The sequence below is a fragment of the Engraulis encrasicolus genome, chromosome 2, assembly GCF_034702125.1.
Source record: "Engraulis encrasicolus isolate BLACKSEA-1 chromosome 2, IST_EnEncr_1.0, whole genome shotgun sequence".
Classification (NCBI taxonomy): Eukaryota; Metazoa; Chordata; class Actinopteri; order Clupeiformes; family Engraulidae; genus Engraulis; species Engraulis encrasicolus.
Window position 1 is genome coordinate 54,707,624 of NC_085858.1, and position 257,500 is coordinate 54,965,123.

Consider the following 257,500-nt stretch of genomic DNA (forward strand, 5'->3'; position numbering starts at 1 on the left):
GATCCCGGTTGTTGGTTTGGTTTACATTTATGTACTTGATAATACATATAAATAGTTATATTACATAAATACAATTTAAACATGTGCAATTTTGATATCTTTGTGTTAAATAAAAATGAATTAAGATTATTTTCTGAGAAGGCACTTAGGGGGTCTTGCATCTGAACCCTTCACATGTTGACTGTGAATACACAATGTATGTAGTAGCACTGGAGCTCACAGATGCATTGCATAACGCTGTTTGTGTTCGTTTTTGTTGGCTGCTATTTTCATTAGCAGTTCTCTGAGACAAAGGTTAAGGTTGACATCATGGCTGTGAAGAGAAAAGCTTCCTTGCATAATCTTTCTGTAAAAGGTCAGGGTTAAAATGTGGTCCAAACAGTGTTTTGAACTGCTGCTCTCCACTGGTGAAAACCAAAACACAGATCAGAGCCGAATGGCGCCCCTGCTGTGTTCACAACACTCCCCATGCTTGCAAGGCTTGAGTAAATGAATGAACAACTTAACAAATGAAAAGGCAAATTGGCATGTTGAGGAAGGCAATGCTTTTATATTCCCACCAGAGTGTACAAAGGACCTTGCCGAAAATGATTCCTAAAAGGCTATCATGACTAGGCCTACCGCTATGAAGTTCTTCCGAGCGTCTAGTTCGGCCAAGCTGCCACACTTTCTCAGAGGACAGGCTCAAGCCATATCTATACAGAGTAGGGATGAAAACGATTAATCGATTAATCGACTTAAATCGTTCAACGCGTTAATCGATTAAAAAACATTAATCGCAATTAATCGACAATTCAACTGACAAGAATCCCAGGTGAAATGGGTATGTGAAGAGTGTGTGTGTGAAGAGGGGTGTGAATAGTGGGAATATTTAAATCACCTTTGGATTAAAGAATTGAAATAGAATTAATTTAAATGTGGTATTTTATCTCAATATTTAATTAAAATTTTTAGATTTAGTAGGGGGGAAACGCCGCTTATCAATTAATCGTAAGTCGATCGATAAGGCTATCAACTAATGATTAATGAATTAATCGATAATTTGCATCCCTATACAGAGTCAAGCATGAAACTGGTTCCTTATAACCAGATAATGTTGATAGTGTTGTTGACGACACTGTATGTTCATTATAAACAGAGAGTGTCTCTAGTGCTGATACTATACTATACTGTATGTTAAACTCTCTTCCTCAGGAGAAGCTCTGCTGCCACCGGCACACTATTACCAGAGAGTTTCAGCAGAGAGAGTAGAGAGAGAGAGATTCCATTGGCCCATTGTTTCCAGGTTCTACCAGAGATTCTTTAAGTATATAGAGATATGCCATCGTAATAGGTTGCTATGGGCACCTAACGTGACCAGGTTCCGGTCTGCCTAAAGTGACGTGTCATAATACTCCTAGCATTGAATAGAACAGTCCTTAGGTCTGCCTAGGTCTGCCTAAAGGGGGATTTCACCCATCTCCCCCTTGCAATAATAGAACCCGGAAACAATGGGCCAATGGAACCTCTCTCTCTCTACTCTCTCTGGTTCTACAGTTGCAAGGGGGGAGGGGGGTCCTTTTAGGCAGACCTAATGGTGCATTCCAGTCCCAAATCATCCTAGTAGGAGATCGCACCTGGATATTTCAGCTGCCGTTCCTGACAGTTGAATTGGAAGTTCTACATCCATGGCAACCGCCGCGGTTCAGCTGACTTTAGCAAGGTGTTTTGATACGAGCCAAAAAATCCACAATAGTTATTACTCTGTCATATGTTACATTTATGTTGACACAATATCATGTAATAACACGAAGTTTATGCTGAGTAAAAAATGCTGTGTTTGGAACAGCTGCACAAAAGAGAAATGGAGTTTCACTATTTATTGACATTTTAAATAACGGCTCCATGGGGGCCGCCATTATTATCCAACTTCGATTTGTTGAGGTTGGAGTAGTGCGAGTCACCCCGACCTCGCTATTTGGAGCTCCCACTTCGACTGGCGTTCCAGAGCGTTTTTCGTAGTAGGAGGTTGGATAAATGCGATCTCCTACTAGGATGATTTGGGACTGGAATGCACCATAAGGACTGTTCTATTTATTCTAGTATTCGAGTATTATGACACGCCCCTTTAGGCAGACCGGAACCTGGTCACGTTAGGTGCCCATAGCAACCTATTACATTGGCATATCTCTATATACTTAAAGAATCTCTGGTTTTAGTAGTGCTGATGCTTTGTGATATGTTTAACTCTACAATGTCCCAGGAGAAACTGAACTGCCACCGGTGCAGCATGAAACTGGCTGCTTACTATAACCAGAGAATGTCGCTAGTGTTGATACTATACTGTATGACTCTGTCCCTCAGGAGACGCTGAGAAGCTGAAATGGTGGTGATGCTGTTTGTTTAACTGTGTCCCCCAGGAAAGCTGAGCTACCATTGGTGCATCTTGCAGCAGGCACATTATAACCAGAGAATGTTGATAGTGTTGTTGATGATAGTGATACTGTATGTTCATTATGAACAGAGTAGAGTACTGTAGAGTAACTTTATTGAGAGAGTGTTGCTAGTGCTTATACTATACTGTTTGTTTACCTGTGTCCCTCTGCTGCCACCGGTACACTATTACCAGAGAGTTGTAGTAGAGAGAGAGAGATTCCAATGGCCCATTGTTTCCGGGTTCTACTGTCGCAAGAGGGAGGGGGGGGAAATCCCCCTTTAGGCAGACCTAATGGTGCATTCCAGTCCCAAATCATCCTAGTAGGAGATCGCACTTGTCCAACCTGGATATTTCTATACTTATACTCTACTGTTTGTTTACCTGTGTCCCTCAGGAGAAGCTGAGCTACCACAGGCGCAGCATGCAGCAGGCTCAGCCGGGCCTGTACGTGGGCATCCTGAAGCTGTGCAGCTCCGTTGAGCAGCTGAGGGTGCTCGTACCCCAGAGGCTGCCCAACCTGCTCTGCCACGCCCGCGTACGCACCAACCCACACGTTGCCAAGTAAGGAGGAGGATGATTATTATGACACTTCTTGGTTTTACATTTCTTTTAGAAAAGTCAAACTCTCAAGTGTAACCAAGCCGTGATGAAGACCTGTGCATGAGGTCGAAACATGTTGGCTTTTTTAATCTAACCCCAGCCCAGTATTGTGAAAGGCTTTTCATTGTAACCTCCTGTCTAGACACCTTGTTTGGAGTGCCTGGATGAACTTTTCTCTCTCTCAAGTGAATTTCCCTACAAGAAATATACAAATCTGTTTGGTTGCACCTAAAGAACTTGTTGTTTGTAAAGAAAAATGTTTGGAATTCAGCACACTTTCTGAAAGGTTTTACAGCATAGATCTGTCCAGGAGATCTATTGAGATCTTGGGGAAAAGTTCTACCATTTTATCAAAAAGTTTGGAAAGTGTTCTTGGTCAGCAATCTCCACAAACAAACTCCTTTGTTTATGTCTGTCACTCCGTGGGGAATCCTGATAGAAAGGAGATGCTACATTTACAGTGACTCCATTTAACCATAAATATGTTTTCGTTATGTCTAGTGTCTTTTTGTTGTGTAAATGAAAAGCTTATTGTTTTGTTACATGTGTTTTGTTTTCACATACTGTACATATAGATTTTTTTCAACTTCCTTTTATTAAAAGCAAGAAAGCGAAAATGCTTAGAAATAGTTACACTGTTTTTATATAAATTTCTTAAAAATGAATGCATGCACTGTGCAGTCATTTCTAAAATGTACAGTAAGAATTTAAAGAAATGTAAATATACTGTATATCCAGTATTTATGTAGTGTGTGCTGTGTGTGGCAGGGAGGAGTGGCAGTGGCTGCAGAGGCATGCGGTGCACTTGGGCAGCAGCTGGGCGGAGGGCGAGGAGGGCGGTGTGATCGACAGCTCCGGGGTGGAGGAGTTCGTCCACTCGCTCAGGTCCGCTGTCACCAACCTGCTGACGCGGCTCAACATTCCTGTCTACAGGGTAAACACTGCAGCCAAATGCCAACCCACACACACGCGCACACGCACAAACGCGCCGCACGCACACACGCACACACACATACGTACACACATACGTACACAATCACACACACACAATCACACACACACAATCACACACACGCACAAATGCGCACGCGCACACACACACATGTACACACACACGTACACACATACGTACGCAATCACACACACTCACACACACACACCCACACACGCAATCACACACACACACACACACACCTACACGCACACATGCAATCCCACACATCCACGCACACACACGCACGCACACACACACACACACACAACCACAGCCACAAGCTGAGGCAGGAGACCCTTTTTACACTTCACACAACGATGTAAGTGGACCCTTCCTAGTTTATCCATAAAAAGGGGGTTCCTTGGAAATGAAGCTGGGTTGGTGACACTTTACCACGCTTGGATTTACAATGGGGGATAATTACAACCAGTTCACTTTTGCACACAATGCCCATTTTTATAATGCCAGTTTCTGTAATAACAACATTTTATGGTGTGTGTGTGTGCAATGCAGCTGTACAAAAAAAGGCTGCTCAAAAGAGACTACAATCGTGTGAAAACATTTCCACAAAACAAAATCTGAATAGAATAAGAATAGAATAGAATAGAATAGAATAGAATAGAATAGAATTATTTTTATTATCAGATGTACAATGTGAATGTTTCTCATCAGGGCAACGTTTTTCACTTACGCCACAAATGTCGTCATATGGAATACAAATGTCATGGGATGTCTTCATATCCTTCCTGGTTGTCCCCTCTCCTCTCCAGGCCTATCAGTACCGGGTGTACACACAGGAGCTTCTCCAGTTTGGGGAGAGCCTCTCCATGCTGCTGCTGCTGCCTCCCAGCGAGGAGTTCAGTGCCAGCTACTGGCCACTGGAGGGCGCCCAGGATCCCGGCATCACCATGCCCCTTCAGATCTTTGAACTGGGTAAGCTCCTGGGTGTGGTGCAGCAGGGCACAACATGTAGTGGTGTGGGCAAGCAATTAGAAAAAAACATACTGTACATACATAAGAGTATCCTATTACTGCAGATGGGCCAGTCGACGGGCCTATTCACTCTTTCCTAAAGACACTCACTACATCACAACAACATTGTTATGACAATGAATGCAGAGTCTTAAGTAACTGATCCAGACTTGGTCATTACCATTTTGGTGACAACAATAAGGTTATAATAACATAGGCTTAACAAGACCATGATGTGTCCACAGTGCACTTCTGGGCGTATGCACGCGGCTTCCTGTCCCAGTACTGCCAGGCCTGGCTGCGGCTGGAGCTGGACGTCTACCTATCCCAGCAGGCCCTGCGGGAGGCCCTGGACACCAAGGAAGTGGTGGAGGCTCGGGAGAGACTCAACCACATCACACAGCTATCAAAGGTCAGCTGTCACCGCAAGGAACCACATTCAGTGCACAACTTCAGCTGACACAAAATCATTAAATCCTCTGTAAAAGTCCATTGTCTGTGCTTATGTGGCTTTGTACATATTGACATCATTAGCATAGGCCATAGGGGCCCTTTATGGCTACTGTATGGATACTATGCCCAAAGACAAACTTTATGAAGAGTTTTCATGCTTTATTACAGTAAAATATATTTTTTTTATTTTCACATTATTTTGCATTATACATGTGAAGATTCTCATTCATACAGTGCATGGTAGTCAAGAGTTACATTGTATGGAAATTGACTTATCTTGAAACTCAGAAGCGTAAAAAACTTTTCCGTAAAAAACAGTTTCACAGTCATAGCTCTTTTGACCCCTCTGCTTTATACTACAGCGGTATTATAATCCATGTAGGGTTGATCAAAGTTGATCAAAATTCATGATTTTCGCCACGATGATTTAAAAAAATTAAATCACAGTTGATGATTGAGTGTAGAGGGCCATATAATGTAACCTGATTCACATCATCTGGCTGCGTTCGGCTACGTCACGCGGGGGCGTTCCCATGCCTCACTACCCCAAGCATATCAGGTGGTAAGAATCAGGTAACATATAATGACCTGCCTTCACACATCCTTGAAGCCAGAACATGTTGAAAAAAACAAAGCTACAAGCTTTTGTTTCTGGCCAAAAATCTGTAGGCCCGCTTAAGCTTCATCTTATTGCCTTTTACATTTTATTACAATTCAGTTTTATTTTGTTCATCCCTTATATAATAACTTCTTGGTTATATTTCATTTTGTGATTTTAAATAACATTCTGCACAAAATTCAGTTGTTTATTGTTGTTGAATAATCATGAATAATAATCGTGATTTCAATTTTGATCTAATTTATCGTGCTTAACTATTCCTCCTTTTTTCCATGATCTAGCCCTGAATCAATGTCTTCTTTTGATCTGTAGAACCTGGAGGATGTGTGGCGGGAGGCCAGATGGATCATGGACGTGATGCAGTGCGTTCGCGCCAAGCGTACTGGTGGTGCAGGAGCGGTGCCCTTGGGGCTGGTGATGGGAGGCCAGCCGCCACCCTCCCCTGATGTCAGTGGGGAAGGGGCATTTGGGGACATTCCCATAGTGCTGCCCCCTCACATGCTGAACACAGGTACTACCTAACACACCTGACTCAATATGGTGTAGCCTGGAAAGTTAAAGTTAGTTTGTTGAAAACATGATGATGATGCGTACCATCTGTATTCTCTGAATTGCATTCTCTGAACATAATGTCAGTTCCACTTTATTTGAAGTATGAAGAAAAAAAATTGAAAAGCATCCAAGAGAGACTATTTTTTTTTCTTATTGATCGATTTTCAATTTCCAGAAGGCACGGACAGCACAGAATCAGCAGACGCAGGCAGGCTTGACTTAACCACGTCAGGGGGAGCTCTACTCCTGTCCAACATGGAGACCAGCCTCCCCTCCACTGAGGAGTACGAACCGGAACCCCCTACACCACCAGACACCATGCCCTTCAGCATCAGCACACAGTACCTCAGCCCCCATCCACCACCACCACCACCACCCATCTTCTGCACCACGATGGGTGCTCACCTGTTGCCCGACATACCTGAGGAGGAGGTGGGTGTGGGTGTGGGTGTGGGTGTGGGTGTGACGGTGCCCTGCCTGCAGCCTGACCTCCTGAACCCCTGCAGCCTGCATGAGGAGGGGCTGGGGGAGGAGCAGGCCATGGCCGTGGTGGGGGACATGCTCGGCATGCTGGACCATCTGGATCTTCGCGACCAGAAGCTGATGAGCCTCAGTGGACTAGAACCACGTCAGGTGGATGCCAACTGCATGAGCTTCAGTGGACTAGAACCACGTCAGGTGGATGCCAACTGCATGAGCTTCAGTGGACTAGACCCTCAGGGGGATACTAACAGCAGCCTGGGGCTCCGTGATCCGCAGAAGCTGATGAGCTTTAGCGGACTGGATACTTCAACAACAGAGCCTAATCACCGTAGCATGCTGGGGGCTGAAGGTGGAACTTATAGCTCCACCACAACCAGTATTCTCAGCAGCTGCAGTCGCGCCACAGACAGCCTTCTGAGACATGCTCAGATGTTATGCCATGGCGAGAGCGGTCGTACAGGAGTACCTGAGGAGCTTGGTGGACTACAAGGAAATAACAAACAGTGGGCGTCAGAACAACCCTCTGTGGACCCCTTCTCCTCCTTGCCCTCTCTTCAGTCGCCCCTTCCCCCCGGTGCGACGGTGTCGTCCTCCAAGCCCAGTCCAGCATCAAGTGGGCAGAGCGCTCTGCCAGGCGGGGCCAGTAGGGGGAGTGGTCTCCCCATGAGAAGTGCGGTGGCATGGGTGACGACCTTTGCAGATCAGCAGTCCTGACAGTGAAAAGGGGATCTGACTAACTGCCGAGCCAGCTTCCGTTTCATCTCAACAGATTTACCACTCCAGATATGCCATCAGACGCAGCAGATGGAGGCAGGCTGTTGGCTAGAATCGAGATGTTGTTGTAGACCCATATTATTTCATGTCCCAGTTTTGTTATCTGTGCAAGATGTGCATCACTATATTACTTTTGAGATACAGTAGGTCGTCATAGAGATAACTTTTGATGTGAGTTTTACTAGTGAGTTCCCCGGTGTGTAAATACTGTAAAGGACCAAAATCCCTGTACTCTACTGTAGCAACATTGATGAATTCAAAGCAAAGAAAGTGCCTTGAAAAATGTCTGTTGATCAGTATTTGAGATAAAAACCTGATTATTTTCACAATTTCACTTTCAGTGATGAAAAGGGAGTAAAGGGAGATAATGAAATGTATTACCTGAACACTAGAAATGTATATTGCCTTTAAAACAGCTGATCAATAGCCAAATCAAACTAAGAAGAACGGTGTTTGTGCATGTATGAAATGTCAAAATTGTTGGATCTGCTGTCATCAAACAGTAGCTGGGGGTTCTTTCAGAGAGGTGTCATCATTGCCAACAGCAGTCGGACGAAAAAGTATAATAGACCTCTATTAATGTCTGTGCTGGTGGGTCATTTGCGAAATTTGGGGGGTGCAATACTATTTTGTTTGCCTGGGCGAAAGCGACTGTTGATCTTTGGGTGGAGTACATAGGATGGTGTCGCCAGGCTACTATTTTGTTCCCAGTGAAGACGAGGCACAGGAGTCATCAGTTTATCTTTGTTTGTTTTATCATAATCATGCACTATATTAGGTATTAGGCCTACACCACAAATATTAAACATATCACCATACATTTAGTTTAGTGATTTGGGTTACTGTACCTTTAAACTTCTCTAGCTGGTATAGAGAGTACAAGTATAAGTCCTGGATGTCAAGTACTGGTATGTGTGTTATCATCTAAATAAAGACATTTGAACTTATAAGGCTTAAAACTAAATTGTGTCATCTGTCATCAAGTTGTCATCATACCAATAATGGTTCAGACTTATATCAACTGACTCTTTTAGTTCATTTTCTCTTTAAATGTTGTTCCATTATAACCACCCAGGAAGGCATATGGATAGCCATTATGAGTAGGTCTGATATGATCATGGCAAATAGTTATGGAAGATATCTCTCTGTTCTTTAGTGTTCCCTCTTGGTGAAAACTGCCACTTGTGAAATAATAGTAATAACAATAACAATTAGCCTATAGTTATTATTATTAGTAGTAGTAGTAGTAGTATTATTATTAAATGAATTGATTGACAACAACTGTTTTTGGTCAGGTTTGACCTATTCTGTATCATTGACTGATATCATTGCTCTTTTTTTTCTTGAGGCCAGGGGGAATTGGGTGCATATTTCCAATACATTTACAGTATAGCCTTCTAGTTTGGTTATGACACAAAACAAGCGACAGCACCAACGTTTAGGAAGCTGCAGATTCGCCCATGAAAAGGTAGAACTAGACGCTTGCGCAAAGCGCTGCTGTGAGCTCCCACCGCACGAGGTACCGAACGAAAATCAATGCACGTGGGGGTAACTAACTGACTGATGCTATGAAATGGTATGACATTTATCTAAAATCTGAGACGTTAAGTGCGTCTCCTTTTTCTGTTGGAAAGGGAATCGCGCATGTGGTTCTGTCGAGGACAGCATCGTGTGGCGTCATCCAATCTGCTGTGTCATCCAAAGTAGCCTGTCTTTTTTAAATGTTTTAGAGCATGGCGTCCCCGGACCCAGGAGCACCGCTTAATGGTATGTAATGGAATAACGGTTCAAAGTTTATTCGCTGATGCATCCTTCTAACCATTTTATGTCGTTTGTTTATTCCCCTTGCGTGGCGTGCGGCGCGTGCCACCTGATTAAAATGTTCAGATGCCCAAATGTACCATTTCTGAACAGGCTAGTGCACAATTACGAGTACTTAAGCAATATGAATATTTGCGCATAAGACTGAAATAACGTTTGCATATCAATATAAAACTTCATATCAATGAAGAAAAATACTGACGTTTCTTGTATGCGTTTTCCATAAGGTCCTCATGCAACAGAAGATGCTCCTGCTGCTGCTGCGTTGTCCTCCTGCCCTGAGCTGAGATTGGTACTCCTGGGGAAGACAGGCACTGGGAAGAGCAGCTCTGGAAACATCATCCTAGGAAGGGAAGCATTCCAAGCCGACATCTCCCCTGAGTCCATCACTAGCCAATGCGAGAGGGAGAGTGAGGTGGTATCGGGGAGACACCTGGTGGTTATCGACACTCCAGGGTTTTTCGACACACGTTTCTCCCCCAAAGAAGTGGCGACCGAGGTGGGACGATGCGTCGTGCTCTCGTCTCCTGGACCCCACGCGTTCCTGGTGGTGCTCCAGCCCGGACGCTTCACCCAGGAGGAGCAGCACACTCTGAAGTGGATCTCCGCCACCTTCGGCGCTGAGGCGCTCAGGTACACCATGGTGCTGTTCACCTGGGGAGATCAGCTGAAGGGCAGACCGATAGAGGAATTCCTGAAGAAAGGCAAAGAGCTCTCTGACTTTGTGGGTACCTGCAAAGGTGGCTACCACGTTTTCGACAACTCCAAATCCCCAGAGGATGCCCGCAGCCAGGTGTCAGAGTTGCTCTGCAAGATTGACAAGATGGTGGAGGAGAACGGTGGCGGGTGTTACACCAGCGACATGTACCAGGAGGCAGAGCGTGCCATCCAGGAGGCACAGCAGATGATACTACTGGGGACCCAGCTAGAGCGTGAACAGGATTCTCAATCACAGGAGACAGAGGCCACTCATGGAGGAGGAGGAGGAGGAGGAGGAGGAGGTAGAGACGACGGAGAGAGAGACCGCAGAAGAGAAGAGGAGAGGAAGAGAAGGGAGGCAGAGGAGGCCAGGAAGAAAGCCGAGAGGGTCTTCTGGTCCGAGCTGCTGACGGCCATGGGCAAAGGTGCGGCGGAGGGCGCCGGGCTGATCAAGGAGGGGGAGGAGATGGCGGGCGAGAAGAAGATCAAGAAGGGCAAGGTGGTGAAGAGGGCCACGGCGCTGGCCTCTAAACCCCTCTCCATCACCTCCGCTGCCAAGGTGGTGGGGGGCGCTGTGAGGGAGGGAAGCAAGGTGCTGTACAAGCACCGTAAAACATTTCTGCAGTAAGACCAGGGGTTTGGTAGTAGAGTATAGTGGAGTAGAGTAGAGTATCATTTATTGATCCCGAGGGAAATTATGGTGTGAAGTAGCATACATACATAAATACAGAAGAAGACACACAGACATTACACACAACAAGAAGAACATGGTTAAGTGATAAACCAGGCCTACAGGAAGTGGAAAAGAAAGCCCACCGGGTAAACTCCCATTGTCATTGTGACACAGCTAGAGATGCACCGGATCCTGATTTTTAGGTTCCTGCCGGATACCGGATCCACTGCTTAAGATCCTGCCAGATCCGGAACCGGATACCGGATCCTACGAAAGGGTTGAAACACATAGCCTACTCATGCACGTGGGCCCTTTTTATCACGTTGTCTCAAACTATTTTGACTGAAAAGCCTCGGCTACCGGATCCTGGATCCTGGAACCGGATCCGGATCCTGTGAAAAACCCTATTATCCTGCCGGATCCGGAACCGGATCTTGGATCCTGTGCATCTCTAGACACAGCACTCCACAGCACACTCTGCACACAATTAAATTGTGTTAATGCCTCACATGTGCAAGGGGCAGCCCGTATTCTCTATGGGGCAGCCCCAAACCCAAGCCCAAGGGAGCAGTGCAGCAGGGCGGTATCATGCTCAGGGTTCCTCAGTCATGGAGGAGGATGGGTTGAGCACTTCCCCCACCAACCTGGCGGGTCAGGGGTAGATCTGGCAACCTTTGGGCTACAAGTGACGCCCTAAACGCTTACGCATGACTGCCCACAGTGTAAAACAGGGATGTCAAACTCAGACCCGGGAACCAAATCTGGCTCGTGGAGTGATTTTATTTGGCCCGCAAGATCATTTCAAATATGTATTACAGTTGGCCCAGCATTAATGCATAATGTGATTAGACTTGAATGAAAATGTGTCTGTCACAGGAATATGAGTGGGCCCAGGTCATTGAAACAGCTCACACTCATATGGAACAGAATATGTGCAGACACATTTGAACTATGATTGAAGTGTGTGTATGCACAATTTTAGGCGGACCCGGGTCACTGTAGCAGGCAGCCCAGTGCCCCACCATTAGAGCCACAGTAGGGCCAGGCTATTTTTTGAAAAACAAAAAAATATTGAGTTTGGCCTTCGACTTCGTTCCAGATTTGAATTTTAGCCCTTGGCCTATTTGGATTTGACACCCCTGGTTTAAGAAGTTATAGGGACACTGTGTGAGATTTTTAGTTGTTTATTTCCAGAATTCATGTTACCCATTCACTAATGTTACCTTTTTCATGAATACTTACCACCACCATGAAATTCTAAGTATTCATTATGTCTGGAAAAATTGCACTTTTCATACATGTAAAGGGGGATCTTCTCCATGGTCCGCCATTTTGAATTTCCAGAAATAGCCATTTTTAGCTGCAAAAATGACTGTACTTGGGCCATACTAGAAAATATTAGTTAATTACTTAGTAAACTATCATGAAAAGGTCAAATTTGGCAATAGGCGACACAGTTTCAATGAGCAGCATAGTTGCAGTACCTTTTTTGACCATTTCCTGCAGTGTCCCTTTAAGAAAAGAGGACTCCTGTCTCTTCGATTAGATGACTTGCCGCTACCTCAAGGGTAATTTAACCTGGTGTACAACTGAACCTGCTTCTTGGAGTACTCCCCAAGAGCACATATTTGAAAGGTTCACTTGTTCCCCACTGTACTTGTGCACTAGACTGGACTAGTGCTGGGCAACATCGTTTCATTTGACAGAAATGAGCCTGGTCAAGTGGCAACATTCAGTAGGTGGTTGGTAGAGAGCTGTCAGGGAACAGCACACAAACACACTAACATACAGTGGAATGCATAGAATACAGTACAAACTTATTTTACTAAAAATAAATCATATCCACAGCAAGAGTTGATGATTAGTAGTCATGTTCGTAATCACCATTAGTCAGTGGTTATGATTGTCAGTTTGGATTTTTTTTTTCCCTCACTAATTGCCCAGCCCTACAAAGTGTGTGACTGAATTTCTTTTCCTCTGCATAGTGCATAAGTGAACATTTCAGAATAATAGACCCCTGTGTTCTTCAAAACTAATTCTCACACATGATTACAGGCTCCACCGGTAAATGTGACCCATCTTTGGCTGATGCACTGTCCAAACATCCCTTCAAATGTTTACTCATCCTATTCCTCATGGAATGTCACACTGCTCCTACCCAGGAAGAGAATACAGTATATGTACACCAGCTGTCACTGTGCCAAATGCATCATTTGTTAAAAAAAACTTTTAAAAAACCACATAATCTCAGAGATGTATTTTATTTGGGATTATATATTTGATTAATTCTGAGATGCACTGTTTACCATTCCATATCGTTCTCTGTTGTATTTAAATAATAAGTAAATTAAATAAAGTATCAGCCATAAAGAGTGGCATGGTGTAGGACATGATGGGGTATGTTGTGGATTTTATATGTACGGCAAGAACAGTGTGCGTGAAGCCAAACAGTATTCAATACAACAAACAATAAATGTGTTTACCAAGACCCAATATGTAGTATCTTGTGGTGGGATATTCACAGCACTATGCTACTTACACTTCACTCTTTGCACCTTGCATACAGCATCTACACTACTTCACATCACCTGTATGACCACTGATTGTACTGTGTGTGTGTGTATGTGTGTCTTATGTTTATGTTTGGTTTAATGCACATCGGAGACATGCCAAACCCAATTTCAAACTTCTGTGCCAACCCAACATTGCTTTTTGACAATTAAGTACACAGTAAATTCTGCAGTGCTAATTTAACACTTTGAGAGTTGATTTGACATAATTTGGACTTATATGAACTCTCTAAGTGTTGAATTAACACCACAACATTTACTAAGTACAGTTGACACATGACAGGACAACAAAAATCAGCCTTTACTCTGGAGCACCATCAGCTGAGGATGTCATCATCATAAACATTCTTTTATTAAGACTTTACAAAAGCTAGGTACAAAAAAAGTACAATTTCATAAAGCCATGTTTCTTCCATTGCACTTGAGGAAAGAAGTGCTTGAAATGTCTGTTCGTACCATTTCCAAGCTTAAGAAGAAAGCATTGCCATATTTGGTTTACTGTGATCAAGTTTGATCCATGATTGCTTCAGAAAACTAAATACACTGAGTTGAATGAGTCATAACCTCTTTGTCTATCTGAAGTGGGCAAAACTTGCGAAGTAAAAACTTGAGTGACAGGAACTCAAAACATGTGTAAAAAACATAACTAAAAGACATGTAAAAGAACAGTTCCCATAAAACTAATGAAAAAGACAACATATGGAAGACACATCCATAGGTTTTCAAACAGCAAGACCATCATCAAGGAAGACCATCATCTATGTACATGGGATCATGTAACTACCATTGTATTACACAAAGTTGTTCTGGATTAACTGTAATAAGAATATAAACAGCAAATGATCTATGAAGGTGAAGATTAGACCGAATCTTAACACGGCATTGTATTAGTCACACTACTATGTATGTTGATTTTTTCAAATGTAAACGAAGCAGGCCCACATGAGAACGGCCCGGATGTTGGAAAGGGCAAACAAGGAATGCCACATCATCGGGTACTGACAAGTCAAGGGCAGCATGAACAATACAACTGCATGTTGAAATTGGTCTTGTCCTTTAAGACGTTTCTAATGTTATGGCATTGCGACTGTATGGGTAACCAATGACAAATGGCTGAGAGACAAATGGAAATGAGAGACTTTGTTTGACTTTTACTGAAATGCAAGACCTATCCAAATGCAGGCCATACTTGACGTTGTATAAGGCACCATCACTTACAATCTTACATGACTGTCAACATGTAAATCAGATACAAAAGGAAAAAAATCCATAGTAAAGTAATACGTTAATAGTAAATGGTGAAGAAACAATGACAACTGATGTGAAAAGAAAACAAATCAATTTATAAAAGGATTAAACACAGGAGGCCTATACTAAAAAGCTGGTTCAGGAGTAAACCAGGTTCAGAGGTAAATCATCTAATAGAAGAGCCTGGAGTCCTTAAGAAAATGAGGACTCCAGGCTCTTCTATTAGGTGATTTACCTCTTAACTTCACCTGGTTTACACTCCTGAACCAGCTTCTTAGTATACCCCTCTGGTCTCGCAAATTAACTGAAATTCGGGTGCTTAAAATGTCCCCGAAACTACCCAACACAGACACATAAAATAATATGAAAATGGCACAAGTGACTGCCCTTTACGCGCACATACCAAGGAAGACAAAGAACTTACAATGTTATTTTAACATCCAACATATTTATCCCTTACATCTTCCTCAAACAAACAAACAAAAACAATAGGATTGGTTTCCTATGAAAGTATCCGACAATGGCAAACACTGTTTGTGCACTTACTCTTGAAGTTGTTTCAATCTGTTGAAGGTTGAAGCTTGTTTTTTTTCCTTCAAGTCACTACTGTGGCCCTAGAGATATTTCCAAGGTGACAGAAATGATAAGGGCTGGCAAACTGACGTTCTCTCGCTCCCTCTTTTTTTGTGTGGAAACTTCACACAGGCATTGGCAGACTCATCTTTGCATTACCCCGGAGAACTGCATGAGAAGGGGGCAGAAAGTCAACATTTAGTGTTTTTTACACAGTTAGGAGCAAAGAAATTATCTCAGTGGAAAAAAAAACCTAAGTAACATGTTAAAACTAGTCAAACAAGTCAAAGATCACTGCTCATCTATATAAGGTGCAAGATTTACAGTAGTATGAACAGAGAGAGTAGAGATATATATATACTTAAAGAATCTCTGGTATGAACTTACCAGTTAAAGGGGGAAATGTCTGCACACTAAGTTAAAAGGGCTTTAGCTGCTAGCTTTTGGTCACAGGAAGGCTTTTTTGCAGTGTGCAGATTTTTAGGTCCATAACCATTTCAAACATAAATGTAGCCTCAGAAAGCATACCATTCAACCACTGGAACGCTGAACTAGTCATTGCAAAGACTAAATTAGTGTTACCATGGTCCTCCTACACTTCTACCACTTTACACAGAGTGTCCACTAATGGGCTACTTTATAACTTGGTTGTGGCCATTTCGGCTAACAGCGAATATAAAATGGGCCATGTCTTAACATTTTAAAGTAATAGACCCATAGTTTGACGTAACTTACCCCTGGTGACGTAGAGATAGAAGAAGTCGCAATAGAAGATGGTCTGCACCACTCCGGACACCACAGCGATTTGGTCGAAGAAGCCCTCGGTGTTGTAGCGATAGACCCAGTTGGCCAGGTAGAGGGCCCGGTACAGGCCCAGGAAGAACAGGTAGTGGGTGGTGATTGACTCCGCCTCGCCCGTCTTGGTGATCATGAACAGCTGAGGCAAGATGGCCACGGACTCCAGGTAGATGGAGAAGGTCCAGAGGATCTGGGTGTAATTAACATGCCGACAGAGTTAGTAAGTCAAAAGTGGGAAAAGAAGCTTATAGATAAATGAGGACCAAACAAATGATGCCAAGGCCAGTAGGGCTGTCAAGGTTAAGAGATAATACGTAATAATACACAGAACAGCACAGCACAGCACAGAAAAAGGTGGTCAGGAGGACGGTCACAACTGCCAGCAAACTTCTCAGGATCCCTCTGCCAAGCATGGAGAGTCTCTACAAGGACAGACTGCTAAAAAAGGCAGACAAAATAATTGAACAGTACACACATCCACTGTCTTCTTGCTTTCAACTCCTGCCATCTGGACGCCGCTTTTGTACCCCTTCCTGTCTAAAAACAGGTCAAGGTTTTCTTTTATCCCTCAGGCTATTAAGGCACTCAACGAGGTGATGTCTTAATCCATCAGCTTTGGTGTATAGTATAGTGTATGCAGGTCTGTCTTTCCTGTCTTGTTTTGTTTTCGTTTTGTTTTTGTTCTGTCTGTTGCTTTGTTATACCTGTCTGTGTCTCATGTGCCAGCGTCTGTACTGCAAACAAAATTGCCCCATGGGGACAATAAAGTACTACTACTACTACTAATAACTTAGTATTGCATAGTGCCCTTCATGTAACCCTAAGGTCGCTTAAATGTATCCAACAAGACGTATCCAGTAGGTGTACCTGACTTGGTTAATTACATTCATGTCGATGCATTTCACGTCACTAATATACACTCACAGGCCACTTTATTAGGAATACCTGTTACAACTGTTCTTTGAGGCAAATTTCTGTTCAGCCAATCACATGTTGCCAACTCAATGCATTTACGTATGCAGGTAGACATGGTCGAGATGATCTGATGCAATTCAAACTGAGCATCATAATGGGGAAGAAAGGCTATTTAAATGACTTTGAACATGTCATGGCTGTTGATGCCGAAAGGGCTTGATTTGAGTATTTCAGAAAAGACTTTTCAACTGGGATATTCACACACAACCATCTCTAGGTTTTACAAAGAATGGTCCGAAAAATAAAAAAAATACAGTGAGCAAAAATGCCTTGTTGATGGCAGAGGTCAGAGGAGAATGGCCAGACTGGTTTGAGCTGATACAAAGCCAACATTAAGTCAAATAACCACAAATTACAACCGAGGTATGCATAAGAGAATCTTACGGCAAATGGGCTACAGCAGCAGAAGACCACATTTGGTGCCTTTCCTGTCAGCTAAGAACAGGAAAAGGGGGCAACAATTTGCACAGGCTCACCATAGACGACACTAGAAGATCGGAAAAATGTTGCCTGGTCTGATGAGTCTTGATATCTACTGCAACACTCCGGTGGAATGGTCAGAATTTGGTGTCAACAACATGAAAGTATGGATCGGTAACACTTTAGAATAACTACCTATATACTACCTTTATAAGAACTTTATAAAAATGAACTAATCATCAACAAAATGTTTACAAATGTTTAAAAACGGGTAAGGAATACTATGTTAACACAGCAGACACAGTACAGTCGCATTGTTCCTGTTCTTGTTCTCCTCCAAAGACCAGAAGGCATGAAACCACATAAAACGCACACAGTAGGAGTTGATTTCCACTCCACTGTGCGGTCATAGTTTGGTTCTTACCCATTTACAAACATTTGAAAATGCTTTGTTAAATGTTCATTATTATGAAATATTAATAAAGTGTTTATAACGCTTTTTTGGGTAGTTATTCTTAAGTGTTACCCATGGTTCGACCCTGCCTTACATCATTTCAGTTTGGGGATAAAATGGCATAAGGATATTTTCTTAGCACAATTTGGACCAATTAATCTTTGTTGGAATGTCACAGCCTACCCGAGTACTGTGACAGGCAGTTCAGGCAGTTCTGAAGGCAAAGGGGGTCTAACCCAGCACTAGAGAGGTGTTCCTAAAAAAGTGGCCGGTGTGTATAAAGTAGGTGTGGTTATTTACTTGACTTAGAGGCTGTTTCCATGTAGCCCGGTATTTCTAAATGTGCATTTTTTCCCCTCCTGTTTACATTGGTTTTGGAATCCCGTTTCCACGTAAGCAGAGTTTTAAAACTCACATATTAAAAATCCTGCTTTAAAAATATCCCATTTAGGAAATTAAAATGCAGCTGTTACGTCAGTTTTTATTTTTCAACCCATGTTGCATTTCCACCTAAACAGGAGAAAAAAATATCCACATTTTAAAATATCCTGCTACGTGGAAACTAGGAGACAAGAGACTTTTTTTGTAAGGAAAATGAAACCACTATAAAAAGAGAGGACTGTGATAAGTGGGGCAGTGTGGGTGTGAGTGTGTGATCAATAAGGCATGAGGGTATTTGGATGGTAAAATATGAGCATTACAGCATAAGGTTGTGATGTCACAACAAAAGTTGTGATGTTGTGATGTCTCACTGTCACCCTGTTCAGTTGACTCCTTTGTGAAGAAACTAAACAGATAACCAGTCAGTTTCGCTTTATGCTACTGTGTTTATGATATTTCGCTGCAATAAATGTGTGGTAGTGTTTCTCTGCAATAGGGGTAAATTATGGTGTACAACACTGCCCTTTGTTTCTTTTGCATAATATAAAAGCAAGATCTAAGGACTGAACATTTGAAATGTTCCCTGGACCCTGACTATGCTGACAAAATGACTTTTGTTTTACTCAAAAAGTCATTTTATAATGGAATCTACAGGCAGTTCATAACACAGAGGCATCATTAAGGTTTTACACAAAGAGATGCATGAAACCTGTGAGGCACAGGGGACTAAAGCTAAGCTACATCCACCACCTAACCAAGCAGTTAAGCAATTACAAACAGGGAAGTTCTGGAGGCCAGAACTGATGAGCACATGCTTTCTCAAAGCATTTCCAGCAGAATATCTGCTCATCAAGGTGGGTGGAGGTTAGCCAGGGTCCGAGACATGAACCGTACAGTAACCATTATTGTTGGAAAGGCCATGTTGTGCATTTTCATATGGCCCTCCACGTGTTTAGCCGGATCACACCGCACTCTCGATTAAAAGGTGCCAAACATAAACAAAAACTGTGTAAAATTGAAAGAAAAATGTCTGCACACTTAAATCCCCTTTGTGTTCTTTTTAATAGGCCAAGCTTTCGGTCTACTGACCTTCCTCAGGGCTCCCTGACCTTCCATATGGCCCTCCACAAAAATAAATAGATAATACAACTTTTGTAATGCAACTTTAGACATGGCCTTCACAATACAAAATATATATCTTTTCAGTGGACCTACTCACAGTGGAAGGTGTTTGCTGTCAATTTACATCACACTAAGCTGACACTTTTATCCAAAGTGATTTGCAGATATTACCGGATATTGGTTACAGTCCCTGTAGCAGCAGTGTGGGGATAGGTGCCTTGCTCAAGGACACTTCAGCCGTGGAGGGAGGAAAGGATTGGTAAGGGATGGGATTGATGAAAAAGGTAGGTCTGCACACTGCCGATGAGCTCCAAAAATAAACTTTATTATTTAAAATGCAACGTTTCGATCACACTGGATCTTCATCAGGCATGCAAGGGATGGGATGGAACCTGCAACCCTGTGATCTACAGTCCAACTCCCTAAACATTACAGCATGGCTGTCCCCAATGGCCGCCTTAGCTATTCAATTCAGGGGGGAAAAACATTACCAGTACAAGGATGGTGTCATGCAACATGGAAATTGTGCTGCATCCAACTGGATAGCCGTTGGCTGGAGAGTGATTCTTGATATCTGAAGGTTGCCGGTTCAAATCCTGTATCATCCATGACTCAAGTGCCTTTAAGCCCACACTGCTACAAGGATTTAGCCAATACTGAATACCTGCTGTAACTGTAAATTACTTCAGATAAAAGCACCAGCTAAGCACAATGTAATGCATGGGGAGTTGATCTTGGAATCTGAATGATGGAGGTTCAAATCCCATATCACCCACGGCTGAAATGCCCTCAAATCAATATTGTTCCAGGGACTTAACCGATACCCTGGCCTGCCCCTCTACACAAAGTAAGTCAGTTTAGTAGAGTAGAGTAGAGTATTATTGCTTTTGGATAAAAGCATCAGCTAAATGTAATGCAATGTGATTTAATGTATTGCAATTTAATGTAATCTACTGCAATGTAGTTAGATGTAATGCATTTTAATAAGATGTATTGTAATATTATGCATTATACTGTAATGGGTCAGCTGTGGCCTAAGTAGTTACGTTTTTTAAGGTTTGAATCCCACCCTTCCACTACCTATCTCACTACATGACTGACTGAGTATTGCTCCAGGGACTGTAACCAATACCCTGTACTTAAAATAACTAAATCAATTGGGTAAAAGCATCAGCTAAGTGTAATGTAATGTAATGTAATGTAATGTAATGTAATAGGCTGGGCTGGGCTGAGCTGGGCTGACCTCGAGAGGGGTGAAGGCGTAGTTCTCCAGGAAGGAGAGTCCAGCCACAGGGACCAGCAGGAACTCCACGCGGAACGAGTCGTTATCCGAGTCGTAGCTGCTGCGGAACCGAATGTAGATCAGGTACACGGTGGCGTAGGCCAGAGACAGGAAAACCACCTGGATGATGATGAGGAGGAGGAGGAGGAGGAGGAGGAGGAGGAGGAGGAGAGGATTATTATGAACACATGATCGGGTAAATAGGAGTGTAGGTGAAACACCGAGAACCTGAGTTGCAACCAAATGTGAAAGACACATCTACACGTAGTGTCTCCGGTGTGGATGTGCTGGAATGTGGTGTGGGTAGAGAGAGAAAAGTACTAGATAAAACAACTGCGCTTGATGTACTACACAAAGAATGACCCAGAACATTTATTCACTGCAAAGTTGTGGTGGAATTGTAAAATATGCCTACAGAGATTGTGCCAAAGCACGCTGCACAACACAGAATGACAAATATAAATATGAGCACTTTAAGAAATCCCTCTCCATGTACAGGCCTTTTTGTTGACTGTAGATGCTTTACCTTCATAATAGTGTTGTATAGAGAGATAAAGCTGGTGAAAAGGTCTAGGTATCTTGCGGTGAAGACGAGAGCAAACAGCATCTGTGACTTCCCAGAGATTCCTGCAACAGAGAAAGAAGGGGGGGGGGGTCATGCTATGTCCGTGGTACAGTATGTTGCCCAGCAATGAAAAGCCCAGGGCGTGGGATCATGCAAGGACATGCATCATGCAAGGTCTGGTCATAACTCATTGCGCAGAAAAATATCTCCAATGTGGCATGAAGGAAGGGAGACAGCTGAGTCGACTGTTAACATGTCTCACAAAGCATCTTGGAAACCTTGCTTGCCACGTAGAGAGGAAGTGCAGAATCAGTGACTGGAACTACAACTATTTGAAGTAACATGCCGTTTGAAAAGGGAGATTATGTAGGCTTACTTCCATATTCACAATTCTCAAGTAAGCCAGAGTCAAAGAAAAGAAGGTGCGGCGCGTAATTGAGTTACCATAAACATTAACAAATGGCTACATCAACTGAAACACTTCTATAATAAGCTTACATACCTGCACACGATTTCGATCTCCATATTTTCATAAACAATATGATGATGGCAACAAGATGTGACACGTCACCGCAGAGCCGAAAAACATTCATTTTGGCGCACGGTCTTTGTTGCGACGAAGTTATAAGAATGGACCGCTACCAGCGTCGTTACCTCCTGACAGGCTGATACAAGTGCCTTACGCCGAATCCAAAATAAAGCAAGGCCTGGTGCAGAAGAAGTAGACAGCGTTAAAACAAAAAAGGTCTGTACGTTCCAGCACTTGGACGTCTTTCCATTCACGACACTATCCACTGGACCAAATCCTTAACTTCTTTTGCGTCTGGTTTGTTTGCATCGGCTCTGCATACACATTCCCCTGCAGTGGACGGGGAGCACATCTAAAGTTTGTGGCCTAGGTGACGTGGCTACACAATCGCTGGGAAGATCCGCCGAGGGCCCTTGTGATATCCGTATTCTACGCAACCCGTTGCGTCTGAGCATACAATTGGTCGACGAGAACACCCTAGCAATAATCCTTAAAGGAGAAGATAAGAAACCTGGTTTGGGTTTTTTTTTAAAGGACTTTGTGTGCCAGACATAATACGCCAGCTGAGCATTTGTTAAACTAAACTGCACATGAACAAGTCAAAGGTTGATATTGTAGGTTGAAAACGCATAGTCTAATCTCAAACTTTGATAACCCTGGGGACGTTTGCCATGCGCATTTCAGTCTGTAGGCCTGACAATATAGTCTCTAAAATGTAGCTGCTCATCATAGGTTTGCATCTATCTCTATCTATCTCCTTGGGTTGCACAGATAGGGATGATGTGGTTCTAAAGTTTTTTATTTCCAGAATTTGATAGTAGTAGTAGTAGTAGTAGTAGTAGTAGTAGCTTTATTGTCCCCCATGGGGGAAATTTCTTCTAGTGAGAGGTGCGTAAGACATGAAAACAAACACAATACAGTCAGATTCCCAAGCACATTTACCCCAAGCAACACATTCCCCCATAAAATAGACAAGACATTGGACAAAAACAGATGTCATCCATCAACAGTGGTCAGTCCCAGTTAACCCCATAGCGTGGATAAAGCATGGGAGGATGTGCAAGCAGCAAATAAATAGATAAGCAAAACATTATAAAAAAGATAAAGCATTAGAGTGTCATTCATTCCTTCTCAGGCCTGTTGAGACAGGGTGTGCAAATTAAGATCTACCTTTTTGTTTCACATGTTTGTTAAAAAAGCTAATTGCTTGTGGGATAAAAGATTGCTTGGATCTGTTTTTAAAAACAGCAGGGTGTCTAAATCTGCAGCCAGATGGCAGTAGCTCAAAAGTATAAAACAATGGATGTCTTCTGTCTGTTAAAATTGTGTCAATTTTGCTGAGTGAGCGTTCTTCATATATGTTTTCAAGACTTTTCATGTTTGTGCCCATCAGCTTGCAAGAGGTTGTCACAATTTTTCTTAGTTTCCCCTTTTGAGCCTCTGTTGCATTGCCAAACCAACAGAGGACACCAAAGGTTAAAACACTCTCCAAAAAAGCACTGTAAAACATCCTGGCTATTTTAAGATCAACTTCAAATGAAACAAGTTTCTTTAAAAAGTGGAGTCTCTGTTGTCCTTTTTTCTGGATCATTTCTGTGTGCTGCTCCCATCGCAGCTTCTCATCTAAAACCACCCCCAGATACTTGTATTCAGTAACTGCCTGAATATTCTGTCCATTGATGGAAGTACAGCTGCTTGACTTACTTTTCCTGAAGTCAATAGACATCTCCTTTGTCTTTGCAGTGTTGAGATGCAGTTTAGACTCGTTACACCAGTCAATAAAATCTTGAAGTACAGGGCCGTGATCATGTTCGCCCTCTGTCAGCAGGCTGACCAGTGCAGTATCATCAGCATACTTGATAAAATGTCTGTTGGGGTGTGAGCTAAAACAGTTGTTGGTATATAAAATAAACAATAAAGGGGATAAAACACAGCCTTGTGGCGATCCAGTGTTAGTGATAATAATGTCAGATAAGTTGGAATCTACTTTAACTCGTTGAATTCTCTGGCTCAGGAAATCTAAAATCCAGTTGATCAACCCCACATCCAAGCCAAAGTCCATGTGCATCCTCTGAGCCAGGATGTACGGATTAATTGTGTTGAAGGCGGATGAGAAGTCAAAGAATACAATTTTCGCGTGGGTTTTTGGGGCTTCCAGATGTGTGTAAACCAGGTGAAGCAGGGTTATGATGGCATCATCCACCCCCCTGCTGGGTCGGTAGGCAAACTGTAGTGGGTCTAATAACTGGTGTGTGTGCATGAAAATATGTTTCTTCACTATTCTTTCCAGGCTTTTCATCACAAGGGAGGTTAGTGCGATAGGGGGGTAGTGATTGTGCTCAGTTGGTGAGGGGACCTTAGGAATTGGAATGATGACTGATGTTTTCCATAGTGATGGGACTATGCGCTGGTCTAAGGACCGCTGGAAAATGTCTGTAAAAACAGGGGACAGTTGTTCAGCACAGTACTTTAAAATGCTGCCGCCGATGTTATCTGGGCCAGGGCTCTTACGTGTGTGGACGTTCTTAAATACCCTTGTGACTGCTCCCTGTGAGATAGTGATATGCTGACTAGGTGTCAAGTCCAGCCACCCTTTCTCAGTGTTTTTATCAGTTGTTCCTTCTTCAAAGCGTGAGAAAAATGCATTCAAGTCATTTGCCAACTCGCAGCCCCCTTGGCCCATGGCACTGATGTTAGGCTTCCCCCTCCCTTTGTGGGGGGCATTGGTCATCATCTTGATGGACTGCCATGCTTGCCTGGCATTACCCTGGGTCATGTTTTTCTCTACTTTTTGTTTGTAAATGTTTTTATCTATTTTAATCTGTCTCTTAATGTCTTTTTGTGCTTTCTTCTTAGCAATTTCATCATTCTGTGTATGGGCCCATTTTTTAATATTCAGGAGGGATTTAAGTTTTTTAGATACCCAGGGTTTGTTGTTGGGATATATCTTTACAGACTTGGTAGGCACAACTAAATTTTCACAGAATGTGATATAGTCTGATATAACCTCCGCATGCTCATTTAGGTCCGGGCACTCGAATACCTCCCAGGAGGTACAGTCAAAGCAGCCTTGAAGAGCCATGATGCTTTCCTCATTCCAGATCTTGATTGTCTTTGTCTGTGGTTTTTCTCTCTCCAGAAGCCTTTGGTAAACAGGCCGGAGATGTACCACATTGTGATCTGAAGCTCCTAGTGGTGGCAGGGCCAGGGCAGAATAGGCACCCTTTATACTGCCATAGCACAAGTCCAGGGTCTTACTTTTCCTAGTGGGGCATGTTACATATTGATAGTATGTACGAAGAGTCTTCTTCAATGAGCAATTATTAAAATCGCCCAGGAAAAACTTGGGGGCGTCAGGGGAGAGGGCGTCTAGTTTCTGGGAAAGATTAAAAATGACTTCTGATGCCTTAGCAACATTTGCTTGGGGATGGATGTATATCACTGTGAAAAATAGCTGGGGGAATTCGCGTGGCAGGTAAAAGGGACGCAATGACACGCAGAGCAGTTCGATGTCGCGGGTACAGAGGCTCTCCCGTACCACCACTGATCCTCTCCGGCACCAGTCATCCCGGATGAAGAAGCCCACTCCTGGTGCCGGAGAGGAGAAGCACCTGGCCCTTTGCCCTACTGGACAAAAAAAATGCCCTTTTGGAAAATTAGTAGGCCCTACTGTGGTCCATGTTGGCATGATCATCTACAAATGCATGACGATCAAAAGCATGTGGCAATAATGCCCAGATATAATACAGTATATAGCTAATAGCCTAGTAAGACAGCTGGAAGTTCCACATGCCCCCCGCCCCCCTCACCCAACCCCTCACTTACAAACTATAGTCACTGAGGAATAGAATACTAAATGTAATGTTTTTATAGTGTTTAATGTGCTGAAGGTGAGAGCAGGTTTGCACACTGGAAAAAGACACACAGGGCAAGCACAAGGAGTTTTTTCATTCTTTTTCTGAGAGCAGAGTAGAGCAGACGTTTCAGGGTCCTGCCTTCATCAGTGCGCTCTGTGCTCACATATTTACTGTGTTAGAAATTCAGTGTGTGGAGATAATATGCTGCAAATCATTCTTTCATTCCTTACCCACTATGACTGGTCTGTAGTAGGAACTAGTACCAAACAGCAGATGGCAGTACATACGTATTCTCTGGGCAGCAATGTCCAGCTTGGAGGGCCACTCAGACATGTTGGTAATACCACAGTACGGAAGCTCTGAGCTGCCACGGTTGAATATATATTTGGCTCAGTATCATGTAATAACGTGAAAAGTTTCACGTTATAACGTGATATTTATCATGTTATAACGTGAAAGTATCACGTTATAACGTGAAATTATCACGTTATTTCGTGATATGAAGTTATCACGTTATTCTGAGATAAGGAACTATCACGTTATTCTGAGATAAGAAATTATCACGTTATTCTGAGATATGCAACTATCACGTTATTCTGAGATAAGAAATTATCACGTTATTTTGAGATAGCCTATGCAACATTTGGTCATTCAGCACTTCAACACTTCCCGGTTCAGTCAAGGAACATGGCTCGTCTACAGGACTTAATTCAGTTCTATTTCAAGCTTGGTCTAAGGCATGGTGAAATTCTACAGTTGTTGAGCACTGTGGATGGTATTGTTGTCAGTATGCGCACTCTCCGAAGGATTTTGAAAAGCATGGGGTTGTACCGAAGAAAGAATGAATCTGACCCACTTGACGTTGCATCATTTCTCATTGATCAACTGCGTGGACACGGGAGGCTACATGGATACAAGTTCCACCATCTCAACTGCATCCAAGCTGGATAGGCCTATGTTGTCACCCAAAGTACAGTGAGACATTTGTTAAAGTTCCTCGACCCCAGTGGTGTTGAAAGAAGACGAAGAAATCGCTTGATGCAACGTGTGTACATGAACCCTGGCCCTAATTATCTATGGCACGTTGATTCTTATGATAAATTGAAGCCGTTTGGTGTGTGCATAAATGGAGCTATTGATGGCTTTTCTGACTGAACCGGGAAGTGTTGAAGTGCTGAATGGCCAAATGTTGCATATCTCAGAATAACGTGATAATTTCTTATCTCAGAATAACGTGATAGTTGCATATCTCAGAATAACGTGATAATTTCTTATCTCAGAATAACGTGATAGTTCCTTATCTCAGAATAACGTGATAACTTCATATCACGAAATAACGTGATCATTTCACGTTATAACGTGATATTATCACTTATAACATGTTATTATATGGTTGTGACGTCATCTGTCGAATGCTCCATTCATTTCAACGGGGCTCCCCAACGTTCGGACGTCTGTTATTTTTCGATAACGGACGGGTTGGTCTATAACAGACCGCTGTCAATGGCAACAAGACTTTTCACTGCTAAAGCGACTTTTCAACAAGACTCTAATCAGCTGCTGTGATAGACAGCACCCGTTGTCCTGGCTACCGCTGTCAATGGCAACAAGACGTTCACTGCTAAAGCCACTGGCTTGTATACAAGTCAGTGGCTAAAGCGAATGTTTCATATCACTCCGCAGGGGGTCCGGTCTTTTGTCACTCCAATCAGCTGCTGTGATAGACAACACCTGTTGTCCTGGCTACCTAGCTGTTGCCTAGCGGTGTTCCACAACGGCACTGTTTTGTTTTGCGCAGCAACAATCTTAACATTAAATAGGTCTAAAGAAATGTCCCCGCCATGTGTGAATCATTTAAGTATATCCATATAATAAGCGGGTTAACATTCGGCGAGTCGGTCGCTTCGTGGAATAGCAGCACTTCAGAGAGAACAAGACCCCTCCGCTCCGCGTCGGGGTCTAAAGATTCTCTCTGTCGTGCTGCTATTCCACGGTAGCGACCTTCTCGCCGAACGTTAACCCTTACATAAATATCACGTTATAACGTGAAACTTTTCACATTATTACATGATACTGAGCCAAATATATATTCAACCTTGGCAGCTCAGAGCTTCCGTACCACAGACCTATACGTCTGTGGGTAAAACATTAGCTCACCTGTCTGGACAGGGTCGATGAGGACATGATTCTGAAAAATTGCGTTACCCACTCAGTCATACCTCATAAAAGATATGAATATACAGTGTGCCGAAATGTCAATGTGAGATGATATGCCACATGGTTTATGGCAGCACGAGAGAAGTATTCCCTCGCTGGCCAGAGGGGGGCTTTCAGAAGATTTTGTTACCAGGCCCGGCCAAAACAGTCAGTCGCCCATTTGTACACTGTAGCCCACATTGAATCAGCCTCCATGGCATAGCCTGTGCCCTCATGCCCACCTCCCCTCCCCTCCCTTCTCTTCCATTCTCTTCTCTTCCGCTGACTAACTCCGCAATCCCCCTAATCCTCTGATTCACCTGTAAAACCAGCCAACCTCCTCTCCACTGCCCTGCTAACAGCACAGTACTACCAGAGATTCTTTAAGTATAGAGATATGCCAACATAATAGGTTTCTATGGGCACCTAACGCGACCAGGTTCCGGTCTGCCTAAAGGGGCGTGTCATAATGCTCCTACAATGAATAGAACAGTCCTTAGGTCTGCCTAGGTCTGCCTAAAGGGGGCCATAATAGAACCAGGAAACAATGGGCCAATGGAACCTCTCTCTCTCTACTCTCTCTGGTACTACAGTGCCCCCCTCCCACTCAGCTGCCCATAACCATATCTCTCTGCCCTACAGTAGTGAATCTCAACGGGGGCCCTACAGCCACCCTGGGGGCATTAGGGAGTCATTTAGGGGCGTTGGGAAAGAGACTGATGACAGAGAGAGGGGGTGGGGGGTTGCTCAGTTGCAAATTGTGGATGTTGGTGTATTTCATTTTTTGATACTGGGGAGAGGCGTTGGCATTCTTGAGGTCGAGTGGGCTTTGGGAGGCTTATGATGAGGTCAAGGGGTCATTTGTGTAAAAAAAAGGTTGAGAAGCACTGCCCTACAGTGTCAAAAACGACCACTTCATCCCCGTACCAAACCTCCTCTCCGCTGCCATATTAACAGTGTTTGGAAAGTTAAATTCCTACAGGAACTAGTTCAGAATTCAGAGCTCTCTCTGCTCTATGGGGTCACTATTTATTTTTCTTTTTTTTATTTTACCTTCAATTAACCAGGGAAATTTACTGTGCACATACACCCAAACTCAAGTCCCAATCACGACAACCGGAAGTCACTGGTCGCGAGCTCCCTTGCACACATGGAAAATCTTATGATGTGGATACTCTAATGATGGATAAGGCGATGAGTCGTCATGGAGATAACTGACCGTTACAGAGATCAGGTGTGGGTGTGGATTTGCTTTGCATCATCCTACAAAAGTTTTGTTTAACTTGCACAAATATAAACACATGGACCGTGACAATTGTTGGAAATTCAAGGGGGAAAAAGAAGTAGGGGGGTGGGTGGTGTGGAAAGAAAGAAAGAAAGAAAGAAAGAAAGAAAGAAAGAAAGAAAGAAAGAAAGAAAGAAAGAAAGAAAGAAGTTATCTGGAAGAGTGACTGTGGAAGGCAAACACCAAAACAAACTATTAAAGTGCAACATGCTCAGTAGGTCCAGAGAGTGCAGGATGCTGCCTCCTACCAGCCAGTGCTCTGTCTGAACCCTGTGGGAACTAATCTGGCATACAGGGATGATCACCAGCTATAAATATGATACAAACTCTGACGAGTCACTCTGCTTACTCTCACCCTTCAGTGGGTCACAGGCCACTGTGTTAACACACTGTACTGTGAAACACAGACGGTGGCGCACCCCAATAATCTACTTTGTGTACTCAAAATGCAAAGAAAATAAAGAAAATGCTGCACACTCTGCTCCATGTTTTGTTTGTGGTAAAGTGACTTTTCACCCCCCTGGCCAAAGATTCTTTTGATTCTTTTAATTATCATAATAGACCGTCTCTGCCCTGGCCTTCTTCAAATTTGAAGTGTGACGAAAGTGCTGCTTAATCTGCTCCATGTTTTATTTGTAGTGAAGTGACTTTTCGCCCCGCTGCCTTCTTCACTTGTGAAAAAGTGAATGTTTTCACTTCACTACAAATAAAAGACACCGTAGCATGTGCAGCATTTTCTTTAATTTCTTGGAACATATATACTGTGGCTTCATCAGTGCTGCTTCTTAGAACAGTTTTCAGATATGAACATAAAATGTTGTTTTTATTCTCATGGAAATGTTATGTATTTGGGATGATAGGCATTCCAGTCATTGGGGAAGAATGATGAGACAGTGGAATGTAAGCCTCTTTACTGAGGAATTTCTATTTGCATTTCCACCTAAATGTCCACATTGACTTACAGTTTCCAGGCTGTTGCCACCTGCCACCTGCGTATGCAGCAGGCAAACCTGGGCTGTCACAATCACGCAAGCAAACTAGGTAATTGCCTAGGGGAGCCCAGACAGGGCACTCAAAAGGCACCAATCATCTAGACAGACAGGCAGCCTGGCCAGTGTCATCAGTCAGTGAGAAGGCAATACCAAAAAAACATTTGCTTAGGTGAATTAAAGATGTGGATATGGTACATAAGCATATATGCAGTAGGCCTATATCACATGTTTAACATGCCCTGTCTGGGCAGGTGTAGTTTGAAGGGTCATGTGATATAGGCCACAACTTCTTCCTGTTACCCATATGCCTGACGAAGATCCAAGGTGATCAAAACGTTGCTGTTTTAATGTAATAAACTGTATTTTTTGGAGCCTATTCTGCAGTGTGCAGACCTTGTTTAACTGTCTGACACTTTTGTCCGACACCTGCAACAAGTGACTTTGGATGCTTTGCACCCTACCCAAAACCATTACCATTTTGGTGACAATAAGGTTATAACAGAGGCTCTGAGCAAAGGGGTTAAGTAATGTTTATTTTTGGAGCACAGCTGGCAGTGCAGAACTACCTCTTTCTAATGTCTATTGTCTATGTAATTGCCACATTCTGCCTTGCAACTCTTCCCTAGGCCCACACCTAACAACTTACATGCTTCTTCTGTATGTCCTAACCTTACCCCTCCAACTGTAATCATGTTCTTTTCTTCATCGTCTTGTCCTCGAGGACTGTTCACCCACCCACCCACCTACCATGTGGTCTTGAAGCCTATCAGGGAAAGGCACACTCCCACCTTCCCATTCACACAGTTATTAAAGAAAAAAAAAACATTGGAAATAAGTCCCCTTGCTGGTACTGCAGAGGCAGAGAGAAGCGAAGGAGAACATTTGCGGAGGGGAATGGTTTCCATAGAAACTGTTTAGAGCTGCACAACATTTTCAACACACATACAAATGCACTCTCTCTTTCTCTATCTCGTCTGTGTGTGTGTGTGCGTGTGTGTGTGTGTGTGTGTGTGTGTGTGTGTGTGTGTGAGCGTGCGTGCGTAGAGAGAGAGAGAGAGAGAGAGAGAGAGAGAGAGAGAGGTGTGTGTGTGTGTGTGTGTGTGTGTGTGTGTGTGTGTGTGTGTGTGTGTGTGTGTGTGTGTGTGTGTGTGTACGTGCGTGCATGCGTGCGTGGATGTGTGCGTGCATGCATGCGTGTGTGTGTGCGTGCGTGCGTGCGTGCGTGCGTGCGTGCGTGCGTGCGTGCGTGCGTGCGTGCGTGCGTGCGTGCGAGAGAGAGAGAGAGAGAGAGAGAGAGAGAGAGAGAGAGAGAGAGTGGTGGTGGTGGGGAGTAGGGCGGTGTTTGCATTTGACGACTAATTGGCTTTGACATGGTCTCCAGACTCCAAATGTTGTGGGAAATACTTTTGAAAGCAGTGAATGATTGGTATGCATGGGGGAATGTCCACAATGATATTGATGTAGGAAAAAATTACAACAGCGGCGGGCTGGGATGACAACTGCCAACAAGATGAAGAATAGGAAAGTTTTAAAGTTGTAAATTGAATCTGTACATGTACCTTCAATCACAGATTGGTATTCTGCCTTTGGCCCTTGCCACAGTGGAGGCATAAGAAAAAGTTTCTTTTGACCAGTTGAACAGACCAGACTGGCATTAACTAAAAAATAGTGTATATTCCTACAATATAGATACTGATAGTTGAGGATACTTCAGACTCTACCCTCCCCTTTGCTGTGGCAAACCTACATCTTTTAATGTTGCTTATTTTATGTTGCAATGTTTTATGTATTTATTTATTATTATCATCATTATTAATTAGGCTATGTATTTATTTATTTTGTCTCTGTCCTTGTTTTCCTTTTTATTAGAGTGAGCACTGTTTTATGCAATTGTGTACTTTGCATTTTTTGAAAAATTGTTTGAAATTAATTAAAAAAAAAGGTTAGTCTCAAAAACGTTGTAAATTGTAGACCAAGTGAGTTGAAGGTCCATGTTCATGTCCATGTAAGATTAAATGCTGCAAGCAGGCTAGAGTTCATTCATAATGCCATAATCAAAAGTTCAATTCAACAACGAGTCAAGACCCTACCCAAAACATTGGCCATAATGTGTGGCAGTAGGCTACAATCACAGGTAGGCATTACGTCACCACGCACACATACTTATGGATGTATGGAGGCGCACTGGAAGGAGAACATAATCAAAGTGACAAGCACGCCCCCTCCCTCCTCTACGTCGCGCGTACCCACGCGCTTTTCCTAGACGCCTTTGACACAGCATTTCCAAATACCAGCGCAGGATTGCACCAAGGAGAACGCGCCCGAGCAGGGATTATACAGTTTAAAAGTGCATGCAGATTCCCAGAAGAATAAGAAAAGGTGTAGAACAAACTGACAGTTATTTGAAATCTAGTTTAAGTTCTCTAGATGAGCTGCGCGCTGATTTGGCATCCACATAAAACGAGAAAACCATGGAGTAGCGGGAACACGCGCATTCCTTTGGACTAAACCAACAAGTTTATTTTCCTGATTAAAAGAAGAGTCTCAGCAGGCGTAGTTAGGTAAGCTAACTTTTACATGTAACTTGCGGTTTTAACTGTCACTGTGAAGACCTAGAGTAGCCTTTTTGACACATGTAGCCTATACAGACTCTTTAGGCTACAGCTGTTTTTGCTCGCTCAAGTTCATCCATTACAAGGCTGGTCTATAACATTTCCGTTTGATCTGTAGCATTCGTGAATTTCCACTGGTGGAATATTACATTTGTACCTGAAAATGCATATGATCTGTTACTGCACAATATCCATAACATTCATAACCTACAGGTGGTCAGGTGCTTGGCATGTCTCAACATGGTCCAACAAGACATGGACAATCGCTGTGTAAAAAATGCTAAATAGATTAACCTTATTGCTGAGCCAACTGGAATAGTGAATAAATGGTCGAACCGACTGACATCCATGTAAATACTACTGAGAAAAGGTTGCATGTCCAGCCGATGTCCAACTACCATCCAACTTGCATTTGACTTCAGATTAATTTTGGACTCCACTTTGCCACTTCAGCACCTGAACAACACATTTATAGCAATTTGTAGGCTACTGATTTGTGTGTTTTTGTGTGTTTGAGACTGAATTTACCGTTGAACATTTTTTCTCTCATCTCAGCTAAAGGACATAGCTGGAAAAGAGGGTCTTGTGCCATGACGCACAGCGTGATTAATTGCATAGTAGACTTATTAACAGGGATAGAGAAAGGGCGATGCTGATGACTAACACTTTAAGACAAAGTCTATAAACAAAACACAAAGGAGTCATGCGAGCCAAATTGCTAGAGGACAGTCGTTCAGTCTTAAACTTTGTTCTGACGGAGTTTTTGGCATTTGATGACACATTTGTAAAGGTAACATTTTATTTTAAGGATTCACTGTTACATTTGTACTGGCCTCATTGGCTACAGTGGAAGAACCGATATTAGGCCTATAAACATGTAAGTAGGCCCTACAACACTAGTAGCCTACATTTTGTTGCATCATGTAGGCCTATTTTTCTGTATCTACATACATATGACAATGTCATATCTTTTCCCATAATGCTTTGCCAGGGAGGTAAAGGGCTGAACTGAGGGCACTTGCTATGCAGATACACAAACATGCATGATGCAAGTACAACACCACCACATGCACTAGTTACTCCTCTTACCTGAGTACATTGCAAGTTGCAACAGGGACCTCTAACAAGTGTTGCTGACAAAAATAGAGGGCTGGCACTTGGCTCCAACAGAAACAAAGGCACATTTAATCGGGCCCAATCATTTCATAATAAGGTATTTAGTATATGTCATATGCACATCAAAAGACTCATTGGTGAAACAAAATATCTGAAAGTTGAAATAAATCAAAAGCTATGTAAACATCCCACTTTTCAGAATTTAATATCATTACCAGTTTCAAATGCAATACAAATAGGCCTACCAGTCCATTCATATAGGCTATGATCGGAAAATACGTTTATAGATAAGGAATTGAATTAAAAGAGTTTAACACACACAGGGAATACGCATCCATAGAAGTGCCAGAGAGAGCCTTCCAGTCTGAGGTCATAGACGTATCAGTTTTGTCCCACTGGATTTCCATCCCAGGTAGGCTACCTACAAAACTAGTGGACCAGGGCTTCCCAACTTAGGGCCCACTTGAAATTTTCAGAAATGTCCGGGGCCCACCTCTGACTCAATAAACAATATAACTTATAATATACTGTACATTCAACAGCAGGCTTGTACGAAATTCCGAATGGAAAGAATTTCAATTCAAAGTAATGCCATAATACAAACACTAGGTGGTGGTGTTCTATGTACTTTCAATGGGTGGTGTAGATTAAATTCAAAGAAATTCAAGGTAATGGCACCACCCAGTGTTTGTATTATGGCATTATTTTGAATTGAAATTCTTTCCATTCGGAATTTCGTACAAGCCTGTTCAACAGCAATACACACACTATTTTACTTTTTAGATGATAATGTCAAAGCCCACTTGGAATACCTTCGGGGCCCACAGTTTGAGAATCACTGAACAAGACCAAATCCTACCAGCAGACTAGGGCAGTCATGGGTAAGCGGTTAGGGCGTCAGACTTGCATCCCAAAGACCCGACAGGTTGGTGGGGCGAGTAATTAACAACCAGTGCTCTACCCCATCCTCCTCCATGACTGAGGTACCCTGAGCATGGTACCGTCCCACCGCACTGCTCCCCATGGGGCGCCACTGAGGGCTGCCCCCTTGCACGGGTGAGGCATAAATGCAATTTCGTTGTGTGCAGTGTGCAGTGTTCACTTGTGTGCTGTAGAGTGCTGTGTCACAATGACAATAGGAGTTGGAGTTTCCCAATGGGCTTTTCTTTCACTTTCACTTTTTCAGACTATGTATATGCAGGTCTATTTGCCTGGCAGGTTGGTGGACCATAGGGAATAATAATAGCTGGGCCATGAATGTGGAATGCCTCTGTCCTCAAGTTTTGAATCTGTGTAGCGAGTCATTGGGATGTGGCTTTGCCTATGGTGCAAGCCCAGAGTCTGCATGGCTCGTCAGGCTACTTCACTCCGACAAATCTGCTACAACTGCTGACTGGTGTTACAGACACTTCCTCCTTGCACCTCTAAACCCAAAACAGTATCCCTCATTCTAACCCCTTCACCCAAACTCCAAACTTCTCCTCTCCCTCTGATACCCATCACCTGTTCTGTGCATAATTAGGCCTTTGTGAATCAGCACTGGAGCTGTACTGTCTCTGTTGACTTTCCACTCTGTCTGTCTGACTCACCTGATAGAGAGCTCTTACAACCCCCCCCACCACCACCACCCCAGCCCCTCATTTGAAACGTGCCTCTAGTAGGCCTACTTCTCCCCCACCCCCCACCCCTGCTCCACTCCAGCCTCCTCTCACTCCAGCACTCTCCACTCCACTGCAATGCCCACCACTGGCTGGCAAGAGCAGGTTACTATGGAAACCACTCAGTGCCCTGGCGTCCTGCGAAGCCAGCGTGTCAAACATGTAGGCTTTTAAGACCCCAGTAGTTAGTCTCTGAAGGAAATAGCTGTTCAAAGAAACAGGTATTTTGTACAACAATGGTATAGGCTACTGCGTACCTACTGCATGTGCTGTCTCGTCCCATGGGGAGACCAGAGTGGTGTTTGTGGCCTTTTGACACTGCAAATACGAACTAGAATATTAGAAATAAACTTTAGTGGCCCTGAGGGATTGACACTAACTGTTCAAAATTGTTATGTGCTCTGTATAATGATTAAAAGGGTGTCCATGGCATGAACTCAGAAAATAGCCCACAAGTTATAAATAAAATTTGGGCTGAGGGTTTGACCCTAAGGGTTTGGAACTACCCAGACATATTAAATATTTATGCTCTACCTCTGAATGACTGATTCAGGCCTATTTGAGGCATCTCTGAAATGCAAGCTGTGAAAAGGGGGCAGACGGGTCAGTTGTTCTGGGCCCAGGGAGAGTGAGGGCCCAGAATTGGGTCTTCATTGATAGGGGTGAGCTTTCAGATAACTTTGTCTTAGGCCCGGACAAAGCTTTCAGCAGACCTGCTGTCAGAAACCCAGAAATAGTCGCCTATAGCAAAAGTATAGATAACTTTAAGGTGGACGTAATCTTAATTGCATAGCAAACCATATCCCATTCACTTTCTTTTTTAAAGATATTTTTAGGGCTTTTATGCCTTTATTTTCTATAGGACAGTTAGAGACAGACAGGAAACTGGACTGGAAGTGAACTCAGGTCAGCGGCATAGTTGTTATTTAAATGTTTAAATTAAATATTTAAATTAATTTCTCTCACTGCTTCCTAGTTCACTAAAGAGGAAAAAAGGTACGCTGGGCATTGTCTTCACTAACACAGTGTAGGCCTAATTTCGTAATGAAACTCAAGTTTGTGAGTTTGCTAAAAAAAATGCCCTCCCACCTCCTGCCCAGTTAGCACAAACCAATCAGAGTCAAGCATGGACCCAACTGTATGCAACGCACGACAATAGCCAACCGTCGGGTTGGTGTGAGAGAGGCTTTACAGTTAGAGCCACGGTAGGGCCTCCCTTCACTTTCGTAGCCCCTTAATGCGCGCTGTACCTCCAGTGGCACATTGTAATAGTCATTGAAATGTACCTACCATAGCACTACAATACTATGACACAACACAGGCCCTTTAGTAATGCACCACGACTTGGTCATTACCATACTGGTAACAACAAATGTATGAAGCCGTGTCTTAAGGGGTTAACACAGACAGAAATCATTGCACCAATATGTGTTGCTTTTGGATATGGAGGTCCTGCAGATTTCTCAACAACAATCGACTGAAACCAACTGTTTTTAAAGAAGAATAAAATGTTATGGTATTTCCCTTATGGTTTTCCGACCGTTAACATGTATAGTCCTTTCATTTGTGGCCTAATTGGCTTTTAGGGTAATTTTTGGCTGATAGTTATTTCTTGCCGTTTTGGGCTAGAGCTGGTGTTCAGTCCACACCAAGATATGCAAGACAAATAGTCAGTGGGCCAAACTGGTTAGTTTCTCTTAGTATTAAAAAATAAAAAAGACTAATGCCCCCCAATGGCATCTAAACTCCGGCCCCTCTCAGCTGTATCCTTCCCAACACCCCGCGGGGCTCCTCAACGTCCCCTGGGGGGGCTGTAGAGTCCCCATTGAGAAACACTAGGTTAGAACAGTATTGAAGGAATGTAAGGAATTCAAGGAAAGTTTGTGTTCATGTAAAAGATGCCAACGAGGCTCTAGTAGGCTACGGCAGTAGAGCGTTACTAAACCTCCTCCTGGAGCCTCATACAGATCATGCAATAGCGATTGAGCTATCTATCGGCCTAGACCTTTAGCTCAATGTTTTCACACCTGTGCTCCAATGCCACAAGGTTGCTGGGGGTGGCAGACTGCACAGGAAGAAATTCAGTCTGAACATATTTTTTTCTAGGACAAACCTGTGCAGCTGATGATAACAGCAGTTGTTTCATGACCCTGTTAAAAGGCCATATACTACCCTGAAGTACAATGTGCAGTATCAATTTCTTGTTTTATTTATGAATATTTAGGCCATTGTTAGTTAGGCCATTACCTTGATTCTAATGTGATTTAAGTACCATGGAGCATACACCACGACACCAGAGATTCTTTAAGTATAGAGATATGCCAACATAATAGGTTGCTATGGGCACCTAACATGACCAGGTTCCGGTCTGCCTAAAGGGGCATGTCATAATGCTCCTAGCATTGAATAGAACAGTCCTCAGGTCTGCCTAGGTCTGCCTAAAGGGGGATTCTCCCCCCAATAATAGAACCAGGAAACAATGGGCCAATGGAACCTCTCTCTCTCTACTCTCTCTGACGACACTGTCAGGGTATGTAGAGGAAATATGAATCAGTACGATAATCACAGTGTTTTATTAGCCTTTATTAACAATAATAAACCACTTTTCCTATTGCATCAAGACATTTTCATGCAGCCAAGACAAATATATCTGCTCCAAAAATACATGGTGATTTCACATATGACATGATTGGAAACAGAAATACACCACCAGATGGTCATAGTGACTTTGGGATAAGAACAGTAGCTGGACGGTTGCCTCCTTCTTTCTTGAATCTCATCCCAAAACATATTATTTCCTTAAATATTCACCCATATGCTCATGCCAGCTCTTAACATCCTATTTAACCAAACATGATGCTTAATACAATGGTATTTGAAGTGAACTTGTGCCAGTCACATACAATATCTCTGATGCAGAATGGTGGAATTGACGACCAAATATTCCCAAAATATATGGCAACTGTCAATTGAAGTGATGTGTGTTAAAATGGAGAACATTTATCTCCTTCATGGACACCATGTGCAGCCGTACCATTCAGATGTGCCATTTAACAGGCAATACATGAAAAAAGGTAACACTTTACTTGACACTGGCGTCATACGTATGACATAACAGTGTCATAACACAGTCATGCATATGTCATAAACATTATGTTAATGTCATAAACATTTAACTTAAACACTTAGTGGTTTCTTTTGCCTTAACAGTTAGACATAATGAACTTAATACATGTCATAAACATTTCATGGCCGTTGCCATTAAGTGGCATTCGATTTAGTAAAGACAGACCAAACAATGTCAGCTTCTCATGACCTTAAAATGCTTATGATATTGACATACATATGAGGCGCCGCCTAGCCAATATGTCAGGAATTGCATACACATCACCGCTAAAAGCTTGCACGTACCTTACTTTTCCTCGCACATCACCGCTAAAAGCTTGCACGTACCTTACTTTTCCTCGCACATCACCGCTAAAAGCTTGCACGTACATTACTTTTCCTCGCACATGCACCCGAAAGGTTTGCACGTACACTGTTATTTGCTTGCACTCGAACAGGAAAACGTTGTGCATACGCCACATTTTCATGCACGCAGTAACAAAAATCTCACACACAAACTACTTTGACCTCGCACACACACCACTTTTGCCTCTCACACATACACACATTACACTCATACGCACAATACTTTTATTTGCACATGCACGCCAAACGCTCACACATAATTAGACTTTACTTCGCACATATCCCACTTTTCTATGCACATACACCCTTAAAGCTCGCACACATAGGCCTACCAGTGTTACTACGCACATGCTTGACTTTTCCCTCACGCACATACCACTTTTTTCTTACACATCACTACCATTCAAAATCGAGATTTCAGATGGTGTTTATGACAGGGAAATGGTATGTGTGCGACGAAGTTAGTGTTGTGTGTCTCTGAGAAAGTGGTGTGTGTGTGTGTGTGTATGTAAGTTGTAGTGTGTCACACAAAAAGTGTTGTGTGTGCGAGCTAACATGTAAATTAAGGGCCGAGCTCCGCCCAGGTGCCAGCTCATTATGCAAATGCAGACCGAGTAAAGAAAACATTGAATATTCTGACCATTCTGAACGTTACCCTTCTATTATGTAAAAAATATATATATATATATATAAATAATAAAATGAATGGTGATACAGTTTCAGAAATAAAAATATTAGCGTCCACTCAAGACAGGAAGTGAAAAAACAACAACCGGAAAACCAGCCCAAATTTACATGTTAGCTCGCACACACAACACTTTTTGTGTGACACACTACAACTTACATACACACACACACACACACCACTTTCTCAGAGACACACAACACTGACTTCGTCGCACACATACCATTTCCCTGTCATAAACACCATCTGAAATCTCGATTTTGAATGGTAGTGTGTAAGAAAAAAGTGGTATGTGCGTGAGGGAAAAGTCAAGCATGTGCGTAGTAACACTGGTATGTGTGCGAGCTTTAAGGGTGTATGTGCATAGAAAAGTGGGATATGTGCGAAGTAAAGTCTAATTATGTGTGAGCGTTTGGCGTGCATGTGCAAATAAAAGTATTGTGCGTATGAGTGTAATGTGTGTATGTGTGAGAGGCAAAAGTGGTGTGTGTGCGAGGTCAAAGTAGTTTGTGTGTGAGATTTTTGTTACTGCGTGCATGAAAATGTGGCGTATGCACAACGTTTTCCTGTTCGTGTGCAAGCAAATAACAGTGTACGTGCAAACCTTTCGGGTGCATGTGCGAGGAAAAGTAATGTACGTGCAAGCTTTTAGCGGTGATGTGTATGCAATTCCTGACATACGTGCAAGCGTTTAGCGGTGATGTGTGTGCAATTCCTGACATATTGGCTAGGCGGCGCCTCATAGTTTATGACCCCTCCATTACTGTCATGACACTATTTTGACACGTTTATGTTACTGTCATGTCTTGCGTATGACACCGGCGTCAAGTTAAGTGATACCAAAAAATGTATAATGATGAACAGTATGACCTTTGACCTCAGGCAGACGTAAATGGTGGCAACAAGACGTTAGGCAGACAACACTAAAAACTGGATTGTCTTGCATGGTGAACGTGACTTGTGTTAGGATCTGACAACTTGATTTGTCATCCATTGTGGAATTACTTTTTAGAAGATGTGAACATAAACGCATTTCCCCATCTGTGAAGATAGGACATCTTTTTCTGTACAATAGGTATCATGGTAACATAGCAGACAGAAAAATAACATTATTCTCAGGACAAAGAATGATTCAGAATTTTACTAACATTTAAGAATGCAGAGTAGTAGTAGTTATTGTAGTGTCTTTATTGTCTCCCATGGGGGAAATTTCTTCCAGTAAGTAAATACAGGTACATACTGTCAGAACCCCCCCAACATTTACCCGAAGACACATACTTGTACCAATGTGAGCAACTGAACAGGACATACAGTAACTCTTGGAATGAAAGTCATAGGGGCTTCTTCTTTTTCTCTTATAGAGAGGACCTCCCCTGTGGTGCACAGAGAGCACCATGTGGACGCCCAACACATAGGAGGCTGCTGACAGTGACCACAATGGGAACACAGCGAAGGTAAGAGCCAAGCACTGGAATGTATGATGTAACCTGGACATCAGTGGTGGCCTATGTCTTTAACACTTCTCATTCATCTGTCATATTAGTCAAAAGAGTTTGTTTGAAGGCAATGCTCAAATGCTAAAAAAAAGTGTCCAGTTACCTACAAATAATCCCTTTCATCAGTACTGATCCAAGTTGTAATAAGTCAATAAGTTTTTTTTTTCTATGAACAAAACTGTGATGTTAAGTATAATTACGGTATATGAAACCACTTCTGAGTCCGTTCTTATACAACACCTCAACAATTAAACCATCCTCACTTGTGATGAAAACAGAATTTTCCATGTACTGTTAACTTTTCTAATCATAGTTTTGGGTAGGGTGCGCACATCCAAAAACACTTGTTGCAGGTGCCAGACAAAAAAGTCAGACAGTTGAAAAAGGTAGGTCTGCACACTGCCGATCAGCTCCAAAAATAAACTTTATCAGGCATATGCCTGATGAAGATCCAGCGTGATCGAAACGTTGCTTTTTAAATAATAACGTTTATTTTTGGAGCTGATCGGCAGTGTGCAGACCTACCTTTTTCAACTTTTCTAATCATACCATTTCTGAATTTGATAAGGTGATGTGTTATCTTGCACAACTGGTACACCCCATGGTAATGTGGTGATGGTGGTGGTGATGGTGCTGTTGGTGATGATGATGGTGTTGGTGGTGGTGATGTGATGTTGATGGTGGTTTGTTTTGGTGAGGAGGTGGGCGGAAGGAGAAGATGAAAACCAAAAAAGAAACATGGCTCAGAAATAATCCCTAAATCTTAGCTGACCGCAATCCCCTTCAGGTAGCTAGCTAAACACCACTCACCTTCTCAAGTAATCCCAAGCTTCAGAGGAGATGGGTGAGAGAGCCTGGTAGCTTTGGCCGCTAACTAGCATGTGGGCCAAAATAAATGAGGTCAAGCTAAAAAAAAAGGGGGGGGGGAGGTTTGATGGAGGGGACAATGTCTGTGTTCACTCCCCCACTGATTTGAGTGTCTCTCACGGTGGAAGGTAATGTAAGTGACAACGGGCACAGGCTGCTACCTTTTAAGCTCCTTGGGGGGGGGAGATGAGTCACACTTTATCGCTCTTTCTCTGGGTGAGCCAGCTTGCTATGCATAGTCATTTGTGTGTCACTTGGAGGGTGCACTTTAAAGAACCAGGCCAATATGATTATGCACACAGGCAGCTCCTCCAACACACTTGGTCTCACTTACCGACGTACCTAAATATTATAACGACAACAACATGTAATTAGCACAATACCATAGCATAGACACTAGCAGTACCATAGCATTATAACCATAGAAAGCAAACTGGTGCACTTCAGAATGACTAGGCCAGGGAAGAGTGGAGCACTCAAACACTTTTTTTGTTATTTTATTGCGGTGCAAGCATGATGACTGAATGTTTCGATGCAGTGCGTCTTTTTCAGAGTCCAATATTATTTATTTTATTTTTTTAAAATATATTTTAGGGGCTTCTATGCCTTTATTTGACAGGACAGTTAAAGATGGTGACAGGAAGCGAATGGGGCAGAGAGATTGGGGAGGATCAGGAAATGACCCCGGTCGGACTCAAACCGGGGTCCCCGAGGGTGGGCATGCAAGCCAAAATGTGGGGGGCTCAGTCGAGTCCAATATTATAATATCCATGGCCGCTTGGCTCTCCACTTTTGTACTTCCTCCTCTATGATATTTATGCCCTTTCCTCTGTTCTGTTTTGCACCCGTGTGTCCTCAGGTACAGTCTCGTGTTGCCAGGTGAGGGAGGGATAAAGATGTCGACTCTGGGTCTTCACAACGGCCTGGGCACCCCGAGCCGAAACCTGCTCTCGCCTGGGGGGTCTGACATCTTTGGAGACAGAGGAGGCGGTGAGAGCAGACAGGGTAGGGCATCCAGCCCTTATAACGGCAAGATCATGACCGGCGGGTCCAACCAACTGAGGAACCGCTTCGTGAAGAAGAACGGCCAGTGCAACGTGATGTACGCAAACATGGAGGACGCGCCCAGGCGCTACCTGGCCGACATCTTCACCACCTGCGTAGACATCCGCTGGAGATACCTGATGTCCATCTTCTGCGCCACCTTCCTCATATCGTGGTTCCTTTTCGGAATAATCTTCTACCTGGTGTCATGGTCCCATGGAGACTTTGACGAGGACCATCACCAAGGGATGGGCGTGGGCTTTGGTCCAGCGGTGGGGCCTGGTCATGGTGCTGGGGCTGGGGCTGGCCACCCAGGGGCGATGGGGCGCGGGACAGGGGCGTGGAAGCCATGCCTTCTCCACGTGGAGGGCTTTGTCGGCGCCCTCCTCTTCTCCATGGAAACGCAGACGACGATCGGGTATGGCTGGCGCTGTGTGACGGAGGAGTGCCCGGTGTCCATCGTTACCGTGGTGATCCAGTCCATCGTGGGCTGCATCATTGACTCCTTCATGATCGGCACCATCATGGCCAAGATGGCGCGGCCCAAGAAGCGAAACCAGACGCTCATGTTCTCCAACAATGCCGTCGTCGCCCAGCGCGACGGCAAGCTGTGCCTGATGTGGCGCGTGGGCAACCTGCGGCGAAGCCAACTCGTGGAGGCGCACGTGCGCGCCCAGCTCATCCGACCGTACATCACCGCCGAGGGCGAGTACATCCCTCTGGAGCAGACGGACCTCAACGTGGGCTACGACACGGGCATCGACCGCCTCTTCCTAGTCTCGCCCCTGGTGATCATCCACGAGATCGACGAGGACAGCCCGCTGTACGGCATGAGCCGCGCCGACGTGGAGTCGGATGACTTCGAGATCGTGGTGATCCTGGAGGGCATGGTGGAGGCCACGGCCATGACCACGCAGTGCCGCAGCTCCTACAAGTCCCGCGAGATCCGCTGGGGCCACCGCTTCGAGCCCGTCATCTTCGAGGACGGGGACAGCTACCGCGTGGACTACGGCCGCTTCCACAACACCTACGAGATACCATCCACGCCGCACTGCAGCGCCAAGGAGCTCTGCGAGAAGGCGGAGAAGCGCTCAGGTTCCGGTTCCGGTTCCGGGGCCTCGTCGAGTTCCACTTCCCCCGTGCCTCACGTGACCCACGTGCCCCACGTGCCCCAATCGGCTCCCCCGAACCTGCTGCTGCCACACTGCCCCAGCGTGTTCTGCTACGAGAACGAGGTGGCGCTCGGAGCTGAGGACGAGGACGAGGAGGTCAATCAGCTGATGAGAGACACGGTCGCTGCGGACTCCGGGCCCCGGACTCCCGACAGGACTTCCTTACACGCCTCCACGGAGTTCCGCCCCAGGATGTTCCACGAGTCCCTCACCAAGACGCCCAGCAGCAACACGCTGTGTGTCTTAGACATGGACAACCAGATGGAGTTTGAGGCCATTCCTCTTGACCCTGTGACATACAAAAATGAACCGGAAATGTAAAAAAAGTCTGAGATATAGTTTTGAAGAAAAAAAATAAGCCTGTCACAACCTCCTTGTAATCATAATGTAAAATGTAAATATTTCAGACCTCACGTAACTGCATTTAGAAAACCAAACTCTGTATTTTTTGTGGAGTGAGGACAGTTCTGGTGATGTTTTGCACATTGTTAAAGAGTCACATGAGTGACATGAAGAAACCAACCTTTTCTTGGGTACAGGAGTTGTTTGGTGTTTGAATATGAGTGATGGTTCTGTGAGATAAGCCAAAGTGGACTTGTGGTGCGATTTCCCACCAGCCTCATCTCAGCTCGTATGAAGAGGTGGACTCGTGCCTCAGATGAAGAAGTGGGAGATCAGAGGTGGATTCGGCCACAATGACTCAGTCTTGTAATTATCTATAAGGGAAAAGCATTATGGAAAGGTGAACATGAACCAAGTCTTACAGAAAAACCAAAGGAGGAAAATTTGCACTTAAAGACAGAGTGACAGAGGAGATACTCAGGGTAGTTTGAAAGACATTGAACAGCCAGTCTCCATACTGTGTAAGCACTGTATCAAGAAGAGATCTATTTATGGCATTTGCTCGGAGTAATTCTTTCTGATCTTCTTTGTTTGTTCTGCACAAGTGAAACAGATTATGAAATGAATGACTCAGGATATTAATCACTCTTTTAAAACTGGACCTTTGAAATACAACATGATGGCTAAGAAATCTTGGTATATTATTATTGTTGTTAACATTTCGGGAGCTTGTAGATGTTTCCAAGTGAGTTTTCTTTAAAAGTGGCTTGATTTTGTTTCCAAATGTTCATAACAGCAGATTCTACAGACCTGTCTAGTATTTCTACAGTACTATAAAGTGTTGATTTGTGTGTCGGCTGGGAAACTCACATAGCCTACATAAAGTATGTGATGTGCGTCTTATGTAGATTGTAATTTACAAGATTCAACAAGCACACGCTGTAATACAAAGGAAAGGGTTACACAAACTTGTAAAAGATAAATCACAATCCATGTTACTTCATACTGTACTACCTACAGTCAACTATACAATACAGAATACATGTGCATATATTGCTTTGTTTTCAATGTTAGTGATTATCATTGTGTGGAATTGTGTTAAGGAAAGAACTTGGCCATTGCCATACGTTCACACGACGGGAGTACAGTCTGTGACTGAGTTTATTTTGTTTTGTGATATTGTAAACAACAATTTTACGTTGTTGAGGGGAAATGGCTAATTACTGTTAAAAGTGGATTGTGTGTTTTACTCATGTTATGATGAATTCAAAATGAATTATCTTCTGTTTGTCCTTGAACAATATTTTCTCTGTCCTTTACTCGTTGAACCCAGTGAGTGTCTATGATTTTGCACTTAAAACCGTTGCATCATACTCTGATCATTTTTTCGAGTGTATGTCTGAGTCACAAAGACTCAAAGCAATTCAGATTAGATGTAACTGCATACAGATTAATTTGTACTTGCTATTTTATTTATTTTGTTGTTGTTGTTGTTGTTTTCCTGCCTCCCTTTTCAGATTCAGATGCATGTGGCCTGCAGTTGTGTGTGTGTGTGTGTGTGTGTGTGTGTGTGTGTGTGTGTGTGTGTGTGTGTGTGTGTGTGTGTGTGTGTGTGTGTGTGTGTGTGTGTGTGTGTGTGTGTGTGTGTGTTACATGTGTGTTGTGTTGCTGACCCTAGACCAGTGTGTGTGTGTGTGTGTGTGTGTGTGTGTGCGCGTGCGCGCGTGCCTGCCTGCGTGAGTGCGTGTTTAAACCAAAAGGCAACTTTACAAGTTTTAGTGTGCTAGCAAAAAAAACACTTGAATTAACAAAGACAAATAAATAACTAACATATAAGATATTAGCACCTTACTGTATCCTGTTTGAAATAACTTCGTACTTGATGCATTTTGGCAAATGTAAATCTCCAGCCTACGTCTAGATTAATTATGCAATCTGACTAATTGCAATTCCATAACAGACAGTGAAACCTTGAAAGCTGATATAAGTAGTTTTCTTTATGTGAGCAATATGTGTAAAATTCTATGTTTCTGCTTGATTATGTGTTCTGATTCCCATAGTGTACCAGTGCACTTCATGCATGGAGTTAACATCCTCAGACACAATCTAACTGGACAATGACCTGGTGGCAATAATGTGTAAAGATTATGACTTGAAGAAAGACAACATAACACTTGTAAGCACTTTACTCCTTATGTGTCCTCTGATGTAAAAATATGACAATAAATATTTAATACTGGAATGATTAAATCTTGCATTCAACGATTTATTTCATTTCTTCACTTCTGTCAACATGTGGTTGTGTTAAATTATATTTACATTTAATTACACTGAATATCAACAAATTGTTTCAATTCATTAGGCTATACATGGATTCTGAGTGTTTATCAACACAATGTTATGAGGAGGGGCAAGACACTGGCAGCCAACCACGTGAGCTAATTTTCTGACCGACAGCGGTTTCAACAATCAGAGGTTGGGTTGTGCGCAGTTAGTTTCGTGCAGTCAGGTTATAAACAAATTTTAGAACACATGTATAGAATAGACTAATTCTGACTAGTTCGGTTTCTATATGCAACTCCTCTGGTGTGTTTTAGCCTGTAAACACAGTGGAGAGGACATGGACATAACTAATTGCATTGGTCCAGTTACTTTGGAAGGTCAATTTGGAGCACTTCAACATCAATAACATCCCCTGAGTGGTACTAATCACAAACCATTACATAACAACAGACACTAAAAAACAAACAATGGAGGACACTTTCAGGTTCCTGACGAGAGAGGAAAATTGTATAGAAAGCCAACATATAAAACGTTCTTAAATACAGAAGCCTACTTTTTATGGGTCATTTTGTAATGCTATGTACAAATACAATGAATCTAATGAAGTAGTGACACACACAAGCGACTAAGTACTCTTGTGGTGTGGTGTACCTCTATCTGACAGTAGATGGCTCTAAACTCATTCCCATTGAGCTGTTCCCTCCCCTCCTTCCCACAGACTCACACTGAAGGACTGATAACTGCATGGGCCTACCGGGCCCAGGCCCAGGGGCCCAAGAGCCAAGGGGGCCCCTGAATCCCAAGCCACCCCACTACAAAACCCACTTCATTATTGGTCTATATTTGTGTTCTCATATTGTATTAAAAATTATACTTGAAACTACTGTATTTTCAAAAATTCTCGGGGGAGAAACTACCGTGCCCTCAAACAACAAAGTCTCTCTAACAATTTTGGTTAAACCCCCACATTTTTTGGAACCTTGTGATGGAATGCAGGGGGGGAGCTTTCTTGTGCTTTCCCCATGGTGCCTGTAGAGTCATAATGCATCACTGCTCACTCTCACTCACTCTAGGCTTTGGCACAGGTCCCTCTAGTGGTGGATGTGACACATCATAACTCACTATTTAATTACTGCAGGACCAGGCTATGTGGAGCTTTTAGGAAGAAGCAAGAAGAGAGCCCCACCGAGTCCAGAAATATGCCGGGCCTACTCAAGGATATGTCTGTTTTAGTTGAGACTAGTGTGGATGTAAAATATTGCTGTTAAGTTTTCTTTGGACGCAAATGTCCTTTTAGTAACTCTGTACTGAATATGTGTATTCCTGACACAGTGAAAAGCTGTTTTTATGAATACTTGCTACTATGAGAAAAAAATTAAAACAACTCCAAGTAGCTTTCCTCTTTGGTCACATAGGCTGCAGTCTCGAAGTTGAATTGTTGTCTCTCAATCTAACTGCAGAAGCTGCCTTTCCCCGTGTCAATGAAGTTCTGAAATGAATTGGATTTGTAAGGATTTGGAAAGCACTGTACCTATACTAAGTGTTCATTTAAAGCCCCCACCAGATGCTGTATGGTGTTTTCAGTTTATTCCTTCTAGATCCAATATCCTCTGTATGCTCCACCTCGATGAACAGAAGAACAGCCATATCATTAAGATTCAGATTCATGCATTCAATACTTTCAATACTTGAACAAACATGGAAGGTTAAAGATGCTGAATGTGCCATTTTTTTCTTACTGCTCATCTTGATGCTCGATATTATCTTCACTCTTTCTGTGTTCTTCAAGTTAAATATAGTTTACAGACATGGTAGCTGTTAAATACCTACTCACTTGTGAATAAAAAACTTAAAATCCATACACATGTGAGCTTAATAACAGACAAGTAACAGACAAGAGTCTTTAACACAGGGGTGGGGAAGCTTTTTCAATCAAGAGGCCACTTCAAATTCCTCCAGGGGTCATAACAGTCCTCCAAGGGCCAAACTATGAACAAAAAACAGGATTTCCCCCTGCACGTTAGGCCTATATTGAAGGCAGCCTTTAAAACAGACCCCATCTTCTCTTGGTCCCCTGAATATAACTTAATTATATAGCAAATATAATTTTGAAGATTCCTTTACAAAATATGTCATATTTCATGTTAAGGTGCATAACATTAACCTGTTAAGACACAGTTATAAATGTGCTGTTACCAGAATGGCAATGACCAAGCCCCAGTGCATTGCTAAAGGCCCTGTGTTATGCCATAGCATTGTAGTACTATGGTAGTACACTTTTCAATGACTATTGCAGCGCACCTGGAGGTACAGCGTGCATTAGGGGGCTACAATTATATTGGGGGCCGGATAAAACAGTCCTCAAGACATAGGAACCACACTCTTGCTTCAACATCTCCAGTCTAGGAATGTTTCCAGTCTCTTCCTTTCAGCAACTTCCTGTCTATTCACAACTATGCAACAGACACCACAAATCACTGTGAGCTGTTTTACACTGTTAAACTGTTTTACACTGTACAGAAAAAAGGGAGAGTTTCCAACAGAAAGGCATTAAGACTTATTCCCACAAACCTTTCCAACAGAGACCATTCACTACATCATAGCATTAAATTAGAAGTATAACATGAGTGTTAATATGACATTGAAATTCCAATTATCATATAAATCAAAAAAGAAAAGCAACATTAGATCTGCTCATCCAACAACAGATGTATTATAAAACCTGTGTTCTGTTCAGGTCTGTAAAATGCTTTTGCTTTCTATTCTTCTTTTTTCTTTCTTTTTTAAAAACAAAAAAAACAAGCTATGGTTGGACATGTTTCTGCTGTATATTTTGTGTTGTTGTACTGCCATAGCAGAAGATAGAAGTTGACATGAGATATATGTATTTTTTTTTTAAGTATCATGACTGTTAATAGGCTACATTGCCAAGGTCCTGAATGACCCCTCTATATCCTTTACTGTTCTTTACTATTTCACTCTTGTATTTGGTTAATTAATACACAAGAAGAGTTAACCAGGCCTTGACGTGGCCAACCAGTAGGATACTCGTCTGACATGCAGCCGACCCGGGTTCGATTCCTGGGTCCTTTGCCGACCCCTCCCCATCTCTCTCCCCATTCACTTCCTGTTCACCTCTCAAGCCGTTCTATCATCAATTAAGTCATAAAAAAGACCAAAAAATATCTTTAACAAGCAGGTTAACCAGTTAAGACAAGGCGTTTTAAATTTGCTGTTACCAGAATGGCAACGACCAAGTCGTAGTGCATTACAAAAGCCCCTGTGTTAGGTCATAGTAGTGTAGTACTATGATAGTTAACTTTTTATTGGGGAGAGTAAACTTTTTTCAATATAGTGTTCCACTAGTGGAACCGTGTGCATTACCGGGCTACATGAATTTCTGAAATCTTGCGCTTACATGCTGGCCTTAACTCAGATAAATATGGTCCACTAGGTTAGTAGGCTAGCATGCTACCTCCAGATTATTGCATGATTTCCTAGTATTTCCCACAGACCAAGTAGCATTGAGTGGTGTAATGGGGAAAAACACATTGGGCCAGTGCGTGTATGTGTGTGCTCCCATTGACCTGCATGTGCGACTGTTGACTGTTACTCAGTTTATATTCTGTGGTGCTCCCCCACAAAATGGTCTATGTGTGGGAAACACTGAATCCAGGGCTCTAAATTAACTATTGTTTCATCACCATGGAAAATGGCTTGTAGATATTAATAACTAATTATTATTTAATTGAATGATTATTAACACACAGACTAATGGGTCAAAGTGGCTAGCAAGTATTCTTTTCTACCAACCAAACAGAATTTGGCTGGTGCTAATTTAGAGCCCTGACTACTGCAATACATTCTACCATTACTTTTTAGGAGACTTGGCCTATTAGTCTTCATTGCTGTTTCACATTGTCACCAATTTGTAGATGGTGGCTCTTATCATGACTCTCTGAAGTCCCTACAGCTTTGTCCTTTTTCAATGATAATGAATGTAATTGACTTTGTTTCTGATCTGTTCTTGAGTTTCTTGAGGTGGCCATATCATGTGCTGCTCCTGATGTCTACGCCACAACGGCAGGCCGCGTCTATTTAAAGTAATGCCTACAAGCTGCACGCCTGGCCTGCCCTGCAGTGTTAATGACTAGGTGTGTCTAACAAAATTAATTTTAACCCAATAGGTTAACTCTGTCACAAAGAGAAAAATGTGTTTCTCTCAGAGGGTCAGGTGGGGTTAGATACTGTAACTTTGCTTTCTTCAGAAATCTCAACCTCAACCTTTAAAAAAAGTGTCATGTGATGCTATAGTTTGAATTAGTCACCTATCATGATATATGATACAATTCTTCTTGATAAGGACAGATGGCCCATATACACTCGCCGGTCACTTTATTGGGTACACCTCGCTAGTACCGGGTTGAACCCCCTTTCAGAACTGCCTTAACGGCCTGCAGAAAATACACAGGTATGTGACATGGCAACAATGCTCAATTGGTAATAAAGGGCCCAAAATGTGCTACGACAATATGCCCCACACTATTAAACCACTAACCAGAACTGTTGATGCAAAGGCAGGGTCGATCCATGTTTTCATGGTGTTTACACCAAATTCTGTCCTGCGCATCTTAGTGTCGCGGTACAGAAATTGAGACTCATAAGACCAGGCAAGTGTTCCAATCTTGTATTGTCCAATTTTGGTGATCCTGTGTTAATTGTACACTCAGTTCCTGTTCTTGACAGGAGTGGTACAAAGTGTGGTCTGCTTCTGTAACCCATCTGCCTCAAGTTTCGCACTCAGAGATGCTCTTCTGCATACTTTGGTAGTGGCAACTTTGTGGTTATTTAAGTTACTGTTGCCTTTCTATCAGATCGGGAAAAAAACTCAGACCAGCCTGCCTGGCATCAACTACCATGTCACATTCAAAGTCACGTAGCCCCTTAATGTGCGCCGTACCTCCTGTGGCAGGCTGTAATAGACATTGAAAGTTAACTACTATAGTACTACACTACTATGACGGGGCCTTTAGTAATACATTACGACTTGGTCATTGCCATTCTGGTAACAGCTCATTTTATAAAGCAGTGTCTTAAGGGGTTAAATCCCTTTTCTTCCCCCTTTCAATGCTTGGCTTAAACTGTAGTAGATTGTCTTGACCATACAATCCTAAAAGCATTGAGTTGCTGCCATGATTTGCTAATGAGAAATTTGCGTCAATTAGCAGTTGGACAGTTGTGCCTAACACATTGGCTGGTGAGTGTAGGCTACTGAAAAGTTGGATTATGGATAAGACATATATGCGTCAGGATTTTAAACGTTTTTTTTTTTATATATCTCAAATATTATATAATGAAATCCTCAAATAGGCAAAAGTCAAAAGGACGGACATCATCCAAGAGTTGTTACAGGTTCACTGATAGCAAGTGTTGGAATGTGCAGTTTTTGTGCGGTAAATGTGAAGCTCAGGTAATTTTCCATTTCAATTTGAAATAGAACATGAATGGACACATTCATGCGTATATTATCTGTAATCTGTCTGGTATGCATTCATTCATTCATTCATTCATTAAAAAAAATCTCATCCAGACACAACCGAAACTCACAGACAAACAAGACGTCACGTGATGACTTACACAGTAAGTGTTACGTTGGACATACCTGCTTATCCACAAAAATCCAGCATTTCTGTGTGTGTGTGTGCGAGTGGAGACAGGGAAATGTCTTTTCTTACCACAGGGGAGGAGAAACTCTTAATTCCGCTGCTCCTATTCTATAATCTAATCACACAGGATTCTCAAGTTTAATGAAATTAAAATATCGTCCAGCATTTTGGCTTAATAAGCCATTTCCCCTATAGCACTGGACGGCCCAAACTCCCACCACCCCTCATCCTGACTGTTTTCCCCCCTCTTCTTCCCCTTTCCCCCTCCTCCTCCTCATCGCAGAGGCACTCACACGATCCATGTTTTGATACTATCTTTGAAAATGGGCCGAAGTTGGACTTTTTAACCTTCTGTGAAAAAAGAGCTGGGATTTTCCTCCCCAGACAGATAAAAAGGGTTTTTTTGGTGGGCAGGGGAGCCAATTCACAGCACAGCCACCCCCAGGCCTCCGGGCTATCAGCTTTATTAGATGGTGGGCTCATTTTGTGGGCTGGTAAAAAGGAGTGGGGTGGAGGGGGTGGTGGTGGAGGGCAAGGGAGGGGGGCAACGTGACGGCCATTAATGTGTACGATGGTGAGGAACAGGGAAGCCCACAGGGAGGGACAAAGGGCTCCGTTGTCCCGGGCCCAGAATTGAGTACTCATTAGACAGTATCCACTAAGTGGGGGAGCCTTTCCAGATGACTTTGTCCTGGGCCCGGCCAAAGCTGTCAACGGTCCTGGTGAGAAGAGGGACTGGGGAGGGGGACTGAGGAGGGGGAGGGGGGAGGGTTGTTAGGGAGGGGAAGGGGACTGAGGGGGGGGGGGGGGGGGGTTAGAGGGGGGGGGGGGGGGGGGGGGGGGGGGAGTTAGGGACGGGAAGGGCAGTGGTGGGGATCCATAGTGATGCTATTGTGCATTGTTGCTGCCCGTGAAATGCCTGTAGCCAACAGAGATTCATTGTGTGACCGATAACTGCCCACTGCAGTGCTAATTATGGGGATGGGTTAGTCTCCATCACTCACTCAGTCACCCCTTTTCTATCTCTCTCCCTCTTTCCTTCTCTGCATCTCTCTCCCTCTTTCCTTCTCTGCATCTCTCTCCCTCTTTCCTTCTCTGCATCTCTCTCCCTCCTCTCTCTCTCTTTCTCTCTTTCTCTCTCTCTTTCTCTCGCTCCCTCCTTCTCTCTCTTCTCTCCCTCTCCCCCTCTCTTTCCTTCTCTGCATCTCTCTCCCTCCTTCTCTCTCTCTCTCTCTCCCTCCTTCTCTCTCTTCTCTCCCTCTCCCCCTCTCCCTCCTTCTCTCCCTCTCCCCTTCTTTCCTGTTAGTCTTCACCCCTCACCCGTCTCTGTGTCTTCTCTTCAGACATGTTTTCTGGCTTCCTGTTGTCCCCAGCCTTGTGCCGCTCCTTGGCTGATCCTGACGACACTTCATCACTTTTTCCTGTTCCTTTGGTGCTGTCTGATGCCTGAAGTGATTAATGTCCGTGACATGCTCCTCACTCCCCCCCCCCCCCCCCCCCCCCCTTCCCTGGGCCCCCCAACTCCCCCCACGAGCCCACCCCCTGCCCTGGGCACCCCAACTCGCCCCACGCCCCCCCCCTGCTCTGGGCACCCAAACTCCCCCCACCCCCACCCCCTTCTCTGGGCACCCCAACAAACCCCTGTGCAGCCAGCTCCCCCTTTCAATCTGCAGCTGTGGGCCTCAACAGGGTCTCTCTCTCTCTCTCTCTCTCTCTCTCTCTCTCTCACACATACACACACATTATATACCACACACACACACACACACACACACACACACACACACACACACACAGACACACACACACACACATACACACACACATATACACACACACACACACACACACACACACACACACACACACACACACACACACACCATCCATCCTATTTTTCATCCAATGTATCTTTCTCACACTCTCTCTCACCCAAACATCCTCTGCCCTTCTCCTCCAGCCTCTCACACACATACACACTCCTTCTCCTCATCCCACATGTTCCAATCTCTAGTCATTTATTCCACTATTTATCAGGCTAGTTGTGCAACACTTTAGTCGGGATATTGAGGACCCTCTCATAGACCACCAGTGCTGTTGGGGTCAACTCCAACTAAGGTCTAGTCTACTGTAATCGAAAGGTTTTTGAAAAAAATCCAATATTTTTGTGTATTGTTTGGGCCTCGTGTCCACATGGCATCAACAATTTGGCTACCCTAGGGCCCTGCCGTGGCCACCCAGTAAGGCACTTGTCTGCCATGCGGCCGACCCGGGTTCAATTCCCAGCTCGGATCCCGTCTCTCTCCCCATTCGCTTCCTGTCCACCTCTCATACTTTCCTGTCAATAAAGTACAAAAAAAAATTGGCTACCCTACAACGATGTTTTTTGAGAACGGGTTCTAAGCCACCTCCACTACTGAGTCCCCCTCTTTGGGTTCATGTGTAAACCTGTTCCCTCCCCCTCCTCTCTTCTCCTCTCAGGTGAGGCAGCACAGGTGTATGGTTTCAGATTCCACACATATTTTCAGGTGATGGAGAAGAAGTCTTACTGACTGAAATCAGGACATCATGCCTCCCTGCTCCAACTCAACTGCCTCCTGCCACTGCGTCTAACCAACCGTTGGAAAACATTTCAGTTGAATCTGAATTAAACTTAAACCAATAACTGAGGATAAAAATAAATAAAGGGAAGCTCATATGGCAGTGTATAACAGAGAGAGAGAAAGAGAGAGAGAGAGAGAGAGAGAGAGAGAGAGAGAGAGAGAGAGAGAGAGAGAGAGAGAGAGAGAGAGAGAGAAAGAGAGAGAGAGAGAGAGAGAGAGAGAGAGAGAGAGAGAGAGAGAGAGAGAGAGAGCATTGCCAACTATACTGATGATATCTGAATCCAGTGTTTATATCCATGAATGACTAACCCTAATAAGACTTTCATTACATGTATTAGACAATTACTACAAATGCTTACATGCTTAAATGATTTAACAAACATGTACGAGTATAATGATCTGAATCTTCTATGCATATTAAACTGCAAACAGACAAAGATGGCCTCGCCATGCTTCAGTTGATTACTGGCACGAGAATAGAAACACCTGCTAAACACAGCAAGGCTTTTCAAATGCTAACAACACACTAGCAGAACAAAGATAACGACTAAATGTTTCTTAGTGTTACGTAAAAAGCCACCCAGATTTGTACAGTAGGCCTATGTCAAGTCCAGTCAAAAAAGCAGCTTTTAAACTTTGAGCTTGTGGCTACATTTTTTGACAACCTGTGGCTGTTTGATCATCTCCAAAGCCCCATCACAAAACCTACTTTTCAGATGCTTATATTATGCACACAGCATCAAAAAGACCCCCTGCAGTTTAACATACACACTCCCTCCTATGGATTTCAATTTGTGCACCTTAAAATGTAACACTAAAGAAAAAAAAAACCCTGCCAAACGTAGCACTTTAACATCGATCATAAAGAGTTCCAGTTATTCCACAAAATGTGCACTACTTTTTCAGCAATATAGTATACTGTTGAGAGAGATGTGGTATGCCATAAAATGTTTGCCTTCGTCTAAGGGTAAACAGAGTCATCTCTGTTTTTGCTGGGTGCTTTGCTGATGTGCGATGTTAGATCAAGTAATCAACTAAGCACTATGAAAACAAATTCAGGGCTCCTGCCTGAAACGTTTCCCCCTGATACACTACACGGCATGTCAACAGAGGGTCCGGGTCACCCACCGCTACCACCACCACTCTGGATTCCTCCGGAGGCCATTTTGAAGTTCTGTGTGCTCTGTGTGATATATTCTCAAGCCGGTAAAAATCCCTCAATGTGTGAGGTGTAGTTGGCCATGTGGGTAGATGTATTATATCAGATATTCAGCAGATTTAGCCATTTGGGGGCCTAAGGCGAGTTTAGTTAACCCCTTTGCACAGAGACGACATATATGTTATAACGGTATTGTCCTCAAAATTGCAATGACCAAGTCTTAATCTGTTACGTTAGCCTCTCTGTAATGTCATAGCAATGTTGTTATGATATAGTTGAGTCTATCCAGCAAAGTGTGAGCAGACCTGCCGGCGGACCCATCTGCACAAAGAGGCTACGGGACTCTTCAAGTCCTTACTTCTATTATTTATTTTTTTAAACCTTTTTGTCTTTTATGCCTTTCTTTTTGATACAGGAGAGACAGGGAATGAGGGGTAGTGAGAGACAGGGAGGAATCGCAAAATGACCCGGGCAACAATCAAACCCGGGTCACCGACATAGCAGTCCAGTGCCCAGCAGTCTGAGCCACGGCCTGGCCACAAGTCCTTGCTGTTAACAAGGAGTATGCCACTATTTTGGGGCTTAATACAGTTAAAACCGTTGGCTGGGGTTTATAAAGGTGGTAAAGTGTCTAATTTTTCATGTTAAGCGTTGTCTTGCTTTAAGACAAGTTAAAAGAGGGAATATGCGCTAAGCATGCCACACGGATCCATTGACATCCACTAGCTTAGCGACATGCTCCCTCTTTTAACTTGTCTTAAAGCAAGACAATGGCTTACATGAAAAATTAGACACTTTACCACCTCTATAAACCCTGGCCAACGATTTTAACTGTATTAAGCCCCAAAATAGTGGCATACTCCTTTAACAAGGAGTGGTGAGTACTAGGCAGCTGGTCTGGAGGCCCCTGCAGCTCGGGGAAGTTAGATGGGCTCAAGGCAGTTGGCTACCCTTGCCTACAACCACCCCTGCAGATATCAATAACAGATACATGTTACAGATTCCCTACTTTAACCCTTTAATGCACGCTGTACCTGCAGTGGCATGCTGTAGTAATCATTGAAAAGTGAACTATACTGCAATGCTATGACATATCACAGGGCCTTTAGTAATGCACTATGACTTGGTCATTGCCATTCTGATAACAGCAAATTTATAATGCCGTGTTCTAACAGGTTAAATGATGTACTCAAGCAAAAATGGAGGGAACAAATGTGCCAATAATTGGTCAAGACCATCACCTATCAGACAACATTGTGAAAGAATCTGCCTAATAATACCACCACCACCACCACCATCACCACTGTGCATCATTGTCAAGCACTGTGTTCTCTGTCTAACACGTTCTCAAGGCACCAAATGCCATGTTTGCCTCATTGTAAAACTGTCTCGCTTCATTACGGGAAAAGAAATGCCCATGCTAGTGACATTGCTAAACATGCCCTCGAGGGAATGGGGGGAGGAGGAGGGTGGGAGCGAGCGAGAGAAATGAATTAAATCAATAATTACGCCTCCAGTGAGGTGGTGTGAGGAAATGTTATCAGCTTCATAAATGCCCTGCTATAACAGCACATTTTTCCCACTCTGCTGCCAGAGACGCACAAGCGAACGCATTGTTGTCCAGTGAATGCATCAAGACTGATGTCATTCCTGACCAACACAACTGTGTCAGTGGCAGTGCTTGTCTGCAACAGTTGTGGAGCGGAGCCACCACAACAGTCGGTCAGGAGAGAGAGAGAGAGAGAGAGAGAGAGAGAGAGAGAGAGAGAGAGAGAGAGAGAGAGAGAGAGAGAAAAGGAGGTTAGAGGGCCAATACCCAGAAATTAACCAGCCATTACCAGGAAGATTCTATTATAATCACGTATTTGCACAAAGCTTCCACAGGGTAAGTATGTATGTGGACATAGTGTGTGTGTGCATAGAACCTGTCCTCACGAGAAAGTGTGGCAGTGTAACAGACACAAGGAATGATGGGAAGACTGTTGTGTGGTACCAGGGAAATACCCTCTGTGCAGTCGTCGTTTTATAATGGTGCTTTAGCTGTATTGGTTTGTTTTGCTTGATTGTGTGAATGTTAACAAGACAATCCGTAAAATGTATTTTAAAGGGACACTGTGTGAGATTTTTTGTTGTTTATTTCCAGAATTCATGCTGCCCATTCACTAATGTTACCTTTTTAATGAATACTTACCACCAGCATCAAATTCTAAGTATTCATTATGACTGGAAAAATTGCACTTTTCATACATGAAAAGGGGGATCTTCTCCATGGTCCGCCATTTTGAATTTCCAAAATTAGCCATTTTTAGCTGCAAAAATGACTGTACTTGGACCATAGTAGAAAATATTTGTTTAGTACTTAGTAAACTTTCATGTAAAGATCAAATTTGGCAATAGGCAGCCCAATTTCAATAAGCAGCATAGTTGCAGTACCTTTTTTGACCATTTCCTGCACAGTGTCCCTTTAATGTTAGTAATTGTTTGGTATGTAATAGTGGCTGACATCATGTGAAAAGGAAGTTTTTTCTTACCCCTGTTGCCACCAGGGGCCACATCTGAGTGTCCTATTCAGTGTGACTATATATCACATATCTTGGGCCTAAAACCCTTTATGCCTCCTTAATCTCTACTTGGCTCTTCTTTCAACTCCTTCATATCATTTTTCTTTACATCTACTTATAGCCTATATATTATCTTGTCTTTTTTGTTATTTCTCTATTATTTTGTTTCTATCTTTTCTACCTCACTCCATTATTTTTTATTTTTTAACATTGTTGTTTATCCATTTGTTAAGTTGTTGAGCTGCATGCCTTGTATGAAATTGTGCTATACAAATACAGTGATTATTATTTATTATTATTATGTGAACTTACTAACTACTAACTATTTGACCTAAAAGACACATGCTGAGCAAAATCAAAGGTCTACTAGTTCCTTTTTATGATTCTATCAATAATAAAGGCCTTATTAGCAACAAACAAGACATTTGTGAATACACACCTACCAAACGATTGACTTTACTTTAAGTAACAGTCCGCTCTTTTTTATTTTCACATATTTACAGTATTTCCAACCATTATTCATGAATGTGCATATCATTTTCTTCTCAGTGCTTTCAGGACTTGGTATCAGAATTATTAGCATAGCTAAGCATAATCACTGATAGTAAATGGGATCATTAGCATCAAGCCACAAGTGATCACAGGATTAAATAGCTCTTTCGCACTCTGATGAATTTCACATTCATTTTAAAGTACTTTATAAGTAATGATGTTTTGTTTGGTCCCATAGGCTTGCACTGCCACTCATTTGTTGGCTATATAGGCCTACTGTTGAACTAGGCAATGAAATTAACTACATATGAGCAATTTCTTGAAATGAAGTGGACTGTTCCTTAACATATCCCTTATACAGTTAGGCATTTATTAGAAACTAACATGTGAACCCCTTTTTAAAGTGTTACAGTAGTTATAAATCTTAGCATGTGTTGTGAAAATAACAGATTATAGGGATTGTATGTTCATAGTGGATATGGATGTAAATAAAGCTACACTGATCGCACAGGTGTACCAACATACATGCAAATGTATCTCTGCCTTTTGTTTTGCATGTAAAGATGCAGCTGAGAGAGAGGGGGGGGAGTGTGTGTGTGAGGGAGACACAGAGAGTGAGAGAGTCTGAGAAAGTCAGAGAGTAAGTGACAGTACAACAGTGTGTGTGAGGGAGAGAGAGAGAGAGAGAGAGAGAGAGAGAGAGAGAGAGACAGAGAGAGAGAGACAGAGAGAGAGAGAGAGAGAGAGTGTGTGCATGCGTGTACGCAATCCGCGGCTGGCTCGGGGGCACAGTGTGTGTGTGTGTGTGTGTGTGTGTGTGTGTGTGTGTGTGTGTGTGTGTGTGTGTGTGTGTGTGTGTGTGTGTGTGTGTGTGTGTGTGAGCAGCTGTGGGCCCTGTGTTTGAACCCGCGCTCACATGGGCCGAGCGAGGCAGGGCCGCAGGGCGAGGAGACGATGGGAGAGGAGGAGGGGAGGGAGAGGGGAGAGGGAGGGGGAGGTTGCCACCGACCAACTCTCCATCTCCCTATCCCCTTTCATCTCCCCAGCATGGCCACCAACAACGGGGCCTTTCATTCGGGCATCTCTGCGGCCGCCCTCAGACCCCCCGCCCCGAGGCCCCCACCCTTTCACGCTGCTTAATTCAATGTTCCGAGAAGAACTCATGATTGGAAAGTGACTCGTTTTTTTTTCTCCTTCTTCTTCTTCCTCGTCTTCCTCCAGCTCATCTCTAGTCTCTATGCTGACCTACCCCCTTCCTCCACATAAACACACACACACAGACACACACAGACACACAAACACACACACACACACACACACACACACACACACACACACACACACACACACACACACACACACACACACACACACACACACACACAGTGTGTGACATCTGCAGAAATGCAGAGGAAAGGAACGAGGTACACAACTCAACATGCCAGGATGACATCAGTAGGCCATGTTCTCAGAAGAGAGAAAGACCAGTGACATGACATGACATGACATGGAAAGCAGAAAGCGAAGAAATCCAGTCCAGGAGGTCTGGAGGAGACAACTTGGAGAGTGGGGCAACCTTTAACCCCTTAGCGCAGAGCCTCTGTTATAACCTTACTGTCACCAAAATAGTAATGACCATGTCTTAATCGGTTACTCAAGAGTCTCTGCATTGTCATAGCAATGTTGTTATAATGTCGCTGAGTATTTTCAGCAAAGAGTGAATAGGCCTGTCGACGGGATGTCTTGAGAGTGAATAAGTATATTCAGGCCCTACCGTGGCCAACTGGTAGGGCACTCGCCTGCCATGCGGCTGACCCAGGAACGATTCCCGGCCTGGGTCCTTTGCCGATCCTTCCCCGTCTCTCTTCCAATTCGCCTCCTGTTCACCTCTCACACTGACCTATCAATTTAACTAAAAAAAGACCACAATTTAAAAAAAAAGTATATTCTGTGCTTATAGAGAAGTGGACTCACAACTGTGCACCTACCTATAGGCCTACTGCCCCACAAATTCAAAGTGCAGTGACTATGCCAACATTAAAACTGAGAAAAAGGCCTTACAAGTATATAATTAGGTTAGATATTGTAATTAGGTACTGCAAATTCGACATAGCAATATTTCTAAAGCGGGACACATTTGGAGAAATAAGCTTCATCACAAGATAAAGGAGGCATAATGAAGACCATTTTCAGTGTAAACTCAAGCATGACTAAATGGGGCACCTAAGTCACGCCCTCTACTTCCTGGTTCATGGGGCAGAGGGAGTCAAAAAATGAATACTGGGCTTTAAAATGAGTGATTTTTGGATTTGTTGTGCAAAGGTGGAGGTCCAAGGTTTGGATTGGTGTAAAAAAAACCCCACTAATTGTCAAGCCCAGTAATTATTTTTTGACTCCCCCTGCCCCATGAACCAGGAAGTAGAGGGCGTGACTTAGGTGCCCCATATGTAGTTAAAGGTGGGGTTGCAGGTATGACATCACGTAAGGGGAACTCCCCAAGGATTCTATGGCTGGCCGCACACTGGCTCCGACAACACTGCGGTTCACTTTTGCATCCGACAGAATTCGGACCCCCAAACCCAATTTCACACGAACATTGCATTAATAGTCAATGGGCGGCGCCGACAAAATAGAACTTGTCTCTAATTGCTATCCGACATCGGCGAATGTCCGCAGACATCGGCGCCAGTGTGCGTGGTTCTATTGAAAACAATGGAATCGAATTTTAGTTGAGCAGTGCTCAGCACTTTGTCGGAGCCGGTGTGCGGAAGGCCTAAGGTTCTACATAGACTCCTCTGCAGGCACGTGCAGAGCATAGTTGCCCACGGTGCCCGAGCAACGGCCCTTTTGCCCACATTGGCTGATATTGCCCTTCCAAGGGAGGGGAAAATAATATGGCAATTATAATTTCATATTTCAATATCATTTGATTTCTTTATAATTCATAATTTTGATTGAAGTTTTGTACAATAAAGACTTAAGTCAGTCATACAAATTCATCAGACCCGTCGAGAATGGGCACGAGCGATGTGAGGTAGGTATGCGAGCCTGATCTCGAAGGATTGCGTCTCATTTATCACGCAAACCAAACTCAAAATTGCGTCAATATAAGGACGCATTCTCTTTTATGTCACACATGCGCAGTGGCCACTCTGCTGTCTGGAGCCCCCCTGACATCTTTGTAGCCTAATTTACTGAAAAATAAGCCGTTATTCATGTTGCTCCACATAACCGCGTATTGCAACTTCATAATTAAATCCCCACAACAAAATACTGAGCTTATGGGCTATTTTAGTCACATTTTAGTTCCTAGACAAAAGTCTGTTTTGCTAGGATATTAATAAAATAACAGAAATTGTTTTATCCTATACGAGAGCATTTGTAGTATTTGTCCAGAAGACTTTTGTGGCTGAAAACATTCAACCAGTAAGGTTTTTGAAATATTCATTGTAAATAACCCTGATGTACCCCCACTGTTTATGATGATGTCATTTCATCGCGACCTCCATGCATTGGATTGTGGATTTGATTGTACTGCCTGCAGTCTGATGTGGTTTGGCTGAGCTTTATTCATCAATTGGTAAGTTAATCTGATAAATTAGATATTTATGATCTACCCTATTTGAATGCTTGACACAGCGGCACATCGGGATGATCATGCAATTTGTTTATCACACAATTCCCACTTCATTTGTTAAGCTAACTTGGTTTTACGAGCTAGCTGCTTCTACACCCGTATTGTATAGCTCGCGTGATTTGTGATGTTAACAGTTTGTTTAGTCCATAATTTATTATGGTGATTGTTGTTTATATGCGTGCCATCTCAGCCACATCCACCTCTGGTTTGCATGTAACATCAAAATTAGCTGCAAGTTCAGTGTGGTGCAACTAAGTTAGCCTAGCTTTACCAAAGGTGTTGTATGATTGTTCTCCCTTTCCAAGGTCTCTGGCTTTTCCAAATTCGACATTAGCTCATTTTGCATCACTAACTAATCAGTATTAATGTGTATTTTGTGTGCAAAGTGCCGTTGAAAATATCTGAAAAAAGGAGATCTGAACAGAAATAAGATGAGCTATTAAGTCACACCAACCTAATTGTCTCTTCTAAGCACAATCTTCTCGTTGATTTAATGCATGTTATATTTTCCATCCTCTCCACAGAATATGACAACATTGTCTTCATATGGCTGTTTGTATGCATTATCTAACTGAAGTTGTGTGTGGTTTTTCTGTTGCACATTTAAGAAACTTACTATTTCTTTTGGTCTAAATCTTACTTTACAGTTTTACGTCTCCAGTTTTCCCTGAGGTCCAAAATATTCTGTGGAATGACACTGTTGATGGGTAAGTAGTAGTTTCATTTAATTCATATGCTGTGTTTTTTAACTGAAGTACAACACAAATCTCAATCCCTCTTTATCAGATCTCATTCTATCTGGTGACATTAGGATATAATTATCAATATTATAAATGCAGTTTTTAGGCATGTCCTTTGTATGTTCACAAAACCTATGAACGAAAGAGAGGGAAGACTAGGAGGGGCCTAGCAAAACCAAAGAGGCACATTAATACTGTAAAAATGACAATGACAGCATAGACGAGCATCATCATATTGGCTGAGAGGACACTATGATACCTCTTCCTTACGATGGTGAATAGTAGATGAGCTGGATAAAAGAGGGGTTAGAGTTTATGCAAATAGTCTTCCCTTAAAAATATCTACCCCCTGCAACCTTGTATGGAAATGGTCTCATCTTGAAAATCACTTGTATTGATATCATTAATACAATTGCTGAGGGGGTTAGTAGACTTAAGTCAGTGATGTGTATTTCCATTGCATTGGTTAATGTGCAGTCTGTTCAAAGTAAGATTTAATATCTATTGGTTGTGTTTCTGTCAGAAGTACAGTGCATTACCAGGCGAATACACCGGTGGCGACAAGATCAAGCGACAGAGAATCGCTGGACTGTGCAGCAAGAGTGATAGAAGTATGTCCGTTAAAAGCAGAATGCAAGCAGTCCAACATTCCAATTGGCTGTGGCGACTGTTGCAATACCACATCATAGCTAATTTGAATAATAAGTAAAACTACAAACTGTCGCTCAAGTCGCGCGAATTGCCTCTAGTGGCCCGAATCACTTTTGTTGCGCGACTCAATGCAAAGTCAATTACTTCCGTCGCTGGAATCGCTGATGTAGTGCTTGGTCTATTTGTGACGGATATGTTGTGGTAGGCTATTCACCTTCTATTCTTGCTATGGTTCATTCTTCTGTTTCAGCAGCAAAATGTAACAAGCTTGTCCTGGAGGACTGCTCTAATGGGGAATGCTGTGGAGGAGAGACAGGCAGACTGTGGTCCATCGTGTGTGCTCCCAGTGCGTTAATACACGGACAGTCCTTTTTAAGTAAGATTTCATATCTCCTGGACCAATAATGAAAATTTGTATTGATCAAACAAAAAAATGAAGGAGGAATAATATCCATTTATATAATCATTCAATGTGTCATTATGCATGTTTTTGTAATTTCACAGTGACACTTGTACATGTAGTTAAACACATTTCATATACAGACAAAAAATGTGCTAGGCTCCAGTGCTTGAGATTGTGACTGATGTAGACTTTGCAGCTGCACATTTAGTCCACCAGATGGCAGGTTTAAGCTTACAAATCAAATAGTTACAATTAACAAAAGGCTTGACCTCAATGGGTGGCTGAACTGGTAGAAACACTTTTAGATGTTATGTTTAGTCATGGGAACTTGTGCCCAAGTCATGGAAAAGTCATGGACATTTGTTGGTTAAAATGTCTTTGAACTCTGATTGGTTGCGTTTCTGTGAAAAGTGGCACATTTAAAAAGATGCATTTCTGCATGTTGCTGTCTTTCTTTAGCCTCCTAGTTTCATAATCAAAAAGCAAGTTCACAGTAAGTAGTTTGGTATTTTGGGCAGGTCTTTGATGTGCAGATTTAATGTAGTGGTGCGCTGCTTTCTTCATCTACACCTTTCTTCATCCACACCTACTGGTGCTATCACAATAACTGATGTACACTTCTATCTGTGTTGTTTTCAGGTGCAACCAGAGGAATAATGTGATTGAGAGGAAGAGTGGCCCCATACATTGCTTGACCTGGAGCCTACCAAAGTCTAAGGTCTCAGGTAGGCAGCAATTGTGGGAATGTTGTTGGAATGTATTGTGTGTTGGCGTTACAGGGCACTCCATTCATTTCTTTGTGGTTAGACGATTCAATGTCATGAATGTCAGCCAAATCACTGGGGTAACATACTGTATGCTTTTAAACTAACCTTCTGTCTAAATTGGAAAAAACACTACTAACATGATGTTTGCCCAAGTATTGACACTACATCTTATGTGACATTTTTATGGTCGCCCTTTTACATGAAACTTAGTATGTTTCATAAGGGGCCAGTGCACAGTATGTTAGCATTTGACCACCACTGTTTGAGGTGCTGAGGAAATATCTTCAACTCCTCAACATGATGCAATTTCAAATGCCTGAATCTGGACTCATGTACCCTCCACAAGCCGTACACAAGTTTTGATGAGCCTGATTGAAATTAAGAGATGAAACTAAGGTGTTCACTCTTAAATTAGAGCTGATACTAATAGTATTACTGATAGTAGATTCTAATAGTATTACTATCTCTCACAGTTTGTAATCATAATTTTAGCATTCCTGTTTAATGATGGAATGCTCTTGCTGAGGACTGCTGATTCTGCTGTGTTGTGTTTTGTAGTTGGTGTTAATGTTTCACAGTGACACTTGTACATGTAGTTAAACACATTTCATATACAGACAAAAAATGTGCTAGGCTCCAGTGCTTGAGATTGTGACTGATGTAGACTTTGCAGCTGCACATTTAGTCCACCAGATGGCAGGTTTAAGCTTACAAATCAAATAGTTACAATTAACAAAAGGCTTGACCTCAATGGGTGGCTGAACTGGTAGAAACACTTTTAGATGTTATGTTTAGTCATGGGAACTTGTGCCCAAGTCATGGAAAAGTCATGGACATTTGTTGGTTAAAATGTCTTTGAACTCTGATTGGTTGCGTTTCTGTGAAAAGTGGCACATTTAAAAAGATGCATTTCTGCATGTTGCTGTCTTTCTTTAGCCTCCTAGTTTCATAATCAAAAAGCAAGTTCACAGTAAGTAGTTTGGTATTTTGGGCAGGTCTTTGATGTGCAGATTTAATGTAGTGGTGCGCTGCTTTCTTCATCTACACCTTTCTTCATCCACACCTACTGGTGCTATCACAATAACTGATGTACACTTCTATCTGTGTTGTTTTCAGGTGCAACCAGAGGAATAATGTGATTGAGAGGAAGAGTGGCCCCATACATTGCTTGACCTGGAGCCTACCAAAGTCTAAGGTCTCAGGTAGGCAGCAATTGTGGGAATGTTGTTGGAATGTATTGTGTGTTGGCGTTACAGGGCACTCCACTCATTTCTTTGTGGTTAGACGATTCAATGTCATGAATGTCAGCCAAATCACTGGGGTAACATACTGTATGCTTTTAAACTAACCTTCTGTCTAAATTGGAAAAAACACTACTAACATGATGTTTGCCCAAGTATTGACACTACATCTTATGTGACATTTTTATGGTCGCCCTTTTACATGAAACTTAGTATGTTTCATAAGGGGCCAGTGCACAGTATGTTAGCATTTGACCACCACTGTTTGAGGTGCTGAGGAAATATCTTCAACTCCTCAACATGATGCAATTTCAAATGCCTGAATCTGGACTCATGTACCCTCCACAAGCCGTACACAAGTTTTGATGAGCCTGATTGAAATTAAGAGATGAAACTAAGGTGTTCACTCTTAAATTAGAGCTGATACTAATAGTATTACTGATAGTAGATACTAATAGTATTACTATCTCTCACAGTTTGTAATCATAATTTTAGCATTCCTGTTTAATGATGGAATGCTCTTGCTGAGGACTGCTGATTCTGCTGTGTTGTGTTTTGTAGTTGGTGTTAATGTTGGTTTTTTTTTTTTATATGGCCATATGCACCGTCATATATTTACTCATGCCCATGCATGTATATTTATTTTGTTTTGCAGGTGTCTCCAGAAGAACACATCCCAATGAAGACCCCAGTCATAGTCATCAACTTGACAGCTCAGCCTGTTACTTGAACTGTGTTCTTAGAGCCAAGTGTAACTGAGGTGTTTCCACACAGTCTGTCCCCCTTGGATCTTGAACTTGCCACCACCTAGTCAACGCATCGGTTCGGGTATGGGAGGCACAGCACGATACCGCTGAGCTAAATGACCAGTCCCATAGCTCAGCGCTGCTGGTACTGTATGAGGCTTCGGGAGGGAGGTTTACTATCCTTCCACGCCACACTCTGCTAGTTGGCCTCCGTTACACAAGCTCGAATAATCCAAGCAGTCAATCCAACTTCTTCAGCACTGCCTTTGAACACTATGAAGAACCACTCAGAACCACTGGTCCTAGAACTAAATGACCACATTATACTGTTAAAGGTCCACTGTGTAGGATGGTGATCAGAGCAGGTATTGCACCTGTGCTGCTCATTGCAACTGTGCTACCTATTGTCCATTTTGACATTTGAATTTTCAAGAATTTTACCAAGTATTTACTAGTATGTACCAATATTTACTAGTATGACCAAAATACAGTACATTATGCAACTAAATTCAAGATGGTGGACAATGGACTCCTTTCATGTTTTCATGAAAAGTGTAATTTTCCCAGTCATAATGAATACTCAGAATTTGATGGTGGTAAGTATTCTGAAAAAGGTTACATTTGTGAATGGCCTGAATGAATTCTGGAAAGAAACTGCTTAAAAATATTACACAGCGTACCTTTTAACATTTCATCTGTAGTAACAGAATGTAGCGTTTCTCAGCTGCGACTCAAACCTAGACCCTCTTTCGTGGTGGTTGTTGTAATGACACACTAAAAGCGATAATATTTGCATGAAGCTGCTCAGAAAGTGTCACTGGATATATACCTTGATAAAAGCAACAGAATCTTCAAAGAAGAACAGATACAAAATGGGATGCATGCATCATGACATTCCAACTGGTTGCAGTGATATTCATGGAAATGTCTAATGCCTTTTCACCATTAACTTAAACTTCTTTTATGTTCTGTTCTTGTCTCTTTGTTATGATTGAATTAGGAGTTTTAATTTACACAAAAGCTGACACATGTCCCACCTTTCTGTTAAGACTTGGTCCTAAGTGTTCTGATTTGTTTGCTGTTTTATACCTTGTGAATATTGATGATTTTTTAATGATTTTTTAATAAACTGTTTTGATCATTACATTGCACGTCTTAGTTATTTACAGGATTTTGGTCACAGTCCCTGGAGATGTGTGGGTTTAGGTGCGTTGCACAAGGGCACTTCAGCTGAGGATGTCGGGCGAGGTAAAGCTGGGATTCAAACATGCAACCCTCTGATCTTAAACTCATTTCCTCAAGCATTAGACCACGACTGATCACCTTGTTTTACTGGTGATTTCATGTTTAATGCAATAAATAAAACATCTTAGCATTGATGATGCCCTTAGTAATTACTGTCATTGTCTTTTAAAGTATGATCACCGCGATTTTGGTCATCGTTATAAGGCCAAGTTAGGCTAACACTGACTTGAGGAGTCTTCAGTGCAGCATATTGATAAAGTCCAGACACTGAGTTAGTTGATTCAATACAGTATGGACAATGAGTCTTTTTGGGCTGCATTATGAAAGAGAGCTGGCCCAAAACCTGGTTTAGTATGTGTTGGTGTTGAATACTCAATAGAAATGCAGGAGCAAAGTGAAATGATATCATGCAGTCTTGTACATTCCTTATGATGTTTAAAGACTACATTCACCATTTCTAGCTACCTTCTAGGCCCATAAAATGTGGTAAGCTATGACATGCTGATGTGTGCTTACAACAACTGTAATCCAATCATGGCATGTAGTTCATGGAATTACATATTACTTGGGTCTCGGATTAAAACTATGCATGTGACATAAAATAATGTTACCTAAAACATTTCTGAAATCTAATTGCACTCTGTTGCATCCCTTTTATGATAAGAAAAATACAGCCACATGAAATTACACCATGCAGTCTTTTGTACACCCAGGGGCGCAACTACAGTATATGCGACGAATGCGTTGCAGGGGGGCGCCAGAGAGAGGGGGGCACCAAAGGGAGGGCATTGGAGGGCGCCAAATAATGGGTTTTTTTGGTGGGGGGGCACCTAATAGTTCTTGCATACCCCCCCAGAAATGAGTAGTTGTGCCCCTGTGTACACCAGTGATACACATATTTCAAGACTACAAGACCACTAGGATTCTATCACCATTTCCAGATACTTTATAGGCTGGTAGAATGTTGATTATATGCTGCCAGGACATTCTGACATGTCCATACAACAACTCACCCAGGCATGGCCCATATTCTAAAGAATTGTATTATTTGAACCCAAGATTTAAGCCATGCATGTGACATACAATAATTTCCTGAATTATGCTGTGTAATCTAATTGCAATTTACACACTCACTGGTTCTGTAGCACCACCTTCACCACATTTTATCCTTAATCCAACAGGGGTTTCATCATTTTCAGTTTGTTTCATCATTTTCAATTTGTGTAATCCCTAACAGTAACATAATGTTCCACGTGCTCATATTTGTTTTCAATAACTGCCCTATAACTCTATTACAGGCTATTCATTATGGAATTCGTGATAATTAGGGTTAGGGTTACCATTTCTAATTTCCTTTTATTGCAGGATGACAAAATTTGGTATGCAACATCAATGTGTAACGAAAAACATGGGATTGGAGTCTGATTGTGGATTACTCATTGTTAAACTCAATAGCGCCCCCTAGGAATTCTTTTTTTTGACATTTTTGGCACCATCTGCTGGCAACATGCAACAATCTGGAAATCTAAAATTTGGCATAGAACATCTTTGTGTCTCCCAGAATAAGTAAGTTAAGTCAAATTACAGATTTCCTAGCCACAGACTCTGTAGCGCCCCCTACAATTTCATGCACTTTCTCTCTTTTTGACAACTTTGGCCCCACCCCCTTGGAATTCAAAAGTACATACAGACTTCATATTGGATATGTCACTTATATAGGTCACACTGAACATGTGAGTGAAGTCAAAATGCAGCCAACACATTTGCAGACTCAATAGCGCCCCCTAGAAATTCTATTTTTTGTCAGTTTTTCCTCATTTTTGACTCAGTCTACAGCCAACACATAAAAAGGTAGACGCCTGCAATTTGGTACGTTAGATCTATGTGTCACACAGAATAGGAAAAATAAGTTAAATTACAACTTCCATGTTCACTGGCTCTATAGCGCCCCCTAGAAATTCCACATTTTTGATTTTTGGCCCCGCCTCCCAGTCACATACAAGCAGGTAGAGGGCCAATATTTTACAGATATGTTTGTCACTATAGCCTCTATCAAAATATGTGCCATATGTTGACATTCCATGAAAAAAAGGTGTTACGCCTACCAAGCTGTAAATGGCTCCTTCGCTTCTTTTAATGTTACCTTTTTAGGATGGCTGTGGGCTAAGCATCGACAGAGCATGAAAATTTGGTGTAATAATTTTTTATTTTGCAGATCATGTATTTCTGCATCAAGACAAGTCAAAATAAGAATGTTTTGATGTTTTTTGACCAATTTATTGACTTTTAAGCATTAAAAGTCACAACCGTTGGATGCCAAAATTACACATGGCAAGCATTTCCCTTTCCCCACAGTGGCTACTATTAGTCAAATGCCTGAAAAATGGTTAAAATAATTTCAGCACATATCCATTTGTCAATTCAAGTACATATTGGGATGTATAAGTGGGTAATAAATGATTTATTAACTTAAAATTACCAACCGTCATAGCCGTTTCCTACCAAAATTATGCATTTCCAAGCATCCCAGTTTGCCCCACAGTGGCTACATTGACTCAAATACCTGAAAATTGGTTTATTTCACCACAGCACACATGGCTTTGTCAATCCAAGCACATATGGGGATGTTTAAGTGGGTTTTCAATCATTTATTTACTTATAAGTATCAAAAGTCTTAGTCGCTTGCTGGCACAATTATGTATTTCCAAGCAATTCAGGATGCCCCACGCATGGCTATTGAATCAAGCGTCTAAATCTTGGATTATTTCCTATCAACTTGCCAATTCAAGTGCATATGTGGATGTTAAAGAGAGTTTTAAGGATGTATGGACATAAAAGTAGGCTACCAAAAGTCATAGCTTGCTGCCAAAATAAGCATATACGTTCCCCCCAGTGGCTACATTGAGTCAAATCATGCTGGATTATTTCTGCAAGGCGTATGTTCACCTATCAATTAAACTAAAATGTGGATATTCAAGTGGGTTTTGAATTAGGCTATGTAAGTTATGTGTGTAGGCAAAACATACCTATTTTTACAGAAAAAAAAAAAACGAACTGGCAGCATATCCAAAACGGTCTCAGATTTGACATTGCAAAACTGTTTTTTATTTTTATTTTAGAATGGCACACATCTGGCCTATAAGCACAACTGTACTAATACTACTGCTGCCCATTAACAGATGTTAGGAGACCTTTTTAATGAATACTTACCACCGTCATGAAATTCAAAGTAGGCTATTTGTTATGACCGCCATTTTGAATGTCCAGAAATAGAATTTTTAGCTGCAAAACTTACTGTACTTTGGTCATACTATTAGATATCACTTTAGGCCTATTATTTAGTAATTAATCATGAAAAGATCTAATTTGGCAATGGGCAGCACTGTTTCAATGAGCAGCATAGTTGCAATACTCTGGCCAACATCCTACACAGCGCACCTTTAAGTAGACCTAATATGTAACGAATTGGTCATTGCCATTCTGGTAACAGCTAATTTAGGTCTACGGGGTAGTGTTTTAAAATGTTACATACACTCTTCTCCATCATCATGCATGGTAGTTCATATTGTGTTACATATGAATGAGCTGTTTCATTGGCCTGGGCCCACTCATATTCCTCTGACAACCAGATTTCATGTTCAAGTCTTGTTACAACATACATTAATGGTGTATGTGGGCCAACTGTGTAATACACATTTGAAATGATCCCATGGGCTGCATGAAATTAGGATTTTGCCCCCAGTGTTATGTACAATAAAACTGTAAACAATACGCTACACACAGAGCTGTCAAAGTCTAGCCATACCAGACGTTTATTTCACTGAACTCGCATCCCAGCATGCCCTGCACAAATGTTATTATGTCGTCTTCAAGTAGCATCAGGAAATATGAAATATCAGCACAGGCAACAGAGCAGACATAACATTTCCCCCTCCCCAGGGGAGACCCAGGAACATCATTCATATTGTCAGAGTACATAGTCCCTGAGATGGCCTGGATGGGCCCTTGTACGGGCCGGTCGCCTCCAGGTCTGTTGCAGTAGGCGGCGGCACCTTGCGAACACGGCGGAAAATGGCGGGACCCAGCTGCTCAGTCACTTGCAGTGGGGCAGAACAGAATGACTTGAGCTTGTGGCCCCGGGTAGGCCTGCGGATCCTCAATCAGTCCAGTGGAGCAAGTGTGGGGCTTTTAACCCTGTGGGAGCGGTCAAAGCACTGTTTCACTCTGCGTTGATGAGTGGCGACCCAGCTGCTCCAGTGTCTGGTGTCGCGCACCATGCGGGGCAGATGGTAGTGGGCCAACAGGGAACTGCAGACGATCCAAAGGTAAAGGCAGTTCGGTCTAAGTTTAATGTGAAGAGACTAGCACATTCTATTAATTTAACATATACTCAACTCCAAGCTCAAACCTGATAAAGGCATATAGTATATTGACAATTCAGAATTCAAAACAAGGACCAACCAGATGTGTCAATTACGTAAACTTTGACAAAGTTTTGTATAAAAATCACCTGTCACATCGACTTGACTGGTCCCTTGAAGAAGAAATATTACAGACTGTACACAATTCAGAATCGTTGGCAGGCATCATTAATGTATCACAGCTATTCAAACCACCTGAAATAAAATATGACTTATAGTGGATCGTGTAGAATTATACTGTGAGTTTGCATACAGCCTCTGGTCATGCCATGACCAAGTGAAGACGTATGGCAGTTCTTCAGTCACTTGGTCATAATTCGGCATCCTGGGATGGGAGAGAGGAGGGACGATTTGGCATGACAGTCTGGTAGATGAAGATGTTGGCGAGTCTGGAGTTGCGGAAGCAGATACTCCTGTACCTCTACCCGGAGGGCAGCAGGCTGAACAGCTTGTATGCGTTGTGGTATACATCACTGCCAATAATCAGTCCTTCATAGGTGAAGCAGGTGGTAAATGTCTTGCTTGAGGGGAGTGGGGTCCCAGAAGCCTTGTTGTAGTCTGTGCAGCTTCCACCCCACATAGTGATGATGAATCTACGGAATTCGGTGACACACTGGAAACAACATAAAAAACAGGAGATATATATTTTAAACAAATATATACATTTTTTTAAAGCAGGAGATATATACACAGAAACATATACATAACAATCTCAAATTAAATACAGATTCAGACATTATAATGGCTTTCCACTTGTTGCTGTATTTGGGGAAATGATACATTTTTTTAGTGTACTCATCCCTCTCAACTTTCAAGCAGTTTGTGGAGACTCATCTCGTCTGAGAGAGCTCCCCTACATAACAAAGCATTCATTCCTAATCTGTAATTCATAACCCTATGCACTTACTTTATCCTGCTTACACACGATCAGTAGGTCTTCAGTTTTACAATGGTTTACTTGTATACAGCTGTCCTCTGTGTTCACCCCACACTCTGATCCACATGGATACACATTTGGATAAAGTGTCTGCTAAATGCATTGTAATGTAATATAATGTGATAAAATCACAACACCAAAACAACAACTAAACTGTACTTAAGTTAACCTTCCTCTACTTGGTGGGTTAAAAGATGTCAAGTAGACATATTCTTTTCAGCTTTACAATGTAGAGGGGTGATATTTGTGTGGAGATCTACAAACACAACTGGGAGGTTAGCATGGTCCATTCTGCAGGAGCAGCACTGAGCAATGTGTGCGGTGTGGGGGAGATAATATGGTTAGGTTGAGAAATATGGTTAACTACTTCTACTGTGATCCACCTTCATAGTACACGGACGTAAGACACTTTACCACTGACAGATATTTGGTTGTCTATTGACCCCAAGTGATGGCCTTCAAAAACATCACAGGCAGGATAATGGAGCGCAACTTGAAAAGAATATGCTTTTTCGACAGATAAAGTAAAACATACCTGCAACCAAACTGGCAGCGTGTTCACTCATCATCTCCTTAGCACATACCCGTTAGAATCTGTGAAAAGTGTAACATGCAATGAAATTAGAGTTGTCTGCCTGTATTGTGAAACTCAAACATTCTAATGACTAATCTTGCGGAGCGAGTAATTAGTGGTGTGTGTGTGGAGTCAAGTCAGTTATATTGTCATTTTCTTCATATGCACAGGTTATACAAGTAAAATGAAATTCTCACTCTATGCCATGTCAGGACATAGTCTGTAAATGTCAGTTCTGTGTATGTCTGACATTAGTGCAAGACAGGACACGTAACACTAGTAACAATAAAGTAATTAATTAATAAATAATTACAACAAGCAGCGTTGGTGCATTGTATGTTACAGAGGCCAGCAGTTCTTGGTAGTGGAGGTCTGAGGTAGTGCAGGTAAGGTGCAGGTAAGGTGCAGTCACATGGTGCGGTTCCATAGGAGCTGTCTGTGTGTGTGTATGCGTGTGCGTGTGTGTGTCCTTTCCACGAGGGACAGGATCAACAAGCGGTATGTACAGTATGATGTCAAACGCAAACAGGTCATTTGAGTAATCTGGGTCTTCACTTTTTCCCTTGGATGCTCATCAGTGTAGGGCCTCTAAAACTTGGTCGAAGTAGACAAATACTGAGGCACTCAAGGTAACATTTTTTTCTTTTATTACTTGGCTACAATGCCTACGTGTTTCGATCCTTATGTCCCTTCCTCAGGGCATATGTAAAAATTGTAACCTTTAGGAGTTTAGTGCCTCAGCATTTTTCTACCTATGTATGATGTGGTGTATGTTGTTGCAGGGTCCAGACAGTTATTGTTGGGTAGTGTATGAATGGGATAGTGGGGTAGTGTGTTTAGAGAATGCCAAAAATTGCACATAAGCAGTGTAGTCAGTAGATCCACATCACAAGATGAGATTCTGGGGGGTGAAATGGGATGAATTTGATGTGCAAAATAGAAAGACCACAGCTGACCGACCAGTATGACAAAATGTTCAGTTTGTGTATGCTTACCTGCAAATTAGTCTCTGGAAGTAGGAGGGGGAGGGCTGGATTATCTGACGGAGGCTGGACAGGATGAATTCCATGGGAATGGTTGAAGAGGGCAGTCGGGGTGCCCGGAGTGTCATCACTACCCCTCGCTGCAGCTCCTGGATCAGCTGGGTTGTTGGCACTGCCTGGGCTGAGGAGCTGGATTTCTGTTTTTGCCATGATTGGTAGACCCTTTGAATAACTCGTTACCAGCATGATCTATGTAGGTGGGAACAAGCAAAATCCACAAAGATGGTGTGTATACAGCAGGGGTGAAAGTAGTTTTCATGTCTTACAGGTGCTATAGCCCACCCATCCCCACCCTCAACCAAATGTAACGGAGGCTAACTAGCACAGAGTTGGCGTAGATTAACGTTGGTAAACCTCCCTCTGATAGCCTCATACAGTCTCGTGCCGTTGGGCCGAGAGACTAGTCTCTTGGCCCAGCGGTATCGTACTGTGTCTCCCATTCCGAACCGTTGTAGTTGACGAGGTCGCACGTTCGATCCCCGAGGGGGGTGAACAGGTGCAAGATGACCTCCGTCACAGTGGTGCCGTATGACCCGGGATGGGAGTGAGGTTTAAGGGGGAGAGTGTAACGGAGGCTAACTAGCACAGAGTTGGCGTAGAACGTTGGTAAACCTCCCTCCGATAGCCTCATACAGTCTCGTGCCGTTGGGCCGAGAGACTAGTCTCTTGGCCCAGCGGTATCGTACTGTGTCTCCCATTCCGAACCGTTGTAGTTGACGAGGTCGCACGTTCGATCCCCGAGGGGGGTGAACAGGTGCAAGATGACCTCCGTCACACAAACAAAATAAACATGAGCACTACAGATCTATAACTGACTCTTTCAGGTGTCTTCATAGGACACTTAAATGGCAGTGTATGTGTTTTTCCACACCTTGCTTTTTCAGATGAGGGTTTTTGTCCAGCATTAACTCTGTTCTCTTACCAGCTATGTGCTGCTGCTGTAAATGTTATACCAGTCATACACACCTGTGCGCAACGGTACACTTTCAGATGCCTAGGAGCGATGCGATGGAGATGCCTAGGGAAATGCAGACATAACATATGATGACCATATGATCACAAGACTACTACTACTACTACTGTAACAAAACAACAACAAAAAACACAAATAACAGTACTAAAAACATTATGGTAAGCTTATTTAGTCACACAGCATCTCATTCATATGCAGTTAAAAAAAAACATGAAAAAATAAATAAAACAGCCCCACCCAATGAAGTTCGATATAGAGTTGGGGGAATTAGAATATGTAATGGAAATGGGCCATTTTATACAGAGAAGCATTTGAAACAAGGTAGACACAGTTTTGGCTGCAATGCTAGGTTGGGTGCCATGGTCAATAGGACTTTTTTTTTTTAATTACTATGACATTATACTTTAGCTGACGCTTTAGTCCAAAGCACAGAGTATTGGTTACAGTCCCTGGAGCAGTGTGGGGTTAGGTTACATGCCTTGCTCAAGGGCACCTCAGCCATGGAGCAAGATAGGGAGTGGAAAAGTGGGATTCTAACCTGCAACCCTCTGATCTGACGCCCGCCTCCTGCTCTAGGCTGCCTACTTCATGTATAGATGCAAATGTAAGTTCAAACACATTTTACCTGCATGTACAGAAAGAATGGAATTTGAACTTGAAACACCTAACCAAACCTGTAGCCTACACACACAAAATGACTGCCCATGTAGCCTACCTGGGACAGAAGCACCAGCTCAGTAGGTTAATGACAGAACCAGTCCGAAGCAGGTACAACATATCCTGTCACCTGAAAGTTGGGGGGGAGAGAGAGAGAGAGAGAGAGAGAGAGAGAGAGAGAGAGAGAGAGAGAGAGAGAGAGAGAGAGAGAGAGATTAACTTAGTGAACCTGTCAAGCAAGTGCTCTGCTCAGAATGAGATTTCAGAGTACATATCGCGCTATTTACTCTCTTTAGCAGAACTTTGGCGCATCTGACGTCGTTTTCAAAGTTCTGCTTGCTTGATGAGGCCGAGATACCGCTTGTAAAACCAAACAGTATATAATTATGGACAGAATAATTTGCCACGCGAGCAATAATGGGTAGGCTAGGCTAGGCTACACAGTAGAAGCAGCTGGCTGGTAAAACCAACTGTGACAGTCAGAAAAGTTTGGCGACTAAACCAATGATGTGACCTGGAAGACGCATTCAAATATAGCAGTTAATGCACATTCGCCTTATCAATTAAATTAACTTACCTCCAGTCCAATACGGTCCAGCTAAACCCAGTACATGGGAATGCAGTCCGTAAAATCCACAATCCAGAGAGTGGTCGCAATAAAATGACATCATTGGTGTAGTAGCAGAGGGAGGGGGTCTGGGGATTTATGAATGAAATATTTGAAACTATTCAAAACGTTGTAGGCCTAGAGGTTGTTGTGCGCAAATCACGCTCTGGACAAATTTATGTCAATGTTTACAGGGTTCGTTTTAATTCAATCAAACAGAAAAAGACTTGCTAAAATCAAAACTTGACTTTAATAGCCCAAAAGAGCTCATTCGTTTGTGGGGACTTAACAGCATATTTATAATGAGTCGTTACGTTAAGCAACGTGAATAACGTTTTGTTTTTGTTATAAATAGGCTAACAATAAAGCCTCCTGGCCTTAAAAGATAGTGCTGGCTACTGCGCATGTGTGACATAAAAGAGAATGCGTCGTTATATCGACGCAATTTTGGTTTTGGTTTGCGTGATAAATGAGACGCAATTCATTCGAGATCACGTTGGGTAGGTTACGCAACAACTCCGGTGGGGAGGGAGAAGGCACGCGACAGGCCCTTGAGCACCTATAAGACACACGAAAGATTTTGAAGATGCCTGGGTGTCGGCTAGAGCCCTACACACAGTCTACATATTAGGGTACAAAATATGCTCACAATCAACCTCTCTAATACAATGTTGAGTTTAGAACTTTTAGTTAGGCCTATCATACACCTGACAGCCAGCCAGCGCCACGTTTAGGTAGTAAAAAAAAAAACGACAGCCAGCTGTAGATATGCCTCGGAAAAATATGCCAAGATTCCATGTTTCAACTGATTTGCTTTGCAATTCGTATTTTTGATTGAAGCTTCCTAAATTAAGTTTTCAAATTCAGATTCACCTGCACCTTGAGATAGGCAAAGGGATATGGAAGGCCAAAACGGCCACATTTCGGATCAAAGTAGCACGTTAAGATTGAAATTCGCCCGTTAAAAGCGCCCGTTTTCCCGGAATACGGGCGCTTTTTTCGCCGTCTTTCACCAACAACGGCCGCTCTGTACGCGCGCCATGATGCGTTGGAACGACGCACGTCACCGACGCCCGTAATTTCATGTCAAAGCGCGCGTTCCTGACGCGCGTCGCTACCGAGACAACGGGCGTTGAAGAGATAGGCAAAGGGAGGGGCAGCATGCGCGATGCGGGGGGCACGCGCAGCTCTACATGGGAGGGAGGGGGGAACAAGCATGCATGCGACCAGGGCAGAGACGCAAAATATGTCGAAGATGTCGTGGGAGTAGAGCGACTGCCCTGACGGCCTGAGGTGAGCTGGAAACACAGCAGACTACACAGTATTAAACTACATGATCACAATTAATGTCTAGCCGATCTCGAGTAGAGATGATATAAAACCCGGAGGATCCGGTTGGAGAGCCGGGTAAAGACCTCATCCGAACAGACCGGATGGCTGTCGTGCATTGATCCGCCAAAGGCGGGTCAGACGGCATTTCATTAATATGTCAACAAAATGGCAGTTACAACGCGATAAATTGTGAAACCGGACTGTATCCTCTTTAGTTGACTACAACAGCCATTCTCTAATCTCCCTACTATGCTGTTCAGTCACGAACACTCACTGAGTAAAACTGAACCAACTCCCGCCTCGTCATTCATCGAGCCCGTTTGATCCGTCCAGCCTGTTGTGGCCAATTGAGTCGCGGATCCACACTCCCTATGTGTGTGCTTCTGACTCTGTTGAGGTCTACATTTCTAAATGTTAACAATGCTCTGCCAACGCTTTAACATCTCAGTATGTAGGCTACTCTTAGGGAAATTATAGTCTACAGACGTGACTCTACTATCACTCACTGCGTTACAGCGTACCGTCTTTAAAGACACTGCTGTCACTCCCCTCGTCCGAGTCACTCAGCAGCGGCGCCCTCGGCGACTCGGTGAGACGAATCCTGACTGAGTTGTTGGTAGCAGCGAATCCCCTACGGATCGGATCAACGCTTAAGTTTCGTTTTTGCCACGAGTGTGCGAGTCGCAAGGCAACTCGGCAGCGGAAGCGAGTGGTCATCTGCTGCTCGCCTCCTGACTGTCCCTGCTCAACTAGACTTCTGCTCCCAAATATTAGACTTTTAGTCTTCTTAAACACAAACACAAACACATTATTTATTGCAAAATCAGGAACATGCCGTTTCACTGCTGCCAAAGGCTGTTCGAGTTGTGGTTGCATGTTTAGTGAGGAGACCCAGGTGGGTCGGATCGCAGCATGAGTTTAGGAACTGTGACGTTCATAAAGTGAGTTTTGTTGATCAAACTGTCTTACTCTTTGATTTATCAACGTGAATTGATGAATGGAACAACAAAGGTGAGGCGCATAGCTACTTAACGAAAGAAACGTTTTAAAAAATACATTATTATTATTTATTTTTATTTATTTTAAATAAGTGATCCGTGTGATCCGAGTGATCCGTCTAATCCGGATACCCTCCTTGGAATGATCCAATCAATCCGGACGCCTCAAAGAGTCGAGTTAAGCACCTCTAATCTCGAGTTTAGGACGTTTGATCCTAAATAATCTGACAGCCAGGGTGTGCCACGTTCAGATATTGGGGGAATACGACAGCCAGCTAGCTTGCTTGCAGTCAACGTTTTACATGGCTCAGGTTGTTTTGTGGAAGGCTAACCCAACTAAGAAACATGCAGATGACATGTCGTTTTATCAAGCAAGAGAGAACTTAAGGGGGTAGGCTAGCTAAAGGAAGCACATCTCTGCAGAGTTGGCTGCGAAAAAAATGAACAGGTGCAGGTGAGGCAGAGAATCTTTTTCAGGATTGTAGAGGTTTGATCTTGGTGAGACCGCTAGGAAAGTGCGTTTTCTTACGCTGATATAGCCTATTCTCCGACCCATAGATAGGCTGTTTCCACTGTCAATGTCCATGTAGAAATAAATCCACTCCACGTGATAACTGACGTTTACTGTTCTTCTCAAGACATAGGCCTACAAAATGTGCATGAACTAACTAAAATATCTGTAATGAAAATAAAAGGTTATAAAGTCTGCGAGAAGCTCGGAGCTTCAGAGCAACATATAAGAACTGGTGCTCCCACGCCACGGTTCTTTGCGATCTGAAATGAAAGCCGGCTCGTCCATTCTTAAAGCGACAGTACACATTTTTAATATAGGCTACAAAAGACCCAACAAATGACCTAAACCTGTGAATTCTTATTGTTTTAGCTTTCCTATATAATATTCATCATTTTAATCATGGAATATGCATATTAATTAAATTTCAAATTCAAATTAAATGATCTTTTTAACATGTTTTAACTATTTCTATTTATTATAACTTAAAGTCTACTTTGGCTGCTACAAGGATTATAAAGATGACAGTGGGTTAATTGATTAAGCATCCTCATATTTAGCCTATTAATTTAGGCCTACTCATCATTTCATTTCATTTAAGATGAGGATGACTCAGAGCCACAGACCTCTGCACATAGGGCAGGTAGGCATAAGACTGATAATCTCTGTGACTGATACAGGTTTAAAAACTATCAAGGCTTTTTCTCATAATTTCATTTAATTTAGGGGCAGCCACATACCACACATGAGGAAATGTGGATCAGGAGACATTTAGGGCAGGTGGGCATAAGGCTGATCATCTCTGATATGATTAATAGGTAGGCCTACATGTTTAAAAACTAGCATGTTATATCATATGGTACGCATATTCAGGATACTATACAATAAAAATATTAATAATTATGACAATAATATACTACTTCTACTACTACTACTAAAAATAATAATACCCATGGTGCAGTTTCCTAAAAATTCTGAAGGCCGCTCATTGTTGATGGGTTTTTTTTTTTTTTTGGGGGGGGGGGGGGGGGTTGCCCTTTCTTCAGGTTAGAGCAACTGCCCTTTGAAATTCCTGTGCACGTCCCTGCTCCTATGAGCCTGCGGAACCCACCAACGTGATGTCATAATAGTACATTTTCTAAAAATGGTCAACCTGCAACCCAAAAAGTTACTGCACTTTTAGAGAGTTAGCCTACTTGTGCACAGTCCCTGGTGCTGAACAAAAAGATTACGTATTTTTTGAAAAAAGGTTCGCACACTCCTTTGGATTTTTTCTTCTTTTTATTCATTCATTCAATGGCAATGACGTTTCAACATCTCGGTCTTCCTCAGATTCCAATCTTACTCAAAGAAGAAAAAAATCCAAAGGAGTGTGCGAACCTTTTATCAAAAAAAAAGTTGCTGCACTTTGCCTTTGAAGGGCAGTAAATGGGGTAAGGTACCACTGCTCGTCAATAATAATAATACCTTTGTTTTATATTGCCCCTTTCTAAAACATCCAAGGTCGTTTTACATAGTATCAGTGTGAGTGTGTGTAGGTGTGTGCTTGTGGACACTAGAAGTCAAAGGCCTCCAAAAAGAGATGGTTTTTAACCCATAGAGGTCTAATTGCCCTTGAGAGGGCAATTTGACATGTCTCCAAAAACAAATCTGTAACTCTGTGAGTTTTTGTCATTGAAACACATAAGTTACACCATTAGAAACCTCAGACCTTCCAGATTTCACATATATATATATTAAATAAATTATATAGCTGGCCCAATTTAAAGAAAGTGAAAAGAAATCTTCGCATATTCTGTACTCTCTGTCTGTAGCAGCCACACCTATAGCTATTCACATGTAAAGTACCGGTGCTTGAGTGGCTATTCAGAGGTGACAACACGCCCCTTTCAGGTAGGGTAAACACAGCAGATGTAGAGTGACAGGGGGGTTGGGGCTATCAGAGCACATGGGGATTGACAGGGGGGTGTGGGCCATTAGAGGTTTGTTCACACCTATCTCATTAGTATTCAAATGAGACAGGCAGTGGCAGTGACATAGTCATTCTTTTTTGCATTTTGTATGAAAACAACAAAACATTTCTAAATGCCCTTTTCACTTTTATGCTGCCAACACATTTGTTTACAAGATTCAAACTTCAAAAGTCTTGGCTAGATATATTTATTGTGTGTTTTCTTGAACTTTTTGAAGACCTCTGAAACCTGTTTTTTTGTACAGTTGTGTTTATACTCAATTTAAATAAAACATGTTTGTATGACATCCATTTTTTTCCAGTTTATTTCTTGTCAGGCTTTTCACAATACAACCATATATTCCACTTTTGCATAGATGCTTACTGTTAGTTGAAAATACTTGAAAATGTCAGGGTGGTGCAAGCAGCCTAAAAGCCTCTGAAAGGCCTTAGACCTCAGAGGGTTAAGGTGTTATTTAAAGATGACCAGTGAAGAGGCATTTTGAATGTGGCTGGGTAGGTTATTCCAGAGGAGTGGGGCAGCCACATGAAAGGCTCTGTCACTGGTGGCCTTGAGTCTAGTGCAGGGGATGACCAGCTCGCCCTTGGAGGAGGACCGCAGTGATCTTGAGGGGTCATAGGAGTGGAGGAGGTTGGCAAGGTAGTGGGGAGCCAGACCATTGAGGGACTTGAAGGTGAGCAGGAGAACTTTGTACATGATCCGAGACTTGACAGGGAGCCAGTGTAGCTGTCTGAGTACGGGGGTGATGTGCTGCCAGGGCCTAGTGCCTGATATAATCCTGCTGGCAGGATTCTGACATATTTCAGTCTGTCTATGGCCTTATTGGGTAGACCAAGCAGGATGGCATTGCAATAGTCTAGACGGGAGGAGATGAAGGCATGCGTGAGGGTCTCTGTAACTGTCTTGGAGAGTGAGGGCCTGAGTCTTGATATGTTCTTGAGGTGGTAGAAAGCAGATTTGGTAACTTTCTTGATAAGAGACTGAAAAGATAGAGATGTATCCAAGATGACCCCCAGGCAGAGGCGATTCTAGGGTCAGGTGGGGCCCCAAGCGAAAATGCAAAAGAATGAACATTTGAACCAAAATCACCACTACTGTAGTACAATATGGGTTGTTATTCACTATCTAGGGGCTTGGGGGCCCCAAGCGGCTGCCTGCCTTGCCTGGTGGCAAGATGCGCCTCTGCCCCCAGATACGGACTTCATGAGTTGGAATAATTGAGCAGCCATCAATGTCCAGGTGGAAATCTCCAACTTTCTTGAGCAGTGACGGCGATCCCACCACTGCTCAAGAGGGTTGGTCTGCACCCTTTGGCAAAACCAGTGGGCTCATAATATGCATGATTCCGCCAGTGTACCGCTACACTAATAAGTGAAAAGACTGTACTACCACAGTGCTACACTACAATGACATTGCACAGAGCCTTTTAGTAATACATTACAACTCGGTCATTACTATTCTGGTAACAACACATTTATAACGGGCCGCGACTCCCACATTATCAATTTTAAATCACGAGCCATTAAGGTACAACATGGCATCACAAGCACCACAAGCATCACAAAGTATTTCTCCATAAGATTTTTAGGCACCGGATCAGATGTGTACCTGTGCTTTTAGCCATGCGTATAATGATGTATGCTCTACTGTCCTTAAAGTAAATAGGTATGGTCCACCATCAAACACCATCAGTACACCGAATCAGGGATGTGTCACAAATGTCCAGTAAATGAGGTATGCGAGAGAGAGAGAGAGAGAGAGAGAGAGAGAGAGAGAGAGAGAGAGAGAGAGAGAGAGAGACAGAGAGGGAGAGTGGGAGGCTCCTGGCATCTCCTCCTGGCATCTGAGAGAGAGGGAGTGAGTCCAGTGTGGGTGTGCTGCTGCGTGAAGAGTGATGATTGCACCTAGGCACAGTCCCCTAGTCTGGGCAAACCCCCCATCTTCAGGCTGAGAGCGAGACTATCCGGGGCACCATGACTCAGTGGGCTAGGGGGCCACCTCATTAAGCCGGGCACCAGGGTTTGATTCCAACCAGAGGTAATATTCTAATCCATCCTCGTCTCTCTCTACAGCTCCCTCCCTATCATCATCTTTTACTATCCTATCACAATAAAGGCTAAAAAAGTGAAAAACATATACAGTATTTTAAAAAAACAGAGAGCGTACCATCCAGTTTGGGAGAAATCTACTGTATTCACTCATGATGATCAGCCTAAACAACATCCTCCCCATCACCAACACCCTCAGACTCCCCATCACCAACATCCAACCTAGCCCAGCAGCAGTGCTGCCAGATAAGGCTGTTTCCCGCCCATTTGGGCTGCTTAGGGTGGCCGTGTGCGGGTAAAAATGACATTTATCAGAAAAACCCGCCCAATTGTTGCCATAGAAATCAATAGAATTGGGCGGGATTTTGTGCTTCTAGGCGGGTTTTGAGCATTTTTTGGGCTGGAAATCATCAGCCTCATCTGGCAACCCTGCCCAGCAGCTGTCGCACCCTAGTGCTTCCGCTAAATTCCATTTCGCTATGACAACTAGTTACTGCTAGTAACTGGTTTTCAGGAAGAGAAAGAAACCCACAGATGCATCAGGTTCCATCCAACCTTTACAAACGCTCTGCTTGAAAGAGTGACCTATAGGATCCAGGCCAAACAACGCCTCAAGTTTGACTATAGTGTAGCCTCTTACTGCAGATGACCCTGTAGATGGGCCTATCCACTCTTTGCTGAAAACACTCAACTACAGTATAACAACATGGATATCTCAGTGCATGAGAGTCTTAAGTAACCGATTAAGACTGGGTCTGTACCCTTTTGGTGACAATAAGGTGATGAGTAGGTGAAGGAGATGAGTGGGAGAGAGAGATGGGGGAGGATTGGGAAATAACCTCGGGTCGGAATCAAACCCGGGTCCACGTCATAGCAGTGCAGTGCCCTACCCTTTGAGCCATGGCATGTCCTGTATTACATGAGGTCAAAAGTCAAACATGCAGGAAAGAGCAGCGATCATTCATTACGAACATGAGCCAATACTAAGTGCAGTGCATCAACTCTATCCTACACCATATTAATTAGAGCAGACAAACGTCACATCCAGACAGTTACACCAAATGTCTCTAATCTCCAGTGGTGTAGTCTACGTAGAACGCGGGTATACAGAGTATACCCACTTCTAAATTTCAGGGATTTCAGTATACCCACTTAAAATTGATTGATCCATTATTTTGAATAGCACAAATATATACAGTACACCCACTTCAAAAATGCTCAAATATACAGTATACCCACCATAAAAAAGTAGACTACACCACTGGTAATCTCATAACATTAATGACCATCGCATTCATTCTACTGCACAAAACTTAAAGGCACAACTTACCACAGAAACCCGCAGAGAAGTCAGTACGACTCTGAGTGGATGGAATACAACTGAATGATTTAAAGGAGAATTTGGTATTCTTTTAACCTGTATTCAGATGGCTGAAAAGAAGGGCTCCGAAATCACTGGGAAGTAGTTTTTAAAAATTGTTTTTCACACATAATCCATTTAATTTGCACCGATGTACAGAAGTAGGCTATTAAATGTACTGTGTTTTCACATGAAATACCTGCAGACCATCGTGTGTTTTGTCATCATTACTAGAGAACCACAGGATAAAATCTTTGTGCTATTTGGCCTCTATGACCTCAGTGCTAAATTAAAGCAGTAGACTGGCTCCCCCTGCCCTCTGGCTCCAAGTCATTAATGAATTTAACCACAGATTACATCTCTGTGCGCAGAGCAAGTATGGCAGGGAGAAAATCTAAGTCAGCGGGCAAGGTGGCTCAATGGGCTAAGGCACCACACCGTATCATTGCCCTGGCAACCCGGGTTCGATTCCGACCCAAGGTCCTTTGCCGCCCCCCCCCCCCCCCCTCTCTCTCTCTCCACTCATTTCCTGTCTCTTACTGTCTTGTCTGATTAATAAAGGAGAAAAAAGCCCTAAAATATCTCTACAAATAAAAAGAAGAATCTAAAAAAAGCAATTTAATTAATATTGTAAAAGTTTTTTTTAGAACCATGAGATAGTGAGTTATTGGGCCTATTATTAAGCTTAGAACCAATTGCCCATGTTTGAGTTGCTTCTTCCAAGAATCTGCACATTCCCTCCTACTCTTAACGGTTTTTGAGCAAAGGCAGGATTCATCCTGCAGCTCTCAAACTTGATTCAATCAATTTAACACAACCACCTGAGATGTCATTTGATTTAATAAGGACCTCACTGATGTCAACGCTAAATGCCATTCGCCATGGTACGGATATAATTGGCATAGGCCTAATGGCTTGAAGTGAATGAGCAAATTAGCTGGTGGTCATGGAAGAAGAAGAGGGGGCTAACGGCACCCTAATGGCTGGACATGCTGGCACTCTTTAACTGCTGCCAGGGGGCATTTTCACAGCCAGGACCATACAGCAGACAAGCTCTCTCAGCACCCTGGAGGTAATGAGAGAGCGAGGGAGAGAGAGAGAGAGAGAGAGAGAGAGAGAGAGAGAGAGAGAGAGAGAGAGAGAGAGAGAGAGAGAGAGATGGAAAGATGGAGAGATGGAGATGGAGAGAGGAGTCAGACAGCACCCATGATGCACTGCTGTTTTCTAACCTCATTGAGCTTAGACATCTTGAGTTTCATGCCAATTCCCCAAAGAGCCGTGAGATCTCCTCTCCCTTGTGGGGGAGCCCCTCTGATTAACCTATGGCTGACAAATTAACCTGAGGGTTTTCCTGAAGGTTCCGCAGATAGCTCAAGAATCCCAAGGTTATTCTGGAGTTATAGGGGTAGCGGTAAAAAGTCAGAGGAACCATGAGGTTCTCGCAAGAACTATATGTCCAGTATTGCAAGCAGGGCTTCGAACCGGTTCAAGGAACGAAAACGAAAACCAGGAACTTTTTGTATTTTACAGGGAACAGAAACGAAACCGGAAACTTTATTATTTTTTATGTTCTGGAACGGAAACACTTATTTAAAAATAATGGTAACCGGTTAATACCGGTTAATACCGTTCCTCAAACTAAAAAAAAAAGTCATTATTTTCCTGCGCACGTTACCATGACGGCTGAGGTTCACGTCCTGTGTGACATCAGACATTCTCTGACTGAATGGAGAGAGAGCTGTAGATTACAAAGTCTTCACTCCACATCTTAATTAAGAGAAACCACTGTCATACAAAAGGACAGAGTTTGCATTGCATTATTGTAAGACATTGCAGGGAAGCACGTGTAAAGCGCACCGACAATGTTCGACGTTATTGGGCATCAATGGCTGCTTCAAATATGCACAAACTCACAATGTCCATCATAGTGCTCCCCGTGACCCAAGTCAGCGTGGAGCGCACATTTTCATAATTGAGGTTTATTCTCTGCTTCTCCGCTTAGGTCGTCCCTGAATGACAAAATTCTGGAGGATATTCTTTTCATCCGCTTGAATAAACAGTTTTGAATGTAGGCTGACTCATTTGCACTTCCGTCTTTCTTGGTTAACGTCAGTTAGGTCTATGGGGAGTAATCAGCTGACAGGAACGAAATTAACCGTTCCGGGAACAATATTTTTTGGTTCTAACCGGTTCGGGAACGTCAATTTATTGGTGGAACTCAGAACCGGAAACGTTATAATTCCGTTTCTGTTCGGAACGGAACGTTTGGAAAAAAATAACGGTTCAAAGCCCTGATTGCAAGGCTTGGGTAAAATACTGTATATCTTTATGACGTTCTTCCATATGATTGTATGTTAATAATGCATATATTTTGCTAAATTGTGTTTCTAATGTTGAGGTTTGGTTATTTCCACGAATCAGTTAATCCAAAACACTCATGCTGTCCTGATGAGCTGAGTTAATGTGTCCATCAATCATAAACATAGGCCACATGGAATTAGAACGGTCATATGGGCTTTTCATTTAGCAAAATGAATTACCTCGTCTGCAAGACAGATAATGGAGAACAAATGTAGGCCAAATCAAATAACTGACAAACACGTTGAACGACCGTTTCGAGGATACCATTGTCTGGCGCAAAACTAAATTGACTTGTTGCATTCATCTGCGTGCGCTGCGCTCGCGCGTCATCCGCTGGATTTTCAGCAACTCTAAATTATGCAGCTCCGTGCATTTTAACCAGTATTTATTTCAACAACACATCTGACACGCGAAAAAACTTTTCCTGCACTAAACACACGAGACACTTGTCATATGGTCAGTAGCAGAACCGTAGCCTAAATATGGCGTTAAGTCCAACAGTAGGCCTAATAGCCGGCTATATTAGCCTAAACTAATTAGGTGCAAATGACAGCCCTTCAGCGGCTGGTTCCCCGTGTCCCCATCTTAAGGATCGCAGCAGGGGATCTGTTTGAGACGTAATTTACCAGAGAAAGCCAGCAAACAAGGGCACCCTAGTTCGCTTCAATGGGGAGCAACGGGGGAGCGGAGTCATTGCACTCATCAGCGAGGCTAGCATCAAAGATTTCTCTTTCCGCCTCAGGCGTGTTAATTATGCGGGGTCACGAGAAACCCTGCGCGTGTGTAATTATCAGTGGAGATGTCAGCCGCTTGTTCAGCACGGATACAGTCAGACACCCGCTCCCACATCCTCACACACAAAGTTACACTGTTTCACCCTCACCCAAATTCACTCGGTCGTCGGACAGCTTTCATCCTGCTCTGTTCATGACTGACAGTTGCGTCAAAAGGCATGCCATGAGGTTATGCCCGATGACTTTTGATTGGGAGTGCTGAAAAGGTTTTGTGGAATTTCAGATGCCTGATTACAGCCTCCTCTTTGTTTTTGAAGTCCATGGCTTAAGCCGAGACTCATAAATCCATGCTGAATGTCAAATTAACATTCAGAACTGACAAATGGGCCTAATCTGCGCAAACTATTCCCCAAAAAGTTACATATAGGCTAGTTGTCAAGACAACTCTCTGGTCTCATAGGGACCAGAGGCCCTGCTTCAGCTATGGCATCTCGTCTGTTATGTAGGTGCCTTCTAGTAAAGCTATATTAAACCTTCAAACCAATAACTTAGTTTGTATATTTAGTTAGGAATGAATAGCTTACAAAAACCTTCACGTGCCACAAAAATATCAAGTTTGTCTCATCACTCATCCAATATAACCTATTAACTACTAGCTGCATTGGCCCATATATAACCCATTACTGCATGACAATTTACTGAGATCAAATTCACATTTCTTTTGGCAGCTGTTTCCAGCATATGATTCGTCCATGAGAAGCATATGTGTTAGGCCTACTGCATAAGGTCATTCAGACTAAGTAAGTAGTTCTGTATGTTTGTAAAGCAGTAGGCTAATGTTGTGTAAATTAGGGGTTCCCAAACTTTACCATGACAAGGCCCCCCATGTACAGGTATAGATTCCAGCCAAACCCCCCTTATGAGTCATGCCATAGATACATTTTTTTTTCTGTCAACCCCCTCTCACAACCATAGTCTGTGTGTCAGGGCCCCATAGGAATATACAAAACAACTATAATAGTAGTGAAGTTCAGAGATGCAATAGATTATTGTAATGCAATTCTTAATTAATGAGAAAATCAGAGGAGCGCCTCCCTTGCCCAGGAGTTTACGGACATAAACAACCGTCTGCTACGCCACCAAATAGGATTCCGCCCTCTCTACAGCTATGGACAATTTACCTACCCTATATTTGTTTGTTTGTTCATCTTTCTGCACGATGGAGTTCACCAGACTGCAAGGTTGGTTGTATGTGACAAATACATTACTCTTACTCTCATTGCTTAGTTTATGGTTGTTTATTTTGCTGTACATTAATTATTGAATTATTTCTTTTGTTTTGCTATACCTTTTCAACTTGCCCCAGACCCCATAGCACCTCCTCGCGCCCCCCCAGAGATCCCTAGCCCCCACTTTAAAAACCACTGGTGTTAGTGGTGGAGCATGGAGCGTGTGGAGATGTACAGGCCTTATGGGCTTATGTCTCCCTCTGGTCTGTCTCTGGCCTCCACAACACTGGGAACCGAGGCTTGTGTCAAGGGCCAAGTCGTTGGGGGAACTTGCCCTTGTCTGTGTTGTACAGCCACAGTCATATAAAGGCACTTTTGTCCGACTCTGAATGCTTCTGCATCATTTTATGCGTTTTTCGCTGCAAATGACTCAGGCTCCACGTCCCTTGCATCTCATTCCATGCTCATGGCGTAATATGGCTCATTGTCCCGCTGCCTCTGCCTCCATTAGGGACAAAAGATTAAGATTCCTGAATACCATCAAAACGAACAAAACATGGAACACGCACACAACCGCGTGCACACACACACGCACGCACACACACACACACACACACACGACACACGCACACGCACACACACACAACATCATACTGTACCGTAAACACTCAGCACACAAACAAAGTCATACAGCAGACACCCACATAACAACTGACAACAACGAAATATGCAAGTGGAGCCCCAGGGGCTGATATTTAGTTTTGCATCAGAGAGGAGAGATGAGATACCAAACTATTGGCATATTTGCCCTCTGTTTACGTCCACATCTGACTTTGCCCCCTCTTTTCTTTCACCCTGCCCTTCCAACACAGCTGCAGGCAGTGTGTGTGTTTGTGTGTGTGCGTGCGTGCGTGCGTGTGTGTGTGCGTGTGTGTGTGCGTTGTTTTCCAGTCCAAGTTTCTGCCAAGCATACAGAGGGGTAGAGAAGAAGAGAGAGACAGAGGGGTAGAGAAGAAGAGAGTGACAGAGGGGTAGAGGAGAAGAGAGTGACAGTGGCAGGAAGAGGACAGGGGAGAGAATACATAATGAGAAAAGGGGGATAGAGAAGAAGAGAGAAAGGTGAAAAGGAAAAGAGGAGAGAGAGAGAGAGAGTAGAGTAGAGTAGAGTACTTTTATTAATCCCAAAGGAAATTAAGGTGTCTTGTCAGCTTACATAAATACACAAATCCAAAGAGAGAGAGAAAGAGAGAGAGAGGAAGAGGGGGAGAAAGAGAGCAAGAAATGGAACGAGAAGAAGACAAGTGGCAAGAAAAGCAAAAAAGACAGAACGAGAGAGAGGGAGAGAAAGAGGGGGAGAGAGAGGGCGAGAGCGAGAGAGAGAGAGAGAGAGAGAGAGAGAGAGAGAAAGTGAGCGTGAGCAGGAGAGAGAAAGAGAGACAGAAAGAAAGACATAAAAAAGACAGAGAGAGGGAGAGAGCGACAGAGAGAGAGAAAGAGAGAGAGAGAGCGACAGAGAGAGAGAGAGAGAGAGAGAGAAAGAGAGAGAGAGAGCGACAGAGAGAGAGAGAGAGAGAGAAAGAGAGAGAGAGAGCGACAGAGAGAGAGAGAGAGAGAGAAAGAGAGAGAGAGAGCGACAGAGAGAGAGAAAGAGAGAGAAAGAGAGAGAGAGAGCGACAGAGAGAGAGAGAGAGAGAGAGCGATGTGGCAGCAGCAGGAGCCTGCAGCTGGGCGATGAATAGTGAGAGAGTGAGTAGTGAATTAGAATGGCTGCTGACATGCCCTGCGAGTGCCAGGCCGAACCGCATCTAGATGGAAGGAGACTGAAACAAGAGGGAGAGAGGACACAGCCCAACACTCAGGCCCTTACACATTAGTTAAGATACATTCGGTGATGGTGGTGGTGGTGGTGGTGGTGGTGGGGGGGTGCAAGTCCCTGAGGAAGTTGAACGAGGAGACAGGGAGAAAATGTCTCACAGTGTTGCTCTTTCTCTCTCTGTGTGTCCTCAACCGAAGGTGTAAATCGATCCCGTTACACCTGTGCCTAACGAACCGTTTGTGAAAAGCTCGGGCTCTTGTAAACATCTAAAATGAGCCTGTCAGCAAGATCTGAGAGACCTTTTCTTTGAAAGCAGTGATGTTCGTTTGGCGGTTTGATGGATCAGCTTCACAGTATGCCAACAAGTTAATTAAAAATGCGGGGAAAACTGAACTTGACAAGGACACTTAAGGACATGAAAACAGTGACACAAATGACATGATGAGCTCCTGGTGAAGACCAAGCCTTTTCCAAAACATAGTTGCAGGTTTTGATTTACTGAAATGGATTTGGGGAGGGTGGGGGGTTCTGTTGGAGAATGCCTTCGATTCTTCATCGATACTCCAACATTTAATGAGTTGATATATAATGACAAGGATATAGACTTAAGTATATAACTAATCTCAAACATCTCAAACTTTTCCAGAGTAAATGAGGTTTAAACGGACACAGAGACAACCCCAAAAAACAAAACATCTCTCCCTGGAGGCACTGCAGCCTGATCTCACTGGTTGCTATGGTGATAACACCTGCAGGATTCTCTCAGGGTGAAAAAAGGTCAAAAAAAGAGAACGAGGGGAAAAAAGCATGCACGCAGCAACTGGTGGATTTCAAAATACTACCGGAGATAAAGTCAGGTAACCAAACTCTTTCTCTCTTTACCTCATACTCCAGCCCCCAAATCCCTCCCTTGCCCCCTATCAATTTCCTTTAGATGTCCCCCCCTCACACAATTGAAGTAACTGGATTCTTCCCTTTGGCCTGGCCTGTGTAGATATGAGCGGAGTCATACAATGGTGCATTCATGGTAGCCGCAATGCAAAACGCCCCCTCCCCAACTCTCTCTCTCTCTCTCTCTCTCTGTCTTTCCCGCATCTTTCCGCCTCTCTCTCTCTGCCCCAGTACACCCACACTACCCTACCCCAATCCTGCCTCACCCCCTCCATGCACATCCCATCCCACCCCAGCTCAGCCTTACATACTCCCCAGCTGCAATGGAACCCAGTCCAAGTTCTAGCCCCTGCCACTGTTACCACCCAACCAAGCTACACCACCACTGCCACCACCAGCACCACAACACCACCAGGAAAAAAGAAGCACAAAAGAATAGGAAATTCAGTGGTATCGGCACAAAGACAGGATTCATGGCAGCCACGGACACTCAAGGAAAAAGAGGGGAAGGGAAGGGGGGACCTATTTAAGAGTCACACAGCTGCATCAATTTATTAAAAAAGATGGGTGGAAAGGAAAAAAAAGGTCAGTGGAGGTTATGGAATGCAGAGTGATTCGTGTTAACCCTTTGAAGATAGCCTTGGCATGTTAATGAGGGTCTCCATCATAAATATTCAAATAGATAAAACCAGAGATTGACTGCTGATGAGGAGAAAGGTGATGAGAAGACAAAGTGTTCACACACACACACACACACACATCTCATTCACATTTCAACTACAGTACAACACATTACATTATCACAAATACTTTGTCAAAAAGCAAACACAGGCTATTAGACAAATATCCTGCGCTCTGTCCATTACCCTCGTTTTTAAAAAAAATTGCTCACAATGTTTCGATCATTCAGACCTTCGTAAGTATTTTTCTTAGACACCAATAGCAGACTCCAAATGTTATCCAAAGTAGTTGTACATGAGGGAACTCAATGGTGACAATTGTGTGGCACTTACGCACCACTTGCGCGTCCCCATGGACCGTCCACAGGTGCCGAACCCATTAGAGCACCATCTGTGGTTCTCTGCCTTGTTAAAGTTACGGGTAGGGATACTATTTGATCAAGATGATAAGTCAACACAGAAGAAATAAAATGCAACCGACATTTAGAGAACCGTCTGTTAAGACTGATGGCAATAACATCAGATTAAGTGCAAGGAAGATAAAGTTTGAATCGTGTAGGTTAGATTGATGAGTTATAGACAGACTGTATATACTCCTAGAATCTCTGGTTATAGTGTTAGAATAAGGAGGTGCTTGCCTTTACACAGTAATTACATTTAGGTTTATATGGTCAGAGAGCACTCGTTGGCTTTGGACCAGAGAAGGGCATATTATTAAAAGCTTTTAAAATAATCAGGAGTTCATCCCATCTGCCTCAAATGCTTCATGTTCATACATGACACACTCATCTGAACTGTTGAAACCAGTTGATGAGCGTTGGCCTTGTACACCTGCACAGCCTAGAACAGGTGCGCTGAAGAAAAGAACTCAAGCTAACTTTTTTTTTCTTCCCAGGGGGGAGGCTTTCAGGAGGTTTTGGCTGTTACTGGTCCTTTATGCACACTAATCATTCAGGGTTTTTGAGTAAGAGCCTAAAGATTTGGCCGAGAACATTTTGAACATGTTTGTTGCTGAAACTGGAGGGAAAGGTATGCATTTTATCACTAGTGAAATAAGATACTGAGATGGACGAGCCTTAATTAAACTCTTTCCTCAACACTTTCCGTCTTCCTTGTAAGAGTTCACCATTAAACATCACCAGATATCTGTATCCTGTTTACAGGTTGAACTTTTCGTTTCCAGTCAGTGCTCTCCAGTCTGAGCCTCCTTCCATCCCTTTACTTCCCCTTTTACAGCTTTTGCCCGTTTGTGACAAAGGAGAAAACCAATAGGACCAACTCTACTAGCCTCGTACTTGTATGCGACAAAAAGTCACTTAAGTCTGCATGACTTTAGTTGTTATGTAGCCTAGCACTTAGTTTGACATTATGCTCTTTCCAATACATATCCTCTCCTAACAACTGTTTTGAATTTTGTTCCATACATATATTTTCATCTTGATCTCTTGCTCTCTCTCGCTCTCCTTTCTAATGTTCATAATCATGCCTTTCTTTTGTCATAGAGTTATTTAGAACTGGCTCTGTGTCACAGCTGAGTAACGGCACACCAGGTGTCATGTAGTGAGTCAGGAGAAGGACTGACTGTACCAGCCGTACCTCTATAAAATTTGAAAGTCATGAGACCGCCGTGACCTCTTGACCTTTCGACAGTCACGAGCTTCCTCCCGCCTCCAGCAGGACAACAAACTGCATCACCGCTGTCACATGGCACATAGCCACAAAGGTCAGACGCTTGACGATTTAAAAAAAATAAGCAGTCAATTTCAGAACAAAACAGGAGGAAGAAAATAAGCCACATTTCAGAAATATGAAAAGGGAATTAAGAAATCTGTTGTCTGTGATTTGCTGAGGATTGTTTCTTGCAATGCCTGTTTGACTCTGTTGCAACAGCTATACAATCCCCTGGAAGTCAGATACACCAGTAGAACATAAGAACTAAAAGGAAAGGAATAGGAGGGCAACTGCATTCCTGAAGTTTGTGTACAGATGCTCTTTGGTCAAAATCAAGAGAGAGGAGATAGAAAAGTCCAAGGGAGTGTTGATATTTTTAATTGAAAGGTTTTTTTCATTATCATATTAAGATACTTCATATTGGAATAAAACAATGGGTGAACAATTATGGCCTGAACATGAACGCATTACAAAAACAGGTCACAACTTTTTTTTTATTTTAGTGCCATAGTTTTGCAGTGTGGATTGCCTAATATCCAACCAAAATATTTAACCAACATAATAGCCTAGGAGAGTAATCTACATTGTTTTTTTATCTATTTAAAAATACAATATGCCCAAAAGTTAACTAATTCTCAAACTTTCCAGCGCATCCAAACAAATGAACCAATGTGGACGGCTTTTAGAGACATACCACGAGAGGAAAAGGGGAAGCCAAAGCATATTAGATCTGACACATCATTAAGCTCAATTAAGACATGACCTAATCAAAAATCAAACGCATAAGAAAAATAAATAAATAACGATTACAAACTAAGAAAAAAAGAAACAGATGCACATATCAAAATTACAGGCCCCAAATCTCAATTGACAAACTCCGTTTTGTTTTGTTGTAACGATAGTGGACTATTTCAGTTTCACCTGATTGTTTATATTATTATAAATAATATGATTGTATTCGTTTTAAACTGGAATAATAATCGATAACAGGAAGCAATAACAAATAGGGGCATTTCCAAAAGTCAACCGTGCGATTAACCAAAACAAATTTCGTGACCTGAAACTAATATGTTTATTTTAAAATTATCTATACAAAACGATAAGTTCACAATGACAACAAATACGCAACAGATTCCATTGCTAAACATAAATGAATTAAGGTTTATAAAAGTGAGTAAATCCGACGTAATGATCCATGAACGAACGACACCACAACGAATAACGAATATTTTCGATTGTCCGAATAAACGCAGCACAACAATTATTGTATTCACATCAGTCATTTTTGATATTTACAATTTTACAGGTAGAAGAGTGACGCGATAGAAAATTTAGGAGGAGGAGTAGGCCCGGTGGAATAGGCTACCTTTATGCAGGTACATGCAACCTGAGCTAAAATGTCAATGTATGTGTTTAAACGAGACGACTTTAAAATCCACTATTATTAATCACATTACTGGGTGCAAACTCCGTTTTAATCATGGCTATTTTGATAGTGTTCACATTTTGGGTCTAAAACCAGACATGGGCTACTGCATCATCAAAACAAAACTTTCAAGTGTTGTTTTCTATGCATAACCAGGAAGTGACATAGCAGCTATGCAAAAACTATTTATAATGCCTGCTTTTTGTTTTTATAAAAGTAGAAATAGCAATCACATAGATGGAATAGCCATGCGTAAAAGCGCAGCAAAACAGCCACAAGCCACGGCACAATCCGTGCTGCTTTTGCATGACTGATGACTATTTTGCACAGTTTGCACACACGGTGTGTCAAATATATTTAAAAACACTTCTACAAACAGCTGTATCACTGCCTGGACAATTTATTGCCAACGGCGTCTGTGCGTAATTCCATGTATCCATTAATCCAACACGTCCAAATGTTTTACTTTACGCACGCTCATTTACAGTACTTGAAAAAACTCACTTCAAAGCTGGGAGCAGGCAAATCCGGAGGAAACGGCAGTCATGCAGGCTGGAATATTTAGTTTCCCCCCCTCGGAGACGCTACTCCTGAGCAGACGGTGTGACATGTACATCCACGGCGGACACAGAGGTCTTGGGAGCATTTTTCTGTATATGTGTGCGTTTGCTGAGACACAGTGAAAAGACACGCACTAAAGAGAGACACACGTCTTTTTCTCTTTTCTTTTTTTATATACACAGAACTGCTTTTTGTTCCTCATTTTTTCATTTAAGGGGGTAATGGAAGGGGGGTGTTCGTTTGATCACATGATTACAATTCACCTGAGATAAAACAAAGGGCGCAAAGAAAGGAGCGGAGAGGGGAATGCGAGTGAGGGAGAGAGGGAGAGAGAATCAGACAGAGAGATTCACTCATGGGCTAGGATCCCTTATCAGAGTCAACATTCATGGATAATGAAAAAAGAAGTGATTTTTGGGGAGGGGGGTGTCGTGAGATGGAAATACAAGGGGTTATTGTTGGGACTGAACAGCGCGTGTGTTTGTGTGCTCTTGGGCCGTAATATTGCCCCGTCTCTCTTCTCTGCATTTGCTGCAAATGCTGTTTGGTTTTAAATGTGTGCTCTGTGTATCTAAGTGACTGTGCACTGATGCAATTATAAAACTAACACATACTATGAAGTGGCACAGTGTTTGCCGCGGGATTATATTTCAGCCCAACGTAGCAGCGCAGATAGTCGTGCAAAGGCTGCGGCTCCAGATACTGTAGCTTTTCAGTAGTAGCTGATGCCGATGCTAGATTTCCTCATTCTGTTCAACATTTAACATTTTAACTTCTCAAATGGGCTTCAATGGCCTGCATATAAAAGCTGAGTGGGCCGGACCGTTTTTAAGTGAAACCTATAGGCCTATGCGTTTGTATGCGTTTCTTTAATGTTACATTTCTATAGGCCCTACCTCTTGTTCAAACCAAATTCGGCATTTCCAACATGGAATTACCATGCAAGCAAATTGGTTGCTTGCATTTAAGCGCGGTGCCGAAAACAGACCGAGGCGTGCGACTGTGCGTCATGCGTAATGGAATGGAGATGCCACTGCCCGCTGCGCACAGCAGGTGCGGCGCGACCAGGATGCGTGCGCCTGTCAATTGGCCCTGCTGCTGCAACTGCCTGTCTCCGGTACAGCTCGTGAGAGGTGAGCCTACGGCGTGGCCCTTGCTCCTCAGCAGCCTCGCCTTCAGTAGTGTGCCCCAAAGGCAAACAGGCCTGGAGGAGGCCATGCGGCCCCAACAACGCGCCCAGTGTGATGCCCGCGGTTACCGCAGCACCATGTCACCTTTCATCTTGGGCCACATTTCAAAGACATCCAAGTGAGCCATTTCGAGGTGTACTGCTAGGCCTAAGTGTGTCCATCTCGTGATTAAGTAGGCCTATCAATGTACCGCGCCACATCAGATACGCGTTGGTAGCGCTCCACATTTAGGATAATTATAGGCGTAGGAACACTGTACAAACTTTACTTAATCACTACAGCGCAAACATCACCACCAATTAAACCATATAACGTACGTCTCTTGGACTTAAAAAAGATTCAGCATTACTGCGATAATTTGCACACCTTGGTACACAAATAACCCCACATGAAATAGGCAAAGCAAACTTAAAACAATCCTGAAAACACATATTATCCTCGCACCAGAAACACAACAGTTAACCTTTGTTTTAACATGTAAGTTAGAAGGACTATCGTATACAAAAACAAATCACTGAAAATCTTAACCCGTTGTTAAAAGGTTCACCTAGGCTATTTAAAAAATGAACTCTTCAAAGTTTAATGGCGTAGCCTATCTCTTGGGATCTTCTTGGGAAATAATATCAATCGAAATTTGTTTCTTGTAAAATATAAGGCTACGTTGTGAAATGTTAATCATATAATCATAAAGCGCAAAGCGTAGGAACATTAATGCAGGCCTATTTCGAAAGCTCCATCGGAATCGGGCCTGTTGCCGGAGAAATCCCGCCCCACGGGGGGAGACATTGGAGAACGGTCAACAGCCAATCAGAGTTGAGGCTGGCGTGTAAGTTTGCTGGTCCTTTAAGATTTTTTTCCACAAAATGTATTTTTTTCTCTTTCCTCACACAACGGAGCTCTTTAAGCCCCAGTGTGCGACACAGAGCGGGCATTCATAGCGGGGCAGCGCGAGCGAGGGGGCTGGGGAGTGAGCGGGAGCGTCACTTTGGGAACTCGGGAACTCACGGACTCTAGTGCTAAGCGGCCGACCTCCTTTTTCAATACAGAAGTAAGACGCTTAGCATTTCACAAATATCTTCAAGTGTTGTTAATCTTTTTTCTGCCTGTACTGGACCGTAGTTTTGCAAGATTATTTTAGATGTTAAGTCTCGTTGAAAACTACTGCCAAATTATTATTGTTGTTATCATTTTACTAATATCGGTATTGTTATTATTGGCTGTATGAATGCAAACGCTATGTTCAGTGTGGTTCATAGTAAGTTACATTTCATTCCCCCCTTCGAAGGATTAAGATGTGCTTGAATGGTTTTACACAGCTTTCGTTAGCTACTTGGTGTGTACATGTTTTTTTTATTATTATTATCTGCTTAAGATTTTCACTAATTGAATGAAAAGAGTCAAGACGCTAGAAATAATTTAAGGATATGCAATGCCATAGTAATAACATTGGAAATAAGTTTTGGTACAAGAGCTGAGACAATTGGTCATTGAATGACGCCTGATGATTCTGAGTTCAATTTTAAATGTAACATGTGTACAGAAAATAGTTTTTTTTTTCAGGACTGTCACTACTCAAAAAGATTTTCCCCCAGTGCAGTTAGCCTATGTCAGGGCTAAATCGGTATAGCATTAATAACGAGGCGGTTTCAGTGCCCACTTTGACAAACATACAAGATTGGCCAATTTCTTTTCTCCGCAACGAAGACACCATCTGGGCAACCACAGTAACCCAAGCGGCAACTTTTGGTTTTGTTTGGCATTTCAGACTGCTTGTTATACTTGGCACAGAGTGGTATAGAGGATTTACTATTAAATGGTTAACGTTTAAGAAAAAAAATACCAAATTAATTCTGACACATAAGCATGTTCGGTCCTGTAGCCTAATCCATGTTATTTGAAACCAAATGATGGCCTGACCATTAATAAAACCAAAAGATATTTAGGTCTCGGAAACGGAGCACTTTGCATAACCACGCAGGAATTTGGGACAAGTTATTGCCAAGTCAAGCGATGAAATTAACAGTTTGTCATCACGTTACACTCCCTTGCATTTGTTTAGTAGGCTAATGGCTACGTTCACAGCACGACGAATTACCAGCGGGTGAATGGAAATCCTCATTTTTACGAGAATCATTTGAAGAGCAATGATGCCGTGTTGCTATATAGGCTACAATATTACGCACAAAATACGCAGTAGGCCTATATGTCAAGGCTCACTTAATTTTCGGAGTCAAATAATTTAAGTTGATGAGTGAACACATGGAAAAATGCATTAGCGTGGCCTTGACACTGCATTTACGCACAATTAAACGTATTTACTTAAAAACAGAAAGCTGCCCATAAAACTAGATGGAAAACATAAGGTGTGTAGCGCCTAACACAGTGTTCCTCTGTTCAGAGCGAAGGCGTGCGAGCCACAGTAGCACGTCATATTGCTCACCGACCTCTTTCCGTAAACCCATTCCGGTTTTCAGTCCGAAAAAGAGCAGGCAAACGAAAATGAATTAACTCCGACACGGTAGAGAGAGGCACACAGACCCCTGCCTCTGCCTAAACGTTGCCTCGGACAAAAGCAGAAAGATGCTGTAGGTTTCGCACAAATAGGTAGGCTACTGTCACAAACATCAGATAAGCCACTGCCCTATTATACACCTGATGCACTAGTGATCACACATCTGCCACATCGACATTTTGGACAACAGACATGTCCTGTCTGGCAGCACAAAGCTTTCTTAAGTTAAATCTACCTACCTGTTGCTTTGATCTGAATTAAAAGTTAATTGGCTGGAGACGCGATGAAAAGAGGTATCAAGTTTCATATAGGTGTTACTGAACCACTGGTGCTTGCGGTAATTAAACAGTTTCTATTCGACAGGCAGTGTCATTTTATCAGGAGAGGAGCATCTTGTTTAACGACGCCAAAATGCAAGCAGTCCTAAGATGGTGGCCGGAGCTCTACTTGGCATCCATGTAGCGTTATGCATACCACTAAAGAAACATGCATTTAGAAAGACCAACATGCAGAGAGCACATTCCAATTAAAGAGGAATTGGGTCATATTTAATGACAACACATTATTTCTCATTAAGTTAACGTCAATGTGTTTGTCATGACCAAGTATCAAAAAATACACAGGCCATGGCCAATGTGGACTGCCTTGGGTCTGTGGACAAAACCTTACATTTTACCCGCAATATATACAGCTCCTTCATTCACAAGCAGCCTTCAGTTCGCAGACACGGATACACGCATATAGGCCTAGCCACACGCTGTTTGTATTTCCAGCGTCAGGCCCATGTTTATCTAGGAGTTCCGCGGCATAAAGCCCGGCCCTGTGCTGGTGCGGGCGCATATTATTCCAACACTTGCTCTCCGGGGACCTTGCAATAACTGTCAAACCTTAAACAGTAGCTTGTTAGCGGGAGTGAGGCCTGGGCTAGAAAAATATTCAGACCGTGCCAGGGAGACCAAGGTAAACTGACGCGCGCGCACACACACGACTGCAACGTGGCCAAGGTGGGCTTGCCATGATTTCTAGTACAACGTTTTAAAACTATACTTCCATTCAGCTTGTCCAGAAATACTAAGCCAGCAGCCTACCATCCACGCAGTCCATGTTAACAGTAGTAAACAAAGTAGGCCCCTAGGCTATTATAAGTCATCGGTGGATGTAGATTGCTGCTTATCATCTAACCACTCCAGTTTTCTCTCATTCTCTCCAGGTGGCCTGAACATATTGTGTAAGACTGATGTGAAGACGACCTACAAACTGGATTAGCAGCCAGCGAGTAGTGGGCATCGGTAGCCTGCCTCAAGATTTGCCCCTAAATTTGAATCACCAAACGGCGCGTAAAGCGTGGGACTGTACCTGTACGGATGGAAAGAATTTCAACTTGCAATTCGAGTAGAATTGCAGAAAAGACACAGACTAACTGGAAATTGATGTAAACTAACCCCCAAATTCAACCAGATGGATACACTTTACCAGTAAAGGCACAGAGGAGCAAACATCTGTTAGGGGAAGGTGTTGATTTTGTGCTCTTCTTATTTCTGGGAAAAGACTACAGTGAATCTTCTGAATCAGCACACTCTTTGGCCCCGTGCAACGTTTCTTTGGAGAAAGGTTATCACAGTGAACAGAACGATGTCGGGAGAAGAACAGAGTTTGTCTGAGGTGGAGATGAGTCCCGGGGTCTCGGATGACGGCCACTCCATGTCACCAGGCCACTCATCTGGTCCCACGGGTGGCGGGGACTCACCTTTATCGGGACAGGCGGCACAGTTGGCGGCCCTCGGAGAGGAAGGGGTCAGTGGTAGGGTGTCTGTCAAGTCTGACGAGGAGGATGACCGCTTCCCCATAGGCATTCGCGAAGCCGTAAGCCATGTGCTGAATGGATACGACTGGACGCTCGTGCCCATGCCAGTGCGCGTGAACTCAGGAAGCAAGAGCAAGCCTCACGTGAAAAGGCCCATGAACGCCTTCATGGTGTGGGCCCAGGCAGCCAGGCGAAAACTCGCAGACCAATATCCTCACCTACACAACGCGGAGCTCAGTAAAACATTGGGGAAATTGTGGAGGTAAGCCCAGTCTAGAGAGTCAGCAAACAGACACTCCCCCACACACTTCTATCAAGTAAATAGCTCATCAACGGATTCTTCTGTAAGCTGCATTTACAGGCTGCGTGTTCAGAGGAGAGGTGGTATCCGGCTGGGCCGGTCCCATGTGCCTCATGCAATGTGGAATAGTTCCGCCGCTGCCAATTAAATAGAGAATAAAATATAGGCTTGTTAGGCATATACCTGAAGCTATAGAAAAGACATATGCCAATGTTTTAGGGAGGTCTATTGCTCAGTAAGATGTCCAAAAAACTAAATCACCAGGGAACTAGTATGGTCAGTTGAAAGGGTTAACACAACCAGAAAATCAGCCTTTTACAAAGCTATTTAGGTCAGTGCTGTATTTATTTGATCATCTTACAGGCCAAACAGTTAACCTCATAACGCAAGACCCATCAATAACCAGATAAAAATGCCACTGAACATGTTTTATTCCAGATTTATTTGTTGAAGACTCTTACTGCCATGTATTTCTTATTTATTTATTTATTTATTTTGGGGAAATAATCATGATAGGAGTAACTTTAAAGGGCAGACCTTTTCCATCCTAGTCTGTTTATCCTCTGCTTCTTTAGTGGTAACATCTGGAATCACAATAAGGGAATGGCACACTGGCTGTGTCACTGCTAAACACTCAGCTTTTCACGTGTTTGAAAAGTCACTGACCTCCACAAGTCACTTCAACCTGCAAGTTGACCTGATTGGTGTTGAGTCAAGAGTCCTTGACTCCCTTCCGTATAGGGCTGTCAGGAGACCCATTACTTTTTTAAGAGTATAGCTGATCCAGTCACCATCCCCATACTCACACCCTGCAGAGTATAGACACGGGACAAGTTCTTCATATTAGGAATAAGGGACAAATGCACAGCTATTAAGAGTTGTTCCACCTCATGCTTATCCATTTCACATTCCTTATTAGGAATATGGGACAAATGCACAGCTATTAAGAGTTGTTCCACCTCATGCTTTTCCTTATGCCCCCTCAAACCCCCAACCCCCCCTCCAGGCTCCTGAATGAGAGTGACAAGCGGCCGTTCATCGAGGAGGCTGAGCGTCTGAGGAAGCAACACAAGAAGGACTATCCGGAATACAAGTACCAGCCACGCCGCCGCAAGAACGGCAAGCCCAACTCCAGCGGCGAGGCCGACGCCCACTCTGAGGGTGAGGTCAGCCACAGCCAATCACACTACAAGACCCTCCACCTAGACGTGGCCCACGCCGGAGGGGCGGGCTCGCCATTGGCTGACGGCCACCACCCCCACGGTGCAGGTGTGCCAACAACCCCCCCCCCGCCCAATTCCGCAGATACACACCCTACCTCCCTTCAGATTCCTCTCTTCCCCTCCATATACCTCCCCCTCTCCCCCCCCACCCCTCTGTACCTGGGGCCTTTACTTACCTCTCACTCTGATACACAACATTCCACTATCCAAACTCCCGTCCTCCCTTGTGCTTGTGGCCTTGTGATGACGTCATTGATGAATGAAGTTTAATTCAATATCTCATCTTGTTCAAGGGTCATTTTCTCATTTGCAATTGGAATGTTGAATGGGAAAATGTCCCCCAAAAGTCATTGTGCCAAGGCTGACAGCGAGAAACGTTATTGTTTTCTCCACGGCGATGGGGTGTCCACAAGCGCAAGTCGAGGACGGGAGTTTAGATAAATACACACTCTCTTAAGCCCGCCGAGGGACTCACACAGACATTTTATCCACTTTTGCCACTGTGATATCCAGTCCATGTGAAGTCTTATGATGCTTGCCTATAGGTGTGAGCACCAAGCTTGCAGTCTCATGATAGACATCACTTTTCACACTTCTTCTATGATTCACATGGATTGTGTTTAATAAACCACCTGTATTGAGGTCAAAGCAACAGACCTAATAGGAACACTGCAAAATCCCTGATAATGCGTAGTCTTCTGCACTTTTAAATGAGGACAGGACAAAAAGCATCCCCTGTGACTGCAAACAAACATGGTTTGAATGGTCTTTGTTGTTGACAAAGACACAGGAGACTGGCACTGCTGTATACATGTCTGTGTCCCTTTAAAACACCATGAGAGGCCAATTACACAATCGGGCCAATCCAGCACTTACCTGCACTTAGTCACAAAGTCACATCGCCAGGTCCAGGCGTATCATTTTTCTCATTCTCGTTTCCACTTCTCGATGGCAGTTCTTTTTCTTTCCATCTTTATTTACTTCTTTACTCCTTCATTCATTTCTTTATATTCTCTTCTTCTCTTCCAGGCCAGAGCCACAGTCCCCCTACGCCCCCCACCACGCCCAAGACGGAGTTGCAGCCTGGCAAGTCCGGCGAGGGGAAGCGTGAGGGCGGTGGCGCGGGAGGCTCTCGCGGTGGCCTGGGGGTGGGTGCGGACGGAGGCTCGGGCTCGGCGGCGTCGGCGGCCGGCAAGCCCCACATCGACTTCGGCAACGTGGACATCGGTGAGATCAGCCATGATGTCATGGCCAACATGGAGCCCTTCGACGTCAACGAGTTCGACCAGTACCTGCCGCCCAACGGCCACCCAGGCGTCGTGGGCGGCTCCGGTGCTGCGGGCGCCGCTGGCTCCTCCGGCTCCCCGTACGCCTACGGCATCTCCTCGGCTCTGGCGGCTGCCAGCGGACACTCGGCCGCCTGGCTGTCCAAGCAGCAGCACCAGCCGCAGGGCCACCACTCCTCCTCGCTGGCCTCTGACCCCTCCAAGGCACAGATCAAGAGCGAGGCGGTGCCGTCGAGCGCCGCCGTGGGCCACTTTGCCAGCGAGGCGGCGGTGGCGGGCAGCAGCGCCGGGTCCCACGTCACCTACACACCCCTCAGCCTGCCGCACTACAGCTCGGCCTTCCCCTCGCTGGCCTCGCGCGCACAGTTCGCAGACTACGCCGACCACCAGGCCTCCAGCTCCTACTACGCCCACTCCAGCCAGGCCTCCGGCCTCTACTCAGCCTTCTCCTACATGGGGCCCTCGCAGAGGCCACTCTACACCGCCATCACCGACCCCTCCAGCGTGCCCCAGTCGCACAGCCCCACGCACTGGGAGCAGCCCGTCTACACCACCCTCTCCAGGCCGTGACACGACACCTGAGCACACAGAGGAAGACAGAGAGGAGGAAGAGGAGGAGGACGTGGGGGTGGTGGTGGAGGAGAAGAGGGGAGTGGAGGATGGAGAAATGGGAGTGTGGATGAAGGAGGAGTAGGAGGAAGTGGAGGAGGTGGAGAGGGAGGAGGGAGATGGAGATGGAGAGGACAAGGCCTTGGCTCAGGTGGACTTCCACAACACACACCTGGCGGCGGAGGGATGGGGAGATGCAGACGCAAACTCAGCCCAGTCACACCCACTATGGTCGGGCACCAATGCAGGCCAGCCAGCCTTGCTTAGGCACGATGTGTGGAACCACAGAATGGAGTTTCTGGGATAACATTGCGTAGTGTAAAAAAATACATACACAAGAGTTTTTACTGAAGGTTCGTATAGGTGTAGTAACGATTTGATTTCGTTTTTGAATGGTCAGACCGTGGTGGGTGTTAAAATGAAACGGAAATAGGAAATTATGCCAACAATCAAGACAGTTTTTTTGTCATTTTAAAATATGGAATAAAAATATGAAAAAAATAAGTGGAGAAAATGTTTTAACAAGCCCATTTTTTGTATCTCAGGCATGACATTAATTTAACAGACAGGGCACACTGTCACACTCAATGCTTTTCCATGTCTTAAGTATTTGTCTCAATAGCTCCTCACCTGGGGAAGTGCCTTTCTGATACAGACACTGTATTAGAGTGTAATGGGAAAACCGTTTGTCACTGCATTGTAGGGAGTACTAATAAACATGACCAAAGTTTTGAGACCAAAACTTTAAATAAAAAGACCAACATTACAAACTGGTTTTCGAAGAAAAGAAGCAAGCAGGCCTCCAGTTAATATGTACCGTTTGGTAACAGTTGGACAAACAACGACTACAATGGCTGTAAGCATATTCTAATTTGATATTGTAGCGCAGTTCACTCTTGCCAGCACTGACTACTGATATGATATTTCAGAACTGCATAATTAAGACACTACTCGACAGAAACCTGGGATAGACACTGAAAAAAAGACAATATTATGTGTACATTCATACGCGTTGATAATTGTTTTCAAACAGTAATCTTTTTTTCCTATTAACCAAAATAAAGGTCTTTTTTCATTAATCATAATACAGTATTTTTCCATGTTAGTAATCCATGTAGTGTTTGATATTAATGTCAATGTTGGTGGTTTCTGTTGCCATTACTACACTGAGAAGTCTGCACCACTGCCCTTCAATTTTTTATATTCAAAATTTGTTTGACATTCAGAAATGTGTATATACTTCAGTGTCAAATTATAGTTTTGTAGATAGTTGTTCTGTAACAATTTTTGTTTTCTTTTATTTGTTTGTTTTGTTGCTGTCTTTGGTAGTGCGTACCATAATTGAAGTCCATTTTGCCAGAGACTCTTTAGACAAAAAAAAAAAAATTGAGAAAAATGAGACAGAAAATGGATTATAGTTAACCTAATTGTCACATGTGTCTAATTGTCATAATGGAATGAGTGACAATGATCTTTTGACTCACCCTCTCGCATGTCCTGCGATTTATGCATACATACATAAAATGCATACACACACCTACATACATACAAACATACTGTGGAAAATAATTTCAGAGAATATACCATCATCACCTGTGCATTCATACTGCTATGAACTGATGAACATTGCCAATGTGTGAACTGGGAACCATTGCCATTGTTGTTTTGGACTCAAACGACACAGTGATTTTAAAAACCCTTGCCATGTCCTAGTCCCAGGGGAAAAGAGATGTGTATGTGATCGTCCACTTGGGTGCCATATGATATTAAAGTCAACACTTGTTAGTGATGTAAGTGGGACTGTTATTTTGTAGCTGTTCCCGTCATCAGACAATTAATTTAAAGTAATTTCCTGTTTATTCTCTTTTATTGTTTTGACCCAGTGCAAGGGAGGGTATCATTTTGATGTCACCGTAAGCTTTCACTTTGTTGCCAGATTTGCCTTTCTTAGTATTATAAGCAGAAAAACAGAAATTTCTTTTACAACCTACACTTTGTGGTAGGACATGCTTGTTATATATTACAAAAATATTATTTATATTTGCTGGTATTATGTTTTGTTCACTGTTAACTGTTTTTTTGTTCTCATTATATGTTCAAAGCCTATGACTGATATTGTTGTATGTTTTTTTGTACTTTCTCAGTTACATTGCCAGCAAAGCAGAACAAACCTTGTACATAGTAGAGAAGATGAAACGTTAGACAGAATGACTAATGAATTCTCTCACACTAAATAAATCTGTACGCCTCCTGCTTTTGTAAAAAAAAAAAAAGAGAGAGAGAAAAAAACCCAAGGATCTCCCATGGTGGGTCATGGAGTGAGTGGTCGTACTTCAATAGAATGGGGGGAAATGTGGGGTGACCAGCAAGGTCAATGATGACAAAGATTTTACAGTGTCATCTTAAATACAGCACTTATTCCTAGTTGGTACTTATGCCATAACTTAATGGTCCCCAAAAGGAAGGTATGTACTTCTGTACAGGATGGTCTGTAGCATAGCAACAACATAACTGCACACTAGAGATGGAATGTTCCAGGGCAGCATGCGCTCACTAGGTAGACTGGTAGTATATGGTACCATGAGCATTTGACAGTACGGATGGACCCATCGTTGCCCCATCATGCTGTGTTTCTGCCATTTAGGCTGCGGTATGTGTGCAGAGTATGCATGAATATGTATGGAAGCTGGCAAATGTGCATGCATGGCTGAGTGTGTACCTCTGTGCGTGTGTGCGCGCGCTACGGGTTAAGCCTGATTCCTAATTCCCCCCATTTAATCGGCTGTGTGATACTTTGCTGAGACAAAGAGTGCCATTCAGTCAGGCCAGCGAGAGGAGGGGAGGGGGCACGGGTGGAGGGTGGAAGAGGAGGGGATGGGGGGAGGGAGGGGGTGATGAGGGAGCCATATCCAGAACTTTGCCGTGATACAAAGGGACTCTCATACATAGAGGGCACACAGTCTCAGTACACGCTGCTCCTGCTCCCTCCCCCTCCTCCTCTGCCTCCCATCAACCCCCTCCCTCCCCTCTCCCCTCTCCCCTCGTCCTCCTCCTTCTCCTCTCCTCTGCCCTCTCTCCTCCTCCTCTCCTCTCCCCTCCGCTGCTGCTTGCCCACCCCATCCAGGTTGAGAGTGTAATGGGATTAAAACATTCCAGGACTGGAGAGGGCGAACGAGAAAAGGAGAAATATGGGGCAGAGAAGGATGTGGAAGTGATGAAGGAATGGGGTTGGGTGTCCAAAATGTTCAAGATTAAAACGGACAGCAAACGATTTTGAGAATCAGAAAAAATATGAAATATACATACCTAGTTATGTCTACAAATGATGTCCACAAATGTTAATTTGAGAGGTGGGGTTGGCACGTACGAGTGCATTCAAGTCACACCAAATACCACATAGAATTGTTAGTGTCTAAATTTGCTTAAACATAACTGGATTGGCAGTAGGCCATACACGATTGGTATGTTCTTTCTCTCTCCAGCTCCACCACCCCTATCTGCCATCTTTCCACACTATAGGGTAGGGCTCCTAGTCACTATGGCAACACAGCCTCCCCAGACCCCCATGAAACAATGAATGGCCTATTTGTTTGTTTGTTTGTTTGTTTGGGGGTGGAAGGCCGAGAGAGGGAGAGAGAGAGAGAGAGAGAGAGAGAGAGAGAGAGAGAAAGAGAGAGAGAGAGAGAGAAGGGACACACACACACACACACACACACACACATACTAACTGTCAGTCTGGAGGAGTAGGAAGAGCACATTACAAGGCCTGTTCCATTCAACCGAAGCAGAAAATCTATCTGAAAAGTCACGGATTTTTAAAGAAAGTTATGGATGAGTTCGTTCCAGTGAAATGTTATGCCTGGGCAGGGCCCAGGGAGTTTACTGAGGGCCGATTTAAGGTGACGTGTGGAGGTGTAGCGATGCGATGCGGCGTGGACAGGAAATGCAGGGCGTGGGGCCTAGGGAGGCATGTTACAGGGCCCAGCACAGAACACGCATTCTTCATAATGTGCTCAGGTCACGTCAGTGAGACTGAAGAGCTTTAACCAGCGAGGGCGAGGGGGAAAACACCATGTTCCTTAGGGGTGGACTGGACATCAGATAACCAGACCTAGCAGGCAGAACTTCAGGAACTCATCATGACCATCAGTCATTTTTGTTGATAAATACGTACAGTGATTCCCAAACAGGGGGTCCTGGACAGAAGGGACTAGTTGCATAAAACCTTCAATAAATGCTTTTATAACTTTTCCATAAATTGTAAGTAACATTATTCACTTCAATGGGAAACAAATGCATTTACCATTCCTGTGATTTACATAAAAGTTTAGGGTTATGAAAATATTCTTAGATCCAAAACGGGGTCCCAGCTGAAAAAGTTTGGGAACCACTAGATTAATAGATCTAGTCATGGACACGTAGATACACTACATCAGTGTTTCCCAACCAGGGGTACGTGTACCACTAGGGGTACGCGAGCACACTGCAGGGGGTACTTGGAGAAATGTATTTTTTACAAATGTATGGAGCATAGTTACTTTGGGATAGAGAACGCAATATAGAACAGAAGCTATGGGGTACTCATGGCACAACGAAAAGGCATCGGGGGGTACACAAGACAAAAAAGGTTGGGAAACACTGCACTACATTACCAGAGGTATTCGCTCACCCATCCATATGATCAGAATCAGGTGTCCGAATCACTTGGCCCGGCCAAAGGTGTTTAAAATAAAGCACCTTGAGTGCTTTTTACAAACATTTGTGAGAATGGGGCGTTCTCAGGAACTCAGTCAATTCCAGCGTGGAAGTGTCATTGGATACCACCTGTGCAGCAAATCCAGTCATGAAATTTCCTCGCTCCTAAATATTCCACATTCAACCGTCAGCTTTATTATAAGAAAATGGAAGAGTTTGGGAACAACAGCATTAGTTGATAGCCTTATCGATCGACTTACGATTAATTGATAAGCAGCGTTTTCCCCCGAAATCTCAATGTTTCTCGAAAAAAAACTAGTAAATCTAAAAATTTTAATTAAATATTGAGATAAAATACCACATTTAAATTAATTCTATTTCATATCTTTAATCCAAAGGTGATTTAAATATTCCCACTATTTACACCCCTCTTCATACGCACTCTTCACATACCCATTTCACCTGGGTCTCTTGTCAGTTCAATTGTCGATGAATGTTTTTTAATCGATTAACGCCGATTGATCGATTAAAGTCGATAAATCGTTTGCATCCCTAATTGCCAGAGCTCCAAACTTCATGTGACCTTCAGATGGTGGAATGGGTTCCCATGGCCAAGCAGTTGCATCCAAGCCATACATCACATACATCACCAAGTGCAATGCAAAGCTTGTTGGGTGCAGTGGTGTAAACAGGGCTCTACATTAACACCAGCCAAATGGTCAAATGCTGGTGAAATTGAAGTCTGAAATTACTGGCCAATGTGACCCATTAGTCAGTGTGTGTTTGGCTAGTACGACAAACATCTACAGCCATTTTGGCAGGGGGTGAAAAAAGTTAATTTAGGTCATTAGTGTAAAGCATGCCACCACAGGACTCTAGAGCAGTTCTCTGGAGTCACGAATTACACTTTTCCATCAGGCAATCTGATAGATGAGTCTCAGTTTGGAGGTTGCCAGTAGAACAATACATTGTGCCGAGTGTGAAATTTGGTTCAGGAGGAATAAAGGTGTGGGGTTGTTTTTCAAGAGTTGACCTTGGCTCCTTAGTTCCACTGAAAGGAACTTTGGATCCTTCAATACCAAAACATTTTGGACATTTCCATGCTCCCAACCTTGTGGGAATAGATTGGAGCGAGCCCCTTCCTCTTTCAACATGACTGTGCACTAGTGGACGAAGCAAGGTCCATAAACACATGGATAACAGAGTCTGGTATGGATAAACTTCAATGGCCTACACCAGGGGTGGTGAACCTTTTTCATTCGAGGGGCCACTTCAAATTAATCCGAGGGTCGTAAAAGTCCTCCGAGGGACGTACTTTGAACACAAACCACGATTTCCCCCTGCACTTTAGGCCTATATTGTAATGTAGGTAGCCACCTTTAAAACACCCCCCACCTTCTTTAGGTCCCCTGAATATAATTTTAATTGTATTGCAAATGTGTTTTCTAAGATTCCTTCACAAAATATGTCTTATTTCATGTGAAGCTGCATAACATTGAAACTATATCGGGGTGTGTGTGTGTGTGTGTGTGATGAAACGGCCTCAAGGGCGGCAAATGGCCCTCGAGACATAGGTTTCCCACCCCTGGCCTACACAGAGTCCTAACCTGAACCTCATAGAACAACTTTTGGATGAATTAGAGTGGAGACTGACAGACAGGCCTTCTCGACCTACACCAACATTTTGGAAGAATGGTCGAAAATTCCTGTGAACACAGTCAACCTTGCGTACAGCCTCCACAGACCAGTTGAAGCTGTAATAGCTGCAAAAGGTGAACCAATATCGTATTGAACCCTATGGGTTAGGAATTGGGTGGCAGTTAAGTTCATATGGGAGGCAAGGGGGGTGAATGCTTTTGGTAATATAGTATATAGTAGTACAGATATTATGGATCTACAACATGTCAAAATATGGCAACACTTTAGAAAATGGTTCACAGGTTAGCCACTAATGCATGCCTGTTTGTGTAAGTGACTTGTAATACATGTATGAATAGTTTGTGAAAACATGCCTTGCAAGTCATTTATACAAACTGTAATCAGGCATGTATTAATGTGTAGCATGTGGACATTACTCTCAAGTGACACCTAAATTAAATATAACGATGATTATGTGTACGCCCTTGTCATTGCTTATTGGTCTTATTATGCATTGATGAAACCAGTTAGTCATGTGTCTCAATATAAGAATAAAATGTATATGAGGCAAGTCACTTCTAGGCATGTTATTTGTAGGGAATTTTTGTTGTGTTCAGATTCATTCCAACACACATGCCATTCCTATTGACTGCGCAGGCCAACCATGACTACATCTGTGAGACCCATGACAAAAAAAGCTCTTACAGCATGGAAATCTCCTTTCTTTTACCAAAGATTTACTTTCACACCACATTACTGCGTTATCAGTGGCGATGCACATCACCACAGAAAAAAGAAACAGCATTGGACCCCCTCCCTTTATTAAAGACCACACAACTCACTAAGAGACATTAAAAGATAAGGGACATAAAAAAACAAAGTAAATTTCTTACAAAAATGTTTAATAACCACTTAAAACTTAAATGAAACACAAAACTATTCCACACATATGCACTTTACACCGCTGCTCTTCTCCTGATTCAAAAGTCCCCCTAGTGGACGAAGCGTGATGGTGCAGCTTCCATGTTGCGTGCTCAGGGTTTACACTTGCCACTGATTAGTCGAGAGGCCTCACAAACACAACACCGTTTCAGTTTGCTTGGTGTGACACACATGGATGACCTCCGTTTGTGGCAACACGGGGAGTTAACAGGATGGCAACGTGCCTCTTTTCCACACTTGGTTTTTTCCACAACAGCTAGAGTTCAGTTTGTTTTTGTTTTGAGGGACCCGTCTCTGGTTCTTCAGAGGGAGGGTGGGCTGTTCAGCTGTATTCAGCTCAGTCTGTTATGATGAGTTCATCACAGCCCCAGTCCTCATAGCTGCCATCAGGGAGGTACCGCCTGATGATGATGGGAATCTTCCTGCTCCTGTGGATGTGAAAAAACAGCTCTTAGAACACCTACGTTTGAATTGTGTGAGTTAGGAAAGCCTACCTTGGTTAAGGCGTTGAGCTAGAAGATGTTACATTTCTATATGTATTTGATGAGTGTATCAGAAGTCATATTACAAAATGAATTCATGTCTTTGCATTTCCCTATATTGTACCATCTTCAGATCACCGTCAGTAACTTCTGAAGCAGAGCGACAACTTACTCTGAAAGCAGCAATCTGCTGAACAGTATGTCCCAAGGCCCTACATACAATACTTTTTTCACCAATTTCCAGCTCAGCTTAACCATTTCACAGATGACAGTTTAGTTATGAAGGACTAACCAGCATATGAAACCATTTTAATATTTCATACAAAGTTATTTTTCAGAGAGAGGTTTGGAGACCTCAATTGGAAAAGCATATTGTTGGGGCCTGTATGAAGAGGCAAAGCATGTCACAACATTGTAATATAGCCCTAATATTTACTGCCACTCTTCATTATTTTGAACAACAATTAACTGTCATGGCTGATATATATATATATATAGCACTGAGTCAAACACTGAAGTCATTCCATACTGTCTTTCGGGGGGTAGAGGCAAAACCCTTTGTTTGTAAAGGGCTGTCGACACTAATACTAAGACTAAATGAAATAAGAAGTTTTGATCAAACTTCTGATAGAAACATGTTAATTGGCGGGACTTTTTTGGCTGTGTCGGCATCATTAATCCCTCTAATCTTTATTATAATAATCGGGGCTATGGGCAAATACCAGTGTTAATTTGAGGGCACATGGAGAACGGTTAGGTAAAGGACCATCGATATTCCACTTGGCGAGTGTGGCAATTTCATTAGACCTTTACCAATTTAATGGTCATGAGATCAGAGCTGGGAGGTTGAACCACTCAGTGTGCAGGGCAGCGAGAACTGTAAATCTTGTTTTGTGCTACTTATACATTGAGTTAATACAGCAAAATCCCCCCCGCTAATCCCCAGTTTTTTTATATAAAAGATTTGCAACCGTAAAGCTGCAAATCCACCACCAATCATAAAGGAAACTATGTGCACGTATGTAGAGAAAGAGAGAAAAGAAGAGGGAGAGAATGAGAGAATGAAAAAAGCAGAAAGTTTGTGTGTGCACATGCATGAGACAGACAGGCAGACACACAGAAAGAGAGGAGAGAGAAAAGGAGATAAAGAAAGAAAGTAAGAAAAAGGGAAGAACACAAGACAAAAGTAACATACTTGAGCTCCTTCATGGCGATTTGAAGTGGGTCAGTCTCTCCCTCCAGCTCCACCATGACTGGGGCGCACATGCTGCGGACACCAAGAAGCCACACAACATTTATAAGTTTAAACAGCATTTATAAGTTTAAACTACACAATAAATATCAACTTCCAACTCTTTTTTTCAATGTATTTATTTTTCTTTTTTATTATTTAAATCTAACTGTATGCACATTGAGCTACATGTCTTGTATGAATTGTGCTATACTAACTGTATGTACATTGAGCTGCACGTCTTGTATGAACTGTGCTATACAAAGTAAGTTATTAGAAAAGTTAAAATGGGTTTATTTCACACCTCTTTCAGATAGGAAGAAGGAGCATTAAATTCATTTATTCAAACTGCATGAGAAACAACAACTAAAATGAGGTTTATCCTTCATAGATAATACAACGTGTTAGGAGTCTTCTTTGGAGAAACAAACCTGTGCTATACACAGAATATTGAAGCAGGCACAATGCAATGAATACTTATGAAAAATACTGGAGAAAAGTGGCACAAAGTGGTAATCACTGAGTAAACCCACAGCTCTGATCCTGAAGGAAACTAAGGGAAAGGTAAAATTTCTGCCATATGCCTTCTGATCACTGATTTTTCCCTAGTTAGCTCATTGACCTGGATGAAATGTGTTGGTCATTAATATCAGCTGATCCAGAGCAGTGGCAGGAACAAACATGTGGCAGAATGTTTCAATTCTAGACCTGTATGTTCAGACCGAAACCGACCAAAGTAAACAGGTATCTGAGGTCAGGCTGCAGAAGAAACCTAGTATTTGTATTAAGTATTGAAGAAATGAAGACTCCAATTGATCTTTGCTGAACTGCATCATAGCTCATTGCCATACAATAAACAGATTTTTAAATCCTGAAATTCGCTCTGGTGGCCCAATTAACCCACTCCCCAGAGAAATAATGACTTCCATCACTTTGGTCGTCGTTTGCGGTCTGTATATACAGCAAGGGGTCTAGCTCGGATTTTGACAGCCCATCAGGACGTGTGACTCCACTTACGCAATCTGTAAGGCTCTGGTTCCCAGGACTCGCGCTCGCTCATACTTGGTCATGTATGGCGTGGTTATTCTTTTCTGATTCGCCTGTTGTCCTTCCCCAGCTGGCAATATCTGCACATTCTCCTGGTCTTCCTGGAGTTGAGAAGTAAACACAAGCAAGACATGACAAGCACGAGTTTTAGAAGACCATCACATTTCACTCCAGTTAGCTCGCCATACACCAGAGGATGTCCGCAAAAATGTATATACACATTCAAAAGCATTGTAAAGAACATGTAAATGTGCATGGTGTATAAAGGTGCTATATACATAAGACAACGCTTATCGTCACACTGATGAAGCCTGGACTTCCATTTGAAATGTTTTTCGCTCAATTCCCTCTACATCTTTGCACAAGGGTATGGTAAATCGGGACCAACAGTTAATTCTAATGTCAATTCTACACTATGAGACCTGCGACTGCCAATGACAAACAACAACAACAAAAAAAGAAAAACCAGAATTGAATTGGGTGCGATTTGTCAGCAGCGCCTGGACCAGATATGCCAGTTTCATAATAGGTGGTGGCAAAGCAATACAATGCGGTCTCAATTATATTACTATTTTACCTTGCAATAATGTAAAATATGTGACTTTATTTTTGGGACACTCTTGTGTAACATCATTCTTTATGTCACTGTCAAATTGAATATGTGGAAAAGAGGACAAGACGGCTTGACCGCAACATAAAGTCCTATTCTATCAAGCCTTTATTATAACAAACACACATTTGAAGGTGGAATGAGGTCAGTACAGGGGCCCGATGCAACTTACATCCTCTACGTTCTCCAAATCATCTAATCCATCATCCTCTTCCGCATCATCGAAGTCTCCGTCGTCGAAGCTATAGGAAGAATTCAAATTTTGACAAATGCGTTTTAGGACATAACGTAATATGACATACAGACATTCATATCTTTGTTAAATGTACTGTGTTTTGCAACTAAGTTACTAGTTCCCTACTACAGGTAAGTCTAATGACAACGTGAAAACACTATCGATTAAAGTAGTTCCTTGAACAAACGTCGTTAAGATTTACATACAAGTTGTGATACTTGTAAAGGTGTTCTGTTGATTTTGTAAGATTGCTTTAGTGAGAATTTGTTCAGCCATTTAGTTTGACTATCGCACGCTAATGTTATCATTCACATGGCGAGTTCATCAATGCCACAGGAAAACCATTGTGTATTGTTTCAAATATGCTGTCATTAAGAATTATTTTTACTCACTTGTCCTCGTTGTCAGACATCGTTTATTCTTCCGAAAAATGATAAATTACCGATATTTAGAGAAGCTTTAGAAGCAAAAGAAAACACGCTGTAATGACGTCTGCGCGCTCTCCCTCCACTTCCGCCTGGATATAGAAACGTCCGGTCACTTTAGTGGCTCGGATGAAAACGACAGCTTTTAAAACAAGTTCCGAGCATCGGTCATGCCATTCGTGGCTGTTTACAAAACAAACAAATAAAACAAACAAACACACACACACAAACAAACAAACCCAAATTATCTGTAAACCAACAACATTTTACTTTAAAACCAAATGAGGCATAGTCTGTATGAGTGTCATTTAAAACAGAGCTTATAACAGAAATATAGGCTATCCAAATTGCCTACATGGTCAAGTTAACGTCATGTAATATTTGGAAACTGGGTACCGACAGAGGTGCATACATTTTTCAATAAAATTTGAAAATATGTAGTTAAAAATGTATAGTTTAGAAATAATTGCATTTACGATACCATATTCTGTAATAAAGATCCTCTCCAAAGTCTTTTGTAGCCCCATAATGTAATGAAGGCCAAAAATGCTTATCTTTTCATAGGACATTTATTGCTAATAGGTAACACAAATACAGTATTGCATTTAATGCTAACTGACTAGGTCATAGCAATACAGTCTGTAAATATGTCAACATTAAATGTTAAAATATTAGTTCATTATATAAAAATATTATTTTATTTTATTTATAAAACATCACTTATTGATTAAAACTTCCACTATTCCACATTTGACTGCAATTAGGCTGTAGGGCTGCCCCTTGTGGTTGGTCTTCAGTTCTTCTTGGGAGAGGTTTTGGTCTTTTCTTTTTTGCTCTCCGTCTTATGGCCGAGCTGCTTCAATATCTTCATTGGCTTAAATTTCCTGCTGAAGGTCTTCTTTCCATCATGCTCGGAAGGTCTTTGAAAGTCTGAAAAGACAGGATAAAAAAAGATTTGTGTGTTTGCAGTGGGTGTGGCACTATAAACAGATGGCATTAATATGACAGAAAGACATCAGAAGTGATGACATTCATACCTCTTCTCTTCATCATGTCCTCTAGCAGCAGGTCCTCCTCTTGTTCTCTGAACGAAACAAATCCATTAATTTAACACCAGTGTACTTGGAAATGGACCATACTCAGTTAAGTGAAGAGAAAATTAAACAACACAAGCACCATTATAGAAAGTACAAAGTACAGTAATACCACTTTACCGCACGCCTCACCCGGAAAGCACTGATGATCATCAAAGACACAAGCCACCCTGCACACAAACTGTTCAGCCTCCTGCCCTCTGGAAAGAGGTACAGGCGCCTCCGTTCCCGTACCACCAGGCTTGCAAGCAGCACGATGCATCAAGCAATCAAGATACTGAACACTCAACCCACTCTCCCTCCACTGTCAGCCTCTAGCCAGCCAGGCCACTGACAACCCTCCCCCCCTCATCCCCACCACCATATCTGCGACTGAACATTCCACCTGCACTACTACATCTGTGACTGAACTTTCAACCTGCACTAACTCAAAACATACACATGCACACACACACACACACACACAAGCACACCGCACTTTCTGCACTAAACCCAAACATACACACACTGACACACAACTCATACTCACTCACTCACACACACACACACACACACATACACAGACACACACACACAGACGCACACCACACTTTCTACCTGCACTAAACACACACACACACACACACACACACACACACACACACACACACACACACACACACACACACACACGCACACAAACACACACAAACAAACACACACACATACTGCTGCTGGTGTATTTGATAAACCTATTTAATTATTTATTTTCTTCAAATGCTACTATTACTATGTCAGAACGCTATAAAGGACTTTTAGAAAAAGCACAAAAAAATACCTCCTCTTAATGTATGTTCTCTACAAGTCTTCTGTTGTCCAGTCTTGCACTTTAAATGTCTGTCTGAGCACTGTCTATGTCCATACTGTCTTATGTCCATGTATGAGTACTGTCTATGTCTATACTGTCTATGTCCTTACCTAGATTAGTCTATGTCTGCATGGGAGAGCAAGAAACGCAATTTCAAATTCTTTGTATGACCAGTGCATGTAAAGAAATTGACAATAAAACTTGACTTGACTTGACTTGAAATAACTCTTGCCCTATACTATGCCTATGGAGACCTGGGGCCAGTTATACACGTGTAGTACAGCATGGGAGACAGGTTAGTAAGATTACCCAATATTCCTCCCGATTCACCCTACTCTAATTTACTGACAGCTGTCATTAGTTTATAGATTACCAATCAAAATGGTGGAACAGTGCTTCAGCACTTTTTTATCAATGACCTACAGCAGGGTTTCCCAAACTGTGGTGCGTGCACCCCTGGGGGTGCACGGCCTGCCATAAGGGGGTGCGCGAGCTAAATAGAGCAGTGGTGGATATGTGAGTTTTCATTCAGCATTAATGAACATTAAGTAGTTGTATGGTGAATTGTATGCTGGAAGGGTCCATCTGAAGTGTAGTTTAACTCCCAGACTATTGGAAAAGAGGATTCCCCAAAACAACTGTGCATAATGTGCAGTGAATGCGCAGTGAATCTTACTTCTGTGGCCATTAGCACACCAAAATATTCGCTTAGGGTGCGTGAACCACACTGAAATGTACAAGGGGGTGCGCAGGGAAAAAAGTTTGGGAACCGCTGACCTACAGTATGTACGAAGTATACACTCGCCTCCAAAAGAGTTGTCGCCTACCCATCTGTTTGGAATAACAGCTAATAACCTGACTTTCAATTAATCACTTGGCTTCAGAAGTCACTCATATGAAAGCTACAACCCTCTCGAATGAAAATGAATGTACAAAAATAAATTTCATGCACCAAAGAAAGATTGACCCTTTAATGAACACAGACAGGGCAGATTTTGACAAGACAAAAGTTTTGTCGCCTATCGAACATAATGTGAAAATGAGCAGATAAGTAACTTCAAAACACTTCAAATACGCAGATCGGGTGTCATACTTAATCACTGATTCACTCACACCTCTCCAGAAAATCAACTTTGGCCTTAGGTGTATGTTTAGGGTCATTGTAATCATGGAAAGCAACACAATGAAAATCAATGGAGTTCAATGAGAGATGGTGACATATTCGCTATTCGTAGAGCAATACATGTTTAACTTCATGATTTAATCAATGATAAAAGCCCTCAAACACCTGCAGCATGCATGCAGCTCCTCATAAGAGCTGTATCTGTACCATGTTTCACTTTATGCACCATTTCTCTTTTTTCATATTCTTCATCTCCAACACCATATAGTTTTGATGCTATCAGTTCTAAAATGGTTGATCTTGGGATCTTGACTTCAGAGTATGAGTCCCATTAGCCTTCATTTTTGTCAGAATTAGGCCTGATATACTCTTGGCTGGCTTTTTTGAGACAGGACAGTGGGAGAGACTTCTTTGGTGTTAAAGGTGAAGAATTTGGAAAAAATACATGGTGCCTAAAGTCAAACATGGGAGGGATACAGCTCTTATGTGGAGCTGCACGCATGCTGCTGGTGTGTGAGGGCTTTTATCATTGATTACATCATGAATTTAAAAATGTATTGCTCTACGAATAGCAAATATGTCACCATCTCTCATTGAACTCCATTGATTTTCATTGTGTTGCTTTCCATGATTACAATGACCTTAAACATACACCTAAGGCCAAAGTTGATTTTCTGGAGAGGTGTGAGTGAATCAGTGATTAAGTATGACACCCGATCTGCGTATTTGAAGTGTTTTGAAGTGACTTATCTGCTAATTTTCACATTATGTTCGATAGGCGACAAAACTTTTGTCTTGTCAAAATCTGCCCTGTCTGTGTTCATTAAAGGGTCAATCTTTCTTTGGTGCATGAAATTTATTTTTGTACATTCATTTTCATTCGAGAGGGTTGTAGCTTTCATATGAGTGACTTCTGAAGCCAAGTGATTAATTGAAAGTCAGGTTATTAGCTGTTATTCCAAACAGATGGGTAGGCGACAACCCCTTTGGAGGCGAGTATAGACTGTGCAGTGCGACACTGTGAAAGTAGCACTAAGCTCTTCAGTCATGGGTAAGTACTAAAGCAGATAGGGTATCAGGTTTGCAGCCCAAGGGTTGCAGATTCTATTACCGAACCGCCAGGTTGGAGGGGGCAGTAATTAAGCAGTGCTCTCCCCATCCTCCTCCAAGACTAAGGGAACCCTGAGCATGGTACCGTCTGCTCCCTTGGGGCGCTATTTGGGACTGCACCCTTGCAAGGGTGAGGCATAAATGCACTTTGGTCGTGTTCAGTGAGCACTGTGTGCTGTGAAGTGCTGTGTCCCGATGATAATGGGAGTTTCCCAGGTGGGCTTTAACTTCAACCACCCTACAGGTTGGAGGTGATATGGTCTGCACTGTACATTGTACAGAGAGGCGGCTTTCTCAACAGTTGCTCAGGGCAAATACAGCCCATGGAGGGCAGCAAAGACAACACAGAAAAGCTTTCCCAAACTGCTGAAACATTTCACTACACCCAGTAGGCCTACACATGAGCACCTGAGTAATGGCTGCATAGTCTTCTGAGCACTCTAAACCACTTTGTGTCATTTAACGGAAAATATATATATTTTTAAAACCAACAACATTGTAGTGAATTTCATAGAACATTACTAGAACTAGACTCCAAAGAGTACCTTTGGCGGTCCTGATCCAGATTGTTGATGATCTGGTTCCTCTGTTCGATGACGGTGACTAGATCTGCCATCAGCTGCTTCTCTCTGGCCCTGTCAACCGGGCTCCACTCTTTCTCTGGTAGGGTCAAAGGAAAATATACAGTCAAAAAAAAGTCACAAATACCCCCAGAAAATACTTAAGATAAATACTTAGGTTGAATGTGTAATTTGTTTGTACTAGTAGTTTGTTTCCAGACCAAATGCTGCCCATTATTATTTACAACCAACATCAATTTCTTAGTCTTCCTTATGGCTTGGAAATGTAGACTTTTGAAAGTGGATCTTCTCTATGTAGAGCATAGACACCTATGACTGCTAAACCTACTCTGGTCAGACCAGTGAGTGTTAGTTTATTTACTTAAAGGTGCACTGTGTAATGTTTAGTTTATTTCCAGAATTCATGCTGCCAATTCACAAATGTTACCTTTTTCATGAATACATATTCATTATGACTGGGAAAATTACTCTTTTCATACATGAAAAGGTGGGTCTCCATGTCTGCTATATTGAATTTCCAGAAATAGACGTTTATAGCTGCAAAACCTCTACGTTGGTCATACTAGTAAATAATATTGAGGGAATTTATTATTATATTTATTATTTATTATTGAGGGAATATTCATTGAAAAAAAAAATTGGCAATAGGAAGCACAATTTCAATGAGCAGCATAGTTGCAATAACTATCTGGACACTATCCTACACAGTGCACCTTTAAAAAGCATTAAAATGGTGTTTTTAAAAACATATATTCTTTAGCCTTTATTATTAGGACAGTACAGTGAAGATGGGGACAGAAAATGAGTGGGAGAAAGAGATGGGGAAAGATCAGCAAATGACCCAGGCCGGAATCGAACCCAGGTCACCAGCGTAGCAGTGCAGTGCCCTGACATTAGAGCCACGGAGCCTTAAAATGGCATTTGTGACAAACTACTTAAGTGGACACTCTGGACGGTGCAGTGTGATGCGGGATGAGTTATTGTGGTGATGAATGCTAACCTGGTTTATTGAGGAGACATCTCAGCTCATATTCCACATCCGACTGCCTCTCTTCCAGAGTCTGTTGTTTTGCCCTTTGAATTCAATGCAGACAAAATCATTCAAATAAATTGCACAATTACCATCACCAATACAATGACAACCCAATGACACATTTGATGAGTGGCAAAATATTTGATGCAAATTGCTCGAGGAACACCTCTATCAGTGACTGTTTCATCCGATCACATTTAACACTGACATTACAGGCCAGAAAATCGACTGTGTTAACAATTTGACTCTTTCAGCTTTTCTATCCTGATGCTTTAATGCAACCAAATTTGAACCTGATTATAGAAAATAGCAGAAACAGCTATTTGAACTTAAACACGTTATTTTGTATGTCAGGTTCAGATGGATGCGAGAGGACTGAGAGCAGACACATTCTTACACGATCTTTCAGACTGACAGAGAAGAGGATTCGCAACTCTGAAGCAGGAAGCAAAATTAGAAGTGAGAAGACCACATAAAGTGAACATTTGATCAGGACAGACAGTGTATGTGGCTTGGTTAGTTTAGGTTTCTGTACAATTGAAGCAGTGTTAAGTGCAAAGTACATCACAGTAACTGAGACAGTATACAGACAATCATTTCACTTCCCACCACATTAAATACATTATGTTTCCATGTAGGTAATGTAGAGCAGTGGTTCCCAACCTTTTTCTTAAGGGACCCATGTTTTTACTATTGTAATGTAATCTTTGGTGACCCAACCACGCGAGATGCGTGTCACAAGATGCCCTCCGTTTCCTGCGAAAACTCATTTTAGTTATTTTATTCCTCAATTCGTCTTTGGTCAAACATAGAATAAATGTTTAATGTAGCACTTACAATTTGTTGCTTCTATGCATTTATTAGTTAAATGCTTTTTTCTTTTATTCAACATGGGCTATATACAGTCCCAGGAAAAAGTTTGTACACCCTTTGACATTTCTTACATTTCTGTCAAAATTGGTCATAAAACATAGTCTGATCTTTCCAGAAATCACAAGAAGGAACAACCAGAGTCTGCTTTAACTAATTCAACCCAAACATTTACAAGTTTTCATATTTTCATTGGCCATAAGATGTAAACATTCACAGGACAGCAAGGCATAAGTAAGTACACCCTTGCATTCAATAGGTTTTAACCTTAAGTTAGTCGCAATAACCTCAACCAGATGTTTCCTGTAGTTGCAGATCAGATTAACAAAACAATCTGGATGTATCTTGTCTCCCTCTTCTTTAGAAAACTGCCCTTCTTCAGCAAGGTTTCTTGGATATCTTTAGTGAATAGCTTTCTTGACTTCATGCCATATCATCTGAAATGTTTTTGTCAGAGCTTTGACTGGGCTATTCCAGAATGTGTATTTCATTCTTATGAAGCAATTCAAATGTCAATTGCCTCTAAAATATGGGTAGTTGTCCCATTTCAGCACCCATCCTCTTGTGTGCCTCAACTGTGTGACAGACTACCTCACATTCTTTCTGTAAAATATCTCAATAAACTTCTGAGTTTCATTGTTCCACTGATAATAGCTAACTGACAAGGGCCTGAGGCACCAAGGTAGCCGCATATAATGATGCTGCCGCCACCATACTGAAAAGTGGAGATGATGTTTTGGTGAAGGTGTGGTTCTCCAGTTCTCCTCCAAACATGATACTATGTGTTCCCCTGACAAAATTCAACTTTGGTTTCAACGTTGGTCTACTGAATATTTAGCAGTAATTTTATGAAGCATATAAATGCTTTTTCGCAAACCTCAAAGTTGCAGCAATTATCTTTTTGGACAGAAACCCCAATAATTTTAGATTGGCAGAATGAACCCCAATTTTTAGCTTTTCTTGGTTACATCTCCACATCTGAGTATGGTGGCGGGAGCATCATTATATGCGGCTACCTTGCTGCCTCAGGCCCTTGAAAGTTTGGCTACTATCAGTAGAGCAATGAACTCAAGTTTATTGTGATATTTTACAGAAAAAATGTGAGGAAGTCTGTCACACAGTTGAAGCACACAAGAGGATGGGTGCTGAAATGTGAAAACAACCCATACTTAAGAAGCAAATCGACATTAGAATGGCTTCATAACAATGAAGTACACATTCTGGAATAGCCCAGACAAAGCCCTGACTAAAAACAATTGAGATTATATGGCATGAAGTCAATAAAGCTATGCACTCCAGACATCCCAGAAACCTTGATGACGAGAGGCAGTTCTCTAAAGAAGAGGGAGACAAGATACATCCAGATTGCTTTGTTAATCTGATCTGCAACTACAGGACAAGTCTGGTTGAGGATATTGCAACTAACGGAGGGTTAAAACCTATTTAATGCAAGGGTGTACTTACTTATGCCTTGCTCTCCTGTGAATGTTATAGCCTTATGGCCAATAAAAATATGAAAACATGTAATTGTTTGTGCGGAATTAGTTAAAGCAGACTCTGAGCACTGTCTATGTCCATACTGTCTTAAGTCCATGTATAAGTACTGTCTATGTCTATACTGTCTATGTCCTTACCTTAATTAGTCTATGTGTGTATGGGAAAGCAAGAAATGTAATTTCAAATTCTTTGTATGACCAGTGCATGTAAAGAAATTGACAATAAAACCTACTTGACTTGACTTGACTTGACTTGACTGATTGTTCCTTCTTGTGATTTCCGGGAAGATCAGACCATGTTTTATGATCAATTTTGACAGAAATGTAAGAAATTTCAAAGGGTGTACAAACTTTTTCTTGGGACTGTATATTTAAAATGAAACCCCTTAAAATCAAGAGGGCTCTGCGACCCCCTGTGGAGCTTTGGCGACCCATAAGGTGGGTCCCGACCCATAGGTTGAGAAACACTGATGTAGAGTACTATGTGGTGACATGGCAGGGCCTGCCTTGTGCACTCACAGGTAGACCAGCTCAGCATCCCTGCGCACTAGCACGTGTTTCTCATGGATGAGGGTAAACCAGTTCACCAGAAGATCATCCTCCTTTTCTGAACATAAACAAAAAGACATACAGTATGTAAGATGTATTGGAAACTCATTAAGATCCTGTATCATACAGCAAATGAAAGATGGATTAACAGAGTGAAGGTGAGTTTTGAATATAGCCATGTTGTGTTGTGTATAAGAAATGTACAGGATGTGGTGTGAAGGCAACTGATACCACTTCAATGAAAAATATCAGCTAAACAGAGCAGGCAGAACACGCAATTACCAAGCCATTCTAAAGTCAAGTCGACTCAAATCGAAAGTGACAGGAGAGGATTAAAATATGCCTTCATGACCATACTAAGTAAACATCAAACCTAAACAAACATAGCATACACTTACGCTGGGTCTAGACTGGATGCGTTATATTACAACTAAGTTAAGCTGAGTCAAAAATGCATTGAAACGATTGAAAACTGATTAAAAATATCTGCATACGTGTAAGCAGCAATTTAACACCTCCAGTATATGCCCTGCCCATTATGGCAGATTAAAACGGCATATGCCCTCACGATTATGCAGTTTAAAACAGTATGCCCTTACCATTGTGGCAGTTTAAAACTGTATAGGCCCTCACGATGATGCAGTTTAAAACAGTATATGCCCTCACGATGATGCAGTTTAAAACTGAATATGCCCTCACGATGATGCAGTTTAAAACTGAATATGCCCTCACGATGATGCAGTTTAAAACAGTATATGCCCTCACCATTGTGGCAGTTTAAAACAGTATATGCCCTCACCATTCTGGCAGCTTAAAACAGTATATGCCCTTACCATTCTGGCAGTTTCTCAGGCTCTTCTCCAGCTCCACCCCCTTCTGCTCCAGGCCATCCAGCTGCCTGCTCAGCTCTCCTCTCTCCGTCTGGAGGTCTTTGCCAAGCGTATCCTGGTCTGACTGTACCTGAGATTGGGCCGTTAATGGCAAAATGCATAAGAGGAGATGAATGAACAGATGAGCAAACTAGTTTATCACTGAAGGATACAGGGCTATAAATGAACTTTTTTTTCTATCACTAGCCAATTTCGCTAGAATATATTAAAGGTGCACTGTGTAGGATGGTGGCAAGAGTAGGTATTGCAACAATGCTGTTCATTGAAACTGTGCTGCCTATTGTCTAAGTTGATCATTACTAAATAATTAACGAGTAATTAATTAGTATGACCAAAGTATAGTTTTGTTGTTAGTATAAGTTTTGCAGCTAAAAAAAATATTTCTGGAAATTCATAATGATTCATAATGGTCATAATGAATACTTAGAATTTGATGGTGGTGGTAAGTATTCAGGAAAAAGGTAACATTAATGAATGGGCAGTATGAATTCTGGAAATAATTTACTAAAAATATTACACAGTGCACCTTTACATTTTACAAGCCAAACATACACACGCTACCAGTAAAAGTGTCTGAGATCCTGGCCAGCTAATGTGAGCATGGGTTTGTTTACATATTGTTTGTAACCTCTTAAGACACAAGCCGGGACTTGATCGACCCCCGCTGGGTCCCCTGGTGAGGGTGTATGTTGTGAGACCCGAAACACCCAGTGATCTCAGGTGCCAACACTGATGATGTGTCTTAAGTTGCACTATAGTGTGTTAGGACAACTACACCTAATATCAGGGTGTGATTTGTTGGAAAAACAGAAGGTGGGATATGTATCAGATTTCAAGCAATATCAATGGAATTACATTACTGTGATTATAATCGTGTAGAAAAAGTGGCGATATCAAAACCAGAAAAGGGGACAATCCCCCCCATTCCCCCCTACAAATCGCACCCTGCCTAATATCATTCCAGGAGTTACAGTATACAACATCAACAGACACCTTTCAAGACAGCAGTAACTTTTGGGATGATATTTGATGTCGACTGACTAGGGATGCAAACGATTAATCGACTTTAATCGGTCAATGCATTAATCGATTAAAAAACATTAATCACAATTAATCGACAAGTCAACTGACAAGAGACCCAGGTGAAATGGCCATGTGAAGAGTATGTGTGAAGAGGGGTGTGTGAATAGTGTGAATATTTAAATCACCTTTGGATTAAAGAATTGAAATAGAATTTATTTGAATGTGGTATTTTACCTCAAGTTTTAATTAAAATTTTTAGATTTAGTAGTTTTTTTTTCGAGAAGCATTGAGATTTCGGGGGGAAAAACGCCGCTTATCAATTAATCGTAAGTCGATCGATAAGGCTATCAACTAATGATTAATGTATTAATCGATAATTTGCATCCCTACGACTGACAAATAAAGGGTAGAGGGAGCAAAACAACTGTATTTTGAAATTGGTCATAATTGTCTTTCAAGCCTATAGATAGAAATTGCAAAGAAACTTTTAAAAAGAGAAGTGAAGACTATCTATCCATTCACCTTTCGCTTTATAAGGGGAAACCCATGACCGGGCGCCGCAGGTTTGGCAGATATCGATGATGAAGCACAAGGAATCTCTGCTAGGGTTGCCGCCCTGTTGAAAGGGTTTTCTTTGCATATTCCCTGATGAATTAAAAATTAATAGATTAAGAAATTTGAAAATCATCACAGTTCAATTAAGAATAAATAACAGAATAGTTCAATGAACTCAAACATAGCCATATGTGCTGTGTCCTCAAGATGCCCATACCTTATTAACATTTGGTTTACTTGGTAGCTCTGGCTTTTTATTTGTGGTTGGACTGTCAGACACCATCAGACCAGTGGAATTTGAATGATGATTAAAGCTCACGTCACTGAGCGATCCAGTTGGTGATGATGAAGATACTTTACTTTGGTGACTATGTTGTGGATTTGGTATCTGTAGTTCTGATGTGCATGTCGCAGGAGGATCTTGCGTTTGGCCTGTGTCTGCCACTGAAATGTTCGGGGGTAAGGAGGCTAAAGCAGATTTTGGCAAAGTCTCTAATTCACTCCTGCCAGCAGAGGAATCTAATCTGCAGGCCTCAGGTACTGTGACCGCTTCAGCTAATTTTAGCGAACACACTGAACCAGCAGTCTCAGCTAAATCTGATACACCGGATGGACCAGCAGCGGCCTGAGACCCATTAGCCACGCCATTAGCTTCTGCTGGCCGGTGGGTTTTAGCCTCGCTTTCTTGTTTGTTAGCTTTGGCTGGACGGCAGGGCCCTGCTGGGCTAGAGTCTTCTCCTGAGCACACAGCCAGTGTAGTCTTTGAAACCAATTCCCCTTCAGAAGCGGGTGCTGTATTTACACATTGGGTTGGTTGCTGAGGGCAGTCGGTTTTTGACGTCTGGTTGTCCCTGGCTGTGGCAAAATGGCACTGCCCTGGTCCATTTAAGTCTTTTTCAGAGCACACCACCCCTGCAGTCTTTGAAATAGATTCCCCTTCACAAGCCGGTGTGTTGTTCATACATAGGGGTGGCCGAGGAGGAGAGTTGGCCAGGTTGTGGTCACTGACTTGAACAGGCCCATCGGTTCCTGTACCACACTGCGGTGTGTGACATGATGACGTCACCACAGTTGACTGTGCTTTGTCGTGGCTCTGGTTCCCCTCAGGGCACGCTGCTGTGCACGTGGCACCATTTGACCCCTCTGGAGTCAGATCCTCCTCGTCCTCGTCCTCCTCGAAGGGATTACCGGGGGAGAGATGAACGGATTTCTGTCGCGACCACATCTCGCTGAGGAAGGGAACAGAGGTGGAGCGTGGCGGCTGACGCGGCAGGGGCACCGGCGGGAGTTTGGCCCAAGGACCCGGGTGGATGAGGTCCATCCACGGGGGACTTTTAGGATTGGGGCTCTCGCTGCCTTTGTCCGAACTGAAGCAAAAAAAAACAAAACAAAAAACAAGATCAATCAGAGATGGCAACCTGGCCCACTGCCCAATGCCAGATGCACGTGATGTTGTTTGGTGCCACCCACAGGCAACTCGAAACACTGCGGGCAGACCCACAATCAGACAGACATACAAACAGAGAAAAAAATGCACACAGTGTTTTGCATTCCTAAAATTATGCAACTCCAGATATGAAATATAGGATGTAATTTACAAGAGTCATTCAATGTGAAAAGACAAATGCAAATCTAACTTCAACACCACCATCACAGTTTCAATACTTTCAAACAGACACAGACCTTCTCGACACGCTGGGCGACTCTTCTCCAGGCTTCGACGTAATCTTGTTTGCCTGACCTGAAAAGAACAAACACTGCACATGAAAAACTGAAACCCTTAAAACAAAGTGTTGTTAATAGCGCTACCTGATTTACTAAGTCGACCTCTTCCCACAGGAAGTGTGTCTCACCCTCAGACTTGGAGCGGTCCATCATGGCTTTGGCTGTGCCTGTGCCTGCCCTGGGGGGTGGCCAGGGAGGATTAGCCATGCTGGGCTCCTGCCTCTGGGCTCTTGGCCTACGGGGTGCTGGCACCGGCCTGCTGTTTGTCCCTGGCTTCTCAGCCTGCGTGGGAGTTGATCCCGGAGGGCCTGACCTAACCCCTGTCCTCTTGGTGTCATCAACCGTGAACTTCTCCTTTTCAAGAGTTTGTCTCTGATGTTTCACCTCTTTCAGTTCTTCAGTCTCCTTCCGCTTCCCAGGAATTGACTCCTTTGCGTGATCCCGGTCTTCATTAACTGTAGAGCTTTGTTCATCTGCAACCGAATTGCCATTCTTGATCTCAGGTGGTGGATCTATCTGGAAAGCGTATATTTCTATGCATGCATCAATCATGTCTTGACTTGACTCCCTTGTATCATCACTTTCCTCATGAACTTTAAAGCTTTGTCCGTCCCTGGCTGTGCATATTTGTATGAGGCTGGTGGACACAGGGGGCATTCCTGGAGTCCTGGCCTCCTTAGGGCCGTCTGCCGGAGCCTCAGCTTTGTGCTGTGTGGAGGAGACGGCATTTGGCTTTTTTAAGCAGAGATTAGAACAGAAGAGCAGGCCGGTTTCACTGTCTGTTCTGTATGATCCAGGGAACAGGGTGCTGCAGCACTGTCTACATCTGAGGAAGAAGAAAGGCCAGAGGGTCAATGACGTTTTTTTTGGGCTCAGATGTACAACCACAGCTAATGCCCATACATTAATTAGTAATTGGTAATTAGTGTACTGCAATGACAATGCTTCTGGGATAATTCACTGAAAAAAAAACTTTAAGTCAAGTCAAGTCAAGTAGGTTTTATTGTCAATTTCTTTACATGCACTGGTCATACAAAGAATTTGAAATTACATTTCTTGCTTTCCCATACAGACATAGACTAAATCTAGGTAAGGACATAGACAGTATAGACATAGACAGTACTTATACATGGACTTAAGACAGTATGGACATAGACAGTGCTCATACAGACATTTAAAGTGCAAGACTGGACAACAGAAGACTTGTAGAGGACATACATTAAGAGGTATTGTTGTGCTTTTGTGCTTTTCCTAAGTCCTTTATAGCGTTCTGACATGGTAATAGTAGCATTTGAAGAAAATAAATATTAAAAAGGTCTGTCAAGTACACCAGCAGCAGTGTGTGTGTGTGTGTGTGTGTGTGTGTGTGTGTGTGTGTGTGTGTGTGTGTGTGTGTGTGTGTGTGTGTGTGTGTATGTATGTGTGTGTATTTATTTAGTGCAGGTAGAAAGTGCGGTGTGCGTCTGTGTGTGTGTTTGTATGTCTGTGTGTGTGTGTGTGTGTGTGTGTGTCTGTGTGTATGTGTGTGTATCTGTTTAGTGCAGGTAGAAAGTGTGGTGTGCGTATGTGCGTGTGTTCGTGTGTCTGTGTGTGTGTGTGTGTGTGTGTGTGTGTGTGTGTGTGTGTGTGTGTGTGTGTGTGTATGTATGTGTATGTGTGTGTCAGTGTGTGTATGTTTGGGTTTAGTGCAGAAAGTGCAGTGTGCTTGTGTGTGAATAGTGGCATTAGCTGTGGTTGCACCATTCTGATAACCTGATTTTCATCATCTGGCTGTGTTCAGTAACTACACGCGAGGGCGTTCCATTCTCTGCCGCGGAACGGCATACCAGAGGGCAAGAGTCAGGTAACCATTCTGATGTTTGCAACTACTAAAACGTCATTGACCCATAAATATTAGTCTTCCTGATATGAAATAATGGCAATCTTGCTAAGAACAGAACTAGAGGAAGTACTGTAAGTGTTAATATCCCACCATAAGCAAGCTGCAGGACAAGCAAAGCAAATCCAGTGAAAAATGAAAATGGTCTGCAATACAGTTCATCTTCTCAAGGTTTTTTAATAAAATGAGATGAACATTTTGACCAGCCCGACTAGGTCTTCCATCAGGCGATCTCACTAAGAACTACTGTATGTATACAACATCCTCACTTTTAAAAAATAAAATAAAACGTTATCCGTGTCCCACAAGCACTATGCTATTTCACAGCACTTACCATATGTTATGACATAGTATTGTTGTCATTACCTAAAGCAGTGGCGATGGTAGAGCTTTCCATCCACCATGTGCCTCTGTACCAGGTGAACACGCTGCATGCAGGCAGTGCACAGGTGGGCTGGAGCTGGAGCTGTACCTGGAGCTGTGCTGCTGCTGCTGCTGCTCTGATCCGTCCCCCTCTCCCCTGAGATCTAGCAGAGCAGATATAGGAACCAGTCTTACAAACAAAATCGCCATGCAAAATTTGGATAATGTTGCAAATGTGTACAATGTTGATCACACAGATCATTGAGTTTAGTTTCATTGTTGCATATGTTTTACAACAGGTGCTGGACGTTGTTAGCTTGGTAAATCAGCCTTTTGCATTGTCTCAGTTCTCATCTCATGCTCCAAACAGACAGTAGCGTAGAGTAGAGTCACTTTATTGATCCCGAAGGAGATGAAGGAATACTATAGTATAGGCAAAGGCTGATCCATTTTGTTTGAAATACCTCCTCTTAATGTATGTTCTCTATAAGTCTTCTGTTGTCCAGTCTTGCACTTTAAATGTCAGTATGAGCAATGTCTATGTCCATACTGTCTTAAGTCCATGTATAAGTACTGTCTATGTCTATACTGTCTATACCCTTACCTAGATTAGTCTATGCCTGCATGGGAGAGCAAGAAACGTAATTTCAAATTCTTTGTATGACCAGTGCATGTAAAGAAATTGACAATAAAACCAACTTGACTTGACTTGACTTGAAATTAAGTGGCTGGTGTGCCAGGCTATGGTGTTGTCTTAATTTACAATATCACTTATTTACAGCTAGGAGGGAATATACAGTGTATTTTGAAATGTTGATGCCTGTTATAGTGACTCACATTTGTGACTTGAGCTCTTGGCAGGTATATAGGCTGGGATAGGAGGAGTCCCTTCTTCTCATCTTTGTATGGGTTTTGGACTTCGGACGATCGGAAGTTTCTGAAATCAGCTGAAAGTTTGAAAACAAAAGTCTACTTTTACATTTGGAGAAAGACCAGTTTTCTTGTACTGTATCTGGGCGGGCCTGCAGTCAGCTTTATGTGCACGCACACACACGAGCGATCGCACGCACGCAAGCACGCACACACACACACGCTCCATTCAACACGACCCTTGTCTGTCTTACTGCCGACACCGTTGCACATAATTTATACATACAGTAGGTATGCGTACCCTTATGGCTTACACAGTGCATGTATGGCATTGATGCTAAAAGGTCAAACTAGTAAACAAAACATCTTGTCATGGTCTAAGGTATGATTGTGGAGCAGAGCATGTGAAACTCAATTCAATCAATTGATGCAGACTTCATCAGAAGCAGTAAAATGGTTGCATTGTGCAAATCAGAGTGTAGCAACGTGCATGAAGCACAAAGCAACCAAAGGAAAACCACCAACAAAAACACAAGCACAAGAAAGGAAAAACACAGGGCAGCCTTGTCGCTGTCTGGCACTCACCATCTGATGGCTTGGCAAAGTGGATGAAGTACTGAGACAGGTAGGTGATGACACTCAGTCTGTCTGGCACCTCCATGGACACCATGTCAGCTGGATCCAGCACTGCAGGGATCCCCAAGTGAGTCTCAGCTATCTCAAAGGCCTGGGTATAACATATGAGGTGAGAAGACGCATGAGGTTTTTGCAAAACAAAGCATCAAGAAGAGGAATTCTTCATCTTCGGAGGAAAACAATGTGATGCATAAGATTCCAGACTCACCAGACGGTTGTTTTCATAACCACTGTCCTTTGAGAGTGAATGGAAATCCCTGTATTGAATAATAGAGTATGGCATCACAGTATTGTTTTCTTACAGAGTTATCCCATTAGATATGCAATTAGGCAGGTAGTCTATGCAGCAACCACGGCTGATTCAATATCTGTCAGGAGCAAGCAATTAAAAGTGGGTTGAGCATCATCTGCCAATGATAGCCTATGTCGCCTTTTAGAAGCCCACACGAGGAAAAATGGATCCTAGAAATGAAAACACGTGTAGTGTGTTTTGTGGGCGGGGGAGGAAGGCTACGTGTGTTTGGCAGTAGAATATATTCTTGTGAGGATTAACTACAAATCCTTGAGGGGGACAAGCGAACACATCCTCGTCAAAAGATTAGTCTGACCATCAGTCTGATAGGCTGCCCATTGGTCATATGTCAACCGGTCTGGTGGCTATAGGCCCATTTAAACTGGCAAAGTAAACAATAGGTACAAAAGCCTAAATTTAGCTGTCAGTAAATAAGCGTGACACTTTGAAGCAGTTATAAGCATAGACCGCATAAGTGAGAGTGGGCCTTGCTTGCATGGCAATGGCCCACTTCAATGGAAAGCTTTAGGATCATTTTATAAACATTTGGAGTAATACTTACAGTAAGTCTGGTCTGTGTTTGTGAATTATGGCGCAGAATGCCAGTCCATCCTTGAATGAAGTGGTCAAGTCCTTGATTTGCACGCTGGGATAGTTTTCACACTGTAATCGGCACCACTCCAGCAATAATTTCTGGGATCCCATATCACTGTCCTGTTGCATACATTTGCCACGTCTTTCACGAGCAACGAGGCACGCAACTACAGCACAGTAACGTTATGGTGGTCCATTTGCGACTTCGACATAACGTTCCCGCATAATAATGACCCGCATGTGACTTGGTTAATGAAATAATTGTCCAGAGACAACACTAGTCCCATTATTTCCAAACGCGTATCGCAATGAAAAGTAGCCAACTCGGATTCCATGACAATTAGAGCTACAAAGTCACCACTGTCGAGATACGAGTTCTTAGCAACCGTTTTAACAAAGTAACCTGCAACATGCTTCCGCTATAAAGGCACCGAAATCACATACATCGCAATGTAACAGCTAACCCTACCTTCCGCCTTTGAACTGAAGACTTGAAACAACTTGGCTTTCCCATCAACCCAACCCAACGTGCAGATAAATACCACAACACAAGCTGAATCGAACATGAATCGTCGCTTACAGAATTTTGGAAGCGCTTGGACTATTCCAACACTAGTCATCGACACCATAAAAATATACACTACATTTTATGGAAGTCCACAGACGGTCACGGTGTTGTAAATAACTAACAGAGGAGGTAAAATACTAAGCACTATCAAAACAATATCGAGATAGCAGAATAGGCTGAAAACCTCTATTCACTTTGTTCCTCTAGCGACCAGTAGGGGGACCCACTCATGCCTTGGCCTCAGAGCCGTATATACGGCTCTGCTTGGCCTGTGAGTGACGGGGCGGTAGCCCAACAGAAGTCCAGTAGCAGACATGAAGTACATAAAAGAAGCAAGGCTCTTGGATTTAATGTGGAACATGCGGTTGAAAACATCCTCTCATACCATGCACGCTATTTGATTAAAAAAAAGACAACATTTCTGAATATATTGATGGAAATTTTATTTAAATCTGAAAAAGGTAGACACACACACAACTGAGGATACAAAATTTAGGGACATATTCAAAGTTTGCAATTACAAATTTGTTCTTCACGTCGGATGGGACTTAACTGAAAATAGCTCATCTTTTCAAAGGCATTATGCAGCATATTCGTATGGCAAGGGCAGACACAGGGCTGGCAACATGAGGTCTGGCAGAACTCCACACAACTGCACATCAAAGAAAATGTCAATACACTCAAGCATAGTGTCACATGACGCAAACTTTCCCAATAAAGATTTAAAAAAAGACACATGAAACTGACTGCACTGCTAACTGAAGGTATCAAGGAGTCAAACTTAAAAAAAGTTCTCTGAAATTAATTGGTTTTGGTTCACTATGTATGCGTATGTCTTCAGACTGAATCAACCTCAATGACAAAGTAAAAAAGAAAACAATCTTAATGGAAAATAATTAGACAGTCATGTACATCATCAGACTATGGCTGTACATTTATCTCGTTTAAGGGGTTAAATGCCTAGGCAGGAGCAAACCCAAAAACAACAGAAAAAAGAACACATAGTAAAACCATCTCAAGCAAATGAAAAAAAAACCTGACATGATGCTTGCAAAACAATACAGCCAGAGATACAAAATTAAAGCTGGTGTCTGTTTACTAACTGCCATAATCTACTTTTCAAAATAAACATTTGTTTTTAAACCTCTTCTCACATCGAAATCGTGGTCACTCAGACCACAACACTTGAAATTGTGTGGAACTGCCTACACAAAATTAAGATCTGGATGACAGGGATCCATAGTGTATACGTGTATATGAGAACACAGCTCTGGCTCGGAAACACAAAGTACTAATCTGAAGCCTGGTGGACAACAAACTCCCCCGGGAGCGCTATGGTCTAACACACCACGGTTCGGCACTGCGGGGCACTCTGAGTTATATACTGTATGCATCATGGGAACACAAGATGCACAAAAAACAGAGATGACGGAATGTTACAACCCTCTAAACCTCCCACCCAACTCGAGCTGGGATCCCCCCACCCGCATCGTCACTGTTTTTTTTCTCAATCACTAAGCCTTCCTGCACATCGACTCTGAACAACATCTCTTTATGACATCACACATGTCGTTATGACATCATTTCCTTGACGGGGGAGGGGGTGGTGGCGGAGCAAACTGATAGGGTCCTCCCTGGCCTATGAAGCCCATCATTGGCTGGGCAGGGGAGAACTGCTGGGCCATGAGGGGCTGTGGCCCGGTGGGGGGCGGAGGAGGGTTTCCCGAGCGGCCCCCCATGTTGCCAAGTTGGCCAGACTGGTCAGGCCCTCCCCCACTACCTGCCGAACCTCCACCTGATTGGCCACCGCTTCTGGAGTTATACTGGCCGCCTCCTCCTCCTCCACTGCTATAGCTGCTTCCATACTGACCCCCACTGCCCCCCCCCCCCCCCCCCCCACCACCACTGTAGGAGTTGGAGCCAGAGCTGTAGCTATTGTCGCGTCCATCCCTGCCACTGCGGTCGCGATAGGAGGACGAGGAGGACGAGGAGCGGTCTCCACCATCGCGTCTCCCATCACGACTGAAGCCGCCGCTGCCGCCACTGGAGCCACCGCGGCTGTCCTTGCTGCCCCCGCCCACGGTGCGCATGCGGCGGTCGCACTCCTCCTGGTACATCAGATTGGGGTTGTTGGAGTTGGAACCGCTGCCACGGAAACGAGACCGCCCACCTGCGGAATGTCAATAACAGCACGAGAGACAGAGAGAGAGAGCACATGACTTAGTGATCTGATCTGATCTTAGGAGGTGATACACGCAGTAAAGTACATTTGATGAGCACCAGACAAACTGGGTAGTCTGGGTCATGGACAGAGATCCGAAATATGTGATAAGCAGTGTTGGTTGCTGGGATGTTTTGATAGAATATTTGAAGAATGCTATATTTCAAAGACAAAGCATTATTTTGTTATTTCCTTCTGTAGTTTAATGATGTGATTTCCAAGTTGTTGAACCCCGAATTTCAGAGTATCATTAAAAAATGATTATCTTGTTGTAGTGTACAAAAGGCTGTGAAAAATACTGATATGGGCTGATTTTTAGTTTAGTTTAGTTTATTTAGTTTAGTTCAACAGGGACCATGCACAATACACATTGATTACAGAAGTAAAAAGATGGCTTGTGCCAGATTATAGCTATATAGCTAATTTCCATCTGCAGTCCCTGGACAGATAAAACAAATATTAAAATACAATAACATAGACAAGATATAAACAAGTAAGCACATCCATAGGCCATAGGTCAAACACACACACACACACACACACACACACACACACACACACACACACACACACACACACACACACATTAAAATGGCATACAGTGTGAGTCATATTTTAAAAACACATGATTAGTGTTGACAAGACTGGTTGGTTAATGTCCATTTTTTCACACCCCTTGAGAAGGCCTGATAAACAGTAATACTTTTTAGGTTACTGGGTAGACTATTCCATGTTTTGGTTGCCCTGAAGGAGAAGGCTGACTGAGCAAAAGCAGTTCGTCGGATTGGGAGACTACAATCACCCCTAATGGTGGATCTTGACGTTCTGCTCATCAATTCAGAGCAGGGTTGAACAAATGTTCTTAGGGGTGGGGGTGCTGCATTGTGAATAATTGTATGGATTAGCCGCAGATCAGAAAATTGTATGATGTTTTCAAGGCTGAGCATATTATACTTGCTCAGTATAGGACAATGGTGGTACTGAAAAGATCTTCTATCTAGGACCTTCAGGGCCTGCTTGTATAGTGAATCAATGGATTTTAAGACAGTCAAGTCAAGTCAAGTCAAGTTTATTGTCAATTTCTTTACATGCACTGGTCATACAAAGAATTTGAAATTGCGTTTCTTGCTCTCCCATGCAGACATAGACTAATCTAGGTAAGGACATAGACAGTATAGACATAGACAGTACTCATACATGGACATAGACAGTATGGACGTAGACATTGCTCATACAGACATTTAAAGTGCAAGACTGGAAAACAGAAGACTTGTAGAGAACATACATTAAGAGGAGGTATTTTGTTGTGCTTTTTTTAAAAGTCCTTTATAGCGTTCTGACATAGTAATAGTAGCATTTGAAGAAAATAAATAATTAAAAAAGGTTTTATTAAATACACCAGCAGCAGTATGTGTGTGTGTGTGTGTGTTTGTATGTGTTTTGTGTGCGTGTGTGTGCGTGTGTGTGTGTGTGTGTGTGTGTGTGTGTGTGTGTGTGTGTGTGTTTAGTGCAGGTAGAAAGTGCGGTGTGCGTCTGTGTGTGTGTACCTGTGTATGTGTGTGTGTGTGTGTGTGTGTATGTGTGTGAGTATGAGTTGTGTGTCAGTGTGTGTATGTTTGGGTTTTGTGCAGAAAGTGCAAGTGTGCTTGTGTGTGTGTGTGTGTGTGTGTGTGTGTGTGTGTGTGTGTGTGTGTGTGTGTGTGTGTGTGTGTGTGTGTGTGCATGTTTTGAGTTAGTGCAGGTTGAAAGTTCAGTCACAGATGTAGTAGTGCAGGTGGAATGTTCAGTCGCAGATATGGTGGTGGGGATTGAGGGGGGGGGGTTGTCAGTGGCCTGGCTGGCTGGAGGCTGACAGTGGAGGGAGAGTGGGTTGAGTGTGTTCAGTATCTTGATTGCTTGATGCATCGTGTGCTGCTTGCAAGCCTGGTGGTACGGGAACGGAGGCGCCTGTACCTCTTTCCAGAGGGCAGGAGGCTGAACAGTTTGTGTGCAGGGTGGCTTGTGTCTTTGATGATCATCAGTGCTTTTCGGGTGAGGCGTGCGGTGTAAATGTCCTGCAGGGAGGGGAGTGGTACTCCAATGATCTTCTTCGCTGTGTTCACAACACGCTGGAGTGTCTTCCTGTTTTTTCTCCGTGCAGCTTCCTCCCCACACTGTGATGCAGCTGGACACGACGCTCTCTATGGTTCCTCTGTAGAATGTTGTCATGATGGAGGGTTGTAGCACTTGCCTTCTTTAGTTTGCGCAAGAAGCAGAGACGCTGATGGGCCTTCTTCGCCAGTGATGTAGTGTTGGTGGTCCAAGAGAGGGTCGTCGCTGATGTGCACCCAAGGAACTTGGTGCTGCTCACTCTCTCCACAGCATCACCGTCGATGGTCAGTGGTGGCAGTTGTTTTTGGACCCTCTGAAAGTTGACAACAATCTCCTTGGTCTTGTTGACATTTCAGCAGGAGGTTGTTGTCCTTTGCACCATCTGGCCAGCAGGTCTACTTCTTCTCTGTAGTGGGTCTCATCGCCTTAGTGATGAGGCCCACCAGTGTTTGTATCATCCGCAAACTTCACTAGATGGTTAGTGCTGTGGGTCGTTGTGCAGTCATGTGTCAGCAGCGTGAACAGCAGGGGGCTGAGAACACAACCTTGCGGAGCCCCCGTGCTCAGGGTCAGGGTGCTTGAGGTGTTATTCCCTACCCGTACTGCTTGTGGTCTCTGCATCAGGAAGTCCAGCAGCCAGTTGCAGAGGGAGGTGCTGACACCTAGTTTGTCCAGTTTTCTGATGAGTTGTTGTGGTATTATGGTATTGAATGCTGAACTGAAGTCAATGAACAGCATTCTCACATATGAGTCTTTATTGTCCAAGTGGGTGAGGGCTGGATGGAGGGCAGAGCAGATTGCATCCTCCGTGGATCGCTTGGCTCGGTATGCGAACTGGTAGGGGTCCAGGGTGGGGGGTAGGGTGGCTTTGATGTGTGACAGGACTAGCCGTTCGAAGCACTTCATGATTATGGGCGTCAGTGCTACAGGACGGTAGTCATTGAAGCATGATGGTGATGATTTCTTCGGCACGGGTATGATGGTAGTAGCTTTGAAAAGTGATGGGATGACTGCTTGCTCCAGAGAGATGTTAAAGAGAGATAGAGAGACAGTCTTGTTGGCCTGGGACCAGCTTGATAAACAATAATGCATGATCATAGCATTGACATAAGTCACAGCAGCATCAATACTCAGAGAGTTATGGATATGTCTAAAATTTGATATGCTATACTTTACAGTATTACCCAGCTTTTTAATGTGTTTCTTAAAACTAAGAGTAGAATCTAAGGTCACACCTAAATATTTAAACTCATCAACATTATTTAGCTTTGTTCCATCAACATATATGTCTGGAACAACATTTAGTTTAAATCTATTGTGAAAATACATTGTGAGTTTTGTTGGTATTTAGTGTGAGACAGGAGGTTTTTAACCACATTGAGACCTTAGTTAGTGTTTGAGTCAATTTGCTGGCCACCTGTACCGGATCTTTGCCGTGTGTAAATAATACAGTGTCGTCAGCATACATCAGTATCTCCACACCCTCACATACAGATGGAAGATCATTTATGTAAGTGCTGAACAACAAAGGTCCCAATATGGAACCTTGTGGCACCCCCATAGAGCATGCTTTTAAGGAAGATATTTTATCATTTATCTTAACACATTGGGCCCTATTTAATAGATAGGACTCTATCCACTTTAGTACACCTGGAGCCAGCTGAAAGCACGCCAACTTTGAGAGGAGTACTGAATGATTGACTGTGTCAAAAGCCTTGCGAAGGTCTAAGAACACAGCACCCACCACTCCTCCATTATCAATATTTGCCTTGATGTGTTCTATAAAATAGCAGCATGCAGTGTCGGTTGAGTGGTTGGCTCTAAAACCAAACTGCATGGGGTGCATGAGTTTTTTTGTGTTTAAATGCTCCACAAGCTGTTCAGCAACTGTTTTTTCTATTATTTTCGAAATGGCCGGCAATATACTAATGGGTCTATAATTAGTGACATCCTGTTTGTCCCCAGCTTTAAAGATAGGAGTCACTATAGCTGTTTTTAGTACATTAGGAAAATAATTTTCCTCCAAGGACTTGTTTACTATATGAGCTATGGGAGTAGTTAAGACATCTTTAAATTTCTTTAGGAGAAAGGTGTCCATGCCCCAGATGTCTTTAGCTTTGAAGGTGGATATTGTTGATAACATTTTATTTATTTTTACTTCATCTATAATATTAAAATCCAAGACAGAGATTGCACAATTTTGAGCACAGAATTGAGATCTGTCTAGATTGGTTGACGGACAAGGAGCTGATGTGCTGCCACCCAATTCTAAAACAGAGTTAATAAAATAATCATTAAAACTATTTGCAATTATTAGACTATCATTTTGCAATGTGTCATTTATTTTAAGATTAAGGGGTACAGTCTCTTTGCGTTCTTTTCCTGAGAGTTGATCAATAGTTCTCCATAATAACTTTGAGTTACCTTTTGCTTGTTTTATAATATCAAGAAAGTAGTTTGCTCTGGCCTTCCTAAATTCTGATGTGGCCTTGTTCCTAAGGCCTGTGTATAACAGGCGATCCGTAACTAGACCAGACTTAAGTGATTTTTTCAGGGCTGCATCCCTTTGCTTAATAAGTTTTAATAATAAGGTGTTAAACCAATTTTTTGTAAACTGGTACTGCTTTCTTACTTCCAGTACTATGCTCCTGCTCTCTGCCCTCTCACCTTCTCTTGTTGGACTTTTTATTGCCTAATTTGCCATAGGACAGTGAGAGAGACCGGAAATGAGTGTGGAGACAGAGATAGAGATGAGGAAGGATCAGGAAATACCTGCTTTCCCAACACGGATAATTTCACTAATTGTTAATCTACCTAATGATCCGCTGATTCAATGAGCTGGCAGGAACAAATAAGTGGCTGGACAACTTGTACTTTCTGAACCCAAGATGTCTTCCCCCAGACCCATGCAATAAAGAGGATTCAAACCCCGCCCACCCAATGCAAAAGAGTGTGCTCAAATTGGGTCTCCTAAGGGGGCATTGTCCCCTCCTTCTACTTCTCTTTTTGAGGTGTTTGCACAAGAAATGCCTTACCGCCATCTACAGCACTAAGGGGACTGAATTTATTCTCAACCTCAAGACTCCGTTGGTCTCCTAACAGAAGGTCTCCTAACGGGGCGTTCACCCGACATCACATGGATACCAGAAAAGAGCTAGAATGAAGGATCTCTCTCTCTTTAAGATCTCTGTTTGCATGCTCACCTCCTCCTCCGCCCCCGCGACCCGAGTCCACTAGCTGCAGCAGCTTGGGGTTGATGGCCTGCCGGGCCTCCTCCAGGACGCGCACCAGCTCCCGCGCCTGCCGCAGGTTGCCAGGTGTGAAGAAGGTGTAGGCCGTGCCCTTGTTGGTGCTGCGGGCCGTACGCCCGATGCGGTGGATGTAGTCCTCGGACGAGTTGGGGTAGTCGTAGTTGATGACGAACTTGACGTCCTCCACGTCTTCAGGGTGGTGGATTGGGGTTGGCGTAGGGTTGGGGTTGGGATGGGGTGGTGTGGGGTGGAGTGGTGGATGGTGGTGGAAGGAGGAGCAGCAGGAGGCGAGGAAGGAGGTAGATGGGTGTTTTTTGTTCAAGTTGAGGAACAAGGGAAGGAAAACAAGAGAGGTCAAGTTAACATGAGTTACACAGACTATGGGCAGGATGTTTACTTGTACTTCCAGAAGTGGTTCATACTGTTAAGCCATTAAATAATAAATGAATCCATGATATCAGGATTGAAATTCTCAATTAATTAGTTTAGTTTGCGTTCAACTTCACTTACCTCTTACAGATAACTAATTGAAAAAATACATTACATATCTACCTGCTGTCAGTCTTGATCATTCATAAATGTGTGTCATGATATATTTTGGTCAAAAGCAAAGATCTCAAACAATTACTGACTAATCACAAAGTCTTGATTGATCTCACGTAAATTTGTTGAATTCCTCAACACCAGTGTACTAATTTGTGAGGTTGGGGGGATGTGGTCCCAGAATCAACAACACATGGTTAGTCAAGTATACCATGGGAAGGAGTCTTATTTTTGGTCAAACCCATTTGCGACCTGCAAGTGTTCAGACCACATCTAAGCAGCAGTATCTAAACACATTCATTGCTCAGAGTGCATGAAAATAGGCAGAGATATGGAGCTCATTTTGAGGATGTCGAGGAAGTACCTCCAAAAATGCCAAAGACTGAGGACCAACTGGTAACAGCACACATCGTGTTACCGCAATGTCTAATTTGGGAGCAAGGGTTGTTGGACAAGACAAGTCTGTTTCTCATTACAAACGGACAGAGGGCTCGGAAAGCACTGCTAGATGTCTCCACACAGAACTTTGTTATTTCGAAACAACATGAACATATTTAAGATCAACGGCACATCACGGATTTCTTTTATGTGAAGTGGGGGGGAAGAAGGAGATATGGGGATTGAGGTACTTACCCTGAGGTACAAATGAGGCTTCCTTTCTGCCCCTTCAAGGCCAGTCCTGGGCTGTCGGTAGGGGTTGGACAGGTGTGGAGGAGGTAAGCGAGTACCCCCTATGATCGCACCCTTCCATAAAAACCCCACTCCACAACCCTGGACTGGAGGAACAGGGCCAAGCCAATCTATCTCTCTCCTTCTCTTTCTCAATCTCTCTCCTTCCAAACAGAGTTCTGGCTAACCGCTAACTGATACGCTACGGTGAAATAGTGCTAAAAGCTCTGTTTGGAGTTTCGTTTTAGCATGTCCTACAGTGAGGAGACGGTAGGAAGACACCAATGGGGATCCTTCGTTTCCAGACCCCCACCAGGCCCTTCCAAAGGCCAGCCAGAGTCTCCAGGACCCCAGGTCTTTAGCGTTGAGTAACAAGAAACAGACAGTAGGCCATTAGTCCCACGAGAAACACCGTGGGACAGGGACAGGAGTTGAGGTTGAGGCTGAGCTGATTTTTTTTTTGGGCGGGGTTGGTAGGTTGGTAGGTTTGTGTGCGATGGTAGGGGCTGGGCTTGGGGCCAGTGGTAAATCTAGAAAAATGGGAGACGAGTCATGGGATTGGGTCTCTCCATTCCCCCCACACCGCCACCGACACGGTTGATTTTCCGGCCGTGTGATAGCTCAACAAGAGGACATTGAGAATGGATGACAAAGTAGGGAGAATATTTGGGGAGGGGGGAATTTGGGCAGAGGGGTATGGTCACATGAGTGACAGACCACCCATCAGGAAGAAAGATTCAGAGAAATGCAGAGAATAGCTGGACAGGACAGAAACGAAAGACAAAAAGACAAAGAGAGAAGGAAGCGAGCAGAAAACACAAAAGACAGACAGACTGACAGGAAGACATAGATGAACAGAAAAGAGGTAAGAATGAAACAACGAAGGAAAAGAGAACGGTAGGGAAGGTAGAAACCGCTGTGACGATACTGGATTTTTGGATGTCGGATTTTTGAAAAAGAAAATAAACCAAAAACAAGAGAGCAAGAGACTCCTTTCAGGCCAGGACTCCTGCCAGCCAGGACCAGACATGACGACCGCAGAGGGAGAGGCCCGCTCCCAGCGCAGCCAGAGAGGCCAGAGGCGAGGGTGTGGGTGGGGTGGGGTGGGGTGTGTGCCAGCGAGGGAGCCGTGCAGGGGGGAGGCCGCAGGGGGGCCGGTCAGAGAGGGGAGAGGCCTCCAACGCCGTGAGCGCCGGCTGCTCCGCTTGCCCGCTTGCTTGCTGTCTTCTTGTAACGCACCACCTACCGACTACGAGCTAACAGCTAAGCTTAACTAGGCCAAGCTAATGCTAAAGCTACGCCTCAATGGGAACTTCCTGTATTGAGTTCCAATTCTAACTGTCCAGTACCCCGGTATAATTTGCTGACTGACTTGCTACTTTACTGAAAGGAATTCTGGGGTCACTCTCGAAACTTACAGAAAGACCTCCTTGGCTGTATATGAACACACATTGACAGGATAACTAATGGGGGGGAGAAGAGAAAATGTCCGGTGTTTCTGCTGAATGAGATCCAAGTGATGAACGTGCGCACACTCACACATACTAGAACACTATATCTAGCCCATGTGATGGTGTCGGAAGGGGAAGAGGTGGTAAAGAGTCGCTACGTCCTTGGCAATGGTGCGTTACCTTGGTAGCAAGCTGCTGGCATAGCTGGAGGGAGGTGACCCGCGCCTCCACACCCCCTCTCTCTGCCCTCTCGGCTGACTGGCCCACCACACCCCAGCTTTCAAAATTTGGAATCCCAGCAGCGCCCCTTTCTCCCCCCCTCACAACGAGGTCTCCCAGGCAGTCAGCTCCCTGGAAGAGGGGGGGAGAGTTGTCAGGAGCGCCTTAGAGTCTGGGCGGAAGGGGAGGCAGAGAGGAGGATTTTTTTTGTTTTTTTCTGAGATGGCTGTTTTCAGGGATAGCTAAAATCAGGCCGTCTCGTTCTCCCTCTCTGTTTCTGTTTCTTTCTCTCTCGCTCTCCCCCGTTTTTTTTCACTCCACATTTCTGGCTTCGATTTGTCATGCCTAGGTCCGGCCGCAGGCTCCCGTGGGCCTGTGCGCTTCTAGTGCCGGAAGAGAGACTTGGAAACAAAATAAAGAAAAAACAAACAAAAAAATGAACACAGAAACAAAAATAGGTTAAAAATCTCCAAAAAGGCATATTTTTTTACCCCACCCTGTACTCTTTAGCCAAACTAAGTCAACTAGAGTCAACTAACTTGACCATACCCACACATTCTTCTCTAGTTAAACATGATCTATCATTTGAAGCTTCCCTTGACATTTGGTATAATTTGGCCATCAACATTGAGAATTGAGTATTATCTGTTGCTAGCCTATCCAAAACACTGATGTTATTCTGAGTGTCATGTCTCAACCCTTAGTAACCCTCAGAGACAGGTCTATGTCACTCCACACTGAAGTAACACAAAGCTGTGTCATTATGGCATGCAAGAAGATCATACAGTAAGATCAAAATAGGTGCGCATCAGCACCAATGTGTGTGTGAATGATATATGTATAGATGCTATGGTATGCTATCAAAGAATTAATATTAATAACACATACCCAAACCACGAGAGGCCACATCTGTTGCAATAAGAATGGGGGCTTTTCCACTGCGGAACTCTGAGGAGGACAGACAATAAGCAAAGTGAAGTATTATTTTAAGTTAGTTTTCATTCGGTTTTCAGCCAAAAAAACCCAACAAATTCATATTCTAGCCTTTTATTTGTCCCTTCAGAGGCCCCCACACCACTGGCCCTACCTGCTAGCACCCAGTCTCTCTCAGGTTGACTCTTGTCACCATGGATGCACATTGCTGGCCACCTGCAAAAATAGAGGAGAGAACATCACTGATATGATTCCAAATGGTTCCAAATATTATAGCACTATTATACCAGAGATTCTTTAGGTATATAGAGATATGCCAATGTAACAGGTTGCTATGGGCACCTCACATGACCAGGTTCCGGTCTGCCTAAAGGGGCGTGTCATAATGCTCCTAGCATTGAATAGAACAGTCCTTAGGTCTGCTTAGATCTGCCTAAAGGGGGATTTCCCCCCCTCCCCCTTGCAATAATAGAACCCGGAAACAATGGGCCAATGGAACCTCTCTCTCTCTACTCTCTCTGATTATACCGTATATTATTGAAGGTATACCATTATTATATTGTTAAGAAGTACACCCCATGTATTGCAGCAAGGCTAGATTGCAATAAGTAATGCTTCAAAAGGTGATTTAGTGTCCAGCTCACCCATCTCGCCTCATGCGGCGCGTCAGGTCATCGCATCGTTTCTTGGTCTCCACAAAGATGATGGTCTTGTTCTCCTTCTCCGCCATGATCTCCTCCATCAGCTGAAGCAGTCTGATTGCGAGGGCGGTGGCAAAAAGACACACATTCATTTCCATACTTGAAACATCAACAATTATTTTCAGATATACTGCACGCACAACACGTTTCACTGCTTTAACGTAAACATTATTATATAGCTGCACACCATTAATGCTTTTAGAGGAAGTACGTACGTGCTTGCACCACCTGTCTTCTGCTACTAAAAACGTTAATGATTTCAGTATAATGTAATGAAATACCAATGCTGAGGAAGTCATCAAGTCAGCATTCCTTCGCATGTACAGTATATCGCTATGTCGTCAGTCACTTTGAACAAAGGTGCCTGTCTGCTAAATGTAATAATTTAATAGCAATGCTGTGGAAAGTGACTTACTCCGCATTCCTTAACATGTACAGCATCTTTGTGTCCTCCAAAGTCACTTTGGATATAAACATCTATTTGCTAAATATAATAATGAAATAACGAAGTTGGAGGAGAGTGACTTATGGTACTCTTCCTCAGCATGCTCATTCCTGCTATTTGCCTAATCAGTTACTGTAGATGAGGGCATCTATGTGCTACATGTGATAATGAAATACAGTACTATATACCAATGCTGGTAAAGTGACTTACTTGCTGTCCTTCTCACTGTCCATGCAGACGTCCACAATCTGCAGGATATTGTGGTTGGCACTGAGCTCTAGGGCTCCCACGTTGATCTGCACGTTGTCCCTCAGGAAGTCCTCCGCCAGCTGACGCACCTCCTTGGGCCAGGTGGCACTCCACATCAGGGTCTGTCTGTCGGGCTGGTGGAGGCATCAGGACGATAACTTTTACTTTTACCCCATCGTATGGCAACATACAACTAGTACACTAGTGAATGTCCTGTCAATTGTCAATGGTCAACTAACTTAATTTGTCTTGGACACATTGAAAAACAAAGATTAGGACACACATTTGCACAAAAACTTCATACAAACGAGAGAGGTACTTGTAATCGAGTTGTTTCGAAAAGGACAAATCTCTCGTCTGTAAGATGCAAGTAATGACTCCTTGCTTGCAGCGGTCATTGTAATGTTGACAGGGTTGTGCATGTATCTTCTAAACTGGCGGCAAATAGAGACTGTGACCCAGCTGGCTCACAGCGAGCCAGTGTAAAACTGAGGTCATCCTGTGCCAGTTTGCCAGTTGGGGCACAAGCCCGACAGTCAACGCTCCAGTTTGCGCATTGTTTCACTCAGAAAAGTTGCCTATTGGGTCAATCACGCTTTAGTAGTAGCACACGTCAGAGTGGTGCAACCACAGCTAATGGCACTATCGTATGGATTAACATTTAGTTTAGTGGATTTAGGGGGTAACCTAAGAAGCAAATTCATGGTCATACCATAATTACCAATTACTAAGTAACTAATGGGCATTAGCTGTGGTTGTACACCCTGACGTCTGAGCCCAAAAAAAAACAACATTGACCTAATAACTGGGGTAAACGCCATTTGAGTCATTTCCTACCCGAATCTGGTCGACGATCTTGCGGATCTGGGGCTCGAAGCCCATGTCCAGCATGCGGTCGGCCTCGTCCAGCACCAGGTATGTACAGCGCCGCAGGTTGGTCTTGCCCACCTCAAGGAAGTCAATCAGGCGGCCTGGGGTGGCAATGCAGATCTCCACTCCTGGGGACACAGAAGGAACAACAATTGCACGATAGGATTTACAATCGGTATGTTACACACAAGCTATTCTTCCATTTCTAGATTATCAGTAACTGCTAAAATATTTGAGTCTTTAGTGAATGAGCAGGTTAAACATTATTTGACTGCAAATGAAATTTTATCATCTACACAATCAGGATTCAGACAATATCACAGCACTATCACCGCCACTACTTAAGTTTCCAATGACATAATCTCTGCCCTAGATAACAAGAGGTCGTGCAGCTCTTTTTGTTGATCTTTCTAAGGCATTTGACTGTGTAAATCATGACCTTCTGTTGCAACGACTACAACATATTGGTTTTAGTGACATGACACGGAAGTGGTTTTTAAATTATTTATCTGGGAGAACCCAATGTGTAGCTGTTGACAATAGTAATTCTGCTCTGGTAGGGGTCAAAATGGGTGTGCCTCAAGGGTCAATTTTGGGGCCTATTTTGTTTACTATTTATATAAATGACCTCTGTGTTGGTCTTGATTCAGCAAAGGTGCATCTGTATGCTGACGACACTGTTCTGTATACATCTGCCCCCTCTGTAAATACTGCAGTTGAGACTCTTCAAACTGCTTTTAGTGTTTTGCAGACGTCTTTGCTAAGTCTGCGTTTGGTCCTAAATGCAAAGAAAACAAAGTACATGGTTTTCACGCGTACCCGCTCATCATTATCTAATGTTGAAGTGTCCACTACTGATGGTACCTTGCTAGAAAGGGTTAAAACATACAAGTACTTAGGGATTTGGCTTGATGAAAAGTTGAACTATGAATCACATATTGACCATCTTCTTAAAAAGCTTAGACCAAAACTGGGTTTTTATTTCCGTTTGAATTTTTTTTTTCCTTTTGCTGCTAGGCTAAGATTGGTCCAGAGTACATTTTTACCCATCTTAGATTATGGTGACATATTATACATGCATGCGTCCACCTCTCTTCTAAAGAAGCTAGATGTAGTTTACCATGCGGCACTGCGTTTTATTACAAACGCAAACATGAGAACACATCACTGCGCATTGTATGAAATGGTAACATGGACTTCACTATCACTTAGGAGGAAAAGCCATTTCCTCATTTTTATTGTGAAGGCATTGGTGGGTAAACTCCCATCATATATCAACTGTCTGGTGTCACGGCAAACCAGTTCCTATGGCACTAGGTCAGGAAATAAAATTATCTTAAATATTCCTACAGTGCGTACTGAATTAGGTAAGACTTCTTTTAGTTCATATGCCCCACATGTTTGGAATAACCTCCAAAACACATTAAGCTTGGCATCTGTGCCCTCTGTAGAGAGTTTTAAAAATCTTTTAAAAACAACTTTAGTAGAGGAGTGTCACTGCTTTTAAACTCAGTTTTACAGAGGTTTTGTGTGTGTGTGTGTTTTTTATGTCAGATTTTATTAGTTTGTTAGTTCTTACTGTTTAGTGCTTGATGGTCTTGTTAGTCTTGTCCAGTGTCTATTTTGTTTGCCCCTATGTCTGATATGTCTTATATCCTTACGTGTGCTTTTTAAAAATCTGTTTTTTATGTCATAATATGCATGTGCCGCCACTGTCTTGCCGTCTTGGCCAGGACTCCCTGGAAGAAGAGGTTTCTACCTCAATGGGACCTTCCTGGTTAAATAAAGGTCAAATAAAATAAATGAATAAGAGTATGAGTATGCACATCCCACCTCTCTGAGGCCAGACGCAGGACAAAGGCGTATCTGACAGCGGATAGAGTACAAGTCCGCACAATGTAGCTCAAAATTGAGCAACATTGTGCGGACTTCTACTCCTTCAACCCTCAAAAGCTATTGACAGCATAAAGTCTGTGGTTAAAATCATTATGCAACGGTGATTTAGCTTTTAGACCGGGGTGACTTGCCAAAAGACATATTTACTGCGTTACCTTAAAACTGGAAGAAATTGTATTGACCTAATAGCCTACGGCAATATGTGAAAGAGGTCAAGAGAAGCTACGTCTGAGCCTAAGCACTGGCATAACAAATAAAATAATGTAGCAGTTGCAGGCTGCAGCATTGCTTGATGTGTGTTGACGGCATCATATCCGTTCAAAATGACGCTTTTGCACACCTCTGTAGTTGGACAGGTGCGTAGGATATTATCACAGTGGGGTTGTCACTTTTTTTTTTTTTTAAGTATTTTTTTGGGGCTTTTCAGCCTTTATAGTTTTTTGTTAGACATGATAGTGAAGGAGAGACAGGAAGTGAGCTGGGAGAGAGAGATGGGGAAAGACCGGCAAAGGACCCAGACCGGGAATCGAACCCGGGTCGGCCGAGTGGTAAACGTGTGCCCTACCATATCAGCCACGGTAGGGCCTGGGTTGTCATTCAAGTGTAAAGAAATCCTGCAGAAATCCCAATCCCAGGATTCTTTTACACTGGGGATTAGAGACGCACCTCTCTCCAGGTCTCGTATCTGTGGGCCCTTGGGCGCTCCCCCGTAGACGCAGGTGCTCTTGATGCGGGAGGACTTGCCGTAGTCATGCGCCACCTGCTGGACCTGCTGAGCCAGCTCTCGGGTCGGGGCCAGAACCAAACACTGCGGAGCAACACAGGACAAGAGTTTACATGATGAACAACACATTACATTACATTTTACAAAACACTTTCATCCAAAGCGACTAACAGTTACACAGGGTATTGGATACAGTCCCTGGAGCAGTGTGGGGTTAGGTGCCTTGCACAAGGGCACTTTAGCCATGGAGTGAGCTGGGGAAGGGAAGGGTGGGATTGGAATGTGCAACACTCTGATCTAAAGCCCATCTCCTTAACCACTAGGCCACAGCTGAACATGAGAGGGCTGTAATCACAAGATCATGGCAATGGGTTCCTTCGTGATGAGGTAGACTGTGCAAATATGTAGAGCATGCATGCGCACTGCGGAATTACAAAGCATTCTGGTAAGAAATACTGCTTGTACAGCATGATTTTGCACAGCATGCAGCACCGTGAACAGGGCATAAGGAAAATGGACAGCAATCAACCCCAAATCTGCAGCTAAGTGGAAATGGACGCAGAACAAACACCAACACTCCAATGAAATAATATTCTACTATGGCCATAACTAGGACAACTTAGACACAGCAGCATCTACTGTAGTCATGACAGGACCTACAATAGGGCAAGGAAGAACCGCACACAGATGAGCTCATCGCTCACATGGGAGCTCATCGGTGTGCATTCTTGCATGAACTTTATGATAAGACTCTGCACCCGGCGAAAAGGAATTGGATGTGAGTGATGTCTGACGGGGCTTACAATAGGTCCATCTCCTCGCTCCAGATAGGGCTGGTGGTTGATGTGGACTATGGCTGGGAGCAGGTACTGTGGAGAAGATGGATAAACACATACAGTAGATTACATCCCCTGCCAAAACATACCCACCCCTCTGGGAGGACTCTAAAAGACGCATAACGAAACGTTAGCCTGATTGCACTGAAAAAAATAATAAAAAGAAAATAGACATCCGTATGGCACCAGATTTTCCTTCCTTTTTACTTAAGATTTAGTCCTGCTTTGGTTGCAACGGACTGTTACTTTAGAAGCAGGAAGTATGTGTTTACTTTGTTCTACAACATCTATTGTCTATTAGGTTATTGCCATTTCACTCACTGCAAGTGTCTTCCCTGAGCCGGTCTGGGCAATGCCCACCATGTCTCTTCCACTCAGGGCCAGAGGGAAGCCCTGGGCCTGGATGGGAGTGGGCTCCTTGAAGTTCTGCTGCATTAGGACATCCATCACATATTCTAGAGAGAGAGAGAGAGAGAGAGAGAGAGAGAGAGAGAGAGAGAGAGAGAGAGAGAGAGAGAGAGAGAGAGAGAGAGAGAGAGAGAGAGAGGTCACACGTTTGTCAAGGCAAGCTTTCTTTTGACTTTCTTTCATGCTACTTGGGGCATTATAATATTCCCATGTGTCTTAAGTCGCGTATTACACCATTTAGGTGAATGACTTTATGAGGATATGTGTCCTAGACGTCAGTCATAGGTAAACGGTCAGTCATGGGTAAGCGGTTAGGGTGTCAGACTTGTAGCCCAAAGGTTGCCGGTTCGACCCGCCAGGTTGGTGGGGGGAGTAATTAACCAAAGCTCTCCCCCATCGTCCTCCAGGACTGAGGTACCCTGAGCATGGCACCGTGCCTCCACATGGCTCCCTTGCACAGGTGAGGCATAAATGCAATTTTGTTGCGCGCATAGAAAAGATACGTACGTGGGAAGTGAGCCTGTGAGAAGCTGGTGACAGGTTTGGGGCAGCCTGAGCCCCTCACAGTTATCTCCTTCTTCCTCCGGAACTCGTCAATGTCATACTGTATTGACAAAAATGGGATTGTCACTTCTAGATGCACCCCAAAACTTATTCTGTGTGCCAAATGTCATTGCAGTAGTACAGTTTTGGCTGTAATACTCAATCTAAATAATTTATTAGTTGTAGCTGTATGAAAGTACTGGTTGACAACTTTACCTGGCTCATTCGTTGAAGTTCAGGATGTTCTGTGTAAAAGTTCTTTTCAAATTTAGGAAGTTCATCCAAATCCCATTTCTTTTTACGAAGGCGCTCGCCTGGATTGCCAAATTTCTTCGTCCCAGGCGGTGAACGCCCACGACTGGAGCCGAACCGAGGCCTGTGGAATGAATGTGCTGATTTTAATGTAGATTATTTAGAACTATTCAAAATCCAATGCAGTGGCTCGTTTGCAATGTAGTACACTATCCAGAGGGTTGTGCACGCGTCACCCATACTTTAGGTGGGTGTGGACCGCATGTTCCAGCTGTCTCGAAGTCAACACATCTGTTCACTCGCTGATCTAGACTGCGATGTTGGGCAAACTCAATTGCCGTACTTTATTATAGTAATACTGAATGATACATCGCAAAAATGCAAATGCAAATCGTTTACATCCCTATGCAAAAACAGCATTGATAGCGTAGACGACACGTACCCCCTGTCGCGTCCACGATCTCGGTCTCTGTCTCCATACGACGAACCACCTCTCATGCTGTTGGCTGGTTGTTTTTTAAACCTTTAATACACAAACTTAAGTGTCAGTGGTGAGAGTTATGTGTGCATACCAAGAATTTGCAGCAACTACTGCCAGCTAACAAAGCTACATTAGCTTATCAGCTAAGTATGGAGCAAGGCCGATGATGAGCCTTATGCATGAAGCAAATGCAATGGGAAAGACGTGAAAGCCAACACAGTTTGCAAATCTTTACACAGCACAAGCAATATTGTTACCGTGCAACTGGAAGATATCAAAAAATAATCTTGAGATTTGTTTTGACAGGCCCCTGGTCGCGTTCCTTTCCCGAACACTTTGGAAGACAAAAATGGCGTCGTTATTGTAGTTCTTCTGTATGAACGCTTGGCGAGCTTCCTTTGACCTCATTACCGCCGCCTAGCGTTCAAAAATGCAACGTTTAGTCATATCCTCCTGACTACCAGGGGAAAAAAAGTTTAAAAATCTTTGTTTTTTTTTTACTCCCCCAATTGTTTGAAGGCAAAAAATGAGATTGACAACATTTTTTTCGAATTTTTATTTTTTATTTTAAAGATTTAATGTGTCCATTACAGTGGACATTGGAAGTCCGTACATTGAAAATGTACCTTAATTGCTATCAATCAATCTGGATGAAAAAGCATAACAATCAGTTTAATAATTAGTAAATTTGAACATTTATGAGTTTACAATGAGTGTTTTATTGGTTTGAGGTGGAAACTGGATGTGTCTGTGACCATTATCATTCATGCAGGTCATCTCAAGTCAAAGCAATTTTGTTTTAAGTAACTGGACTTGCAGTTGAAGCCAGAATGACATGTGGTCCCTCAACTGAGAACTTTCACCAGAGTTGACTAATTTTATAGTTCTGATGTGTGAAATATGGGTTATTATCTCTGGAACCAACATGTGTTCATGTCTATAGGATTAATTTAGTCTTAATTTAATTTTTGGTTGAAATATTGTCCTGCAAAGTTCAGACACACATCAGAGTCATGCTCTACATGGGGCGACAAATGCATCGATAGGGAACGTTCTGCTTGTTCTGATTCTACTTTTCCTGCTTGAAATGAATCCTAAGAGGTCTCTGAATCTTCAGCATCTTCCTCAAACATCACATCTAGGATTATTTATCAATAATGTGCTGTGAAGTGTCTCTCCTTCTGATTCTGATACTGACTTTCTGACTAGAAAAATACTAACAAAATGGAAGATGTCACTACCAATGTCCATTATAGAGGACATTTCTTTAACGCCTAAATTTGGGAATTAAATAATGTTACATTAATTTAGAAATGGTTTAATTGTGCTCTGAAGAGATTGAAATAACATATAAAGATGATGTTTTAAGACAATGATTGCCCACTTTAAAGTATTATGCATTTACTTTCCCTTTGGCCAAAAGCGGCCTATTTTTAATGGACACCATTTTCCTTGCAAAGAAATAGAAAGTTCCCGAAACCCCACCCCTACACACATGGTATCATTGGAAAGCTCTGAATGTCCTCTTTAAAGACCATTGGGAGTTAGCGCAGTAGTATGTATGGGGTGGGAGATATTGCGGTTTACAAATGTCCTCTAGAGAGGACAAAAATGAACTGCTGGTAGTCAGGAGGATAATGACCACACCAGATGAAAACATGTAGCCTATATATCAGATGCTGCACACAAAATAAATCTGGCAGCCTCCAGCAATTGTGTCTACGACTGCAATAATGGTATTTTAGTTCTGTAGAACACCAATGGTAAAATGTATGGACAACTACAAGTCAAATGCACAGAGGTAGTAGTAGAGAGGTTCCAACGTTACAACCGGTTGTGTTAGTAGGTAGCCCCCCCATGACATTGAAAACACATCTTTGCTCCAACACAAGTCATTTCCCATGCTGATTTTTTACTGTGAAAAGGAAAGTGAAACATTCAGATATTTCTGGGAGATTCTTTATTTTTTACAAAATGTACAATGTCAATTTTTAAGCATGTACAGCAGCAAACAAAAAAATGGTCTTTATATTACATTCAGTTTACGTCCTTGTATGACAAAGAAAAGCATCAATGCAACAATGCTACAATTTGGTTTTAGTATCTTCGGCGTTAGAGAAACCAAAACAAAAAAAATGTCAATGCTTCAAAGAAGAAGCGCAGACACAGCATAGAAGGCTAACTTTCAAGTATATTCACATATACTGTGGTCTACTAATCTACTGTATGGCCTATGGAGCCAGAATGATGCACTCCTCTCAGTTACTACACTAAATAAATACTCTACTGTATGAACAACGTTTCCTCACAATCAAAATTCTGAATTGATGAACAGAACTGAAGATAACTAATTGAATGAATGAATGCAGTCAATCCAAATGTACAAGTATTGGTGTGGTCATGTTGCCAACGAGTTAAGCTGCGGTCGAGAACATCATGCGGTTGGGGAGGTTTCCTGAGCATCTCCATTTGGAAGGCCCCCAGTTGTCTCATCGAGGTGGATCTGGTCAGCCGCTGAAAAAAATGTAATGCTTTCATTTAAGAATGCAAAATAAGTTGAAACGCACACAGTCTTACGTAGTTGGTATTATAGACTACTAGTGCTTCTCAACGGGGGCGGTACAGGCCCCACAGGGGGCGTTGGGGAGCCCTAGGGGGGCGTTGAGAAGGACACCGCTGAGAGGGGGCACGGCTTAGTTACCATTGAGTTGCATTAGTGCATTTTATTTTTCAGTACAATTGACCCGTTCAGAATCAACATCCTCATGAATGCGTGCGCATTGGTGACTCAATCACACCAGAGATGTTTTAAGGGTGTGATGAGAGACTCCACTCTTCTGGCTGGTACCACACTCTAGGGCCACCAACGGTGGAGTGCAAACTCCGTTAAAAAAAAAATGGGCTGCGCTCTCTCGACAGCAGCCACTAGGTGAAGTGCAGGCATGGGGAAAAATAGGGAGTGGGGAGGCTGTATGTAAAACTGGCTGTGAACACACACACACGAACAGACAGTGCAGACACTAAAGAGAGAAAAACTGCCGTTGTGAAGCATGTACGTTGATAAAAAATAGATATTCCGAAAAGTACACTTGTTATGCTATTTTGAGAGGGGGGAGGCTGTTCCAGAAGCATAGGAGATGTTTGTTGTTACAAGACATTAAACTACTGACTGGACTGAGGACATCGGCAGGAATGCCCGTGTCTGTGGTGTCCACTGCATATCTGAAGTCAGCGTGAGCATCCGTTATCTTATTTCTGAAAAAACACCTGTGGAGACTCTGTACAAGTGAACGGAGCATGGTCTGAGGCAGCGATGCGTACGCAGCCAAATTACGTCATGTCTGTTTACAAACTCTAAAGGGGTCAATTTGGGGCATTGGCAGAATTATGATGAGGTCAAGGGGGCGTTGGGAGGCTTTTGACAAGTTCAAGGGGGCGTTTGTTCAAAAAGGTTGAGAACCAATTATCTGCACTGTACACTGGTAGTCTGTCTAATGTCTATAGTACAGAATATATCATCATAATATCATTGATCATGACAAGCAAGTAAACACGTTTTTCTCCCTCTACTGCGCCAATCTCTATCGAAACAATACACCGCTCACCTTCAGGCTGTGCCGACTGATCATCTTTGTCGTCTGACTTTCCTGACAGGTCAATGACAAAGGAACTCTTTTCAACAGCGCCCTCCTGCAGAGAGAGAATGAGTGGAATGCATCAATAATTAACTTTCGCTATTCCAAGTTAATTAATAATTATATAACTATAATTATAATTATATGTAATTAATTATAATAATTAATTACAGTCATGGCTCTAAATTAACCTTTTTCATCACCAGCCAAAATGGCTAGTAGATATTGATCTTACCAGCCAAACACATACTCACTAATGGGTCAAAGTGGCTAGTAAGTTGGTCTTTTCTACCAGCCAAACTGACATTTCACCAGCATTTGGCTGGTTGGCTAGTGTTAATTTAGAGCACTGATTACAGTTAATGACAGTAGGAAACCGTTTTCACCACACAACAGAACACAATTGACGCATCATGTACTATATGTCCCCTGCTTTGAGATGACTAAATCGAACATGGAGTCATTAAGCCATCTGTAAAGCATCTTTATGAATTTAAAAACACGTTGTAAAACATTTATTTTATTGTTATTATTATGAAAACAGATCAGTACTGTCATCCCTTACTGGTGCAGTTCTGGGAGTGGTAATGGGCTTGGGTTGTTTGAGGTACATTTGAGCGAAGGGGCTTTTCTTAGTTGTAGGATGCTCTTTGCAGCAGTATCGCGTTATGTATCCGGGCAAGAAGATATTCCAGTCCTTAGGATGCTCCTTCATCAGCTCAGACACCATCCTGTTTCAAGAGGAAGGGGGGGAGAGAGTCTTGAATTAGGAATATTTTAAATTACAACGATATTCATGAATTAACATTTATATTTGCTTATTAGTGTGATATTATACATTAATGTTACTTGCTGAGCCTCATGCATGAGATTATAACAAAAGTATCCCTAAGTATACGTAGAAGCTGTGGTCAATAACTGAATGACAATCAGGTATCCAAAATCAATTTACAACTTTGAACCTTGGCAGAAAAACCATGGACATCATGCATGACAATTCTAGCCTGGCGTTTTCTGCATACCTGCTAATGGAGCACTCTGTGACAAAGTCCAAGTCAGCAGTTTGGCGATGCTGCACCAGCAAATTACCCTCAAACTTCACACCGTCGTTGGACAACCGATTACGGATGAAGTCATTCAGCTGGAAAGAAGCGAAGAGTAGATAGAGGTGAACAGGAAGTCGTTTTTTTAAAGCCCGGATGAAGGCCATTGCAGGCGGAAACATTTAATTTTAATCAGTTCTACCATGAACAAGCTCAGTTTAATAAAAGCTTTTCAACGAAGAAGAAGAGTGCCTTGAATATCTTCAAAACCTTGAACAGGAAGTAGTGTCAGTTTGACATTGGGTACTTTTCAATATCTAAATAATTTCCCATCCTCCCTTCTGCTTGTGGCCTTGTGATGACATCGCAAGATCTCACTGACGATAGAAGTTTTACGCTGTCATTAATTGTTGACAAGGCAAATTCAACTAGTGTTTATATCTAGTGTTTATATGTATGGGCACCTGCCAACCAGCCAAATACAGACAAAAATGAGCTATAGTAATAGTAACTAGTAATAATTACAGTCACGCTAACCCCACACTGTTCCAGGGACTGTAACCAATACCCTGTACTTAAAATAACCACAAGTCCCTTTGGATAAAAGCGTCAGCTAAGTGTAATGTAATGAAATGAAAGTGTGTTGTGCTCACAGCCAGACAGTGAACCAGAACACTTTCCCACTGACTCACTTTCTGGGTGTCTTTCTTGGTCAGGCGTGTGAGGATCCTCGCCGGGTAGCCAAACTGGGCACAGAGGTCACACACTAGCCCGGCTACCTCCTTGCTCACCACGTCCTTCACGGGAAACGCCTCCACCCACTTGGAGTGGTAGTCGCTGACGGTCATGATGTAGCGGTCGCGGTGGAGGCTGTCTGGCAGCGGGCCTCGGAAATCCAACGCCAGCCACTCCCACCTCCTGTTGACCTGAGGAAAGTGGATATGGCCATGATCAGGACTAGAATTAGGTCTTTATAAAAAAAAAGATATTCTTTGGTCTTTTAGGCCTTTATTTGAGATAGGACAGCGAGAGAGACAGGAAACAAATGGGTGGGGGGATGGGGATGGGGGAGGATCGGCAAAGGTAAGGTACGGCGTCGTAGCTCATAGAGCCACTGTGTCCCCTGTATTAACTTTTTTTTAAATTGACCTTTTTCATCACTAGCTAATTAGCCACACACACACACTCACTGTCAGTCAGTAGCTGGTACCTTTCCTTTTCTACCAGCCAACTGAATTTTCACCAATATTTGGCCGGTTAGAGGGTGTTTATTTGGAGCCCTGGTCATGATGACGACCACCACCAGCACGTGGAAAGAACAGCTTTGTGCTAAAAAACAGAATTAAAAAGTAGGCTGGCCAGCCAGACTATAACATAAAAAGTTAAATCTGGAATCACATGGTTCAGAAAGGGCTTGTCATTATGTTGCACATGGCCTCTGCGCAGCCTTGGCAAATGCTATGGCCAATCAAAACGCTCCTTGCCATCACACAGCTAGCCAGGCCGCGCCCTCCTTGTGATGCAACACCTCAAGCATTGCTTCTTGTCAGGCCACGAGCAATACAAATATAGTTTCTGACCTCCAGAAAAAACGGGAATCCCTCCCACTTTGTCTGGAAGCAAACAACAAGTAGCAAACCAAGGGAAGCGTGTCAACCATGCTGTTTGGGAAATGCTAATTGTTATGCTCTTGGTCAGACCAAGTCTTGAAGAGATTTGAAAGTCGATGACAATCAGGCCATCACACAGCCATGTCTCCAGCCCTAACACTGGGCTCGTTCGTGATGAAGCAGTGCTGTGCCGACTGAGCAGGACGCAAGTGCAATGCAAAATTATGATGCATTCTGGGATCAAAAAAATGAGAATAAATTCTCTGACTAAGGCACTCCAAATTAAAATGTCTTTATTAATGTGACAGGTCCTACATTGACATATTAAAAACAAGGCCCACGCGTAGCGGCATGAGTGCCTTCTTCAGGGCAGTGCATGATGATGCATTCTGGTTAGAACATTTTAACCAGAATGCAGTGAAATGGCAACGTGTGCATGTCCGCTGCCCAGACTGCGCGGCAATGTGCCATCACGATCGAGCTTAGTGGATAACCCCCCCCCCATACACACACACACACACAGAGCAGGGCTATACCAAACGGCGTCCAGTCACTTTGGATACAGTAAAAGAGACACTTTAGAAATGTACGTTTGTATTGTGGGTATTAAGAGCATACCCTTCTGACAAAAATTGTGAGTGACTGACGTGCACTGGCTTCTTTTAATACATACAGTGCCATGAGAAAGTTTGGGCACCCTTTTGGAAAATCATTACATCGGTTTATTTCTCGTTGAGCTTTTAAAGTAGCAACTTCCTTTTAACATATGTTAAACTGTAGGGAAAGAGAAACATTTCAGCAGTGGAAGAATTTTCATAGGTGTTATAGAAAGAATTGTATGTGGATTTAAACAAAAATATGCGTGTGCATAAATATGGGCACCCCAAAGAAGGTATACCATTAATATGAAGTAGAGCTCACCTTTGCTGATCTAATAGCCTTTGGATTCTTGCTATACAAGAAGACAAGTTCCAACTGCCTGGTGCTACTGAATAGTTGCCAATGATTCTATCCAAAACCCCTCTAATTCAGTCAGGTTACTCAGCTGTCTTGTTTAGACATCCTGGTTCAAATAAATTCATTATTTTTCAATGATGGCGATATCTCAAGATTGGTAAGATCATTTCAAGACATTGCACTTGTTGTTTTGCATTAACTCATTGTTGAATTTTGATCAGTGCAGTGCAAACACTGTCCTGCTGGAAAGTCCAAACTCTGCTCAGCTCTAATTTTGTGACTGACACTTGAACATTCTTTAGAAAATATGCTATTTGAAAATAATTAGTGAGGCCCTTACTTGTAATAAGTTTTACAGTGTGTATACTATCCACACAGACCTATAGTAGGGTGTGTTTTAGACCAGAGGTCATAGAATTAATGGGTGCATTTTTTGCCATGTCCACCTCCCATTGTTAATATCGAATAACTCTAGTTCAGTCTCATCTGACCACACTATGATTTCCCAAAATGCTTTTAGCTTGTCCAGATAAGCTTTCTGCGTAAGTTTAACAACTTATTTCTGATGAATACACAGGACAGCCTTTTTATTTGTCACCCATCCAATGAGCTTTTGCCTTGTGAATAGTATACGTGGAAGGACCCATGTCTAACTCTGCACTATCAACAGCTATGGTCTTGTAATTCTATGTAGGTGTTCTGTAGTGTGCCTGTTGCCATTCTTACCATCATTTAGCCATTCCCTTTTAACTATTTTCAACTAACTACAGTTTGTTCAGAGCCCACCATATTCCACTCTTCAAGACAGAACTTAGGACAAGCCTTGTCTGCTATGTTGTATGATAAATAACATTTTGATGACCAATCATGTCTGTCTTGGTGACTGAAGGGATTCCAAAGTCATTAAAACCAGTTTGTGCTGCAAAGGTGAGCTCTACTTCATATTAACGGTACACCTTCTTTGGGGTGCCCATATTTATGCACTCGCCTATTTTAGTCTAAATCCACATAAAATTCTTTCTATGACACCTATGAAAATTCTTCCACTGCTGAAATGTTTCTCTTTCCCTACAGTTTAGTTAAAATGAAGTTGCTACTTTAAAAGTTCAATGAGAAATAAACCGATGTAATGATTTTCCAAAAGGGTGCCCAAACTTTCTCATGGCACTGTAGATGAAATGCGGCAGATCGTACCTTTATAACATTCCGGTATGTGGACCCTGCATCCTCTCCAGTAGGCTCCTGTGGGGAAGCAGGACGTGTGGCTAGTTTAATACTACTAACCCCACTTTTAAATGTTATACCAATGAATATAACGGATTAAATTCCAATTAAAAACCAAATACTTACAAAATTAGCCTCAGCATCACCAGGCCAGAACATAGACTGCAGCAAAGAGGTTTATAATGGAAGTCAAGTCAGTAACTTCTTAGCACATGATGACAACACATCTCTACTGTGTTGAATCATACCAAAATTAATAAGTGTGTACTACTATAAAATTACAATAGTCAGTCAGAGACGTCATCAACTTAGGAAGAATACAATTGACAACATAATATATTATTTTTTTCAGCATATGCAAGACCCCCATATATAACTTTACTTCATATCACAATTTGCTTCAGTTCTGACGTGCAAAGTAATAATATTGACCTGTGGAAGACAGTAGTGGCTGTGGAAAAAACTGGCAGGTATCAGTCTCCTGAACAGCGTCGGGTCTCCAACAAGAGGATAGATATCCAGCACGTTGTCTCTGGTAAAATATGCAAGATGCAAAATGAGTCAGGAGTATTCGTCATGCAAACTGCTAAAGCACTTTGAATTCCATGTTTTAAAGGTACACTGTGTAAGATTTTCAGTTGTTTATTTCCAGAATTCATGCTGCCCATTCACTAATGTTACCTTTTTCATGAATACTTAACACCACCATCAAATTCTAAGTATTCATTATGACGGGAAAAGTTGCACTTTTCGTACATGAAAAGGGGGATCTTCTCCATGGTCCGCCATTTTGGATTTCCAGAAATAGCCATTTTTAGCTGCAAAAATGTACTTGGGCCATACTAGAAAATAATAGTTTATTACATAGTAAACTTTCATGAAAAGATCAAATTTGGCAATAGGTAGCCCAGTTTCAATGAGCAGCATACTTGCAGTACCTTTTTTGACCATTTCCTGCACAGTGTACCTTTCAGGTATTTTTATTATTATCATCATCATTTTTATGAAGGAAAACTTCTATTACTACTCACTCCGCTCCCTTGGCCCGTCTCGTTTGACCTTCCAGTACTAAGGTAGCCTTTCTGTACGCTCTATTAGAAAAGGAAGCACAACGTTACAAAAAAGTCATGGGACCTATACTAAGAAGCTACTAACCCCAACTCCGATGAAGTTGGGACGTTTGGTAAACAGTGAATAAAATCAAAATGCTATCATTTTCAAAACACTCAATCTATTCATTAGATGGAGAATAGGGAAAAGACAACATATTAAGTGTTAAAACCGAGAAAAAATATTGTTTTGGGGGACATATGTACTCATTTCTAATTTGAGAAATCCAACACGTCTCAAAAGAGTTGGGACGGGTACAATAAATGGCAGCAAATGTCGAGGAAGACTAAAAACAAAACAAAAGACAACACTTAACAGTTAAATACATTAACCAATGAGATGATTTTATATAAAAAACAGTGTTAATTCCTATCTTGGACATGATTTCACCAGCTTAAATGGTGGGTGTATTCCTTGTCATGTTTTGCAATGTTTTCCTTTCTGTAGTGCTTACAGTGTGACAGGTCTTGACCAAAAACCCACCATTTTATCACATGCTGGTCCTTATGATGGAGCCAAACTGTTAAAACATAGTAGAGAATGCAATTTGACCTTACTATGTGGCAGTAATCGAATATCTCCCTTCAAAATATAATGCATGAGTGGCTTTTCATGCTGTTTAAAACCCATTTATACCATTCAGCACTGTATTTAACTCTACAGATGAGTGAGAACATCTTAACCAATGCACTACTGCATCCGCATGCCATCATGGAGGCTGACTTTTGAAGCTAGCACTAACACAAGTTGGATGGTCCATTTTCACTGTAGCACAGGATGTGCAATGCTCTATTATTGTCAAAAAGAATGGACTTCTACAACTTCTGCTGACTTCTGTAAGCAAAGGACAGTTTCCCATGTCTTCTGGGTCTATTTCAAGTGAGCTCAGGTGCTTAGGAGAATGTTAAACCCCTGTGTCATTTTCATGCATTAAGCATTCTTAATATGGTCAATTTTGAATAGCTCTAGCACTCCAGGAATTAGAGTGAGACTACAGCCAATATATATTTCATGATGTCATGAACCTATACAATGATTTTATTAACAAAAATATGTCTTATATACACTCAATCGTGGTAAATCAAAGGGAATTCAAAAATGTATGTAATAACTATGGTAATTATTCCCTTTGCATCTTTAATTCTGAGTGACTCAGCCTCTCTGTGATGATCTTATACATGGACACCTATATTGTCCGTCAGTACAATTCATTTTGAAATGTTCTTCTTTGTTGTTTTATCTTATTTGGATGTTTACTAAATTTCACTGATCCCCGTCCCAACTCTTTTGAGACGTGTTGGATTTATCAAATTAGAAATGAGTACATATGTCCCCCAAAACAATATGTTTTCTCGGTTTTAACACTTAATATGTTGTCTTTTCACTATTCTCCATCTAATGAATAGATTGAATGTTTTGAAAATGATAGCATTTTGATTTTATTCACTGTTTACCAAACGTCCCAACTTCATCGGAGTTGGGGTTTGTATTTCTGGAGTAAACCAGGTAAATCATCTAATAGAAGAGGCTTCTTAAGAAAATGTCCAAGACATTGAACTAACATCTCCATACCAAAACATACGCATAGAATTCCATTTAGTTCATTATTATGATGTAATCCAGTAGTTTCCAAACGTTTTCTGCTGGGACACCCATTTGGAATATTTTCCAGACCCCAACCTCGGAATATTCCAAAACGCCAAACATTCATTTTATCCCTTAACATTTCTTAATTTTAATGTCAAACTCACAGGGAAAGTAAATGCCTTCATTAACACTTACAATTGAGCACTCTTACTAACCAGTTCCTTGGGTGATTATATTATATTATATGAAAAAGCATTTATTCAAAGTCTTATGCAAACAGTTCCTTCCCTCCATGACACCCCTGCAGTAAGTCTGAGCTCCACCTAGGGGTCCCAACCCCTAGTCTGGGAACCACTGATGTAATCTTGCCTGATTATCGTCGACTTTTAACTCATTGATGCCTAATGTTGCATTGCGCAACATTGGCCCTGGCGCCAGGAGCTGCATTATGCAACATTCAGGCTCATGAGATTTGAGACAACTTTATCAAAAATCTCTGTCTGTTTGAGATGAATGAACACATTCTAATGAAAGACGAGGGTCTTGGTGTTTAAATACAACTTAGAGCATGTTTTATGTGCTTCTGAAGCTGAGATATTTAGGCCTTTATAGGCTGAGGGCAGCTTCTCTTGAAAAGGGCTCCGGCATTCAGCACCCTTTTTTGCAGGTGCCTTAGGCGTCAATGGGTTAAATCTTGTTTCGAGACTTAGGTCAAAGAAAGTTGATCTGACAAGAAGCGTCATTTTGTTTCTGTCCCGGTATCCACTTAATGTCGGGTGAACACCCATTTAGGAGACCTTCGGAGTCCTGAGGTTGAGAATCAATGAAGTCCCCTTTGCGCAAGACGTGCGCAAACACCTCAAAAAGAGAAGAAGACATAGGGGACAACGCCCCCTTAAGAGACCCAACTTGAGCACATGCTTTTGCATTGAGTGGGCGTGTTTTGCGAGATCTTGCTCTGATTCAGTATTTTTGCTTAGGTCTAACCAAGTGCTTAACAAATAACGCTTCCCCAACAGCATGACTGACCCGCCTCCCTTGGTTTGCCACTGGTGGATGTCAGAAAAGGCTGTGCCCAAGCTTACACCACGTCACTGCCTTGAACACGCCTCTACCCAGGGCCGTTGGAGCTGCTCAAAATTAAGACAAAATAGGGTCATCAGAGCTGCTTAAAGTTGATTGGTTCCCACCAAAGTGGGTGGAGTTCCCCGATTTCTCTGGAGCTCTGAAACAATATTTGTATTGCAGTTGACCTGATAAGTAGCTACAACGAAGGTGACTAGGGGGCATGGCCTGGCTACAGGTAATCCACTAGTGAAGCTTCTCCGCGGCTCTGCTGTGGCTATTTCGGTAGGGCACTGGGCTTCTACACCGGCGACCCGGGTTCGAATCTACACCGGCGGCCCGGGTCATGCGCCGATCCTTCTTCATCGGTCTCTCCCCAACTTTTTCCTGTCTCTCTCAACTGTCCTGTCACGAATAAAGTCGTAAAAGAACAAAAAATGTTTTTTTTTGTTTTGTTTTTTTTAAAGTAATGCTTGTCCACTTACGGTCCAGGTTTCTTTGAGGTTGAGGGAGTCTGAAGTCCATCCTGCGTCTGCGTCCCCTGTTGTAGTTTCTGGTTGATCTGCTGCATTAACCATTGGTTTCTTACTGGTGCTAGTTTTTCAGGCATTTTAATACCAAGATCAGCGTAATATTTCTTCAACATTTTGCTTGTTATTCTGAATTCAGTCCCTTCAGGGGAAAAGTCGTCTTCTTCACCCTATATGAAAGACATTAATAGAAACATTGACATTCCTGGCTTTTTCCACATTTGTATTCTGAAATACCTTCACAATTTCAAGTGAACGACCCTACCGTGTCGCTAAGGGTAGGGCTCTTGTCTGCGACACGGACGTCCTTTGCCGGCTCTTCCCCATCTCTCTCTCCCAACTCGCTTCCGGTCTCTTTTCCCCTATCCTGTCATGTGAAAATAATAGTTAAGACTTGAAAAGCCCCCAAAAAACAAGTTTAAAAAAAAACAAATCCAAGTATAGATGGAAGGAAAGTGAAGACAAATCAGTGTAGCCTACTTACTGCAGCCCGTCTACTGCGTGGGTCAATTGCTGCCTAGAAGTAACAACACAAACATGTAGTACATCAGAATTAACATAACAGCATTTTGATGATACATATATAAAACAGTATAAACATTGATCAATAAGTAAGTTATACCTTTTTTGGCCCAACACCATGAGGAAAGTCAAATATGGTGGGAATCGCTCCTTTTGACAAACGTGGCCTTTGGCCATTACAATTAACATATTTGTCCTCAAAGTGTTTGGTACAAATCATTGTGTTGGGAGATGGTTCCCAGTTCTTCCATCTGCACTTGGCAATCCATATTTTGAGGAGTTTGGGATTATCATGTGGAAATCTGCAGAATTTATAAAAAAAAAAATAAAATAAAAAAAAACCTGTCACAATGTGTAGTTAAGAGCCTCATTCATTATTATTACCTTCGCCAGAAGGTTATGTTTTGCCCGCCGTGTATTTATTTGTCAATATGTCTGTCTGTCTGTTTGTTTGTTTGTACTTCGTATAACTCAGACAGAACTGAGCCGATTTTTATGAAATTTAGTGGGATGATTGGCCATGACCCAAGGGACAATTGATTAGTTTCTGGGAGTGATTGGGTCAAAGGTCAAAGGTCAAGGTCACGAAAAGGTCAAAAACGTACATTGAGCCGATTTTTATGAAATTTAGTGGGATGATTGGTCATGACCCAAGGAACAATCGATTACTTTTTGGGAGTGATTGGGTCAAAGGTCAAAGGTCCAGGTCAAGGTCACGAAAAGGTCAAAAACGTAAATTGAGCCGATTTTTATGAAATTTAGTGGGATGATTGGTCATGACCCAAGGAACAATCAATTACTTTTTGGGAGTGATTGGGTCAAAGGTCAAGGTCAAGGTCACGAAAAGGTCAAAACGTCAATTGAGCCGATTTTTATGACATTTAGTGGGATGATTGGTCATGACCCAAGGAACAACCGATTACTTTTTGGGAGTGATTGGGTCAAAGGTCAAGGTCAAGGTCACGAAAAGGTCAAAAACGTTTTTCTTTGCCAAGCACTATATGCCAGAAGAACGTGTACATGCTGAATTGAATAAGAGGTCAAGACTGGGCCAAAAATTTAATATTACGATATTCCGGTCCGATTTAAATGAAACTAACACCAAAAATTTGGAGAATGTTATGCCCCACACTTTGAAGATGGCCAGAAAAAAATAAGTGGCGTAGGCGAAGGTTTGCGCTCTACCGAGTGCCCATTCTAGTTCATTATACTTTAATTAATTGATTTAAAATTTCTTACAATACAATACAATCTGTATTTATATAGCGCAATATCACAACTTAAATGGTCATACATCAGCTCTGGTGGCTGCCGCACAGTGCCAGTTGTCTGGGGTTCATGTGAGAAGGTGCATGCATACGGGCCTTGTTTTTTCGTAACATTGGTTAAAAACCTACAAAACTGTTATTTTTCATTTAAAAAACAAATGTCAATGAAAGAAGATGTGGTACATTATGTTTCATATTAGTCTTAGATGAGAAGAAACATTTTTGTTAAGATTTATGTAAAGGTTTATATGTCAAATATCCTGCGGTGTGACTGTAACATTAATGAAACCTGGAATATAATATATATATAAATTACCCAACAACATTTTGAATAATGTATGAAGCATTTAGCATGACTGCATAAATATTAACTTTATATCAAGATATGTGAATGTGAAAAAACTCAAGACAGTAATATTAACTACAAGTTCAATTTCGTAACACAAATTGCGTCCTGTGGGGTGACATGTATGTCAATGTGATGGGCAGCTGCAAGGCCAACTACAACGGTCTTAAAGACTGGCTCCTAATCAGTCAGTAGCTCAGTTATTGGAGAGTGCTGTGGAAGTTTAAGGTGACTATTAACCTCTTAATATTTCTGTTTCAGTTCAGTTTCTGTCACGCAATGCTTAGGTTCATTTTATGGTGTCCTGTGGTGTGACTGCTCTTATAGAAGGAAAAAAAGTTTTTTTATAAATGAAAACACATATTAAGATTAAACACAATATCATTATCAAGTTAGCATGAGCTCAGATGTCAGTCATGTATACAAAAGGATTAAAATGGCCATAATGCAGTGAATTTCCTGTGGCGTGACTTCATTTTCCTGCGGTGTGACATGCCTATGCAATGTGTTGATGCAGGACACATTTTCCCAAAAATGTCAAAAATAAGGTGAAATTCCACGGACCACTAAGTGCTTTATAGTAATAGAGTAGTGTCAGGGACAGGACTGGACTGATCATCTGGCATAACAGGCATTTTCCCGGTGGGCCCTGCACCCTATTCCAGGTAGGCCTACTCAAAAACTACACGGCTTCTGCCCATTGTCAATGGACAAAGTTGAAGCTAGACCATTTTAAGAATTCAGAGAAGGTAGGGTTGAAAGAATAAGCTCAGTAAAATAATTTTCTAAATGTTCAAGCATCAAAGGGTATGTTGTAGCTGTATATGATGGCAACTAGTGGCTAGCATGTGTTGAGGAATGTATGCCGAGCACTGGAGAGGTGAAACTGAACTTCCTGCATCCTCATGGACCATCTCCATCCTTCACATATTCCGATTGACATGCTGTCTTGTGATATTACTATGGTATTACCATATTATTATTCTGTGATTTGTATGATGCCACATTTTTTGAGTCCCATTATCTCTGAAAAGAATAAATAACCAAACACCAGCGCATTTCAGGTGTTGTTAATGACATTGTAGGCTATGTTTAGAATAGGAACCGGCCATTTTAAAATATAAGTTTTTTTGCTATTCAATTTTTAATTTTTCAATTTATGATAATTCATATTCTGAGGGTTGTTGTATTCTATGCTGTTTGTGTAATTTGTAGAGTCAGAAAAGAGCTTTCAAATAACACCATGGACATCTTTTTGTGACTTACACTGACTGATATAATCAAGGCTGAGTGCATAGTGTCCTACCCTCATATGTAAACCTTCGCTAGTCTGTTTGGTGTCAGATTCACACAAATGCAGTTCTGGGGTGCTACCTTGCTACTTAACAGGCACAGCAAGTATGATTGAAATCCGTGTCGGTCGGGTCTCAAAGTGTCTGATTTCACGTGAAATGACCCAATGGATTTAAATAATTTTGCTTGATACCGTAGTCCTACACAGGCGAAGGGGCTGTCGTGCCGAAAAGCGAGTCCCTGCCAGAACACGAGTGCCGTCATTGAAACCAATGGAAACCTATGACCAATTTTTCCAAATATATATTTTTTTTACCAATTTTTGCTGACAAATCCGACACAATTTAACATGGAAAGCCTATCAATAAAGCATCTACATTCATTCTGGAAGTATTACAAAGAGCTGGTTACAATTTCAGTATTAATTCCATAAAATAATCGAAGAACATAACACATGTTACGGTTTCATTCAAATAGCTCATATTAAAGGGACAGTTTGGTCAATTTCAACATGCAGTTGTATTGCTCACGCTACCCTTGACTTGTCAGTACCTGGTGATGCCATATTTTTCGACCCACCCCTTTCCGAGATATGAGCAATTCTAATGGGGGCAGCGTTTGTTTACATTTCTAAAAAATGAAACACAGGCCAACTCCAAATATTTTTCCCAAAAGGTACTGCCGTTTGCTAGTTGTCTCCTGATGTTTTATAAGCTTTTGGATGTTTTTGGGAATAAATAAAAATGTTTTTTTGAAATGTAAACAAAGAGCTGCCCCCATTACAATGACCAGGATCTCGGAAACGGCTGAAGAAGAAGAAAAGAAAATCTCAGGCACTGACAAGTCCAGGGTAGTGTGAGCATTACAACTGCATGTTGAAATTGACCAAACTGTCCCTTTAAGTAGAGGACGAGTAATGTTTCATAAGCATATGTTTAGTTCATAAATTATGTAATTAATTCTGCAAAAATTAGTATAATTTTCTCTCAAAAAATGTCATTGGTTTCAATGAGGGAACTCGTGTTCTGGCAGGGACTCGCTTTTCGGCACGAGACCGCTTCAAATGACCTTTTTTTCATCACCAGCCAAAATGGCCTGTAGGTGTTGTTAAATCTTACTGGCCAAACACACTAACTAATTGGTCAAAGTGGCTAGATAATTTTTACTAACCCAACTGAAATTTCATCAGCATTTGGCTGGTTGGCTGGTGTTAATTTAGAATCCCTGCTTACATTAAAAAAAAAAAAAAAACTGAAGGGGAGGGATATGTTTCAGATTTTAAGCAATGCCAATGGAATCCAATTAAAGTGTGATTAAAATGTATAAAAAGTGGATATCAAAACCAGAGGTGGGCAACCTCCCCCATCCCCCCTACACTTGATGGGTACATGCTTGCACATTAGGCCTACTACCAGTATACAGTGGTGCTTATATGTTTACATACCCCAGCAGAATATACGCTTTCTTGGCGATTTCTCACAAAATATGAAGGATTACACAAAACCTTTTTTTTCACTCATTGCTAGTGACTGGCTTAAGATATTTATTAGCAATATTCTGTGTTTACTCTTTCAAAAGCATGATCACAACCCAAACTACCCAAAAGACCCTGTTCAAAAGTTTACATACCCTAGTTTCTGATGCTGAATATGGCCCTGTTTAACATCAGGGACCGCTCTAAATTGTTTGTGGTAGTTGTGGATAAGGCTCTTAATGTTCTCAGAAGACAAAACAGCACATTCTTCCTGGCAGAATGGTTGTTTCCTATAATATCTTTGGGTGTCTTGCTGGAACCTCACATTTGAGGTTTCCCCTGAATGGCTCAATGATGTTGAGATCGGGAGAGTGAGACGGTCGCTCAAAAACGTCATTTTATTCTTTCTGAAGCTAATGATGGTTTGATTTGGCTTTCTATGTTGAAATATTGTCATGTTGGCATGTCCAAACAGTGGACCATGTGCAGTTTCAAGGCTGATGTGTGCCAAGTTTCCTCCAGTATTTTTCACAGGGCAATGCATTCATCATTCTGTGAGTATGGACCAAAAGTGTAGTGCATTTGTAACTCAAATGTCCCCATGACATCAGTGGTCCATAACCATGTTTCACAGAATGGATGGTGTAACTTTCATCATAGGCTCCGTTGACTGTTCTCCAAATGGTACTGTTAATAGTGGCTGAAAAAAGTTCCATATTGATCTCATTTTTCCAAATGACTTTGTCACAGGCATTCTGATGCTTCTCACTATGCTATTTGGTGTATCATATGCAAAATAATTTTTTTGTAGTAATGGCTTTCTCCTGGCAACCCCCAACAGCCCATCTTTCCTCAAGTGCCTCTTTCTTGTACAGTTTAAAACATTTTTTCATGTTGTCCTATATTTCACCTGAAGTTATTTTTTGGTTGTCCTATGCCTCCTGAACAATTTCCCTTGCAATGATCATTGCAATGCAATGGTTCCCTTGCCCATTGGCTTGATTCCAACCAAACCCCTCATATTGCATTTCTGAATTGAAATTCCAACAGTGCCAACATGACAATATTTCGACACAGAAAGCCAAATCAACCCGTCATCATTAGCTTCAGAAAGAATAAAATGAAGGTTTTTGAGCGACCATCTCACTCTCCTGATCTCAACATCATTGAGCCACTCAGGGGAAACCTCAAATGTGAGGTTCCAGCAAGACACCCAAAGGTATTATAGGAAACAACCATTCTGCCAGGAAGAATGTGCTGTTTTGTCATCTGAGAACATTAAGAGCCTTATCCACAACTACCACAAACAATTTAGAGCGGTCTTTGATGTTAAACAGGGTCATATTCAGCATCAGAAACTAGGGTATGTAAACTTTTGAACAGGGTCTTTTGGGTAGTTTGGGTTGTGATCATGCTTTTGAGAGAATAAACACAGAATATTGCTAATAAATATCTTCAGTCAGTCACTAGCAATGAGTGAAAAAAAAAGGTTTTGTGTAATCCTTCATATTTTGTGAGAAATCACAGAGAAAGCGTATATTCTGCTGGGGTATGTAAACATATGAGCACCACTGTATGCAAGTAAGGCCATTTATTTCTCACAATAGCCTCATGGTTCTATGGTAAACTGATGTGCTTTCTGCCAGCTATTCATTACAACACAACTTTTTCAAAATCTTTGTTGTAGGCCTATTACACCATTCCACCAAAAAGCTAAATGCAGAAAGGCATAAACGAAAAAGCCCCTAAATTTCATGTTCCAAGCAAGATAACTGATACTGTAGTCCACAAGTTTCAAAGAGCTGTCGCCTCTTGATGTAAACATAAACTATGTTGATGTTTTGTCTACTCACCTGTGAAATCCGACGCGGTTGTCTCTCTTCTTAGTAGTGCAGTTATATGCGATACACGAAACAGGCATGATCCTACAGTTTTTTTATTTTATTTATACAGGATGTACTTTTAGAGTTTAAACAAGAGAGCAAAATAAAAAACGTCTACGAGGAAGAGGAGCTTGAAAACGGGCATTCTCTGCGGGCCTCGGCCCCTGGTGATACGGGCGCACATTTATTACGTAAGCACTGAATTTCTTCTCCTCCTCCCCACCGCACGGTACTAGGTTTATTACCACCACCTAGTGGCCTATCATGTTTGGTAGGCGAAATGACCAGATCTGCACCTTCCTCTCATTTTCGTATGCGTTGTATTTCTTTAAAAAAAGATAATAAATAAAATGATAATATAAATAAAATCTTCCCCACAGCCTGTCTAGAACCTCTCTGTCTTCCCTTTTATACAGTAGTTAACATCAAGTATAAATACATGGTGGAAACTTCAGAATGTTTATTGCAAATGATCAACAGAGTATAAAAACAGTTCCTATTGAAACCTATTTAGGCCACATGAAAAACATTGTGTATGAGATACATGTTTATACTGCCATTTTTTTCTATGAAGGGGGTGTCTAATATTGAATTTCCATGCCACCATGTGACATACTTTATTTATTTTCCTTCAAGTCAAATTTGGTCCTAGTTTGCCTTTACTGGCACATTTCTTTCAACTTGTTCCCTCCTGGGCTGTTTAGTTCAGCTCATCTTCTTTCTCCAGTCCACTCTCCACTCATTCCAATCCAAGAGTGTTCTGTCCGTAAGCCATTTGGCTTTTTCCAAATCTGGAAATAAATGGGGGGATACCAGAGAAGGCAAAAGGAATATTAAAACCCAATGAATTAACTCTCACCACAATTATCATTTGTGAAGCAAGTAAGTTTAATTCATATAGAGCACATTTAAAAGCAAGAGCTGGTTTGTCTCATCCATACCAGTTTTGGACATTCGTGACACTTTGACCTACCTAGAAGAAACGCAGGAAACATCTGGTCCATGAATTTGTAGCTTTCAGACACTAAAACCCAGGGATCTAAATAAAATAAAAGCAAATGAAAGTGTACAAATCAGTTGTCATTATTCTCAACATTGTGGCAAACATTCATAGAAGTTGGGGGAAAAGTTCAATATGTTTGAAAATGTAGGCAAACTGAACGGGTTACCTACATTACATTACACTACCCTCAGTGAACACCTCCAAAGCGATTTAAGGATATTTACAGGGCAGTAATTACAGCCACACTCCCTGGAGCAAAATGTGTTAGGTGCCTTGCTCAAAGGCCCTTCAGGTATGGATGGAGGTGTAAGGAAACGGAAGAGATTAGGGTGGGATTCAAACACACAACCATCTGATAAAAAAGAACCCTAAAAAAAAAGCGGCCCAGCTGTGGCTCAATCAGCTGGGCACTCGACTGCTACACTGGCGACCCAAGTTCGATTCCAGCCCGAGGTCATTTGCCGAAATCTTCCAGTCTCTCTCTCCCAGCTAGTTTCCTGTCTCTCTACTACTGTCCTGTCACTATAACGGCATAAAACCTGCCAAAATATATAAAAACAACAACTCCCTAACCAATAGGGTTGTATAGTTGAATGACTTCTCACCTTGGCCCTTAGCCAGTGCCAGCTGCCTCAGCTGCTGTGGAGGAGGAGGAGAGGCCTTCATCACCGCCGCCAGACACAACGCCTGACAGGCCGCCTCAATCTCATCAGCAACCGAGGCCTCACTCGACAAGCACACCGACACACAACCTTATGGGAAGGAGATTCACACACAGGTAGCTTCAAAACCTTAACAACAGAAGCGAGAGAGGTCATAGAGAGGGCAACAGAGTGTTTCAGAGATGAGTGCAATGAGGAAAACACAGCAGGTGATTACCACGCACCTTGTTGGATGCCAATGAGGAAAGGCTTGTGGTGGTGTTTCAAGGCCAACTGCAGGTCCTGTGTTCTAAGTGGATGAGACAAGATGATTAGTACAGTGCACACCAACAGTGGTTATAAAGAATATGTCAAAATATATGAGTGCACGTACGATGTAACGAGTTCCCTCAGACTCACTCCTAGTTTAATAGGCACTTCCTTTCGCCATTCTTTTAAAAAAAAAAAAACAGACAAAGAGGAAAACACATTGTTGCAAAAGCAAACACAAACTGTTGTAAACACATACATTTACAGCTTGTAGAGGTAATACTGTATGTAACACTACCAATCATTATAGTGGGGTCGTAGGCCTATGCAATTTTTCTCAGTCATTTCAAATTGGTGTTAAAGTTTGGTTTTCACTTCCAAGTTGAAGTTTAGGGTCTATAGAACAATTTGGGTTCGAGTGTCAAACACACAGATAACAAAATGGCCTGCGGGGGGCGCTCTAAAATATATAAACTGCTATAACTTTTGATTAGTTTAACCAAATTTAACATATGAGGTATGCATGGACTCAGCATTAAGAGGAGGAGCAGGTGAGCCAAGTATTTGGTAACCAGATTAAAGACACACTATGTAATAAACACACTTTTAGCCCATGGACAGCAAAATTCAGGTTTTTTTAAGATAAAGGGTGGAAATGCCCTCCAAGTTGCAATGAAACATCATTTAATGTTACAAGTTATTGTAAATAAAGCCTGGGATATCATTCAACTTGATTTTGTTCAGAATATCCCTGAAGCACAAAGACACATGGGATACCTATACGTAAATATGGCTGCATAAAGCCTACGCGATATTTAGGACCCAACTTGCAACTTTGAGTTAATGAATTTAGGATCATGAGTATCAACTTTTTTCAATCAAGCCATAGGGCCTATTCTATTCTCACATAAAATCACAAAAAATGTTTATATCTGGAAGAAAATAAATCAATAATAATAATAATATTAATAATAATAAGACTGCATTTCCGGAGAGACAATGCTATTAGTATGCTTGCGGCTTATGCACACACACACACACACACACACACAGCTGTTGTATACACACACAGAGCCCAAAAACACCCCTTCTCCCACACACCTTGCTGAGGGAGTCATGGTGGTGGGGTAACCCCCCAGTTCCCCAGCAGGAGAGAGGAACATTTATTCCAGTTAATCCGTGCTGATGTAGCCTTTGAAAAAGTGTCCAGACAAGACAGCAGCCCCACAATATCATTATTCCTCACTACTCACTACTCACTATCATTATCATTCCTCATTCCTACTACTAATGTCATCAGCATAGGCGGTCAATTTGCAAAGAGATCTGAGGTCTGAGTATGTGAGTGTCTGTGTGTGTGTGTGTGTGTGTGTGTGTGTGTTTGTCTGTCTGTGCGAGAGAGAGAGAGAGAGAGGTGTGTGTGTGTGTTTGTGAGTGTGTGTGTGTTTGTGTGTGCGAGAGAGAGAGAGAGAGAGAGAGAGAGAGAGAGGTGTGTGTGTGTGTGTGTGTGTGCAGATGCTTCAGGTGCCTTTCAGCAATGGGTGGGTAGGGAGAAGTAAGGGTGGGATTCGAACCTGCAACCCTCTGACGGACCAACACCCTACCCAGTAGGCCACTGCCACTTACTGTATAGAGTGGCCACAGCAGCATATTAGGCCACGGTTGCCCAGGTCTCAGCAGAGGTCTAAAGTTCTACAAGGCTGCATGTGTGTGTGTGTGTGTGTGTGTGTGTGTGTGTGTGTGTGTGTGTGTGTGTGTGTGTGTGTGTGTGTGTGTGTGTGTGTGTGTGTGTGTGTGTGTGTGTGTGTGTGTGTGTGTGTATGAATGAAGATTCTAAAGGTGACAGTTTGGCAGTCAATAGCTGAGTACCGGTAATATGTGCAGCCTTGTTTTTACGCTGTCATATCTCCAAAAGTTTTGCAAGTTGTCAGATGATATTGACACACAAATGGCACAACCCTGCTCTTCATGTCAAAGCTGAGATCACATTTATAGGCCAAGTGGTTCAGTCAAAAAATTGACATATTCAGGCCTATGCGCTGAGCTGATCACACATGTTTTTTCTAAGTGAATGGGGTCGCATCATAGGGATTTTAAACCTGCTCTCTCTGAAAAAACTTTAAGAGTTTGCTTATGATCTTCACACAGTTTGTATTCAGAGCCAAGACCTCTCTGACAATGCCTTTACCTAGTTGATACCTAGTCAAAAACCCCAGGACAGGTCACCTCTCACTTTAACTGCCACAGTTTGTGACATCATCATCTTGACCATTCTACCATTCATTTCAATGAGGGGGGGAAACAGAGAGAAAACTGAGGAAAAACAAGTCTGGTGAAGGAATGAAAGGGGGTAGGCCAGCGAAAAATACACCACCCTGAGCCCTTTTCGAGCCGCTCGTTTTGGCACTCGAACCGTGTCTCTATCTCGAACGCTGCAACGATTCAGAGCCGCCGTACTAATGAATGGTGATTCCCATAGGCCGAGGTGAATGGAAAAAAGTAGAATAATAAAAAAAACTGTTGATGAAACAATTTCCCACAAGCATACTAAATATACTGTTGGAGAACAATTAGTATGCATGCTGGGGGCAAGCAGAGGCATTTGGCAAGCATAGGCCTACTAAATAATACTATAGGACTATTTTCATACATGGTAGACACAATCATCTGCTGTTATGAAGACATCTCTGTCATCTGGGAACTGTGCATTTGTTACCAGCACAGTTGACAGGAATGAAAACCGTTCTTATTATCTGCATTTGCCAGAAATGCCTGCCAATCTGGTAACAAATGAACAGTTCCCAGATTTGAACTACACTACCAACGATGCAGTTGACAAGATGTATTCCAACTAGAGGTGAAGTGCAGCAGTACTATTACTTGTACAAATAGACCTGCCAGATCTCGGTGCAAGTGCATGAAGGCAGAGTTAAAGTTCACACATCTGTGCAAGTGCACATGCAATTTCCAAGACTGACCACTGACTGTTTTTGTATCTGTTCTCTGTCATAGTTATTGTAGAGTGGAGTATTGGAAAAAATGTTAGCCCTATGGTCTTTTATTTGTTTTTTGAATGCAGGAAAAAATGATGTTCCCCATAGTATTCATCATCATCTTCATTATTATTATTATTATTATTATTACTGATTTACTTTCTTCCAGATATGAAGTTTTTAAGTTGTGAATAAAATGATGGCTTGATTGAAAAAAAGCTGGTTCTCATGATCCTAAATTCATAAACTCAAAGTTGCAAGTTGGGTGCTAAATATCACATAGGCTTTATGCAGCCATATTTGTGTATAGGTATCCTAAGTATCTGTGTGCTTCAGGGATATTCTGAACAAATCAAGTTAAGTAATAACCAAGGCTTTATTTACAATAACTTGTAACAATAAATTATGTTTCATTGCAACTTTGAGGGCATTTCCACCCTTTATCTTAAAAAAGCCCGGATTTAGCTGTCCATTGGCTAAAAGTCTGTTTATTACATAGTGTGTTTTTAATCTGGCAACCAAATACTTAGCTCACCAGTTTCTCCTCTTCATGCTGAATCCATACATACCTCATATGTTAAATTTGGTTTAACTAATCAAAAGTTATAGCAGTTTATATATTTTAGAGCGCCCCCCGCAGGCCATTTTGTTATCTGTGTGTTTGACACTCGAACTCAAATTGTTCTATAGACCCTAAACTTCAACTTGGAAGTGAAAACCAAACTTTAACACCAATTTGAAATGACTGAGCCTAATACGACTCCACTATTATATAGCAGAAGAGAGATCCTTCCCTCTTTGCTCCGAATCAAAGTTAGAACAAACACATTCCTGTTTTCAATTAACAGGCCCGCTATATCCCCTAATATGTAACATATTGCATATTTACATTATAGTATAACACTTAGCAGACTCATTTACCCAAAGTAATTTAGTAAATCAGGTAGGTACTGAACTACTCCATAACAATTTCACCAAAAACAATTATGTAAGCTGATAGCAGCTCCCTTGTTGTCATTACAAAAGACAGTACTAACACAAATATAAATCTAACACCAGCACTTACTTATTAATTACTTATTAATCACATAGATACTAGTATGTAAGAGTAATGTAACGAGTGGAAGGACTTCCACTCACCCAGAAACACCGGCTCTTTTGGATTGGCCTCCCGGGGACTGAGGACCCTCCCATCAGACAAATACTGCTCAAGAACAATAGACAACCTGGCCTCGTTAAGGGTTTCCATGACAACCGAGCGAACAGCTTTGTAATTGGCGAACAGGTGTAAGGCAGTAAAGAGGAAGAAGAGGGCAAATGTCAATCTGAGGAGTGAAAGATATAAATGATTAAATTATTAATGTGTAAACCTTGAGATAATAATAACATTCATACATAATAATGTTCAGTCACATATATTCGTAAAAATCATACTTTTCATTCACAATGTCTTACCTGGGATTGTCTGTTACCAGAGGAATTAAAACAAGGCTAACGAGGAGGCCAGCTAAGTTCACCAAGGTCTCCTAAAAGAGACATTTTGAAATTCTTTCAGTGAACTAACATCAACATATACAGTGGTGCTCATATGTTTACATACCCCAGCAGAATATACGCTTTCTCTGCGATTTCTCACGAAATATGACGGATTACACAAAACCTTTTTTTTCACTCATTGCTAGTGACTGGCTTAAGATATTTATTAGCAATATTCTGTGTTCACTCTTTCAAAAGCATGATCACAACCCAAACTACCCAAATGACCCTGTTCAAAAGTTTACATACCCTAGTTTCTGATGCTGAATATGTCCCTGCTTAACATCAAGGACCGCTCTAAATTGTTTGTGGTAGTTGTGGATAAGGCTCTTAATGCTCTCAGATGACAAAACAGTACATTCTTCCTGGCAGAATGGTTGTTTCCTATAATATCTTTGGGTGTCTTGCTGGAACCTCACATTTGAGGTTTCCCCTGAGTGGCTCAATGATGTTGAGATCAGGAGAGTGAGGTGGTCGCTCAAAAACCTTCATTTTATTCTTTCTGAAGCTAATGATGGGTTGATTTGGCTTTCTGTGTCGAAATATTGTCATGTTGGCACTGTTGGAATTTCAATTCAGAAATGCAATATGAGGGGTTTGGTTGGAATCAAGCCAATGGGCAAGGGAATAATTGCATTGCAATGATCATTGCAAGGGAAATTGTTCAGGAGGCATAGGACAACCAAAAAAATAACTTCAGGTGAAATGTAGGACAGCATGAAAAAATGTTTTAAACTTTACAGGAAAGAGGCACTTGAGGAAAGATGGGCTGTTGGGGGTTGCCAGGAGAAAGCCATTACTACAAAAATGCAAACATGTTATTTTGCATATGATACACCAAATAGCATAGTGAGAAGCATCAGAATGCATCTAACAAAGTCATTTGGAAAAATTAGATCAATATGGAACTTTTTTCAGCCACTATTAACAGTACCATTTGGAGAACAGTCAACGGAGCCTATGATGAAAGTTACACCATCCCTTCTGTGAAACATGGTTATGGACCACTGATGTCATGGGGACATTTGAGTTACAAATGAACTACACTTTTGGTCCATATTCACAGAATGATGAATACATTGCCCCATGAAAAATACTGGAGGAAACTTGACACTCATCAGCCTTGAATCTGCACATGGTTCATTGTTGGACATGCCAACATGACAATATTTCAGCACAGAAAGCCAAATCAACCAGTCATTAGCTTCAGAGAGAATAAAATGAAGTTTTTGTGCGACCGTCTCACTCTTCTGATCTCAACATCATTGAGCCACTCAGGGGAAACCTCAAATGTGAGGTTCCAGCAAGACACCCAAAGGTATTATAGGAAACAACCATTCTGCCAGGAAGAATGTGCTGTTTTGTCATCAGAGAACATTAAGAGCCTTATCCACAACTACCACAAACAATTTAGAGCGGCCCCTGATGCTAAACAGGGCCATATTCAGCATCAGAAACTAGGGTATGTAAACCTTTTAACAGGGTCATTTGGGCAGTTTGGGTTGTGATCATGCTTTTGAAAGAGTAAACACAGAATACTGCTAATAAATATCTTAAGCCAGTCACTAGCAATGAGTGAAAAAAAAGGTTTTGTGTAATCCTTCATATTTTGAGAGAAATCGCCAAGAAAGCGTATATTCTGCTGGGGTATGTAAACATATGAGCACCACTGTAATATGGTGTATGTTGGTATTGGCAAAACATGGAGATGGAGAATACATCTTATGAATACTCATATGAAGTCAATGCCTACCTGACCAAGGGGGAAATAAATAACCCAATGCTCACCTGGCTGCCATCTTTAGCAGAGATGTCAGCCATGTTGTTTCTTCGAGCCTGGTGGACTGTAAGGGCAGCTCTGGTGGCTCCACCTGCCACCCCCACTATTGACTGGCAACAGAGGAAGAGGAGGAGAAGAAAGAGACTTACAAAAACAAAAGTGAGGATGTCTTGCCCAGGGTTGACCAGGGGAGTATGCCAAGAACCTTGCTAAGTAGGTTTGTAGTATTGCAGGTTAAATTAACCTTGAGGTAGTGGTAATACTAATACAATACGAATACATCTAATACAAGAGCCTGGAGTCCTTATTTTCTTAACTAAATGACAGCGGTGGGCTATCTTTTAGCAGATTTACCACTTCATGCAGGTTAATTTAGCAAGGTTTTCCACTTGACAGGGTTATTGGAATACTCCCCAGGCATACTGTTTAAAGATTTATGTAGATATGCCATCACCAGAGGAAGACTACCTGACCATGCAGGTGCATGTACAGAAACAAATCACTAGAGTAGAGATCAACTGGTCTGGTTGTGAATTCTAATTTACCTTAAACACTCCAGCGATGCAAGCAATGAGTGTGAACATAGGTGGATAGTATGGGGCCAAGATCTCAATGAACATAGCGAAATCATTGAGAATATCAGCAAAGAGCCTGGAACAAACAGAGATCCAATATTTAGTACAAACATAAAGCATAATCAAATATATTAAGGTCATGTACGAAATGAATGCAAGTCAAACAAGTTCCTTCTGTCTTTTTTGTCGCTTGATGCCTCGTGATGCAAGGCTCAAACTTTTTTGATGATTGAAGTATTATTGTTGTATCATGTTATGGGTTATTAATGGTGTATGTGGGCTGTCTGTAATTCACAGTTTGAGATGGTCTTGCCGGCCAAATAAGATCACCCAGCAGGCCAGAATTGGCCCCCGGGCCTGAGTTTGACATCCCTGAACTCGTTTGACTTTCCCACACACAATGATTCAATATGTCACCTGCTACCTGTGAAAAGGACCCACCTCCATTTCTTTGCCTCTGAGTCAAGCTTGTTCCTGAATAAACAGTCATAGAAGCAGGCGTTAAGAAGGGAAGATCAATTTGCAACAGAAAATAACTGCAGGCTAGGCAAGAGTTTCGAGAGGCAGTATACATGTAAACCGATCTCACCCTTTCAACCACGCAAACAAGATCCTGCCCAGCATTCCGGTGCCGTCTGGCAAAGAATAAGACAAAAGGATACATAAGACTTAGCTCTTTATCATAGGTTTATAATAAAGTTATTACAATAAAAATGAAAAAATGCAATACATTTTTTAAAATAAAAAAAAGCCCACACTCACCTCGGAGTAGCCAGGTAACAGTTGCCGCAGCTACGGTTGCTGCCTGGTTTCCCACCCCAACACCCTTCAAAGATGCTTGTGTTGCTAAGGTACCCGACATAGAGCTGGAGAATGCCTGTTGGGTGACATATTATTAATGCATTTGGGATGATAAACAAAAAGATTTGTTTAAAATGCCAATGGCTAGTTGACTAGTAGTGGCTGGCTGTCTTGTGTATGGCATGTGTTCTGGTCTTGACACAGATACTTTTTTTTGGACAGTCCAAATGTCAGTTATACCTCGTGAGTGTTGGGTATTAACGTGGTATGGTGATGTTCAGAGCAAAAGTATTAGGCCCATTTTATGTCCAGAATGGATGAAGATAGCCTGCCACTGGCAAGACAGCCAATTTCAAGATGATGATGCTGATGATAGGCCACACACCTGCAGTGTATCCCAGATTTGATATTCCACATAATCGTCACTGACACTCTCTGGGTATCCTTGAGGCAGGAAAATACTCTAGAGATGAGGCATGGCGAAGAGACCAAACAGATTAATAAGATTCGTATGTTGCGCCTTCTGCATTAAAGTTCAATAGCTTCAACTGCAGATTAGAGAGAGGCAACTCACTTTGAAAGCCCCAGTGATGGAACCGCCTGTTCTGGAGCTGCCATCCGCTTGTCTCTCTCTATTTATCACGTCGCCCTTCAGACGGTACTTCCATGTTTCTTGGGAGCCATACTTCTCGGTGGCAAGCACTGCTGCTTCATCCACCAGCTCCATCTGCAAGTAATAAGATGTGCATTACAGAGAGATAGCCTACTACAAGCTACTACCACATAGGCAGAACGGATGCATTTCATGCGGCGTTTAGGGAATGTGTTCTCAGCCTATATCGCCCTCTACTGCTATTTGCACAACGTTAAGCCAACAGACAACATTAGCCTACCTCAAGGAAACAACTTTCGACAGTTTCTGAAGTAACTATTCATAAATTGTCCACTATGCGTGCAATAATTTCACATTCTCAATTAAACCAGACATGCAGCTAGCTCTTATATTGAGCTCACACTTGTACTTTAAAGCGTGCACGGCAACTGTAACGGTAGAAACGTGCAAACCACAATATTTGCAAACATACCACGACATGTCAGTGTCCTCTTCCGTGTTTGACTAGAACCGCCACGTCAGCTGATGTTGTACTGCATTTCAATTGGTGCATCCTCACGATGACGTTCCACATACCCTTGCAGAGCCATACAGTGAACAGAGTTACGCGATTGGAGGACCAGGAATTAAATTGCAGCCCCGCCTTTCAGCGAGATAAGGGAGTTCCTAAAGCTGCTGTCTTCCCATAGACTCAACATAGAACCACCACATTAACAGCCAAAAATAAAGACTAACGAACTATACTGCAGGGTAATAACCACAAATATGTAAACTATCAACTGTCTTGGTGGTGATAATCACAACACTTTTAGCACCTGTGATGCTTATCTGAAGTTATTACTACGAACAGCAAGTCTTGTCATATTCCCTGCATTGCGTGCTGTGTGCTACGCCCACTACTAGGAACTAACATTCGCAACGCTGAGCAGTACTGAGAAGCTAAAACAGCTAATTTTGCTAATGAGGAAGTCGGCCTTAGGGCACAGCGGAGATCGCCTGACTCTGTTCACTGTATGGCTCTGTACCCTTGCTTTGTGGAGCAAAGTAAAATCACCTGCGAGAATTGTACTTGTTGCTGAGAAGCATATGGCTACGTTTTGTTGTTAAAAACGTTTGTATTGTTATTGTGTGTGTGTGTGTGTGTGTGTGTGTGTGTGTGTGTGTGTGTGTGTGTGTGTGTGTGAGAGAGAGAGAGAGAGAGAGAGAGAGAGAGAGAGAGAGAGAGAGAGAAGTGCTGGCTGCTGACAGCTTTGGCTGGGCGTGGGACAAAGTCATCTGAAAGGGCCCCCCACCCACAGGCGCATTTTGTCACCAGGCTAGGCGGGCAGCTGCTTGGGGCCCCCAAGGTCAGGACTATTCAAATTGCGGCCCTTGGACAGCAAGGTTGTGCCCCCCCCCACAAAGTCAGAACAAATTGAAAACAATTATTTCACATACCAGGGTAACCAACCGCCCCTTGAAGAACGGATACTTTTAAAAAAAATGTTTACAGATGTAAGTACGGGTTCCGTATTGAACTGGACCGGGACACGGGACGTTAAAATGCAGGAAATTACATCTAAGAAATGCAAAACTTTCTGGGGCAGGTCCCCCAGACCCCCAACTCAATGAAGTGTCCTGTATTTTTTCATTGACACATAAGTATGTCGGCCCCTTTACTGGGAGGAATTTGAAAAACTGGCCCTCCTTGACATTTAATTGAATACCCCTGCCCTAGATAGTGAATAACAGCTCACATTTAGTGGCAGTTTAGTTTCAAATGTTAATTTTCTTCATTTTCGCTTGGGGCCCCAGCTGATACTAGATTCGCCTCTGCCCCCACCCAATACATACAATGTAATAGGGACCCAATGCTGGACCCCCTGTCCCTAGCTAGGTCCGGGACAACTGAACTGACCCCTTTCCCCACCTGTCGGCTTCCCTGATGAGACAGAGACACAGAGAGAAGGAGAGAGAGAGAGAGAGAGAGAGAGAGAGAGGTGGGGGCATGTAGGGCATACAAACAGATCACATTCACGGAGGTAGGGAGAGTTGTTACTTGAGGCTACGCAACATACAGGTATCAGTGCTGCTCACATCAGTCATAACAGTTTGAGTAAACATGTATAGACAAATGTGCCATAACAAAAATACCAGGCAGGTCATAAGGTCAGCTTAACAGTTTTCAAGCATGACATGCCACACACAAGGGAATGGTATGACTATAAAAAAGAAAAACAACAGTCGGACATCTCTCAGGGCGTGACTGAAATAGTGTGTAAGTTTGTAGGTGTGGGAAAGGGAAGATAAGAATGATGCTATGCCTCATGATGCAATACATATTGCTTCCCATTGTGAACAAGGAAGACACACAAGAACATTATTTTCTCTGACCATGAAGCTATGCACTCTTCCTTTTCATATGTGCCGGAAATGCACTTCTGATTTTCATATCTAATGTCAAGACATTGAGTATTACTAAAACATGTCATTAGACCAAGGGGAGTGCTTATGACCTATTTTGGATGCAAGAGTTGTAGCCAACAACCCAAGGTAATTGTGAAGCCCAACCCATGTGGGTGGAGAGAGGAGGGGGTGGCGGATACCAAGACTGTGAGGTGTGGAGGTTTCACAGCACTGGTTTCACTCGAACATTATGCTTCAGTGACAGAAGAGAAACAAATTGTTTTCCTCTCAAGTTCTCCAAACGAGACAGCACACCTCAGACTGACAAGAGTGCTTTTTGTGACTTTTTTTAAGCACGTTGTCTTTGAACATTATCTGAGCTTGGAGTACCTGAGTTTGTACTTTATTGACTGCCCTTGACAGTTGAGCTTTGATTCTTGTTAACAACGTAAGAAGAGCACGAAACAAGAAGAAGGAAGACCCACCAGAGCACAATCAGAGATTAAAGTGACACTTGTGTTTGTGTGTCACCCGGGGAATACCGTTGACATTTAAGGACCAAGGGGGCACTGTGGAATTTGGAACAAGCCCTGCACTGTAAGATCAAGTCCAGACGAGTCTGTAAGTACAAAGAAATAATGGCCTCACATATTTTCCCTTCACACACAGTACAGAGGAGAAACATAGCCACGTTTGTTTCATGTGTTAGCCAGCCAGGCTTCTTTCTTATGACCAATAAACACAACTTCCTCAATAACAAATAAACAATGGGTGTTAAAGTATTTTAGTACTTCTCCTTTAAAATGTCTTGAGAGGAGATTGTCACATGAATAGTATATTCAAATCAACACCTACACAAACCTTCTTCAAGGTGTGTACAAACAGAATGTATGTTGTTGTAACTCATGGGTGACACTTGCAGACTACTTGGAAAGCACCGTTTCAGGGAGTGTGGCAGTAGTGAAAACTGACGGAAATGGGGTTTTGCAAGCAGTCAGGAAGCGTGTGAATCACACAGACACTGAGACAGATGTAGTAAAAAAAGAGGGTGAGGGTAGCGGAGGTGAGGCCAAGTAATGTTTACGGATGCTGATAAGATCATTGAGCACACACTGAATCGAGTAACCAAAGGGCTCAGATTCTTTAATGGTCCACGCATTCCATTAGATGTGGCCTGCCATACACTTGTAGGGTAAGCCAAGGCCAGGATACATGGGATGAGACTGAGGAACAGGGGCTTGACGGGGGGTGGGGGGACACAAGACAGGCAAAACAAAAAACTTTAGAGAACTTATTTCAGTCCAAAAAGAAAGTGAAAATAAATACCTCACACCATGACCAGGCACACAGTAACCACTGGCCAGTATGTGTGACATGATGTGGCAAGTTAAAAAAAATCCCCTCCCATCAAAAACAACCTTTCCAAATAATTGGGACATAAGCCTTTTCAGCTTATCATACCAGTTTTTCAAGCTTACAGCTTTCTGAATCGCAAAGATAAAAAACCCACAATGTCTTTATCCTAGTCATCCATTCAAAAATGAAGAATGAGTAGGTGGAAGACTGGCTGGTAAGATACAGGTCCAAACAAGGCAACTCCCCAAGTCTCTTGAAATTGCTGCCCCAAGAGTTCCCCTCACCGAACTGGCCCTCATAAATGACTCATTAGTTCTTCAAACTGGGGAAGACAAACTATGCTCTACGCAGTATGGACACGTTCTGACAATAATTTACAAGCCTGAGGACAATAGCCTCTTGTTTTCCCAGTTAAAATCTGTTTCGGATCTACAGTGGCACACACTCTGAACACATTGTGCATCTCCTTGAAAAAAACATCTGGAAAACAAGGTAGACACTTTTGCTTTGCTAAGCTGATACTGTATTATTTTCTATTAACGTATTAGGACATGGCCCCTGTTATAAATCTGCTGTTACCAGAATGGCAATGACCAAGATGTAACCATTACAGCCGCTGAGTAATGTAATAGTGGTGTAGTACTTTGGTTGTAAAGTCTTTTCAGAGACTATTACACTTCCAATGGCGGAATTATGAGGCTACAAACTAATCATAAAAGCTACCAATTAATATGCAAATCTGTCATCTACACACACTTGCTTTGTGTCTGAACACAGTGTATCATGTCCAGTGATGGAACATTACACACAGGGCCCTCCATACAGCCTGCCAAGGTCTTTATACTTATTGCTACTATATCTACTGCTACTGAGTGTTGTACTCCAGACACAATTCTGCTGTCTTTTTGACAATGACAATTTACTCTTGAATCTTGAAGGTCACAATAGGGTCCCCACCTCTGGGCTCTGGGCCCAGGGGCAAATGCCCTGCTTGCCTCTCCTATATAACACCACCTCTGATCATGTGTAATATATTATACACTGTTCACAGATGTCCCATCAGGCCAGAGAGACTGATAGTGCAGATGGAGGGCCTGCGGAGGAGATTCCTCTTCAAGACGCGGCGGGCGCGTGTGAAAACGGTGAAGCCCCCCATGCCTCCTCCTCCGGCCGCGGTCATGGGCGCATGTCGATGTCTGCCATGAAGCAGCACGTGGGCACACTCAGGCAGGCCATCACTTCCTGCTGCCCAGAGGACCGGTACCACAGGAAGCTGGCCATCGGCAGCATCGTGTGTGGACTGTCGTGTGTAGGAGCAAGTGCTTTGATTTACTCCGTCAAGGTACGTAGAGGGAAGCCAACAAGGGGGAGATAACAGGGTCACTTCTCACAGGCCCAAGGGGAGAGGGGGCCCAGAATTGTGTCCTGATTATATTTTAGGTACTAGGTGGGGGTTAGGGGGTGGGAGAGTGCTTTCAGATGACTTTGTCCTGGGTCCAACCAAAGCTGTCAGCAACTCTGTTTTATAATAGTGAAAAATAGGCCCAATATTACCATGAAAGCATATGTGTACTTGTTCTATAACACGGTAATAAATCTGTATAATTTAAAAAATATATTTTTTAACAGGTGGTTATATAGGCCTACTCATGCTTTAACCATATTAAATTAGTTAAAATACCTTCTCTACCCTGAGTGCTAAATCTAAACTTCTTCTTTTGTCCTCCATTTGATGCGACAGGCGGAACATGACGTGGAGAAGGAAGAGTTCTACACCAAGCGGGCCCGGTGCCGGGCCATTACATCCATCGCTCTTGGTTTTGCAATCCCCATCTTACTGATAGTGCTGGTGATTTTTGGATCTTATCTGATCACATTAATAGACTGAGCCACTTGCTTGCTTGCTTTTCTCTCTTCGGCTCACTTGTTACTGATGAGGGCATCAGGGGCCAAAAAGAAAAAGAGGCCGGTGTAGAGACGCATCAAGGCCACTGTATGGAGGACCAGAACCCAACAAGATGTCACTTCAACAAGCACAACTAGTTACATTACAGGAGTATTACTATTATTATTTTTGTGATATTTTTTTGGTCTTTTATGACTTGACAGGAAATGAGTGAGAGAGATGGGGAAGGATTGGCAAAGGACCTGGGCCAGAATGGAACCGGGGTCGCCGGCGTAGCAGCCCAGTGCCCTACCAGTGCCATTATACAGTAGGCGTAATCTGACGATGCACTTGAGCCCACCTGAACTCTCCAAAGACTCTATGTCAGCACTTTGAAAAAAAAAAGTGTTTCCTTTTACCGAAGAAAAAAAACCCCACCAGGCGAAAAAAAGAATGAACCAGTTCCTCACGTTACTAGAGGAACATTTCAGCATGTGACAATGGTTTGAGTGGCTCACTGGCACTTCTGTGAAAGAGACACAGGTGATCGGGTTTCACATGGGAGCCTGTCTGTCTGTGAGACCTGGAGCTTGGCACCGCTCTAGAAAAAAAACTTGAAGATGGTCGATAAGGACACAGAACAAAAGAGGCGGGGAGGGCATTTCCAGATACAAATGTTTTTATTGGACAAACAGCACATTGGCGGGCACGCCCTGCTGAATGGACTGGATAGGACCAACACCAGGAGAGTGATGCCACAGCTGGTTATGTTAGAACCTCTCTGTTGATACCCTCAGCACTCAACCCATCTAGGAGTGGATGGCATTATTCTGTGACATGTTGCATGATGGTAACCATACGCCCTAATTATTGTGCTGTGGTTGACACGTTACAAAGCTGTAAAAATTGTGCGCTCTTGTCCATGTTGTTAAAAAGAGGGGACAGTGCCCTTCACATTGTACAAACCCATGGCACTGCCAGAGGAGCCCCTTTAGAGACGCCTCGTCATTTGATTTATAGCATTTAAACAAGATATAAAACTTTTGCATTTTTAAACAGTGTAGATGAGTTTCTGGATCAAAAACTTGTTGGGGTCCACATACTACGGCTCCCAAATGTTTTCACTATTAATTCACAATGTCTTAAATAGCCTAGCTTTATATATTCAGCTATATTAAACGTACAAATGCTTAATTTGTAATTAAAAAGTTGTACATGTCTTTTTACACATTTTTTTTACAATGCACATTTTAGTACTTTCCAATAAAATGAAAACATATGGCAAAACGAGTAAAATGAACTTCCATTAATTCATGTTGATTTTAAATTCTCATATAAGATAGAACATTTATTCATAGAAAACATTTTATCCCTCTACATATACACATGTTAAAAGATACAAAATACAACTTGTCCTACACATGCCACCCACGTCATCAAAAACACAGAAAATCAGTACAGTAGCACAGCCATAGAATTTCTTTCAGCCATAGAAGTTATTTCAGGTAATAAAAAGCTGCTCAGATACAGTTCACAAACGCCTCTTGATTTTCAAAGTTGAACTGGAGCTCAACATTTACTTTAGGAAATGAATTGCACTTCCCTAAATGGCCAAAAATGAAAACCTCACTGTTCAGAACTTAACACAGAATTGGGGGTCTTCAGAAATGGCTTACAGTAGGCTAGCAGTGCCAAATGGACAGAAAATGTAATTTTATTTCGATTTCAAAATACTTTTTTCACCTGTAATACTATGAACTACACACACACACATACATTTCAATGCCATGGTCATTTGTATCAACACTCCACTTGATGACAGCAAATGCTGAACGGAGGCACAAAACCATAATGCTGAATGTGGTCCAAGACTGAGCTGCCATTTTACACTAAAAACAAGTCCTACAAGGCACACGACTGAAAAGCAGATGGGTGATGGGAGATGAAGGTAAATATTCCATTGTGCGTCCACTTCATTTGGGGCTAATCCAACATGCCATTATGCAGGGTGTGTTAGATCTCTGGTTGCTGCTTTTAGTTTTACACGGAGTTCCTTACTCAACATTCTGTGCATCTCAAAGCTAAATTCCATCCTGTCGTTATTTGTAAGGCTTGAACAAATTACATATTAATAAAAAGTTTTGGCACATCTTATGCATTCAAGCACACCAATTCACTGACTACCTACTACGACAGAACCTTTTGGTGGTTGAGGGTTGTTTTTTTGGTGTGCTTTATTGATACATTAGAAGGCCATGGACGGCATCATTGGCCCATTTACGACATAACAGCGAGAAAGACTCAGTCCCTGAGCTGAGGCTACAGGCTAAGTTTGTGCTGAAGGGCAATGCCATGACTGTAACCATGTGGGTCTTTCAGTATGTCTGCAAAGGCAATGGGCATGAGATCTGTTGAGCCAAGTCAGTGGAAGCAAGCTTTACATTATATACATATACACGCACATATACCTACATTCACCAGAACTAAATCAGTAACCAGATTTACAGCACAAAAATAGCTTAGAAATTAGAATATTTTTGAATGTATGACATGCACACAGCCCTGTATTTCCGCTGCATGCTTAATGACCAGTACTGGGAGAAAAGCACACACAAGTCAAGGCAGTTATATAGCTAGCTATGGGTCAAGTAAAAATCAAAACGACCGCAAAACATATACATATATAAATGGACATAAAACACAAATTTAATGGATCAAGACCAATAATGGAGGGAGCAGAACAAACATAAAAAAGAAAAACAAACAAACAAAAGAGTGGAGACTGGAGGATCTTTCCAAAGTGCTAGAGATCGCTGTTGGGATTCGACTCCACGTTCAAATGTCCAGCCAGGGGGCTGAACGCAGTCTCAGCTAGAGCACTGGTCATCAGCTATCAGGGAATCCAGCTCATCCAGCTTGGAGCAGAGCAGGGAGTCCAGATCCTCAGGGGACAGCTGCAGCTCATTCTGCTCGTCCTTGGAGGTGGACCACGCACCACGCCGGGGTCGTCCAGCAGACGTCTGTGCGCCGGTCTTCTTCTGGGTGGTGGCGTTGTTGCTGTTCCCCAGCCCAACCAGTGGCTTCCGAGCCTTCCGCACCTTGCCCAGCTCGGCAAACTCCACAAAGCGCTTCACTCTTTTCTGTCCGAGCAGACAGTGGGATCCATCACGGCGGTTGAGTGGGACTTCAAAGATGGTCTCCAAGCGTCTGAAGGAAGAAGGGTAAAAAAAAACCAAACAATGGACATAGGATGAAGGGTAGGAGGGAGAGGCAGCAAGTAGGAATTGAGAATTGAGGCAATAAAAACTCTCTTTGTCTGTGAAGAAATTCCTTAATTGAGGACCATGCCACACGAACTATGAATATGTGAACATTTCACCGATACATACATTAATATAACTGTTATGGCCAATAATCGATATAAACCAATATCAATATATATTTTTTCTAAAAATGGAGAATATTTTATACAGGCTGATTATTTTTTGTGTGAAAATTTGTGAATCTCTTCTTTTATTCTTAAATCTTGTTTTAACTCATGAATAAAACAAAAATAAACAACAGTGTTACTTAACAGCCTTTACTACAGGGTTTTTCCTTGAAAAAAAAAAAAAAAAAGTAAAAAAAAAAGTCATGAGGGAGCATTATATGCGGAGTGGGGGTCACGAACCCAAGTTTGGGAAACCTCCATGAACAACATACTATTTGCTGTTGTGCGTAAATGAGTAATACAACATCGGCAGAGTTTTTCATATTGGATCGGTATGTTAAAAAATGCCAAATATCGGCCGATGGCAATGTGAATGCAGATATATCGTGCATCCCTAAATGATTGATACTAGCCACAGAAAACTAATAGAAAAGTCCATTTGGGGAACATCTGAAAAAGTAAAATGGTTGTATGTTTCTGAAACTGACCCTTCTCCTGGTTTGGTGAAGTTCTTATTGGTGTAGATCTCCTCAACACTGAACTCTTTCTTCTTTGGCCTGCAAAAAAAGGACAGCCAAAACATTAGAGAATCTGTAGGCCCATGATGCCAGAATAACAGTATGCAAGGGTGGAATTTATTTATTTATTTTTTATAAATGTTTCGGACATACCTGATGAGTTTTGGCAGGCCCATTGGTGTGAGATGATGAAGAGGTTTGGGCAATGTCTTACGGATGCGTATAGATGAAACTTTCCCGTGCCTCGTTTCCATCTGTAGTGGTTTAGAAGACAGCAAATGCATTTTAGGTGGAAAACAAACACGTAAACACAGAGAGATGTTGATGCTTATCTCAAGTGTTTCTGTGTAAGAACATGCTGCAATTACAAAACAGGGGTGTTCTAGAATTCATTTATTATGCAACAAAAGCCTTCAGGAAACAGGTGTCATGCCCAATGGCTATAGAATGATTGTGCATTCATGTGGTCTTCCGAAGTAGACATTATCCAGTAGCGAAGTGGTATTTACCAAAGTTTTGGGTTCATGTGCTTTTTTGTTGTTGTTTGCAAATTAAAGATGGCAGACCAGTTTGAAACTCAGGGCTGTTTTTTTTTTTTTTACTAAAGCAATTATAGACCGTGTTGTTCAGCTACAGCAGGAAAATAAATTAGGAAGTCAAAAGGTAAAAATGCTGAATATTTTCTGACACATTGACATGTACCATGACACCGTCTTAACATACTGAATGCCGGTACTACTTCTGACTACTACTTGGCCTATGCTTGCAGTGTTGCTGCTCCACCCACAATTTCGCTGTCTTCAATGACGCTGACAATAAACTCCTTGAATCTTGAATCTTTTTGAGAATTTAAATTTAGCGGTTGCCATGGTAAGAGTAGAGCCAGCTGTTGTGTACGTCATCTCGTTAACTCGTGTATCAACATTTTCTACGAGATGTCCAGTGGAAAATACCAGAAGGGGTGGCATTCATGTGTGCTTCGAATGTCGGCGTTTGGTATTTACCATACTTACGAGACCACATGAATGCACAATGTAGTTATGTACATATTAAGAACCACCGCACACCGGTTGCGAACACATTGCAGAGCAATGTTAGATCTGCCAAATTTGGCCGCCCCACACACTGGCGGCACACTTATCAAGCATGGTAACAATTTAAATGAATTCAATAATGGACTTTAAAAAGCAGGTGAGAAAAAAAAACCCAGCTCCATCGTAATTAACAGCTGACAACCGCTGCCTCTGGTCCCAATATGGGGGTAATTGTCATTTTTCTGAAAACAGTGAAATTCAAAAGTTGTCCGAGCACTGCTCTGCACTTGGAAGGAAGAACCGGTGTGTGGTGGTCCTTCAGCAGATAAATGTTAATCCGCATTTAGTTAATCTGCGTCTACATTATCGTTCTTTTTCTGATGTTAGAATTCACAGCATTCATGTATACGGGAGGTGTATACATTATTATGTTACGTACATTATGCATTTTCAAATGCATCCATCTTTGTGTGAACTGGGCCTGAGTTCTTGGTCAAGCCACTAAAGCAATTCCAGAATACTCGTAAAAAAGAACAACAAATAGTCAATAAAACAGCAGTACCTTAATCTCTGAATCCGACAGGGCTTTTTCTTCAGGGATTCCTGTAGACAGCATTTCAACATTGAGGCAGCTGCTCTCGTCTCCATCCTCAGACTGCTGCCCAGAGTCCTCGTCCTGAGAGGTGCTACTGCAGACAAAGAGAAATCAACCATCAGTCACTAGTACCTTTACCTCAGAAATCATTCAACAGACTTCTTAATAACTACTTAATGAGTTCTCAAACCAATACCAAACTCATACCAACATTTAAATCACTGCCCTCATGGTCACTTGTTGCACTACTTTCTATTAAAATAAAATAAAAAGCTTTGTAGAGGGTAACACAACTTGAAAGACACAAAAATAAATGAGACCCTGTAGTTCAGAGGGAGCCAAAACACACATTACAAAGCAGCTAGGAGGAAATGTAGACATTTTACCTGTCGGCTGGTGACACAGAATCTGAGAAATGGCTGGAGGTGGGAGGGGCGATGCACGTGAAGCCAGCGGGCGAGTGATGGACGGCAGAGCTGGATGTGGAGGGTGGGGATAGGGAGGAGGAGGCAGACAGGGACACACTGGGGCTGAAGGAGGAGGATGTGGAGTAGAAGGAGGAGGATGTGGAGGAGGAGGAGGAGGAGAGGCCATCATCGGCACGAGCCTTGCGTTTCGCCCTGTCCGATCTCCTCGACAGGAAGGCCAGGGGACTGGACAGGAAGCTGGAAACGAGGGCTGTGAAGGAGGTGGATGGGGAGGCGGGGTTGGGGCAGAGGGGGTGGGAGGGGCTGCCGTAGAGGCCACCCCTCCTGGTGGGGTACACCTCCTTGCGGAGGCAGAGCGGCGCAATCTCACGCGCTATCTCCAGGCTGCAGACGGTGTGTCGGCGTGCACGCTTGGAGGGGGAGAGGTGGGGGGGTGGCTGGTGAGGGGTGGTGCGGTGGTGGTGGTGGTGGTGGTAGGGAGCAGAGGAGCGCAGGGGACGGTCATGCGAGGGGAGGAGAGCGTTGGGGGATCTCCAGGGCTGCTCGTGGTGCGACAGAGTAGCTATCTCGGGGCAGGAGAAGCTCCGCAAGAGGCGGTTGGAGCCGCTACCTGACGCCGACGCCTCCGGCGGTTCCTCGGCGTCCGCCAACGCGCCGCAGTCCTCCTCCTCGGCGGTTTCAGGGCCGTCGACGAGACTCCTCTCCGTCGAGGGCGACGGGGACTTTCTCTTCAGCGCTCGAGGACTTTGCCGTTTGGACGGTGTCTTTTGGGCCTCGTCCGCAGAGCCATCCCGGCGCGGCTCTTCCGCATTCTCCTGTCTCTTCTTCTCATCTCCTCTGACACTTTTCTTTTCTCTCATCTCGGATATTGTGTTATCGAGCTTGAAAAAGGAGGCGGACGGAGTGTCGTCGTCTGGCAGCTCGTCGCCAAACATCTGGCTGGGAGTCTTCATCAATCTCCTCTTCCTGCCGCTCTTCAGCATGGACTGGGAAAGGGCCGTGGAGTTCAGGAGCGATGCGGACGACTCCTCCAGGTTGGGGGAGAAAACACTGCCGTCGTGGCTGGATTTCAAATTGGTCTTGTTCGTTAACAGACTATTGTCATTCAATTTGGTCTTGCTCGTCAATAAACTGCTGTCATTCAATGGGGTCTTATTTGTCAGCGCACTATTGTCATTCAACTTGCTCTGGTTATTCAACAGACTCTTGTCATTCAACGGAGGAGTAGTCTTCTTAGCTCGCTGCCTGCCCTTTCGAGGCACGGAGGCAGCAATGCCGTTTTCATTTGTTCCTCCCCCACTGCTACCGTCATTGGGGGACTTTTCTGCAAGAGAGCTGACAGCAAACTGATCTGTGAAGCAATCAGCGTATTCGTTTTCAAGTGGATCGACTTTTACAGTGTCTGCCGTTGACTGCTTTGACATGGCCTGTCTCCTTGTCAGTCTAGAGCTGCCTTCGAATTTCATGGGTGCTTCTGACCCATCCGCACCAGACACGTCTGAGTCCACTGAGGAGTTGTGGGAACTTGACAGCGGGTTGGTTCCAGAGTCTTTCAGCAGGGTGTGCATGGTCTTTGTGAACACGATATCTTCCGATGTCTCCATCCATTCACTCAAGCATTCCTTCTTGACCATTTCCTTGTTTTTACCCTGCTTTTTTGGCACCCGCTCGGCCTTTCCCGCCTTCAGCCTCCTCTTGGGGCCTTCTCCTCCCCACTCTAGGTCCACTTCCTGTGGCTTTCTGATGCGTTTCCTGTCTATGCGTTGTCTCCGAGCATTTTCCACCTCTGGCGAGGACTCCTCAGTCTCAGGTGGATCCACTTCTTCGTCTGTGGACATGTTTTGACAGTCATCTCTCTTGCTCTTCTTCTCCTCCTCCTCCTCTTCATCAACATCCTTCGCTTCTTTCACGTCCTTGCCAAAAGTTACTACTCTCTTTCCGGTAGCTTTCTGTCGAGCACTTGCCCTGGCCTTTGCAAAGGGTGCAGGAGTCATGGAAATGCCCTTAGCCTGTTTCCTGGGGCTGGAGCGAATGCGTGTGTGCGGCACCACCGGGATGCTCTCCTCCAGGTCTTCCCTCTCGGACGTTCCGTCTCCGTTGGAGAACGAGTCGGGAGGGGTGTCCAACACGGAGGACTCAGACAGCTTGCTCAACCGGTCGTCAAGCTGCTCGTCACCGCTCTTTAACTGCTTCAGTTTCTGAGGCAAAGCTGCCGGTTCAACAGACTCTGCAGACGGCTCAGTGTTCAGCATCTCTGCACGGTCTGATGGGATTGCTTTTCTCTGACCAGTGTGTCTGAGTTGGGGTCGCCCAGGCGAAACTAGCCTTACTAAAAGGTTATTGGACGGGCTGGGATCTGCGGACCCAAGCAGGACGGACTTGTTCTGATTGACGCTGGACGTGTCCGAGTCAGACTGAGACGGCCCTTTACCCCTACGCAGTGAACCGCGGGTCAAATCAGAGGACTTCAAGCTCCACTCCTCCTCCACTCGTTCCTTTTTCAACTTTGAAACAGCAGCGTCCTTAGTCGGGCTCTCATGAATTGGCAATCTTCGGGAAACGTGGGCCTTCTGGCCGAGGACGGAATCACCGCTGCTGTCGAAACTCAGAGCCCCCCCATCGGGCACTCCTGCCGCGTCTGAGGGGAGAGCATCGGTGGGCTTGAAGAGCCGGACGGGGCTCATGACAATCTCTGTGAAGCTGGCCATCTTGGACTTGAAGGAGTTGAACAAGGGACCCATGGCCCAACTCTTGGCAGCTGACGTCGGGCTCTCGGGAGTGTCATTGTCCTTCGCCATGTCACAAGACTCCAGCTCTTGCATCTGGGCTTTGGCCGAGGGCAACGTCATGTTGTGCCCCTGGCCTTTTATAGCTTGGCGCCTGGAGTAAAGAGAAACACACCATGGAAAAAGACATGATCAAAACATGTACATACTGTATGTGCACATGTACATGTAGACAGCATCCATAACCCTCATTTCTTTCAGTAGAGTTTAGATCAACTGTATAGAAAATACAGTCAGCAGCTGCCACCGTATGAGGAGTTCCAAAATACAAAACAAACTAAATCAGAAAAAGTTTTTTCCACAAACAAAAACAATATAAGTGTATACCTCAATGGATTGCTGACTGCAACATTTTCATCTCCACAAGTTTCCTGAGTGAGACAAAAATAAAACAATAAGTAAGTAAGATTTTTCTTCAGAATACAATTTTTTGTCACCCTGGGAACAGACAGCAGGCGTTGAAGGTCTGGAAAGCGGCCGAAATAATCAACTTTGTATGAGAGAACAAGCAGTGAAAGGGGCGAAAGCGTTTCTAGCATTGAGGGCATCAAAAGCGTTAAAAGCAAAGCTGAAGCAAAAAATATGCAAGGAGCCATTATGCAGTTTGGCAGCAGCCAAAGGAATGTTTACATTTTTCTTAACATGAGCTTCAGTTGTTGGCGCAGCGTGATTGAACACTAAAGTTTGAATATTTTGCCACATTCATCACCCCTGATCAGTGCTTTCCAGGTGGGACTCATTTTAGCTCTTTCAATGCCTGCTGTATGTTCCTACAGTCACTTATTGAACAAATAATAATAATAATAATAATAATAATAATAATAAAATACCCCTCTTCTCCTGCCCTCTCTCTTCACTGATGCGAAGGTTATTTTTTTGGGGTGTTTTGGTGGGGCCTTGCGGACTGTGAGTTTACTCTTGTCCCCAGCGAGGTCTTTTGGGGCTGCCTGTAGCCTTCCACTGCGTCTCTGCTCAGGCCGGGCATCTCCATTGTTACAGCTGAGCGGAAAAGACCAAACCGTGCGCCAGTTAGTGAGAGAGACTAGGGAAACATTACAAAAAGATACATGGGGAATGGAATCTTTCTGGCAGTGCTGCACATGCCATATATTTTTAAATGGCATGTTGTTAAAACATCAGGCTGCCATTAAGTCACTCTGCAATGGTAGAAAAGCCAAAAGACATATGCCACTCAGATACTGTTGTGGCAGTAAGCTTGGATGCAGAATACAAAGAAAAATATTTCATCTTTACATTAAAGAAAAAAACTGAAACAAAGCCCTGGTGGGTGAAACAAAACAAAAAAGAAATCAAGGACTGTAAAAGATAGAGCATCATGCATTGCAGACACAGGGCTGATGATACCTGGGTGGGACAGTGGAATGAGAGGCTATCTGGGGGTTGGATTCCATGTCATGGGGTATGCAGAGAGTGGAAGGGGAGGCCTTGACATCTCTTTCCACTGGACTGACAATCTGGGGGGGCAACTCAGGAGGAGATGTCAACATGTCCCCTGTTGGGTGGCCACGCTGATGACAACAACCACCATCACCACCACCACCACCACCACCACCACCAACACCAACAACAACAACAACAACAACAACAACAACAACAACAACATAAAGACAAGACACACACAAACACAAGCCATGTAAAGCAAAGCACACACTGCATGCAAGTCATGGGAAAGGACACGAGGAGGCAAGCAAGGCAATTCACATGCAATCCAACTAAAATGAGATTATTCAACAAGCTTAATGAACTAGGCTACAATTTATAAATGGTTGATTGCTTAAACAAAACAAAAATGCACACAAGTTTCAATCACATGTGGAATTCCAAGAACATGGTTAAGCGAGAAGCCTGGTTCAGTTAACCTACATGAAGCGGTAAACCTGCTAACAGATAGTTCACAAGTGCCATTCAGTTTAGAAAATGAGAAGATTTACCACTACCTCAAGGTTAACTTAACTATACTAACTTAACTACAACTGAGTTGGGTTCTTAGAATATACTCAAGATATCACCAAACCAAACCATTAAATGCACATTTGGCACACAGTGTGTGTCTAAAATGGAAATAAGAAAATGGTACATTGCATCGCAATGGGTGTATATCCTAACCAGATCCCCAACACTGGAAAAAGTTACCTTGTTTTTCATTTAAAAATGGCATTCTGTTGGAAACTACATGTCAGTTCCTACTATAGCCTACTGTAATACATCATCATTGAGGCCAGTGGAAGTATGAACCACCTACTACAAAACACGTCGTGAGGGGCAGATTTCTGTATAAGAACTTGTGCAACTTACCACCATATTAAAAAGGGCTTCACTTACTCTCCACCACAACGACATTAAATAGTTTAACTTCTCTAAATGCATAGCCTAATGTACATCTTGCCAACTAGGACTATGCATTTCTAATTTCACTGCTATGGCGCTGTAAATGAATATTAGGCAATATGCCAGTCACTGTGAAGAGGGTTATAAACTAACCAAGCTAATAACTTTAACAGTTGCATTATAAACTGATTCGAAACAGTTTGCGTTTACCAGCCTAAGCGTTAAGTCCATATGAATTCAAAGAATATTAATTGCTTTAAAATCTCACTAGTTATTAGATACTACCAGAGATTCTTTAAGTATATCTCTCTACTCTCTCTGATACTACCCTGATACTGCTATCAAAACAAGACAGCGTAGAACTCTAATATTACTTGACGTTAGCTACGAGATGGAACCTTTGCAACTGTTGAACAATGCCATTGATGCTGTTGTTGGCAACAAAGTCAGACCACCCAAATCTGAGGGATCCAACGTGGGATAATACTGAAAAACACAAACTAGCGCCAAAACAATGCATTTGCGACTTTTTCCACTTGTAATTGCCTCTTCACATCAAGAGCTAATTATTTTGCAAAGAGTATAAGAGCAAAAAAATGTCTTTGCTGGTCTGTGGAAATGTTTTGCTGTAGTGTCGTGTATGTTAGCGTCATCATAGTAGGCTACTCGCCCGGCTTTTACACGGCCAGCTAATGGCTAACTACGCTAGCAACCTTAACCGACAATATTTGTATGCCGAGATGCAAACAAAGCACACGTGACAAACGTTATACTGCGGCTTACATGTAATACTTGGTTGCGTTTTTGTTTGTTCATCACAACAGCATTTAGTTGGAAACTCCAGCAGCAGCATGTGAGAAGGTTAATTCAACCTCTACTCATTTAAAATGCCCATACGTTAGTTCTACCGTCTTTTCCTAATCCAGCGGCCAGACGTTTGCTGCCTGGGCACCACCGCTAACATTAGCCGGCTACGGTTCTGATCTTTGCTCTGTCGATTCCATTAGATTAGCTATTAAACTATACGCCTATATAGCATCGTAAATCTACATCACTCGGTTGTACAACTCATAACATAAAAGCGATTGCATATTTCATTACACTTACATATCAACCCAGAATTTCAGATCGGTGCGTAGTACATGTACATCCGCTCAGACAATCACTAATTACCGGGCGGCGCCCTACTTTTCATTAAAGCCAATGGCTTTCCCCCGGCACTGTGTCAAACAAAAATAGTGGCCAATCACAGAGCTGTATGAGCAAAAAACACTGCTGCCAAATGTCCCTCCAGAAAACGCACCAATAGCATAGCTTGATTTAGACATTATTGTCCAATACGTGTTTAGGAGGGAGATCAAGCAAGTTGAAGGTAACCAATGAGAACATGAAAAAAGCACGCAACTGTCCTGATGTGAACCTACGTAGTAAAACCTTTCTCTGGTAAAACTTGCTATCATCATTCCTACTCTGTTCTTTATGAGTAAACAGTGTAAACAGTTTACAGTTTCAGAAAAAAGAATAATACGTGGTTACTAAAAGGCCACGCTATCCAAAATAGTAGTGATAGAAAAGCAGCAATTGTGCTAATACTGGCATATTTACATTCACGCATTTCATACAAAGGTTAATTAATATGGTGCTCCATAAACATTTTTCTTCTCCTTATTGCCGGTGCCTGGTTTAGTGTCCTGTCCTGTCCCAGAAGTCCCGTCTAAGCCTTTACCTGCTCCAACCAGCTCAGCTCTTGTCAAATTTGTTTCAGGCAGTAAACAATGCAGTCAGATGTTGCATTAATGCTGTATGTGTTTGTATGGTTGCAAGTCAAGGGTAGTATTCCAAGAACCTGGCGCAGTAGTGAACCAGGTTAAGATACCCTTGAGGTAGTGGTAAATCAGGTGAATCACTACCCATGTTCTAGGAATATGCACCAGGTCACCTCTTATAAACCAGAGGCATCAGAATAATAATAATAATAGATCATTTTCAGAAAAGAGAGTAGTAGCTGTAACAATATAAGGGGTACATTTATTTTTCTGTCCAAATTACATCCAGTAGGTGCAGTGCAACAAAGTTGATAATATTAATAATATTATGTAATTACCCCATCAATAACCCTATGGTTCAGTTTAATTACACAACTTAATATTTTGCGCACACTAGAGAGAAATTCCCATTATGTAATAATACTTGTAATAATAATGGCAATCTAAAAATCATGTGCAGATGGAAATACTTCAAACTCAAGAATGAAAGAAAAAAAATACAATTTACTGTAATGACAGCACATTTTGAATGTTGCCATTACAACTGGTTTATTTAAAAATCTTTCTAGCAAATTGTTGACAACCTCATGACAGCCATTCACATACATTTTTTGCAAGATTCACACAATCTGGATGATAGTTTGAATGTTCATATAGCTGCCCACAATGAACCCGCTTTTAATTTAAAAAAAAATGGAGACAATTATTTCTAAACTGTTGTAATTTGTGCCAAACATAAAATCATGTATATAACTCGAAGTCCAATCTCTTTGAATTGTAGAATTGTGAATTCTCTTGGTCAACTCTCCTGCAGTACACACCATCTTTGAAGTAGCCTTCGTCCACCCAATCCTGAGGGAGAGAGAGAGAGAGAGAGAGAAAACACAGGTAATCTAATTATCATTCTAAGTCACAAGAAAGGTCACAAGGTGTCCATAGCGAATGCAAAACAGGCCAAAGAAAACCCTCAAGTCACTCTATGGTAGGGGTGGGGAACCTATCCGGTCCCCGATATAATTTTAATGTTATGCAACTTCACATGAAATATGACGTGCTTGGAAAGGAATCTTAGAAATTACATTCAAGTTATATTTCAGGGGACCTAGAGAAGGTGGGGCCTGTTGTAGGCCTAAATTGGAGGGGGGAATCCTGGTTTGTGTCCATAGTACGGCCATTGGTGGAATTTGAAGTGCCCCCCATACTCAAAATACAAAGTGTTATTCAGGTATACACCCCTCACCTGCATCTGCTGACTACTGAAGGGTCCGTAGAGCTCGCAGTCATCTTTGTTCTCCCACTTATACTCCCACATCACCTCATCACTGCCTACAATATGAAAAACAAAGAGAAAATAATTCAAGGCACACCTAGTGAAAATAAACAGTGAAGATAGAAGTAGAAATTAGACGATCCTCAACACACAATCCCAGACACAGAACAAAAGACAAACAGAAAAAAAACAAGAAATGCTCTCAGAGAATGCAGACCCCTGCCAAGGAAGATGTTTGATAGAACATTTGACTGTGTTACACCCTTATTATTTTCAACTCTTTCTGCCTTCTTTTTGTGGATTTAGAAAGTGGAATGTCAAAATTCGCCTTATCCTGCAATGGTTCCTTTTGTCATTTTCAACAACTCCACAAAATTTCATTAAACTCTGTGAATAAGTTTTTGAGTTATCCTGCTGACAAACAAACAGACAGACAAACAAACAAACCAATGCGACCAAAAACATCACCTCCTTGGCGAAGGTAATGATCACCAATAATACCATTATATTGAAAAGGACACAATATAACGTCACTGAATCATCACTGTAAAACAGCGGAAATTGCAGAATTTACAGGGAACAGCTCAAGAAGAGTCACAAAAATGAAACAAATGGAAATGCCACATTCACTAACACACACACACAAACACGCACATGTGCAATAAAAACACATAGACAGACACACACACACACAGCAATAAGAACTGACGGACACAACATACTGATGGACAACACACACACACACAAAAATCTCTCTCTATCCACAGATGCAGTAAAGACAACTGTTTAGACAACTGTTGAGAACTTCTAGTTGGCCTGATCAAACTTGTGTCGGTAAGCTCTGTGACAGCCCGGCTGTTCTGAATAGATTTCAAGAATGCACAAACAGCTTTTCAGCCAAGCGCTGACCAGCCGTAGTTGAGACAGGCTGGCTTTACTTTTCGGGAATTTCCATGGGTCCATGGAAGTCAACATTTAAAAGATGAACGGGAACGGGAGCGGGAGCGGGCATGCCAAAAATAGATGATTTTCATCATATTTCAAACAATGAAAAGTAACAAACACCTGTCCATTGTTACACAATTTCACCCTGGAGACGACGTGTGCGCAGGCTATGAGAGAGGACAGCGTGAACTTCTGGGGGTCACTTATTTTTTCATAATTAACCCAACTGAGCTTTCACTTTACACACTCATGGCGTCCCTCAAGCCATTTTTCTCCCATCCAGTATGCCCCTCAACTCCCAACATACCTCTTCCTTCCAAGGTGCCACAAATTTTATGATTAACCAAGCACCGGGATCCCTTACAAGGCCACCTTTTGTTGCAAACCATCCCACTTCTTAAAAAAAATATATTGATTTTTTTTTTTTTTTTTTTAATAAATATATATATATATATATATATATATATATATATATATATGACATGAGTAGGGAGAGAGAGACGGGAATGGATCGGCAAATGACCCGAGCCAGAATCAAACCTGGGTCGACGGCGCAGTAACCCAGTGCCCAACCATTAGGCCACGGCAGGGCCAACCATCCCACTTCTAACTAGATATGCACTGAGAGTGCAGACGTCCGCCAAGAAAGCTGTTTGATAGATTACTTGACTATGTTACACCCCAATTTTTCCTGCCTTTGTGGAGTTAGAAACTGGAATGTCAAAATGCGCCCTATTCCTTAACGGTGAAGAATCTTCAAAAAAAAAAAATCCTGGATCCGGATTGTGAGCCAAAATGTAATCACTTCTTCCTTTTGTCATTTCCAACAACTCCACAAAATTTAATCAAAATCCGTTAATAATGTTTTGAGTTATCCTGCCGACAAACAGTCAGATAAACCACCGCGACCGAGCCAGGTTCGTTGGTGGGCCATGTTGAATTGTCACACCATCATAGTGCATCATGACAACATTTTCACAGAGTAATAGATTTGGGGTGAAAGATGAGCGTATGACTGTGAAGATTCAGTTTTAGAACACTACTTATCGATTGTATATGAAGAGTTTCGTGGCAAAATGACATACATTTTTTTTTACTTTTGCATTTTATTATTGTGTAAAATTGAAAGAAAAATGTCTGCACACTTAAATCCCCTTTGTGTTCTTTTTAATAAGAGGCCAAGCTTTGGAAAGTTAGTTAGTCGTGTTATTAAAAAGAACACAAAGGGGATTTAAGTGTGCAGACATTTTTCTTTCAATTTTACACAGTTTTTGTTTGGCACCTTTTAATCGAGAGTGCGGTGTGATCCGGCTAAACGCATTTTATTATTGAAAATGACTGTTAAGACACCCTTTCATTTGTGTGTGAAATTTTACCATTCAAATATTTTAAGAACATACTTTGTAAACCTATATAAAATGCATTTTGCAATGTAATGTAATGCAATGCCCAATACAAAAATCTCAATTTCCCAAAATGCTCCAAAATGGATGTAATTTTGCAATAAGGCTCTTCATACATGTAAGCTTAATAGACATTGAATCATATACACCATCAGTGCCTCTGCATGCTTTACAGCTCTCTTCCCACCTGTGGTTGAGTCATCCTGATTGTCGGTCGTCTCCTTCTCCTCTCCGTGCTTTTCATCAAACTTATCCCCAAACATGTCCAGTTCATCCTCCTCCTCCCCGTCCCCGTTCTTAGCCGCCTGCTGAGCCCCTTTGCCCTTGCCCTGGCTCATGCTCTTCACCTTGTAGGCCAGCTTCTCATAGCTCTGCTGGTAGATCTCGTACTCCCCGGCGCCCACCAGTCTGTCTGCCAGCGCCGTGAGCCGGTCCAGTTTTTCCGCGTTCCTGTCAGCCGGCTCCTCTTGGGGCTTGTCGTCGGCCGCTTCCCCCCTTAGCCTGCCTCCTTTCTTCTTCTTCCCCAGTCCCCCCAGCCTTCTGAGGCCCCCCGCCACCGTCTCCCCTGGCCTGAGGAGCTCCACCACTCCCTCCAGGAGCTGCAGCTTGGAGTAGGTGGCCAGCGGGTCCTCGGGCGGCTCCTGCTCCTCCTCTTCCTCCTCGCTGTCCTCTCCGTCCCCCTCCTTCTGACGCTCCTCGCGCTGCTTCTCCTCCTCCGCCTCGTCCTCGTCCCCCGCTCGCCGCCAGCGCTTGGCAGCCAGCCCTTTCTTCTTCTTCTTCACGGGCTGCTCGCGAATCCTCATCTGGATAAGATGTAGGGGGCTGTTCATTACATTATATAACACTTAGCTGATGCTTTTAGCCAAAGTAACAAAGGTATTTTCAAGTCAAGTCAAGTCAAGTTTATTGTCAATTTCTTTACATGCACTGGTCATACAAAGAATTTGAAATTGCGTTTCTTGCTCTCCCATGCAGACATAGACTAATCTAGGTAAGGACATAGACAGTATAGACATAGACAGTACTCATACATGGACATAGACAGTATGGACGTAGACATTGCTCATACAGACATTTAAAGTGCAAGACTGGACAACAGAAGACTTGTAGAGAACATACATTAAGAGGAGGTATTTTGTTGTTCTTTTTTCTAAAAGTCCTTTATAGCGTTCTGACATAGTAATAGTAGCGTTTGAAGAAATAAATAATTAAAAAAAGGTTTTTATTAAATACACCAGCAGCAGTATGTGTGTGTGTGTGTGTTTGTATGTGTTTTGTGTGCGTGTGTGCGTGTGTGTGTGTGTGTGTGTGTGTGTGTGTGTATTTTCCTGGGAATTGGCTACAGTCCCTGGAGCAATGTGGGGTTAGGTGCCTTGCTCAAGGGCACTTCAGTGTCTGGCTTGAGGGTGTAGGGAAAGGTGAGGGTGGGATTCAAACCAGCAACCCTCTGATCTTAAGATCAACCCTAACCATTAAACCATGGCTTCCCCATAGGTCAGCTTATGTCTAAAAAACCCATAAAAGTCTTTCATACCGTCATGGTAAGACTCTATAAGCTTGTTCTTACCAAGGAGTATCCACATATCGTGCAAGCTCCCTTGCTGTGATTTATTTGATGATAGCATCAAGTAACCCACAGCAGTGTGTGTGTGTGTGTGTGTGTGTGTGTGTGTGTGTGTGTGTGTGTGTGTGTGTGTGTGTGTGTGTGTGTGTGTGTGTGTGTCTGTCTGTGTTAAAAAGAGTGAGATCTTCCTTTAGCTGAATGTATGCATGTAAGAGTGAGCTATATATGGTTAAAATATGTGCAAATGAATGTGTCTAATATCTTGTGTATGTATTCTGTATTTATATATGTAAGCTACTGAACACCTTAATTTCCCTTCTGGATTGATAAATGACAAATGATACTCCACTCTAGCAAGGGAGCTTGTACTGTGTGTGCAGATATTTCTTCTTTTTCCATGTGCTCAGTTGTTTCCAGGAAACAAAACAGTTGTTTTTGAGTGCATGTGAATGTCCTACTTTTAAACCACAATGACGACCATGTCTTAATCTGTTACTTAAGATGATTGGTAATGTTATAGCAATGTTGCCATAACTGCTAGCTGCTTCGATTTAGGAGACGTCATTCCATTTTTGCAAAATACGCATGTCACTTGTGTTGAAATCTCAGATTTCACCAGTATATGACTCACCCAGTCGATATTATCCAGCCAGTTATCTCTGATGTCTGCATCCTTGTTGACGAAATAATTCCCTTCTGCGTCAAAGTGTCCCTCTTCCATCTCCTCTTTAAGGTTGAAAGGCGTGATGGGTACACCTTCATCACAGTCTATTGTTGCATTTTCTTGGCCTAACAGAAAAAGAGCAAATCAGGTAATTTTTTTGAGTAAACACTACAAGTATTTGCAATCAACTTTGCAACACTGATTCCAGTTCTATGGCGTACCTTCAATATCATCTGTGTCAAGTATGTTGTATTTGCTGCTGGAGTCTCCTTCTTCTCCTTCATCCTCCTCATCGCTGTCAAGAGAATGTTTACCCTTAAACCTGGAGCCGGGTCCACTCACCCCCTCACATATCTAGGACAGTAGGACAGCAGTCAAGTTTAATTCCTCAACATTACAATAATAATATGACGTGTTATCATATAAAACAAGACTGAAGACAACCAAACTCTCCGACCTTCTTCTTGGGGACATCGTCCAAATCCAAGTCGAGCTCCCCATCCCCATCATCGAATGTCACTTTCCTTTTAGACATGCTGTCTGTGAAACACAAACAACCACAATAGACAGATTTACTTTCATTTAATAGTCAGAGATGGGCAACCTGGAATCATAGTGTTTCCACCTGTCTCAGTTTACCCTTGCCACTGATTTTAATGGTCTGTCCAGGGGGGAAATATGAGTGAGTGAATGAGGGAAGCCTTAGAGCAAAAGTAGAACTATCGATCATAGAAATGGTCAGGTTTTTTGACAGAGGTGGCAACCCTAGTTACAGTACAGTGGCACACAGTCCAAAGGACCTGGTTTTACCTCTCCAATTCAACCAGGTAATCATTCAATCAATTCATTGCCTGCCTGGTTAAATTGGACAGGTAAACCAAGCCATTTTGAACCTATGTGACAATGGCTTGAATAACGTGTGAATCCAGGTTGCCAATCACTGTTCTTAGCACAGCTTGGAATCAACTATAACATGAAATGACAGATAGTGCAAGTGCAAGTTTCAGGCAAGACTTGCACACAGCTACATGGGCAAGAAGATACAGAGGAGAACTGTTACTGTAGGGGACTGTCTGCATGATCAATTATACTGGGATCCAGCTACGATAATATCCATATATCGTGACTGAGGAATTGGTGAACAAGATGTGCCCATGTTAGCTAACATAGCATAACATAACAAGCTAACAAGCTAGCGTCACATCATGCTTCTTTGCAGTGTGCGAGTGGAAACACATTGCTCCAAAGTACGAAGAACTCCACGCCAATAAACATTGTCTATAAATTAGATCCATGCACACCACTTTCGTTACCTTGTGTAGTGTTTCTCGTGGACGGACAAGCATTAATTTAAAATAGACGTTCTTCCCTCCAACGCCATGGATCTGAATAACTTGGCGGAAATGACGTAACTCGGCAGGACTTTGCCTTCACTTCGTTAAAACTGCCCAACTGCTGGCAAAATTGCCCTCACATGTTTTCCTTCATTATTCAGAGAAAGCTCGCCATCTTCTGGCCAAAGTACAGGTAGACACTCATCAAGCAGCACTGCAATAAACACGGGCAGTGATCATGGGTGCAATTTAGGTGTGAAAAGTGGATATGTGTCCATAATATCACTCTTGAGATGAACCTACTTGTCCCCAAATAGGCCTACAATGCAAAAGCAGAATATCTGGGAAATTGCCATTGTAATGTCCTCGCCACTTTCCAAGTCAAACCAACACCTTTGGCAGTGATAACTGATCCAAAATGCCGTCAGGCCTAAGCCCAAATGTAGGCTATCAGCACTACTATGTGCCCCCGTGTTTTCAATCTTAAGTCCCTTTTCCGTTTGAAAAACATGACATTACATTCAGAACATGAGACGCTCAGTATTGAGGATCAGATAAAGATAGGCCCCTAGGTAGGCCCACTGAATACTAATCGGACTCTGCCTCGGGCCATATTGGGTCCACTGTCTTCACACTTTTATAATAGGCCTACCAATGTTTTCTTGATATTAGGCTTCTTCAGACTTCAATAAATAAATCAGCAGTGTAGCAAACCTGGAAAGCAAGGGCTGGATTGGGCCTAATGGCCACTGCAATGTTCAGGATGCCACCGCCAGATGTCTAGCAGGGACAGCACATTCAAAGTGCCACTGTTGTTTTGGCTGATCATGACGTCATTTAAGATCAAAACAGTTCACCTTTAAAGGGGTATGCCACTATTTTGGGGCTTACTTCAGTAAACATCATTGGCTGGGGTTGAATAGGTGGTAAAATGTCTCATTTTTCATGTTAAGCGTTGTCTTGCCCCATATAGTTAGGTCCCCCAGTCTACTATTGACCTTTTCCCCCACTACGCCCAGGCCAACTAGTCCAAGACAGAGTGTCTGCTTCTTGTGCCTTGTAAAGGGATGGACCCTGGCTGCTATGTCCATATTGGGCAATGTTGCTTGGTGAAAGTAAAGTGAAAGCCCAACTGGGAAACTCCAACTCCCATTGTCATTGTGACACAGCACTCTACAGCACAAAAATGTTCACTGCAAACTGCACACAACGGAATTGCATGTATGCCTCACCCGTGCAAGGGGGCAGCCCCCAATTATGCCACCCAGGGAGCAGTGTGGCGGGACCGTACCATGCTCAGGGTACCTCAGTCATGTAGGAGGATGGGGGAATTGCACAGGTAAATTACTCCCCCCATCAACCGGGCGGTTTGGGAGTCGAACCGGCAACCTTTGAGATACAAGTGTGGCGCCCTAACCACTTACACATGACTGGCCAATATGAGATATCCATAATTATTTAAGATGAGGATAGTCATTATTTAGCTTCATAATATTTACATAGGCCTACAATGTAGCATATAGGCTGCTTTAATTTATGCCTAAGGCATTGGCCTATAAAATTAAGGCATGGGCCTATTTGTTTTATTTTACAGAATGCCCTGTTTAGCGCTTATTTAAATAGAAATGGCCTTGTCTGAATATCTAGCTCTACTTATACCTTTAGCTTTTTTTTGCTTACGTCTCAGGCGATTTTATTTCGACCTTCAGTCTATACCAGAGGGCAACATGAGAAGGAAAATGAGACAGGCTGTCATTGTTGTTTAACAATGCTGCCAATATTATCTAGGTGTTATCTTGTCCATCTACACAGATATCCAAATGGCGCGCGCTTGTGCGCTTTTGGAAAAGACGCATGAATGGCGATAGGCCTACGCGCTGCTTCAAGATTGTTAAGTAAATGAACTCCACACCTTACCACAAAAAATATATTTCGCGAAGGAATGCTGTCTAATCCAGGCTAAACACATAGACTGCTTTTGTTACCAGGAAGTAGGTCGGGCTATTTATATTTCAACACTCGTCCTACAGGACTTACAAGAGGGCGGGTGGTTGTAACTTGAAACTTTGTCAAAATATCATCTTGGTGCTCACACGACTCAGGTGAGCAGCCAGCGACACTGCTGTTGTCAGGTTGGCCTGATGTTTGTCTGATATACAAACAATGGGTAATTAATAACCAGACGCAATGGAAGGCGAGGATGGATAGCACGAGTGCATCGCCAATCCGAGAAGGCTTTGCCAAGGTAGGTGTCTGACATCCGTCTTGTAAGGTAGTTGAGATAGAATTCTCAGGTAGCCTAGGCTAGTGTCAGTCGGTGAAGTAGCCTACTTTGAATTGTCTTATTTTTTGTAACAGCAATCTGGGATTTGCATCATTCCAGGAACTGTCATAATTCTGAAACTTCGACACGCTGAAAATGATTGCGCCAGTTTTACACCACCGCCTATCCGTTTCCTATTAGCCTGACGAGGACATGTAAACCGTGTTGGCGAATGTGTTCACTGTCAACATCTAGGCTACATTTCCACTTGAACAGGGGGCGTTGTGATGAAGATCCATGAGAAACTTTTAACTCACTACCTGTACTGCCCTTCACCTGTCGACAAAGAAGGATATCTCTATAAAAAGGTAGGACAATACTCTCACACAACACCAGTGAGTCTCTTAGTCTCAATTGCTGTTGATGTTGAGTCATATGATCCATGAATATGAGTAAAACAATGAGAGAGAAAGAAAATATTTAAAGCCTAACTGGAATGAAGAAATATTGAATATGAATGGATTAATGGACCAAAGGACTAAACATGAGTGGAACCCTTCTACAGTGTGTGTCAATGAAAAGAAATGTAACACAAATAAGTCTGGTGTAACATTTTCTCATAAATGACAGCTGACAGGTGTCAATTCATATCAACCTGGCATTACCAAATTGGTTCTAAAGAACACACAGTTACACAACATAAACAGTGTTTTCACGGCCCAGGAGGACACGACCATGTTCCAAGACTTAGTAAACGGAACCACAGTTTGCAGCTAGCAATCTAACATCAAAAACAATCTTGTGAGTATGACATGTTTTGTGACCTTGTTGTTGCGTGGTGGTGGTGGTGTGTCCAGTCTAGCTTTTGTGGTTTAGAGTTAACACAGTGTCTTTATCAGGCATATGACCTCATGCTTCTTAGAAATAAAAGGCGGCCTTATCTCTCAATTTGTCTTTTTGCCTCTTTTCCTGGCCTATTTATTTGATACTGACACATTTTCCTTGCTAGGTTTGGGCCACCCCTCTAATCTCCTAGGACCGTTTGATATGACTCTAACCAGCCTGTGTAATTAAATTGGCCTTTGGCTATACAGTATATTTAATCTGAGGCTTCTGCTGCTGCACTGGCTGCTGTAGTGGAAAGTGGGTTCTGATTTTGCATGCTTGGTCTTTGGCTTCCTTTTATATTGGTATGACATTATGCAAACTGCATTATGCAAAAATCACAGCAATGAATAATGAATGCACTTTGATGACTCACCTTGCTACTCACATTAGATTCATAATGAAGCAAGTACTGTATACTTACATTTGACTCTGGAGATGTTACTAATCAAAGGCTCTGTGTTCCTAATCTCCTAATCAATCTTCCTAATCATTTCAAACCATGCATACTTTTAAATGCTGTTATACACATTCTTGTACTGCTGCCTGAATTGTCTTATGAACTTCTGCCATACGTTACACACCCTTGTATATTGTACCATATTACATCCAGGTCATCAACTTTTTCATCAGAGCAGTGAAGTATAAATGGACCTCCATTCAGCGTTGTCACACTGGGGCCTTTTGTTTGTCGTCTCTTCCTCCGCAGAGGGAGCGCACCAGCTCCTACCACCGCCGTTGGTTCGTGCTAAAGGGCAACCTGCTGTTCTATCAGGAGCGGCCCGCTGATCGCCACTTGCTGGGCGTCATCGTGCTGGAGGGCTGTGCGGTGCAGCTGAACCCCTTGGAGGGCCGCTGTTGCTTCTCGCTGGTGTTCACTGGCGGCCCCGGGCTTAGGACTTATCGGCTCGCGGCCGACGACTGCCCCAGTCAGGAGAGCTGGGTGCAGGCCCTGCACGTTGCCGGCCACGCCTGCCTCTCACTGCTGGTCAAGGAGCTGGGCAGCCTGTACGAAGGTAAACAGAAGCCAGAAGCAGAAGCAGGGTGACCCTGGCCTTACACTGCATATATGCTGTTTTTAGAGTGAGGAGTCCGCACACTTAAAATCCTTTTTTTCTTTGTCATTTTATTCCATGGCAGGATAGGATGACGTTTCGACTGTTGTCTTCATTGGAAAGCAGAATCTGATGAAGACAACAGTCGTAACGTCAGACAATTTGTAATGATGTAAGGCAGGGGTGGGGAACCTGTGTCTTGAGGGTTGGTTACGGCCTTGAGGCCATCTTATGTGGCCCTCTGTAGAAGTGTAATGTTATGCAGTTTCACATGTAATATGACATGTTTTGTAAAGGAATCTTAGAAATTGCATTTGCAATACAAGGTGGGTTCTGTTGTAAAGGTGGCCTTCTTCAATATAGGCCTAAAGTGCAGGGGGAAATCCTGTATTTGTGTTCATAGTACGGCCCTATGAAGTGGCCCCTTGAATGAAAATGGTTCCTTCCCCATTCTTGATGCAAGTGATGACAGTGGCCCTACAGAATTCCATAAAAAAGGACATTGGACGTCAATAGCAATGGCTTGTATTTAGCCCCTTACCAGGCACCACCCTGCCACTGGGACGTTGTAATAGTCACTGAAAAAACTTGACTACCTTAGTAGTACACCACTATGGCAGTACACAGGGACTTTAGTAATACATTACGACTTGGTCATTGGCATTCTGGTAACAGCTAATTTATAACATGGGTAGTGTCTTGAGGGATTAAAGATATTGGCAACTATGTTGAACCTATGTTGTCCTTGTTTTTCTTTTTTGGTGTCCTTCTCATCAGAAGTGAAGAGAGCCTCTGGCGAATCTGGTCAGTCCTCCTCCGTGGCAATCAGGCCTCTGAGCCAATCGATGGCCACGTTCAACTCCTATTACGTGCAGGATAAAGGGGCAGCCGTGAGGGACCCGTGGGCCCAAAGCAGTGGCAGCCGCACGTTCCCGGGCCCGCCAGTCAACATGAGGACCCCCAACAAGAGAGAGCCCAAGCTGTGGCCCAAAAGAAACGCGCACGTCACCCCTCTGAACGGGCCCGTCCCCAACTACGGCGAGTGGCCTTTGGTGGGATCGGACACGTTGGAGGACTTCGGCAAACTGCACGAGTACTTTGGCAGCGAGATCAGGCAGCTGAGGGCGGACTGGCTAAAGAGGAAACATGAGGAGATGGGTCACATCGAGGAGGATCTGATCGATCTGGGATAAGTACATACTGTATGGAGGACGAGGATCACAGCACACAGTATTAGCAGCCGACCAGCTGCTCCCTTCTCCTTGTTGTCACGTAGCCTGCTCAATTTTGTGTTTTATATCTTTCGATCTTTAATCATGGAAGCACTACGGTTGTGTTTTAAGATGAAGAGATTTTGAGTTGCTGTTGTAATTATGTTTTACATGTTCTAATGCTCAGGTGTCTACACTATGAAATCAGAGCATCTTGTGTGAGGAAAAAGACAAGGATTAAGATATGCATGCATTATCACTGGGGTCAGTTATGGATCAGTTGTGGAGTGGTTGTGCAGTAGTTATGGGGTCATTTTAAAAGAGTGTGAGTGAGTGTGTACATGGCTCTGAGAAGGAAAGAAGAGGAGAAGAGAGCAGTAGATTCTTGCTGCCCAAGAGTCAGAGATGTCTTCAATAATTCAGAGTCCCTGTCCAAACAGGCCTGCCCTTAACGGAACTATTCTCTTATTAACTTTCCCCTTGCTAGAGACTTTTTCCATCTTTTCTTTCCCTGGTAGCCATAAAGAATTATCTTCTGCTGTCCACTGCTAATGACCACAGAATGTATGCACACTTGCAATGAATATGCTGTATAGTAGTGGTGTGGATCGGCACTGCCCTCACGATCCGATTCGATCACGATTCGGGAGGTAGTAGATCCGATTCGATTCGATTCTATTAGATCCAATCCGATTCGATTCAATTCTACAATGCATTGCAATGCATTACATTTCTACTGAACGCAAAGCAAATGTTCAGCCATGATGAGGAAATACAAGTAGTCAGATACTGAGCAACAATTTATTGGGTGTTTTCTGTATCAGTCTGTATCAGTCTTGCAATGTTTTGAAGTGTTTTTATTTAATTTAACATTCATTTGCTCCCGAAATATCCATGGAAGTAATTGAAACTTAAAAAAATTGCCGGATTGATTCTGGAACTTGCCGGATCTGGATCTGGATCGTCCATGCCCCGGATCGATTCGGATCGCCGAATCGATCATTGTTGACACCACTACTGTATAGGCCTATTCAAAGCATAACTAATGAAGCCATTCAAAACCTCAGAGGAAAAAACGGCATTCTCATGTCTGTCTTTGTGAATATTTTTTAACTGTAGGCTCTGTAGTTTATAGATTTATCACAGTTTGAACAAGTTATAATATGAAGTTGTCTTTCAAGGTGTGAGCAGTAGCCTATCTATGTCTTGACATATGCAACACAAATCTGAATACACTTGGTAATATAACAGAAATATGGAATCTGAGCAATACAACTATGAATAGCAATGTCCATTGAAGAGGAATATGTATTTATTATGTATTTCTTATTTTATGATCTTGACTTGATATATTCAATGAAATGATATTTAAAAAGAAGGCCTCTACATATGTTAGTTTAATGGTCTTTTCCTTTTAGGATATTCTCGTTTCTGGCAGTGTGTCTGGTTTTACTGATTGCCAAAATGGTGGTGGTGCAAAGAAAACATAATACAGTATGTTTATTTTATGTGAATGTTTTGTTGGGTATATTTTCATAGTAAAAGATATGTAAAAGCAAAATTATATCTCACTGGTTATATACTGATGAAACATTGAAAAGATCAACATAGCTTATATCAGGGATGATGGTACTGTTTCATGTAGCAGGCCTACTGTATGTTTTTTAATACCATAGGCTACTATATTGACAGAAAACGAATAGAGCTTGCTAAAATTCTGCTAGGTGTCATGTTCATGTTTTGGTATACAGTGTTTCTTCACTCTATAATGAAATGTCATGGGAAATGGGACAGTACTTCTGACAGCAGGGGGCACTGTGCTCCTAGGACAAGATGCTTTTCCAGTCACATTTTTCTCATTTTGGCATGAAAAAATCAGGCCGAGCAAGATGCCTTCATACTGCTACAGGGGGGGTATGTTGCTGTATGTTGTATGTTTATCCCACTGAAATACTTTAGTTGATTTTCAAATCACGTTTTTTTTATAGTCAACCCCCTTGTGAAGAGCTTCTGTCATAAGATTGTTGTCACCAAATGTATAATGACCAAGTCTAAGGCTCTCGGTTATTTCTAAGTCATGTTATGATGTAGTTGAGTCAAAGATTCTCTACTCTGCATTTAAACCGTCTCTGGTTGAGTCTTTTCAGACCAGAGTAAACTGGCCCGTATGGCAGGCCCATCTGCACAGAGACGCTACTTATGTTAGTGATTTGGAGTTTCATTAGGATTTAATTATCAGTGATATGTGATATGGATGTACTACAGTAGTCCCTAGAAGAATACACGCCAAAGAGGCAGCAAATACCTTAGAACTCACACAGCATCACTGATAATAAATGTGGGCCTACAGTTCAAAAGAACTAGAAGATGTTTTTCACCCACATGTTACAGATGTGAAAAAGGATAAGTGGCGCTCACCACACATGTCCTTGAACGCTGGCCATGACCTTCGTGAAAAAAAATCTCAAGGACATCTCCTACATTTCTGCTATAAGCAGCACAAGAGAACTATCGGCAACAGAAGTGTAGCACATTGTGCCAGATCTGTCATGGAGCTTCCCTTTCAGACTAAGATGTATGGGCCATCAGAAAGATAGTGTAGCTTCATACTGTCAACAGAGACAACAACCCAGAAAGTCCAGGCAATCAGCCAGACTGTTTGTCAAGCTGTAGCCTTTGCATGTAGCTGTGCTGAGATGAGTCTTGACTCTATAGCTCGCTGCCAGACTCGAAAGCCGAGAGTCATCTTAACTTCATGCGTATGCCAATGATTTTTTTCCTAGGATAAATGTGTCTCAAATAGCACAACATTACGACTCTCATTAGACACGTCGCACACGGCGAATGTTACACACGTGTTATTTTAACACCTCTTTAATATGACGGATGGCAAACAAAACAAAAGATGTCAAAGTAAGTAAGTGATTAGTCCACGTGGGTCAGGGTGGAGAGTGTAGACGGGAGTCTGGCCTGCTCCTGGCCACCGTGTGCTGTGTGTGGATCAGGCATGGCCCTTGTAATTAAATTGCTATTACCAGAATGGTAATGACTAAGTCATAATTTACTACTGAAGACTGTGTAATGTAGAGTAGTAATACGCTAGTAAAGCCTTTCAATGACTATCATTCTACTGGTGCACATTATACAGCATGGACCAATGAAAGGAATATCAATCAGAGACTGGGATTCCTGTGGGATACCCTCATGGGAGGTCTGTGTGAATGATGGGTGTCATTTCCACAGTTACATGGAATTACACAGCATTACATAACATTCAAATAATAGTTGGTTAGGAAACGTGTCCTTTTGCATCTTATTGTTGGTCCAGTTCGTTCAATTCAATTCAAAGTAAAACATTTTACATCATTGTTTTTTTGGGGTTTTTTTTTAAAGGAAATGTTTAGTGTGATGGCATGTCAATGTGCTTCTACTCATTCTTTGTGTCCACCTCTCTGGCGCTACTCTCTCTGTCTCTGTCTGTCTGTCTGTCTCTCTCTCTATCTCTATCTCTCTCTCTTTCTCTCGCTCTCTCTCTGACTCACCTTTCCCTTCTTTATCTATTCCTCTCTTCCATTCTCTCCCCCCCTATCTTTCTCTCTCACACACGAACACATGCACCAATAAGTAGGCGACTTATGTATAAGTGTTGTGGGTTTGGCTGTCTCTGTCGCACTCTGACTTTGGGAGGTCCTTCATAGTGACAGAGGGGGGCTGGTGTGACACAGAGGAATGTGTGTATGTGTCTCTCAGGGACAGGTGGGACGGATGAAAACGCAGAGTCACACGAAGATCGGTCACACGCATGCTGTTGGCCACACAATGGCACAAAGGCAGAGAAGGGGAAATGGTGGATTACACTCAGAGGTGGCACATTTACAAGATCAAGGAGCAGGAAACACCGAGAACTTAGGGCAGGAGAACACAAAGAGGCAGAGGAGGTGGAGAGGGAGGAGGAGTAGGACATGGTGGGCTGGGGGTGAAGGGGGATGGTGGGTGGTGGTTTTCAGCAGGGCTGGACTGGCATACTGGGCATTTTCCCGGTGGGCAAACAGTCCTTAGGGAACGCTGCTGTTGTTTGTTTGTTTGTTTGTTTGTTTTACTTCGGCCCTCAATTTAGATGGTGTGGCCCATAGGCCCATCTTTAATGTAAACAGTGGACTGAGCTAATCATGATCATAGAAAAAACGGGGGTTGTGTGAGGGCCTGGTCTATGCCAAACATGGCCGGGCTGTTTTTCAATCCCAGTCCAGCTGATCTTCAGAGAAACAGAGAAGCCATTGACTGATGAGGACGTCGTGTGGTGGCCAGAAGAATAGCAGGTGCTGAAGGAGAAGACAAAGTTTGCTTTGCTATTTCAGGGCTGAGTGCTCTCCCCTTCCCTTTGGGAAACATGCAGCCTCCAAAGCCTCTACGCCCAAGCATAGTCACATAATGATATAATATCAAAAACAAAAACAATTATAATAACAACTACAAATGCACCCAGAGAGCACAGACCTCCACCAAGGAAGACATTTGTCTATGTTGAACCCTATTTTCATTTTAAGTCTGTCTGCCTTCTTTTTGTGGAGTTAGAAACTGGAATATTTCGCTCTGTCCCCACAATTCAATTTGCGGTTACTGGGGAGTCTAGATTCCTAGGCTAGCAATGGTGAAGAATCTTTAAAAAGGTCCTGGTTCTGGTTTGTGATCCGGATCACCTCCAGAATTTAATCACTTGTTCCTTGGTCATTTCCAACAACTCCACTAAGTTTCATCCAAATCCATTCATAACTTTTTGAGTTATCCTGCTGACAGACAAACAGATTAACAAACAAACAAACAGACAGACAGACAGACAAATCAACGTGATCCGATATCATAAGCTCCTTGGTGGAGGTAATAACTATATTTTGTATACTGTATAATTCATACTGTACAAGACATTCAGCTCAATATGCTTCAACAGTTAGATTAACAACAACAGCTTAACCACACTGTTCGCCCACCGCCTATCAGAGCCTTTATGGATGACCTAATAGACACAGCCACATTAGTGCCAGGGTGGCTTAAAGCTCTGGAAAGGCTAACATCTTTGGCCAGAATGACATTCAAGCCAGCTAAGTGCAGGTCACTTGTGCTGAGGAAGGGGAAAGTGGAGGACAAGTTCTGCTTCCACATGAACGGACTTCAAATCCCATCACTGCCAGAGAAGCCAGTGAAAAGCTACTCTGAGAGACACAGCAGTGATCCAAGCTATGCATACGGAGTTGAGAACCTGGCTTGCTACGGTGGGGTCATCAGGCCTCAGAGGAAGTTTAAAACCTGGATACACGTACATCAGCATCATAGGTGTACAGCTAGGGATGAGGTTTTGCTAATGTCCTACTGGACAAAAACATGCCCTTTTGAAAGTTTTTTGTCACAATGTTCATGTTGACATGATAATTTGTAAATGCTCCAAGATCAAAAGCATGAGATAATAATGCAGCAATGTACAGTAATATACATGCAACATCTATAGCCTGATAAGGCAGCTGGAAGTTTCAGCACCTGCCACCCCAAAATGTCTGTGCAGGCCACTGATCAGCACGGCACCTTGCCAAGGCTGTTGTGGCCACTGTTGATGTACCAGGTCTTACAGTTTTTCTCAATTGGTTTTGTCCATTTCTCACAACAGAATAATGATTCTCAAAAGTCTTTGTTCAATTGTGACTTCGTGGTGTTACCTGTGCACATGGTCAAATCAGTTTCTCATTGTTTTCGGCATATAGCAAATGCTCTCGTCCACCATGCCATGGCTGTGTACAATTCTCAGTGATTTCGTACATTATCAATTGCTTTTGTCATATCACTCAAAAAGCTTTGTCACTGAATGCATGAAACTATCTCAATATTATCTGATCAATATAATATAAAGCCGAATTTACAACATTTCCCATCCAATCTAAACAACATTTCGCTTCAGAAAAGATCCTCAAGTGTGTACTATTTAATTGACAACATGAGAAATTGATTTGACTAGCTTGTCCATACACTATGACACAATGACTAACCATTCTGCTGGCGCTGATACGTTCATTGACCGAAAAACTTGTTTTTTAAAGACAAACTTTTGAGCAAGAGCCTCGGTTTTGCAGGTTATCCACGGTGTTTTGCCATTTGTTAAAGCTGTTTTGAGAATGAATATCATGTTTTGCAAATTGCGAGAGAGATTCAAGAAATGTACAAAACCAATTGAGAAATACTGTAATAACAATGGTGGATAATACCTTAGACTGAGAGAAACATTAGCCAGTTCCTGTGCAGGTGGCTGGGCCTGTGGAAGATCCTGAGCTGCATTGCCCTTTATGGGCACAGCACCAAGCAAACACCAACAAGCTCCCATTCTCAAGCCTGACAGAGGAATTCAAAGTAAGAGGAGCCAGGGAGGTGTTACTGTCCTATAGAGACTCATCTGACACCAGCATCTCCTCTGCAGGCATAGAGGTCAGCCAGGACTGGAGGACAGAGGCAAGCACAGGAGGCAGTCCAGCTGGCAGAAGCGAGTTGCCGCAATGGTGGCCAGGCTGCGCCCTCCTAGTGACGCAACACCTTTGGTGGCGAATCGAATCTCGATTGCAAGTCTATGATAATCAGGCAAGCGGAATGGTGGCCTTTGGGGGGTTGTTCCTTTATTTTGTGACAGGACAGTCGAGAGAGACAGGAAGCGAGTGTGAGAGAGAGATGGGTGAAGTTCGGCCCAGGCCCAGGCCGGAATCGAACCCGGGGCCCTGGTGTTGTGCTGCGGTGCCCTATGGTTTTAACCACGGCAGGGCCTGGCATGGTGTTCTTTTTTTTCTTTCTTTTTTAGTCTTGATTAGTGACAGGACAGCTTGAGAGAGAGAAATGGGGAAGCGTTGACAAAGGACCCGGCGGTCCCGGGTCGGCCGCATAGTAGACGAGTGCCCTACCGTTAAGCCACGGCAGGGCCCGACATGATGTTCTACGTAATAGGCTCTGTGGTGGTTGGTTGAGTAGGACTTGGCTGCCATAAAACAGCATGCTATGACAGAGCCTGTTAACCCGTGGGCCCATAGGGACAAACACGGCGATAGAAAGATATGCGTCATGGTGGGACTGGTGGGACATGGAACGCTCTACTCTTAAAGCAGTAAAATCGAAAATTGTAATATAGTAAAATGGAACTTCCCAAAAATTATTGTCATGGGTGGGGTGCAAGTTAGATGTCTAAAATGTATTCATGGATACAGTAGTATAGCAGCGATAGATAGATAGATAGATAGATAGATAGATAGATAGATAGATAGATAGATAGATAGATAGATAGATAGATAGATAGATAGATAGATAGATAGATAGATACTAGATAGATAGATAGATAGATAGATAGATAGATACTATGATAGATAGATACTATTTTCACTGGGAACATTTTGTGCAGTGTTTCTTTAGTACATTTTGAAATGGTTCTGCTGTTTTTGTTGGTAAATAACTGCGTTGTTGTGACTGTGGTGTGTTGTCACTATGGGATGCCATGCTGAAGTGCCATCACGCTAATGCCATCAGGAAGCTGTTACAGGACTGCGCTGGCATCAGTGATGTGCACGGACATTTTGGGGGGCAGGTGCTGGGGTCGGGAGGTGGGGGGGCATGTGGAACTTCCAGCTGCCTCACTAGTAGAGGCTGTATATTGTATCGGGCATTATTATATCCCCGAAACGCGGAGCGTCGGGGATGTAATGGTTTTGCGTGCGCCGCCGCCGCGTCCGCCGCCGCCGCGTCCGCCGCGTCCGCCGCGTCCGCCGCCGCGTAAGGTCTTTCGTGTTAACGCGATAACTTTTGAACGGATGTTTGGATTTGTCCCAGATTTTTTGGGTGTATGCTCTAGGGCAGGTTCATGAACTGATTCGAGTTTGGAGGTCAACACTTTCAAGATGGCTGAATTCAAGATGGCCGAATTTTTGTTTGGTCCATAACTTCTGACCGGGTGGATGGATTTGTCCCAGATTTGGTGTGTGAATGCTCTAGGGTAGGTTCATGAACTGCTTCGAGTTGGGAGGTCAACACTTTCAAGATGGCTGAATTCAAGATGGCCGAATTTTCGTTTGGTCCATAACTTCTGACCGGGTGGATGGATTTGTCCCAGATTTGGTGTGTGAATGCTCTAGCGTAGGTTCATGAACTGATTCGAGTTTGGAGGTCAACACTTTCAAGATGACTGAATTCAAGATGGCCGAATTATTCTTTGGCCCATAACTACTGACCGGGTGGATGGATTTGTCCCAGATTTTGTGTGTGAATGCTCTAGGGTAGGTTCATGAACTGATTCGAGTTTGGAAGACAACACTTTCAAAATGGCGGAATTTTCATTTGGCCCATAACTTCTGACTGGGTGGATTGATTTGCCCGGTAACACCTTATTTTAATGGTTCACCATTTCAGTGAATCTACCATATTAGGTACAGTGTAATAACCAATGTAACAATATTTAATACCATGTAATACTAGTGTAATACCAGTGTAACAATATGCATTATCAGGTACAGTGTAATAACGAGTGTAACAGTATGCAATACCATGTAATATAGTGTATTACCAGTGTAACAATATGCAATACCATGTAATACCACTTACGCACAAACACATGATGTAAGTAAAACAATTACATTGTATTAAATATTGTTACACTGGTTATTACACTGTACCTAATGTGGTATATCTACTGAACCATTAAAACAGTATTACCATTTGCCCCATTTTTTGCTTCATTTTCACAATAGTCGTTTGGTTTTAAGCCTATGCACGTCATGTCACGTCTGTATGTATCATATACGTTTCCGAAATGGTGGACGGGAGTGGTAGGAATGATGGGGGACTGGAAGCGTCGCGTTTCGGGGATATACCTTAAGCAGTCGAAGGCGACTGCACAGGCAGTCTAGTTGTCTATGCTTTTGATCATCAAGCATTTGTAGATTGTCAGCAACATGGGCACATGCTTTTGATCATCACATGTTTGTAGATTATGTCAACATGGACCACAGTCCATTGTGGCAAAAATGTGATTGAAAAAAAAAAATGTAAAGGCACTTTTTGTCCAGTTAGTAGGGCAGGTGCTTTAGCACCACCTCGTCCCTATAAGTGCACAACTTTTGCTGGCACCATGTGACGCCACCATTACAAATATGTGCCGAAGAAAGATATGTGATTTATATGTGAAATATACTGTAGTCAAAATCAATTTTATAGTTAATAATATTATATAATTAAAAACAATAAACCACAATGCAGCTGCTGAGGCTCACTAAATATAAATATGGTACTATAAGCATGAAATGAAACTTTCAGTCCAAAAATGCAGTTACCGTAATATCCATTGCCATTGCCATTGATTAAGACAGCCATTACAGATCTGGTGACCGTAAGGTTATAACATAGGCTTTGCGCAAAGGGGCTAAATACAGTGTGCCTGAAAGTATGCTATAGTTTAGTATCCTATATCCTAGGGCCGTGGCATGGGTTGGGGTTTTTTGTTTTGTTTTCTGATAAGTCCTGATTCTAGGATGTTGGAAGCTGCACATGAATGATCAGATCACCTTAAGTGAAATCTGTCGTCACCAAATACACATAATTCCTAATTTTAGCCAAAGGATGAAAAAGTATTCCACTTCCTGTCCCCACCCCAACGCCCTCCAAACTGCCACTGAAGTCATGCACGTATTGGGTAGCTTCCCACACCCAGTGAACTGATTGGTTACCCTCGGGGAGCGCTGAGATTTTGTAAACAAGACTACAGGGCTTTTGAGGGAGCTAGAGAACCCCATTTTTCCTGCAATGGGGTATTTCATACCACTTCCGGAATTCTATGATTCTGGTTGCCACCTTCCACTTAATTGCACTACTTTTTGACCTGGGTAGTGAGTGATAGTGCTGGGTACTAGCATGGTAACTAGGGGGCAATAGAGCTTGAATAGCAGCTAGACAGTGTCCCCCTGCCTCCCCTCCCCTCCCCTCCCCATAGCCATATTAGTCCACGTGGGGCACAGACCCCCCACCTCATCCCCGGGGTATCAGGTTGAAACACCCCACCCCACCCCACCATTCCAAGACTCCAGAGTCTATTTCTGATCAGCTGTAAGTCGATAGCACCACACCGTCTCTTCTGTCCCTTCGTCACTATTCCCTTCTTCATCTGTCCCCTCTCTTCCGTCTATCTGCCTCCCCCTCTCTCTCCCTCCCTCTCTCCCTCCCTCTCTCTCTCTCTCTCTCTCCCTCTCTCTCTCTCGCTCCCTCACTATTCAGCCCAACTTGAGACTGGTTGTTATATTTAGCTAGGCCCTGGGGTATAAAGGCCTTGGGGGGCCAGGCCTGTTCGCGGCTTCACACACAAGTCTCCTTCTCAAGAGCGTCCATCCTTCTTACAGTCCTCAAACACACCGTCTGAAGATGGTGAGTAACCTGTAAACCTGTTTGGCCCTCTCACCTGTCCTTCCTGTGCCAGCGCCACTGAGAGGGGGGCGGCGGGACCCAGCAGACATAACTTATTACCATTGAAATCAGCTGTTTTGTGAATGAAAATGTGATGTGGTGTGGTGGTGAGTCTGGATAAAACTGCACAGTGTCACCAGGAAAGTGGAAGCCGACCGCCTTTACTGGAGTACTGGAATATTGGAGGCTTTTTCTTTGGGGAAACCGCATGGATGCTACCTCACAGAACAGGACTTGAATTCTTTATTTGACCAATTGGATTGATCTGAAATGGGGATGAAGGACTTTGTACTTTACTCTAAATTCATTCAAGGCTCGTTAGAGCCCAAAACATGGCACATAGATTTTTCTGTGCCGGTGAATCAAAATTTTCACGGCTGAAAATCTTGGGCAGCCCCTATTATACTGTGAAATTGTGTGCTTTTAAGAGTATGCCTCTATACTTGCACTAAAAGCAAGGACATTTGCAAAACGCCTGAGCAGAAACCATCTCAGGAGAAGTTCTCTAGCCAAAAAACTGTTAATGGCCAAAGTCCTTTAGCAGAGCACAGATGAGGATGGGCAGCTCATCATTTCTGCAGAAGTTCTCATGTAATTTGAGATTAGTTATAAAGTACACAAAGTTTGGCGTAAAAACACAGTAAAACTGCTTTCCTGGTCAGTGCCATAACACCATGTGTAACATTCCAAGTCATTTTAGTTGTTGTTTTTTAAAACCAAGTTCTGTAAAGTGCCATTCTGTCATTCGGAGCAAGACATAATACTAAAGTATGCAGAACCAGTTGTGTATGTGTGTCTGTGTGTGTGTGTGTGTGTGTGTGTCTGTGTGTGTGTGTGTGAGTAGTGTTTTTTGTTGCCAATCAGTTTAGCTGTATGCCATGCAGATGTCTGCTGTCACTGTCTGTACTGTAACATCCTGTTCTGTGGGTCCCCTCAGGCACCCAAGAAGGCTAAGAGGAGGGGAGGTGGCGGAGCAGGCTCCAATGTGTTCACCACCATGGAGCAGAGCCAGATCCAGGAGTACAAAGAGGTGATGACTTATTTTTTACACCACTTTGCAGCATTTAGGCATTCCTTTACAGCTTCTTTGTAGGACGCCTGAAGGCCAGGCTCTGGGTAAACTGTGTCTATCCCAGAAGATGTTTTATTTTTATTTTGAAAAAAAAAATAATGAAAATTTGAGTAGTAATTACTAGTAGAGTAAAAGTAGAATTACTTTTTTTAGTCCTCAAGGAAACAAAGGAGTCCATCAGCATTTAAATCATATACATATCAAACACATATACATACATTTACACATATTTATGTATTTGTAAACTGGGAATAAAGCTTATAAAGTAGGCCCAGATATCTTCTTAAAGACTTAATTGGTTTGGTGTCAGTTTTAGAGCCAAGGTCATTTCCTCAAGGCCAGCATCAGCAAAAACAGAGAGCGTGCGCATGCCGCCCTCTCCTCTGACCGTGGTTATTTTCAACTACACATTGTTTACTCTCTCAACCAAGGCCGCGAATCTATCAATCACACTGTAAAAAATAAAGCATGTTTTAAAAACTTACAAAAGTTAATGTCCTGGCTGCCTGACTTTGGTAAGTTGACCAAACTTGATGTTATTTGAACTTCCCCAAACTTATTGTTGCAGGTTTGGTCAACTAACAAAAGTCAGGTATCTCTGACATAACTTTCCTAAGATTAAACCATGCTTTATTTTTTTTACATTGTGGGAGGGGGGTTCTCTGGCCCCCCTCCCTTCCTCTCCATGGGGTGGGGGGGCCATTCACTAGGATAGCGTCATTAGCCGGCAGCAATGCTGTTTCTGACACCCCACGTGGTGTTCAGGGCCTCCTTCACCCCTGACCTCTCATCTGTCCATCATTCCTCTCATCTCCTTAGTCGTAACTCCCACCTGACAGGACAGGACAGGACAGGGGCTAGGTGGGACAGCAGCTGAGACACAGCCAGGCATGCAGGAGAGGGAGGGGGGATAATCTATACAACATGGCAAGCCAGTTAAACCTAAAAAAGTAAGTTGCCCTGCTGTCTTAAGTTTTATAAATTAACTCAACTCGAGACTTAAGTTGACTTAAGACTTGAGTTTTTATTTACAAACTTAAGGCAGCTGGGCAACTTACTTTTTTTTTACGTTTAACTGGCTGCAACGTTTTACAGACAGACTGACTGAGAGACAGAGACAGAGAGGGGGGGGGGGGGGTGATTTATGAAAGACAAAAAGTGGCAGAACAGCAGACACAGATACAGGGAGATACAGAAAGTAAAAGGTTTGCCAGAGACACTGACAAAAGGCAGAAATTGACAGAATGGACAGAAATGGAGAATAATAATCATCATCATCATCATCATCATCATCTTCTTCATCATCATCTTCTTCATCATCATAATAATAAATATGATAATATAATAATATAATAAAACAGGCAAATTGGAAACATACATAATGTGAGAGATAACTGTACAGATGGTCACTGGAGCAGTGTAAATAAGGAAGGGAAACGGTGCAGCTCCAGAGGGAGAAAATAAGGGTACAGTATGTTGAGAGCGAGCAGTAAGACCGTAAGAGGTTGGGGGCGTAAAGGCTGAAGAGAGAGTAGTAAGTGATCTCTAAGCCAAGTGAAAGGTTAGTGTGCTAAATCTGAATTACGCCCAAAGGAGACGGCGTCAGCAGAGACTAGACACCACAGGGAGCTGAGAGGGTGTGACGGCCTGACAGTTTACAGTGCCGTTAAACAGGTTCTGATCTGAATACTTACTAAGACTCAGTTTGTGCTCCTTAGACCCACCGCTGTTTTACAGTTCAACTTCAAATTAACAACCGGAGCGTTGGACATGGTGGTATAGTGACTGAGAACCTGAAAGCATAGGACCATGCCAAAAAGGTTAAAGGTTAAAACCAGCCCCATCATCATTTTTGATACCAAAAAAGTTAAACTAGTGGCCGTTAATGGTAACAAATGCAGTACTAATTCAACATTTACAGATTACTCTGGGACCAAATACAGTTCAGAAGGTGTTAAACTGACTCCCTCAGTGTTGACTTAACAGCACATTTTTTACTGAGTATTTATATCTATATTAGACATGGCACCCGAAAGACTGAGAAGCCAGAGTTGCGTACATAAATGCATGCGAAGACGCAAGTGAGGGTGCAGTAACCAGGTTATTTTGGGGAGAGGTACTAGTTGGTCCCAAAGAGGGGCAGAGAGTGTGTAGACACGTCTGGCTGACTATGTGCCCCTCAAAAGGCCATCTGTGGGCTGGTAAGGGGATCCAGCTTTCCTTAAGCACCACTAAGGGAATGCCTGACATGAAAGTTTGGAAATAGAGGGCCGTCTAGGGGCGTGTGGTGTGTGACGGGCATGAGTGGGGTGGGGGTAGGGGGCGTGGGGATAGGGGGTGGGGGTGGTGGTGGTGGGTATTCTTCAAGGGGTGTCAGGATGCGAGCAGCTGCCTTATTATGGGGGTCATCTTGTGTTACAAGACTGGGGGAGAATGTTCAGACTGGAGGGGTCAGGGTGACACGAATGCTCGAGCGTTCACGCCCTTGCTCACTCGCCTGCTAGCTCAGATGAAAGATGGACGAATGTTTATGCAGCAAAAACACATAACCAGAAAAGGTTGAAGGATTTCACAGTATCTTCCTCTCATGTCCATCCTGTTACCGTAGGTCAGCGTGGAGAGACATTCCACAAATTACCACCTGTGGTCACCCGAGCATAAAAATTCCAAAGGAGCATGGCTGTGCCATTCATCAGCCAAACTAAAATAGCAACCACCTGAAATAACAAAACAACAACAACTATGCATCGTGATCCGGATCACCACCAAAATCTAAACACTTGTTCCTTTTGTCATTTCCAACAAAATTTCATCCAGATCCGTTCATGACTTTTTGAGTTATCCTGCTGACAAACAAACAGACAGACAGACAAACAGACAAACCAGCGCGACCGAAAACATAACCTCCTTGGCGATGGTAAAGTGTAAAATTAGTGAAGTCAAATGAATGGTAAACTCATATCCGCACAACATTCAAATATTGAAATTTTCAGAAGAAAGAATGTGTCTGAATCCTAAAAACAACAGCAAACATCCGCATGTGAAACTAGTGGTCAAATCAACGATAAGTCAAACGCACCAAATATTCAACTATGAAAAGACTTTACAAGAGTTTGTCTGAGCCTCTATGTTAAATACTTTTCACTACAGTGTTTCCTCTCTAAAGTGTGCTATATGTTCAATATGTCGTGCAATATTGGGTTTTTTTTGCACATTATTTTGTATTTTGTATATTATTATTACTTGTGTGTGTTTGTGTATTCATGTGTGCTGCTGGACACCTTCATTACCTTCAGGATTAATAAAAGAACTCTCTCCTCTCCTCCCCTCCCCTCCCCTCTCCTCTCCTCTCCTCTCCTCCCCTCCCCTCTCCTCTCCTCTCCTCCCCTCCCCTCCCCTCTACTCTACTCTACTCTATCAGGCCTTCACAATCCTTGACGTGAACAAAGACGGTATCATCAGCAAGGATGACTTGAGGGACGTTGTTGCCAACCTGGGTAAGACAGACTCCTACGCCATTACACAGAAAACCATGCAGTGTTAATTGAACACTTAAAGAGTTGATTTAACATATTTAGAAAGTATTTGGTCCCAGGGGACTCTCTAGGGGTTGAATTAATCATAGGTTTTACTCCATTACTACATTTAGCCTACTTTTTATTCACTGTTATCCACCCCAAGCTAAGCCACACACTAGGAATGACACCCTGTCTCTGAGGTTAGGCATGTCTGTGTTTATATACAGTGTGTGCGTGTATGTCTGTTTGTCTGTCTGTCTCTGTGTGTGTGTGTGTGTGTGTGTGTGTGTGTGTGTGTGTGTGTGTGTGTGTGTGTGTGTGTGTGTGTGTGTGTGTGTGTGTGTGTGTGTGTGTGTGTGTGTGTGTGTGTGTGTGTGTCTGTCTGTCTGTCTGTCTGTCTGCGTGTGTGTGTCTGTCTCTCTGTGTGTTGGTGTGTGTGTGAGAGAGAGATAATTAATGTCTCTGAATCTGAATTTCTGCTTTTGCTAATGGTGTCCAACAGGCAACCTCAACCTGAAGGAGTCTGAGATCGACCAATGTATTACTGAGGCTCCCGGCCCCATCAACTTCACCGTTTTCCTGACCATGTTCGGAGAGAAGCTGAGGGGTAGGTCCCCTCTCTCAGTCTTGCAGTGCATACACTACAGGAGAGAAGATTCAAGATTCAATATGCTTTTTATTCATTCTGAGGGAAACTTGTCTTGGACATACATACTGTGTACAGTAGGTGCTGCATAACACACCAGATAGGCTACACATACAGACATACAGGTGCCATCACAGAGATGCATAAAGTGCACAGCTGAGGGGTAGGTCCCCTCTCCCACTCTTACAGTACATGCTGTACAGGATGTACACCCTGACTGCCATGTTCATGCTATAGAAACATGTACACCCTGACTGCCATGTTCATACTATAGAAACATGTACACCCTCACTGCCATCTTCATACTATAGAAACATGTACACCCTCACTGCCATCTTCATACTATAGATACATGTACACCCTCACTGCCATGTTCACACTATAGAAACATGTACACCCTCACTGCCATGTTCACACTATAGAAACATGTACACCCTCACTGCCATGTTCATGCTATAGATACATGTACACCCTGACTGCCATCTTCATACTATAGAAACATGTACACCCTCACTGCCATGTTCATACTATAGAAACATGTACACCCTGACTGCCATGTTCATACTATAGAAACATGTACACCCTCACTGCCATGTTCATACTATAGAAACATGTACACCCTGACTGCCATGTTCATACTATAGAAACATGTACACCCTGACTGCCATGTTCATACTATAGAAACATGTACACCCTCACTGCCATGTTCATACTATAGAAACATGTACACCCTGACTGCCATGCTCATACTATAGATACAGTAGCAAGACTCTTCCTGTATTCACTCTCTCCATACTGTACAGTGCTCTCCCGGTCTCTTGTTATAACACAACACAACACAACACAACACAACACAACACAACACAACACAACACAACACAATCTATTCTATTCTATTCTTTTTTGTCAATGTACTGTATATACAGAAATTCTAGAACCAAACCAAAAATAGATAAGGAAAAAGTATTATTATTCTATTATTATTCTATTCTATTCTATTCTATTCTATTCTATTCTATTCTATTCTACGTGTATTCTGTCCTAGTCTAGTCCATTTAATTTCTGAATGGTATATATTTCTTCCACTGATCACCTTCCTTCCGTTGTTTAGTGTTCTTCAGCACCCTCTTATCCAGTTTCAGTAACCCTCCTAGTTATGATCTCCTGCCTCAGTGTTTTAATGGTCAAATCTTTTTCTGTCTGCCTCCAGGTTCTGATCCCGAGGACGTCATCGCAAATGCCTTCAAGGTGCTCGATTCCGAGGGCACTGGCATGGTCAAGAAGGAATTGTGAGTGCTACAATACAATACAATACAATACAATACAATACAATACAATACAATACAATACAATACAATACAATAAAACATGGATATGTGTAGTGCAGTATCACAACAACTATGAAGTTGACTCAAACCGCTCTCAAAATACACATAGGCTATACACACGCATCCATTGTCCGCACCAGTCATACCGTAGTGCACAGTAGGGTGAACTATGGTAAATTGGGACACTTTTGGTAGATCGCAAAAAAAACCCACTTTAAGTTTAAAATACACCAACATTTAGTAATTGTATGTCTTCATATGGGTCTTGGGTACATTTCCATGTAGGAATTAGTTTTTGAAGTATGATATTTTATAATATATTAACATTTAAAGACAGTGAGACACCAACTTCGTTGTGAGAAAATGCTATGGCAATTTGGGACACCCTTTAATGTAAAATGGGACAGTCTGTTTGATTATCATTATTTTTGCACAAACTGAAGAATAATATCGTTTTTCTCTTGTTAACAGTAGACTAGGATCTTAACTATTTAAAAAATTATATAACATCCCTGAAACATTTCCATTTCAAGAGAATATTGAAGGAGTATGGCATGTGTGACTGTGGCCATGGCCATTAGCATGTGGGATGCATATTACAATACAGGCCTATGGCGTGCTAATATGTTATGCTAACAGCTAACAGAAGCCCATTCTGTTGCTATGAGAAAACTGTCCCATTTTAGCTTAAAATATTGTCCCAAATTAGCTCACTCCACTATACTTACTAAAAGTATGTCTCCTTAATAAAGTAAAGACAAATGTGTAAATGTTTTGATATTGAGTTAAACCTTTAGTAAAACAACATATATTTCAATCATATTTTGTACCATATAATCACTAATTCAGCCATAATATCCTTATGATCTGATAGCATAATCGACATGTCAGCTAGCTAAACTGACAAGTGTTGGACCCACTGTCACTTCAAACCTTTGCTCATTTCTTTTATGATACTTAACACCAAATAAAATTATTGTTCCTTATACATGACAGTTGCAGTAACAATATTACATCCCATTTTGTGATTGGCTGCTAATATTTAGAAAGAAAACAACCCAAAACCTTATTTGTCCCACTTTGGCTGATGTCCCAAATTACCTTAGTTCACCCTACAACATAGGCCTACTAATAGCTAATAATAGCTTCCCCAGTTAAGTAATACACGTTAATAACTTGTTGTGGTCATGGAATTTGTTGGTTGGTTTCTTTCTGTTCTGAGCAAGTCCTCATCTACTCTTATCTCCACAGCCTTGAGGAGCTCCTGACCACAATCTGCGACAGGTTCTCCGCTGAGGAGGTGGGCTATACATTCATTCTAGCCTTCATTTCATGCCTCATGTCCTAGTCATGTTTAAGGACAACCACACTATCTTCCATTCACCATGTCTAATCTTTGTCTTCTTGTCCTTTATTCTCTCTCTCTCTCTCTCTCTCTCTCTCTCTCTCTCTCTCTCTCTCTCGCCCCCCCCCCACTCTCCTTACATCCTCCTTCATAGGTTGCAAACCTGTGGGAGGCCTTCCCCCCAGATGTCGCTGGCAATGTTGACTACAAGAACATCGCCTACGTCATCACACACGGAGAGGGCAAGGAGGAGTAAAAAGAGAAACGGATAGAAGAAGACTGAAAAATGAAGAGATAACTTACGCATACCTCATTGCTCTACCTTCCCAATCCTTTCTCTGAGTCACTCACGCCCTTCCTCTCCAAGCCGCGCACCCTCCCTTCTCGACTTCCCTCTTCCCCCCCGTGTCAACCTTTCCTCCTCGTTCACCTATGGGGCGCCCCTCTTCCTTCCACAACCTCATCCATTCTCATGTTCACTGCAACCGAAGCGCCAAAAGACTGATAATTGAGAGAGCAGAGTGGACCCCATAGGGTGTCTGTTGTGTTTTGTCAGTGGGGACAAATGGGATTAGGCCTTTACTTTCAATAAAATGATCTAATTCCAGTTTATTCATTTCCCTCCCTCTCTTTCACTCTCTCTCTCCCTCTCTCTCTCTCTCTCTCTCATTCGCTTGTCTTTGTGTTCTTCTGTCTTGTCATCACTGTCTTCCACCCAGCCCACCCAGTCAATCCCTACTGATCAACCAATGTGACTGGGGGCTGGATTTGGAATTAGCATTGGAACGGCCACTTTTGGATTAGACCACCCCCTCACACGCACAGTACACTTTTATACATGGGCTCTCAGTGTTTATCAACACGATGTTATGAGGAGGGGCAAGACACTAGCAGCCAACCATGTGAGCTAATTTTTTGACCGACAGCGGTTTCCAACAATCAGAGGTTGAGTTGTGCGCATGTGACGGAGGTCATCTTGCACCTGTTCACCCCCCTCGGGGATCGAACGTGCGACCTCGTCAACTACAACGGTTCAGCAATGAGAGACACAGTACGATACCGCTGGGCCAAGAGACTAGTCTCTCGGCCCAACGGCACGAGACTGTATGAGGCTATCGGAGGGAGGTTTACCAACGTTCCACGCCAACTCTGTGCTAGTTAGCCTCCGTTACACGCAGATAGGTTCGCGCAGTCAGGTTATAAACATTTTTTAGAACCCATGTATAGTATCCTGATTGGCTCAGTCCACAGTTTATATGGTGATGGACTAATGCATCTTCCCCTCTAACTTGTGGGCCAGGCCGTAAGGGGAAGAAAACAATAGCAGCAGCAATCGCATTGGCCCCTGAGAATCGTTGGCCCATGGGGAAAATGCCCTATAGGTCAAGTTACCAGTCCAGTCGTGACTGTGGCGGAGTGTGAATGGAGCTGTTCCACAAGCCGTAAAGTGGCTAGCTTAACAATAGCATGTTAGCTGAGGCTGCATTGTGGTCTGCAGACAACACATGAACCCGTTTCTTCAGTTGAAACAACTGAGGTGTGGGCAGTGCACTGCTTAAAACAGAGGAGCAAAGAAAGCAAGTTTCCTTAGAGGTCTCAGCTGCTTTTTCAATTGATGCAGGAATTAGAGTTAGACAGCTACAAAGAGGTGAGAGAGAGAGGGAGGAATGTCTATATCTACTATTTAAGTAAAACCAGGCAACCGGTTTTCTATGCCACAGTTTTGTTTATTATATTGGACCTGCACTTTAATGCCTCATTGGGTGGATTCCAATATGCGGACTCCATCCTTGGTCTGTGCTTGTGGCCTCACGTTTTGCTGACGCCCTGCCTCCTTGGAGAAAACAATTAAGTTTCCCCGCTGTCAGCCCAGCCACAATTTTTGGGGACTATTCATCATTCACCATCTCATTTGCAAAGGAGAAAATGACATTAGAATTGAGCATTTGCAAAATATTGAAATACAATGCTGTTGTCGCTGACATTGTTGTCACTAGGCCAGAAAGAGGCAGGTGAGCAAGGGAGGACGGGAGTCTGCCTATTGGAATACACCCCTTGTCTTTGCTTCAGGAAGTGATTGAAGAAATGGCACCCTCTGGTGGCCACATACAGTGCAATACACGTGTGTGTGTGTCACTGGGCAAAGGGGTCACTTGTCCTGGACAAGGGAGAGAGGGGGCTCAGAATTGGGTCCTCATTTCGTAGGGTTTGGGGCCCTATCAGACGACATTGTCCTGGGGGTGGCCCAAGCTGTCAGCGTGTGTGTGTACGTGTGTTTCATTCTCAACTCCTGCAACTCCTCGTCCTTTTCCTCCTATTCTTTCCCTTTTTTTACATGCTGTATAATTTCCTCATCTTATGCGGATGTTTCACCCCTTAACATTGCATCAGGTGAAACTAATAATTTTTTTCTCACTGCTGCTGCCCCCAAGAGAACTCTACATTTCTGCAAATATGTGAATTCTTGATCTTTGACCTGGCTTACCTGGCATACTTTAGAAGTCTGCCAAACTGATGGTTCTTTCACACTGTGAATGCACATTGAGCTGCGCATTTGTATGTATTGTTCTATACAAATACATTACTGATATTATTTTAAGAAATATGGCCCAGCCATGCAAGCAGGCTGTGAAAGGCCTCACTCAGACCTCACTTTGTGCAATACTTAAACAACTACCCCACTGATGGACAGAAATACCTTTTGAAGGAAAGGTATTGGCAAAGATTTGCTAGATGCCTTTCCCTGTCTCTAGTATCGGTGTGCAAATAGGGATTACTTGCTGTAGCTTTAAGTTTAGGTTTGCCAATCAGTTGGTCCTCCTGAGTTGATCTTATGAAGTGCCGTCCTCTTGGCCTACCTGTAACATTGCTCTTCAGGCTTTAACCCATGTTAGCCCTAGGCACCTGCAAAAGAACGTCTGCTAAATGCTTAAGCCATTTTTGAAAAAAAAAGCTGCCCTCAGCCTATAAAAAGCTTAATATCCCGGCCTCCAAAGCACATAAAAACATAAAATGAGTTGCATATAAAAAGCTAAGACCCTCACCTTGCATTACAATGTGTTCATTCAGCTCTAACATACCAACATTTTTTTTTTTTTTTTTTAAAAGCTCAAATCTCATGAGTCTGAATGCTGTGTATATGCAGCTCCAGGTGCCTAGGTCAATGCAGCATATACCCAGAATCCAGCAGCAATGGGTTAAGCAGAACTCACACAGAAGTAATGATCTGCCACAACCACCGCACCTAAACATGACATGATGAAGTTGTTTCTGTACGCCCGGTGCTCAGTGCTACCACAGTGAGCAAAACAAATTTCACTCCATGCCCACCACTTCCGTTCCCATGGTTATAGAGGCGAACAAGGTTGTAGGCCAAAGCATGCGTTACATTACTCATATGGTTTGTCTGAAGATTTAAAAACTGTTAAATGTGTAATTTATACATCCTGCATATTATTCTTCTACGCCATGTCATTGTATTGCAGAACTTGATTGATTCTACAAGGGAGAGACTGATTCAATAGATTCAAATTCACTTCAGTAACGCTTGCATCAGTTTAATATAATTATGGTTTATTATTATTGTTATTTCATCATCACAACTGTTCTCCATTATCATAATAATTCATTAAATAGGTCATGTGTAGATTCACCTCAGTTGTTAAGGAATGATTCTTAAATCTACATTTTTTCCTTTTCTTCATTTTCTGACATTGATGCACTGGATGTAAACTAAAAAAAAACAGACAAAGGACAAACGCACATACGATATATGCGAGGCTGGTGGGGGAAGACATGCCACATGATCTCTCCTTTTTTTAAGAAAAAAAAGGAAAATAAATACAAAACATTGAAATGGCAAACTGGCAGAAATCAAATGAAATGGCCATGCTGTAAATGTAAAAAAAAGACGCTCGACTCCCCCCGTGCCAGATGTGCATAAGAGGTGATGCGTTTCCTGCCTGGCACGAGACCACACTGTTTTGTCTGCGAGTGCGTGTGTGTGATAAAGTTTGTGACACTGTCTGTGACATTTGATGTAGAATTCCAACTCTCCAACAACCGAAAGAAATTGCAGTCCAGTCCAGTCAAGTCCGTATTTTCTTCCCCATTGTACTGGAGCTTTTCCTCTTTGCATTTTTGACAATTTGCCCAGAGGGAGGTATCTGACAGAGGGTATCTAGAGCCTTGTAGGATCCTTCACAGTTCAGCAGTTGTCAAGAGCATAAATGATTCATTTCAGACCAAGTCCTGTTGCCTCTCCTCTAAGGCCAAGTCCTATAGCTCTCCAAGGGCCAAAGCACCACAGATGACCAGGCGGTACATGCAAGATCCTTCAGCATCCCACTGCTCATCCCTAGGTACCGGGAGGGCTGTGTATAAGGGGTACCGAGTGGGTGGAGTGGTGTGGGGTTGCCGGAGGTCGGGGGTTGGGGAAGGATTGCATAGACACCTTCTTATGTTTTGTTTTGTTCATTTGGTGAACATCAATAGCAGTTAATGGGCTGCTGACGAGGCAGGCATCATCCACAGCATCCAACACTGGACTTCAGCAACGTCAAAAACACTCTTTGACAATAAGCAGTCATGTCATGGCAAAAAAAAAAAAAAACCTAAGAAGGAAATTAATAAATAGGGTACCGAGACAAAACAAATGACAATCACACCTCAACACAGGAGTCCCCAGACAGAAAGCCTGAAACAAGGAGGGAGACAGAGGAGACAGAGCTCACCTCTAATTCTCCTCATTTCTCCGGCATGGCACACAGCTATACGCATGCACACAGCTGGCAGAATCAAAAGGAGTATAGGAGTGTCAAGGTTCTACACTAGAGTTCACCCACTGAGCCAAACCAGCATAGGCTATGGGAGGGGGTAAGCACAGGTGTGTGTGTGTGAGAGAGAGAGAGCATGAGCGAGCGAGCAAGCGAGAGAGAGAGAGAGAGAGAGAGAGAGAGAGAGAGAGAGAGAGAGAGAGAGAGAGAATAACACTTAAGTTAAGAGAGACGATGAAGTCTAAGTGGCTTTGTCTCAACAACAATACCAGTGATGCCTGGTTCTACCAATTCTACCAAGACAGGAGTGAGGATATTGTACTCCAGTCAAAAAAAAGTGTGCTCAATTTCTATGAGTTCCTATGGCCATCACACCACAAGTGTTCCATTCCTAGTGGTTTGGCATTGCACCATGACTTCATGCACACTCTATTCTGATCGGTTGTTATCTATTGATCAGGCCAGTCTCAACACACTGCCTGTGAGGTATTCCAAGAACCTGGATGAGCAGTAAAGCAGGTTAAGCTAACCTTGAGGTAAATCACATAATAGAAGAGCCTGAAGAGAGGATTCCTCATTTTCTTAACTAAACGACACCTGTGAGATATCTATTAGTTGGTTTACCACTCACTTACGGTAGGTTACCTTAGCCAGGTTTATCACTTAACCATGTGCTTGGGATACTCCCCTGGGACACATTATGAACAAAAACAGATGCACTTCACCACAGCACGTAAGAGAAACACCACAGTACATTGCAGTCCCAGTGCACGTATTAGTTCTAGAATACTGTCTGTCTGTCTGTCGTGAAAACCGAGAAGTCATGATTTCTCTCCGTAAAAAGAACATTTTGTTCTTCTTCCAAATGATGGGGGTATGGATGTGCAAACAAACGAAATGGATATATTTTTCTTCCTTAAAAAAACATTAAATAAGTAAAAGATAACAGACAAACAGATAACAATGTTACAGTTTTTTTTCCAGTCAAGCAGGCCTCCATTTTGCTGGCATACAAAAATAATTTAAAAACAAAAAAACAAAGCAAGCCTAAGGGTAAGGGACATTATACAATATATATAGAGAGCAGATCTGATTAAATTAACACATTGTTTTATACAGTGGTACATTACAAACCCAAAAGGTTAGAAGGCAGTTAATGCTACAGACGCTGCCGCCAAGCCTTACACCACAGCAGGGTTCTTAGGCCCTTTGGCTTCAGGACTCGTCTGGTTTCAGCTGAATAAATCTACTGTACATGTAGCTACACAAAGTTGTTAGTCAGTGACGGGGCTTTCAGCTGATTAGAAATCTTCATAATACCAACAATATTGATCATAGGGTTTCAGTGCAACAAAATAAATCAAAACAACAAAAAAAACTAACCTAATCCTTCATAATCTGAAACACTGTCAAATGGTTCTGATAAGCTTCCGAGCCACACCAAAAAGCACGATGAACCTTCACCCATATAAATAAGCGGTAATTATTTACAAAAAAGGAAAAAAGTCAGAAGGCGTCCTTCTCAATAACGCTTCTCGGCACAAGCTCAGCCAGGGGAGGACAACTAATCTCTCAGCACGTTGGCGTTTCCCATTCTAGCCACGAGAAGAAAATATCAATGTTTTACCGCCATCTATGGTCACCTGATAGGCCAGTGGGAGTGTCTCCAAATAGGAACAAATGCATACATTCCTTAAAAAAAGAAAAAAGAAAAAAAAGAACATGCACACACACATACACACCAACCAGTTCTGCCTTCAGGAGACCTGACTATTACTTCCAGTTCAAAAGCAAAGCTCTTCATGAAAATGAAGATGATGATAATGATGATGATAAAGAAGGGGGTTTATGATGGTATTACAGTACAGTACAGATTGGGGCCACGATGTACTGAAATGCACAGACACAGTACACATGCACATCGATGGCCAATGAAATTGCGCCCCCCATTGTGTCGGCGGTGCTTGCTCATTGGTCAAACACAAAAGCAGTGAGCAGTGTCAAGGGGGGTGGGGGTGGTGCAGGAGATGAGAGATACCTCCTTGAATGAGGTGGGGAGGAAATGCAGTCCCTGCCCCCTTCCCCAGACCCTCCAGATCCCCTCTAAACCAGGGACAGACAAACTGGACTGTGAAACGTGTACCAGTCCAGCCAGATAATAGTCCTTCTGCCAGTCTCACTTAATTAACTGGCTCATCTACCTGGCTGAAGGAGGGTGGTACATTAGGTACATCAGGTTTATCAAATTGGCTGAAGCAAACGTTGTACGTGGCAGCAGGGTTTTTAAACTTCCTGAACCAGAGATGCCCACCCCTGCTCTTCACAAACAACAAACTTTACCATGAATCTGTAAATGCAGACAGAGACAGTCAGCATGGGTTTGAGCCAAAGCGGAGGGTTTCAACAAAATAGATAGGTTAAAAAAATAAATTAAACATATGATAAAAATAATGTTAACAGACTACTTTCCCTAAGTGTTTTTTTGTTGGTTTGTCAGGACAACACTTAAGACAGCTACCATTTTACGGAGTCGACAGAAACAACACCATGCATCGCACCACACATCCCTTGTATTTCACTTCTCCTCTTCTCAATTTCCTCAGATCCAGGGTAATCAGAGCTAACCAATAAGAAGGAGTGAGGGATGACAAGGAGGGGGAGGACGGGAGAGAAGAGAGGGGAGGAGAGGAGAGGGAAGGAGAGGAGAGGGCAGAGGAGGGATGGAGAGGAGAGGGCAGAGGAGGGGTGGGGAGGAGAGGGCAGGATACACTTTGACTAGTTGGACAAGACCTGATTACACTACTAAAGACCTATGAAGGCACACGCACACATACACACAATGACGTCAGAAGTACAGTTACAGAATAAATACATCTCTCAACCCAACAGTCCACCCAGAATTACATTTTTAAGGAGGGGGTTGGTTGCTAGTTTGTTTTTTTAACCACAGATTAGGTAAGTTCATCACCAGTTGTTTGTGTTTATCATCTTCCTATGTTTTTTTTTATTTATTTTTTAAAGCAAGCAATTTGGCTGGATGTCCTCCATTGAGCTACTGGTCAATGAGGTCCTCCATCACCGCATGACGTCCAATGGTATATACATATATGCCTATGGCACACAGCACTCATGTAAACCATCTGCCCTCAGATTCAAGATTCAAGACGCATGGCAGAGTCTGTTCACTTCATTGTCCCCCAGGGTGCACAGGCAATGCACAGTCCAGTCAGTCCTTCATCGATAGTCCTTCATAGACCACACCACCAACATGGCGAATAATAGAAATGATCATTAAAAACAACATCCACGTATACGGAACCACTCCCATAAACAAAATGGGATTATTATTTTTTTGTAGGACCATGAGAGCAAACGGAAAAAAACGTATTTTGTTTCCATGATGTGGTGAGAGAGGGGTTTGTGGGGAAACCAGGTTCACAGTGGATCACCCGGGTGGGTATATATGAGGGGGGTAGGGGGATGGGACAGGGGACTAGGGAGGTTTTTTGAAGGGGTGGGGAGTATATGTGGGGCATATCATCAGGGGTGGCCCTGTTAGCCGGGTTTGAAAAGGAGATGGATGCTCTTGATGAGATGAGAAATGCTTTACAACCACAACGATAGCAGTGTGCCACGTTTAGTTCGTTCGTTCGTTCTTTCAGTCCTTCACCCTTCTCTCTACTAACGGATTCGGTTGGACGGTGAGATTTTCTCGTTGCTGCTTCGCGTTTGTCCCATGGTCTACCGACTCCTGAAGACGATGTTCAAGATCGACCGCATCCTCTACATGACCCAGACAGCCCTACTGCACATCAAGTCCAAGGGGATATATACACGCCTATGGCACACACCACTCGTGTAAACCAACTGCTCTCAGATTCAAGACGCATGGCAGAGTCTGTTCACTTCATTGTCCCCCAGGGTGCACAGGCAATGCACAGTCCAGTCAGTCCTTCATCGATAGTTCTTCATAGACCACACCACCAACATGGCGAAGAAATGATCGTTAAAAACATCATTCACATATATTGAACCACTCCCATAAACAAATTGGAATTTTGTTTTGCTTTGTTATGTAGGACCATGAGAGCAAACAGAAAAAAAAACGTATTTCGTTTCGTTTCCATGATGTGGTGAGAGAGGGGTTTGTGGTGAAACCGGGTTCACAGTGGGTCACCCGGGTGGGTATATATGAGACGAGGGTAGGGGGATGGGACAGGGGACTAGGGACAAGGGAGGTTTTTTAAAGGGGAGGGGTGGGGAGGGAGTAAATGTGGGGTTGCCCTGTTAATATTGGGTCTTTCTCAAAGCCTAGGCCAGTGTCCTTCCAAGTGTATCAGCCTAATTAGTCAAGCCCAGTGATTGGATACCCTTTATTAGTCACACCCAGTGATTGGATATTCTGTAGAGTTCACCAAAAAGTATCCAATCACTGGGCGTGACTAATTAGGCTCATACACTTGGAAGGACACTGGCCTAGGCTTTGAGAAAGACCCGTAGTCTAGTTTGAAAAGGAGATGGATGCCCTCGATGAGATGAGAAATGTTTTACAACCATAACAGCAGCAGCCTGGCCACGTTTCTGTCTTTCATTCTTTCATTCCTTCACCCTTCTATAGTTCTTTTGTTCCCTTGTCCTCGTTTCCTCTCCCACATTCCTTTCTTCTCCTCTTCTCCAAGGCTGAGAGAGACTGCCGTAGGCTATCAGGTTAGAGGATGGGGGGTGGAGGTTGAGTTAGGGATACAGTGGTAAAGGGTTCGAGGAGGAGGAGGAGGAGGAGGGAGGAGGATAGAGGGGAGGACGTTAGGCCAAATCCTGTGCTGCCGCTGCTCCATTCTTCTCCTCTGCCGCTGCTGTTCCTGTTCCACCTCCTCCTCCTTTCTCCTTCTTCTTCCCTCCTTTCTTCCTCTCCCTCTCGGCTCTGTCCTTCTCCCTCTTCTGCTTTTCCTTCTCCGCCTTTTCTCTCTCCTTCTTCTCCTTCGCCCGCTGCTTCTCCTCCTCCTTCTCTCTCTTCTTGTCGTCCTTGCTCTTCTTCTTCTTCTTACCGTCCTCCTCTCCTCCTCCTCCTCCACCTCCTCCACCTCCTCCTCCTGCGGCTGCTGCTGCGGCCTTCTCTTCACCTCCTGCCGCGGCTGGCTTGGCTGCTGGCTCGCTGCAGGGTGGCAGAGGGGCGTTGTTGGCGGTGGGCGAGGGCAGCGTCGGGGTGACCTGCTCCGCCGTCACTTTAGGCGAGGGGGCCAACGTGTGCGACGGCGTGCCCTGGTTCTGGTTCTGGTTGTGGCCTGACGGTGGCCGGGTGGCCAGGATAGGGTGCTCCTGACCCGGAGACTGACCCTGGGCCTGGGGCTGGGCCTGGGCCTGGGGAGCGGGCGACGAAGGGGCCGAGTTACCCACCAGAGGACTGGGCTTATGTGGCGCCTTAAATCCCCCACCTCCACCTCCACCTCCACCCCCACCTCCCCCTGAGGAGAACTCTTGCAGCTGCATGGCCTCCACGCCCGAGGGGCCCGACAGCGAGGTCTTCTTGGAGAGGTGGAAGGGCGTCTTGGACTTGCGGAAGCCGGGCAGGGAGAGGAGGCTGGAGGAGGCGCGCAGGGGGCCCGGCGGCGGTATGGAGGTGCCCAGGAAGGAGAGGCTGCCGCCGGAGCTCATGGAGGCGGCGCGGCGCTTCTGCTCGTAGATGGCACGCGTGCCGTGCAGGCGCCGGCCCGGCTGGTGGCTCAGCTCGCCGCGGGACTCGCGCCACTTGCGCACCTGGACGGTGCACTCGCGCTCGATCAGCGCCTCGGTCACCGGCAGGGAGATGATCTAGACACACACACACACACACACACACACACACACACACACACACACACACACACACACACACACAGACATGTAGAATCAAGCGCATTAGAATCAAAATAATTATGCAGATAAAGAGATCAAGACAAGGTCATCCATCGTCTGGGCTAGACTAGCGCGTGTCCTCGTATGCTACAGTGGGCAGTGCATGTCATCACTGTCCAGCAGAAACCTTGACTCTGTCGTATTATTCTATATTTGTTCTTTATTCATTATTATAGCATATAAATCAGTTCTACTGGTCAGTCCCCATCAGCATATGTATATGATAAATTATTTAACGACCAACTTTAATGTTGAAATGATTATTTATTTTGAAAAGATTTCTGCCCAACAGCAACGATATGGGAGGTATGTGTGCATGTTAGCCCATTCGTGAGTCAATACTACATGAGCCTGGTATGAGGCGGCTGTATACAGTATTTCACTTTCTGTGTAGGTATGAAAGAAAAATGTCTGCCAGAAAGCCAAGCTTTCTGTATAGTGACCTTCCACATGGCTCACTGGACTCACTAGACCGAAAGCTTGGCCATTATTAAGAAGAAAAATAGGATGCAAGTGTGCAGACATTTATCTTTCACCGTTTTCATTTTTGTTTTGCACCACATTTTTGTTTTAATCACGAGCGCTGTATAATTTGTTTTAATACTGTCTGCATAGGTGGCATTTCTGAATCCTGCTTGAGCAACGTGTGTGTAATGTAACCAAGGCCCAGGCCTTTTCCCATATCCGCATAACTCTTATTGGGCAATAGCTCATATGAAATGAAGAGAGGAGGTAGTGTGTGTGTGTGTGTGTGTGTGTGTGTGTGTGTGTGTGTGTGTGTGTGTGTGTGTGTGTGTGTGTGTGTGTGTGTGTGTGTGTATCACACCTCTTGTATGAGCACATGTTCGTGTATGGACTCTGGCGGGATGTTGCGGAGCTTCTCCATGGTCTCGTACATGCCCTGCAGCTCCCGTAGCTTGTCCACCGATCCCAGCATCTGTTTCAGGAGAACCAGCCCCACGCGGAACACCACCTTCACGCCCTCGCAGAAGAACATGTCCCAGACGCGCAGCACACAGGCCCAGGGCAGCGTGCGGGAGAAGATGCACATGAACCACTCGGTCATGTAGAGGATGGGGTCGATCTTGAACCTCTTCAGGTGGCGGTAGGCCATGGGACACACGCGGCGCAGCAACGAGAAGAAGATCTCACCGTCCAACTGGATAGCTTCCTGGACGGACAGAAAGGGTGGGAGAAGGTGAGAGAAAGAGAGAGAAAGAGAAGGGAGAGAAGGTAAGAAAAATGGTGTGGGACAGGAAAAAGAGAGGGAGATGGGGGAAGGATGAGAAATACGGAGAGATGAGAGAAGGCAAAATTACAGAAAGAGGAAGAGAGTGTGAAAGTGTGTTTGTGTGTGTTTGTTTATGTGTGAGAGAGGGATAGACAGGTGGACAGAGAGAGGAGCAGGGAAGATAGAGAGAGAGAGAGAGAGAGAGAGAGAGAGAGAGAGAGAGAGAGAGAGAGAGAGAGAGAGAGAGAGAGAGAGAGAGAGAGAGAGAGAGAGAGAGAGAGAGAGAGAGAGAGAGGTGAGCCAACCTTGGTGGAGGTCAATCATGGTGTGATATCTGAGCCTGTGCTACTCACCAGCCCCGCACTGTAGTATCCTGGCAGGTACCTCTCACAGATCTGCACCAGGCACCAGAAGGCTTGCTGAAAAAAAAAGAAAGGAAAAAGACAACCAGACATTAGACACATTACACATTTCATTGTATTTATTATTAATAATTTTATTTATGCGTAGCCGCTTAACCGGCACTGGGACATTGTGATAGTCACTGAAAAAACGTAACAACCGTAGTACAGTGCACAGGGCCTTTACTAATACATTATGACTTGGTCATTGCCATTCTGGAAACAGCTAATTTATCACAGGGGTAGTATCTTCAGGGATTAATCTATATTTCTTACTTTTTTCATTTCTTCTCAATGAGCTGAAATGTGCTCGCTATCCTCCACAACTGTCATGTCGCATACAACAACATGACAAAAGACAATGCCACTGTTTGTCCGTGCAGAATCACATTCGTCCAAGTCATGTCAGTCATTTAATGGTAAACAACTGGACGCCTTTCTGGAGAGGCCATTCTAATGCTTTGTTTGTTTTGGTTCTTATCTTGATCGTCAAGAAAATGGCCTGGCCCGTTACAGACATTCAAGCATAGGGAACTAAACAAAAGTGCTTCTGTTTGGAAACAAACTGTAAGCTGTCTGTTTGTATTTGGTTAAATGTTCTGTGACTACTCTGTGTTCAGCCTTCCTGTTTGATATGGGGAAGCGGGATCATTTCATGATGAACTTTTACACCTTCCAAATCCAACGGGTGACCTACCACCCCCTTGGCTCTTAATCTCACCTCAACAGATGCAAATCAGAACCTGAGTGTTCGAATGTCATTGCTAAACACAAATCAACTAATACTGTTAGCATGGAAAGAGATCTCCGGTGCCATAAATGGGCCCCCCTGCCCCCAATCACCTTGGCAGGAACGAGCACGAGCAACTGCGTCTTCTTATAAACACACACAGTCAGCATGCCTAGAGATCACCCCTACATCTGAAACCACCGTCTGCAATGACCTACAACCTATCTGCTAGTCACTCCCGCGCACATCCTCACAACCCCCCCCCCCCCACACACACACACACACACACACTACTTGCCCCCCCCCCCCCCCTCTACTTCACCTCATCTCGTTCCTCCACTCTCACTACTCAGCACCATCACCCCCCTCTCACCAACATTCACTCTCCCCTGCCTCCATCCCAACTCTCTTTCATGTTCTCCTCCTCCTCAACCACCAAATGTCTTCGAGCAAAATGTCTTTGAGCAAAACTGTGCTCTTACCCTGTTAATTAAACCTTCCCACTCTGCTCTTACTGGTGCACTGTACAATTAATGAAGTCTGGCCAACAGGGTGGTCCAATTTATCCATGAAACTCAGTGTCACTGTCCAACCCCTGTATGTGGATGTCCATGTGCATGTGTAAATGGTGTCTATGTGCATATGTAAATGGTGTCTATGTGCATGTGTAAATGGTGTCTATGTGCATATGTAAATGGTGTCTATGTGCATATGTAACTGGTGTCTATGTGCATATGTAACTGGTGTCTATGTGCAGGGGTGCACATAACTGGTACGCAGGTGCGCATGCGCACCAAAAATTAGCAATGCGTACTGCCACCTTGGTCACTACAGCGCACTTGCGTACTGACTATCCCTCCTGAAAGATAAGAGAAAGAGAAATTTCTCTTAAGAGACTGTTTATGTTGGTGAATGGTCAAACATGTCCAAAAAGAAACAGACAACACTAGCCTAATCAGTTTCTTTGGAGTTTCGCCAACAACAAAGAAAATTGAGTGAGATTGAACAAAAAAACTTTCCGAGAAATGGCTCCAAGTGCCGTGGCTTGAGGCTAATGATGAGCGGACAGAAATGTAACGCCAGTCCCTTGAAATGCGGAATCGTTCCGTATGTGGCAGTGGAATCATGCGTTCCGTGTTGAACAGGTATAGGGACGCGATGTGTCCCGTTTTCTCATGAATGCCTAAAAATAGACATGTCACTCGCATATCAACTGTAGCCTAAATCTAACGACAGTCGGCGCGAGCGCGACCGAGTTGGGCTCCTGAGGCTCTCTCCTCCCTCCATCATTGTGGAATTGTGCCGTCTGTTTCTGTTAACTCCGGAAAATGAACGCGCACCCCCGTCATTCTCATTGGCAACTCCGACGCATAGAAGTTAAAAACTGAAAGCATGCATGCATGCGCGTGGCTTTTTAAATCCACGCAATTCCCGGCCAGCTCCACTTTTTAATTTCGTCAGCTTCCTCCCACCATATCCCAAACGGACACCGCATACAAGTTTATTCCCCGTCTGTGCGTCAGTTACCAGGCATGATGGCGAAATCGGCAAAAACGGATGAAATTCAGACATTAATCACTTAACTTGAAGATGACATGTTGACCATTTGTAGGCTATTTAAGATTTAAAGAATACCAAACTAACACATTTTTTATTAGGCTACCTTGCACCAGTTGCATTAGCCTTCAAACAACATGTGTCAACATTCGTGGAGATCATGTTTTATCCTCCGACACTGCGGACAGTGGACTTTTTTTTTTTTTTTAAACCGCGGATGAGGTGCGTACCAAAACATATTTGCTGGTGCGCATATGAGTAACGCCGTAAAAAAGTTATGTGCACCCCTGTCTATGTGCATATGTAAATGGTGTCTATGTGCATATGTAAATGGTGTATATGTGCATATGTAAATGGTGTATATGTGCATGTGTAAATGGTGTCTATGTGCATATGTAAATGGTGTCTATGTGCATATGTAAATGGTGTATATGTGCATACAGTGCCCTCCATTATTATTGGCACACCTGGTTGAGATGTGTTTTTTAGCTTCCAATTATTATTATTTTTCTCTTAATAATATGGGACCTTAATGGAAAAAAAGAGAAAAATCCAACCTTCAATACAAGTGCATTTATTCAGTGGGGAAAAAATCCCACATAAAGAAATAATTATTTGACATCAAATAATGTGTGTCACAATTATTAGCACCCCTGTTGTTAATATTTTGTACAACCCCCTTTTGCCAACAAAACAGCACCTAATCTTCTCCTATAATGTTTCACAAGATGGGAAAAGACAGAAAGAGGGATCTTCAGCCATTCCTCTTTGCAGAATCTCTCTAAATCATCCAGAGACCTGGGTCCTCTCCTCTGTACTCTCCTCTTCAGCTCACCCCACAGGTTCTCAATGGGGTTGAGGTCTGGGGACTGAGATGGCCATGGGAGGAGCTTGATTTTGTGTCTGGTTAACCATTTCTGTGTAGATTTGGCCATATGTTTAGGGTCATTGTCTTGCTGAAAGACCCAGTGACGACCCATCTTCAGCTTTCGGGCAGAGGGCAACAGATTTTGATTTAAAATGTCCTGGTATTTCAAAGCATTCATGATGCCATGCACCCCAACAAGCTTCCCAGGGCCTTTGGAAGCGAAACAGCCCCACAGCATCACTGACCCACCCCCATACTTCACAGTGGGTATGAGGTGCTTTTCAGCATGCGCATCTTTCGTGGCACGCCAGACCCACTTAGAGTGTTTGTTGCCAAAAAGCTCAATCTTGGTCTCATCTGACCAAAGCACACGGTCCCAGTTGAAGCCCCAATACCGCTTGGCGAACTCCAGACGTTTGCGTTTATGATTGTGGGTGAGGAAAGGTTTTCTCCGTGCATGCCTCCCAAACAGCTTGTTGGCGTGTAGACAGCGCCTGATGGTTGATTTGGAGACTTTGTGACCCCAGGATGCTACCATTTGTTGTAATTCTGTAACAGTGAGCTTAGGAGATCTTTTGATTTCTCTTACCATCCTCCTCACTGTGCGTGGTGGCAAAATAAACTTGGGTCCTCGTCCAGGCTTGTTTACCACTGTTCCAGTTGTTTTGAACTTCTTAATTATTCCTCTCACAGTAGATATGGGCAGCTGCAGTTGAGTGGCAATCTTCTTGTAGCCTCTGCATGACCTGTGAAGGTCGACGCACATCTGCCTCACTTGTATGCTGTGTTCCTTTGTCTTTCCCATGTTTAAGAGTGGATAAGAGAAATGGCCTCGGTGTCACGTCATATTTATACCCCAGGGAAACAGGAAGTGATGAATTACTAATTAAATGTTCCTACATACTCTGGTAAACTTTGTAAACTACTGTAGAAATGACAGAAATGCTTCAATTATATTTATTTCCTGGGAATTGTTAAGGGTGCCAATAATTGTGGAACAGGTGATTTAATGAAAAATAATTATTTTTTAGTCAGGGATTTTTTTTTATTTTCCTACAATTCATTTGAGTTGAAGGCTACATTTTCCTAAACTTTTCAGTGTGACAGTATTCTTCTGCAATAACCACTGAATATATTTTAAGGCTTTTAACACATCTCAACCAGGGGTGCCAATAATTATGGAGGGCACTGTATGTAAATGGTGTCTATGTGCATATGTAACTGGTGTCTATGTGCATATGTAACTGGTGTCTATGTGCATATGTAAATGGTGTATATGTGCATATGTAAATGGTGTCTATGTGCATGTGTAAATGGTGTCTATGTGCATATGTAACTGGTGTCTATGTGCATATGTAAATGGTGTATATGTGCATATGTAAATGGTGTCTATGTGCATGTGTAAATGGTGTCTATGTGCATATGTAACTGGTGTCTATGTGCATATGTAACTGGTGTCTATGTGCATGTGTAACTGGTGTCTATGTGCATATGTAACTGGTGTCTATGTGCATGTGTAACTGGTGTCTATGTGCATATGTAACTGGTGTCTATGTGCATATGTAAATGGTGTCTATGTGCATGTGTAACTGGTGTCTATGTGCATATGGTGTATATGTGCATATGTAAATGGTGTATATGTGCATGTGTAAATGGTGTCTATGTGCATATGTAAATGGTGTCTATGTGCATATGTAACTGGTGTCTATGTGCATATGTAACTGGTGTCTATGTGCATGTGTAACTGGTGTCTAGAGGCGCCACGTCCTCACCTCCGCAGGCATGTGCATGAGCAGCACGGCGGCCACTGGGGCCTGAGCCTGGCAGTAGCCCTCGTCCGGCCGGTACACCGTGTACGCCTTCAAGATGCGGTACAGGTCCTGCTGACTGCAGACACACACATATACAAGCAGCATTTAATAATAATAATAATAATAATAATAATAATAATAATAATAATAATAATAGTAATAATAATAGTAATAATAATAATAACAATAATTATTATTCTAATAATAATGACATTATTTGTATAGCATAATTCAAAGGTGGGAGCAGGTTCGCACACTGAATACGACACCAAGGTCAAGCACAAGGAGTTCATTTTACATAGAGAGGAATAGAGCAGGCGTTTTCAGGTTCTGCCATTATTAGTGCTCTCTGTGCTCAGGTGAGCACTGATGATTACAGGACCTGAAACGTCTTATTCAGTGTGCAAACCTGTTCTCACCCTTGAATCGTTCACTGCGGAGACATTTTTCTTTCACACCTACACAAACAGTGAAATATACAGCCCTCTCATAACAGGCTCATGCAGCTATGACTCACCTACGGGCTAACATGCACACATACTTCCCATGTCGTAGCGGACAGGCAGAAACCTTGTATCTCCACTTTCCATTTTTACTAATTAATAATACATTTATTTTTATTGTTATTTTTATTTTTATTAATTTATAAATCACTATTTTCGAAATAGTGACAAGAGTATCCTGGCTGCTCCTGGTACTCACCCATGTCCTCCTCGTGCGGCGAACATCTCGTGGAAGGGGAACTGGCGATGCAGATCTTTCTCAATGATGTCCAGCCACTTGGGGTCTCCCTGCTCCCTCTCCAACTCCTACAAGGCAGAAGACAAGGCCAACATCAGAAACAACCACAACTGATGGTGAAATAGAGGTGCACTTTGAGTGCAAAAATAATCAAAGAGTATTCCGTCTTTAATTGGGATTTTATGTTTAACATCAACAGCAGGGTCCCACAATGTGCCTTTTAAAACGTATGTGTGCTTCTAAAACAGAGTCAGCTAAAAGAATGCAGGCCTTGTAATGTCCTTTCGTATGCACGCGTGTATACATGTGTGTACCGTATGTAACCTAAAAACCAAGGGGGAGATATGACACTGTCTGCCGCATGTGTGTGAGAGAGACAAAACTGATCAATAGTAATTCTCCAATATGTGAATGCCACCCACTACTACTGTCCCCCTCAAAGCTGTATAGGCTATGGACTCTGACATTGTGCAGACACCATGGAGACTGAGGAAAAGGAGACAACAGCCATACTCTAAAACGGTGATTCCAAACCAGGGGTACAGTCAGTGTACCATTAGGAGGCGTACGCGACCACACTGCAAGGGGTTATGTGAATAAATGTAATAATAATATATCTATGCAGCCTGTGGGATAGAGGAAGACATATAGAGAGCGTTAGGAGGTACTTATGGCCGAACAAAAAGACTTAAGGGATATGAGAGGTATTTTTAAAAAGTTGTGAGACACTGCTCTGAAAGACTGAATTCAGTGAGAGTATGACATTATATAGACACCATGAACACTGAGGAGCCAGAGGGTGATGGCAGCACTGTGTGTCAGTCTCCAGGCTCCTCTGAAAGTCCCACACTAACTCCAACAAGGGCCACAGACTAAGGCAGGGGTGTCATACTCAAATTGACTGAGGGCCAAAATCTAAATCTGGAACCAAGTTGCAAGCCAAACTCAATATTTATTTAAAAACATGGACTAAAACTATATGTGCATGCAGTTAATACTTAGTTAAATTCAACACACACGTTCTTTCCCATCATATATGGTAGCTCAAATGTGCATGCCCATCCTGTGATAGACCGAATTTCATGTTCAAGTCCTGTTACACTATGCATGGTGTATAATGGTGTATGTGGACCAACTGTAATACACATTTTAAAATTTAAATGATCTCATAGCCTGAATAAAAATACTCTGGGAGTCTGGACTTAAGCCACTGACATTATACAGACACTGTTGACACAGTGCCAGGAGACCACTATATTTCTGTCTCCATACTCCCCCTAAAGGGCCCGTACGACCTCCAGTAAGGTGTGTTTGTGTGTGTGTGTGTGTGTGTGTGTGTGTGTGTGTGTGTGTGTGTGTGTGTGTGTGTGTGTGTGTGTGTGAAAGAGGCGAGGGCCCAGACTAGCTGGATTAGCTTCCCAAGGTAAGAGGATTAGCACTGGGGAGGCCACTGGCTGGCTGCCTGCCTTGGGGAGGGAGGCCACTATCCGGTCATATGTGTGTGTGTGTGTGTGTATGTGTGTGTGTGTACATCTGTGTGTGTGTGTGTGTGTGTGTGTGTGTGTGTGTGCGTGCGTGCGTGCGTGCGAAGAAACAGTTAATGTTTTCGTTATAAATGACACACTCTGCAGGGGTGTGGGTGTGTGTGCGCGCGCGGGTGTGAAGAAACAGTTAATAATTTCGTGTGGGTGGGGTGGGGTAAAGGGCAGAGCAGGCGCCACTAGACCCCGCTGTGAGAGGGGCAATTAGAGGGAGAAGAGGGCTGCACACACCACACGCCACGCTGGTTAATATGGGGAGTGGATGGATTATTACACATGACGTGTGACAACAGCCAGGAGTGTGAATTGGCATTTACTGGAGGTCAAGAGCTGGCGACGTCACAGAGAAGAAGTACTGATGGCCAATGAAGCTGGGGAGGGTTTCAAAAGGTTAACAGATAACGGAGAAACGTTAACAGTAACGGAGGCCAACTAGCAGAGTGTGGCATGGAACGCTAGTAAACCTCCCTCCCGAAGTCTCATACAGTATCGGTAGCGCTGGGCTGTCTGACTGGTCCTTTAGTCCAGCGGTATCGTGCTGTGACTCCCGTTGACGAGGTGGCGAATTAGCGACCCCGAGGCGAGGGGGACGGACTGCGCTGCAATACGTCGGGTTACACAGAGAAGGTCTGAACTGATGACTGGGGGAGTGATATTATAGAGCTGGCTTCATAACAGAGAGGGACTGAAGAGGGAGAGGATGAAGCATGGCAGAGTTTAAAATGGGTGGATAGAGAAGGTGTGTGTGTGTGTGTGTGTGTGTGTGTGTGTGTGTGTGTGTGTGTGTGTGTGTGTGTGTGTGTGTGTGTGTGTGTGTGTGTGTGTGGTATAGTATAATAGGGAAATACTGATGGGGAGTGAATCAGGGGAGGGTTTTCAACAGGCTGCACAGAGAGGGTCTGGAGGTGAGAAGCGGTGTTTAAGAGACAGCCAAATAATGGTGTTACAGGTATTTATTTAACCTTTATTTTGCCAAAAAGAAGAAAGGATGTGTGTCCTGGCCAAGAGGCAGCACACGTTACAAAACTAAGAAGGCTGTATTGAAGGAGGAAGAGGGAAGAGAGGAAGAGAGGAAGAGAGGATGAGAGGATGAGGCAGGGCAGGTGCCACCAGTGTGCCACCATCTCGCTACACTGCACTGCACTGCACTGTGCTGTGCTGTGGGCTTAGTGACGCCTCATTATCCCCCAACAGATTGGCTGCCATGTGATGGGTGTTTGTTTTTGTGGTGAAGTCAAGGCATCACTGTGACATGGTGAAAAACGGATGTGAGCAAGAGCTTGCATGCTTTTGTAGTGCTTTCCACTGAAATGTGTTTTTTTGATGTCTTGTGTTTTTTTGGATATGTGGGGGTGTGTGTGTTTTATGTGTGTTTATATTTGAAATTCCAAGCCTGTGTGTAGAGCTGGTTTAGTGGAAGGTGTGTTTGTATGTCTCAATTTCCAAGTGTATGTGTGTAGATGTACTTTAGTGGTAGGTGTATGTGCGTGGCGTGCGTGTGTGTTTATGTCTCAATTTCCAACTGTATGTGCTTTTAGGACTGTTCAGTGGTAGGTGTGTGTGTAGGTGTGTGCATCTGTGTATTTCTACCTCAAATTTTCCAGGATTTGCGTCCAGAAGCTCTTTGCTGTTGGAGAGCAGCTGCCAGGCCTTAGATCTGAGAGAGGAGGGGATGCCTTTCCTACAGCGCAGCTTCACCTGCCACACACACACACACACACACACACACACACACACACACACACACACACACACACACACACACACACACACACACACACACACACACACACACACACACACACACACACACACACACACACACACACACACACACACACAACAGATAAGACCAGAGTTGTATAAAGTAAACGCAGAAGTACTCTTACAGATGTAACATAACAATAGTATATTAGTAGCATGATATAACATGGTGTCAACTATGTAATAACATAGTACAACTCTAGATTAGACACACACACAAACACACACCATTACAAATAACACACACACACAAACACATGAACCATTCTGTCAAAAATGTTAACAGATTAAACACACGCCGTTTTACAAATAACACTTACTCACACTCACACTCACGCATGCACACACACTTTACAAAGTTAATGCCGTTATTTCAAAATGAGCCAGTTGAACTGCAAAGAATACCACACCAGCTGAGCAGTGTGCGCACGCGCGCCCACACACACACACACACATACACACAAACACACACACATACGCACACACACCTTATTATTCTACACATAAATCAGCTGCAGTGCTAAATCACTCAGAAGGAGCCATGAAATGTAAACAACTGGGTTATAAATCATTAGCGCAATCATGCATGGACACACACACACACACACACACACACACACACACACACACACACACACACACACACACACACACACACACACACACACACACACACACACACACACGTGTGCACACACACACACACGCGTGCACACACACGCACGCACACGCACAGCTTAACTTATGCAGGCTGGTGCACACACTGCATTGACATTCCACACATAAATGCGAGCACATGCCCAAATCTCCTCTCAACCACTTGCAACATCAGGTACACACAGCAAGTCACACAAACACAATAAGAAGACACAGACCCAAATATAGAAACAAAGACACACACACACACTGCATTTATTCAAATACAAACATGCAACACAGAAGTGCAAGAGCCCAATGTCCTGTTAAATGCTAGGCCTAGTGTAGGCGTAAATAGGACATACGCTAGGCCTAGTGTAGGCGTACGGTAAATAGGACATACACTCTTTTGACTCCAACACTGAAGTCCACTTCCGAGTTAGGTCTTTGTTGTTTTGTCGTTTTGTTCAATATAGTTTGCTTTCTGATATGCATTTTTGGTCCAGTTAGATAGAGGTCAAGACCTCATCAAGGTAATTTGCCACATATGAATAAATGAAACCCTTGGCTCTGCCCGAAACGTTCGTGGGCGAATAAACAAAGAAGAAATCTGAAGAGTGCTGTCCTTCGTTTCATTTATTCATTCAAGTTTTTGTGGGATTCAGCACCCAGTTAAGAATTGTTAAGTAGCCTATTTAGGCGATAGTGTGAGCGCGTCTTCTCCACTTTTTGAATTTGCCACAAATGCCACTTACTACACCCCTCTGGCTCTAAATCCTCACATTATATGGGCCTATATGCAGGAAATGCTGGGAAACTCCAATTGCTATTTAAAAAATATATCTAATCGCGATTAACTTGTTAATTGTGACAGCTCTTTTTATTACACACCGTTTTGGCCCATCAAAGTTTCCATGTCTTAAATATGAGTCAATGACCTTTTAGGAGTAGCACACACCTAGTAGTAGTACAACGACAGCTAATGCCACTATTGATTTGATTAGATGATTGTTTTTGTTTTTAGTGGACTTCTGTATCTAAGAAGCATATTCATTGCTTGTACCGTATTGGCCAATTAAGTATCAATTTATGGACATTAGGTCTTGTTGTACCACCTGACTTCTGCGCCAAACAAACATCATTGACTCATATATCTTCAGTCTTTTATTAGTTTGTTTATGATAGGACAGTGAGAGATTGGACAGGAAACGAGTGGGGGGAGTGAGATGGGGAAGGTTCAGCAAAGGGCCGCGGCCAGAATCGAACCTGGGTCGCCGGTGTAGCACCTTAGTGCCCTACCATCAGAGCGACCGCAGGGCCCAGTGTACGGACTTCTACTACTTCAGACTGACCTTCTGGAAGCGTCGGGTGATCCACTTGTCCCAGTGGTTGAACATGTCCAGCCATTTCATCTCCCT

General features: G+C 42.9%; 15 protein-coding genes and 2 long non-coding RNA genes across 25 annotated transcripts in view; 7 read left to right on the forward strand and 10 right to left on the reverse strand.

The window, feature by feature from the left end:
* Positions 1-8,772, forward strand: part of LOC134441557 (ankyrin repeat and fibronectin type-III domain-containing protein 1-like) — a 22,844-nt gene extending 14,072 nt beyond the window's left edge. The window contains exons 12-17 of the mRNA XM_063191924.1: positions 2,811-2,977; positions 3,785-3,950; positions 4,781-4,943; positions 5,228-5,394; positions 6,367-6,565; positions 6,782-8,772. Of these exons, the coding sequence (XP_063047994.1) occupies positions 2,811-2,977; positions 3,785-3,950; positions 4,781-4,943; positions 5,228-5,394; positions 6,367-6,565; positions 6,782-7,803 (1,884 nt within the window). The 3' untranslated portion in view covers positions 7,804-8,772. The remainder of the gene's footprint in view (positions 1-2,810; positions 2,978-3,784; positions 3,951-4,780; positions 4,944-5,227; positions 5,395-6,366; positions 6,566-6,781) is intronic.
* Positions 8,773-9,596: 824 nt separating this feature from the next.
* Positions 9,597-11,178, forward strand: LOC134465181 (GTPase IMAP family member 9-like). Its single transcript, XM_063218711.1, has 2 exons — positions 9,597-9,630; positions 9,927-11,178. The coding sequence occupies exons 1-2, from the start codon at positions 9,597-9,599 to the stop codon at positions 11,009-11,011; spliced, it is 1,119 nt and encodes a 372-aa protein (XP_063074781.1). The 3' UTR covers positions 11,012-11,178.
* A 3,939-nt stretch (positions 11,179-15,117) lies between these two features.
* kdelr3 (KDEL endoplasmic reticulum protein retention receptor 3) lies at positions 15,118-22,380 on the reverse strand. Its single transcript, XM_063191935.1, has 5 exons — positions 21,947-22,380; positions 21,406-21,506; positions 20,841-20,999; positions 16,183-16,435; positions 15,118-15,615 (listed from the first exon to the last, which is right to left on the reverse strand). Exons 1-5 carry the CDS (start codon positions 22,035-22,037, stop codon positions 15,572-15,574), a joined length of 648 nt encoding a protein of 215 aa, XP_063048005.1. The 5' UTR covers positions 22,038-22,380; the 3' UTR covers positions 15,118-15,571.
* A 10,409-nt stretch (positions 22,381-32,789) lies between these two features.
* On the forward strand, positions 32,790-44,745 carry LOC134441573 (ATP-sensitive inward rectifier potassium channel 12-like). The gene is made up of 3 exons (XM_063191946.1): positions 32,790-32,864; positions 41,207-41,299; positions 43,068-44,745. The coding sequence occupies exons 2-3, from the start codon at positions 41,283-41,285 to the stop codon at positions 44,743-44,745; spliced, it is 1,695 nt and encodes a 564-aa protein (XP_063048016.1). The 5' UTR covers positions 32,790-32,864; positions 41,207-41,282.
* Positions 44,746-66,353: 21,608 nt separating this feature from the next.
* Positions 66,354-68,859, forward strand: LOC134463652 (uncharacterized). The gene is made up of 2 exons (XR_010037788.1): positions 66,354-66,930; positions 67,625-68,859. It is a non-coding gene; the product is annotated as an uncharacterized LOC134463652 (long non-coding RNA).
* A 3,887-nt stretch (positions 68,860-72,746) lies between these two features.
* Positions 72,747-78,390, reverse strand: LOC134463656 (uncharacterized). The gene is made up of 6 exons (XR_010037790.1): positions 78,143-78,390; positions 77,624-77,695; positions 76,902-76,953; positions 75,888-76,124; positions 74,854-74,912; positions 72,747-73,994 (listed from the first exon to the last, which is right to left on the reverse strand). It is a non-coding gene; the product is annotated as an uncharacterized LOC134463656 (long non-coding RNA).
* A 21,508-nt stretch (positions 78,391-99,898) lies between these two features.
* Positions 99,899-108,925, forward strand: sox10 (SRY-box transcription factor 10). 2 transcript variants are annotated; one of them, XM_063191957.1, is made up of 4 exons: positions 99,899-100,001; positions 102,676-103,531; positions 104,577-104,839; positions 105,823-108,925. In XM_063191957.1, exons 2-4 carry the CDS (start codon positions 103,098-103,100, stop codon positions 106,647-106,649), a joined length of 1,524 nt encoding a protein of 507 aa, XP_063048027.1. In that variant the 5' UTR covers positions 99,899-100,001; positions 102,676-103,097; the 3' UTR covers positions 106,650-108,925. The 2 variants fall into 2 exon arrangements, with proteins under 2 accessions (XP_063048027.1, XP_063048034.1); XM_063191964.1 differs by having other exon boundaries at positions 104,577-104,731.
* Positions 108,926-113,902: 4,977 nt separating this feature from the next.
* polr2f (RNA polymerase II, I and III subunit F) lies at positions 113,903-118,108 on the reverse strand. Its single transcript, XM_063191976.1, has 5 exons — positions 117,961-118,108; positions 117,506-117,575; positions 116,694-116,824; positions 115,641-115,712; positions 113,903-114,391 (listed from the first exon to the last, which is right to left on the reverse strand). Exons 1-5 carry the CDS (start codon positions 117,978-117,980, stop codon positions 114,301-114,303), a joined length of 384 nt encoding a protein of 127 aa, XP_063048046.1. The 5' UTR covers positions 117,981-118,108; the 3' UTR covers positions 113,903-114,300.
* A 129-nt stretch (positions 118,109-118,237) lies between these two features.
* On the reverse strand, positions 118,238-136,285 carry LOC134441605 (MICAL-like protein 1). Its single transcript, XM_063191988.1, has 15 exons — positions 135,492-136,285; positions 134,846-134,894; positions 134,587-134,728; positions 133,969-134,078; positions 133,135-133,295; positions 131,018-131,715; positions 130,848-130,905; positions 129,382-130,531; positions 129,132-129,254; positions 127,530-127,656; positions 126,667-126,754; positions 123,749-123,822; positions 122,713-122,827; positions 119,031-119,077; positions 118,238-118,923 (listed from the first exon to the last, which is right to left on the reverse strand). The coding sequence occupies exons 1-15, from the start codon at positions 135,650-135,652 to the stop codon at positions 118,787-118,789; spliced, it is 3,240 nt and encodes a 1,079-aa protein (XP_063048058.1). The 5' UTR covers positions 135,653-136,285; the 3' UTR covers positions 118,238-118,786.
* A 232-nt stretch (positions 136,286-136,517) lies between these two features.
* ddx17 (DEAD-box helicase 17) lies at positions 136,518-155,241 on the reverse strand. Its single transcript, XM_063192150.1, has 14 exons — positions 155,132-155,241; positions 154,836-154,916; positions 154,358-154,517; positions 154,106-154,202; positions 153,512-153,645; positions 153,158-153,223; positions 152,297-152,438; positions 149,702-149,862; positions 148,826-148,998; positions 148,114-148,224; positions 147,624-147,685; positions 147,425-147,484; positions 143,607-143,843; positions 136,518-138,261 (listed from the first exon to the last, which is right to left on the reverse strand). Exons 2-14 carry the CDS (start codon positions 154,889-154,891, stop codon positions 137,672-137,674), a joined length of 2,049 nt encoding a protein of 682 aa, XP_063048220.1. The 5' UTR covers positions 154,892-154,916; positions 155,132-155,241; the 3' UTR covers positions 136,518-137,671.
* Positions 155,242-156,815: 1,574 nt separating this feature from the next.
* LOC134441785 (uncharacterized) lies at positions 156,816-174,718 on the reverse strand. The gene is made up of 14 exons (XM_063192192.1): positions 174,392-174,718; positions 168,258-168,459; positions 168,120-168,152; positions 167,901-168,002; positions 167,591-167,805; positions 164,375-164,434; positions 163,776-163,875; positions 163,470-163,505; positions 163,314-163,361; positions 160,245-160,478; positions 159,532-159,650; positions 159,075-159,240; positions 158,480-158,564; positions 156,816-157,388 (listed from the first exon to the last, which is right to left on the reverse strand). The coding sequence occupies exons 1-14, from the start codon at positions 174,457-174,459 to the stop codon at positions 157,309-157,311; spliced, it is 1,548 nt and encodes a 515-aa protein (XP_063048262.1). The 5' UTR covers positions 174,460-174,718; the 3' UTR covers positions 156,816-157,308.
* A 148-nt stretch (positions 174,719-174,866) lies between these two features.
* On the reverse strand, positions 174,867-201,245 carry rusf1 (RUS family member 1). Of its 3 annotated transcripts, none has more exons than XM_063192264.1 (15): positions 201,242-201,245; positions 184,595-184,747; positions 184,406-184,483; positions 183,982-184,096; positions 183,809-183,854; positions 183,661-183,693; positions 183,190-183,295; positions 182,653-182,754; positions 180,784-180,854; positions 180,469-180,653; positions 176,460-176,517; positions 176,311-176,375; positions 176,030-176,176; positions 175,395-175,460; positions 174,867-175,212 (listed from the first exon to the last, which is right to left on the reverse strand). In XM_063192264.1, exons 2-15 carry the CDS (start codon positions 184,745-184,747, stop codon positions 175,127-175,129), a joined length of 1,311 nt encoding a protein of 436 aa, XP_063048334.1. In that variant the 5' UTR covers positions 201,242-201,245; the 3' UTR covers positions 174,867-175,126. The 3 variants fall into 3 exon arrangements, with proteins under 3 accessions (XP_063048334.1, XP_063048325.1, XP_063048316.1); XM_063192255.1 differs by lacking the exon at positions 201,242-201,245 and adding an exon at positions 185,106-185,147; XM_063192246.1 differs by lacking the exon at positions 201,242-201,245 and adding an exon at positions 184,914-185,071.
* prr14 (proline rich 14) lies at positions 192,944-202,564 on the reverse strand. 5 transcript variants are annotated; one of them, XM_063192060.1, is made up of 9 exons: positions 202,507-202,562; positions 200,416-200,579; positions 199,881-200,049; positions 199,378-199,421; positions 196,223-199,144; positions 195,804-195,930; positions 194,361-194,461; positions 194,178-194,246; positions 192,944-193,466 (listed from the first exon to the last, which is right to left on the reverse strand). In XM_063192060.1, the coding sequence occupies exons 2-9, from the start codon at positions 200,556-200,558 to the stop codon at positions 193,127-193,129; spliced, it is 3,915 nt and encodes a 1,304-aa protein (XP_063048130.1). In that variant the 5' UTR covers positions 200,559-200,579; positions 202,507-202,562; the 3' UTR covers positions 192,944-193,126. The 5 variants fall into 5 exon arrangements, with proteins under 5 accessions (XP_063048130.1, XP_063048123.1, XP_063048115.1 ...); XM_063192053.1 differs by lacking the exon at positions 202,507-202,562 and adding an exon at positions 202,183-202,449; XM_063192045.1 differs by lacking the exon at positions 202,507-202,562 and adding an exon at positions 201,367-201,506.
* Positions 202,565-203,407: 843 nt separating this feature from the next.
* Positions 203,408-210,425, reverse strand: cd2bp2 (CD2 (cytoplasmic tail) binding protein 2). Its single transcript, XM_063192287.1, has 7 exons — positions 210,325-210,425; positions 209,469-209,551; positions 209,233-209,365; positions 208,979-209,136; positions 206,971-207,586; positions 204,406-204,491; positions 203,408-204,017 (listed from the first exon to the last, which is right to left on the reverse strand). Exons 2-7 carry the CDS (start codon positions 209,544-209,546, stop codon positions 203,907-203,909), a joined length of 1,182 nt encoding a protein of 393 aa, XP_063048357.1. The 5' UTR covers positions 209,547-209,551; positions 210,325-210,425; the 3' UTR covers positions 203,408-203,906.
* Positions 210,426-212,393: 1,968 nt separating this feature from the next.
* pheta2 (PH domain containing endocytic trafficking adaptor 2) lies at positions 212,394-216,349 on the forward strand. 2 transcript variants are annotated; one of them, XM_063192322.1, is made up of 4 exons: positions 212,394-212,590; positions 212,885-212,976; positions 214,203-214,509; positions 215,326-216,349. In XM_063192322.1, the coding sequence occupies exons 2-4, from the start codon at positions 212,896-212,898 to the stop codon at positions 215,739-215,741; spliced, it is 804 nt and encodes a 267-aa protein (XP_063048392.1). In that variant the 5' UTR covers positions 212,394-212,590; positions 212,885-212,895; the 3' UTR covers positions 215,742-216,349. The 2 variants fall into 2 exon arrangements, with proteins under 2 accessions (XP_063048392.1, XP_063048393.1); XM_063192323.1 differs by lacking the exon at positions 212,394-212,590 and having other exon boundaries at positions 212,605-212,976.
* A 9,727-nt stretch (positions 216,350-226,076) lies between these two features.
* On the forward strand, positions 226,077-234,747 carry mylpfa (myosin light chain, phosphorylatable, fast skeletal muscle a). Its single transcript, XM_063192334.1, has 7 exons — positions 226,077-226,187; positions 227,164-227,256; positions 230,720-230,795; positions 231,319-231,423; positions 232,673-232,751; positions 234,042-234,090; positions 234,290-234,747. The coding sequence occupies exons 1-7, from the start codon at positions 226,185-226,187 to the stop codon at positions 234,389-234,391; spliced, it is 507 nt and encodes a 168-aa protein (XP_063048404.1). The 5' UTR covers positions 226,077-226,184; the 3' UTR covers positions 234,392-234,747.
* Positions 234,748-237,676: 2,929 nt separating this feature from the next.
* Positions 237,677-257,500, reverse strand: part of LOC134441705 (TBC1 domain family member 10B-like) — a 37,847-nt gene continuing 18,023 nt past the window's right edge. The window contains exons 3-9 of the mRNA XM_063192099.1: positions 257,435-257,500; positions 255,273-255,380; positions 252,103-252,209; positions 251,362-251,476; positions 246,387-246,452; positions 245,629-245,973; positions 237,677-244,718 (exon numbers count right to left, since the gene is read on the reverse strand). The exon at positions 257,435-257,500 is cut by the window's right edge and continues 34 nt beyond it. Of these exons, the coding sequence (XP_063048169.1) occupies positions 243,714-244,718; positions 245,629-245,973; positions 246,387-246,452; positions 251,362-251,476; positions 252,103-252,209; positions 255,273-255,380; positions 257,435-257,500 (1,812 nt within the window). The 3' untranslated portion in view covers positions 237,677-243,713. The remainder of the gene's footprint in view (positions 244,719-245,628; positions 245,974-246,386; positions 246,453-251,361; positions 251,477-252,102; positions 252,210-255,272; positions 255,381-257,434) is intronic.

Coding starts and splice junctions, on each gene's coding strand:
- LOC134465181 (XM_063218711.1), top strand. CDS start 9,597: ATGGCGTCCCCGGACCCAGGAGCACCGCTTAATG. Junction 9,631..9,926: donor CCCAGGAGCACCGCTTAATG/GTATGTAATGGA, acceptor CTCATGCAACAG/AAGATGCTCCTGCTGCTGCT.
- kdelr3 (XM_063191935.1), bottom strand. CDS start 22,037: ATGAATGTTTTTCGGCTCTGCGGTGACGTGTCACATCTTGTTGCCATC. Junction 21,507..21,946: donor GAGATCGAAATCGTGTGCAG/GTATGTAAGCTT, acceptor TCTCTGTTGCAG/GAATCTCTGGGAAGTCACAG. Junction 15,616..16,182: donor CTATCTCTACGTCACCAGGG/GTAAGTTACGTC, acceptor CTTCTCATGCAG/TTCTCCGGGGTAATGCAAAG.
- sox10 (XM_063191957.1), top strand. CDS start 103,098: ATGTCGGGAGAAGAACAGAGTTTGTCTGAGGTGGAGATGAGTCCCGGG. Junction 103,532..104,576: donor ACATTGGGGAAATTGTGGAG/GTAAGCCCAGTC, acceptor CCCCCCCTCCAG/GCTCCTGAATGAGAGTGACA. Junction 104,840..105,822: donor CCACCACCCCCACGGTGCAG/GTGTGCCAACAA, acceptor CTTCTCTTCCAG/GCCAGAGCCACAGTCCCCCT.
- polr2f (XM_063191976.1), bottom strand. CDS start 117,980: ATGTCTGACAACGAGGACAA. Junction 115,713..116,693: donor ACCAGAGCCTTACAGATTGC/GTAAGTGGAGTC, acceptor TGGTGTCCGCAG/CATGTGCGCCCCAGTCATGG. Junction 114,392..115,640: donor ATCGCCATGAAGGAGCTCAA/GTATGTTACTTT, acceptor TCACATCCACAG/GAGCAGGAAGATTCCCATCA.
- LOC134441605 (XM_063191988.1), bottom strand. CDS start 135,652: ATGCAACAGGACAGTGATATGGGATCCCAGAAATTATTGCTGGAGTGG. Junction 131,716..133,134: donor TACCATCGCCACTGCTTTAG/GTAATGACAACA, acceptor CTTCTTCCTCAG/ATGTAGACAGTGCTGCAGCA. Junction 122,828..123,748: donor ATGTCTCCTCAATAAACCAG/GTTAGCATTCAT, acceptor TGACCCTACCAG/AGAAAGAGTGGAGCCCGGTT.
- ddx17 (XM_063192150.1), bottom strand. CDS start 154,891: ATGAGAGGTGGTTCGTCGTATGGAGACAGAGACCGAGATCGTGGACGC. Junction 153,224..153,511: donor GCTCAGGGAAGACACTTGCA/GTGAGTGAAATG, acceptor TCTTCTCCACAG/TACCTGCTCCCAGCCATAGT. Junction 148,999..149,701: donor AGATCGTCGACCAGATTCGG/GTAGGAAATGAC, acceptor TGCCTCCACCAG/CCCGACAGACAGACCCTGAT.
- LOC134441785 (XM_063192192.1), bottom strand. CDS start 174,459: ATGCCTGTTTCGTGTATCGCATATAACTGCACTACTAAGAAGAGAGAC. Junction 167,806..167,900: donor GCCCTACCCTTAGCGACACG/GTAGGGTCGTTC, acceptor TCTTTCATATAG/GGTGAAGAAGACGACTTTTC. Junction 163,362..163,469: donor GTGATGCTGAGGCTAATTTT/GTAAGTATTTGG, acceptor GCTTCCCCACAG/GAGCCTACTGGAGAGGATGC.
- rusf1 (XM_063192264.1), bottom strand. CDS start 184,747: ATGGAGCTGGTGGATGAAGCAGCAGTGCTTGCCACCGAGAAGTATGGC. Junction 184,484..184,594: donor CCATCACTGGGGCTTTCAAA/GTGAGTTGCCTC, acceptor CCTCATCTCTAG/AGTATTTTCCTGCCTCAAGG. Junction 175,213..175,394: donor GTTTCCTGCGTTTCTTCTAG/GTAGGTCAAAGT, acceptor ATTTATTTCCAG/ATTTGGAAAAAGCCAAATGG.
- prr14 (XM_063192045.1), bottom strand. CDS start 201,438: ATGCATTTAGAGAAGTTAAACTATTTAATGTCGTTGTGGTGGAGAGTA. Junction 199,422..199,880: donor GAGAGGGCAGGAGAAGAGGG/GTATTTTATTAT, acceptor TGTCTCACTCAG/GAAACTTGTGGAGATGAAAA. Junction 194,247..194,360: donor GGCCTGCCAAAACTCATCAG/GTATGTCCGAAA, acceptor CTTTTTTTGCAG/GCCAAAGAAGAAAGAGTTCA.
- cd2bp2 (XM_063192287.1), bottom strand. CDS start 209,546: ATGTCTAAAAGGAAAGTGACATTCGATGATGGGGATGGGGAGCTCGAC. Junction 209,366..209,468: donor ACGATGTCCCCAAGAAGAAG/GTCGGAGAGTTT, acceptor CTACTGTCCTAG/ATATGTGAGGGGGTGAGTGG. Junction 209,137..209,232: donor TGACACAGATGATATTGAAG/GTACGCCATAGA, acceptor TTTTTCTGTTAG/GCCAAGAAAATGCAACAATA.
- pheta2 (XM_063192322.1), top strand. CDS start 212,896: ATGAAGATCCATGAGAAACTTTTAACTCACTACCTGTACTGCCCTTCA. Junction 212,977..214,202: donor AAGGATATCTCTATAAAAAG/GTAGGACAATAC, acceptor CTTCCTCCGCAG/AGGGAGCGCACCAGCTCCTA. Junction 214,510..215,325: donor GCTGGGCAGCCTGTACGAAG/GTAAACAGAAGC, acceptor CCTTCTCATCAG/AAGTGAAGAGAGCCTCTGGC.
- mylpfa (XM_063192334.1), top strand. Junction 227,257..230,719: donor AGATCCAGGAGTACAAAGAG/GTGATGACTTAT, acceptor CTACTCTATCAG/GCCTTCACAATCCTTGACGT. Junction 234,091..234,289: donor ACAGGTTCTCCGCTGAGGAG/GTGGGCTATACA, acceptor CCTCCTTCATAG/GTTGCAAACCTGTGGGAGGC.